Below are 262,585 nucleotides of genomic sequence, written 5' to 3'. Positions count from 1 at the left end.
CAGTCGTGTAGATGCAACGTGATGCTTGTGCACTCCTGAAATTCCCAAAAGTATGGGTATGTATTGCCGCTGGAAACCACAAAGTGTAGAGATGGTGTGCAGCTTCATGTCAGCTGAGCATTATCCTATTCTTCAGAGTTCGGTCCTAGTTACAGCTCATGAGAGACTTAATGAAAGCCTTCAACACTCCTTCATTGGATGTGTCCAGATACATTCGATCCTTAGAAATAGAAGTGTAATTCTATGCCTGAACACAATACACCTCTAATTTGTGCTGTGATTGGAGCTTTGATTTCTATATATAACTGTATGATAGTTCAGAAGGCTTCTTTGGTGGAAAAATACAGATTTCACGAGATTGCTGCGTGGTTGTCTCTGCATATTGAATCTGTTGTGGTCAGAATTGGATTCCAGAAGCCTTCAGGCCTCTTCAGGCTGTAAAAGTCAGTTCAGGGTGCGATAGCATCAGCAGGGCGTCTCAGGCTGCAGCGGTTGATATCAGGGGGGCGCTGCGACATTTTTAACTCCCTGGCCTATATGTTGTGGTGAAGGGTGTGTTCATCTGTGGCTAAGATTGGTGCTATATGTCTAATTATGCGCGTTGCCACTTTTCAGCTTTCCCAGTTTACAGTAACAGTGAGCTGTTGCCGCGTTGCTCTGTAATCAGTGATGTGAAACGCCACAGGAGGCCCAGGATCGCTGATCAAGCTCCCCTGTGGGATTTAACATATGTCCCCTCTGTTGTCAGAGCGGTGCCCGGACCCTTTAATTACCTTCATTTCACACAGAAAAGACTATGGGGCCATTTTTGTGGGACTATATCCATCACCTACAGCTGACTGTGAATAGACGTGTTTGGAAAGTTAGCTAAACTGTGCTCCAGATTGTGATTTCCATGAATCAATATGTAACTTCGGCCGTCCTTTACCAAGGAATACATGGATGTAAGAAATAACAGGATAATAGTTTTAGCCATTTGAGTGGTGGTGCAGTGCAGTGAAGAGTCGCCCTGCCAAATTTCTCTGTTTGCGCAACTTTGAGATTAACCAGAAGGTGTTTTTGTTTCTTTTCCCAGATACTCCACTTGCTTCACAGATGAAAGGTAAAAGACCTGGAAACCAGACAGATACGATCCTCTCAGTCCAGCAAAAAGCACGTAGATGACAGCAGCTAGACCCCACGGGTTTAAGGCCTTAACTCTCCACCTGAGAGTCGCTCGGTGTGAACACACGCAGCTGCCAGAGGGTCAGGCCCTCTCCAAAAACCCAAACCTCCTTCTCCATCCAAAATGGACTCATTAGTCTCTAAAAAGTACATATCATTAAGCTATTGCCAATTAAATTGTTCAGGAAAACATCTATTTCTGGTTGAATTCAGGTCAGAGAGAGACTCTCATGAAAGACAGTCATGATTCGTATTTTAAGATTTCTCCAAAGTTCACCGCAAAAGAAAAGAGTGTGAGGCTGCATGAAAGGTAACAAGATGACTCAACTGCATCTTACTTCTCGCATCAATAAGTTGTTAAAATATCACTCATGCTGCTCAGTAGTTTTTGTCATGATAAAGGATTATTTTACTATTTAACGAACACAGAGAGAAAATCAACTTTTTTCTGTTTTCTGTAAATTGTAATAGCGGTCATCCAACTTTTTAATTGGGAGCTTTTAGTGGGAAACTTTTTCCTCTCAGAAATAGTTGGTGGAGAGTTTCGAGAAAGTTCTAGAAAACAACTCTAAAGCTGGAAAATGATGAGAATTTGTGTCATTTGTAAGGACAAATAAGAAATGTTTGCTTATATCAATGTCATGTCATATCACGTCTCTGATAAACTAATCATCCGGAGTTGAATAACTGATATTTATACAGCAAAAATAATAGTTTCATAGATGGCAATTATGTAGAAAATAGAAATAAATTGCGTCTGCCTCAAAATATCAAGTCAACAAAACAGGTCTGAACTCTGAAAGAGGCAGTGAGGAACAATATTAGCCCTGTGGACATGCGTCGCCTCCCATCCTGCCGGCTCCATGTATATAATTCATGCCTGGATGCAGCAGACCGGGGTGGGTGTGTGTGGTCGCCGTCTCCGCTCTGCGTCTCCAGTGGGCCACCCTACACATTTCTCCCAGTGGCGCCGAGCCAAACCCCAAGGTAGCAACGCCGTGCAAATGACAGTCTTGCCTTAGGAGTTAAAAACAGGCCCGTTTTGATCATCCTCTTTGGTTATTTATTCCCATACTCTTTCAGCTATATCGACAGAATTAGTTTTCCAGGGGGGAAAGTGGCAAATAGAGTTCAATTGGTTAGGTTTTCTGCTACCTTACCATTATTGCTACCAAAAAGGCTGCAAATTAGGATTCTCCTTGTCTTTCGGCAACCGCAGAGACTGAAAAATACGTCATAAGGGACATGATACAGTAATTTGTGGCTTTGACTATAAATATGATGCATGATGCACAGAGAAGCATTGTGTATGTGTTTCCCCACAGGCTTTGTTTGGTGTAATACCTGCTCCAGTTTTTATACTGACAAGCCGTCATACGTCTTTTTTAAAGAGTCAGTGCTAAAATAAAGTACCTGCACTCTGGGTACGTATTTTTATAACTTTGAATGATGAATTGTGAGGGTGTCCCTTGTTTGAACCATGTTTCCTGAATGTTAGCTTTTGAGGCTGTTCTCATTATAACTTCAAAATTATTCTTTTTACTAGTTTTTTTTTTTTTTTTGCTGATTTCATTAAAGTTAATTATATATTGAAGTGTTTTCCACAAATTGTGCTCATACAATTGCTGACGAGTAAAATATCCACAAACCCTCATAAACTACAGTTAGTTTAACTCTTTTTCAGACTTGTGGCAATATTTTATATTTTGTGCTTTTCTGTTTGTTCCTTTTAGACCAACAATGGCCAATTAAAGGAAATATGACAATATGGAAAAAAAATAATTTAGTAAATTACTGAAATTGTTATTTATATCGTGAATTTCTTAATAGCATAAACACCACAGATCTTTTTGTGTGCCAAATGAATAAATGATATGATCATAAACTAAAAATATTTCAATAGATAAGGAAAAACACTTTGTGATTCTTTTGGAAAAATTATTTTTCTGCATTGAACACATTTTTCTCATACCTTAACTTGATATGAAATGATTTATAAAAACCAAATAACATTTTGTAAAATAACCTGGAATAAATCACCAAAATAATCCACACAATATTACAAAAACTGAAAGGAAAAATCTTTCTTTTCCCAAATAGAAACTCCGTTTGTTGGCTGTGCCGTCATAAAACATTGCAGTCGGAGTGACTGTGGCTCAGAGATCTTAAGTCGGTTCGTTCATCTCACTCTGTCTGTATGCAGAAGTGTTTCCACTGAACCTTTGATTGCCCGTAATAGAAGTTGAGCACTTTGATACTGGTGTAAAGTGTAAAGTGCTTTAAGGCTGCTTAAGTGGCGAGAAGTCACTCTGTAGTCTAAATGGAGTTCATTTACCAATCACATGCAGTCATGAATCAAAGTAATTACACACTCACTGCCGTCCCATCTTAAAAAACCATCACATTCGCAGACCGTGAACATACTTTCCCTGGCAAACTAGTGTGACCCTGGCATTATTTTGGGATGGCAATGACTTTTTACTAGCATGCCTCTCGTGCGGGTCAAATCAGGCCTTTTCTTGTTGTGGACACGAGCCGTTCAAACACCAACTGGTAGGAGCGACCCGGAGCCTGAGTCTGAGCCTCTGGCCTTAAATGATCTGCTCCATGTCGTTCCTCTGTTCGCTCCTAAATCCCACACTGAAAGTAAGAAAACTCACGAAGAATTAACTTTATAGATCCTAGACTGCTTAATCTTGCCCTTCGTATCAAATCAATGCACTGTTCCATTGAGAAATGAACAGACCTTCAAACAGTGGGAGATTCAACATGAGGAACAAAGAAAGTTTCGTCGAAGAAATAATGTACCGGTCACTCATGTCATGTTCACGTTTCGCCTGTTTCAGGCTCCCTGGTTTCCTCTAGTTGTGTCTGATGGCCGTTCCCTGTCCTGATGTGTTTCACCTGTGCCTGAGTGTGTGATCGTTTTCACCTGGAGGTTTTTTTCTATATATTGGGGCTTTTCTTGTGCATCTTGTTTGATGGTTTGTCTGTGTTTCAGTGAAGGTCGTGTTCTGGTTGTTTCTGTGTTCCTTGTGCTTGAGGCTTTTCTTTGTGTTTGGGTTTTTGGACTTTTGGGGTTTATATCGCTACAGCTGGCTCCACCTTCCCAAGTGCTTCTAATGAAGAAAGCTCCTCTCACTTCAATTCACTAATTTGCCAGTTGGAAAATGTGGACTTGATCCATTATCATATTTCCCCATAAATTGCTACGTTTTTACATTTAGGAGTTGCATTAAAAGAAAAAGTTCAGTTCGGTTTTTCATTCAAAACAGCCTAAATGATCACTTTACTGGCAGCTATTACACTGGTTGCTACAAACTCTACTAAGCCTCAAAATACTGAGAAATATTTTCATTTTTTAGTTTTTTTTTTTTTTAACAAAGCATCATTCCAGATAAAGCTGCACAACAGTGCCTCATTGTTTAGAACTAAACTAATCCTGTTCTATTCTTCATTTTCAAGGCAGCGGTGATGGAGTTATTACAGCGTGGACCTTAATAAGCCCCCAAACAGTCAATTTGTCCCTTTTTTAAAACGCTCACTCTCAGTCCAAAACAAACTTTGCTAACATGCACAGTTACATCCTGCAGTCCAGACGGCAAACTATTTTCCCTTTAAATTTAGAAAAGCACAAGAAGAAAATGTTCTTGTTTTCCATCCTCATGCTGCTTTTGTGGCCACGTGAGATATTTATAATGGGAGACCAACGTCTGGATACCACCGTACTTTCCTCTATAACCGTTGTGCATCCAGTCCGATTCCCTTATACGACTGAAATAGCTCTCCGGTCGGCACCCTGGTTGACCTGCAGTGACCCAGGCTCCCAGCCAGCACAACATGAAACATCACACTGGCATTAATGATCTCTTCTCATTCTCACTGATGCGTCACAGAATGCGCTTAAGCCCATCAAAATTCACCCAGCAGTGCAGATGAAAGCATATTTATCTTTGTGTCTGTGTATTTTTAACTTTAGGTTACTTATTGGCTGAAGGCAACCATCAAAGGTGAGGGAAAAAAAAAAAAAGTTTGAGGTGCGACGTAACCTCGGGTGTTAAAAAACAACATTACTGCTCCCCGAGGATGTCCGTGAGAAGGAAGGAGTGGACATGATCTGGGCGCCCGGTCCACCCAGTGGTCACCGGTCACGGGGCACGGCCCAAACAGCAGCCAGTCAGAGAGCAGCAGGAGCTCCCTTCGGCGCCCTCGCATTTCAAAACAAGCGTTTTCAAAGAGCTCGTGCTTTTCTTTTTTCTCCGTGCATGCGCTCCTATCCGTCAGCGGCCCGTGCCGGAGTGCTGCGGGGTCTTAGCAGCAGATGAAAATTAAATGCCAAGATTATCAAAATTACAGGGAGCAGATACGGGGGAGTGGATGTGGCAATTTTCCTGCAACCACATCAAAACTGCGAGCTGAAAAAAATGGTTTTTCTAGGTTTTGTGAGTCCGTTTACTGTTATGACTCAGAGGTTAAATTTAGCCACAAAAAGTGACAAGTTTCAACTTAGAGCTTAAGACAGGAGTGTTCTTTGTGGAGCCCTTAATCCCAGCTACTGCCTGAAAAAATGCCTCAAAAGACCCACCGAGTGAACACAGCTCCGACAACCTGACAGAGAACAATGAAAAACGTCCCCCGAAGCTTCATTAGCAGAGAGAGACAGGAAGTCTTGGCGAGGGAGCCACAAAGAGATAATCCCTCCCAACAGGCTGACTATTGATTCATTATTTAACTACACTTCAATTAGTTCCTCATCCAGAGCCAAAGCCATACTTAAGTCCGGCCAAAACCACAAGTTTAATTCGAGCTCATTAAGATGTCTCTTTAGAATAAATACAGCATTATGGTTAGCCTTAATGAAAAGAATGCAGCAGAAATAGACAGCGACAGCGTGAGCGACGTGTCGCAGGTCATACTGGAGGAGCTGAAAGTGAAGGCGGAGCACCTCTCAGTCCTGTCAGGTTGGCTTCGATTGACCTGGAAGAGTCTGAAGACTTATTTGATTGTTTTATGCGCAGGATGAACACAAAGGAACACTCAGTTTTAGAGTCACCAATTAACCTGAAACACATCTCCAGAGTGTGTCAGGACTACCTGGAGGAATCCCACACAACACACATGGAGAACGTACCGACTACTAACAGATGGAAAATAACACCTTTATTTTAAAAATGTATTTATACTTTGTGACTTTTTGAAGTAATTTGATGAAATGTTTGCATGATTCACATATAGTAAATGTGTTATGTCTCAAAAATTAGTTATTCATGCATTTTCCCCACATATGATTCACTCCTGAGTGTCAACGTCCTACAATATCATGTGTAGCTTTAAAAAGGAGACTAACCTGATGCTTTTAAATGCACTGACTGCAGTCGTACTGCATGTTGCTCTGGTTTTGCGCAGTGGATGTCATCATGCATGTTGTCAAAAGGACAAAACACCAGTGAATTTGTTATCATGCAAAGTGTGAAGCATTTTTTCTTGAATCACACAAATTCTGCAAATCCTGCACAAGTTCAGCATCACAGCGAATGTTTTATCATTGTTAGTTTTAAAGAAACAGAAGTTATCAAACATTTTCACACATCCAATCAAAGGTTAATTATACATGTTTAGGTATATTGAAGAATATTTCCACACTTCAGTAGAATCAAGTCATTTGATTTTAGGAAAATTACTTTATAATATGACTGACTCTAAAAGCTTTACTTCCACATCCTGTTTCTGTTTCATTTTGAAGCCTGTCGTTGTGACTTTTATTTCATTGGGGTCATAACTGTGAATTAATGTCTGAGCTGAAAAGGAAAATTCTCTCACGTGCCTCTCAGCCTCTCAGTTGTTGACTTTCTATTCCCAGCTCATTGCAGACAAATATACACTGTGGAAACCACGATGGCAGAGACGTATATATGCAGCCGTGGAGGACGGACTTATTCCGTCCGCTCATCAGAATGACCACACTTGGTTTTCTTGTAAAACGCCACAGTCTGATCAGTGAATATATATCAGTGTCCTCCACAACTGGCTTTATAGCTATTGCAGTCCACTGTGCTTTTTAGGAAGTGGCTCCAGACACTACGCCCTGAAAAACTGCACTCTTTGCTCTCTTGCATTCTGAAACCGGTTATTTGCACAATATATTTTCTTTTATCTAATTAGAGAACATGTCTGTTCCACAGTCCATGAATTGAATCCTTGTAGGCTTAGCCCCGATGACACAGTCTAATCTGGCGAAATGATCGGTTGGGAAAAGAGACGCTTAACTAGCTAGAAATGAGTGTGGCTCTCAAGAGTGTAAAGACACACATTTTCACAAAAAAGCAACAACAGACGGGTACTTTGGCGTATTGATATCTTTATTACGCAGAGCAGCCGGTGCAAGTGACATGAATCAGCTCTCCTTGCAGGTTGCAGGAAAACTGGGGCTCTGCAAGTTCTCTTTGACAGACCCTGCACTTCTGCTCTTTCAGCACTCTGAACATTGTTTTTGAGGCCTGGAGCTGCGGACCAGAGAACAAAACAGGAGGCACGATTACACGCAATGTTCACTGCAGTGAAACATTTTTTTTAAATATGCTATAGCGCTCACCCAAATGGCTTTGTGCCTCAAGAGCTCCGCCTGGGACAAGGCCCTCTGCAGCCTCACCGTCTGCCTCTGGTGAAAGACTCGCCGGTAGGATCCGACTAAAAACTGGGAGACCAGCTGAACGGACCAGGTTTCAGGAAGCAGCTGGATCACAGTCTCCACTGAGAAGGCCTGAGGGTGACTGTTGAGCAGATCCACGGCAGCACTTATGAGATCCTGGGAGCTCAGGTAGACCTGGAGCAGGCTGAGGAGCAAGACCTCCTTGGACTTGAAGTCCCGGCCCCGGGCAGCCCTGCAGCAGTACAGCTCTGCTGCTCGGAGGTCTTTCTCCAGATGCACGAGGGTCTGAAGGGCCTGCAAGTGTTCACCTCTCCTACCAAGGAGAATGGCCTTCTCAGTGTGCAGGGTTGTTGATTTTACACTCTCTGTAATCAGAAAAGAAAATACATTTTGCTGTCTTTCTTTTACTGATAGTACTAATTATCTCATGAAGCAGCCACACACCATACACAACAGAGATGTTATAGAATTTGGATTCCCACAGCAGCTGCTGCAGCTTCCCTCTGGTCTCTCTCACATCTGACTGTTCTTCCTCCTCCTGTCTCAGAGCTTGAGTAACATATGCCAGGGCCAAGCGGTTGTGATAGCTCTCCTCCTGAGGACAGATTACATTAATTATGTCTCCGTGCATTGGATAAAGGAGCCAGAGAATTAGATTAGGTAGCCGCTGCTGCACACACCTCATTGTTAAGATCATTGATTAGGAATTCAAGATACAAAAGCAGAGCCAGGGGATACTTGTGCAGGAGAGTGAGGACGTCGTTTGCGTCAAATAGGTCATCTGGCGGACGCCTGGTGAAAATCTGCACCCCTGTCTTTGTCAAATAAGGCAAGATTGTTAAATTGAATGAGTGAATAGTTAAATGAATGGGTTATTTTCATCAGTCTAGGAAATAGCATGTCAACATGATTTGATCTGAGACACACATTGTACAACTCTGCCCTCTGCAGTTTAGCTGAGAGCATAGAAAATGGAAAAAAAAAAGAAAACCTCACCTCCTGGTTTTGTTGCAGAGTCCAGTCTGCAAATGCCCACACAATATCTGGGCTTTTCAGCTCACTGAGTGTTTTCACTATGTGCCCATACACATCTGAGCATGCAGGATCTCTGTGGAGGTCTTCCGTTATCTTCACCCAGGTCTGGAAGAATATAACAACATAACTCACACTACTTCCCACATGCAGTGTGCATTAATTTTATTGTTGTGTTTAGATGAAATTTTACCTTTATTGCTTCAGTTTCCATTCCATGGCTTTTATAGAGGCAGCCTAAAGCAAACAACCTGGAAATCAGAGATCATAAACCTTTAGACACTGTGGGAATTATCCTCACATTAAGATGAAGCAAAGTGTTGCTATTTCAGACGTGTGGCTGAAAGTCTTGAGCCATCTTGATTCTTCACCTGTTGTTTTGCTCAAGCACAGGGACGCAGTGGTCCAGGCTGCACTCATTAGGAAGAGCCACAAGCTGCTGCAGATTTTCCGTGTCCTCCAGTATGACATATAACCTCAGGAGGGCGCTGTCCACCTCCTCACTGCACCTCAGGCCTTGCTCGGTCCCCCTGACCGCCCTGAGCAGATCTCCCAGGAATTCCAGGTAATGATGAAATGTGTTCCTGTCCTCCTGCCAGAGCACCTGGAGGTCCCTGCTCTTGTTTCCTTGATCAAGGCCAGATTGAAAGTCCTGGGCGAGACACAGCTGCACGTCGGGGTAGAGATGGATGATTTCTCTGGGGTCCAGCTCTCCTTTGCTGTTCAAATAGGAAATTAGTATTGATTTGTGTTACTCGTCAGTGTGATATCACCAGAAAATGGACACTCCACATGCCCGTAGCGTTTTGTTTTATTTAGAGTTTTGAGTGTCGTGATAATGAGGTTTTTACTCTCACATGAACAGATCTCTGGCATCTGAAAAGCCCTCCTGGTAAAAATGAGCAAATCCAGCCAGGCAAGTGATGGCCTTCTGCAACTCCTGCCAGTTAAATTCAAAAAACAAATAAATAAATAAATAATAAGCCCTTTCAGAAGCAGGCACACATTGCATGAACATACTTTATGCATTAATATGTGGACTAAAAAATAAGTGAGGCAGAAGACTTTGTGAGTATCTGGTGGAGAGCAGCTCACAGGGAAACAAATCACGGCGAATGATAATTGATCCGCGTGTTAATTCTAACAGGGAACACCTTTAACCTGTAATGTGAGATGTGGTGCAGATTACTCTAAATGTCAGACACCATCTGCTCCCCTCGGTTGCGTTTGTTCAGCCGGAGCACACCTACAACAAACTCACATTAATGTCATCAGTCTGCAGCCTGACGTCTTTAGACAATCTGGTCCGCAGCGATGGAATATTAAAATCGGAGGCTATGATGCCATGCCAGCTGGGTTTATGATGCATGCATGTTATCTACGCATCAGTGCTACTTGTGACTTTATAAAGTACTGGAATGACAGCAGCGTTGTGTGCTGCCCTGCAGGAGCAAACAGTAGTCAAACTGCAAAAGGAGAAAAATAATGAAAAAGAAGTGAAGTCACACAAACAGCCACATTTCAAAGCAGGGACACTTTGTGCCCCGCTGTGTGTCTATAAGTCACATTTCACCTTGTGTGAATCCAGTGGTCGATGACTTTGAACTCCCTCCAGCAGCAACAAGGCCTCCTCAAACCTCTCATGTCCTGCGAGAGCCTGGATCTGCTCCCTGAACGGCACCATGCTCAGGCTGAAAATGTCTCTCTCTGTGAACACCAGCGCACCATCTGAGGGGAGATTTGTTTTTTTTTTTTTTAAGAAACACTCCGTGCGTGGGAACGGCAGGAGCAAAGAATGAATGATTGAACAAGTGCAAACGGAGAGCAACACGGCAGCATCTTCGAAAAAAATAAAACACAGCTGAGGTTTTGGCATATTTTCAGTCTACAATCTGCGGTGAATTGATGTGTCGGTTTACCTGATGTGGAAAGAAGCCCCTTTGCTTCATTGAGACTCACAGTCTGTTTGCACTGCTGATCTAACATGCTGTAGACAGACAACGTTTGGGGCTGCAGGGTTAGTATGTAAGGGAAACATACTCTGGCTGCCAGCACCTCCTGGGGCCACTGCAGGGGAGGGCGCTGGCATATCCCTGTCTTCATCACAAACATGCCTGAAGGGACGAGGGCGGAGAAGTAATATGTTGGTAAAACAAACAGCCTCGGGCTGCATGGATCTGTGTGTGATCTGATATCAGATGCATTTCTGCTGTATGCATACATGACATCTGCACCAGGCAGGCCGTTACAGTTGCTCTCACCTAAATATTCAGGCCCGTTCAGGAGGAACTCGCCTGGCCCCACCGAGGCGACCACAACGTGCTGCCTGCTGTGATCGTGAGGGAAAAGCTCCTCGCTGCTCCCGCTCTGAGTGTCACAGAGGAGATACCTGTCGCTAGTGGCAACGCACAGGCTCGCTCCATCCACCGCCAAGGCCACTGGATCTTGCTGCATAGGGATTTCTTTGACGACCTCCCACCGGTCCACTCCCACCGCGTGGATCCGGATCACCTTCCGGCGGCTGGATGACGTCACCATCTCCACACTTCCTGTCCGCGCTGACGAGTCGCACACCTCGAACAAAGACACGTGCTGGATCTTCTTCAGAGCTGACACCGGCTCCAAGGAGAACATGTTGAGGGCGCTGATGCTGCGGTCCCACAGGATCAGCAGATGGTTGAAAACTGGGACTGTCCTCAGCTGGGCGACGGGGTTGCTTGAGCCCAGTTTCCTTGCCCTACCTTCTCTGAGTCCGCTTGAACCGAGACTCAGGTCTCCGTTCGTGTCACCGGTGGTGATGAAGTGCTGGACTGATGCGTCTCTCGTCCCCACGTACACATTTCGGTCGTAGCACTCGACGCAGTGAATGCCGGATTTGCCCTTTTCTTTTGATGCCGCTTGCTTTTCGTACACATGTGACAGTCTGAAGGCTCTAAAAGCCATTGTGCAAGTTTATGGATGATGGTTCTGAAAAGATTAAAGAGGCAAATGCAGCTGAAGTCAAGCAATAACTCACCAGCAAGCAGAGTGGAAAATAATTCTTTAATACTAAATCTTTTTACTGTGAAAAACCGGCATGAAATATATATCTGCTCAAATCAAAGCTGCTGCTATTCTTCAGTGAAATATATAAAATCAGACACCCCTACCTCTCTGCTGTTCAGTCTCCCTCTAATTCCTCCACAAGTTTATGTACTATAAAGTACTTCTGTGTCCCATGTGACTATATCCTGACAGGAAGTCCATGTCAGCGTTTTTACGGCGCTCATCCTGCCATGTGAGGACACTTACACAACTCATCCAGCGCCCTCACCAAGAAAACCAGCTTTTTACAAGCGTCGCTGCAACGTGCGATGGTGAGGAAGACGGATGTTTAGAGGTGGCCGCAGCGGCGGTCATTGGTGTGCTTGGTATGTGGAAAGGCCGAAGTGGTCAGTGGATAATAGACACACAGGAAGCAGTGATGTGCACAACACACTATATATGGCGTGTTTACAAACTGCATGACTTGAGTGTGAAGAGGTCAAGAGGCAACAGTACAGCTGGGGTGTGTGTGTGTGTTTTTTATAGCAATCATAGTCCAATGAATGAATATGCTCTTAAAAAGATCTGCTTTTTGAACCTACCATTACAGTTATAACTGTCACAACTTACTTTTAGACCGTGATAGCAGTTTTTGCTTTTTCAAAAGGCAGCTGAGTTTTTTTTTTTTTTTTTTTTTTTTTTTTTTTAACTCAAGACAAAAAATGCTCAGCACTGAAATTCGAAGTGTCACAGAATAATTGAAGGAAGATACTAAATAATCTGGACCTTCAAGGGATTTATAAACTATCACAAAGAAAAGAAGCTTCAATAAAACAGCTGAGGTAAACTGCCAGCCGTCGGTTGGCAGAGCAGGTCGCGTCCAGATCAGAACTCCAACCTGCTCCCGATGGATGGACTGAGCTCCTTGCATTGCAGCCGTCTTCATTTATGTGTGAAATGGTGAATGCTCCTAACAACGTAACGCCCATTCACCATTCATGTCTCATCTATTCGTTTTTAGGATCCCTCTACCTTTTCCTAAGCTGTGTCTTCTGTCCGGGTGTTTCCAGGTCACCGTGTTGGTTTGTTATGCATCACTGTACCAAGTCGAGCCTTTCGTGCCAGCCTTCTCATGTCTGCAGCTTTGTCAGACATGGCTCATGTTGCTCTCAGGAGGGCTGAGCTAGTTCAGGACGAGGGACGCCTTGTGAGTAAGCACGGGCTGAGTGAAGTGGCAACCATGAAGCGCCGGCTTTTTAGAGCTAACGGTGATAAGAATGAAGAGAGACAGCGGCTCTACAACCGTGTGCATCTATAACGCCTCAAGTAGTTTTACTACTAGATTGTCAGAGAGACACAAGATCAGAAAAAACAGTCTCGAATTGTGTTTATTGCAACAGCTTTTAGAGTTCGAAGCATTTCACATGAAAAACCAGGCAAATCATGCATCATTTATTGTTGCATTAGTATGGCTCTCTTCCATCTAACTATGCAATAAAATCATCAGTATAATGAAGATTAAACCTATTTTAAGCATCAAACATTTTGACGAAATTTATTTGGCAATTGTTTTGACGTGATGTTGTGTATAATGTAATGTAAATAGTGGAAGATTGTGCAGTGAAGTGTAGTTTATGCGTCTTTCTGTGGCAGTGTGTGGAAGAGAAGCCATGGTCATTCACAGCAGCAAAACAAGCTTTTGACATTCAGTTTGTGTATGTACCAGGCATGCTAATAAGGTATTTTTCATCACGGCTCGGCAACATCTGTATGAGACTATGAGCTGTTGTTGTCACTGGGACCAAAGGTGGGATCCTTCCACGAAAAGGTCATTTCTCCCTGCCGCAGTCGGTGCACAGAACGTTGTCGCGCTTGGTGAGGAATCCGCGTCCCACCAGCGATATCGCGCACTGCATGCAGGTGAAGCACTCGCTGTGCCACTGGCGCTCCTCAAAGGAGATGTACTTGGCCCCGGCCAGACCTGCAGAACAACAAAGATTTCCTTATTTTCATGCTGCAAAGGTTAATGAAAAACCTGTCCATTCTCTACCTGAAGGTTCCTATGTAAGTGTAAGTGAGGGTTTTAAATACAAGAAGAACAGCCTGGTGTCGGAGTGAATGAAACATAAACACAGCTTGTGACTCACTAGTAATAGCCTTGGTGCAGCCCACACACTTCTTTGCATACAGGTTGCTGAAGCATTCGAGGCAGTACGGGTAATCTTCCCGAGAGGTGAATCGCTGGCCTGACAGCTGCTTCCTGCAGCCAATGCAGAGGAAACACTCCCGGTGCCAGGGCTTCTCCTGGTAGGTGACTCCACCTGTGGTTATAGCCTTGAAAATATCACAAATCCGTGTCAGAGAAAAAAAGAAAAAAAAAGAAAAAGAGACTGCCGAAACTCTCACAATGTCATTCTCTCAGCGTTTTGTCAGTTGACTTTGCAGCCTCAAGGTAAGCAAACCTCCGAGTCAGGAGATTTACCGCATCAGTCGATACACGTGAGGCGCTCAGCTGTAACCCTACCTTCTTACAGGCGCAGCACTGGTATGCAAACTGCTTCTCGAAGCAGGGCACACAAAAGTAACCGGCGTCTTTAGGGATGAAGGACTTGGTTCCTATTGGCTGCTGGCAGCGGTGGCAAAGGAAGCAGGTCTCATGCCAGCTGTTCCCCTTGTATTCCATTTTACGAGAACCTGGCACACAGGAGGAGAACAGCTCCGTCAGCATATGGTACCTCCATGACAGAAACTCCCTGCAGCTGAAAATAGCCCTGCTTTCTCTGTTGGAAAGAGACTGTCTCATCTATGTATTCTTTGTAAAACATTTGGGAATAATAGAAACAATGTAAGGTTTTGTTTGTTGTGTTACATGTGATAAAACTTGTAACAATGTATGCAAATGTTATTGTACCTAAATTTGCATTGGGTGTGTATTTTCCTTTCTTTTTTTTTTCCAGTGTAGATAATTTAGATTTTAACATATCTCTTTATCTTAATGTCACTTCAGCACAGCACAGTGTCAGAGTTCACAGAGTTACACGGTTAAATAGATGTAATCTCATCCCAAAAGGAAACGTACAAAACAGAAGGATTCAAATCTGACTCCACGACTCTGTGGCTTCATAATAAACTGAATTTTCAATTGTCATCTAAAAGGTTAGGAAACTATACAGCTTTAAGTATATGACCCTTATAGTCATACCTTGCAAAAAATAATTCTTGAATAATTCATAAAGTGTTAATTTTTTCCCATATACATGTGAATGTTTTAGTTTTAGAAAGTGTTTTGTTGTGATTTTTATTGAGTTAATCTCTGAATTTGGAAAGTCCAAAGCAGCTAACAGATGGTGCAATAATTTATATGAAAAAATACTCAATACTACTTCTTAATTATTGTAAGTAATATGATTTTCACTTAGATTTAGTTCAGTCATTTGTAGTTACCAAACACATAAATTTAATATGTTCTTTTTTTTAATTATAAAACAACAATCTGAACTGCTAACAGACTCATTTTGGAATAATTAAGCTGTACAACGCTGTCTGCTCTCACAAACTCACCTGAATGTTAATATTGTTTCGCGAGCAGTAAAGTAGCTGTGGCTCTAATACTGATATCTTCACTATTTTCTGCTCAGTTCTGGTTAAAGTTGGTTCTAAATGATTTATAACATCAATCATTGACCTATTTACAATTGTGCTCCATGATATCTAGGTATCTTCGTGATACCTGGCATGACGGTTTTCTTGCAGGTGTTGCACTTGGACGAGTAGTCATTGGCGTGGCACTCGGTGCACAGCAGCAAATCATCCTTGGCGGCGAAGGCCTTCTCCACCAGAGAGCGGCTGCACTTTGAACATTTGAAGCACTGCTCATGCCAGTGGCGGTCCTTGTAGGACAGGTCCTGTGCATATTTAACATGGCATTTAAAAGATTTCTTTAACTTCAAGCATCCATGGAAAATTTATATGTGTTCGAAAAGAAAAAAAAAAAAAACTTCAAGAGAAACTGTAAGACAGACTAGATCTCACTGGAAATACACGAGTAGATAATTTAAATTCACATTACTGACATGGGAGTCGTTATTCTCAGATCAGTGCTCGTTGTTCTACTTACCTTGCAGTTAGAGCCAATCGGTAAAGAGCAACCCTCACAACAGTTCGCAAACAGGTTCTCATAGCACTTAGTGCAGTACTGTGTGTCCTCTTTCATTATGTACTTCTTCCCCAGCAGGGAGTCTTTGCAGTAATGGCAGTCGAAGCGCTCGGGCATAGACATCGCGGTCTGCTCTTCTTAGCTGTGGGTCAAAAGAGAAGCAGGAAAGCTGGACAATAAGAAGGAACAGGTAAGACTGAAAGTGCTCAGTAATAGTCCAGACAATTTCTTCTCCCTTCTCAACAAGCAAGTACAGAGGAAGCCAAGCAATTTTCTCCTTCTTTGAAAGAAGGAAAAAAAAAAAGAAAGACGTGGAAAAGCAGTGTTGTGTTCATGAAGTCTGTACCTCAGTTGATACAGGCTGAGGCTGAATGCAGGGACTGTGGAGGCTGAGCGGCGGACACGGGGATGAAAAAGGGGTCAGGCAGGATTATGGGGGTGTCCGCTCGGGGGGCTCTTCTATAAATACAGGGTCTCTTATTAGCGGTAATCTCTGGGGAGAATGGACATGCTCGCCGACATCATTCTGAACCTTTTAAGGGAGCTGACGCTGCACGGATCACCAGCCCATTGAACGGATTTAATCGACGTTGCTTCATCCAAAAATACTGGAAACCACTGCAACTCGGCAAGAAGAACATGACTGTTGGGGGAAATTGAAGTCAGAGACAAATTGTTAATTACCTAAATCTGATAAAAGGTTAGATTTCATCTTAATCTTGTCCTGACAGTGTCGGGTTTGGTCATTAGCACCATAGCGGGGATAGTTTGGCCAGTTCGATGTCGTGATGAGTTCTGGACACACTTGTGGCCTCTGTCAGTTCCTGCTACACACACAAGCAGTTGCAGATGGTTTATGAGAGGTAGGTGCCAGCAGCTTTGTGGTTGCCAGGTACTGAACTATATTGCCAGGACCTCTCAGTGGCTATTGAGAGGGCCTTGGCAGCACTTCAGAAGGGAGACGCTGCAGGCCTGTGGATGTTCAATCCATCCTCAGCGAAACGAAAGAGGAGGAGCAGAAATGACAATTTAAGCGATGGCCATCTTGCTAATAGCCATCCTCTTGTAGCCGCATTTAAAACTCATTGTTGAGCAACAAAAGCGGACAGAAGCTGCGGAGCTATTTCCAGACTCCCACTTTGTTTGCTTCCATCATCCACAGGTCTGTCTCTCTCTCTCCCACCTGATTAAATATTCAAATTCACCCACATATTTGACTGACAGTCAGCTAATTACATTTGAATTTTGAACCATGTGGTCCTATCAATTTTCCAAAAGGATCAGGGGGACTATCATCTTCATAAAAATAGCCTGGGAAGACCACCAGCCCAGCCCACGGGCCTAATCCTTCACACACACACACAAACACACACACAGGAAGGTCAGAGAGAGTGATGAGGCAAGGAGGAATGCATCTCTGTGGATGAACTCTCTTCTCCTCCATCTTCTTCACTCAAATAAAGCTCCTTGTACAGCAGTGCATCTCGAATTACACATGTAGTAAATGTAATCCCCCTTTGGGATCAGTCGACGGTGATGGGACGCGGCTCTGCATGCGTCTGTAGGTGGTTTCCACAAAACTCTGAGGGATAATGCAAGGCTGTGTTATTTTTGACCCACACGAAGTGTTACATAAGACCCTCAGCACAAAATAAGTACGTCACACCAGGAATACAAGTGTGGGAAAGTTTCTGTGAAATATTTCTGTTCTCAGATGGAGCCATTCCTCAGCTTCTTCTCAGTTCTGAGTGGGCATATCCGCCGGATTACACCCAGTAATCTGCGACTCCGGATTAAAATTATAACTGTATTGTATCCTCACCCTCGCCGCTAATGTCTAGATGGGCGCCTGTAAATCTCAGTGCCATGCAGACCTCAACTAAACCCAGAACCAACTGTAGGACAAATATAGCCATTGCCTCTCAAAAGCTTCTAATCTTTGTTGCATTGCTGCACGGTATGTCTGTTACCATGTGACATCCAGGCAGAGAGGAGGTGACCTATATTCTCCAGCAAACAAAAACTCTCATCTCTTTGAGTGTGTGGGCATGATATCACAGTCATAAAAAATAAATAAATAAATAAATTGCATGTCAACACGCTGCGCTGTTCACCAGATATTAAAGCAGAGATTACTGCATATTGTTTTTGCACAAAATGAATCCGCTGTTGGGGCTGGCGCGTTCGCGGCGCCGCTATAACTCCGTTGACTTTGATCTGATAGATTACATGTGTTCGTCTTTGTCTCTTGGATTATTAACTTGCACAGCAGCCGGTGCCAACTCTGTTCAGCAGAAACCTTGCTGATCTTGCATATTCCTTTTTGCTGGCTTAATCCTCTGAAGTCAACTAGTCAACAGCTGCCGACAGATTTCGTATGCGGCCTGTCTAGCCTCAATAAATAGGCCTTTCTTTGACCTGGACTCGGGTGTCCTCTTATCTTAATGTATTCAGGCTTTACAATAAGGTGTCAGTCGCTGTTTTTCCCCTCTTAATCAACGGATCTCGGAGAAGAAGAGAAGCATTTACTTTGGTGGTTCCTTTGAGGTGGAGGCTTGTTGGAGGCTGAGACAGATCAACGCCACACAGTTGCATCCCTCTGAAACACAAAGGACTCGATGCACCAAAGCTGACAGCTGGTTGGCATGGCGATGACAGCATAAGTGGGATCCATTAGGTTGAGATGAGGGGCGGCTCTGGTAGTTAATAAGAGGACTCACACAGACCTGTCCCTTAGAGCAGTCTTCTGTGCTCCTCTGTGATGCGGCGAGCTCACTTTCAACGCCGCATTTTCTGCCGAACAGGATAGCCACACAGGGGGTTGCAGGGGGGCGAGGAGATACAATCTACCAAGACTACAGTCTCGCAGAACCTTACACCCCTTCAGGGAGGCCTTGTGAGAGCCGGGCAGCGCCTCCACCAACTCTGTTACCCAGTTCTCACCAGAGTGAGTCATGGTATGAGTGGGTGACGGGACCTGACACGGGGCCAGATACATGATCTCCACGGCCGGAGAGGAGAGAATCTGTCTCCTTGTAGGAATGTGTTCCCCACTAAAATATCCTCATCTTCCATCTCTTGCCTCATAGATTTAGTGGCATTTGCATCTGCTCACATTTCACATGCAGAATTATTCATAAAATATAGAGCGAAGACACTCAGTTGCCATCTTTCATCACTTTACATTCTTACATTTTGGTCGCCAGCAGGAACATTTTGTTCGAGATGATTTTAAAACCATACAGTGGAGTCAGACTCCATATGTGGGTCAGGTTTTAAGCATTGAATATGGATCAAGGTCTGAAGTTGGTCAAAGTTTAGACACCTCTCTACTAGCAGTTTGTCAACAGGTGAAAATAGATCCTAAACAAAGGTGAAAAGTAACAGAAAGTAAATCTTGACCTTGAGTTTCTGGGACAGAAGATGTAAAAATCAGCCTGGTGTGAAGTCAAAATGTTGTATCCTGTCACAGGGATCGACCAAACAGACAGTTTTCAATCACACTGAACACTGACTATAGTTGTAATGTGTGTATATTTTTGTGTATTTCAGCCCTCTCCAAAAAAAAAAGATTCTAGATGCTTTTGTGTGTCAATAAAATTTTACAACAGTACCATTTTTTTCATACAATTATGTATACTTTTGTATAGAATGTGAGTTTTTGTACGATTATTCTATTCCTGAAGGCACAAGTGCAGCAGTAATCAGTTTATTCTTCACACACCTCATTCAGGAACAAATTCAACATTTCAGTCTTCAACTTCCAACAGCAGACTCCACAAAAATGACTTTGTTCCTCAGCAAAACCTCCTAATATACAAACCATGCAGCTTAAAAAAAACTTTTTCAGGATTTGTATGAAATGTAAAAAAAGAAAAAAAAAAGCAGGTACTTTTTTCTGCTTAGCATATTGGTTACTGCTGTAAATCATTACTATCAGTTGCTTGGTGCTGAGCAGGAAGTGAAGATTTTGATTTAACCGTAGAACCAGAGCAGCCTGTACCAGCCACGAATGGAACAAGACGAAAGATGCCAAAACTCTTCAAAGAGTCAAGACAAAGTCCCTCCACATGAAACGCCGGCATAAACAGTCTGTGTTGTGAGCCTAATGTATGCATCATTATCACATTCGAAGAACATTTGCAAATAGCTTTCTGCCGAGTGGTGGGCAGGAAGTGTACAGTAGACTTTTATGACTTTTCTGCAGGAAAAGAGCAGCTTGCAGCAGCCTCAAACGCAGCGCCAGAGTAAAAATACCCTGATTCAAGAAGTGATTACAGGCCAAAGTCCCCCAGAAACGTGTTAAAAAGATCCCCTTTTTTGAATCACACATAGCCTTTTGATCCTCTGCTGCTATAAAAGCCGTGGCGTAGTCCCTGTGAGGTGTGCTGCAGGCTATAGCTTACATCCCTCTAAATGCAGATTGATGACCTGTGTTGCATGTAACCGAGCGCACATTAAATCCGGTGCCGGGGACAATGACCTCCTCTGTGGCACTTTCTTGAGCTACCCAAACATGAAGGACCAATCCCCCCTGAACTTTCAAATTAATCCCCGACTGATATCAATAGATGGTTCGCGCCACTGATCCCGTCAACACACTCCTCTCTCACACTTGGACCTGTGTCGCTCCGCGCGGGGAGGGGCGGACGTGTCCGAGATGCTTCATCTCTGGGTGGTGGAGGAGACGGCCGCAAAATACCAGAGTGCTAGCGAGGATACGGGGTAACTAACAACAGCCGGCGGATCCAGGCGTAACCACCACAACACACTCTCTCCAGCCTCATCAATCTCTTATGAAGGATTTTAGGTTTGCTATTAATACGCCTGCTTGCCTTGCATGGCACAGTTTGGAGGAAAAAAAAAAAAAACAGTAAGGGGGCGATGGCTGTGGAAATTTCATTTAATATACATAGAAAAGCACATGTTAGCCAAATGTGTTTGGACCGTCTTATTCTGTCTGACCTGGAAAATGAAGTTTCACATTCATACAAGAATTGTGTCAAAGTCAGATAAACTCATATTTATACGAGGCTATTAACACCCTCATGTCTGTACAGTAAATTTACAACCAGCAGCTGGTCAGCTTATCTTGGTTTAGTTACTGGAAACAAGACAAACATGTATTTACTTCACGCTTCTTTTAAAATTGCTGTGCTCCTTCAGTGCAGCTTAAACCAACAGAGAGTGATTAGCTGTAATTATATCCTGGATTTATGCTAAGCTAGTCTGGGTTAACCAAACAACTGGCTATGAAAGCATATTCATGATAAGAGCAGCGCAGTTTCACTACTCGTCTCATTGAACGCCTGCACAAACACAATGTTTTCATTCAGGACGGAGGTCCGAGGTCTGCAACTGAACACTTCACAGCCGCGTGCAGCTCTTTAGACCCTATAGATGCTCCCTGGAGCTTTCCCCTGATATTTCAGTGCACTAACTTGCAGAAAGTCTTTCAAAGGGACTTTTATCTTGTTGCTCCAAAAAAACAATGCGGCACTTTGAGGTTTTAGTACATGCATGACATCCGACCATATCGCCTGCCTTTACTTTTCTGACCTCAGCTTTTGTTTTTGGTTTTGCTAAAACTAAATCCGGACAGGTTACTTTTCAACCCAGTCTCAGCTTCTGCAGGACAAGCAACACAGTTAATTGAATACCTAATAGGTACATGCCGTTACAGTACTCTCCTGTTGGTATCTATTCTCGTTTTGAGCTCTACCTGCTGCCAGCCGCAGGTCATTTCAGCGACAACAGTCCAACATCAACATACCAAATATAACCCTTCAGGATAATGTAACAGGGCAAGTGGAAGCTGGCGTACCTCGAGCCGTGCATAGTTGAAAAGACTAATCAGGCCCTTCGTGAAAGACAATACTGAACGACAATAATAAAGTTTTGTTTTGATTTTTCCAAATGTCAGAAGTAGTTAAGCCTGGCAAGTGACAAGACAAACATCGTTTCTTTAGAAACACTGTTAACATAAATCAACATTGTTTTTGGAGGACATTATCACCCTGTAGAGCAAATAGCAAGGGTGTCAAACATCAGGTTTGTGGGCCAAAACCGGCCTTCAAGAGGCTGCAATACGGCGCATGAAATTATAAAACTTGCTCATTGATTTTTTTTTTTTTTAACTTAACACAGCTCTCTTAAGAGTAGTGGACATAATACAACACTGAGACCCAGATCCCTGCCAGGAGTCCAAATCCCCCCCAGGGTGGCGCCAGAGATCACAGGGGGTGTGTGAGGCTTTAAATATAAATGATCAACAAAAACATCTTCAGACCCGGCTTTTATTGGAAAAAAAGAAAAAAAAAGAAATGCTTTATGATTCATTTAGGTTTGCTCATTTGTCAATATATTTATTTTCTTTTTGACACTATCAGACATCTACAGTTAAAACACAACATTTGGCAAAATTCAATGATTTGGCAAAAAACTGATTGACTCAGCGAACTGGCAGAAAACGAGCAGTTGTGAAGAAACCACACTCGTCGATTTCATCCCACTCAGTATACAGTGTTTTTGTGTGTGTGTGTGTGTGTGTGTGTGTGTGTGTGTGTGTGTGTGTGTGTTTTCGTTTAGTAGAAGGACACCTTTAAAAGCAGTGCCAGGCCACACAGTATCCAGAGACATCCTGATTCCCTCTGAGGGGCTGTGACACACTCACAGACTCAGACAGCAGGAGATGGGGCCACGGAGAAGCTCTGAGGCTCCCCCAGTTTGATTTTGTGCAAAAAATAAAAAAAAAAAAGAAAGAGAGAAAAGATGAAAGAGACAGACAACACGTAAAAAAAAAATTAAAAAAAAAAATCTAAAACTTTTGATCCTTAAAGTTGCCAACCACACTTGACAAAAAAAAAGAAGCAGTTTTCATACTTGAGATCAGACTGTACAATATGAAACCATGAGTGGCAGTTTCATGGTTCATCCACAGGACAGGCAGAGGTCTTGGATGACAGTTTCTGTACTCACAATAGCTCCATCTAAGACGGCCACGAGCACAGTGAGTCACACAACGCCACATGAAGAAAAGTGCTATATCTCTGCTGCATTTTGGCACAACTCTTATTTTTTTTTTTCAATTAGGTCATGCCAAGAGGATTACCACCGAATACAAAACGTGTTTTAAATGTAAAATTGCTGTTTGACCAAAAAAAAAAAAAAAAAAAAAAGTTCACCTCACAACACTAAAAGCATTGTCTCCGACGCCGTTCGTCCTTTTCGAGTGTCTCTTCGTTCCGATTCGATTCACAGCCTCATGAAGCACCAGCCGTTACTGACAAAGTTACAGCTAAATCACATTCACTTCCTGACAACACTTGCATGTTATAAAGACGTTTGAACATTAAAAATATATACAACACACGGTTTCTTCTCCCCGTGAATGGAGGGGGGGGCGGCGTCTCTCGGTCCGCTGCACATGCGGGAATGATCTGTGTTAGTGGGCTGGTTCCATCCGACTGGTGCTTCGGTTCACTACAAGGTTTATATACAAGATTTCACTATGGCATCTGGAACCATACTCGATAAGAAAAATAATTAAATCCATTCTAATTTACATTGATGGTCCCGTTGACAGTGGAAAAATATCAAAATGATGACTGAAAACACAAACGTTAATCAAGAAGCCGTCGGCTCGTCTTGCATAAAAATGTTGACATGGTTTTGCACAGTACTCTCATTTAAAAAAAAAAACAAACCATAGACATCATGTCAATAGCTGCTGAGTGCTGTTAAAATGCATTGTTCAGAGGATTAGCTGTGTGAAAGGGATGTGATATCTTATCTACAGATACTGATTTCAGCTTGATCTTGAGTGTTGATTGTAAATTCTTTGAAAAAAAAGAAAAAGAAAAAGATTGAAAAACAAACCTTTCGCATGCTGGCTACCAAACAACACTGAGGTAAAGACAGTTATGGAAATTTTTTTACAGTGGCTGGAAAAATTTCACATCCCTTACATTTTCACAAATGATCACTTTTATCTCAACCCGCTGCCGTGATCAAATCTGCTGGAACACGCTTAAAGAAAGATCAGTGTCGATATCAAAGGTCACATTGTGGGATGATGGTTCAGCACAGAGAGCAAAGCTTCATCTGACGCCTTGTCTGCATTAAGGTTTGTGCTCTTTCTTGGCACAATAGCCACTCAAATTACAACATATTGACAAGTGTAAAGCTCCCATATAGAGTAATAGTTTCTCTGTACCGCACCGATCATCATCCACATGGGATCCAAATGCACTGTGACATGCTACATGTGAGTATGAACAATTCACCACCTGATTAAAAAAATGACAGCCTCCATCTCACATCTGCTGCTGCTGCTGCTGACTACCGGGGTGGTGACCCCCCCACCCCCCTTCTGCCGTCCGCATCTACATGAGACAAAGACCGTCGCTGTCACTGTAAATATGTGAAGTTAGCTTAGATCAGCAGTGCAAATGCAAAAATTACAAAAATATGGAGGAAAAAAATTGACAGCTACATAATTCCAAAAATGCACAATATGTACATGACACTATTGAATTACTTTCACATTTTAGTCCAGTAAACACTGCATAGGTGACTGCATCACTATCACAGATGACATTGTTGTTTTTTCTTTAATCATATAATGCCTCACTGGAATAAATATTACATAAATATTTTCACTTTTATGTCCGCTTCCTTCTGCAGCCAAGAATTTTTCAATGTCCCTTCACGGATAGGGAATATCAAAAAAGGGGAGGGAAAAAAAAAACAACGAAACAAAACCTTGCATCATGAATGTTGCACAGGAACATTCATACAATCAAGCAAGCACACAAATAAAAGTCAAATAAGCATAAAGATAGCAGCAAATGTGTTCACATCAAGCAAATCATGGGTAGCAAAATCCGTTCAAAAAATGTGGTGCAATCAAATTAATCATTAAAAAGAAATACAAAATATTTAATGATCAACGAAAAAGGCAAAGTAAGGCTTTCCAAAGAAAACAGATTTTAAAAAAAGGAAAAAAACAACAAAAATCTGCCTGGACGTCTCAATGGGCCGCTGAGCCAATAGGAAACCACTTCTGGCTGCTCTTGACTGAACAGTAATGAACCTTCATGTCAACCGAAGGACAAAAATCTTAAAGCACTGCCTCAACAACATAACAAGCACTGCATAGCCCTTCAAAGCACTATCCACCCCAGTACCACTTGTCAAGGTTATTGAATGCCTTGTACTCCTTGTGCCTCCGCAGGTAATCACAAGCCAGACACGTGTGCTCTGCCCAGAAATAGGCCTTCTTTACTTTAAAGTGCCGTCGCCACTCAAAGTACCTGAGGTACATTTCCTCGTTCTTGTCCAGGAGCAGCAGGTATTCGGCCAGCTCCTTGGGCGAGGTGAAGTCGTTCACGTGGATGAAGGCGTCCCCCTGGATGAAGTTCTCGTAGTTCTGCCTGGGCGGGCCCAGAACCACTGGCACCGTGCCCACAGACAGCGGGTTGTACAGTTTCTCGGTGATGTAGTCCTTGTGGATGGAGTTCTCGAACGCCAGGTAGAACTTACAGCTGGCTATGGTGGGGAAGTAGTCCTGATCGGAGATGTACTCTCCAAAGGCCTGTCCGTAGGCGTGAACCTCGATGTGTTTGTACAGCTCATTGTAATATTTCACCCGCACGTGGTCCTGGTTCCAGTTGCTTACAATCCAGCAGATCAGCTTGTTCTTGCTGGGTGGCACAAAGTCCTCCTCGCCCTCTGCCGCTACGATGGACCCATAAGGCACTTCAATGTCAGCATCCTGACGGTAATTGAGAGTCAGATTGAACAGGTTCTCTATCCCGGGAAGCTGGGACGAGTGTGATGGCGACTCCAGGTTCATCCATATCCACTTCTGGAACGATGGCCGCTGGAGCGGCGGCAGGTTGGACAGGTCAGTGCCGATGTCTCTGTGATGGATGACAACCCCATCAGACCTGTTGTAGAGATTCCTGTCTGCTGTGATGAAGCAGCCCTCGATGTTAAAAAGGGAGCTGCAGACGCTCAGGTCATAGGTTTGCCCGAACGGCCAAAGCCAGATCAGCACCGTGGTCACGTTTTTATCGCTCTTGGTGGAGAAAATGTTCTTGACCCTGTCTGTGGACACCGTCGACTCTACGGGACCTGATAACCAGCTGGTGGATGGCTTAAAATACATCAAAAACAGAGTCACGAAGCATCCCAGAACGAAGGTACCGAGCAGAAGGGGTCGTAGGATTCTGTGAAAAGGTGTAGATGACATACTCCGTCCTGGAAAGGGCAACCCAAAGAGGAAAGTCATGAACAACACGGTACAGCATCAACACTAATCACCTAATCATGGAAAGGTCTTTCTGATTATCAGCATGTATTAATTACCCCGGATTAGACTGGATCATAAGCTATGTGCATTATTTGTGTCTTTGTCACAGCTGACTTGAAAGTATTTGCAAATGAATTTAGTGTTTCTATTCCCATAAACTTGCAGCTTTACCAAAAACAACTTGGATCATGCTTCAGAAAAACATAATGTGGAGCATCTCAGAGGAGATCACTATACAGACCTGGTGGATTTGACTGAACGTTGAAATCCAAGCAAGAGTCGAGGTTGTGGGAACTGGAGGGAACAGCTTCTACATCGGATCGACGGTTGGATCAATCTTCTCGGTTTTTCAGAGATCATAGAGAAAAAAAAAAGCAGGTCGCAGCTAAGAGACGCTTTCTGGCACTTAAGCTGAATAATAATGACTTTAATGATCTAATGGGGTGTGTTTGATCTTGAGGGTGCAGGTCTTCTTAACGATGCCTCCTTTACGTGAGCAGAGAGAAGGAGAAAAAAAAAATCAATTAGGCTCGAAGAGGGAAAAGAAACAAAACATCACCATAGAAAAAGCATGTCTGCAGGTTATATGAAATCTGCATGCAGCAATAAGCTTTATCTCCACAAACAAATCTGCTCATTAGTGGGGGGAAAACAAACTGAAGACACCACAGTTACTTCAAAAATGGCTTACTAATTATCTGCATTATTTGCAATTTTCCAGTTAAGCATGAACGTGAGCGTCCATCTCTGTATTGAAAGAGAATGCTGCCATCTTAAGGCTGAGGGGAGCAGAAAGGCCCCCTCTGCTTCTTCTGCTCTCTGGGTCCAGATACACCTGCATTTTGCATAAAGAGGCTATAAAGGCAGATTAAAACGCCAAGTGCAAATATAAACCTCGGGAGATGGTTTAGTTTTCAGTGTGCGTTACGAAGCAGATCAGACTCCACAACTCAAGGTTGCTCAGTGCTCTTATCTGCAGAGTGTGATGCACAGGGAACAATGTAAGTCTTTATCCCTTCCATTCCTATCATTGTTTTTGATTATGCTACAGAAATCTGCACCCTGAGGCTAAATAAACCAGGCCAAACGAGCACAGCTCTTTTGTAAAGGCTTGTGGTATCAATACATTTTCATGTAGGCAAATCCTCTTACACAGCTGAACCACACTTTGTGTCAGCTGTAGGGTAAGCTCCCCGCCTCACACACAGGACGCAGCCCATGCAGTTGCTCCATATGTTGACACCATATAGAAAATGAAAACAGTCAGCGCAGAGGTCAGATCTCACCCTGTCAAATATGCAGCGTGCGATGGAAGTAATAGTGTTTCCTGGTGATGCCGCAAAGGTCAAAGTTTAGTATCGCCGAGCGACACGGCTTTCACGGTTTTCATTCTCTCCATGAAATGAGATCACAATGCGTTTCCTCACATTTATTAAAGAAAATCCTGCTGTGTTTTTTGGCAAATGCACAGTGATGTATTTGGGACACGAAAAGAGCACCGCATGGGTGAGTAGTCTGCAGCAGAGCTATGTTTGAAATGACTGGAGAGAAGCAGAGGGAGGGGGGGGGGGGGGGGGGGGAAGACATGCAGCTCCACATTTTTATTTATTCATTTATTTATTTTGGGATCCCCAGCCACCGAGATGCTTCAAATCCCACAAATGAGGCTTTAGTAACAGGTAGGCTAAAGGGTGCAATGGAGGGAAATACATCATGTCTGCTGTGGGTTTCACCACCATTTCACCACGGCTTTAGATTAGGAAGTCCTGCAACACTGACGGATCGCAGGTGAGAATTAATTTCCACGCACCAAAGCACTGAAGGTCATTTTAAAACGTGATGCTCTGGAGGAGCCACTCTTTAAAATGGTTGTCTTTCTGGGTGACACCGCACTGAAGTAGTATAGTGGTGATTCACAGCAATATTTCACTCTACAGCTTCTCTCTCTGCCCAAAAAGAAGAAAATAAAGGAGAGGATGATGGTGAACATATATCACAACACATGTCACATCCATATATGAAAAAAAACCCTCTTCTAGTGATGTCCATTAAAAAATTCTGAAATGCAGCGTGAAACCAAACATCCGGTGGAAAATGGGAAACAAACAAAAAAAACACCTTTCAGGGCATTTTTTATGGTTTCTAATTAGCTGTGGAGGATTTGCCGTTTAAATCAGGTAGCGATGCTGAGCCGTGGCGGGGGGTGCAGGGACAGAGGAAAAAAAAGAAAGAGAGAGAGAGAAAAAAAACACCCATTGCATTTAATTTACTCACCATCTCGACAGGCGTGAGTCAAAATACAGCCGTCTTCTCATTTCCTCCGCGGCTCCTCGCACAGACACCTTGCAACATAGGGGAGATGCGGATGCGTTTGGAATAGAAAATCGAGTCCGTCCGCCGTGTTCGCAGCCAGAGATCCGGCGGAGCCCGCATCCATCGTCTCCATCCGGAGGAGAAAAAAAAATGATGAGACCCTCCGTGTCAACGTGCACCGATTCTTCCCCTCTCTATCTTTACTGCCGCACACGCCGACGCAATAAATGATGGCTGCGCACACACGCATAAACACACATACACACACACTCTTGCGCGCGCACATGCATTCATGCATACACGCACGGACGCGCGCGCAAATTTGGCGGCTACCCCGTCGACCTGCACGCTAAAGCCATGGCTCGGTGCGAGAGGACGCCATGTATGCTCAGGGATGTGATGCGATGTGGAATAATTCCCTGCTGGCTGCCCATGCGCTACCTTGCTGTGTTTACCGTCAATGCAGCTGCAGGCTGTGGCTGAGTGCGCGCGCGCGCGCGCGTGTGAGTGAGTGATGCCGAGGCTCCGCGTGTCACAATTTAATCATCTACTTAAGGTGTTCCATTGGAATAAACAGGTTAATCTTTTTTTTTTTTTTTTTTTTTTTTTTTTTGCTGCGGGTCTCAAAAGTGTTTCACCAAACCACCGGGAAGTTTTTTTTAATCGGGTTTTACAGAGGAATAATACCTTTATAACAAAAAAATAAATAAATAAAATAAAAAATACTCCATGCAAAAGATTTCCACCAACTTTTCATTTCAATAAGATGTTATGTGTCCCCCACGGAAAACTGCTTAAATTGTGCTTAAAATAAAACTACTCAAGTAAAAATACACTGTACTTAATTGCATTGCCAAAAGAAAGCATTTATTCTGCACATTTCTCAGAGAAACAATTTAAAAGAACGGTTCTGAAGACAAGAAGCAGTATGAATCAACTTAGTGGCAAAAAAAAAAAAAAAAGCAGATAAAAAGGTTTGAATTGTTATTCAAACGGTGGGCGTTCTCAGCAGCAACTTTCATCCATCTTTTATACCACTTCATCCAACTCTGGGGAGGCTGAAGCTGACAACAGGGAACAACTGCACCTGAGAAGGTTTTCAATCAAACTATCTAAAATTGAAATCAGAAATCTTAAATTTTCTTTGTTAAAAGAACAAACTTGTCTTCAGAAATATAGATCAAAATGGTTTAAATCTTTTGTTCAAACTGGGCGCACCCAAAAAACAACTGATGATTATAGGTAGGCCAACTCAAAAAATATATTCGTAACATTCCAGAAAATACTATTTATTTAGGCTATAGTACTGTCACTATTTGTAGTCACAGTACTTCCACCTCTGCAAATGGGCCATTTTCACAGCTCCACTACTTCCTGAAATCAACTGTGCACATTCATTTCCTGTCTTGCATTATTGGCCAAAATGATTAATCCAGGTGTGTCTTGTTGCAGCAGTCTAAACCAGACACACCTGGATTAATCAGTTTGGCCAATAATGTAAGACAGGAAATGAATGTGCACAGCTATTTTCAGGAAGTAGTGAAGCTGTGAAAATACCCCATTACCAATGTTAGAAAATACATTTTGTATGTTTTTCGATGAGGTGAGTTTGCTCAATTAAGTACAGTTTGTGTCAAGTTCTAGTCTTTTATTGAGCCTGTCAGCCTGTCTTCAGGTTGCATGTTCTCTCTGTAAATGCATGGGTTGAGTCCCAGTTTTCCTTCCACAGTCCAAAGACTTGAATTTCAAGTGATTGTTTTTTAATTTGCCTGCAGGTGTGTGTGTGTGTGTGTGTGTGTGTGTGTGTGTGTGTGTGTGTGTGTGTGTCCTACCTTCACTGACTGTAAAGTCGCCCCCATTTGCATGAAGGGGTGTAGAAGGGATGGACGCAAATCGATGTTGTGAACACTCTCAATTTGAATTAGTATTCAAACCTGTTGATCCACTTTGTTGGAGCCACGAACAACTTATTTTATCATTTGTATAAGAAATATGGTCATGCAGATAAAATGAGTGTTTCACTCATTTCCTACCGACTAAGAAGTGCTTCGAGTAGTATTTGAATGGTCCTTTTTAATGTTTGCTCAGTTCTTTTTTTCAACAACTATATTTTTATTATTTACAATTGAGTTCAATTTTTGTGGTATTTTCACAGCCACAAGCTCGGAAATGTAAAAATCTGTAAACAATTAAAGGGAGGTTTTTTTGCCACTGAAGCTGCACACATGTAGCCTCGAAAACCAGCCCCGCCCACTCCTCATAAGCCCAAATCCAAATGTGGATGAGGAGTGGGCGGGTCTGGTTCACGAGGCTAGCACACATGCTCTTATGAATTAGTGTGGAAACTTACTGAGTTGATATTGCACTTCCGTAAAGTTGAAGAGGCTGTGAGAAATTCATTTCTGAAGAACTGAATTTGCAAAGGATTAGCAAATATCCTTATTTGTTAAACATGGTTCAGGAAAAAAGGGATTTTATTCATTTCCTTTTAAACTTTACACAATATTAGATTGAATGTCTGAAATCAAGCACACAGGAGAATTTGTGAATGATTGATTGACTCATGGATGACTCCTTTAACCAACACGTTGCTGAATTTGGTTGTTGGTTTGCCTATTGTCGACGTATTCAAAGACAGTTGTTGTGACGAATGCCCTCAGGAGATGTATTTGCAATTGATTAAGCTTCTAGTCGCAACAAAGGTGTGCTTGGAAAAAGTGGGAGCAGGTCTTGTTAGAAAGGAGAAACACTTCACTAAACATGCATGCCAATGGAAAAAATGGAAATATCTAGCAGCCATGAGGCTAAATGAAGGGGAGAATATATTTTCATCAACAAAGACGATGCAATCAATCAAGAAAGCAAAAATAAAGTCGTTCGATGACTCAAAGATTGAATTTCACAGTGAAATGCACATTAGAGCTCGTAGATTGGCGGTCAACATTCGTTTAGCTCTGACACGCGTTTTTGTGGAAAATATCTTTATTTGTATTGTCTTATATTTTACAGGAACTCTTTAACTCTACCTGTTAGAAATAGCCTGATCTCAGAAGTACGGTTCTGATATTGGCTTGTCAACCAGTGACCCATCCCAGAGGACACATTGTTCAAAGGCGCAAATTATAGACTGTAAAATCGGGTGAGTCACAGTCTTATCTGTATGATGTTTGCGGTGAAACAGGATGCAGGATGGAAAGTCGATGCATGTTACATCAGGCAGCAGCTGAGGAGAGACTGATGCAAAGTATATGCATTTGATTTAATTTGATTTAAGAGAAAGAAAAGTCTGGCCCTTTTTTAGTTCTAAATTATATTCAAATGTGGATCTTAAATTTTCACCACATGAGTTCTGCCTGCCTGAGGGTTGTAACCCTTCAGCCCTGACTGGAACACGGTATCAATTATGTTTTTATAACTTTAGAGCTGATACTATCCTCAAGGTCACCGATTAACGCTGAGGCAGGGCTGGTGTGTCAATGTGACATTTTCTGATTTACTCCCATTGACTTGTTTTTCCGCTGCTACGTTCGGCTCAGAAGGAGATTTTAAATAAAACAAAGTAATAATTGGAAACTGCAACATCCAAAACCTCAGAAATGTTGAGACCTTTGGAAATGGCCTAGTCTAAAACGGAGGTTTTCTCCCTGTTTGCACAGTTGTCCTTGGTGACTGTCGTCAAGCTCCTGTTTGAGGAAGTTATCGTGAGGAAGTTAGCTTGATTGCGTGATTAACTTTGGCGGCGACGAGTCTGGTTCCACTGGTGTTTGGATGAATTAAATCTGGTTTCGAAGGTGACAATGAACTTTGTTCCTCATGTTGAAGTCAGTCGTTTCTCCTCTTCCTGGGTTTGGAATGGGGCTGAAGTGCTAATGCTAATCATGGTGCTAAACATAGGCCCACGTTGTTTATGAAGCCATATTTAGGGCCCTTTTTTAGTAATATCATATTCATATGTAATATAATGGATGAAAAGTGATGATAGAAAAATATTGGTGTTCGCCTCATATCTCCTTACAGGCTGTGTTGACAACTCAGAGCAGGATTTTAAGTGCTAAATCAAAGGTGCTGTAGGCAGGATTCCACATCTCCGCCATCTTGCTTCGGGTTACCTAAGCAAGATGGCGATCTGACACATCTAAGATGGCAATTTGAAACCCAGCACAGCCAATCCTGTCCTGTTTTCTCTGACATCATGCCCTTACGCAAGTTAAGCCCCTCCCACAAGAACGTGCGATGAACGCCCCTCGACCAATCACAGTTAGAGCCTCATGGGCTCTTCTGACTGGTCAAAGATACCTGGAGCTGTCGAGATTCCTTTTCAGCTCAGAACAGAGACAGATGGAAACACTCTGCCCTTGCGGTAGTGCAATTATGCTACACTCCTAAAGGATTATCAATGGATACTCTAACATTTAATCCAAAGAAAACACAGAAAAATTAGCATTGACTAGCAAAATCCTGCCTACAGCACCTTTAAGTGCTTTATAAAAAATATTAAACCTCCTGTTTGCTTTGTAATTAATTTAATTGATTTCTTTAAAAAAGGAGTTTTGACCTCGATGGGACTTTCCTGGTAAAACAAAGACTGAGTTAGCAAAGTAAAACTATCAAGGAATGCTTCAAGAAAAAACATTTGGAGTGTATAGAACAACCGAACAACACTGAAAAGCTTCTTTTGAAATCCATCCAGTTGAAGTTTCTCTCTTAACACAGAGAAGATGAAACTCATGACTCATGTTTCCTGGTTAGCGACAACCTGTTCTAAAAGATCCTCTAAACTATGGACACACACACACACACACACATTCTTATTTGTGGTAGTGATGGGAGAAAAGTGGAAATGCCAAAGAGTATGAATGCATCTTTCAAACCACTAGAATGCAAAAACCTCATGTACTTTTGTTGAACTTTGTGTGATAGTTCATTATGGAGCAGCAGCCCCCCCCCCCCCCCCCCCCCCCACACACACACACACACACACACTTGTATTTGTAGTTGCGATGTGAGAAACGTGGAAATGTCAAGGAGTATGAATGCTTCTTTCAAACCACTAGAATGCAAAAAACTCAAGTACTTTGCTCAACTTTGTATGATTGAACCCTCCCCCACCTCACACACACACACACACACACACACACACACACACACACACACACACACACACACACACACACTTGTATTTGTGATGGTGATGTGAGAAAAGTTAAAATGTCAGAGCATGAATGCGTCTTTCAAACCACTAGAATGCAAAAACCTCAAGTACTTTGATCAACTTTGTAGAGCAAGCTCGGTCCAAAACCTGTCCAAAGGCAAGTTCACCGACATGCACAATGTGCATGCTTGCACTGCACAGATAAATATAATCTTGCATTGTGATTGAAACGCTGTTTTCCCGTCAAACATCTGCTCATCTTATGAGTTGAGTCTGACACTATTTGTAACCTTGGATTTTTTCCAGAGGTGTATTCAGGGCTGTGGTTTTGTTGAAAGTAAAGCGAGGCAGCAGCTTCACAGCCGCAGAACTTCAGTTTTCTCACGTCTCTTCCTCCTCTCCAGGGTGAACTTTATTTCTACTGAGGTTTCAATACAGTCACAGATCACATGCCAACGCCGGTACAACTGGATATGAGGAAGACGGTATAAAAAAAAAAAAAAACAACAACAACAACAACAAAACATGCTGATTTATGGGATGAATCATGACGTGTGAGGCTGGGAATGCAGGAGGCAATGGAACAGCAGGTGAATTAACAATCAATCAATAAAGTGCAAAAAATATACATCACAGCAGTTCAAATTAAGGTGATCAAGTATTCCACTTGCATGTGGCTTAACAAATATTTAGCTTTTCTTTTCCTGTCTGGGTAATTTGTGGTCTATTGTTTGGTCCTTTCGACCGTCTCCAGAACCATGAATCGACACTCTGGACAGATCACTCCTGCCATCTTCGTCGCTCGCCACCGAATATCGCGGCCCATTTGCGAGTGATCTCCAGGTAGATTGTCGGTTTGTTGGGCAGATAGTCCAGATACGCCGCCTGGCTGGTTTTGGGGACGGCCATTTCGATCTGGGTGCCTTCGTGCCACTCGTTGAACGACGTGATGGAGATGAAATCAGGCCTGGCCTCTAACGCGGCGCTCAGCGAGGTCTCGTAGTATTTGCCGTTGATGCGGTTTCGGGTGTTTTGGAAGTTCCAGGGGCGAACGCTGGTGTCGATATATCCCGGGCCCACGCTGGGAACGAATATGAGGTTGTTGTCTTCGCAGAAGGCTTTGACGGAGGCCCAGTTCCGCTGTGTGGAGCCGTAGGAAAACCCGTTGGTGGCGAAGTAGGTGTAGACGCCGTCGAAGCCCGACGTCAGAATGTCCCTCTTGTGCTTCTCTTCGACCAGCAGAGCGAGGAAGATGGCGTCGTATGGGGTGTCCCTGATGCTCTTGCTCTCCGTGTGCTTCAGCAGTTTGGCCCACTGCTCCGAGTTCATCAGATACGAGTCGTACACGTAGAAGAGCGGGAGCAGTTTCCCGGCGTTGGTCCGGTACTTGAAAAACGCCGGGTGCTCTCCGTATCTGAGGAGGGAGACGTCGGAGGAATGAAAAGAAACAAGGTGGTGATTACAGACTGAAGCGATGAGTCACGACAGAGAGTGTGAGATCGCCGCCGTGACATTTTGACTGACACCCGGGAAAACACACCAAGACTCACTTCTCAATGATGTATTTGACGTTGGTGAACATGTTGACCTCGTCTCTTCCTTGGTACGGCTCGATGTGGAAAGCCACCTGAACAGAGAGGAGGGTTTTTAGGGCGTTCGATCCACCAATTGAGCACAGCTGCTGTGTCCATACAGACCTTTATGTGGTATTTGTGTGCCACCTCCAGGAGCAGAGGCACGATGTCGTCCGTCGGCTCGCCGTTATCGTCCTTCATGTCAGGAGGATACCAGGAAACAGCGGCCACGCCTGAACCAAGAAAACTTGAATGATTAGTGACTAAATTGATCAACTCTACAGGAGACATGAAGTGAAAAGGTTTGGTGATTGGTCATTTATTTTTTTTTAAAAGGATGTCTTGAAATCCCATGTCATACCAGGGAAGTAAGAGAACCTACGAGTGGAAATTACCAGAAAAACTACAGAAAAAAATCATCAAAATTCCAAATTGTTCTTGCTCTGTTGCCATCAAAACACAGCTCTTTGAAAAGGTTTGCATCTATAAAAAGTCTTATAAATAGAATGGTGCCAAACTTCAGTCACTAAAAAAAAAACAAAAACTGTTTGAATATTCAAAATTTTAATCTTATGTTGTGACTTTTACACTTTGGTCTGTGGACCACTGTATTATTATTATTACACCTGGTAATCCGACAACTCAATCCAAAAGAAGGGAATTCGGATATACTGGAGTCCCTGCTAAACCGGAACAACATTAATTAAATGTATGACATAAAATCAGCTCCTCTGCTCATCCCAAAAATGCGGATCCTAATTAAAAAGAAGCATTGTTAGAACCAGGAAGTAATCCACCAAACACAAATGGCCCGACTTTGTGTTTGGCTTTGAGTTCCATCGTGCCAGATTTTAACACACCTCCATTTATATGATGCCCGTTTCATGAGAAAAACATGTTGGCAGAATATTTTACCGCCAAGATGTCCACATGGCTGTGATAAGATAAGACAGTATCGTATGAGTGAGAACTGCACACCGTCATGGCTTCTTTTGCGGTGCAGCCTGTGGTTATGAGCTTTATGAACTTCCTTATTTAAAAAAAGATGCACTTCCTTGTAGACGTTTTCATACAGTCTGCGGCTCTAAGTTTCAGACAGTATGTCAGTCCCTCCAGGAGCTCGTGGGCAAAAAACCTTGACCTTTCTAGTCATTTTCTCAGAAATTGTGATAAAGTTTGCCAGATTTTTTTGAATGTTATTTTAATTGCGAAATAATATGAAAAAATAAATAAAGCAATAAATGTTTTTCTTTTTTTCATGTAACTCCTCTTAGAAGCAAATGCTTTAGTTCTCTTTGTTAGTTCTAATTTAATTTGTCTTCCATAAAAATATATTGAATTCAATGCGTGGAAACTGCAAGAGCAATTTTTTGGTTCAAATATAGTTTTCAAAAATGGTGCAAAATTGTAGGTAAGGTATAAAAAAACGTAACTACAGGACATGTTGTCTTTCAACAGAGAAAGTGTGAATTCCTTTCAGTGTGAAACTAATAACTTTAAACTATCCACAGACAGAAAAAAGGAAGTGCATTTTCTGCCACAGTAAAGCTTTGAAAACTCAGAACCACAGATTGCACAACAGAAATCATATTTTAGCGATCACTATCTTAAAACAAAATTAACACGCACACTCATATGTACTCGTGTGGTAGTGATGTGAGAAAAGTCAAAATGTCAAAGAGTATGAATGCTTTTTTCAAACCACTGGAATGCAAAAAAACCTCAAGTACGTACTTTGGTCGACTTTGTAGAGCAAGCTCGCTCCAAAACCTGTCCAAGTGCAATTTCACCGACATGCACAATGTGCATGCTTGCACAGGTAAATATAATCTTACATTGTGATTGAAACACTGTTTCCCTGTCAAACATCTGCTCATCTTATGAGTTGAGTCTGACACTATTTGAAACCTGGGATTTTTTCCGGAGGTGTATTCAGGGCTGTGGTTTTATTTAAAGTAAAGCGAGGCAGCAGCTTCACAGCCGCAGAACTTCAGTTTTCTCACGTCTCTCCCTCCTCTCCAGGGTGAACTTGAGTCCTACTGAGGTTTGAATACAGTCACAGATCACATGCCAACGCCGCTACAACTGGATATGAGGGAGATGGTGGAAAAAAAAAAACAACAAAACGTGCTGATTTAAGGGATGAATCATGACGCGTGAGGCTGGGAATGCAGGAGGCAATGGAACAGCAGATGAATTAACAATCGATCAATAAAGCGCAAAACATATACATGAGTTTTATGAACTTCATTTGAAAGAAGACACACTCCCTTTTAAATTTTCTCACATAGTCTGCATTTCTATTACTTGCAATTTTTTGTATATTCCTGCAATAATTTGTCAAGAAAATCACATAAAAGTCCACAAATTTGATCGAGATCCTGGAGGGGGTGCACAATAAGGAAGATAACTGTCAGATAACGCTAAACCACCAGTACCGCTAATGCAGCACAGACGCTGAGGATGTTAGGTTCATGACAGTGACCCCTGGACGTGTTTCATGTTGCTGTCATGAAGGTGGAGTCAGATTAACATTTAGTGACAATATCAAGTTACTTTTATTTAATGTTATGTACGTTAAAGTTTAAACTAAATCTAGAAATACCAGTAACACGAGCCTGATCGGTGCTGCCTTTAAGTATATTGTTTATCTCGAGAGAAACCCACCGTGACTACTACAAATGTCAAAGATGTATAGATTGGATATAAACATTAGAGATAGACCAATAAGGTTTTTTCTGGGCAGTCGAGGAGGCAGATGACCGATATTTACAGCTCATATTCATTTGCAGTAAAAGGTAAAATATTTATGTCAAAACTCTAACTTTGTTTAAATGATTTCACTAAACAGCTTCTCAGATTACCAACATGTTAACTTTTTTTTTTCATATTACACAAAAATGGACATCTTTATTGTAAAATTCTCAAAAGAAGTACAGATTTTTTTCAAACTTTGCCTAATAAAAGCTAAAATGTTTTTATTCTAGCTAAAATTATCCAAACAAACAAAAAAAGAATAACTGAATAAATATGGTGGTTTTTAAAAAAGTAACTTGTATTTATCACAGTCTGTTATTAAAGCTCGTGTCCGGAGTTTTGAACGAGAGAGGTTTTTTTTTAATCCAATTTTCTGGAGGTTCCGCCCTCCTGCTTTCATGAGTGACCAAGCCACGCCCCTTTAATTGTGCACGCTATTATCCGTCGGGTGAAAATGAGTGCCTCCGAGTCCTACAGCATCCTACATGTTTAGCTGTTTACGGTGGATGTTCAGCAGACAGTGGATATATCCGAGGTAAGCTGGCCGGCTGCTGCGTTGCGAACTCACCTCTGCCTGGGCGAGCGGCCGTGCTCTCTGGCTGCGTGCACACTTTGATTGACAACACGAGAATGCGGAAGCTCGAAATCTATTGGCTGAAGCTGACCGGCGGTTTTTTCGGATAACATGGGGGTCTATGAGACGAAGGCGGGGCTCATAAATAAATTTTTATATTGCTTTATGCTAATATTATATTGTAGTATCGAAAAAGACTGACACATTTAAGCTCTGTTGAAAAATTATACATACGTTGGAAATGAACGGAAACTCCGGACACGAGCTTTAATACCTGCTTTGTCTGCTGCTCCACAAACAAAAACTCCACATTCATAAGCTGAAAAATCAAATAGCTCACAATAGCAGCCTGGCGTTAATGTGGCGGCTGTCTTTAATCGACAAAATGATAAAATTGCTGGTGTTTTGGAATAACTCGTTTCCATACTAATTGCCGAGTGGGTTTCTTTCACGTCCCTTGTTGCTGCTGGATGTTAAAAACCAGACGAAAAGTCGTGTCAGACCTTTTATGAGTCTGATTTTAACGGCAGGAAATGCTGAAGGAAGTCGGTCACCAGTTAACACGGAAACCAGTTAACACGGAAACCTTTATCAGAGGTTTTAGCAATGGAAAACACGCGCGCGCGCACACACACACACACACACACACACACACACACACACACACACACACACACACACACACACACACATACACACACACACACACACACTCAATTTTGAGAATGACTGTTTCTTCTTTGAAACGAATATATAGAAGGGTCGCCTGAACAAATCTTTCAAAAGTAGCTGCTTCACCGGTGACTAACAGCAAAGCTGTCAGCTGACTGATGTGGGAGCTCAGCTTTTAGGGTGTGAGTCTCTAAAAGCAGCAGGGGGCTCGCACGGCACAACAGGTCCTTCACTGACTCAGACTGGAGGAGCTGGATGCTGACAGGTTCATGGACGATGTTACTGCCTCGTGAAACAGGTGCCTCAGATTTTCATAACGGGTTTCGTAACGATGACACCCAGCTCTATCTCTCCAGTAAACCAAACTCCATTCTCCCACCCTCCTCCCTCACCCTCTGCATCTCGGAAATCAAATCCTGGATGTAGAGCAAGCATTATGTGAGGATCTAGTCATCTCTGACCTGCCATTCATCAGTCCCACCATCAAATCCCATCGGTGTTTTAAAAGTGTCAACATTAGTTCTTCTTTAATGGCTTGGTGGGACTTTCTAAAGCTAACCAAATCTTCTCTGATCCCGTGTAAACTCACACCCATCTGGAACAACCCGGACATCCTGCAAAACGAAAAGATGATAAACTTCACTCAGTGGAGAAATAAAGGAATCAGCCAGCTTGAACATATCATTGAAAACAGCAACTTTCTATAATTTAATACTCTCATCTCACAATATGGAATCAGCAGCAGAGCATTTTTAGAATATCATCAACTTAAATCTATCATAGGTAAAAAGTATACTTTTAATCAATTGCAGGGACAGCTACCTCTCGGGGTCAAAGAATTCTTAAACCTCAGTTCCCCAAAGTTGCTATCAAAGATATATAAAATATTATCAAAGGTAGAAGATGAAATCTTCCTTCCGACCTTAAAATGGGAGGCTGACTTATCTAACAACTTTGACCAAAATGCGTGGTCACAAATATGTTTAAATACTTTCAAAATGACAAAGAATTCAAATATACAACTAATACAATTCAAAATTCTGCATAGAATTCATTACACAGGACGAAGGATGTTCCAGATGGGTCTATCACAATCTGATATCTGTTCACATTGCAATGATAACATGACTGACAACTACCTCCATGCCTTGTGGTCCTGCACACCGGTGCAGAGGTTTTGGCTTCAGGTGTGTGAAGATCTGTCAACATGGTTCACATGCAATATCCCTGCAACTCCCACACTGTGCCTTTTAGGTGATCTGGGTGAAACTAAAATGTCAATAAACTCTGTCTACATGGTTCTCACCATCTTGTGCATCGCAAAGAAAACTATCCTTGTAAATTGGAAATCCAGAAATAATCTGAGTAACAGGCAGTTTAAGAATCTTCTATTAGATCATATCAGCTTGGAGACGATGTCTGTCTGTTCAGAGGATCAATCAGCTGAATCTGGTTCCCTCTGGTCCCCTGTGATCAGCTCCATTACTTAATGTAAGGGGAAGATGAGGGCCTCTCCTCTTTGAGGGTCGGTGGTTGGTGGGGGGGACCTGATGGCTGCAGGTGGTTGGCACTGTCTTGGGGTCGGGATCTGGGCTGCTTCGCTGGGGGCTGTCTTCGTGTTTGGTTTGGATTGGGGGTGGGGGGGCCGCCGGTTGTTGGGGCTGTCTGGCGGCGGTGGGGCGGGGGCCCCGGGGGGCCGGGGTCGGCGGGTGCCGGTTCATGTCCGGGCGGCCGGGGTGTCCTGGGGCGGGTGTGGCTGGGGCCCCTGGGCCCTGGTGCCTGGGGGCTCTCTCCTTCCGTGAGGGTGAGGGGGTCGACCTGGCTGGGGGGGCCGGTCGGCTCGGGCGTGCTGCCGCGGCCTGGGTCGGTGCGCGCCCTGGTGTCTGGTTGCTGCCCCGGAATTCAGGGCATCGGGGTGGGTGGTTGTGGTGGTGGGGGACAGGGGGGTGGGGTGGATGGGTGGGGGGTGGCGGGGGAGGTGGGTGGGTGGTGGGGGACGGGGCGGGGTGGATGGGGGGGTAGATAGGGGGGTGGTGGGCTGTGGGGGTTAGGGGGTTGGGGAAGGTGCGTGTACGTGTATGTGTATATGTGTGTGGGTGTGTATGTGTGAGTATGTATATATGTTTTTGTATGTGTGGGTATTTATGTAGGTGTATGTGAGTGTGTGGGTGTGTATCTGGATATGTATGTGTATGTGTGTGACTATGTATGTGTAAGTGTGTATGTGTGTGTGGGTATGTATCTGTGAGCGGGGTATGTATGTGTGTGAGGGTGTGTATCTGTAAGTATGTATGTATGTCTGTACGTGTGGGTGTATATGTGTGGGCGATTGGAGCTATGTATGAGAGAGTGCGGTGTCCTGTGGGGGGTGGCCCCGGTGGGCCTGGGGGCGGTGGGCCCTGGGTCTGGGTCTTTCTGCTGCCCCCTGTCTGTCCTCACCTTCACTCCTCCTGATGCATGATGGGTGTGTGCTTCTTGGGTCGGTGGCTCTCTGGCCATGGTCGCTGTCCGCCCTGGTCCTGGGGGGGGGGGGGGTGGCGCTCCTGGCCCTGTCCTTCATCGGGGGGCTCCTGGGTGACGGGGGTGCTGCGGCATCCCCGGACCCCCCTCTCCCCCCGCTCTCATGCACACACACGTAGGGCTTTGGGAGGCGGGCTTATCAAGTTGGGTGTGGTGGAGGGGGCCATCTAAGTGGCCCCAATCACTGCACGCTTCAGTGGCTCACCTCTCAGTCTTAATTGCACTTAGTCATCTAACACAACCAAATACATACAAACACACACGTCGGGGGGTCTTGGCACGCTGTGTCGGGGGTGGGGCTGTTCAGGTAGATGAGACTGCTCGTTTGGCCTCACTCGCGGCACGGTGTGGTTACTTCCCCTCAAATTTTAATCGCAAACAACATATACTCCATCAACACTCACGAGACGGAGGGGGGGGAGGGAGGGCAATGGGGTCTTCTGCGCCCCCGTTTCCGGATTCCTTCTGGTGGGGGGTGGGGCGGGGGGGGCTGTTGTTTTCCCCACAGGCCGGGGGTTTGGAGCGGCTGTGGTTTGTGGGGCTGCTGGCTCTGGGGGGTGCATACCTGTCTGCGGCAGTGGGGTGGGGGGGTGGGGGCAGCAGTTGTGGGTGGCGGGGGGTCCTGGATGTGGGGTTCGGTGTTCCCTTGCCTTCCGGGGGTGTCTCCCACAGGATGTGACAGTTGGATGACGCGGGAATGTGAGTGTGTTTGGGGTAGGATGGACTGTGTGTGTGTGTGTGTGTGTGTGTGTGTGTGTGCGCGCGTGCTTGTTAGCATGAGAGTGTGTGAGTGTGTTGGAATGTGAGTGTGTGTGTGTGCGTTTGGTTTAGGGATGAGTGGTTGTGTGTGTGCGTGTGTGCATGTGTGTGTGTCAGTATGAGTGAGTGGGTATGAGTGTTGGGTTGGGGCGGGGGGGAGTGAGGCGGGAGAGGACAGGGGGTGGGAGGGGTGGGCCGGGCGGTGGACGGGGGGGTGGGTTCCGGGTGGGGGTCGTGGGGTGGGGGGTGGGGGGGGGGGGGGGGGGGGGGGGGGGGTGATGCCCTGGATCTCGGGGTGCGTGGCCGGAGCGCTGGGGGGTGTACTGGCCTGGGGGGTGGGTAGCCGCCCGTGTGGGCTGGTTCTCCCAGGTGGGTCATGGCCCTCCGCCTGGGTGGGGGGTTGGCTCCTGGGCTCTTGGGACGCCCGGGGCGGACCGGCTCCTGCCGGTCGTGGCTCCGCGGGGCCCGGGCCCCGGGACTGCCGGGGTCCTCGGCCGGGGCTTTCCTCTGCCCCGTTTCTGGACTGGAGCGTGGGCGTCTGCCTGGGGGGGCGGCTTGGATCCGGGCTCTGTGATGTCCGCCGGCTGTCTGGGCTCTGAGGGCCTCTCTGGCCTGCTTCTGGCCTTCTCAGAGGTCAGAGGTCATACATGCATGATCACTATCACCATCACTGTCACCATCATATTTACATGATCACGTTGATCTTTAATCACTCTTCACATACTCGGTTACCTTGTCTTCTTGTGGTGGTTAGAATAATGGTGATCTGTAGCAGACCTCTCTTGATGCACGCCCCGAGTTTACAACTAGTTACGACTAGCTATATTCAAAAAAAAAAAAGGGTTTGTGGTGTCCTTGCATTTCCTTCCTCCCCTACACCTCCTTTTATTTTTGTGGCCTGGTCTGTTCACTAATATGGTTCGGGAAAAAAAAAAAAAAAAAAAAAAATGTATGTATGGTTCTGTAATTTTCTGTGTTGGTTGTCGGCTCTGTTTTGGTGTTGTCTAGATTGGGGGTTTGGGATTGTTCTAGGTTGCGTGTGGTGCGTCGACAACACTGTTTTGTATTGTGACTTTGTACATAGGTTGTGCCCCCCCCCCCCCCCTTCCGTTCTCCCTCTCTTTATCTTTCTTTCTTTCTGTTCCTGCTCTCTGAGCATTTCCGTCCCGGTCCTGTCTGGCAGCCATGCCGGATGCCAGCTTTAAATAAAGGCAGCAGCAGGAGGAGACTCAGTCTCGTCCTGCTGCTAACATTAAAATCTGTTCGGATAGTAAAAGGCTACAATCATACAATATTGCACGCCCCAGCTGCCGAACAGGACAAGGGAAAAAAAAAAAAAAAAGGAAATCAAATCCTGGTTCTTCCTCTCTCCACCTCTCTTTGCCCTCCGCCCGCCTCAGCACCATGGAGAGCAGAGCTTTCAGCCGCTCTGCTCCCTGACTCTGGAACTCTCTCCCACCTGACAGCCGCAACTCTGACTCTCTTCCTCAATTCAAATCAAAACTCAGAACCCACCTGTTTCAATCTGCTGATCACCCGTGATCTCTCTCTTTTTGCTGTGCTACACTGTCTTTTCCTTGCTGTTTTATTTATTTGTAATGTGATTTTAATCTTGTGTAAAGTGTCCTTGAGTGTGTGAAAGGTGCTATGAAATAAAATGTATTATTATTATTATTATTATTATTATTGTTGTTACTGAGCTCACAGTAGTGTTACTGGCAGTCGTAAGTTGTGAGTTCTGGGATGTTTACGACAATTTGAAGAGGGTCAGCTGCCTTAACCTCTAAACACATCTCTTCTCTCCACAGCTTGTTCACTGACAGAACCTTTTCTCCTCTGCATCTGATTCAAAATTATCCAGTTTCATATTGATCTTTTATCGGCTGCCAGATTAAAAAAAAAGGACGATGCCTAAATGCATCAAAATGATCCGATAATTTGCCCTGCTGATAATCCGTTGATCTGCATTTACGGCAGTTAGTTGATGAAGAATGACTGTTACTGAAAACATTCACGATTTGCAGCACCTATAAAGAGAAAGGAACGTTTGTCTTACCGATGGCTGCTGTGCGGAGCTGCTGCATATGAGCCTCGATGATGGAGGGATCCCTGGAACTGTACGCCCCTAAAGAGGGGTAAAAGTTTGACCCGATGTCATCAGGCGGGCTGTGTCTTCCCTGAGGATACCCCTGAGCCACTTTGGGGTCCCAGTGCGGCAGCTGCGGATGGTCCCAGTGGATGAATTTGCCATCAAACTTGGGGTTTCCAAACCAGGTGTAGTAGAAGGCGTGGAGGTAGTAGTTGGGAGGAGGGAACTTCCTCAGCGTGGCAGCCAGCTCTGCATCCTTGTCTGACTGAGCCGAGTCATTCATTGTGGTTTTGTCAGGCTTCTTGTTGTTGTCTCTCTGGATCTTAGGATCACTCTTTATGTCCGCGAACAGCTCGACGCCTCCGGGGTCGATGAACAAAGAGTCTTCTGGAGAAAGCGCCTTTAGGACCACTGTTACCACGAGCACGAGCAGCACAAGAGCTATTAACGTGATGCAAGATTTGCGTCTCAACCTTGCCATTTTTCAGTCAGTGCTTGAGGCTTTCCATGGCTCACTGTTGAGGCAGCAGTGAGGGAATGATGTTGGGCAGGCTGCCATTGAAGATCAGTGGAAGAGTTTGTGTTCAGCCTTGAAGTTCAAGAAGAAAAGAAATGAGCGCGTTAGAAAAGAACTGCAAAAGCAACTTACAATTCTGCAGGGCGGTGTGCAGTGAGTGAAGAGTAAAGCTTTAAAGTAGAGCTGCTAGAAATTCTTTCAAGGGGGTTCCAGCTGAGACGGTTCAGTATCCCTGGTGCACTAGGTACGACCAACTGGGACAGGACCAGAAGGCTAGCCCAAGACCCCCTGGAGGGACTGACGGATGAGATGGAGACAGTTCTGAGAGGGGCTTGAATGTATGTGTTCCTCAGTGGATGTGGACTGAGAGAGAAAGAGGATTGGGAGCTTCTTTGTGTCATACTTTGATTTATTTAATTTGAACATGCTAAAAAAGGGGGGTATTTAAATGAACAAACCAAACACTATAATTACCAAAAAATTCTCAAATCTTATAAGAAAAAAGAAAATGTCAACAAAAGGCATCCTCCTCTCTGATGCTCAGGTTAGGGTTAGATCTGCATCTACTTTCAAGACTTGTTTGATGTATGTTTAACCAAATAAAATTTCTATTCGTGGCTACAGCCACGAAAGGTTTTGACAAGTTTTAAGGGATATTGTTTATTGATAAGAATATTGTATAAATGATTGTGGAGAAGACAGAGAGCTAGCTGCAACGATGGTCACATCGTAAAATACGATGACAGTTATGAAGTTTCCTTCATCATGCAGTTTGCATCATCATGCACGGTTTTTCCATCATGCTCAGGTTGCTTCATCATGCACTGCATGCTAGACCTTAACACACACACAAGCTAGCATTAGCTGCTGCAACCCCACCTGCACTGAACTTCAGACTTGTAAACAACACCGGGAAATGACGGCGCAGAAAAAACAATTTTCACTTTAACCACTGCGGCGACACTTGACTTGTTTCTGTATCGAAGCCATTTCAACATGCGATAAAGTAAACACACCTCGTCCCGAGGCTTTTCGTGAATTAATTTAGCCTCATGAGAAGCAGAAGACGGGACATACCCTGTACTTCTGGTTCAGCTCCTGCTGTTAGGTATGACTGATCTACAAAGGCTCTGCTGGTTCAATATGGCGGGCTTTAACTCATCCGGTTGGTGTATTAAGCTGCTAATACTAGCCATGACGTCTCCAGTCAACCAGAGTAACTAGAACCACTGTAACGTTTGAGTGTTGAATGTCGCCCCCTTCGGTTTGGAGGACGTACTACACAAAATAAACGAACGTTTACTGTTTCATTAAAAAAACAAAACACAACGTTTGAAATGTTTAGTTCGCAGCTTCAACACAGTTTAAAGCCACAAAATAACAGACTGCAGACAAGCCAGACTTCAACCAACAGGCGAATTCCCTCAAATAGTCAGGTTTGTTGTCTTTTTTTTTAAACTCATATTAATTTAATTTGAATTGCTGGTAAACTTGAATATAACTTCAGCGTCAGAGGAGTAACTAAACCCATTTCGGTTTCCTGTGTGTGTGTCAGACTTGACATATATTTTTTTTACATTATTGTTTTAAGTGTATTTAGAAGTGCATTATTTGCTTCTATCTCTATCAATATATCTCCATACACATATTTATCTCAATAGCTCTATTTCTAAAACTGTGTCGGTGTAACTTTATTCAAATTTTTTTTCTCTCTGTATTTATTTAAATCTTCCTATCTATCACTTTGTATGAATTAACGTTAATTGGATTATTCTTATTAGGAGAAACTGTTTTCATTTTTGTCTGTAAGAGAGTATAACTGAAGGCTGTTAATATGTGCTGTAATTTTTCTTATAACTTCTTTTAGGTATTCCTTCCTGCATTTATGATGGAGGCACTTCGGCCACAGCAAAGTCTTTCCATAAAAAAGAAGAAAAGCCATCTGTCAAATGAGACCAACATAAAAAAACAGGTGAAGCAGGACAGGCTACTAATTCACATATTACATTTAATTTGAACTAAAATCCTCATTTTGGTAGCAGTTTAGACTTAATTTAATTGTTCTTTCATGAGTTCATTGTGATTTAGTTCATCGTGGAAACAAACATCAGGATCAAACATGCTGACATGTGCAAATTGTTAGGGGTTACTGTGGTGAAGCAAAATGCTCCTCCTCTGCTCTTTTCTCAGGAGAAATCAACATTCAGCTCAGAGAACGTGATCTACTTTACCCTCGTCTTCCTCAAAGTGCTGCTGTGGATTGCGATTGCTTGGCTCTTCTCTCACCTCCACATGGGTGCTCCCTGTTTCCTGCTGCTGCTGACCTTGTGGTTGTACTCCGGCCCGATGCAGAGCGCTCTGATCTGGGCAAAGAGACGCCTGCAGCGTAAAGCTGCCTCAGCCGCCACATTGGTACAAAGGCTCGGTGAATGAATTCATTAAATATCTCTTTTTAATTCATTCATCTTACTTTGCAGTGTTTCCCCCACTACCACTTTTTTGGCTACAAACCACAGGGACTGGCATGCTTGAGATAAGTTATATTTGATGAGGTGTAGTGGTTTGTACTCTTGGATCGCAGCCAGATTCAAGCAGGGCTTGGTTGCCTCTCTGTGCTGTAGCTATTGTTGTACTGGAGCCACAATGGATTGAAATCGCTCTTAGGAGTGAATTTGCAAAAATCGCTTGACTGGATCTTTTCCTGCTTCAGGCTGATAGAAGAATACGTTGAAATGCACACTGCAAATTAAGTTTCTGATAAAATGCGTCTGCCTCATCATGGTGGAGAGGTGACACGGTAATGTGTATTGCGTTAGCACAAACAACACAACAGCCTCTTTAGGTTCCATACATTTTATTGAATTCAGAGACTTTCAATCAAACTTGTACGAACTGCAAAAAAACAGCTTTTGGTAACACTTTATTGTTGTCTTGTTATCGGTAAATAAATTAAGTGAATTAAAGTAAACAATGTAAATAGAGAACATAAAAATACAACAAAAAAAACAACAACAAAGAGCAAAACAAAACGAGAAAGAAAAGAGGCAACGGTTACAACTAAATTCAAACTGCATCTTGCGGAGATCAGACCTCTAAGCAGGTGAACCGCTGGTCAGTGACACTGTAGTACCGCCTCGTAGCAAACAGTAAATGGAAACTCCATCACTTGGAGCCACTACGCACTGTAATACTGTATTAGAACACTGGGTGGCGACACACTCACACAGCCAAGCTAAAAGTGTTTGCACCTGCAGCCATCAGCTTGGTTTCCCTGTACCTCCACGGACTGGGTGAGCAGAAGGAAGGATGGCTGGCGTTTTACCACACAAGCAAGCTTTCTTTAGGGTTGTTTTCAGCGCCTCATACACACACTGCACAATTCAAATACTGTGAAGCACTTTGTGAAGTTTTGTCATTTTTTTTCCCACCTAAGAAATGACACACTTTGACAAGATAGACACTTGCAATCAGTAGTTTTTCTTTTTGCCTTCTACCTCTTACAAAGCGAAAAACAAATCTATAAAAATGGAGCTGTTATTTATGGTCTGCATTCAAAGCTCATAACTGTCCACACTTTTCTGAAATGAACCCTCTCTTTTCGTTCTCTCGCCGAGAAGCGATTTGTTCGGGGGAAATTATATTGATGAGCAGAACTGGAGGCCGAGGGGAATGTGGACACAGTTGTGTGTTTCTGTGTGGGCGTGGAGCCGAGGCGCAGGGAGGAATGTTGGAGCGGAGTGATCGATGCCCGCGGGGCGTTGTGTCGGGGTCGAGTGTGTCGGCGGCCAGCAGCGTTTTTGTTAACCTCTACGTCTCATTCGGGCCGGTCTTTCACATTCTTGGCTAATCACGGGGATGTGCGCTCTCTCTCGTCGGTTAAATATATGAAACGTGCTTGTGCACGACAACCACAAAGTGCACTGCACATGCTGTTAAAGGTTAAACTGGATTATAGGAGAAGTTTTTTTTCTTTCTTCTTCTATGGATTTAGCATCAGAGAGAAACTGCTATTCCAACCCAGAGAAACAATCCTCTGCTTTCTGAGAGGTCAAGGCAAAATTAAAGATCAGTCTTGAAGAACTCCAACAGGATTTTCTCGTAACTTGGTCACATCGTCCTTCTACACAGAGAAGGCATTTCCTCACGTAACACAGAACCGCGGCAAAACTGGAATAGCATTGGAAGTCAAGCCACCAGAAGGGTTATTTGTTAATAATATCAAAAATACCAACAAACAGGCAAAAAAATAAAACCGATTGGTCACAGCAAATTTATGTACACGTACACATTAAGAAAAGAGCTGTCAGTGGAGTCGGGGAGGGGGCGGAGGAGTGGGGAGGAGAAAATTTTGGGCAATAAGATAAGCCGTGTATCGCCGCTATACAGGGGCGTTACAGGGGTCGCTGCGAAGGCAGACCAGGGAGGGACGGGGAGGAGGAGGGGGAGGGGGAGGAAGAGGCCACGGCTGCATGTTCACCTCTTCTTTGGGGCCTGGGTGGTGCGGGGTGGGGTGACGGGACGACCAGAATTTACACCACCATACTGGTACTTGGCCTTTTTCTCTGAGGGCTTTAGGATCTGTTGGAGACAAACAGAAACAAAGAGAGATGATTCACTTCAAACGTTCAGAGACAAACACAAACAGCTCGTCTGGGATGGAAACGACGGCCAGAGTGACGACGTACCTGGAAGGAGCACATGAGCGATTCATCGACGCTCATCATGCCGCCCGCGTTATCAAACTCCCCGCAGTAGTTTGGAGCAGAGAACAGTGTGACCAGTTGGCGTTTGGCGAAGAACTCATAGCCGTCCTCCACAACCTGTTGGAAGACACAGGACATTACTCCTCCGCCCGCGCCGATCGATACCGAGGAACACGCCCCCGGCTCGTCTCAGAGTCCAGCTCTGCGATCAGGGTCGGCTTTAAAAAAACCACCTACATGTGAATCAATATGAAACGCTCACACACACAGCTGAAATAGCAGCGGCTAATTTAACTGTAACGTCTGAGCTGCTGAGCAAGGATTTAACCTTCTGCTTGATTAAAACATGACAATTCAATTTGAATGTCACTGAAAAGTTGCTGTCTTGATTTCTACATACATAACAGAAATAAGAGATTTGCAAATTTTAAGCCACACTCATTAAAAATGGAGATAAACCTTCGTGAAACTGCTGGGGAGAGTTTCCAAACTCTGCAAGAAGGTCCTCCAAACCTTCACCCTGCAGATATCGCCTCGTCCTCTTGGGACAAACACCAAAAGCCGAACACTTTCTGACCTTCTACATATTACAGTGAAGAAAATCCTCACAACGTTTCAACAAGCTGTTCAAAAACTGGCTCCATTTTCACTGGCTCCTCTTCTAATCACCTGGTGAGCTCTGCAGATGAGATCCAGGTCGTGGCGGTTCAGGAACTTGCTGACCACGTCTGCCCCGAACGTGAAGGAGACGCCGCGGTCATTTTCTCCCCAGCCTTGTACGTCCTTATCTGGATCCGACCACAGCAGGTCGCACAGCAGGCCTGAGAAGCAGAGAGACAGAGGGGGGGGGCGGAGAGGAGGAACAAGCCGAGAAGGAACACGTTACACCGCGGGCGTAGTGATGTGCTAATACTCCAGAAAACGTTTACTGGATGTAGCAGCCAATCACACAGTAATCCAGAGGAAGTGAAGGTGCTTTGTACCTGTATCAGGTACATCTGTTGGCCTCATGATCCTGCGAATCTGCTCCATCGACTGCAAATCAGGTGAGAGCCCTGAGATACAAAATACAGAGGGCGTTTCCGGTTGGTGATTCTACAGGTACACACTACACCGCTAACAGCTGCTCAGCTCTCCAGATCATTGAATTTTGGCAAAATAGCGTGGGGAAAAAGGTGGGAATGTGTGTGTGAAGTGAGTCACCTCCGTGGCAGCAGAAGATCTTCTCATCGATAATAGCAGCGATGGGGAGGCAGTTAAAGCAGTCGGTGAAGGTCTTCCATAGCTTTATGTTGAACCGGCGCTTGCCTGGTCAAACACACAAACACACATTTCAAGAGACGGACTCTGTGGTTGTGACTGAAGGCTGCCTGCGAGTGTGTGTGTGTGTGTGTGTGTGTATGTGTGTCATTACACTCATCGTAGAAGCCGTAGATGCGGTTGATGGAAGCACACTCGTGGTTGCCCCTGAGCAGGAAGAAGTTCTCTGGGTATTTGATCTTGTAGGCCAGCAGCAGGCAGATGGTCTCCAGGGACTGCTTCCCTCGGTCCACATAGTCGCCCAGGAACAGGTAGTTCGCCTCTGGAGGGAAACCCCCATACTCAAACAGCCTCAGCAGATCTGTGTACTGCCCATGGATATCACCTGATGAGAGGCAAAGAGCGGAGGAAGAGGAAGATTTCAGTGCTTATCTGTGTAGTTATGAAGAAAGGGGGCAGGTTAGATGAGCAAAAAGCTAGAAGATTACTGTAGCTGTGCAGTTTATGAAGACAAAGATAGAAGAGATCGTTAAAAGAAAGAAGAAAACAATCAAAGCGTCTGCAGGGATCAGCACGCGCCTACTCCCTACTTCAATCTCTCAGGTTGTTTTGATATTGATAAGGTTTGCAGACGGGGGTGTGAGGCTGGAGCCGGGCTTTACTTGGACTGCAGCAGCAGCAACATGAAGGATTTACAGTACACACACACACACACACACGAGAAATGAGTCACTGCCACTGCCACCGGGATCAATGCCGTGGTCCTCGGGAAATGAGCTACCAAGGGAAAGAAGCCTCACGATCCAGGTTAATCATAAAAAAAAAAAGAAAAAAAAAAGAACACACACACACGCATTAATTTTACCAACCCTCACAGGATTCAGGGTCAACATCTCCTCTCTTTGACACCAGTCAGGCTGTGATGAGCTGGAGCTGCGGAGGACACTCGCTCCATCACCTCGCCAAGACCTGCTTCCCTTTATATCCTCTCGCACCGACTCCAGCGTCACTCTAATTTAGGTTAAGTGCTCCAGACAGGGATGACGTGCCAGAAGGGCTCGGACAGTAATAACAGGGCCTTTTTGTGACTGAAGCGGGAGAGCAAACTGAACGTGCCACACTCTTTTTATGGCAATGCCTCATTACGAGACGGCGCAAAATACAAATCAGAATGAAATAGCTCCTCTTAAGCTGCGCAACTGTCTGACCGAGAGATTAAAATGGCCACCGAAAACTGCAACTCGGCTCAGAGTCTGGTTGGCGGGATTTGCTTGTGCCCATCAGGAATCCGAGCACCAAAAAAAAACCACACATGGCATCGAGACCTTTATGGCTACGGAGACACACTGATCTTTGTTTGTGCACACTTCTCCATGTAACTGAAGGACTGAAGGATGTTTTGATCAATCAAGCAATGACCGATAAAGATGACCCAGGTCAAAAGGCTGCTAGAAGTTTTAAAACTGTCCAAACTGTTGATCTCGTCATAGTTTTGTATTTTGTGCCACTGCACCAAAAACTAGTCATATATCCATTTTCTCTTCGGCCATAAACTCAGAGCTTCATTCTCATTATTGCTGAACTTGCAGAATCTGGAAGAGACTTGAAAGTTGCACAATTTCATGAAAAAAAAGAAAAAAATGACTTTGTAAAGAGACACTTTTTGATTTGGCAGTCAGAAAGCGCCACAGTCTGGACAACAGCGTAAACACGGAGCACTGAGCAAACACGAGACAATAATATCCACTTGTGCCAACACAAAAACAAGAATGAATCAATAAACAATTACACAGCTCATTTCTGCTGTAGTGTCTGCTCATAAAAGCGGATGAAGGAAAACATTTGGACAGACTGTAATCTGTGAGGAGACAGCTGGGGGTGAGTGAACTCCAACCTGCTATTGTGCGAGCGGGGTTAACTTCAGATGAGCTGCAGCGCTGTAATAAAACCTGGATGAACCAGATTATAAATATATATATATAAAAAGATGCTCTTTGTTGCTGTTTTTATTCTTTTGTTTTCTACACTCATGATGTTGCTTGTCCTTATTTTAAAGGGAGCTGGAAACCAGACTTGCTGCATGAGTTACTGCTGTGAATGTGAACTGTAGGATGACAGGGGGTCAAGCATTTACCCGGCCTGTTTTTGCAGTGTTTAAACAATCTGAAAAAACATAGCAGAAAATAGAAACTACAAAAAAATAACGACAATAATAAAAACCACTGACGCGACCAGTGACAACATAAATGCTGAGATAGGGGATTTTAAAGACAAACAATACAACACTGCAGAAAAGGTCAGAGCGCAGCTCTGCAGCTATAAAAATTGCACACAGCCACCCAGATGCAATAAATAAACAGAAATTCATATCACAAAAGTGCAGGTACCTAAATAATGAGACAATAATCAAGAGCACTGTTCCGTGACCTTTTGTTGTGTGATCAGTCCGCGGAGTTGGAACGACATAAAAAGCACAACACGAGTGTAAACGACAGAAAAAAAAAACCTGTGTAATCAGAAAAGGTTTAACTGCAAAAAAATAACCTAACTGTCTAAAGTGTGCTATCCAACAGCGGCATGGCAGCAGAATAAACCCTGGCGTCAGAGGAAGATAAAACTTTAGAGTAAGATTCTCACTGACTGAAGTGTTCTCGGTCTGTGGACAGAGTCTCCTGCACCGCTTCTAGCTACAACATGTCCGAGCTTCCGCTGCGACACGTTGTGTCGTCCCGCCACTCTTCTGACTGAGATTAAGTCCAGTTGTCCAGCCAAATGCTGAATCTGTCAACAAGAGCAATTGCACAGAAAGTTCCTATTTCCGTCTCTTTGGCAAACTTGCAATCAACTTATCCGAGGCTCTTTAATCAGGAAAATAACAGACCTCCTAATTAAAGGAAAGGTTTGCAACCACTCCAGTCTGTCTCAAAGCAACAGCGAGGAAGCCAAATGAATACTAAGAACCAGCTCTGTGCTGCAATGATTGATAATCCTCATATGACCCTAAAACACCAAAAACTGCCAAAATAGATGAAGAAACTATGTGGAAATCATATTATGCTTCACTGTGTTGCTAAAATGAAGAGAATATATCATAATTCAGATTTTCTGTATGCAAAACTCCTCCTTTATGTTTCCCTCGGCAATGTTTTTACACTGCTGAGTGGAATAAAAATGACGACATGAGGAAAATTTGCACCAAAAGCTGGAAAATGGTGATTTAACTAAATCGCTGGGTTCCAATATGGGGGAGTGTCCCCCGAGGAGAGCGGCATCAAGGAAAATCTGTGCCTTTTCACCAGCAACGTGATTCAAGCTCTTTGAAGGGGGCTCATCCACCCACACTTGGAGGACCTCGGGTTGAAATCAAACTGCTGCAGCCTCCTATCAAAATGAAATTAATTTGACCTCCATCTGTTTCATTAAAACCATATTAAGATGGCATCTCCCAGGGAACATATTAAACTGAGGGATAATTACTGCCAGCGAAAAAACTGGTCCAAAGTTCATGTGGCAATGTGACAAGAAGTGCCTTCAAATTTCACTTTTATATTTTAAAACTCTCCTTAGTTGGTATTTTGAAACACTGAACCTTATCTCTATGGTGTCAGACGTATGATAACGCCACTCTTTCACCATTAAGTTGATGAGGAACCACATCAACTGGATTTCAAGATGCTCATTCTCATTACCACATTTATCACTTCAAATCCAAAGTGTGTCTTTGAAGGCTGCCTATCTCAGACCATCAGGACAAATATTTGGATGAAGAGAGTGGTATACAGTAGGCAAGCCTGCACACTGGCTTTTCAAGGATAGTGGCACATGCAGAGGGTTCGGTATTGTTTTCAGTTGCAGCTCCACACTGAAGGCAGCAGATAAAGGATGTGGGAGTGTGCTGAGATATGCACAGATACTGATAGCGAGCTGCAGCTATTTCAGCTGCTGGCAGAAGGAGCTCACTAATGCGCTTTTTTACTTGTGGTAAATCGTCTATCTCAAGCATGTAGGACAGTGACGTACAATCTGTGCATATATATGTGTGTGTGTACTGTTTGTCTTTAATATAAACTTGGCAGCTGAGTCAAGACAGTCAGAGTGACTTTATAAATGACCCAGGCTGGGGCTGTGCGATGTGTTCTGGTTACATAAGTAAACCCTGGACTGCATCAGGCGCTGCCTCTGTGGGCCATGCAGTGCAGGCTTTGTGCTGCGTGCTCTGCTGAGTGGGAGTTTGCCATTTGGTGCACTCAACCTTTCAAAGAGTCCGAGTAGAGCTGTCTACACGCGCTGCCGTTTAAAATTTTCTGATTATATTGCTGTTTGACATTCGTGGATGGCTTCAGGAAAAAAAAAAAAAAAAAAACACTGTACTTTAAAATCAATTGGTGGACAACAACAACAAAAAAAAAGAAGCAAATGCAGAAAATGCCAGCCTTTTAGTTTTTTCTCAGCTTGGGAGCATGCCGAAGATTTTCTCTCTTCTTTTCCCAAATACATTTCTCTTGCCACAAATCACGACACAGTGAGTCAATTCAAGACATGAAGAAAAAACAGCAAGTGGCTCTGCAATCTTTCAGAGCAATCAGGTAGTTTAGAGGCAGCAGTACTGTGTTAATGTTTAGGCAAATGTAATATAACGTTTCTTATTCATCGTGTCAGGCCAGCAGGAAGGGAGCAGACTGGCTCCAAATCTATTCTGAAGCAGAGAAAAATATCTACAAAACATTAAAGCCAGAGTTTATTAAGGCCAACCGTCAGGATGGAGAAGAACAAGGTTGGCTGGGATTGAGGGGCTTCCACATAGCCTGAACATAATCAGATCTGCTTCAGTTCACATGAAATGGCAGGAGGTGTTGAACCAGACTGCGCTTCATTCAACTTCCATATAAGTTCCTTTAAAAGCTGAGTAGAGACGAGCTGAGAAGATCTGAGGTTAATGTCACAATATACTGATGTCTCCTCTAGTTCATTGCGCTACTTGTGATATAAACAATAATACTTCATTTATAAAGCAGTGTTTCAACCTCACAGTAGCAGAACTGGATTTTTTTATTTTTAGACTGTCAATTCTTGAGTTCTGCAAAATTTAAAGCTGTTGGAAGAAAGTACAGGACGCTACCCAGGTTAAAGCCATTACTGAAGCAGGAAAAACAAAAGAGAAATAGAAAAGTACGGTAAAACGCATCGAAACACTGACCACAGATCTTCAGCGGTGCCTCCAGCTCCAGCAGGATGGGCTGACTGAGGAAGATCTCCCTGGATTTGATGCAGAGGCCCCGCACCTCGGCCTCCGTCATCTGGACGATCTTCCCCGGGCGACATCCCCTCACTGGAGAGGAGAGAGAAACACATTCAGAGCCGTCGATAACAGTTAACATCAGCTGGTGTGAAAAACGCAGAAAAGACACGGTGAGGACCATCGATGAGTGTTCTCACCAGTCAGTGTTCATAAAACAGCAACTGACACCGAGTTCATCAGAGTGAAGCCAAGATGGATTTTTTTTTTTTTCCCTTGGGGGAAAAACACTTGTGGCAGAACCACAAAGCTATCTTAAAAAGTGATGAACTGTGGGCGTAATGATTCTGTAGCTTATAGAGGCTTAGTCTTTTACAAACCCGCTGCTCCGGCTTGGAGCAGCTTGCATCTTCAGCACTGGTGTGGGTTTATTGGCTGTGTAGTTGCACTGTTAGCTTAAGTCTCCTTTCTGGCATCCTGCCACAGCTCTCACTGAAGATTTATCTCTTAACGATGAAAAGAGAAGCGAGAATTGCAAACGTCGACAGCGGTCAGCAGCTATAACAGCCCGAGATATGAAGAACGTGAGAATATACATAAAAATTGTGTCTCTTTCATGAAAAAAGTTGGTGTGCAACACTTTTTAAATGTGTACATTTCTGCTTATTCAGTAAAAATGTGAACATGTCACATGAGCAGCTACACAGTAAAACAGACATTTATTCCCATATGAGAAACGATAAACACAAATAAACACCAAAAGCACTGATATCACTTCCTTTTCATTTGCATATAAATTGTAAATAGCAGCTGTGCTGCATTTACGTAACACTTCCAGTCTTGCTTTGACATCATGAAAAGCAATTTCAACTACTGAATGATAACAAACCATTTAAAATGAAAACAAAAGTGCAAAAAAACCATGACAGAGATATTATATAATAACCAACCACTTTGGTATTGCCTTAAAGCGAGACGCCCACTGAAGAGTCCAACAAATTGAAGCTGAATCTAGTGAAACGACTTCATGTTAGTCTAAGAGGTTTTTGTGTTTTTTAAATATCTTTTCTCCATTTGTCTTGTTTCTTTAAACCATTGAAGATAAAACACAAACAGAGCTACAAGTGGATTAACAGGTGCGCTGGTGAGGAATTCCCTAAAGCCTACTGCATGCATTTTTGCACGAACAGAAACATGCATGTGGATTCACACACTTCAAATCTTCAGGACGTCACCGTCTCACTCGTCATGCAATCTAACCAAATGAGACAAAAGGAGGAATATGGATCGTGCATGAAGCTGCAGAAGGGCATCTCTTTGCTCCACAGCCGGGCCTCATCAGAGCAGACTGAGTTAAGCTTGGGTGTTCAGTCTGTTCAGCTTTAACACTTAGCCTTTCACTGTTCGCCTCTTGCACTGCGCAAGCTGGCACTTTTAAAAGAGATTACAGTGTTAAGAAGACTGAAAGGGGTAAAGACCAAAATGAAGCAATGGTACACTGGGATTTGCAACCATGATCAACAAAATCACTGACTGTATGTGTTTCACTGGAAAGTATAGCTAGGACAATTATTTCATCGAGCAGTCTACGAGTAGTTCAAAAATACTATTGAAGAATCAGAATCACAAGACACGGAGAAAATATCAAAGCATAGCTGTCACAAATCTTGACCAGGGAAACATCTCTGTGGAGACAGTTCGTGGCCTTCAGCTTCGCCTTGAACACAGTTATTAATATAGAAACTGGCCACCCGGGGCTGAGGCAGTTCACTGTGCAACAGACCACAGAGGGGCAAAGGAGGACATCAAAAAACATCCACATCTTTAACATTAACGCCACATTTGCTGATGATGACACCATCATAGCAGGATTGACAGCGGAGAAAAATTCAACAGGCTACAGAAAACAAAGTCAGCATTTCATAGGATGGTGTTCTAAAAATAAGCTGGCCATGAGTCCCTCCAAAAGACAAGGATAAAATGCCACACTTTAGAATATAACAGCTCAGTAAACACTCTGCCCTCTGCATACATGGTGAGAAGAGAGAGCTTTTAACTCTGTGGTGTCGCAGCTCACCCCGCCCCACACCTTCAGATAGGTGAGGCCCTGCTGAGAGACCGAGGCAAACTGGCCTACTTCTGATTCATTTTTAGTCGGTCAGCCGTGGAGATTTGTGACTGACTGCCACACAGTGGAGAACAGGAAGGAGGTCAGCGGAGAGCGTGACAAACAGACGACTGGCCTCCCTCAAATCAATCCCAGTCACCTTGGATATGATCTGTTCTCCTTGCTCCCCTTTGAAATGCGATACATACCCTTTAAACCTCAAAAAATAGACCAAAATAAAATGTTGTGTCTCAAACTTTATATAGTTAACAAATCAAAGAAATGATACGCTCTTTTAAAGGGCATTTCAGCGGCAGTTTTTTATTTTTCAAAGATAAACAATAGTGAATAGTAATATACGTGGCATTTCTAACAAGTGATTAATATTCTGCCCAAACTCATGCCAATAACCAAATATTACAAACCTGTGAGATGATAACATCCCTGTTAGTCACTTGTTTCAGTGGTGTGAAAGCAGAAAACAGACACCATTGTCTTTTATATATCACCAAGATCAAAACAAAAACTGACCACCTACGAAAGATTTAGATATCAGAGAGTGGGAACAGTTTAACTTTATTCAGAGTTAATAAATACCCTCACTGAAGATATTTTCAAAAATAATTTTTTGTACTCATATACATCTGAATTATATTGCAGCAGTCATTATTTCAAGCTTTGAAGGAACAATTAGAAGACAGGAACAACAGAGAACAGCTGTATTGCAAACATCTATAAATATAACGTGAATATAAATTTCAACCTCCTACAGGTACATGCACGCAGCATGGTACCTGCCTGTCTTGAACTTAAAGAGCTACAAAATCGCAGCCTGAGTACAAGAAGTTTCTCAACCACGTCTTCAAAACTGCGACTGCAATAAGGCAAGGCAGTCACATCATGACAAGAAACAAACTGAAGCACAGCATGAAGCCCCATCTCTTCAGCAGAGATGGAAAGTGTGCCAAGGACGGGTGAATTTGCAGTAGTAGGTCTGAAGTGACTCAACTGATATCTCACAGGGGAATAGAAAACTCTGCACCTTCTCCAGGAGCAGGATAAATAGGTTTTTGTGTGCTCATCCTCTCCTCTGTCCAGTTCACGCCTTGATCCACAAAGATACAAACACTCAAAGGCAGTAATAGTGGGTGCAAAACATAGCAATGCAACAAGGTCTGAGGAGCACGGATGGTTTTGGTAATGCCATCTGTTTGTCCTTTTCATCCTGTATTAACACACACTGGAGACATGTGAAGGGAAGGTGTGAACATTAGTGCCCTGGATGACAGCAAGCTGCTAGCTCAAAGATAAACCAAGTTACACTGACTGGAGAGGATCTAAAATAACGGAAGAAGGAAAAGGTCAATTTATGCCCAGGTTTAGGTAGAAATACAGTCCGTACACAAATAAGGATACACGAAGTAGGTCACCAACATGAATGAATCACCTTCACGTTCACCATTACAATAGAAATGAATGCGAATGGGCTGATGAGGGATAGAAAACAGTTTAAAACGTTAAAATACGACTGTGTCTAATGATTTTACGTCCAACGCACATGAGAAAATCGTACGTTTCTGCCACTCCTTCTGGATAGCGTGGGGGAAAATTGGGACTGAATGCCTTGGGCACGTAAAACTAAAAGAAGTTATACGCCACGTTAAAGTAATCTTAGTTGTCGGGTAAATACTGCGCCAAAGAAGCCGTGTAGGCGTTCACTGCTAACTGTTTATAAACACGGGAAGCTAGCGGTACCGTTAGCCGCGGCTAGCCGGGCGAGCTAACACTTTCCCCGACTCTACGAGGAGCAGCCGCTTAAACGCTGGTGAGAGCCGCGCACAACAAACCAAACCTCGCTTTAATGCAATAATCCGTGTAAGGATGGTTCACCTTCCAGGAGCCGAGAGATGAGGCTATCCACGTTCAATTCACCCTCCGCCATCTTCACTGTGGTGATGTACAGACGAGTGCGGCTCGGGGCGACTCTTCGTGTGGACACCAGGGGGCGCTGTGGTGAGCAAACAGCGCCTACATTTATAATAATAAAACTGGGGAGGATTTAACTTTTTTATTGGGCACAGTTCATTCTAGGGGGTAAAATAATCTTGTTTTAATATTCAAAACACTAAGTGAAAGCAGTAAAATCCTTAAAGAAAATATAGTGTGTGTTTTTTATAATAATTTCCTAAGAGTTATAACATCACACTGAGACCTGAGTTTCCAATGTCTTCAAGCCATGCTGTCATGGCGAGTTTGTAAAAGCACACACAATATGCAACAGATGTAGATTGCTTTTTACATTTCACCATATTTTCATTCAGAAATTGACTTTATTTTGAGATTGTAGCCATTGTACATAGTAATTTCTTGGCTTTATGACAATATAAGCATTGTAATCACATATAATTGTGACACAAAAAGAAACCTTTAATGACTACATTGGAAATTTATCATACCATTATTTTACTGGTCCATCCCACTTTTTTACGGCTCAACCTCCTCTGACAAAATAGGGCTGTATGTGCCTCCTGAACTAAAATGTGTTCAACACCCCTGATCTAAATCAGTGAGCATATTGCTCTGTCTTCCTTTTGTCTCTTTGTGAAGAGGATGTGTCTGATTTCCTACAGCTTCTTCATTTTCCGCTGTCAGCTTTAACATTAGGCAGGACATGTCTAGTTGTTTTTTTATTTTTCAACATGTGCTTTTTTGGTATATTTGGGAAGCTGCTCAACATAATTCTAAACAACTTGGTACAGTATGGCACTATGATCGAAATATAAATCATTAGAAAGTCTAGCATTTATTTCCTTTTGTCTCCAATAAAAAAACATAAATAAATGTCCTCAAATAAAATCACAAACACAAGTCTGCCCCTGTACTTCATTTTCAAAATACTTCTAGGTTTCCTTTTTTTCACAATGATAATTTAAGAAGTCATCACAATGAATGACAGTCCTTAGACGCACTGACAAGTGGATGCCCTACTCAAAGATGCACTTGAGCTAAATATAAAGTTTATATTTCATCTGATTATCTTAACAGCCAAAAAAGAACTTAATCAATCTATGAAAATGTGTTTTTTCAAGTACCACGATTAGAAAAAAAAAGCCTAATTTTTGCATGTCCCCATAGTGTATTGCTGCTTGACTTAAAATACTCCCCGAATACAGGTGTTAAGATCAGGTATTTCATTGTTTTTATCAATTATTCTGAGAACACTAATGAAAGATGTTACATTGATATATTAAGATACATTTTATTTCAATAAAACTGACGATACCAAACATCAATAAGTTAATGTAAAATCACTAGATGTAATTTAGTAGTTTATACACGTAATTCACTGATTGACAGGTGTAGGTGGTGACTTTGAGTTGAAGTTGTTTGACCAGCAACAACCTTTAAATAAGACCTCCCTGTTGAACACTTACGAAAATCCAGAATTCCGAAAATCCAGACAAACTTGAAAAAAATGGTTGTGCTCTGCTTGTGTGAATCCAGAATATATATTTGAGTATGAAAACCAGATTTCATTTCTATAATTTTTTAAATTAAACTGTTGTGGTTCAAGAAGAATGTTTAACTTCTCTTGTCAAATAGTAATGTCATATTTCCATGTGTAATTATTTAAACTGCCCTAATATGAAGCCTAAATAATTTATCCTATTTCACTTTAGCTCTTTTTCTCTTCACAAAGTGCAGTGAAAATTAAAATAAGAAACTCTTCAAAACGCTGAATTTGGCATCGTCTTCGTCTTCTTCTTCTGTTTCTTTGCTCTGCAGACGAAGAAGATCGCGCTCAAGCCGCAGCCGACCAGAAGGCCGGCCACTGCCACGACAGGTGAGACCCATATCGGCAAAGGCTCTGAGCATTCTGTGATGCAGGGCTTGGCTGAGGTCTGCGGTGGGAGGGTGAAGTCGGGGGGCATGGGCGTCGGGGTGGAGCTGGTAAAGCTGTTCCTTCTTGTGAAGATATAAGGATGCTCCTGGAACACATTAACAGCAGGGATTTCAAAATGAGTCAAACTCTCTACCGTGGCCTGTCGTTATTTATAAACTGCACACAACTAGGTCAGCAGAAGCATGTGCAAAGTGTCTGTGTGGCAGATTTCTTACCTTAGTAGGGCACTTGAGGCCACTTCTGTCATTTCTAAAATGATTGTATCGCTGTTTTTCACCGACTGGCTCCAGCTGGAGACAAAACAGACACATGTTGGGTCAATTAACAAATTGCAGTGAACCATTATTTAGTCCAGAGAGATCTCCTTGCTTCATACTTTATCTATAATATAAAGATGTCAAGAAAGTCCAGTAAAGATCATCCTCTCTGTTAATAATAAAACCAGGTGGCATTTCAGAGCAGAAAATCTTCAAAAACATTGCTGCCAAAGTAGTTTTTTTGTGAGTGTTTTGTTGCAAAAATGAAATCTTTTTAAGAAGAATTCCTAAAAAAAAATCAGCTTGGTGCATCATGAAACATTTGTGTTAGCAGCCTCTTTGCTGGTCTTTTCCTGCTCGTCTTGCCCGACCCACCATGTTGTTCCACAGAGCCGAGGCCATGTCTGATTGCCCCCGCTCGCTGAAGTGGAAACAGTCCTCAGAGAAGTAGTCGGTGTCAGGTCTGCCTTCCTGCACGGGAGAAAAATACAACGTCGCTATTCATGGATATGATGTGCTTCAAGGACACGGGCTTGTTACCACTGTGAAGACGAATGTTTGTATATGTCGAGTGCTCTTAGGGGAGGGTGGCGGGCGCACGGCGAGCTTACAGCATTCACAGGGACGACGGTGTTTCTGAAAAACGGCTGAAGGACCACAGCAAAGTCCTCCCTGCCGTCGTACCGGCCGCTATACACCAGCTCCTGAGTATCATCCTGGCAGGAGAGAATGCAGATATTGTAACGGCAAACGTAATGACTCTGCATCGTCACATTGTGTTATTATTCTCTCTGTTGACTGACCTGCAGCTGCCGGTTGATCCGTTTTATTTCAGCCAGCTCTGGTGATTCATCTCCTGGCGACAAAAAGCACGGACAGACAAACCTGTGGATCAGGGATAAAAGTAAACAGGTTATTGTAGAAAACATTTTAATAAATGCTCATTCATATGACTTTGTAACAGGGAGCATGGTTCAAGCTGTGTGAAGTGGGTTCATTGTTGAATATTTTGAAAAAAATGGTGCAATACAACAGTTTTAGGAAAGGTTCTCTTCATTTAGTGGCCTCGATATTGGTAAAGATTGATTTGTCACGAGGGGATCGATGAACGTACGGTTGTATGACGTTGCACCCGAGACTGTCTCTTTTGATCTTGCGAAGGCCTTCAATCTCCAAGATCTCCACAACATTGACGATCACTCTGGGAACCTAAAGCCAGAGAGCATGAAATCATGAATCTTCAGTATTGATTCTTTCAGGGATCAATAATAATCCAAGGGTCGCTCGATAAAGGTAAACCTATACTATCAGAGAAAAGGGTTTTTTTTTTGTTTTGTTTTGTTTTTTTTAATAAATGGCATTTTAGGGAAGAGAAAATTAAATAGTTATCATGTAAAATCAATATGTTTTTTAGAAGACTAGAATGTTTTAATTATTGAGGACTTACATAATCACACAGATAGCACAATATCCACCTGCTTTAAAACTAATTAAAAAAAAAAGTAAGGCAGGCACTATGAAGGGTCAAAGCTCCCGCCCAGAAAAACAATTAACCGTAATCTTTTGCCCCTGAAAGACCTTTATAGCCGCCGCTGTCTCAGGAGGGCACGCAGCATTCTCCCGAGATGATACACACCCAGGACGGCGAGCGTTGCAAGATTTAGGGAGCCGAGGCCATGGGCAAACACACTCAAGATCATATTTTACAGCAGGACAATCCAGTTCTAATGGACTTGCCCCGATCTGATTAACTGCATTTTTGATACGCAGATACATATAGAGAGAAAATTCACATACACCATCATGCAAACTCGATCTACACACCACTCATGCAGGATTACTTTCAAATCAAGCTCAAACAGTGTTTTATCATAGAGCATCATCTCACCTCTTCGTATAACAAATCCAGGCTTTTCTGCATATGAAGGCTGTAGTTCTTAGCTGATAAAGTCAACTGAACACACACACACATACACACACAAACACAGAGACACAGAGTTTAGTAATTCATGGTGAACACTGGAACATATGTACGAGCTCATTCATGCATTTTTTCATGAGCAGCTCCTCTATGTTGTGGCCTAGAAAAACGCACGCTGGGGAGGAAAGACTGGCCAGGCTGGAACTGGAGCTCATATCAGCTCATGTCAGCCATGCAACATGTAAGAGCACCGCAGCTACAACTAACCCTAAGTCACAGTCTCAGCGCTCATTTTAAATTGATGCTGCGCTCTGATATTCTGCTTCAAAGTAAAAAAACTTTAAAAGGGAGACAGCCCTGTTGGAGGAGTAATGGAGGGAGAAGAAAAGAGGAGGCGAAATGAGAAAAGGAAAAAAAAAAAAACAGAGAGGATGAAGAGAGTCTGGGTGGACTTGTGTGTTGTTTATGCCTCTTGGAGAACAAGGCCGACCACTGTGCCCCGTGTGCTTGTTTCATGCAGACAGAGGCCGGGATACAGGAGGGGCGGAGGAGGGGGTAATCTGTGTTGGAGGGGCAAAGTGACAGAATGTGCTCATTGAAGAGAAGCCGTGTCTGCTCTCATCACACTCTGACACAATCAAACAATCAGGGGAGGGCCGCTCACAAAGCTTGATTATTCTGCTCCAGTGCTCAGTTCCACTTGGGGGAGTGATATCATGAGACAGCTCGGCGCAGGGGCATCGCACAGCAGCAGGGGGGGGGTTTAAGCACAGAGCCGCAGCAGGGGTGGAGTCTCCATCCACTGGATCGCCCTGTGACAACTCCTTAAAGCGACTCACCCGATCATTGCAGTACTGACACAGGTCATTGCCTCCGATGAAGAGGGTCACCAGCTTCCAGTCGTTGTGAAAATCCACCGCCTATTTTTGCCGGGCAGTGAAGAAAACGCAATCGCATCAATTCAATTGTCGTGTATTTCTTGCACTTCACTTTTAAAGCAGCACTGCAAATGAAACTCACAGAGTTGTTTTTCATGGTGTCGATCAGAGTTCGAACCTGGCCTGGGATGCCTCTGTGAGCAAAAAGAGGCTTTAATTAGCTGAGGTGTCAAACATGGATCAGTAATACCAGCTGCTGGTCTGATATCAGAGGGTCTTACGCAATTTTAGCTCCTGATATGGCCATGTTGAAACCAAGATGCGTTTTTCCTTCTCCTAATGATGGTCCTTTGAGATCAGGATTGAATTTCTTGAGTATATCTGTTGGAGAGAAGAAAAACAAAACAAAAAGGATGCTACTGCATAAAGACCAAATAAGAGCTTTCTTTCAACACAATTGTCCCATCTGGTGGCATTTATGAGCACTGCAATTCAACAGAGGAGCGACTCACTCGGCAATGTTGTGACAGTCTCCAGAGTTTCATCCCCTCCGATGCTAATTCAGGAAAACAAAATGGAATTAGCCAAATGGTGTAAGACACAGCCACAATGCAACGTGCTTTAAATTGTTGATTAGTATATTGTGTAATAAGTCTCTTGCCTCCATGACACGCCTCTGAACTCAGTTCTCAGTTCCAGTACATTCGTTGCCCTCGCACCAAAAGCTGCCTTCATGCAACATGAAGAAAAGGTGAGTTTATTTGTGTTTTCAAATTCAAAGTGTTTTACATACGTGTGTGTGTGTGTGGTGTGTGTGCACATATTATGTACATAAATACATACAAATTTTTGCAAAACAGAATAAAAAGACAAGAGGTTTTTTGTAATAAAGGGCTTCAGAAAGCATTTTTTACAATTCCATCTTTTGATTTCTTTCTTCTTTTTTTTTGCCATAAAACTCATTAATGAATCACAAATGGTGAGTAACATTATTGAATCCCCCCCATAAACCTCATCGGTGACTCCTGTGAGTCCTTGAATTATTCCAGCAAATCTTTAAATCATCCAGATTAACACCAGTTCACAGAAGGTGCCAGAGGTATCTGGATGTTTGAAAAGAAAAATAATGAAATATTTGTTTGTATCTTGGGCAGAAACTTACAGTGAGCGAGTCTCCAAGAGCGCCGATCACCTTGATGTCGGCAGGTCGAACTCTGTCAGCTGAGGAAATGTTAACATTAGCATCAAACTCGTGCATTTCCCTTCCTGTGAGTGTCTCCTGGATGCTTACCTGAAGTGGGTACAGAGCTGGATGGAGCCGTCTCAACACAGGAAAAGTCACTCCCCCAGTTCTACGGTGACGAAAACATAATTTGTAGTCATGTAAATTCTTATGTTGAATATTTGTAGTATATGAAGCACAGAAATGAGAACTTACTGTGAGAGAAGGGACAGTGGGCGAAGTGTCTGGATATGTGTAGTTGCTGTTGACAGCAGTCTTGAAATATGGATCAGTCTTGCAGAGGAAAAAAGGAGCATTCATATATAGAAGTAATTAAAAAAAAAACTATAAATGATGAGCGGTGTTGCTTGAACGTTACCTCAGTGGGACACTTCAGATCAAGGCCAGCTGTGAAGTCTTGTGTGAAGGTTTTATGGCCTACTGGCTCCAGCTGAAACATCGAGAGAGTTTGTGATTTAGCTTGGATCATTTTCGGGATGAATAAAGTACAAACAGGACTTCTCTTGAAGCGAATCCCACCATGTTGTTCCACAGAGCTTGAGCCATGAGGGTGTGAGCTTTCTGACTGAGATGGAAACAGTCCGGGGTGAAGTAAGAGCGATCTGGCTGGCCGTTCTGGTCAAAAAGAAGGCGGATGATCATGATCGGGAAACAAATAGCTGAGCAAATGACGCAGCTCCGACCGCACTTACCTCCAACAAGGGGAGAAAAACCTCTCTGAAGAAGGGCTGAAGCACCACAGTGAAGTTATCACGTGTGTCGTAATTTCCCGTGTCAATTAAGTCCCTCATACCTCGCTGCAAGGAAAGACAGAAATTATGTTAAGATCGAAAAGACAAGTGTAAAAAAAAAAAAGAGTATAATGTTATAAAGTTTCATTTCACGTTTCTTTGTAAAGTACCTGATAAGCTCTGTTGAACTCGTGGACCTTCTCCAGTTCAGCGGACCCCTCCTTTGGCTTCACGATGCAGGGGCAAATCAAACTGAAGCATAAACGTTAACAGTTAAACTCCGTTATTGGAGACGTTTGAGCCTATTTATCTTCCGCAGCCAAAGGTCACTGACCCCACAAGCCAGGTGGGACATTCCAGACTGCTGTCCAGGTGCAGCCCACGCAGAGGGACAATGTTTAAGAGCTCCACCAGGTTGACAATAGCACGAGGCACCTGGGAGATGGGAGAGAGAGAGAGCGAGAGAGAGAGAGAGAGAGAGAGAGAGAGAGAGAGAGAGAGAGGCTTCAACAGAAAGTCTACAGGTTTGTTTTGAGGATGGTGTAAGCAATGAAGACGCACCTCACTGTGGAGAATGTCCAGAGCTTGGCGGATGTTATTGACCACATTGTAAGGTGAGAGGTTAACCTGTGGGAAATTAAGATCTAGGATTAAGATTAAGATTACTGATATATCACTCACTCAGCGCATCTGGTTTGGTAATTTGTACAATAATTTAGCAAAAATGCAAAACATTTTCGAATGGTTCCTTTTTTTAATGCTTTTGAGTTTTATAGCGAATAAAATAAGTAGTTGTGACGGTTTTATGACTGGCCTTTTGTCCAAATGTTGAAGCAAAATGCAAAATTTGTTACAGAAAAACAACATGAAAACAGCGGGGTGCTCACCGAGTCCATACAGAAATCACAAATGTCATTGCCCCCGATAAACATGGTGATGACTTTCCAGTCATTGTTGAAATCGATGCGCTGAAGGAGATAAGATGCAAACATTGTCCTGCAAATTAACTGTGAATTTAACAGTGGGACAACAGGGGATCTTCAGGATCTTACCGAATCGGTCTTCATTATATCCACCAGAGCGCGCACCTGTTCCACCATGTCACTGGAAACAGAAAGTTTTACAACACCCAATGATTACCCCAGCTGATGTTTGATGTGTTTACCCACCAGCGTTCAGCGTTATTTATCTGATGTAGAGCATAACTCACCCACTCTTTGCTCCCGGAACAGCCTGATTGAGGAAGGATTTAGGCTCGGTATGGCCACCCGTTCCCTCTGAGAATCCAGTCAGAGAGGGGTTGAACTCCCTCAGGATGTCTGCAAACAGCAGGGAAAGTGAGAAAAATACAGGAGACACTGAATTCAGAAGCAGTAATGCATGCATGTCTCTGTAAATCTGTGCTGATGAATGAATGAATAGATGAACAAGTAGACCGATCACTTTTATACACACTTACTTGGCAGGGTGGTCACTGTGGTAATGTTTTCATCGCCACCAATGCTGAAAATGAAAGAAATATCCTTCAGTCAGTTTTGAATGCAACTAAAAAAAAAAAAATCCCCAAAATAACTGACAGTAAATTTATGAACAATAAATCAGTGTGTTCACCTCCATGACAGCCCTCTGTACTGAGTAATCACCTGCAGGAGGTTGTCTGGGTTTGCACCCACACCATTGGCTGCCTGCAGAGATCACCACATGTGAGACACGCGAGGCCAGAGCTCATTACGTTTTTTAGTGATTTAGTTTTGGAAGTTATTTGTATAATTATCAAAAAACATCCAGAGAGTCACTTTGCACAACAAGATGCACTGAATTACTCCGAGACAGTGCAGGAGGAATAGTGAATAGAATGGCTGAAAGTTTTGTCGGGAGCCAGTGAGTTGTCAGTAAAGTGATTCAAGACTGCCACCCAATGTGCAACAGAGGCACAAATTAGAGTTTACACAACTTTTAGGACTTCATTGTCGTGTTTATACATTTATACAAATCCACCAACAAAGAGAATAAAAACAAATGTCTGTGAGGTACAAATCTGAAACATGGTGATAAGAATGAAAACAGTGAAGGAAGGAAATACATACTGTCAGAGAGTCTCCTACTGCTGCCACCACCTTGATGTCTGCAGGTCTGAGCTTATGAACTACAGAGGACAACAAGAAGTGTTTGACCAAACTGAATTATTATGAAAATTATCTTTTTTTTTCCCCCCCTAAATGATCAAACCTTAAAAGCTCTTCTTACCTGAAGTGGGTGTAGCAGCAGACGGATTCCGCTCCGTGCAAGGTATCACTATTCCCAACGCCTGAAAACATTTAAAAAAACTCAAGAAAACTGAACAAACTACACGCCGTGCTGCTGTAAATATGTGGAAAGCAGTTCTTACAGCTCTTGCGTGGTCCGAGGTTTCGGCCTCAGGATCTATTTCCTTTTCACTGGGAGAATTTCTCTGTGTCCTCAGGAAAGGTCGCTCCTGAAATGAAGAGTCAACATTTTGAAAGATTTCAGTGTAACGTTATCACAAACATGGTTTATCTTGATGTGATGTAAAGGTGAAATTTGATTCTTTTGGTTGATTTTTTTTTTTTTTTGTCTACAAGTTCCTGATCTTGTGACTGGATTTAATATTAAAACTGTAGAATATCAAAGTGCGCAATGAATGAAAGCTTCTGTCCGTTTTTCCAACTTAACTCCATCTTTGTAGATCTGACAGTTAATTCAAATTACTGGGTTTTTCTTTCACAGTTCTGAGACGCTGGTGAAGTTTTTCTGTCACTGGATAGTGATTCTGTTTTCAGAGTCGCCAATATGAAGGGAAATACTTATTTTTAAAGTTCTATTACCCTGTTTTCTGGCAGTTTTTGAACTTTCTAGACATCATAAACCTTCTTGGAGTAATAACTGTAAGAACTGTGCATGTCAGTAGTGACAGGAATGTAAGGATTAAAGGAACATTTGGTATAATTCCTTAATAAAGTGTTGGACATTCACTTGAAATGGCGAGCCATACCTGGGTAGGACATGGGAAAGTGACGACTCTGCCGTCCACGGCCTTAACCTGGCCCGCTGACGGCTGGAGCTGGGAGAGGAAAAAACGTGATTGGTTAATATTTTGGAGTCAGGTGGGCCCACTTATTATGGCCAATGACCTCAGAGTGTTCAACAGTCCTGATTACACAATTCCTTTTGTCATGTTGTAGGCTGAGCAGAGCAGGAAAAGAATTACAGTGCGGTAATCTCTGGAGGTTAATCTTTACATCTCTTATCTAATCTTTCTTCAAGTGCTCGACAGTCAATCTAATCATTGTTCCATCTAACATTTAGCCTGAGATCCTGATTCCTATCGCTCAACCGGTGCTATAAATACACAACTGTCTTTAAAAATATGGTGATGTGTGATAATGACCAATGAGAATTTACCAGGTTTGTCCACAGCTGAACAGCTGCCCGGTTCAGATCAGACAGCGAGTCCTCCTTCAAAGAAACATAAGAAACACGCAAGTTACACATTAGCCAGGGGGTTTATGGGAAGGCTATATATCTCAGACTTGAAGGCCACATTAATGTTGGAGATAATTTAGCTTCATTACGTACTGGATCTGAGTTGGGCTCGGTGATAACCGGAGCGGACTGCAGCAGAACGGTGAAGTCTTCGGTTCTGCCGTGCCACTTTGGATCTTCCGCCACTTTACTGAGAGAGTCCTGAGAACAAACACACTCGTCAGTTCAGCAGTGAGATACACCCCAAAGATACTCATCAAGAGTTTGTGCTTATAAGTTCATTACCTGCAGGGTTTTCAGGAAAGCTGCCTTATATAGACCCAGATTTATTTTGTCATCTCTCTTGCATTCACACCTGACACAAAATAAAAAAAATGTATAAAATGCAATGTTATTTAACAATCTTCTTTCTAAAAACACTTAAACCACTCACTTGTCTTGCTCATGATGTCCACCCCAGACAACCATGTGAACGAAAGTGCGATGCAGCTACAAAAAAAAAAAAAATAGAATTAAAAAAAAAAAAAAAAAAAGACACTTTAGTAGTCATTACACCTCTCTCTTGTTGATAGAAAACTGTTTCCAGTAAAGCATACCTGGTCATGTAAAATCTGAAGAGCCGCTTCCACTTCTTGCACCACAATATTGACATCGGCAACAACCTGAACACAAAAAAGATTGTTTACACTGTTTTCCCAACCTTTACAACATTAAACTCAATTTTTTTATGAATAAATAAGGGATGGCAATTCTTACATGTGGTGAACAGATGCATGTCAGATCTGCAGGGATGATGATCAGCACAAGCTTCCAGTCTGTCTCTCGGTGTGAAAGGGAGCGAGACAAGGCTTGAGCTTCCTCCTGTAAACTCCTGCAACACATGTGAGGAATCCTGCTGTAGTTTGTGTGACATTACATCCATGTTATGAGTGCAGGTATCAGTTACCTTGGCTGCGATGAGGTCTGAGATCCAACCACCACATCCGGGTTAAACATGGACACCAGCTCTGTTGAAACCATGAAGACAGCTTACTTTTTTTAACGGTTTATCCGAAAGCACGCAGTGTGTCAGACAGTTTAACTCAAACTTCAACAGGAAATCTTAACATTTAAGGTGTCTTTTATTGAACAGGGAAGGATTTCTTCATCGTTTGCTGAGGATTTGTTGCTGAAGTTGCTAGCTGTAAGGTGCAGCATCTTGCTACTATCAGCTGTTTAACTGAAGTGTAGTTAATCTCACTACAACTGTGCAACTATCAATGGATTATCCATTAAAAAGCAGTTACCTTTATTTTATAATTGGCTCATTTTTTTTATGACACTCAAAATTATTCCACGGCTAGATTAAACCTCTTATTGCTCAGATTTTGGCCTACAGGTCATCTGTATGTCTCCCATGGCATACAGCACAAGAAAAGGGGGATTATTTTTGATCTTACGAGACAATAACGGCATTGTAGGGACAGAAAGCTTTAATTCATGGTCGCTTGCCTCAATCAAAGTCAGCCACCCGTGTTTATGGAGCCTTATCTTATCCACAGAGATAAACGCAACAAAATGAGAGTCATATTGTTGGGCCTACAAAGTGTGTTCGGTATCTACTGTTTTCCCCTGACCTGCTCTTGACTCCGGCATGTACTGCCCTCACTGCAAAACCATGCATGATCACATGAGAAGCGAAAGTTGTGTAAAGAGTGGATCGCTTTTTCCTTAAAAGTTAATGAGTGATTATGTTATGTAATTGTGGCTTTTCTAAAACAAATCAAATGATCATAGTCACCTTTGGGGGAAAAAATAGACACAAACAACAGCACATTTTGAAGAAAGTATTTACATTTTCAGCCCAACCGACTCTCAATAAATGATGACTTACCGGCTAATCTACTGACAACTCTGGATGTTTCAGTCCTGATGATGAAAAAAAACTGTTAATGCAGTCCTGTTGCAGTAATCAGGCTTTCAGTGTGTTTGTGAATGGAATATTTATCTGTTTACCTGAGTGAAAGTGGTGCTCCCAGTGTGTGAACAGCTGTAATCTCTGCTGGTGTGACTGTGTCAACTGATGGCGAGAAAACAAATTAAACAATGGGGAGTGGAACAACAAGAGCAGTAAATAGCTTACTGTATTCACGGAGTGTGCAGAGTGGATGGATCAATATGCTCATTGATTTGCAGGGTAGTTTTACCTGAGGAGGATGGGGACGAGGGGGGCGGCAACGGCGAGCAGAGTATCGGCATGTAACTTTCTGCCTGTTTCACGCAAAGAAAGACGAATTATTTATGATACAGAGTGACAACAATCATTTAGAAGAAAAATAAAGGTGCAGACTAGAGGTCTATATCTTATTCTAATGAGCACGAAGGCTCATAAGTGATATTCAGTACCTCTTGTGAGATTTCTGCATAATGTCCATTCTGTCGCGCATCAGCTTCAACAGCACCTGCATGTGGAATGAGGGAAAAGAGAAATATGGCAGTTCAAACATTAGTATGATGCTGAAAGTATGACACCAAAAGTGACTGATTTTCAAAATATTTAGCTTTTTTTCTTTCATGTCATGGGTTTTAAAAAAGCAAAAATCCAAGGCAATCACTTTATATTTTTGTCAAATCATTTGCTATAAATAATTAACATTCTATATCAGAACAGCTTATTAAAGGCTTGATTTTCTTTTTCCTCAGTGCTTGTGAGATTTGTCATTGGTGTTTTCAGGCACTGTGTTGAACTGAAATAGACACCGAAGTCTCACCCTTCACCGCACATCACTGACTAACAGACATTATAAAACACTGTCAACCTGATAGTGTTCTGTGTGTGTCCACACTTGAGAATATGAGCGTAAAGTAGTGAATAAAGTCTAAAACTGACCAGGAAACATAAGATCATGAACACATTTCACTGAAACATTTGGGCTGACTATCAGTCATCTCACTACCTGCCTCTGACAGGACTGCAATATTCCACTGAACTGATCCTGACAATAATTAATGCAGTTTTGTTGGATATTTACCTGTGAGAAGAGTGCAGGATATAAAAAGAGCTGCCAGGAGAGCAGATCCAGCCATGGTGAGCGAGTGAGTCCTCCTCCACGCTGAGATGTTTCCCTCCCTCAGGCTGAGGAAAAGACAACAGTGTTCAGAAAAGGGTGTGTAGAAGGAGAGGAGTCCAGAGAGGGCGAAGTTTTAAAACTGAGCAGAAAGCATGTGGTCGCACCTGAATGACTGTCACCGTCTGAGGAGTTGGTGATGAACTATCAGAACAGCATGCGGCTCAAGCTGCAGATAGAAATCCTTCTGAAAAAATTTGAAAAAAATGATTTCTAAAAAGCCATTCACCAGAGCTTCATATGCCCTCCAGCTGTCTTCCAGGTTCTGATCTCCTCTAGTTGTCACCCTTTCTTATAGCTTTCCTCTATCCAGACATCTTGATAATGTTACGTGGGACGTCTGACTCTCTATCTTTCACATCAAGTAATTGTCAGCGTGTCTTTGTGCCACTTACATTTGATCCAGAACATCAAGAGTGTCGGCGAGTTACATAAGATCCAACTGAAAGATAATGGAGGACATAAAGATATTAATTCACAAGGACAATGAATGAATTGCATCAATAAATATTATCTCTCCACTGACAGCTGAGAGATAGCAATGCTTTCATAATGAGTGTCATCTTTGGATTTCATGTGGAAGTGACTGAGCGATACTGGCAACAAATATATAAAGAAAATACAGTGTATGATTGATAACTTGGTAAAGACACTGATGATAAACAATTAAAAGTCTTATTCAAAAGGGAATCAGTTGAAATATTAGCATCGGTTAATATTTGCCTACAGCAGTAAAACTATTGATTGTCGTCTAATGAAACACATTTCTGAGTATTTATTGTAAAAGTAATGGAGACATAATTGAAAATGTCAGATAGGTTTTAATCTAATACAAATTCTCAGTAGATACTTCAAATTGAAGATAATAAGAGGCAGTTGGCAGGAACTGCCGGGACAGATCATTTCTCTCCCTTATTGGTTGAAAATAGAATAAATTAACAAATTTAATTTGAACATTTTCAGCTCCTAATAACCACACTCCATCATTCCTCAAAGAGGTTTTAGTCTTAGATCATGCTGGAGTGGGAAACAAAGGTGTCAGATGTGGAACAGTCTCCCAGTTTTCACTGAGGGGCCCACAGATCATCCAAAGACCTTCTTATGGATCAAACTTAAAGTGGTCACCCTGGATCGTTTTCTAGTTAAGCTGCTGTAGGTTTATAGTTTCATTTTAACTTTCTGATTTAAAGGTGTCTCTATCATTTCGGGGTTATGTCATGAACGTGATGATAGCCAGAAGCATATTTCCGGGAAAATCAATGTTTTTCTCATCCATCATAAAACCCTGTCAGGTGTAAAAGTTCAAACAATCATAAACATTCTGACCCCTGTATGAGTCTGTAATCGTGGCCCTTCGGCTTTCAGGGAGGATTTTCCGTGTTGAAGCATCACAGTGATCGTGTTGACATAGTGGGGTGAGGCAGGACCCGTCCCAGGAGACACACCGGGGTCACGTCTGGCCAGATCTTGCGAATTAAAAGCTTCTATTTAGGGTGTTCAAGATCTCCTTGGCATAACAGCGGAGTGTTCTGGTGGTGCTGTCATATGCATATGCAATTTTAACCCATTTTAACCCTCTCTGCTGGTGACATTCACAGTTGCGTGACAGTGTGATTACAGGCGTTTCCTTTCCTGGGGTTGTGTAATTATACGGTGACAACCAGCAATTGAGGGAACTGATAACTTTTGGAGATGTTCAGATATCTGATGAGATTGCAGAATACTTGTTGTGCTTTGATTGGCCTTGCAGATAAACCAATGCTTGGAGTCAATGCAAAGCAAAGTGGCTTATCAGATTCTCTTCTCGTCTTCTCTGCTGCATTGCTTTAATGGTTTACACTGTTATGGCATATCCCATAAAATTATTTCTTTATTTCTATTTTCTCATCACGAGGGGAAATGAGAGGGTGGCTCGAGATGTCACTGTGATAGCAATATCTTTTGCGATAATCACGATCAAAACAACATGAGTATTCTCTAGCTTTGCTGAGTCGTGTAAAGTCAGGAAAAAATAGGAGTACTCCTGGCTTTAGGTGAGCTTTGTCGTACAAAGGTGATTGCATTGAAGGAGAGACATGGAGAAAGGGGTTCAAGCCGAGCGAATGCTTTTCTACTTTGCCCGTGTACATAACTGTATCTGTAACTGTGCTCTGTGATTTCACCTTTTGGATTATAAATATCTAGTAGGTAAGACTGTCGAAGAAGTGTGGAATTCGTGTTTTTGGAGGTTTTTCTAAGAATAATGTTTTTTTTTATGTATTATTCAATAATGGATTCCTTAAAATAATTTTTAGCGACATGCACATTCTTGTCTTGTATTGACTGCCTCTTTGTCCTCCCACTCATTGTCTTATCACTGAGTCAATATTTCAGTGAAGTGTAGCAAACTTGACAAGTGCATAAAGTTTGAATAATTAATCCAACTGAAATCAAAGTTTAACCAGTTGGTATCGATTAGTGGAAAGTTGTGGAAAGGAAAGTTATCTAAGGTTAATTCTAATAAATATTGCCTGGAATTCTGCCTCTAATATTTGTAAAGAAAGGATTTCAGTACAATAAGTATCCAATAATGAATATAAGAATTTAGAGGCACACAGACATTTTTCAACATGGTTTTGCTCAGCATAGTACTAAGAAGCACAGACAACCCTGTACCTTTCTGTACTTCTTCCAATAGATCAGAGCCTCGTCAAGATCCAACGAGCAATACAAACTCTACAGCAGATGTAGTTGAACATGCCCGGCAGATGTCTGAAGGTAAGAGACAGGTTGTGCATTTTAATCAGATGCCTCACGCCTCAAACTGGCTGCTTAATGTGGAAGAGTAGCAGTTCTTTTTTTGTCTTTCCAAGATGATCGAGCACCTGAGAAACATGTCTTTGTGGACTCCACACAAAGCAAACTGTCTCTTGAAGCATTACTAAAGTGCTGAAAACACAATTCTCAGAAGACATACTCCCCTCCCCTTTTTCTTTCTTTTTTTTTTTGGGGGGGGGGGGGTGGATACAACCAGTATAAGTAGGAGTAGAGCTTTTTTTTCAAATGGGAAATTACAATAATCATCTTTAAAAAACTAAATATTTAATGTTCTCCTTTTGTATGCTTGGGTTGTCTCTGGATACTCTCTGGTTTATTTACAGAAATTCATGTTTGTGGCTAATTGATGACCCTGAAACTGCCTGTAGGGGAAAATGTGAGAGTTTAAGACTGTCTCTGACTCCAAGACCCTGCCACTCTGATACAGTCTGATGGTTTTTAGCCGAATATTCTATTTTGTTCACATCAAATTTGTATGGAATCATAAAAATTTGCTTTTAATATAGCATATAAATCAGACAATTATATAGAAATTTTCATTTACGAGCTAAAGCTGAGATACAGTTAATTTTTCATTGAACTGTGCACAACACAACGTTCCACAACAATGAGTTTTTGAATACTTTTGGTGAGTATCTCGTTTCGTTTTCGCACTTTGTTGACGCTCCCTGCAGTTTTCCAGCTGCAGGCTGCACAAAGACGCAGGAGACCACAGCTCATCTCTGAGGGCTGATTTACCTTTTATTTATTTTTAGAGTAAGCGCATACACACTGTCGCTCGTTGCTTGCATTTTAGAAGTACTGATATCAATCCCGTTCGAGCCTCGTTGATCTGGGAAGTCTGAATCTGCAGAATTCTTGTGAAAAGTTGAGCTGGTGAGTTCATTTTTTTCTTACATTCAGGTAAAACACGGTGATTCTTCCACGTTGTAGTCAGCTAAGAACTATCTCATATCTGCTGAGCTTTGTTCGGTTACAGTCTCAACTTCAATGCAAATCTTTTTCTCACCTCGGTTTGTCTTTTTTGAACATTTGAAGTTTCACTGCACTTTGAACCCGCTGCGCACGCGCCTTACGCATCGGGTCGTCATTACGTCATGACGTACTGTTCCAAAAAGCTTTTGTTTTCCTGTAGTTTCTTTCTTCTGCTTCATTTTTTTCTCTTTTTTCTTTTTCTATTCTGCTCAATAGTTGTGTTCTTATTTGTACACATTTACATATTCCACCCAATTTGAAGCAATGACTTGACGTTTACGCGTGTAACACCAAAAAAAAAAAAACAAAGAAAAAGAAATCACATCCCACTCACCAACAGCTCCTTTTTTCTAAGTTTAAAATTCCAATATTTCAAAATGTTTTTTTATTATTATTTGTGAGGCAGTTTAATATAACAGAAGATGTGAAAATCAGACAAATTTACTTTATTTTTTTAAAAAAAATGTATTTAAATGCAAATAAATAATTTTATATTTTATTTGAACAAAATAATAATATACCACAGAATTACAAGAAATTCAACATGACTGTGTAGGAAACAAAACACTTGGAAGGGGTTTATATGAAATCCTTCAAGTCAATAAACATTGCCATGATGAAAATGAAAATAGTAAAAATATATATGTATATCAGGAAACACTGGCTGAGCAAGCAGAGAAAACTAATAAAAGAGTTGATAGAAGCAGTCACCTAAACCACACAACAGCTCAGAAAACATGGGATGTTTTTAATTATGAAAGGTTTTTTAAAGAGAATGTGTGAATTAATTTATTTGTTCACATTGCCAAATTTTATTTGTCACTGTCACAATTTAAATTAACGTATCCTCCTTTTCCCACACAGAAATGTGAAAAAAACCAAGACAACCTACCACAAACAGACAAGATTAGCTCAAATTTAAATTGAACACAAAGCTTGTCCCTGTGATTTGTTTTGTACATTTTGAATTTTTTTTAATTTTTCTTTCTCTTAGTTTCTTAGTTGCTTCAGTTTTTGTCAAAATGATGCGGGCAGTGTGTGTTGATGTACCTGGAGGACCGGAAAATCTGCTGCTCCGGACTGTTCCCAGACCTCAACTTAAAGATGGAGAAATCCTGATTAATGTTCATGCAGCTGCTCTCAACAGGGCAGATTTACTACAGGTAACATGCACAGTCTAAAGTAAACACAGTGATTTGTGTTCATCTTCATTCATCGACAGAATGTTTCTCGGCTCGCAATATTGTATTCAAATCGTCTTTATTCTTGTGTTTTCCATAGAGGCGAGGCCTGTACCCTCCTCCCCCCGGTGAGAGTGATATTATCGGCCTGGAGGTCGCTGGTACCGTGCACACACTGGGCCCTGGAGTCATGAGTCCCTGGAGGCCAGACGACAAGGTCATGGCTTTGCTTTCCGGAGGAGGATACGCTGAATATGTAGCTGTACCCGAGCAGCTCGTCATGCCTGTTCCCTCCAATCTGACGCTATGCCAGGCTGCAGCCATTCCAGAGGCCTGGCTCACTGCCTTCCAGCTCCTGGATTTTATAGGTAGAATAATCTTTTTTTTTTTTTAAAATCATTGCAAACTTTAAATATTTAAATTGTTATAACTCATCAACAGCAACCAAAAAGCAGGCATAAGCATCAGCATTTATTGATGTGTCCATCTTGTTTGTGGCCACAGCTCAGGTGAAGGAGGGTGAGGTGGTGCTGGTCCATGCCGGAGCGAGCGGAGTCGGGACCGCTGCCGTCCAGCTGATCCGTCTGTTTGGTGCCGTGCCCATCGTCACCGCGGGGAGCGCAGAAAAGCTGAAGCTGGCCGAGGAAATGGGAGCAGCAGCTGGATTCAACTACAAAAAGGATGACTTTGTGCAGGGAGTCCGTGACTTTACACAAGGTGGGTTTGGGTTTGACGTTAATCTGAACGCTGTGATGAATCCAGTGTAGTTCAGTATACACACAGCTGTAGTCTGACATGATGCAAAATGCTTCAGAATTCAGAGATGTTCAGTTTTGTTTCCGTTTTAAAGGTAAGGGAGCAAACGTCATCCTGGACTGCGTTGGTGGGTCACACTGGGAGAAAAATGTGAGTTCATTAGCCATGGATGGAAGGTGGGTGCTGTATGGCACCATGGGAGGCAGGACAGTGGACGGAGATCTGCTTGGAAAACTTCTCTCCAAGCGAGGCCACCTGCTCACCAGCCTCCTCCGATCTCGCAGCCTTCAGGTGAGATCTCAAACCGCAAGCGACACCTCACCCGTCTTCATCTGTGAATGTAAACACGACTGCGTGACTTCCAGATGAGTCAAGAAAAAGTGGGGAGCGGCTTTGATTGTTCACGATGAAGCAGTTTGAACGTTACACACATAACTTGCATTGGCATATCTGTAACTCGGCCTGATTTCTGCTCCACAGTACAAGGCGGACCTGGTGAAGGCTTTCTCCCGCACAGTGTTGCCTCATTTCTCAGCCCAGCCTGCCTCCTTGAGGCCAGTGATTGACAGTACGTTCAACCTGGAGGATGTGGCAGAGGCTCACAGACACATGGAGGCAAACAGAAACTTGGGAAAGATTGTCATTAATTTAAACAAGCAGATTTAGAGATGAACACCAATAATATTAATGGATGTAGTTTTAAGTAGTCTTGAGTCATTGGTTTGTATCATATGACAATGATGACAGGATAATGTCTGATTTTACTGCAGCTGTACAACACAGCACCAGTGGAAAACTGTTTGACTTTACATAAAATGAGTCAGCAATCATTTTCACTTTTCCTTTTTACTGTTTGGAGAATAAGTGGACATTATCGGTACTATTTTAAAATCAATAAAAATGGAATTCCCCTGCATTGTGAGATGTTGTCCAAAATCCTGTAATTATTTAACAAAATGTGACAAATAAAGCAAGCTGAGCTGTTGTGATGTAGTTCCATTGAATTTCATTGGTGAATATTGTGAATTATTGATACAAAACAACAAAAGTGTAACTTTTTAGGTGTCTACATCCTGTGTGCATGTGTTTATTTTATCATTTTTAAGCTTTAATATCTGAATTACCACAATTTCCTTCCATAAAAAGTGCTTGTTAGGTTATTTAGTTGGTATAAATAGAATAAGTTTGCATGAACCAAAATGTGGACAGAAGCATGACTACATGCAAAATATGCAGCAGTTTACAGTCGTAATTCAAGTCTTTGGTTAATATGTACCTGCGATCACAGACAAATTCAGGTCTGACACAGCTAAAACACACAACCTGTCATTAACTTGTGGGAAATGTAAAAGGGAAGAAAAGCATTATGTTAATAACACAAATCCAGCAACAGCATGAACATCTAGACAAAAATGAAAAGAGGAAATACAAAGTAGAATGAAACAAACGTGAAGATTATATTGTTCCTGGGGAAAACAGAGTGATAGGGATCCAACAGTTTTATAAGGTATAGGTGATAAATAATTTTGAAATTTATTTTTATGAGCTAAACGTGTTGTTTGCCACTTCCTTCCAACACCAGTGATGTCTGACATGCTTTAATATTCATTGATTTTTAAATAGTTGCTCTGATTTGACCAGGAATTAAACAGAGATCTATAATCTTTAATCTTATCCACATTCTTTAAATATTTTTTCAAAGTTTTTGGACACATGCACATACACGCGCCCGAGTGCGCGCGCGCCAAACTCACCTATGACGTAAAGATTTTTTTTTTTTTCCCAGAAGTCCCCGCGCTCTCAAACTTCCTGATTTCGCTCTTGTGGTCAGTCAGCCGGAGTTATGAGGCTTTCAATGTAAACTTGATGGAACTTTAGAGGAGTTGAGCTTAATGGAATTGGCTTTAACTCCGTCTCCTTGCGGCCTTTGGACTCTATGATTCGACGGAAACCGGCAGCTTTCACTTGTTCGGTGGGTAAAGAGAAACTTGTCGCCGCCCTGCTTCTGCCTCATGTGTCTTCTCAGCATGACCCCGGAGCCGTTGACTTATTTGACATAAACAAATACATTCAAGCGTATTTAGTTTCTCGGTTATCTCTAAAACGAGCCGGACGTAACGTGTGTGGACTGTTTTTATGTTTCCCGTAGTTCTCACTTGATGGGTTTTTTTTTAATCTCTTGCTGAATCTTTCTCCTCCTCGCGCGCCTCTCCAACCTGCGTCTGTCTGTCAGGAAGTGACTGCAAATGTTTGTTTAATTTGTGTGTGTGTGTTTCAGCCAGCATATCCTGAAGCATGGAGGATCCCAACAGGCCCCAGAGGGCAATGTCAACAACAGGAGAGTCATTGTACAAACTGCTGAACCTGGAGAAAGGAGCCTCACCTGAGGAAATCAAACGAGCTTACAGGTTTGTTTTCTGCTCAGATTCAGATTCAACATAGAAGTAGTAAACAAAAACAGGGTTTCACCTCAACAAGTCATTGAGACTTGCACTTTAGACCTGCTGGGCTTTAAACCGTGCTGCTGATCGGAAATAGCATGTTATTATTACTTATTAATCCTTATCTTTGCTTTACTGCACAGCAAGAGAGAATTTTATAAACACACTTATTGCTATTAAAAGTTACAAATTAACCTGAAGCATGTCTTTGGATTACAAGAAGACACCTGGAATACCTGCAATAAAGGAGCGGGACACGTGCAAGCTTCACACAGGAAAGAAGCCTGCTCTTCAGCTGCACCAAGACCACAAATAACCTATTTATTCAGCAAAACACAGAACTTGTGTGAATTTTAAGACCTGTCAGAACAGCACAAATGTCTCTTCATTCTGAATAAATGATAATATTGTAGATCTGTTTGATATTTCATTATTCCACAACATCTCTTGACATGCATCGTAATATTGTTGCCAGTTAAGATAAATATGTTTTAGCTGTTTAATAATGAATAACATACAATATATACATACATAGATCATCAGACGATATATTGCTTTGACAGCGAATGATTTCTTCCCCCCACAGGAAGTTGGCACTGAAGTATCACCCTGACAAGAACCCAGATAATCCAGAAGCTGCAGAGAAATTCAAGGACATCAACAATGCAAACTCAATCCTCAATGATGAGAACAAGCGGAAAATCTATGACGAGTATGGATCCATGGGCCTCTACGTGGCCGAGCAGTTTGGGGAAGACATGGTCAAATATTATTTCCTCATGTCCAAGTGTTGGTTTAAGGTGAGAGGCGTGCAATGTGGTTTGTGCAAAAACGAAGCTTTAAGTTATGTCGCTTCAATTTGAACTCACGACTGCATTCCCCCCCCCCCCCCCCCCCCCCGTTAGGCCCTGGTGGCGTGTCTTGGGATTTTCACCTGCTGCTGCTGCTGCTGCTGCTGCTGTTTCTGCTGTGGGAAATGCAAAGCAGCAGAAGAGGAGGATCACTTTGAGTACATGGACCCCGACGACCTGGAGGCGGAGATCAGAGCACATGAACGCGATGGAGGTGAGATAGTTTTGACTGTCTTTAGCTTGGAAAACAAACTGTGAAATCTGAGGGTGGATTTCATTTTTTCAGCTCTAAAACCTTATCAGCAAGATTTTTTTTCATGATAATATCAAACATGCCTTGGACTGAGCAGATTTTTTAATGTGAATATTGTAAAACCATTTTATTCCGAATCACTTAAAAATTAGTTTTTTTTTTGTTTGTTTGTTTTTTTTAAACAGTGTTGAGCTTTTGGTAATAATTGACCAGTCATGTCAGTAAACCGCACATGATGCTGTCTTGTTTGCCTTTCTGATCAGGCTGCTCATTTCACAATGAAGTTCATAGAACAAATGAAACTCTTGGTGGGTGAAAGCCAGATTGGTTCCTTAAACCGTTGCAGAGGCGTTGCTCTGCGTTTTCCCCGTCAGGATTTCTTTTGTTCAGTACGTAGCAATACTTGTCTCAGTATTGGATTCTGTTTCCCAGCAGGAGACCGCGTAATAATTATTCAGCCCAACTCCACTGCTGCCACTGAAACCTCAGGTAACATTCTCCTTCCTTCAGCTAACGTCCGCTTGTCCACAGCTTCACAGCTGTTCTTCTATGTTTTGGCAGCTTTATTCCAGCTCTCTTGTCAAATCACTTACTAATTATCTGCTGTCGATCAATACCTTCACTACTTGACAGTAACTGAACTGGGTGTTTTCCTTCCATGTATGTCCTCACGTCACTTACTGGAGATCATTTTTAATGTTGATTTTAGCTGAAAAATATTCAAAAATGCTAAACCATAATATTAAGAGCAGTGGTTCTCCAAGTTGAGGAAATAAACATGACAGTTTTAACAGATTTTCCTCCTTTAAATAGGAAGTCTTCGAGAATCCCTTCAGTTTGTTAATGTGACAGCGGTGATGTTTTAATAATGGAAAAGTGTTTTTGTCTTTCTTCAATCAACTTCAGATCATTTTTTTCTTTCAAAATGTTTTTATTGGTTTTACATTATAACAGACATACAGGTTACCATTATACAATGTGCCGGCGCATATAAAATTTGGCAGGTATTGCACACTTTAGACACAAAATATCAGTCCTGGCACAGCAGAATCCAATCAAGACGTTGCAGTGTTGTAGAGAAAATCAACAACCTGAGATTAACTCGTACAAGAAAAAAAAAAAGAGCAAACACAGAACAGGTAACAAGGGAGCAGAAAAGAGTAGATCAAGTTCAGATCAGATAACTCATTTTACCCTCATGTGATAGAGCAATGATCAACAGTCGGTACATAAACCCTGTTGTATAGCACTGTGAAATTCCAGTTCTCCTACCATTGCCTGAATGTATCTCTTTATTTTAACGTTTTGGTGTAATTTTTTCAAATTATAAAAAAATACAGGTATGTGGAGACGGCTGGTTTTTTTCTTCTTCTACAATTTCTATGCTGGACAGCTCATCCACTAATTGCTTTCCTGATTTTAATTCAATTGAGAGAACCGCTGATCTTAAAGTGACTCACTGCTCATTATCAAAGCTATTAAAAAGAGGCTTTTTTTTTGTTTTGCTTGTTTTCTTTGCTAACCAGTTTTGTTTTATATCTCCGAATGCGATCTTGTGTGTGTGTGTGTTTTAATCAGCATTCTTTTTATTCACCTGGTATATATTTAATATATTTAAAAATATTACAATTTTGGTTATTAATTAAGTTATTGTTTTTAGCCTGCAATACAGCCAAGAGCAGCCACAGCTCGCTGAGGCACAAACAGAGCAGGACACAGAGCTCGTCTTTGAATTTTGAAGTTATAAAGCGCCTCACAGGAACATGCAGTTGGGAAAAACACAGCAGCCTTGATTTGGCGGCTCTGTGATGGACGGCCGTCAGCTCGATGTCAGCCGGGATCTTCTTAGGATGAAGTGTTGATTTACTCGCTCTGTGGAAACAATCACAGAAACAGAAATAAATCAAGTCCTTCTGTCTGACGCTGCACCGACCTCAGTTAAATGCAGTTTTTCCTTCCAGCGTCTCCCTCAGCAGTGTGAGTTCATTTCTAAAACGTTTCCAAGACAAAACCTGATTAGTGGAAAAAGAACATCATGTTCAAGCCATTACAACTGGAAGTCACATTTTGTTCTTTTTTTTTTTTAAATTCCTAACTTGATGTAACTTTCCTAAATTTTAATGATATGAACAGTTTCAAAACTTTTCAGGATCCTGGTCATGAAATTCCCTTCCGGCTCTAATCGCTGCCTCAGTAAAAACAGTTCTTTAGTGCTTCTGACTTGTTGTGTAACTCCATCAGGTCACATAGTTCTCATACTTACACAGAAAGAAGACCTGCTTGTGAGTGAGACAGTTTGGATTCTTGTGCTTTCATAACTCAAACGAATCTGAATCATCCAGTAAATATTTATAAACGTTAGATTCCTCCAAGAAGAGGGAAATCTCTTTGACAGTTCCAGGGTTCAGATTACAGGAAAGCCAGGTAAAGAGACTGAAGGAGTTGTAATAAAAAATCTTTTTTCCTCATTGCAGGCAGTATTAACAAAAAAAAAAAAAAAAATCAACTTGACTCAACAACTGAGGTCTAGTAACATTGTTTTAATTATTCATGAAGTATTTCACCTGCCAGCTTGATGGGAAAGTTATGGTGGTGTAGTACTGGAGCTGATCCCAGACTCTGGACCTGCCACCAGTTGTGGGGATTAATAGGATTTAAAATAAAAACTCGGCGAGCTAACCGCCACACCACCAGCTGCCGCGGCGCGCTGTGCAGACGTCTCACACCCACTTCCTGTCTTTCCTTCGGTGCAGGTGAGAACGCGCCGATCGTGATCCAGCCTCACGAAGCCAACGGCACGTCGGGACCGGAAGCCGCCCAGATGTCCGGCGAAAAGTAAACAGCTGGAGGAGGAGGAGGAGCGAGCGGTTCCCGTGGCTCGTCCAGGACCGCGTCGTAATGCCGGGTCTTCCTCAGTCGCCTGCGCCGGCGGCAGCTGTATCCACGACGAGTGTAAAATGCAGATTCTGCATCTTGGGCGTGCAGAAAACGTGGCGCATTTGTTTACACGAGTCAAGATTTGATCCTGCCATGCACTCTAAAGAGCCAAGGCCGCGTCTTTTACCCCGTATTTATTCTTCAGAAACCTCTTTCGAATGACGAAGCCTCGCAGATCAAAACCTCTAATTTGTTGCTGAAAAATCTTTTTCTCCATGTGCACTTTAAAAAAAAAAAAAAAAAAAAAAAAAAACTGCCACGATGGTCTGAGACAGCCTGAACTCAAGGTTCAGAATATATTTTAATATATAATTTAACAGGCTGATTCGGTTTTGTTTCAGCCTGTGAGACGCCGACCACTTCAGTCAGTTTGCACATAGGAATTTTACGCTGTAATAAACTTAAAGGCGTCCAAACAGCGGACGCCGCGTGAGAGAACGCAATCATCGCAATGTGACTCAATCTATAGACTGTATAATGTAGATGTCTTCCTGCTTTGGGATTTGTTCTTCCAAATAACAGTGTTGTTTCTCTTTCTGGACCCGTTTTTAATTGTGTTTTTCTTCTTCTTTTTTTTTTGAACATCTGTGCGTCAGTCAGTTCTTACCAGCAGCTCTTCAGAAACAGCAGTTTTCTTGATTGTTTTAATATTTAACTAATGAAGTGAAATACAGTCTCTGGACAATGCAGCCTCATACGGCAGGGTGTCTGATCAGTCAAATAACACACATATTAGCAGGGTGGAAAAGACAGAAATGCACTGTAAGATTTCTAGATCACATTGTCACCTGTGGCACATTTGGCTGAGAACTTAGAAGTAGTTCATTGTTTCTCATCGCTTTGAAGAAAGTGATTTTTTTTCTGTTTTTGCCAACAGCTGCTGGGAAATGATTAACCTTGATTAAATTTAGCTTGAGCCAGCAGGATGCTCTAGTGAGGAATCCCTAAATCGAGGTTCAGACTCCTCAGCCGCCCTGACTACAAAAAACAAAGCACCGCCACATGGGGGCGCCGCATTTAAATTGAATCTGACTTCGTGGAGTCCTCCTTTCCACCCAGTAGGAACTGCTGAGTTCCTGAATCAACTGAAACTTCCAGCTTCTCGTGTCATTGTTTTTCTCTTTGCGCACGTTGAAAAGAGAAGGAATGACGTTGAGTCTCCAAGTCAGATGGTCTCCGTGTTTCTGCTCTTTAAGCAGAACAGAATTTCACTACACATAAAGGCTTGACGTACAGCAATAGGTGCCATAAGTAGTTGCAAACAATCTATTTAACACACTGCTTTTTTTTCTTGAAAGGGCAGTTTTATGGAATATCTGCCATATTTTCTGGTTCAAAATGCACAAAGATCCTGAGCTGCATGTTTTCATCGACGCTTTCTGAGGAAAATGTACATGTATGTTTCGATAAATTGTGACTTCATAGCACCAGTCATCATATTTATTGGATATTTTTTTCTATTTCTTCATTAGTTTTACACATTGAGGATGTTTTCCTTCACAGCTGCCGGTGCAGTGACAGAAACTCTGGACAATCTTGGTGCCATATGTATTTAAAAACCAGTGTGTATATGTCAGCATGCCATAGTCCCTATTTAATTCATCTCAAGTGCCTGAACACAGCTGTGTGGGATTTTTCTTTCTTAAAATGTTCTTGATCACAGATCTGCAATAAAAATAAAGGCTGTATATAATGTTTTATCATGTAAACATTCCCACATGTTTTCCTATTCCTGACTGTTTTGTGTGTTTCCAAGCTGCTGTTGTAAGAATGAAATCGCAAGACTGAGGTTTGCCTGTGGGAATAAACTTGGGTTATACTGGAAACGAGTGTGTGTCGGGTAACGAGTGTGTGTCGGGTAACAAGTGTGTGTCGGGGTCTGCTACCTTCAAAAGTCTGTTACGGATTACTAACATTTATTAAGTGATTTCAGATCTACACCTGCTGTTTTGATGAAACAGAAAACTCTGGAGCAGTTTTTTCATTCACTGATATATTTCTTATATCAGAGGAAAAAAAAGGGCAATGAACTCATAAAATAAGTGACTGAACAGGACCGCACCTAATATGTTATAAAAAATATTTGAGTTCTGTTGTAAGAAAATATTAAAGCAGGCAGGCGATCTATTCTCAGACATGTCCTCTGAGTCAGAATTAAAAGAGAAGGAATTCACACTTGGTGTTTTTGTGGATGCTACAGAGGCTGTCTGAGCAGATCTGGGCCTCTGCCATTGGCTCCTGCAGTGCTCCACCTCTAACAGATAACATGGGCCGGCGCAGGTGGCTTCACTTCAGCATTAGCTGCACCTAAACTATCCCTCATGAGCCGTCACCTGTAAAATATGGAGTTACCAGGCAAGTCTGAAAAACAGCATCTAATTGACGGCAACTTGGAGAATTTCAGATGGTTTGTCTTTATTCTTCTCTTTTTTTTTTTATTAATTGATCCTTTTTGTAGGAGTTCTAACTTTGATCCCAGATTCCCTGTTTTATTCAGGATGAGTCGTTCACATAGAGAGGCTTCAGACTCTGATTTCACCGATGAGGCCTCCAGCGTGGACGGCCTGTGGGAGTCCGAGTGGGTCTGCCACGAGTCCGAGTCCATGTCAGGGGCCGAGAGAGACGCGAGGCGCCGGGCCAGGAGGAAGCTCCTCTTCGCCTGCGCTGTCAGCCTCGTGTTCATGACCGGGGAGGTGATTGGTGAGAAACGGTAGATTTCTGCAACAATTTCACCGACTTCATGGATTTCACTTCACATTTTTGTGAGCGAGAAAAATAACCATGTTTATTTGCCACTTTTCCACAACAAATACAGAGAACTTCATGTTGAACTTGTGTGTTAAATCAGGTGCAATTTCAGAGGCCTGTGACACAAGTCCCTCTGTACAGGTGGCACACACACACACACACACTCAGCAGCAGCAGCAATCTGCAGTGTTTCCCACATGACTTTTATCAGACTAGAAGCTGAACCTAAAGACCTAAAGGAATAAAGCTTAAAGCTAAATGCTGCCAGTGGTCTAAGAGGGGAATTACTGAAACAAAAATGGGCAAACACAGAGATTCTGATGTTTTTAGAGTTAACAGTTGCCTCAGGTTGACCGATCTGCCTCCTCTGCAGGCGGATACGCCGCCCACAGTCTGGCCATCATGACGGACGCGGCTCATCTCCTCGCAGACTTCGGCAGCATCAACATCAGCCTCTTCTCTCTGTGGATTTCGTCCAGGCCTCGGACACAAGCCATGACGTTTGGGTGGCATCGAGCAGGTGACCCAGCCAGCAGCAAGTCATCAATAAGTATTTAGATTATATTTTAGCAGAATGTGTGTTTGAACCTCATCCTCCAGACAGTGAAGTCCTCAATCGGTTGAGTAAATAATACACCCTGTTGCAGAACCCCAGAGGGGGTTATTATCAGCTTAAAGGCTGTTTGAAAAGAAGAAAGAAAAAAAAAAACTTAGAGGTTAAAGTCATGAATTACAACTCCCCAGTGTATGAACTGGAAAACCTTTACTTCACTCTCGTCAGTATTTTTATCCTTTAGTGATATCAGTCCCAGCTCTATCAAACCCTTTAACTGATAACAGTTGAGTCAATCAGTTCAGGAAGTGATTTTTTTTTTATCTCGAACAAGTTCCCACTAGCTGGAGATAAAAAAAACAAAAAACAAACAAACCAAACAAACCTGGACAATTCTAATGCCATAACAGCTAATAAGAGCTGTTTTTTGGAAATGTAAAGTTGGAGACAGCAGCTCTGCGACTCTTCTATGGTTTACACACATAAGAAAAAGAAGAAAAAAACTGATCAGATCTTCAGCGGTTTTATCTTGTGTTACCGCTGAAAGTGGTTGGTGTTATTCGGGGTTGTTGTTGTTTTGTTTTAACTCTACTCTTATGACCTTCAGTACTCGTGTCACACAGAGATCCTGGGCATGCTGCTGTCCATCGCCTCCATCTGGGCCGTGACGGCAGCTCTGGTCTTCTCGGCCGCTCAGAGGATCACCGACGACGACTACGAGATCGACAGCGGGATCATGCTCATCACCTCAGGCTGTGCCGTCGGGGTCAACATCCTGTGAGTAGGCCGAGCGCGGTGAGGCTCCGAGGGCAACCGGGCATCGACTGGACAGTCTTTTGAAAACTTTGTGTTTTTTTCTCAGGATGGTCCTGATCCTGCATCAGTCTGGCACCTCTCACGGCCACGGCCACGGGTTTCCCACCAGCCAGCATCACTCTCACAGCCACGGCAACGCCAGCGTGAAGGCGGCCTTCATCCACGTCGTGGGAGACCTGCTGCAGAGTGTGGGCGTCCTGCTGGCCGCCATCGTCATTCATTTCAGGGTCAGAAAACAAATGATTTAGCAAAGAGGTGGACTCCATGCACGAGAAGAAACGAATCCAGATGAATTGACGGAGGCTGGAGGTTTTCCTTGTTTCTGTCTTTCTCACAGCCTGAATACAAAGTAGCAGATCCAATTTGCACCTTCCTGTTCTCGATCCTCGTACTTCTGACGACCTTTCCGGTCATAAAGGACGTCTTCAGGATACTGATGCAAGGTAAAGTCGCTCCGCTTTCTTGGCTACAGTGATGATACAAGGATAATTAAAATTGTTTCTTCTGCAGGAGCTCCTCAGGGTTTGAAGTTCAGCGCTGTGAAAGAGCTGCTGCGATCCGTGAGGGGAGTGACAGACATCCACAGTTTGCACATGTGGAGCCTCAACATGAATCATTCTCTGCTCTCAGTCCACGTCGACACAGGTAGAACTGCTGGTGTGTTCAAATGACTGACTGATGGCTGGATGTGTGGATTTCCTCTGAATGCTTCCTGTCTGCCTCCTCAGAGGAAGAAGCCGATTCCCAGAAGATCCTCATTAAAGCCACAAAGCTCCTGCGCTCCAAGTTCGGTTTTTCCAGCGTTACGATCCAGGTGGAATGCGGCAGGACGTCTCCTGACAGACACGAGACTCTGAGGTGACCGTGGACTGACGGCTGCAATAAAACACCAACCGGCGGACTCCTCGACCAATCAGCTCCGCTGCTGTGTGAGCAGATCATTCCAGCATCAACTATGCAATACACTGATGTGATGAGTACATGAATCTGTGGTGTGAGATGTTCTTAAATTTATAATCAAACCAAATTTTGTGACTTTTTGGGAGAAATGATTGTTTCCTCTGGTTAATATGAGCATCTTAGCCAGTTTGGTTGTTATTTTTAGATCAAATCTCAAGGAAAGTCCGACCCCGTTTAACTAAATGGACATAAAACAATGAAAAAAAATCCTTATTAAATGAAGCTGCAGAATAAAAGACTGACTTACTGCGAAGTCAAGATTTTTGGTAACAAATCAATTTCCTAAGAAAATTAAATTTTCTGTGTACTTTCAAATGAGGCCAGCGGTTCTTTAACGTTTTTAGTAATGTCATTTGAGAATGAATGCACTATATGAACAGAATAAATCAGTTTTAGAGGTGACTGGGTGAAGTTCACGGTGGAACACAGTTCATTTGTCCTTGTAGCATCAGAGTCTATTTATTTCACCTGAAACTGATCGTACATAGAAAATACAGTTCAGCAGTGAATCCAGTAAAACATACAAAAAAAATCCTCAAGTCTTCGTCGGGAGGTTCCAGTTCATCAGGAAAGAGGTCTGAGTGATTGCATTGAAAGCACACAGGCAAGAAAAGCCCTTGAAAGGCACATAATATTATTACACCATGTTTTTGTTGCTCATGCAGTAACGGTAAGTAAAAAAAAAAAAGACTAATAACATTGTCATGATCAGGACTCTTTCTGGTCCCAAAAATACATTTGCAGCTAAGAATTCATTCAAAATACCACAAATAACATGATAAAGTCCAGATTCAAGCATGTTCTCCTTTGGAAGGCTGCTTGTTAACATGAAGGTTTGGTGCGTGCCTCTCTCTGGTAGTTGCTGTAGGCCTCCTGAAACATGTCCTTACAGGAGATTTTGGCGTTGAGTTTGGAGCAGATGAGGAAGGAGCCGCCCATCTTCCTGTGGAGGGAGTAGGTCTCCTCGGGGGGCGGCGTGAGTCGCTCCCGCAGCATCACCGGGATGAGGCTGTGGATGCGCTTGGTGGTGCTCTGCTTGCCGAAGTCGAAGGGCTCGGCGGAGGAGAAGGCCTCGCCCAGGATCATCACGGCGTCCACGTGGGCGTTCTCCATCGTCTGAGTGCACAGGAAGCAAGTGAGGAAGGAAGACGGCACCAAAAAAGTCTCATATTCTACATTTTTCAAAAGTTGTACATGAAACAGACTTCCACAATTCGATGGATGCCATATAAAAGATGAGAAATATGAAGGAAATTTTCAAAAAAAGATTCATATTTTTAGGGCTTGAAATTTGTTCAGTAGTAAATGCGGAGTCTGCAAGAACGGAGGGAAAAAAGTATGCAGTTGCTCCTTTCTGCCACTAGAGGTCGATGGAGAAACTCAAATGTAAATACCAGAAGCTTTGGTAGTTTTTGGTTTTTTCTTTTTTTAAAGGGTGAAGACAAAGAGCTTTAGGTTTCAGATTTATGCAACTCACTGCTGACTGAGTGTTGATAAGATCAGCTGCTGCGTGTTTTGAAAACAGAAGCTGATAATTTCAGATTTGAATAACAAAATTCTTCCCTTTTTCATTTTCACACCGAGAGGATGTACAATTATTTCCAAAACCCGCCAGCACTATCAACGTGTCAGTGAAATTAATCTCTGTTGAGGTTTTAGAATTTCAGTAAATGTGAGATTTTTACCTTTGACTCGTATCCAGTGAGGAACTTCATGTCTCTGGATCGCTGCAGGACTCCTTCTCTGTTCTGGTCTGCAGCCGCTTTGATGATCTGATGAGAGGAAATCCACATGACATCAACAAAAAACACCATGAAATGTTCGTCTGCCTTATTATCACACATCTCTACTAGTATTTTACTTAAATTAATTCAATAATTTCTTAGAAAAAGGCAATGTGACGAAGGCAATATTCTATGGACGTTATACTTTAAACTGCAATTTCTATTCATCAGTCTCTCATATCAAGTTTAGTATTTTGTGCATTAAATACAAGGTTTCACACTATCATTACATAAAACACCTTGAAACATACCATTTGTTTACAATTTAAAAACTGAGTCCTCTAAAAAATTTCTTTGAACTTCCCTCATGTGCTGCATTAGATTTAATAAGGGATCGATTACACCGAGAACAAAAGTCCCGATGTTTCTCCTACAGCTGAACTCTTTCCCATCCCACCATCTGCTCAACATTATTTTCAATCATGACGTCAGGCTCAAGAAACGTGAAGATTTACAGAATGAAAAATGATCTCCGTGTCTACAACTCGGTGAAACTCACTTTGCTATTTTAAATAAACAGATTCACATCAGGCACTACTCACTCATCACTTCATATTAGTAAAAAATGAGAAAAACGTATTTTATCTAATAGTATTATCAGCCTCATATAGTACTTTGGACGATAATCAATGTAATTCCCTGAATTAACCGTCACGTGTTTTTCCAATCGAAGCTCCATCCTGCAGCTCCTCACCTCGATGTACGCGTCGGTGAAGCTTTGATCAAACCCTCGTGTTGCTCCAAAATCCAACAGCGCAACCTGAAAATAACAAAAACCGCGTCACGTCTCAGAGGAAAGTGGAATAAACCAAGTGTGTGTGTTCTTGGGAAAAAAAAAAAAAAAAAACCTGCATCAAACAGACCTTGTGAGTGTTTGGATCAAAGAAGAAGTTGGACCAGTTCGGATCGGTCTGCATGAATCTGAACTCGAAGAGCTCCCTCAGGCACAGGATCAGGATCTGCTCACAGATCTGACGGGAGGAGGAGAGACGTGACGTGACTCAGTGTTGAGCCGTTTATCCCTGGTCCGAGGCCCCGCAGCCGTACCTCGTTCCTGAGCTCCTGGGGGAGGTCTGTGGACCGGTCCAAGGGGAAACCGGGCACCAGCGTTGTCGTGAGGACGTGCCGGCCGCTCAGCTCGTCGATCACCTCGGGCACGTAGAAGAACGGGTGGTCTGTCAGCAGCTCCCTGAGTCACAAAACGGCAGCTTTAAAAGACGCGGAGAAGCAGGAGCCTGTGTGTACATGCACGGACAGGAGGGCGACAAAGTCCTGAATAACAAGCTTAAAATCACAAAACGTGTTGGAAGGAAAGAACGTGAATCCAACAGCTGCTGCCGGAGCAGGTAGAGTGAAAGGAAAACTATGTGAACCCTTTCTGCATGAAATGTGTTCTGATCTCCGCCTCAGTCACAACAATCAATAAACACCGTCTGCTGAAAACAATACTGCACAAGAAATGTTTTTACTGAACGAAGCGCGCAAACATTCACAGCGCACGGCGGATCAAGTATGTGAAACCCCCCCGCCCCGCCCCGGGGGCAACGAGCTAATTGAAGCCAGGAGTCCAATCAGTGTGATGGGAATTGATGTGCCGGTTAAAGAAAACACACACACACCAGTTTTGAGTTTGCTGTTCTCCAGAAGCATTGCCTGACGTGAACCATGCCACACACACACACACACACACACACACACACACACACACACACACACACACACACACACACACACACACACACACACACACACACACACACACACACACACACACACACACACACACACACACACACACACACACACACGAGCTCTCAGAAGACTGGAAAGAGTCACAGAAATATCTCTAAATTATTTGTGTTGCCATGAATCAACATGAGAAGTAAAAGCCACTCACTGGAACTTCCTGGTGGAGTTGGCCTCTCTTATATAATCGCACTCCAGCGCCAGCTCGCGGCTCATGACCTCCACCAGGTGCTCAGGAAACAGACCTGCGGCGGAGGGCAGAGGACCCACGCTGAACCCAAAACGCCGGCTCGCTGTTATCGCACGGCGATTAAAACGAAAAAAGAACCGTTACCTTCAGGCAGCATGTTGCTTAAGCTCAGCGCAGTCATGATATTGTTCACGTCGCTGCTGATACTTTGGGCAACTCCCGGGTACTGGAGGAAAAGATAGGACTGTTTGGTTTTGTGGTCATTTCGCTGAGTTGTGGCACAGTGTGTGTGTGTGTGTGTGTGTGTGTGTGTGTGTGTGTGTGTGTGTGAGTTTCGTCTGTCTGCACCTGAACCTTCATGGCCAGCTCTCTGCCATCCTTCAGCCTCGCCAGGTGAACCTGACCGATGGACGCCGCCGCAAACGGCCTCTCCTCGAAGTGCTCCAGCCTGTCCCTCCAGTTTGGGCCCAGATCGTTGCTGATGGTTTTCTGGATCAAAACAGTGAGGAAAATAATAATTATGTGCATCCAGTCTCATTTCTTTTGTATATTATGGAGTTTTTTTGGTTGAATATTTGTTTTCTTTTAGTGTGTCTTTCAATGCTCTAAATTCCCATTCCAGTGCTCAAGGTAATTACAATTGAATATCGATTTGCACTGTGTGTGACAGGTCTCTATTCCGCACCATCATCTGCTTGTTGGGCATGAAGTCGGCACTCTGTCGAACACGCTCGAACACTTTGGCCAGCTGAGGGTTGATAAAAGCATCGTCTGATAGAAAAAAAAAAGGAAAAACATCAGTGAGACACGCAGACCTGATACTCAATGTGGTAAATAATCATGTACAGCAGATGGAAGAGAAGATGTAATCAAATCAAAAAATAATCTCAGGTTACAGATATGATCCACACACAATGCAAGACTTGAGTCTCATTTGCAATGTTTGTAATCTGGATGCGGTGTTATTTAGCTCTTATTTCTTCTGCATTTAAAGAGCCGTTTCATCAGCCACACGTCTTTCAAACAACGGCATCTCCTGAAACCATCGGCACAAGAAAATGTGTATAAAGGCCAAAATAATTGTTGCATAAAATCTTGTGCTGATGGTTTGATGGGGCTTCAATCCACAACCCAGACTGTACAGACCGCAGCCGACAGCACGGGTACATCCACAGTAACTTAATAGCGGACAGGACAGCTGCCAGTTTGACTTTTTTTTTTTTTTGACTGAAAACAGATGTTAAAACATAATCCATAACAGCCAAAGTAAGTAAAGGGAATCAATTTAAACAGCATTTCACGGGCCTCAGCATAAAAGATGAATGACTCACTAAGATGTGAATAATTTTTAATTCAACTGTATGAACTATACATGTTTTATTGTAATTAAAAAAACAACTTGATGAACTGCATTAAATCTTCTGCTTTGACACAGTTTACTGCTAAAGGTAAACTAATGTGACTGAAGGTGCTGCAAAGATTTTAATCAAGAGGTCTTTCACAGATGAACGCTGATAGTTAACGTTGTGCCAGTGAAAGCAGCAGAAGATAAAATGTTCAGGGATTAAGAAACAGCTGTGGGTTGATGCAGCGATAAAGAGAACATAAGAGAAAAAGCTGTGAGCTGAACTGCAAGAACTGTAAGAGCCCTGCTTCCAGGCTGAAGTGTCACTGTAATCCCCGCTGTCTGCTAAACCCGGCTGGAGCGGCGCTTATTGAGTCAATCTGCCCCCAGGTTTATTTCAGTGGAGACTTTTCGCTGCAGTATAGAGGTCTTCTTTGTTTTGGACACACCGAGTGTTGCTGGAAGTCGACGTGGCAGTAAATCTCTGCTCGGCCTGTGACGACAGCTGAACTTGTGTTTGCAGACATGTGGGTTGAATCAGCGTAACAAGCTTCATTACAGGACGTGATGACAGTGACGGATTCATCTGTACCTTGAATACTGAGCATCTGTCCAACTTTCAGGGCTGCGCCTCGAACCTTGCAAAGCGTCCGGACAATCCTTTTAGCGTTGGCTTCGGAAAGAAAGGTGCTTGAGTCCAGGACGGCTTTTTTATCCCCTGAAAGAAACACGAGGGGTCAGTGAGTGAGCGACGCTCTGAACGATCGGTGAGGTTAACCGGATACGACTGTGGGAGTGAAAAACTCCTCAGGCCGCTGCTCTGTATTCTCCTTCACTCCTCTGTTACCTCAGTCTAACTATGAGTTTATGACGATAAACAATCTGTTTTCGGGCTTTCTATGTTCTGATGTTTCACACAATTCAAACTTTGAGCTACGATCTGCTGAAAATCTAAAGTAAACAGACTCAATCATATAAATGTGTTTGTTCAATGACTCAATTAACATATTATCACTTCTGCAGAATCAATGTGATTTATATGATCAGTCAATTTCCCTCACTTGCTCATACAACAGCACACACACACAGAATGTTTAGAACAGCCAGGTACAGTGGATTGCACAGTTGTCATATCCATTCATTGCAAATAAATACACACAAAGTGTGTTTTCTTATGGACCTGCTGGCACTGACTGCTAAATAAGAAATTGCAGAAGGCATCAAAAACATCAATTCTTTCTGTCTTTCCTATGTCAAAACTGTTTCTAATACTCTTCTACACTACAACTCTGTAAACTAAAAGGAAGCAAAGTCCAGAGCACAAAAACTCCAGAGTTCGATAATTCACAGGAGCGGATATCCCCAGAGATAAACCAGAGATTCTCTGTTGTGTACACATGATATAGTATGGATGATCTTCACTGTTTCCGCTACCTGATGAAGTAAAATGTGTCGCTTTCAAGGAGTAAATATGGCTTTGTTTTCACACTGCGGACACTTTCCAACATGTGGAAAAACCACAACACCAGTTTTAATCCAAAACAACCAAACTAACCCATTAAATAAATAATCTGATGTTGTCACCTTGCTGTTTGGGTCTGAAGCTGTTTTTAGCCACTTCAGCGATCGCTCCCATGCCAAGTCCCAGAGCCAGACCTGAAAGCACAAACTCGTGTTTGAAAATAGAGAAATACTGTAGATGAAGACTTAAAGCTTTCTGAGTAGTTTGGTGTCACTCTGAAAGTTACAGTGCTGCAGAGTTCAGGAACCAAAAAAAAAAAAAAAAACAAGAACAAGACGTACCAGACATGTTTTCCTATATAAGCTGGATCTTTCAACACATTGCAGAAACATTTTCTCAGGTACTGACATTCCCCATTCAGTCTAAAGAAGAAATGAAACCGTCTGCACCATGTGACTGAGGAAATGAAGGAAAATACTCTCTACAAAAACCAAGATGAACCTGAAAGGTTCGAGGAAAAACAGCAAACCAGCAGCAGCAGCTAAGAACTAGATGAAAGGTTGTCTGTTTCTCACAGGGTGGCAGAAAGTATCGCACGGCCCTCCAGGAAGTGCCAGCGCAGCAAAAAACCTTTGCACAACTTGTTTGCACAACGAGTTACAAAATATGCAACAACACTTCAGACTACTACAATAATCTTGATCCAAAACATGCAACAGATTCAGACTGAATAAACCTGCACGTTATTAAAAGCTACCTGAGCATTAAATTAGTGACTGAATCATCTCATGATCTGCTTTCAAAATGGATTGCAAGTTTTACAATGTCAGCTGTTCAGAAACAAACAAATAAGACTGAATAGGTTGTCATTTCACTTTTGGTTTGCTTAAACTTCTGAAACAGTTAATTCTTTCGTTTCTTAGAATTCAAAGATAATATGTTTGAGCATCGTTCCGCTTCACGTCACAGATAAAACAACCGCATATTTGCCGAGTATGGGAGATTAACAGCGAATACACGCCCATACACACCTACATACCTCCAAAATTCAGCAGCCTTCCTATCCGTGTGACGGGAACTCTCCTCTCTCGGGCCTTTTCACTCAGCTGAAAGCCGACAGATGTGATTGAATAACAAAACACAGGTTCCTGCACTCCGCTCCATCATCAAATCCAGCTCACTCAGTGTTACTAAAACTTTGATAAGGATTAAAAAAAAGGAGGATACCACTTGCTTGTATTGCTTGGTGTCCGCTTTCTTGGCGTTTCTTGCTTTGTCGATGTCCTCCGGCCTCAGCCGCCCCACTGTGGAGTTTTCCTGGTTAAATAGCCTCGTATGTCCAGAGAACAGCGGTCTGGACCAGTCTCTGTGGCGTTTAGTAGCACATTTCCCACCGCAGGTCCCCCGACATCCCGTCCCACTGAAGCAGGAGCTGAGACCAGCAGCCATGGTGGAATATCTGTGTGCAGCAGATCTGCGGGTGCAAACTTCTCCCGCTCTGTCCAACGTCTTCTGCAGGAAAAGCAGCACAATTTGTAATTTAAGGCGACCATGTAATGTGTTATTTTTACTTTTGTCGTTTCCTTCTGGTATATCTACCAAAGTCAGAAAGCTTTTCAATTTGCGCCACACAAATTAGTCTTGCAGTACAAGTTTTCACCACAAGATGGTGCATTGAGTCACTTAAAGAAGCTACAGGAGGAATGAATGAGCGTTTGGGCACCGCGTCTCTGCTGACTCCCGGGCAGGAACACGATGTTCTTTTCCATTGTTTCATTGGAAAGTTGGAAAAGGCTGAAACTCAAACCAGCAAATTCTCTTCAATGTAAACACCGTTTGCACTGATGATGTTTACATAATAAGTATTGTGCATTTTCCTGCTGCGCCACTGTGCCGGAGCGCATTCGAGACACATGACTGCTGTGTGGTCAGATCAGAAGTGTCAGAATCTGTCTGAGTGAAAGCTGAGAGTCGGTGCCTGTTTCAGCTTGTCTTTAGGGCTCGCCACTTGTGATCTGATCACCCGAAAAGCAAGTTAATGCCAGTTGTAAACAGGCTCCTTTAGAATGGTGTATAGATTTCACTCTTTAACCACTTGAGCAGCCTGAAAGCGCTTTACATCGTTAATCACATTTGCCCATTCACACACACACCAGCGGAGACTGCTGGCCCTGCAAGACGCTCTGTCTTGCTCAAGGACACTTAAACATATGGATGGTTATGACATGTCACATTTTTGTTTTCTGTTTTTGGTTTTAACATCTTTCAAAATAAACCTTCAGAAGCTGGAAAGCAGTAAATCTTATGTGTGTTTTTCACCTCCAGTAATCACTGTTAAATCAACTAATCCTTTCAGTGCGCGTTCTGGATTCAGAGGAAATAAGGGGTCAAAGGGGGCACAGCAAGACCCCCCCCCCCCCCCCCCCCCCCCCACAGTCTGGGGGCCCCATCAAGTTCAGTGCTGTGGGTACCTCAAAGAAGACTACAAAGAGTCGTGGACAATGGTGGCAGTTCAAAAACAAGTAAGGCTCAAAACGTCTTGGCAGCTTCATGTGCAGCTGTATGTAAAATGTGGGAGTAGACGGGGCATTCTGGGTCACCATATGTTTCTATTTTTTGCTGTAACTGTAAGGTACATTTAAATATCTGAGGAAAGTGTTTTTTTTTTTTTAGTACATATGCAAGCTTGAGGGGAGGTGATGCATAAGAGTGTTTCATTTACATGTTATTTTAACATAACTGTAAACAATGTAAATCGGTTGAATACATTACACCTTTGTGATGAAGCTATTAGAAGCTGAGTTGAGAGAGTAGTAAAGCCATCTGAATGCCTCCCAGCTCAGCTCATCTCCTCGGAGGTTTCTCTGTCTCACAGAGCTGCTGCTGACGAGGCGATTAACACCATCAGGAGGAGCTTTCATTGGCTGATGTTTGGTAAATTCGATATCACAGCTGAGCACTCACCCTCACTGATGCGGCAGTGTGATGGAGGCTAGCCGGCCTCTGGCTCCCAGTGCAGGTCAGGCGGCCCGGCGAGGCTCGGGTGGCCGCTTGCTTGACCCAGCACAGACCCCTCCGGACCACCGTGTCGCCGGTCATGTCCTCCTGTGGAGACCTGCATGAGGACAACGGCAGGCAATCAGCAACAACTGCACAACACTTCTGCAAGCTTAAAATAAACTCATAAGCAAAAATGTTTAACTCCTCCCACCTGATTTATACACATATTCTACTGCATAACATGGGGAAAAAAGTATAGTACTTCCAAAACGACAGTGCATCAGTGACAGACTGAGTGACAGATTATCAGCCATGAGGAGAAAATGCCCCACCCTGTGGCAGCTTAGACCCTACTTTATTAAATCTTTAAGTCATTCAGCCTCCCTTCTGCTGCAGTTTTTTTTCCTTCTGTGGCCCTATGCTATGGACACAGGCAGTGGAAAATTCCAGATATACCACATCTGAAAAAGTGAAAAACTTTTGTTTGTTATTGAGCATTGAGAGGGTTTCCATCATCTCTTTAGCAGCTGTCAGACCTGATGAATGTATTCTTTCATCTTTATGACTAGAGCAACACATTGTAGCTGTTATCTGTATTTTAGCTGAGACTTATCTTGCTTTGCTAGATTATATTTACAAGGTCAGCTAGTACTTAATTACATTTTTCTTAGAGGCAGAAATTTTTAATAATTAAACTGTGTTCTGCAAATAAAAGTGATTCCAATTATTGTGTCTCCGGTTGTTCAACAATATTTTAAGTAGCTGGGCTGTGGTGAAGGGAAGTTAATGAGAACATCAGTTTAAATTCCCATGCATGCACGATAAAACAATCCAAACAAACACTGATAAATGACAACAGCGTGGAGCCCGTCAGACACAGACCCGGGAAGAGGAAGAAATGTGTCATAATAATGCAGAAAGAGCCACGTTTAAAAGAAGGAACCGGACTCACCAACTGAAGCTTTGCAAAAAAAAAAAAGAAAAAAAAGAAACCCAGGATAATTCAGTACAGTTCAGAGAGCCTTGCTGTTCCGCGCCTCTCCGCCGCGTGGAGGACGTGCAGCGCGGCCCGACGCGACCCTGAGGAGGGGAGCGGCGTGTGGAGCAAAGTTCAACTGGTTCCTCCGACGATCAACAAAGCCCCTGCGCGGCCTGTTGTTCTGCTCCGTCCCGCGCGCTCGCTGCTTCTGCCGCCGACGTGTCCACGTGGGCGGTCCGTCACGTGATGCGTTCACGGGCGAGCAAGTTCGAGAGGAACTCATTTTTTTTTACATATTTATTTTGAACATGAACAGCTACGAGGAAAGTTTTTTTTTCTTTTTTTTTAACACTTCACTGTATTTAACACCAGAAGGTTTCATTAAATTGTCTTCATGTTGAGACTGTAGTAATGTTTGGTTTGGTCACGTGCATATTTCTGCACTGTGACAGGAAGTTATTATATACTGTACTTATAAGTACATACATATTTTTAGACCAGACTCAAACTTAAGGTCTTTGAGGTGAAACCGCAAACCACTACACAACCGTGCAGTCTACAAAACCATCATAAATCTTCATGAAGCCCATGACTGTATTCAGTCACATCATGTTTGGTTCCTCTGTAGGGAGCATCCTGCTATATTGCAGGTTAGTTAATCTGTAGTGTTTAGGTAATTTTTTACAAAAGTCCAGAGTGGAAAATGCATCACATTTCACAGCTAGAAATGGTGAAATGTGTGATTTAGGTCAGCTTCACACTTTCAGACTGATTTCTATATGTTATCTCAAAAGTGTAGCGAAGTTTGACAAAACCAGTTATTTCAAATAGGAGTTACAATACATTGTTTGTTTTATATTCTATATAAGCAGCATAAAACAAAGACCTTTCTCACAATATCTGACATCTACATTTACAGTGACTGGATCAAGTTTAAAGCAGTTATATATTTTCTGTTAAATACATTAAACTCAACTATCAGTGAGGAAGAACATGCTTCTTCCAGTTGCTTTTCAACAACAGATGAGCATCTGTAACGTAGAAAGTAACAGACTCATGGTCATCCCAGCGTCTTTAAGCACAGATGACCTCCTTGTATGTTTCAGAACTGCTGAATCTTGAAGGAATTTCAGTATTTCAGTGATGAATCGGCTCCATTTTCTAGTCTATTTCACATGAAACATGAACGGAAAACTTGTTATTGGTTGGACAGACTTTCCTTACATACCGCAACACAAGAGAGCCTCAGTTTCTGATGGATTCAGGCACAAATCTCCTGCAGGGTTTGCCATGCCTCAGAATGGCAGCGCAGGATTAACTGAGCCCTTCAGCCGAAGAGTTCATCCGATCTGATCCAATCCACTGTATTTATAAAGTACATTCAAACACAAGTGTTCCCAAAGTGCTGTACATAAAACATACATTTGAAACAAACATTTGAGCAATAATTGAAAATAATTGCTTCATGTGAAAATCTGGCCCATCAAAACGAAAATAAAATAAAAAGCAAGGTGAGTGTAATCCTGATTAACACTAAGAGCATTTGGAGCTTCAGGATTGATGATCTCAAATCTTGGAAGTCTGACAGTCTAAACAATGCCCTGTGAATCAGTCAGGAGATAAAATAATGAAATCAGTTCAATGATTTTCTTAGTTTTTTGATGTGCATCCGTGTATTTCAGCGGAAGCTTTAATCTTAAACAGACTTGAATAAAGTCCATTACGGGGATTTAATCTGGCGCAGATAAAGACGTTTCCTCAGGAAGCATCAACTCCCTTGAATCTCGTCTTACTATTGAACAATGTAAACACAAAAACCAGAGCACCAATCAATACCAGGGCATGCTCATTTCCACATGACAGTTATACAACATCCAATTTTCCTGCAATTAAGCCTGAAATTACTGGATATAAAACGCTTGGCAATAATAATAAAAGTAGCAGATTGTTAATATTGCAAAGCTGTTAAAGTGTTATGCTGCAGTAGGTTAAGTTTAGTGAATGTAATTTATTGACTTTGTGTAACCAGTCCTTTGGAAAAGGATATTAAATTGCACTGTAAAGCATTTAATCTTTTAGTTCAAATGAATGAGAAGCTTAATGATGAATGAGAAGAGCGAGAGAACAGTGTAGAGGGTTAAATAAGTGACCATTTACCCTTTTTTTCATGTAGGGTTTATTTAAATATCAGAAGAAAAAAGATTAGGTACAATGTGTTAAAATGTCAACCTTTCTGTGAAACATCAAAAATGCAACCTTCTTCACATCAGCTGAACGGTACAGAAATTAAAACAGCAGTGATCTGAGGTTACTCCCTTTGCAGTTGACGTCAGTATTTAAATAAGCGAGTGTGACGGATGCCGGCGAGCCGTCGTCTTTTTATTGGTCAGTGAGGTGTTGATGAAATCCTGCATGTTTCGGATGCATCGTGCGCATGAAAAATACACAACTTGCTTGTCAAATTGCAATCGTGTTCTTCTTTATTTCAGCCATCGCAGTCACAAATGGACAACGTCCTTAAAGCCTTTTAATTCCAAATATAAGACTCTGACATTTCAGATGCATCAGAATAAAAACTAAGATGGTCACAGGAGGTTGTGGACAAATGATTTAGGGATATTTCTTGATAAAATGAATTTTCAAGGCTTCTTCAGGGTCTGATTGCAGACTTCAGTTTTGGGAAGAGTCGAAGAGCGTTCTGTGTGGTCACCTCCATCACCGTTTCCAGAGACACTCCTTTAATCTTGCTGATGTACTCGGCAGAGACGCAGATGTTTTTTGGCTCATTTCTCACCTGCAAAAGCAGCACACAAGAAAAAAAAAAAGAAAATTTCAAATAAATTGAGAGGATTTTTTTATTTTATTAACAAAAAAAAAAATAAATAAAAAAAAAAAAAAAAATGTAAAATCAAATAAATATTCGACCTGTTTTTCTGGGCCGAGCGCAGGCGAATCAGTTTCCAGACAGATGTTCTCCAACGGCAACTGTTTCACAAGTTTCTGCTTCTTGGTGGAAAACACATAAAGAAAACCTCCATCAATGGTTAACAGTCAATGTGATAAAGTTAACCAGTGAACACACAGTCTACATACCAGCTGTGCTATCGGAGGGGCGTGAATACACACGTAGCACACGCTGTCAGCTGAGTCGAGATGTTTACACAAAGAAAAGTCACGGCGAGCCGCTCGGCCGTACCTGCTCGCTGCGCACGATGGAGGGGGGGATGGAAAAGAAATATCCGGCCTTCACGCCCTCCATGGCAACCGACGGCTTCCCGTCGAACGCATGAAGAAGAGCCTTTTCCACCCCTGGTGACATTGCAGGGAGGAAATGCAGCCGACTACTGGAATACTGAACAGTCCGTCAACGTGTAAGCGGCTGAGTGGAAACTTCACCTTGCTCCTTCAGGAGGTGGATGGTGGGCCTTCCTGCAGACCGCGAATGGACATTTCTACAGACAAAACACAAACATTTATTAAAAAAAAAATAATCCAACCATCCAACTAATATAACTGTGTGAGGAGAGTGAAGAACCCCGAGAAAAACTATGCGCACAAAAGCACTTTTTTGTTGCTTTTGAGTGATCTTCCACTGTGCTCGAGTCATTTCTCCAAAGCTGAGTTTTTCCTGCTCTTGACCCAGCAGGCTGCTGCAGCAGGATGAGCGTGATTATCTTTCTCAAAGGCACGTGCTTCCACATGACCCTACCCGAATTACCCTTTCACGTCTACATAGGAAGCATGTTGTGTTTCACATAGCCTTTCTAGAGCAGCACAGGGAGGTCAAACCACACAACGCATCCTTTTTCATATTTCTCTGTGAAATATGTCACTGCTTTAAGGTGAAAGGAGAGCATGAGGATCAAACTCCTGCAGTTTGTTAGGATTTGCAACCTCATGTCATTTGGAGTGAAACTCACAGGGGGAGATCCAGCTCCTTGGCGATCTGTGCCTGACGGACGAGGACGTTCCTCTGACTCTCTTTGTCTGTGTCGCTGCTCACATATCTGGGCGTGAAATCCAAGCCAACCTACAACAGAAATATGGCAGCATTTAAAATGACCTAAAAGGTTACTGAGGTTAAAGATGCTACGTCTTCACCTCCCCGATGGCGACAAGTTGGTCTTTGTATTTCTCTATGATTGGCAAAGCAGCATCAAGATCCTGTAAAACAAACATATCAAACTTCAGTATTTATTCAGTCAGCTAAACGCTCTTCCTGATATTTTTTACTCTATAGTTTTGGGCTGATTTGGGACTTTTACATCTGATGTGTGCTGTTTTCTGCAATTGGATGACTTTCCCACTGCTCACTGATATTTGAGACTTCACCTGACACGCCACAAGGGGGAGTCATTTCACACAAATATAGAATAAGTCAGTTTTCACCATGAAGTCACATCTTGGTTTGAAGCCACAGGCCTTTGCACAGACACCACAGCTGAGGCAGTTTTCCTTCCAGATGTCTTAGCTCAGTGTTTCTGTTCAATAGTGTGTGTGTGTGTGTGTGTGTGTGTGTGTGTGTGTGAGGCTTGCTACATTGTCTTTTTAGTCAAATGAGATGTGCCTCACTGCACCATCCTGTGGACAAAGGCAACAATTAAGAAAAAAAAAACCTTCAGAAAACATGTAAACATTTCAAATTCATGTATTTTTTTAAAGTTCTTTAAATGCGTTAAATTTAAACTGTTATATAACCTCTACTATATGAATGTCTGATAATCAGACAACATCTGATTAACACTTACTTTACCAGAAACACTAACTTCATCAGAGACTCCTACTGATTTTCCCTCCTGGCAAGCCTATTTGATAATCCATCAATGTCCATGTTTTTTAAGCAGTTCTCATTTACAAAAATGAGCAAATTAATGCTTTCAGAGGTTACATATGGAGGATCATTTAAGCACTTTTTCAGTTTGATATCAATCTGTAATTCGTTCATAATTAAATCAAGTAACATGCGATGTTAAAGGAAAAGACTGATTTAATAAACCAAATGTAGGGGACAACAGTTAGTAAATAGGTTCCCAAGTCAGTTATGACTTCAAAAAAACAAACAAACAAACAAACAAACAAACAAACAAACAAAAAAATAGGATCAATGTTTCCTGCAAATCCTTGTATTGGAAATGCTCTTACGCTTTGGTTCACTGGGAAAAGGCAAGGCTTCAACGTCAATTCCTTCTCAAAGAAATGCATGACTACTGTACCCTGAAATACCAAGCATACATATATATGTAGAGCGCTATCGGGTGGTTTGTGCAGTCTGATTGCACTGCACAAATGATGGATCCATTATTTGTTCAAAGATCCATCAATTGCACTGCACATTTCACCAGTATAAATTAGCATGGAATGGTCACAATCTATCAGTTGTACAGGTTATGTACCGTAATTTATCAGTTGCTCAATCTATAGATTTTACACACTGCATAGACCTAACTCTAGCCCTGGTTAGGATCAATCGTTTGTGCAGCATAATTCGTGGACCACCAGTGCAGGGCATATATATATATATATTTGGATCCCAGCTGTCAGAGGTTATTCTACTTCTTCATCTTAAGTATAAATCTTTATTAATGGAAAAAAAGCAACCTGTTTGCTAGCACTGGGCACCAATCCCTTCCAACTAAAGGCTTCACACCTGAATTAAAGCTCCTCTCTGCTGCTCTGGGGAGACTTCTTGAACTGGGTGGACTCCTAAACAGGGGAAGATAAAACCTGGAAACCTGTGGAAAATAAATAATGAAACCGTCATAAACGCAGACCAAGCAGGATGGACTGACTATTATGATGCTGATAATTACCTCTGTGATAATTCAATAATCTTGTCAAATTCTCCAGCATGCTCGGCCACTGCTAACAACGCCAACAGTCCAGCCTGGATGGGAATATTTCAGGAAGATGACTTTTAAAAAGCAAAAAAGTACAACTTACAACCTGATTCAACATATGGATGCAGTGCCTCACCTTTTTGGAATTCTCAATAACCTCATTTATATCCTGACAAGACAGAAAAAAATAAATAAATATACCAGTCGATAAGGGACTAAAGAAGACAGTATTGATTATATTAATCCTCAGAGTGCTCACACCTTGTCAAAATCCCCGGCAGAGATGTGACAGTGACAGTCGATGTATCCTGACATGTGGGCGACTCGGTGGTTTAGACTAACTGGTTCCCCTCTTGACTGGAGGCAAACTTCCTTTCAGAACGTAACAGCAGATGCTAAAAAAACCTTCCATAAATCCGCAGCTATGGTGGTGGACAATGTTCAGCTATATTTACAGTGAATTTCAAACTGTCATCCTTTTGGTGAGTCTCTATCTTTGTTTTGAGGACGATAAAGGGGGTCAGTCACCAGTTGACAAGGGAACCACTTTATCCGAAACAGCAGTCCTCAAACTCAAAACATTGCACGCTTCCTGCTTGGAGAGAGTTCTGCGCATGCGCGTCAAGGCAACACGGAAGAGGTGTTCAAGAATCTGATTGGTTGACAGTAAGAACTCTCGACGAATCAGAGGAGACCGAAAGAGGAAGCTGCGTTTCCTTGTTTTGGTTCTCACATGATTTTTATTGTTACATCTCCACCTTATCTGTCTTACCTGTCTCATTGTTTCCCCTTCAGTGCATGCCTCCTCATGTGATAACCATCAAGTTTAACCGGATTATTTTCCACACACAGACCGATTAGGTCTGAAATGGGGTCGCGGAAGGTAATTGCCGCACTTTTGCCGCTGTTTCTTTTGACGATCGGCGTCTGCGAAGGACAATATGAACCCAACTGGGAATCAATCGACTCCAGACCACTGCCCGAGTGGTACGATCAGGCCAAGTTTGGCATCTTCATACACTGGGGGGTGTTTTCCGTCCCGAGCTTTGGCAGCGAGTGGTTCTGGTGAGCACTTCCTCTTTCATATGATCAATGAAGCGCATCGTAACCACACAAACTGGACAAGCCATAAGTCGTTATTTTGTATCTCTCCTATCGTGATACTCTTTGACCATCTCATTTTTATTTGTGAATATAGGCGACGATTTTTCACAACAGTCTTTGGCCATCATGTATTTATCCAAATATATGTTGTACCTCTTCAGGAGGACTTTACCTTCATTTGTTAGTTACTCTGTAATCATTTAGAATATCTGCGTGATCGGTAAGTATCTTAAAGTTCAAAGTATTCAGAGAAAATGATTCGTTTTAATAATACAGTGAATGTATGTTTTGTATTTTACTTATATGATGAATATAAATACTTTTAGTTACCAACTGGTTATTAAAGATTAAATAAATTTTGAAAATTGAGCAAATGTCAGATAAACACATTCACTTGTTTACAAATCTGTGTTCACACATGTAAAGGTGGTTGAATTGAAATAAATATGTTGGAATTGGTTTCTTTTTAACGTTTTCTTTCAGTAACACAAATGATTACGTATATAAGTTGATATTAGTTGTCTTTTTAACTATAGCAACAGTTCTATGTTGTAGTGTCATTTTAGTCTTTTCTGTACAATATGCACATGAGAATCGATTTATGAATGAACTTGGATTTTGGCTAAAAGGTATTCAACCTTGCGATTCTTTTCATCATTGGTAATTTGATGTCATCATCTGACCCCCCTCTGTCCTTTCTCAGAAAAATAATGTTCAAGATTAAAGCCTTCAGGCTGTTGTTTCTGTCTGTTTCAGGTATTACTGGCAGAAGCTCAAACTGAAGCCTTATGTTGACTTCATGCAGAAGAATTATCCTCCAGGTTTCCATTATGAAGACTTTGCACCGCAGTTCACCGCTGAGTTCTTCGATGCCAAGGAGTGGACTGAAATCTTTGCCTCATCGGGAGCAAAATACATCGTCCTGACCACGAAACACCATGAAGGTACACAATGTATAAAAACACACACCTGTTTGTTGTAAAATGTGAGCACCAATCAGTGACACCTGAGACTCTGAGCTGCACTGTTTCTGTTGCTTTACTTTTCAGGCTTCACTCTCTGGGGCTCGAAAAACTCCTGGAACTGGAACGCAGTGGACATCGGACCCAAGCGAGACTTGGTGGACGAGATGGCGAGCGCCCTGCGGGCGAACAGCGACCTTCACCTGGGCCTGTACCACTCTCTCTTTGAGTGGTTTAACCCACTCTTTCAAACTGACGCTGCAAACGCTTTCAAGACAAATTACTTCCCCACCGCCAAGACCCTGCCCGAGCTTTACGAGCTCGTCGTTAAGTACAAGCCGGAGGTGCTGTGGTCCGACGGGGACGGGGACGCACCGGACACCTACTGGAACAGCACGGCCTTCTTGGCCTGGCTCTATAATGACAGGTGAACATGAAAACGTAGAAGTGAAATGTCATTTTAATTGCTCCCTCCAATAGATATATACATATATATACAGCCAACCTCAGCAGTGTACATCTGCATTAACATTTGGGTGCAAACTTAAACACCATGTCTCAATTATTCCTGCCATGTTCCTTGAAATCTGTTCGTCTTGACAGTCCGGTTCGAGACACGGTGGTGACGAACGACCGCTGGGGTTTGAACAGCATCTGCAAACACGGCGGTTATTACACCTGCTCCGACCGCTACCAGCCGGGACACCTGCTCAAACACAAGTGGGAAAACTGCATGACCATTGACAAAAACTCCTGGGCCTACCGACGCAACGCGCCTCTCAGCGACTACCTGACCATCGACACGCTCGTGGCGGTGAGCTGAAACCCTCATCAGATCCCAGATGCTACGTGCAAATGGAAACCTGTATAGGAATATGTCAAATAATCTGCACGTGCTTATTTTGCAACAGGTTTTACAGGTTTTCAAGTTAGTTGTGATGATTCTAATTTGCCAAAAAGGGATATTAAGAATGAAACTAAACCTTTGTTGGTAAATCTCAGTTTTATGGGATTACTCTGTATTTCAGTGTCCGACTGATCATCCTCTCATGTTTCAGAACTTGATTGGATTGCTAATGGGTTTTTGAGCTTAACTAAGAGTATCAGTTGTTACAAGTGCGCCACCTGCTGGCGAACAGGAGGAGATGCGATTGAGACGAGACCAACTTGGTTGGTCATACAGACAATGGAAAATTAAGTTGTTGAAGATAGAAAAACAACATTACTGAAAATTTGTATTTCTTCTGATATTATTTTTTCCTTTAAGAGGAGGAATCATCAATCCAATCATTATATAACCCTTTTTTCTCATCAGTTTTAGCAAATAGATGTAACTAGTATTTGATTATTACACAGTGAAGTTTCTCTATTTTAATTTTAAGTTGTGAAATGTTAAAAAATGGTGAAAAATTAAATTATTCTACATTATGAAGATCACTGGTGAGTTCACAGTAAACATACAGATGTGTGTAAAGCCACCTGCAGCTGGTGTGTTTGTGTGTTTCAGACTCTGGTGGAGACGGTGTCCTGTGGAGGAAACCTGCTGATGAACATCGGCCCGACACATGACGGGCGGATCGTGCCGATCTTCGAGGAGCGTCTGAGGCAGATGGGTCAGTGGCTGCGGGTCAACGGGGACGCCATCTACAACACGACGGCGTGGCGAGCCCAGAACGACAGCGCAACACCTAGAGTGTGGTGGGTGATCTGGTGCATCCTCTACTTTTACTGAATCCGTTTATTGAGTCCATTTTGAATGTTTTTGGAGGTGCGGTGTGTTATTTCTACAGTAACGCTTTTAATTCATGGGTCCAATGTTCAACAGGTACACGTTCAAGCCTCAGGAAAAGTCCGTCTTTGCCATTTTACTTGAGTGGCCGAGTAATGGGGCAGTAATACTCCATGAACCGATGACAGAAGGACTGACTCAGGTGAGACTAAACCTTAGAAAACAACATCTAAGTTCACATTTATATTTTATTACTGCCACTGATGTGATTGTGGTTAAGGGAGTTTTTTAATTTCTTAAACTTCCCACTGCCTGTATGTCTCCAAATGTTTTAATTAATAACCATTTTAAGTATATTTCAGATACTAAATCCTCAGTCTGACATTTCTGCTGTTATCTGCCAATAACTGCAGCTAAAATGACACATTGACTAAACAGTGTTGTTGCATTGACATGATCTGTCTTCCTGATTTTCCTTAATTCATGTGTTCATAATAAAATAACATGTACAGGTTAGTACATAATTCAAGCAGGGTGTTTCTGAAGATATATAATAAGTAAATTTTACCCCACTCACTCATTGCAGCTGGAGTCTCAGTGAAACTTGATCAGTCAGAAAAAAACAACCCTCTTTAATTAAAGGCTCAACAACATCAGCAAAGTGACAAAACCCTGCAGGAATGTTGAGTGTTGCAGAGCGAGACCGACTGGTTGTTCGTAGTGAAGCGCTTCTGCCCCACTCATGTGTTTCTTTTGTTTATCTAAACTAGGTGGAGCTTCTTGGTCACGGGCCTCTGAAGTGGGATCCTGTGGAGCCCGTGGGGCTGCGGGTCCTCCTGCCCCTGCTGTCCGTCGGCCAGATGCCGTGCCAGTGGGCCTGGACGCTGAGGCTGACAGGTGCCACTTGAAGGAAAGCCGCCGCCTTTTAAGAACAGACGACAGGGCGGCCATCAGAGCCGCCAACGGATGTTTGAATCATGAACAACACAGCTCGAGTCTGTACGAAAAGTCCAAGGACACAGTCGATAACTTGCACTATGATTGCACAAAGTAATCTTTAAAAATATGTGTGCAGCGAACCATATAAATATATATAAAAAAAACATGATTACTGTTTTTTGTACGAAGCAGCTTTATTGGTGAAGGATTTATGTTGGAGCTCAGGTGAGAGGAGACGCTGTGGAGACCTTGCTGTAGGGGATGTGACATTTGAGACCTCTGTGGTTGATTTATTCAGAATGAAATTGCAGATTTTTGCACTTCTATACTTTCAAGGATATTTGATTTGCCTCAGTGTTCAAACAAGAGTTTATATTTTACTTGCGATTGTCCCTGCCGGAGGAAAACCAGATTAAATCTTGACTTTGAGTCCAGTCTTCGATGCAGGTTTCAGTGATTTGCTGAAAGGATTTTGTTAAATGTTTGTGCATCTTTGTACATTTCGGCAGCTTTTAAGGAACTATGAAGGGAAGAAAAGAAGTTTTCTGAGCACATTGGCCTCATCAGGTCCGGTGAAATGGTTAGCAGAGTAAAGTGATGCAAAGAGGAAATAAATGCCGCAGAGCTTTGTCAGGCATGCTGATTGGTGGGGCGATCTGGGTATTTGCCTGATTTTTAATCCTTTTAATGTCACCTGACAACTGAACTGTCACCTCTTTGTGGTCGGGTTTTAGTTCATATTGTGTCTCTTGCTTTTGCTTTTCTGCTCAGGATGAATTTTCTTTTTCTTCACAACGACAGTGCATTTTTTCTGGCCTTTTTTACAGGAATAAAATGTTGAACAATAAATGGAGAATTGTCTTTTCTTTTACATTTGTGCTTTTCATTTAATTTTTATCTTCAGTCAAGAAAAGTATCATATCTGAACTGATTTGAAATGTGGGTTGAGATGGGTGAATTTATGTGTTTTACATCTACAGGACTCTTTACTAAACATACACAGTTGTAGGTGCATTTAGAAAAAACGTCTTACACTGGTAATTTTCATGAAGATGATTGAAAGAGATAATGTTCGTGCAATAGATTTACCAACCCAAGTACATGCACAACTTTCTATTTTTTTTAATGAGGGTTTAGTTGTAAAAATAGTGGAAATCATTTGAAAACAATGCTGAACACTTATGTTTGAGCAGATCATCTTTAAAAAGAAGCTTGTATTAATTTATAGGAATATATACACTGTGTACAAAATAATTTTTATCAGTGAAAAACCTTTGTATTATTGTAGGGAGGTGTAATATATGACTGAATGCCAATCGATCTTAACTGAAACAAACATTTATGGGCTACACAGTGGGTTGACCATCAGCATTACAGTGAGAAGGTTGTGGGTTCTAGTCAGTATTTACATGTTCTCCCTGTGCATGAGACGTTTTATTCCTCAGGTACTCCGGTTTCCTCCAACATGTCAAAACCACATATTTGAGGTGAGATAAACCAGATAAACTGTCTGTCGGTGTTATTTCAGAGTGTGTGGGGTTGTCTATATCCTTGTTTCCCCGATGATGGACTGGTGACCTCTGCAGGGTCACTGAGCCGGGCTCAACCTGAAGATGAATGAGGTGGTCAAAAATATGGCACACTTCCTTTTGGAGAGATTTCTGTGCATGCACGTCAAGGCAACACGGAAGAGGTGTTCAAGAATCTGATTGGTTGACAGTAAGAACTCACAACGAATCAGAGGAGACCGAAAGAGGAAGCTGCGTTTCCTTGTTTTGGTTGTCACATGACTTTTTTTACATCTCCACCTCATCTTGTCACCTGTTTGTTTCCACTTCAGTGCATGCCTCTTCATGTTATAACCATCTTGTTTAACCGGATTATTTTCCACACACAGACTGATTCAGATCTGAAATGGAGTCACGGAAGGTAATTGCCGCACTTTCACCGCTGCTTCTTTTGATGATCTTCGGCGTCTGCGAAGGAAAATATGAACCCAACTGGGAATCAATCGACTCCAGACCACTGCCCGAGTGGTACGATCAGGCCAAGTTTGGCATCTTCATACACTGGGGAGTGTTTTCCGTCCCGAGCTTTGGCAGCGAGTGGTTCTGGTGAGCACTTCCTCTTTCATATGATCAGTAAATCACTAAATCAATCGCATCCTGATCGCATCGTAACCGAGACAAACTTTGAAAAGACACATTAATATCAGTTGGGTGTGTAGTGTTTTGGTAACTGACAAGTTATTCTGTGTCCTCCCTATCATTGTTATACTCTTTCACTATTTCAGATTTATTTGTGAATATAGGCAATAATTTATCACATTAGTGTTTGGTCATTATGGATTTATCCAAATCTATGTTGTACCTCTTTAGGAGGACTTTATCTTCATTTGTTAGTTACTCTGTAATCATTTAGAATATCTGTGTGATCGGTATGTATCTCCTTCGTTATGTTGAGTTGCCCTGTGGTCAGGTAACCAGAAGGGAAATCTTCAGTGTATATGTCACACCTAGTTTTGAAAGATACTCAGTGTCTCAAAGTGTTAAAATTATTTTTTTATTATTATTTGGAGAAAATTGTTCATTTTTTAAGTGTACTATTTAGAATTTTACTTGTGGTTAATATATCACTTTTTCAGGTTTTATTACACTTTAAGTGACCAGCAAATTATTAAAGATCATACAAGTTAGGAAAACTGAACAAAAATCTGATAAACACATTCACTTGTTTATGAATCTGAAATCTCAGTAGCGTTCACACACATAAAGGTGGTTGAAGTGAAATAGATATGTTGGAATTGGTTTCTTTTAAACTTAATCTTTAAGTTCAAACAAATTATGAAGTACATTATAGTTACCAGACGTAACTACAGTTCTACGAGTGTGTGCGTGCGCACCTACGGGCTGCGCTATTGGTACCCTCCTTTGGCACCAGCCAGACACTGAGACAGCTCAAAAAAGTTGCCGTGCCAATCATGCCCGTGCGTTGGTGCATGCCCCGCCCCGCTCCAAGAGGATATAATCCAGCGGTCCCGTCAGCTTTCTCTTCTTCAGATCAGCCCAGGAGAACACAGAAGCAGTCCAGCTGGGCTCGCAGGTAGGTGGGCATGCACACACTCGTAGAACTGTAGTTACGTCTAGTAACTATAATATCTGCTTCGTGTGGTGCTTAGCCCACCTACGGGCTTCGCTATTGGTGTCCTACCAAGCTGGAGGCTGTAGGGATAAATGTACTCCCAGCTGGATCGGCTGACGAGATTGGCGCGGAACAGGAAACAGGCAGGTTGTACACCCAGTACAACCACACCAAACCCACAAGACACTGTCGTCAAGCATCCTCGCACCGAGGCGCTGACCGCACATGTGTCCAATAAAGAACCGTGACAATGGAACATGCACACAATGGTCAGGACTCCCAGAGTCACACAGGCAGGTGGGCAAGATCCTCGCCGCAGTCTGAAGTCCCCCAGGGGAAACAACAGCTGACCAGGTCAAAGAAACCAGTCCACTTAAGCAACAAGCTAGGTTAACACTTTAACGATTCTGTGGCACGCATTGCCACGAATCGAGTCGCAAACTACTTGTACAATGGCGTGACGTGGCGTGAAGTGTGCGTAAACCCGTCGTGACAACGTGCCATATCGGGATGAGAATTTTGAAATGTTCAAAATTTTGGTCACGACAAAATATCGCGAACGGGCCATGAACTATGCACCAACTGTCGGTGAACTCCTCGTAAACGCAGGAGGCCTAAGCCTACACGTCCCACGCAGAAATCGCTTCAATTGCGGGTGGCTGCGTGCCAAAAAGTGCCCAAAGCCATCGTGGCCCGTCGTGATGCAAACATTGCAAGGGTGGAAGCAGAGCGACCGCTATCCAGCAAACTCAGAACCTCCAGAAACTCTGGAACCCTGGTGACGGTGCAGGGGCCGGGGTTCACACCCCTCTCTGAGCATCACGACGCGAAGAGGCGCCACTGAGACCTGTAAGCCCTGACAGTAGAGGGGGCACTGGCACTCTGGGACACCTCGTGGACACCACGGCCGGAGGGAGATCTAGCACTGCTAGTCTCACCCTCTCAGCATCCAGACCAGGAGTCTCCTGCCCAAGATGGGGCGGGACTGCAGGGCACCCCCCGCTTGGAGTAGGGCATCTGGTTCGTCGGGGATCGGCCAGGGATCCCCAACCACCAACTGAACCAGGTCCGGGAACCAGCTGGTGCTCGGGTTGTCCGGGGCTACCACGAGAATTTGAAGGCCCTGCAACCGCACCCGGTGGAGTAAAGGGGTCAAGAGGCTTGTCGGAGGGAAGGTGTACAGGAGGCCCGAAGGCCAGACCCCGTGAGACAAGGCGTCTACCCTGAGAGGGGGTTCGTCTGACGACCTGAGCGAGAACCAGAGTGGGCACTGTGCGTTCTCTGCACTGGTGAAAAGGTCGGCCACAGGATGGCTGGACCTGCGCCACATCCGGGTTATCATTCGGGGCGACAGTCACCAGTCTTCGGGAAGTGGGCCTCCCCGAGACATCCTGTCCTCGCCGACATTGAGTGTGCCTGGCACGTGTCACGCTCTCACCTCAAAGAGGACAGGTGGGGATCTGCCCACAGCAGAATCTCCGCCGCCTTGCGATGCAGGGGAGGGGATCTGGTCGCCCCCCCTGTCTTGTCAGGTAGGCCACCACCATGGTGTTGTCTGACCTGACCAACACATGTCTGCCCCGCAGCCTGGGCTGAAAATGAAGTAACACCTGCTGCACCACAGTCATTTCCAACACATTGACGTGAGTGGACGTGGAGTCCCAGACACCGCCCACTGCGGAGTGGCCCAGAGTGCCTCCTCAACCTGTGAGTGATGCATCCGTGAACACCTCGACGTGATGCAAGACGCAGCCCATGGGGACTCTTTACTGGAGGCGAACTGGGTCCAGCCAGAACAGAAGGTCCTAGCGCTCCTGTGGCAGAATCGAGACCTTCCTGTGTCTTTCCCGCACCGAAGATAGGCGGAGGCGACTGAACCACTGCTGGAGCCTGCACATATGAAGGAGGCTCAGGCGCACCACGGAGTGGGCCGCGGCCATCATTCCCAGAACGGTCCTCGCCTGGTGGACCCGAATCACGGGTGACGCAACCAGGAGCCGTAGCAGGGACTGTAGCGAGCTCCGCCTCTCCTCTGAGAGTTGAGCCGTCATGGACACCGCATCCAGTTCCAGGACCAGATGCTGTGTCGGAAGAAGCACACTCTTGTCCTCGTTCACCACAAACCCAAGGCGTTTGATGTGACGGAGAACCTGGGCCATGTGTTCCACGGCCTCCTGACGAGAGGACGCCAGTACCAGCCAGTCATCGACCGACCCCGACGACGGAGCAGCTCCAGCGCAGCCTCGACGCATGTGGAGAAGGTGCGCTGAGCGAGGGAGTAGCCAAAAGGGAGGCGGTCGTACTGAAAACACCGGTCTCCAATGGCAAACCTGAGGAACTTCCTGTGCCTCATCACGATGGGGATATGGAAGTAGGCGTCCCTGAGGTCGATTGATGTCATCCAATCCCCGGGGTGGACGCTCTCCAGGAGGTGTTTGACCGTCAGCATGCAGAACCTCCTGGTGGTCACGTGGGTGTTAAGGACCCGCAGGTCCAGATTAGGTCTCAATCCTCCCATTTTCTTGCAAACCAGGAAATAAGTGGAGTAGAAGCCTGAGTGCCCCTCCTCCGTGCTCAACTCCGTTATCGCGCCCCAGCGAAGGAGAGAGGATGCTTCCTTCATAAGCGCGTCCGCCCCCGAGGGGCAAGTGAGCGGAGGATCCCATTGAAAGGAGGAGGATGACATGCAAATTGCAGGGCGTAACCGCACCTCAGGGTCCTGGACAACCAGGGTGGGAGCAGACCCAACATCTCGCGCCATGTATGAAAGTGAAGTGTAAGCGGTTGTACCACGTTCACATCCAGGAGCCCCACCCCGCCTGCCCTCTCAGAACAAAGAGGCGGGGGGCCCTGTCACGAAAGGGCTGCACGTAGCGTGGGTCAGGAGGCAGGGGGGAAGCCGTTCAGCCTGTACCCGGCGTGTCGCGGCAGTAGAAGCAGGTGGAGAGGGCGTGGTCCCGATTCGCATCGGGCCCCCAACACTGCTGATAACCTTGGTTGCCGGTGAAACAGCGCCAGGCTGTCCCACTGCAGGGATGCCGCTATTCATGGTCCAAGCGCTGTCGAGTTCACCTCCGCTCCATCGCGAGTCTGTCGGAGGAGGGCGGGGGAAAGCTGCAGGAGAGGGCCGCTCCGCGCTGGGAGGCGGACAGGGAGCGTGAGTGGGAGGGCAGAATGCACTGCCATGGGGGCCAATCTGAGACGCTTGAGGGCAAGCACCATGTCACCAGGGGCGCCCCTCTTCCGTGTCTCACGAGTGCCGGCTGGGGAAAAGCCGCTAATCATGGACCAGGCGCCGTCAAGTTCTCCTCCACTCCCTCACGATCCTGTCGGAGGAGAGTGGGAGAAAGGTGCAGGAGAGGGACGCTCAGCACTCCTTGGGAGCGCTGCCCAGGAGGCAGACACGAAGCGCGTGCGGGAGGGCATTGTACATGGTCGCGGTGGCCAAACTGGGATGCTCGGGAACCAGCATCGCGTCACCATGGGCGACCCTCTTCTGTATCTCACAAGCGCCGGCGGCTGAGCTCGCTGCCACCGCCGGAGCAGGAGTGAGAGGACCCGCATCCAGTGCAATACACTGTCATGGCGTGAGCATGACGCGTGTGAACATAATTATCCCGTCCGGGGGAGCCGCTGTGGATGGGGAGAGGCCACAGCTGCGCTCAGCTCGCCCCAGCGATGCAAGTGCGGGGTGATGCAAAGGATTGTGCTCTTTAGAAAACCGGGGGCGCTTGGCCGTGGCCACAGCATCCCAGGCAGCCTGGGTGCCCCGCGACCCGTGGCGGCAAAGGGCCACGTCAGGTGGACCTGCCGTCATGAAGGGGGACAGGCTAACGCTCAGCTCGACACGCCCCTGCCATGCGAGCGCAGTGTGATCTGAGGAAGCCTGCTCTCTAGAAGATGCGGGATGTGTGACCGCTGTCACAGTATCTCCGGCAGCCCCGGTGCTCCGCGTCTGACGTTGGCAGGTAACTGCAGGTGGAGCGGTGCATCGGAGCCGAGGAGACCACAGCCACAATCGGCACGCCCCAGCAGCGCGAGTGTGGTGAGAGACGAAGGATTGTGCTCTTGAGAAAACCCGGAATGTCCGGGTGCAGCCACAGTATCTCCACTTGTCCTGACACTCACATGACGGCAGAGAGAGGATGGAGTGGAGGGAGAAATGTGCCCCGACCGAGCTCGGTACGGGCCTGTCGTATGAGCGCAGCGGGGAATAAAGGATTGCAGCTCGTCAGAGATGTAACGGGCCTGACGGTCTTTATTGTTTTAATTGTTAGCGATAGCAGCAGAGGAGGATGGACAAGGAGCCAGGGCCCTTTGTGCAGGACCTCGGTCCGTCTCAGCTGGTCAGTGCCCCGGGAGGAAGATCCCTGGCCGGCTGTTCGACTCTGGCCAGGTGCCGCGGGATCTCAGGGGGTAGACCTCCTACCCTCCGCAGGTCACCGGTGCGGTTGACTCTGACCGTGACGAGGCTGGAGGTGGGGGGCGAGCTGCTGCGAGCCTCTGGCTGCCGCCTCCAGGTGGTTGATGACGACTTGGATATCAGGAATGAAGAGGGAGGCAGTAGAAAGGGGCATACCCAAAATACCCTTCTTGTCCCGTTCTGCGAGGGAAGAGAGGCCAAGCCACAGGTGTCTCATACCGAGCTGGGCGCTGGCCATGACGCATCCTTCGTCAACTGCGATGGCCCGGAAAATTCTCATCAGGACCTCGGCTGTGTTCTGGATCTCCACGATGGCCTCCTGTGACAACTCTGAATGTTCGTGGCAGAGTTTTCATTGGAGCTTAGGAGGAAGGTCATATTGTTAGTCAACGCAAACACTTGATTGCCATTAGTATAACAGTAGTCCAGAAAGGAAGCCATGCGCCTGTCTCTCTCAGAGGGCAGCATGGGCTTACCACCGGGCCAGGGTGTGGAAGTGGGTAACAGGCAGAGTCTCACAGAGTACTCAATGATCGGGATACAGGGCCAGCCCTCCACACAGCAGTACTCACGGTAGCCTTTCACCAGTTCCTTCGCGGTGAGGGGCGTACCCCAGTCTCGCTGGACGTTGTTTTGAGAAGATGTCACAGTGGGGCATAGCACCGCAATCCAGGGCCGGGCCCGCGACTGGGTTGTAAGCCCGAGTGCAAAGTTGCGTGGCGCCAGCTCGGGAGGCTGCGGCGGGAGCGCCAACCCGGTGTGGTCTGCAGCAGTGGTGAATAAATGCTGTGAGATGTTCCACAGGCTTGCGGCGTGTGCTTTGACGAATGCCTCTGGAGACAGACGACAGGACGTCATCGTGCCGCTCGGAGCTGGAGGAGTCACAGTAGCTCTGCGGGTCCCCGCCCACATCTGCCCAGTTGGTGAAGGCAGCGGGAGTAGCGGCTAAGTCATCGCCGGTCTCGTCTGTTGCAGAAGCCGATGAAACGGCGCCCTTGAAGGCAGCTCGACGCTTGGTTTCTTCGAGTGGAAGGGCAAGGCAAGCTGGGCAGGAAGTGAGCTGGCTTTGATGCTGCCAGCCCATGCAGGTGAAGCAGCACTCGTGCTAGTCTTGCTCCATCAACGGAGTGCCGCATATGCGGCAGGTGAATGGTGCGACGCCGGAAAGTGACAGAAATCGGGCCGGCGTGTCCATCGTCGCCTTTGTCTTGCAATGATCAGTCTCAAGACTGAGAAAGAAGTAGGGAGAGCTGATGGAACCGCCGGATTATATCCTCTTGGAGTGGGGCGGAGCGTGCGCCAACGCGTGGGCATGATTGCCGCTGCAACTTTTTTGATCTGTCTCAGTGTCTGGCTGGCGCCAAAGGAGGGTACCAATAGCAAAGCCCGTAAGTGGGCAAAGCACCACACGAAGTAGAAATATATTGGTATCGGTTCTCTTTTTAACTATAGTGTTATAATGTTGAACTATTTAGTCTTTTATGTACAATATGCACATTAAAATCGATTTATGAATGAACCTGCATTTTGGTATTCAACCTCGTGATTCTTTTCATCATTGGTAATTTAGTGTTATCATCTTATCTCATTCTGTCCTTTCTCAGAAAAATGTTAACGATTAAAGCCCTCAGCGTGTTGTTTGTTTCTGTTTCAGGTTTAACTGGCAGCGGCGCAAACTGAAGCCTTATGTTGACTTCATGAGGAAGAATTATCCTCCGGGTTTCCATTATGAAGACTTTGCACCGCAGTTCACCGCTGAGTTCTTTGATGCCAAGGAGTGGACTGAAATCTTTGCCTCATCAGGAGCAAAATACATCGTCCTGACCACGAAACACCATGAAGGTACACAATGTATAAAAACTCACCTGGTTGGTGTAAAATGCGAGCATCGATCAGTGACACCTGAGACTCTCTGATATCTGAGCTGCGCTGTTTCTGTTGCTTTACTTTTCAGGCTTCACTCTCTGGGGCTCAAAAAACTCCTGGAACTGGAATGCAGTGGACATTGGACCCAAGCGAGACTTGGTGGACGAAATGGCGAGCGCCCTGCGGGCGAACAGTGACCTTCACCTGGGCCTGTACCACTCTCTCTTTGAGTGGTTTAACCCACTCTTTCAAACTGACGCTGCAAACGCTTTCAAGACAAATTACTTCCCCACCGCCAAGACCCTGCCCGAGCTTTACGAGCTCGTCGTTAAGTACAAGCCGGAGGTGCTGTGGTCCGACGGGTCTGGGGGCGCACCGGACACCTACTGGAACAGCACGGCCTTCTTGGCCTGGCTCTATAATGACAGGTGAACATGAAAACGTAGAAGTGAAATGTCATTTTAATTGCTCCCTCCAATTATAAAATAATAGATATATAAATATATGCACAGCCAACCATAGCAGGGTGCATCTATATGAACATTTGTGTGCAAACGTGTAAATTTGCATGCCCAAGAAACTTAAACACCATGCCTCAATTATTCCTGCCATGTTCCTTGAAATCTGTTCGTCTTGACAGTCCGGTTCGAGACACGGTGGTGACGAACGACCGCTGGGGTTCGAACTGCAGCTGCAAACACGGCGGTTATTACACCTGCACCGACCGCTACCAGCCGGGACACCTGCTCAAACACAAGTGGGAAGACTGCATGACCATTGACAGAAGGTCCTGGGGCTACCGACGCAACGCGCCTCTCAGCGACTACCTGACCATCGACACGCTCGTGGCGGTGAGCTGAAACCCTCATCAGATCCCAGATACCACGTGGAAATGGAAACCTGTATAGGGATATGTCAAATAATCTGCACGTGCTTATTTTGCAACAGGTTTTACCGGTTTTCAAGTTAGTTGTGATGATTCTAATTTGCCATTTCTGATGGATTTTTACAGACATACATACAGACAATGGAAAATTAAGTTGTTGAAGGTAGAAAAACATGACTCAAAAATTGTATTTCTTCTGATATTATTATTTCCTTTAAGAGGAGGGATCATCAATCTAATCCATTATATAACCCCTTTTACTTATCAGTTTTAGCAAATAGATGTAACTAGTATTTGATTATTTCACAATGGACTTTCCCTATTTTAATTTTGAGTTGTGAAATGTTATACAATTTACCATTATTTTCTATAAAAAATGCATCAATGGATGCATTTAAATGCCTGCATTTTATAGAAATTATTGTACTTTATTAAGATCCCTGCGAGTTCATAGTAATCATATAGATGTGTGTAAAGCCACCTGAAGCTGGTGTGTTTGTGTGTTTCAGACTCTGGTGGAGACGGTGTCCTGTGGAGGAAACCTGCTGATGAACATCGGCCCGACACATGACGGGCGGATCGTGCCGATCTTCGAGGAGCGTCTGAGGCAGATGGGTCAGTGGCTGCGGGTCAACGGGGACGCCATCTACAACACGACGGCATGGCGAGCCCAGAACGACAGCGCGACGTCCAGAGTGTGGTGGGTGATCTGGTGCATCCTCATCTTTTACTGAATACATTTATTGAGTCCATTTTTAATATTTTTGGAGGTGCGGTGTGTTATTTCTACAGTAACACTTTTAATTCATGGGTCCAATGTTCAACAGGTACACGTTCAAGCCTCAGGAAAAGTCCGTCTTTGCCATTTTACTTGAGTGGCCGAGTAATGGGACAGTAATACTCCATGAACCGATGACAGAAGGACTGACTCAGGTGAGACTAAACCTTAGAAAACAACATCTAAGTTCACATTTATATTTTATTACTGCCACCGATGTGATTGTGGTTAAGGGAGTTTTTTAATTTCTTAAACTTCCCACTGCCTGTATGTCTCCAAATGTTTTAATTAATAACCATTTTAAGTATATATCAGATACTAAATCCTCAGTCTGACATTTCTGCTGTTATCTACCAATATCTGCAGCGAAAATGACACATTTACTAAACAGTGTTGTTGCATTGACATGATCTGTCCTCCTGATTTTCCTTAAGTCATGTGTTCATAATAAAACATGCACAGGTTAGTACATAATTCAAGCAAGGTATTTCTTAAGATATATAAAAAGTAAATTTTACCCCACTCACTCATTGCAGCTGGAGTCTCAGTGAAACTTGATCAGTCAGAAAAAAAAAAAACAACCCTCTTTAATTAAAGGCTCAACAACATCAGCAAAGTGACGAAACCCTGCAGGAATGTTGAGTGTTGCAGAGCGAGACCGACTGGTTGTTCGTAGTGAAGCGCTTCTGCCCCACTCATGTGTTTCTTTTTTTTTATCTAAACTAGGTGGAGCTTCTTGGTCACGGGCCTCTGAAGTGGGATCCTGTGGAGCCCGTGGGGCTGCGGGTCTTCCTGCCCCTGCTGTCCGTCGGCCAGATGCCGTGCCAGTGGGCCTGGACGCTGAGGCTGACAGGTGCCACTTGAAGGAAAGACGCCGCCTTTGAAGAGCAGACGACAGGGCCGCTATCAGAGCTGCCACCGGATGTTTGAATCATGAACAACACAGCTCGAGTCTGTATGAAAAGTCCAAGGACACAGTCGATAACTTGCAGTATGATTGCACAAAGTAATCTTTACAAATATGTGTGCAGTGAAGCAGCTTTATTGGTGAAGGATTTATGTTGGAGCTCAGGTGAGAGGAGACGCTGTGGAGACCTTGCTGTAGGGGATGTGACATTTTGAGACCTCTGTGGTTGATTTATTCAGAAATGGTTAGCAGAGTAAAGTGATGCAAAGAGGAAATAAATGCCGCAGAGCTTTGTCTGGCATGCTGATTGGTGGAACGATCTGGGTATTTGTCTGATTTTTAATCCTTTTAAAGTCACCTGACAACTGAACTGTCACCTCTTTGTGGTCGGGTTTTAGTTCATATTGTGTCTCTTGCTTTTGCTTTTCTGCTCAGGATGAATTTTCTTTTTCTTCACAACGACAGTGCATTTTTTCTGGCCTTTTTTACAGGAATAAAATGTTGAACAATAAATGGGAAATTGTCTTTTCTCTTACATTTGTGCTTTTCATTTCATTTTTATCTTCAGTCAAGAAAAGTATCATATCGGAATTGATTTGAAATGTCCCTGGGTTGAGATGGGTGAATTTATAAGCATTTTACATCTACAGGAGTCTTTACTAAACATACACAGTTGTAGGTGCATTTAGAAAAAATGTCTTACACTGGTAATGTCAATGAAGATGACTGAAAGAGATAATGTTCGTGCATTAGATTTACCAACCAAGTACATGCACAGCTTTCTATTTTTTTAATGAGGGTCTAGTTGGAAACAAAGTAGAAATCATTTGAAAACAATGCTGAACACTTATGTTTGAGCAGATCATCTTTAAAAAAATGCTTGTATGAATTTATTGAAATATATACACTGTGTACAAAATAATTTTTCTCAGTGAAAAACCATTGTATCATTGTATGGAGGTGTAATATATGACTGAATGCCAGTTGATCTTAACTGAAACAAACATTCATGGGCTGCACAGTGGGTTGACCATCAGCATTACAGTGAGAAGGTTGTGGATTCTAATCAGTATTTACATGTTCTCCCTGTGCATGTGACATTTTATTCCTCAGGTACTCCAGTTTCCTCCAACACGTCAAAACCATACATTTGAGGCCAGATAAACTGTCTGTCGGTGTTATTTCAGAGTGTGTGGGGTTGTCTGTCTCCTTGTTACCCCTATGATGAACTGGTGACCTCTGCAGGGTCACTGAGTCGGGCTCAACCTGAAGATGAATGAGGTGGTCAAAAATATGGCACACTTCCTGCTTGGAGAGATTTCTGCGCATGCGCGTCAAGGCAACACGGAAGAGGTGTTCAAGAATCTGATTGGTTGACAGTAGGGCTGGGCGATATGGCAAAAAAAATGATCACGATTTTTTGTTTCATATCATTCAATCTCGATTATAATCACGATATGTTATATTGTTTTTAAACCAGTTTTAAAGCATCTGCATTGAAAACTAGAACTATAGAACAGTTTAACATTTTATTAACAAACCAAGTAAATAGCAATGCAAATTAAATAATATAAACATAGAAAAATATAAGAACAATCTCACTTAACAGTGCAGTAAATGGAAAAAAAAATCAAGGACCAAGATAATAAAATCTTGCGATGCACCGCTTTTTCAGTAAAAGAGAGGAACTGAACGATCGTTAGTTAAAGTGTGACAGTTTACAGCCCTGAGGATTTTTGTTGCTATGAAAGATGAAAAAACTACAGAAACCCTCTGGGGATAACGAAGGTGATTTAGAATGTAAACATTATTTTGAAGTTCTGATGCTAAATATGCTGCTGCCATTATTAATGCTTGAGTCAAATGTACAACATTTAAATAATCTAGACTTGACAGATTAGATTTAAAATGTAACAGTACAAAACTACAATAATAATAAAAAAATAGACCAAATTAATCGTTTTTCTCCTCTTACAATGTTGCTCGTATGGTGCAGTGGTCTGAAAAGACGACACTGGCTACATTTACGTGCAGTCAATATTCGTGTTAAGATAAATATTCTGGTTTCTGAAACATTTGGAATAAACTCAGGGAGATCCTCATTCAGACCACGGCCACAGACGACGCCATGACTGCATTTGCACTTCCTGCCACTAGGTGTGCTGTTTGCATGTTCAACCTTATTTTACACAGACACCACAGAAGAAGAAGTTCGATGCAGGCGCTGCAGGCTCTCTCTGCATGTTGTTAGAAGAAGAGTGTTAGCGGCAAGACGTGGTGATCTGTTCAATGATGCGATGCATCGTTTTTTCAGTAAAAGAGAAGAACTGAACGATCGTTAGTTAAACTGTATCACCAGTAGTTCCTGGACTCAAAAGACCAGATTCCTTGCGGATCGCTGTGTTAGCAGCGGTGTGCTAGCAGCGGTGAGCTAGCAGCGGTGCGGGTGGAGCAGCCTTTCCTGTCACCAGCAGCCTCATCTTCAGAGGATAACTCCGACGCATTACTGACTTCATCTGCTTCGCTGCCCTCGGCTCCACGTTCAGCTCCATCTCTGTTTACTTCTCAGACAACTTACAGGCGGATGTTCAGCAGGAAAAAGTCGACTGTGATTGGCTGTGGTCACGCACATTTCTGCCATGTCTGATCGAGTAAATGTGCCCACAGCTGATCACCGTGATCGACGGGAAATTAATCGTGATCACCAATCACGATCATATAATCGCCCAGGCCTAATATATATATATATATATATATATATATATATATATATATATATATATATATATATATATAAATTGGCCAAAATATCAAATTGGAAAAATCGGGCTATGCATTTTGGCATCAGCTGCCCAAATTTGGAAAACATTGGCATCGGTGTCAGCCCCCAAAAAACCCATATCGGTCGACCTCGTCTTGACCCAACACAACATTAACATCATACATAATTATTTCACTGTACAGGATTGACAACAAAGACCCTGTGTTTCTTTTGTTATTGTAACTTTTTTTTATTTTTTGGTTATATTATTTATATGTTATGTTATTTATTTATTTTTATTATTTATATATATTTTTTATTTTTTGGTTATATTATTGCTTCTGCTTATGTCCAATCTGGAACTGATGATATTATTTAAAATCGTTTTGCCTTCCTATTTCTACTATTGCTATGGGAGCTGTAAAAGGAGCTTGAATACCCGAAGTTCTTGAATTGAGCACTGTCATGCTTTGACATGCACGTCTCCTGTGGAAAAGCCACATGTGGTCCAAACTCCATGGTGAACTGACTTTTTTTAAATTTCTGCCAAACTCTCTTTCTTTTAGGTGGACTGGCCAGGCCAGTAACATTTTTAGAGAAGCTATTTTCAAAGTGTTCTTCACCATTCAGGCAACGGGTGAATATGTCTCACTGAGAAAGTGGCCCCTGAAGACAATAGGCAAACATTAAGAAATTAAAATTACTTCCAAAACTAGAGGGGACTCCTGCTCCTTGTCTTTGACCCCGTTTGAAGGTCTATGCCAGACCCTCAAGCAATAGAGATTCCCTGGAAGCCTCCCCACCATCTAGCCCACCCCTCACCACCACAGCCATCAGTACCACCACCATGAGAGTCCACTAAGTGTGTCTGTTATAACTGTGTATGCAGCATCTGTGTATGTTACAGGATCACTTGTGGCAGGTGTGTCAGATTTAGGTGTGTCAGCAGGTGTATCTGTCAAAGGTGTGTCAGCAGGTGTGTACATTAAAGGTGTGTCAGCAGGTGTGTCCGTTGAAGGTGTTTCAGCAGGTGTGTCCATTAAAGGTGTGTCAGCAGGTGTGTCCATTAAAGGTGTGTCAGCAGGTGTGTCCATTAAAGGTCTGTCAGCAGGTGTGTCCGTTAAAGGTGAGTCAGCAGGTGTGTCCGTTGAAGGTGTTTCAGCAGGTGTGGCCGTCAAAGGTGTGTCAGCAGGTGTGTCAGCAGGTGTGTCCGTTGAAGGTGTTTCAGCAGGTGTGTCCATCAAAGGTGTGTCAGCAGGTGTGTCCATTAAAGGTGTGTCAGCAGGTGTGTCCGTTAAAGGTGTGTCAGAAGGTGTGTCCGTTAAAGGTGTGTTAGCAGGTTCGGCCCACCAAAACGTCCAATCCGGCCCGTGACTGGATCGCAACGCACACACGCATGCACCCACGCACCACCCACGCACACATTCCAAGGGGCCACGACCGGACACACGCACCCCTGTCGAGCCTCCGACCGTACGCGCAACCCCCTCCCCCCCAGTCACTACAGGTGTGTCTGAAGGTGTGTCCATTAAAGGTTTGTCAGCAGGTGCCTGTGTTAAAGGTGTGTCAGAAGGTGTGTCCGTTAATGGTGTGTCAGCAGGTGTGTCCATTAAAGGTGTGTCAGCAGGTGTGTCTTTTAAAGGTGTGTTAGCAGGTTCGGCCCACCAAAACGTCCAATCCGGCCCGTGACTGGATCGCAACGCACACACGCATACACCCACGCACCACCCACGCACGCACTCCCCAGGCCCACGACCGGACGCTTGCACCCCTGTCGAGCCTGCGACTGAATGCGCAACCCCCTCCCCCCCAGTCAGTACAGGTGTGTCAGCAGGTGTGTCGCTTAAAGGTGTGTCAGCAGGTGTGTCTGTTAAAGGTGTGTTAGCAGGAGTGTCCGTTAAAGGTGTGTCAACAGGTGCGTCTTTTAAAGGTGTGTTAGCAGGTTCGGCCCACCAAAACGTCCAATCCGGCCCGTGACTGGATCGCAACGCACACACGCATGCACCCACGCACCACCCACGCACGCACTCCCCAGGCCCACGACCGGACGCTTGCACCCCTGTCGAGCCTGCGACTGAATGCGCAACCTCCTCCCCCCCAGTCAGTACAGGTGTGTCTGAAGGTGTGTCAGCAGGTGTGTCCCTTAAAGGTGTGTCAGCAGGTGCGTCTGTTAAAAGTGTGTCAGCAGGTGTGTCCCTTAAAGGTGTGTCAGCAGGTGTGTCTGTTAAAGGTGTGTCAACAGGTGCGTCTTTTAAAGGTGTGTTAGCAGGTTCGGCCCACCAAAACGTCCAATCCGGCCCATGACTGGATCGCAACGCACACACGCATGCACCCACGCACCACCCACGCACACATTCCCCGGGCCCACGACCGGACACACGCACCCCTGTCGAGCCTCCGACCATACGCGCAACCCCCTCCCCCCCAGTCACTACAGGTGTGTCTGAAGGTGTGTCCATTAAAGGTTTGTCAGCAGGTGCCTGTGTTAAAGGTGTGTCAGAAGGTGTGTCCGTTAATGGTGTGTCCATTAATGGTGTGTCAGCAGGTGTGTCCATTAAAGGTGTGTCAGAAGGTGTGTCCGTTAAAGGTGTGTTAGCAGGTTTGGCCCACCAAAACGTCCAATCCGGCCCGTGACTGGATCGCAACGCACACACGCATGCACCCACGCACCACCCGCGCACGCACTCCCCAGGCCCACGACCGGACGCTTGCACCCCTGTCGAGCCTGCGACTGAATGCGCAACCCCCTCCCCCCCAGTCAGTACAGGTGTGTCAGCAGGTGTGTCCCTTAAAGGTGTGTCAGCAGATGAGTCTGTTAAAGGTGTGTTAGCAGGAGTGTCCCTTAAAGGTGTGTCAACAGGTGCGTCTTTTAAAGGTGTGTTAGCAGGTTCGGCCCACCAAAACGTCCAATCCGGCCCGTGACTGGATCGCAACGCACACACGCATGCACCCACGCACCACCCACGCACGCACTCCCCGGGACCACGACCGGACGCTTGCACCCCTGTCGAGCCTGCGACCGTACTGCGCAACCCCCTCCCCCCCAGTCAGTACAGGTGTGTCTGAAGGTGTGTCAGCAGGTGTGTCCGTTAAAGGTTTGTCAGCAGTTGCCTGTGTTAAAGGTGTGTCAGCAGGTGTTTCCGTCAAAAGTGTGTTAGCAGGTTCGGCGCACCAAAACGTCCAATCCGGCCCATGACTGAATCGCAACGCACACACGCATGCACCCACGCACCACCCACGCACACATTCCCCAGGCCCACGACCGGACACACGCACCCCTATCGAGCCTCCGACCGTACGCGCAACCCCCTCCCCCCCAGTCAGTACAGGTGTGTCTGAAGGTGTGTCCATTAAAGGTTTGTCAGCAGGTGCCTGTGTTAAAGGTGTGTCTGCAGGTGTGTCTGTTACGTATTGAGGTTTGATCGCCTTGACCATTGGCTTCAATACACATATGAAGTTTCTAAAGATGGCCTGGTTCTCCTCCACCTCTGCTGCTTTTTCATAATTTTCGTGCAAGTCCTCCTCCACCTTGTTCTGCAGCATTGTGATTTGTTGGTGCTGGTCGTAATTCTCACCAAATGTGGCCAATAGTTTGGTCAGACCTTCATTGACCATGGCCCACACTGAATATTTGGGAAAAGCCTTCAGCATGCTGTGAAACATGTCTATCTGTTTCTGAAGCAAGCTGATTTTTGTGCATTCGTGCTGCAGTTTTTCCGCAAAGTATTTAACTTCCCCGTGACTGACTTCGCTGTTTCCATTGTCTGCAGGAGTTTGCACCTCAGAAGAGTCTACTCCAGGTGTCCATGTGTCTGGACTCAGGATTCTCATCATCTGTTTCATCTGCTCCGCCTGCTCTTTCAGTTTCATGTCCAGCTTCTTGCTCTCTTCAGCCACCTTCCTTTTCAGTGTGTTCGCGTCTCTCTCGGCCATCTCGTACGCAGGCTTTAACTCCATCTGCTTTCTCAGTCTCTCTTGTACGTCAGTTATTATGGCTGACATACTTTCTTCCATCATTGTGACTTTGTTGCTCACAATGATATTGTTGTAAAGCTCAACCTCCATTTCTTTCTTCTCCCTGTCACGTTCTGTCTTGACGTACAGTCTCTGTGTGTCCGTTAAAGGTGTGTCAGCAGGTGTGTCTGTTAAATATTTAGGTTTGATCGCCTTGACCTTTGGCTTCAATACACATATGAAGCTTCTCAAGGTGGCCTGGTTCTCCTCCACCTCTGCTGCTTTTTCATAATTTTTGTGCAAGTCCTCCTCCACCTTGTTCCGCAGCATTGTGATTTGTTGGTGCTGGTCGTAATTCTCACCAAATGTGGCCAATAGTTTGGTCAGACCTTCATTGACCATGGCCCACACTGAATATTTGGGAAAAGCCTTCAGCATGCTGTGAAACATGTCTATCTGTTTCTGAAGCAAGCTGATTTTTGTGCATTCGTGCTGCAGTTTTTCCGCAAAGTATTTAACTTCCCAGTGACTGACTTCGCTGTTTCCACTGTCTGCAGGACTTTGCACATCAGAAGAGTCTACTTCAGGGGTCCATATGTCTGGACTCAGGAGTGTCATTATCTGTTTCATCTGCTCCGCCTGCTCTTTCAGTTTCATGTCCAGCTTCTTGCTCTCTTCAGCCACCTTCCTTTTCAGTGTGTTCACGTCTCTCTCGGCCATCTCGTACGCAGACTTTAACTCCATCTGCTTTCTCAGTCTCTCTTGCACGTCAGTTATTATGGCTGACATACTTTCTTCCGTCATTGTGACTTTGTTGCTCACAATGATATTGTTGTAAAGCTCAACCTCCATTTCTTTCTTCACCCTGTCACGTTCTGTCTGAACGTACAGTCTCTCTAAGTCCTCCAGCCTCCGACGGTTCATTTCAGTCTGCGATACCATTGTGTTTTCTGACTGCGTTCTACCAATAAGCCGGTGTTCCATAATGTTCAGTGATTCAAGAAGATCTCTGCTCTGTAAGAAGCTGCTGTTCATCTGACTGCTGCTGTGTGTGAATGAGGCTGCTTTCAAGTGGTCTGAGGTGCTTTGATGTGAGATGGATTCTGGTGATGTCATCTGCCTCTTTTCTCATGACAACGTCCTCAGCCACTGTTGCCATGACAACGTGTCACCCCCGGTTTAAATAAAGTTTTAAAATTGAAGAAAAAAAGAAACAGCCATTAATTTGAATAAATATTTTATTTAATTCATTTGGCTTGAACCTTAAAAAACAATTCATTTTTTATTTTTGCAATTTCAAGAATTTAAATGATTTAATATATTTTTTGGGGTTATGATGCAACTTCCCTCTGATAAAAAGACGGTGAAACTCCATGCTGCTTAACGAGCGAGGAGAGCTGCAGGATTGTGCAGCGAGAAAAGGAGAAAAAAGCGTTGAAAGGGATAAAAACACACTTTGTGAAACGGGGATCGTTTCACATGCTTTTGGAAACACCGGTTTTGGTGAGTTCATGATGTTTTCTGTTGTGTTAAAGTCCTCATGATTGTGGATGCATGCATACGTGCTGAGCAGAGATGCTGCAGCGCCATTTCTTTCAAGCTCGGTTGAGCTGAGCTTCTGCATCACTTCTGCGGTAGGATCTGAGACAGCATTTGGACTCAGGATAAACTTGAACTGTGAATTTGACACTGATCAATTTGATTTTTCTTTTTGTATTGTGATGTCAATTGGTGACATATTTTGTGTTCTGTAAAGGAAGCAGAAGTGAAAAAGGGGACAACTAAATTAACTTGAAAAGGAGGTGATTTATAAGATTCCATTTACTTGCAATACAAAGATCGAAAATAAGAGTTAACTCAAAGGAAGCTGAATTAAGGAGATGTTACTCATTTCACTTGAGACAAAATAGAATAATTTATTTTGACCGGTCCAAATAGAAAAAAAATAGGAATTAACATAATTTCTATTAGAAACCAAATTAGAATTCAAGAATCTTTTCAAATAATACTGAGTTAAAACTTTGCTCATTCTTAAAAGAAAAAAAGGGGTGTTTATTTCATGATTGTATGATTGTTCATTTGTTTTTTTTTGTGAAAAGTTTAAGTAAAGTTGCCAGCTTTTGTCATCAGTGATTCCTGGTGTGCTATTAACTTTTCCCCACTCAATTCGAACCTAGAACTGGTCCAGTGATCGTGGTTACTCAGGAATTAGTGACACGAGTGCTCCAAACGTCCTCAGAGTTTCCATTGTTTTTTAGGTGTGCTTGTGTGAGAAATGATTAAATTCACCTGTAATGGGACTCCCCCTCAAACAGTTGTGAACTTTAAAAGATTAATAAACCACACCAAGTCTGCACATTGTTTTTTATCTTTCTCTCTTTTGCTGTATGAGACACACACGTTTTGCTGATCTATTCTCATATGTCTTATTTTTTATTCTAGTCAGATATTACTTATTACTTCTACATTAACTAACATTTGGACTCATCCTTTGACTCAATGTACTGTTAAACTTGGGAATGTGTTTCACCCTGTTCTAAATGAGACACGGGTTCAAAGGCCTGAATGAGGCCTCAAACACCTCATAGATCCTCTGTTGCAGCATGAACACCAATAATGTTTGTTTTTTCAAACTAATCTGGGATACTTTATGCGTGTTGCAATGAATACGAAATACAAAATACTCGTAAATTCAAAATACTGTGTTTTTTTTTTATCCCACAGCAGTGTGGATAAATTTTACATGTTTACAAAAAAATGTATTCATCTTTAATGCCAGTGTTAATTTACATAGCCAGTTTTCATTTGGATCACTTCTTTCCTCCGTTCAGGCCTGTTTAGTGTTTCGATTGATGGAATTCTAAAATCAGAATGACCCCACCTGCCTTTCAAACCTCTCTATTAGAATCTGAGCACAGCAAACATGTTTTTGAGGCCCCAAACATACTCGATATGTTACCAAACATGGCACACTCATGAGATCTGGTGAAAAAAATTGGCATTTTGGAGGAAATACACATGTGACTGGTAAAATCCCTCAACTGCATCACCTGCAAAACCTGCATGAAGCATAGCAGCCCGTCCCATTTCACCTAAAGCTACGGAATCCAGATGATAAACCACAAGACAGTACGTGTGTGTGTTTCTGTGAGATATATTTTCATTCACTTGTTCGAGAGTTCGACCGATGTATCGGCCGGATGTATCGGCCATCGACCGTATTTTCTTTTAAAAAGCCGATTTTTGATCCGTTCTATAAAATGACGCAATTTTTGATCAGGCACATGTGCGGGCAGCTAAAGCTGCCGCTCAAGAAAGGACCCCTGTGGCACGCTGCTGCATTCATTTCCGTCAGAGTGGGATGTGCTCGGAGTAATCCAGGCTGTGGAAATAGCCTGCACCTGTTGCATCTGCAATGAATAATGGATTTGTTGAACATTTCAATGTTTTTGTGGCTCTATGGCTCTCCAGTCTGCAGCATATCAGTGTTTACTGCAGAAAAAAAGTTTGGCCGCGTGGTGCCGCGTTGCTAACGCTGCTAATGCTGCCGTGTCCGAGAGTTTTTTTTCTTCTACTGTTCTGGTGCTGCACCATTTAGCGCGGGCAGGGCGCCCAGACTGAAAAGGTCTGGCGGAAACCCTGCATATTGTTAACTTCAAATGCTACATTGTGATAAGTTTTATCAGTAAGAGATTAGCGTGGTATAAGCTGACTTTACTTGTGCGCGTTCAACCGTGTTGGTGAAAACACATCACTACTGTAGTTAACAACAGAACAAAGTAAATAGGAGGAAATGGCGAGAGTAAAGCAGTAAATAATCAATCATGGGGCTTTTTCTCAAACATGTATTAGCCACCCGCAAATTCCTCCACATAATGCATGACTGGAGTTATGTTTTTATTTGTATGTATGACTTTTTTTACAGCCTTGTTTCTGACTACTTTTGTTAAAATTATATTAAAGTTTAAATTTCTTTTTTGACACTTTAAGAAGAGTGTGAATGTTTACGACTGCTTGTTACATTGTGTGTTTACCCAGACAAAATATTTCATTGTTTTGAAAGCTGAATAAATGTTCAGAGGACTGGACACCACTTGTTGTAATAGATTTCTTTTAGTTCCTCAGAAATTGCTGTGTTTCACAAAAATGTGATAAACAAATATATATATATATATATATATATATATCTATATATATATATATATATATATATATATATATATATATATATATATATACACATATACATATATATATATTAGGGCTGGGCGATATGGCAAAAAAAATGATCACGATTTTTTGTTTCATATCATTCAATCTCGATTATAATCACGATATGTTATATTGTTTTTAAACCAGTTTTAAAGCATCTGCACTGAAAACTAGAACTATAGAACAGTTTAACATTTTATTAACAAACCAAGTAAATAGCAATGCAAATTAAATAATATAAACATAGAAAAATATAAGAACAATCTCACTTAACAGTGCAGTAAATGGAAAAAAAAAATCAAGGACCAAGATAATAAAATCTTGCGATGCACCGCTTTTTCAGTAAAAGAGAAGAACTGAACGATCGTTAGTTAAAGTGTGACAGTTTACAGCCCTGAGGATTTTTGTTGCTATGAAAGATGAAAAAACTACAGAAACCCTCTGGGGATAACGAAGGTGATTTAGAATGTAAACATTATTTTGAAGTTCTGATGCTAAATATGCTGCTGCCATTATTAATGCTTGAGTCAAATGTACAACATTTAAATAATCTAGACTTGACAGATTAGATTTAAAATGTAACAGTACAAAACTACAATAAAAAAAAATAGACCAAATTAATCATTTTTCTCCTCTTACAATGTTGCTCGTATGGTGCAGTGATCTGAAAAGACGACACTGGCTACATTTATGTGCAGTCAATATTCGTGTTAAGATAAATATTCTGGTTTCTGAAACATTTGGAATAAACTCAGGGAGATCCTCATTCAGACCACGGCCACAGACGACGCCATGACTGCATTTGCACTTCCTGCCACTAGGTGTGCTGTTTGCATGTTCAACCTTATTTTACACAGACACCACAGAAGAAGAAGTTCGACGCAGGCGCTGCAGGCTCTCTCTGCATGTTGTTAGAAGAAGAGTGTTAAGCCAGCCACACACTACAGGATTTTTTCAATCTTCCCTGATTCAGACACCACACACTACACGACAGCAGAGGACAGATCGTACCTGATCTTCCTCTCCTGATCGTCTAGTGTGCGGTGTCACTCCGGAGCAGAACACACACTAGCAGATTCTTCAGCCGAGAATAGGCTCCTCACTCCCCCAAATCTCACGTCGTCCGACGTGACTGTGTTGCTGTTTCCCTTCATTGCTGTTTTTACATTCATCTCCACTTTCAATAATAAGTGGAGAACTCATTCGTTCCCTCAGTTCATTCATTCACATTGGTATCGCTCCTTCAGTGCAGACCCCCACCCGCCGTGCGCACGGAGCACGGACTGTCAGCACCTTGTTAGAAAATTTAAATGTTCCAGTACAGAAGAGGGAAACATAGTTTCAGATCATTTTATTATAATTTACATTTAATAATAATTCAGCTTATTAGCTAATCTGTTTGTGTGTTTTTTTTTTTGTTTTTTTTTTAACTTTTGAGTCCCGAGTGCAGCAGTAGAATAAAGTTATTAGCAGACCGTGTCAAATAAAAGCTACTTTTTTAAATCTTTTTTAAATCATCAAATATCTTAAATCATTATTTATGTCCACAGATTTGATAGTTTAAATCAGAGTAAAAATACATTGATTAGGAAAGTTTCATTATAGTCCGCTCTGTCTCTGAGGGCACGGAATCAGTGGAAAGTTTTTTTTTTTCTTTTATTATTATTTTTTCTTCCCCATTCTTCCGTGATGGTTAATAACGGAGATTAATTAAAACATTGGGATTATTGCAGGACTGGTGGAGATGCAGATATTATATGGAATGAAATCCCTATCAAAATTCAAGAGCATTTTAAATTGATTTGAGAGCAGCATTGATCGATTTCATTCTCGGATTTCATGATATTGTCTCTCAGAACTCTGCTCTCGCGCTCAAATTTGCTCTGCGCGTGCTCAAACTGTGTCCTCGCGCTCGCTTACGATGCTCTCGCGCTCAAATTTTCTCTGCGCGCGCTCAAACTGTGTCCTCGCGCTCGGTTACGACGCTGCTCGCGCAGATTTTGTGCGCTCGCACTCAAACTCCTCCTCTTGCTCTCACGGAACTTGTGCTCACGGATTTCTGCTCTGCTCTCGGATTTTTCGTGTACCAACGCTGTCAACCAATAGAAAGCCGGCTCGCTCTGACCAATCAGATTATCCCTGTTTGTATACGGGTGCGTTCGCTGTTTCTGAGGAGCGTCGCATACGGGCGGACACCCTTTCAACGGGTTTTATTCACTTCCTCCCTCCGGGGCTGTAATAAATGTGATTTCTTTTAATTTTTTTACCACTGTTGGAATAAATATCATGCAATACATACAACAGCGTCCAAGCTTCTCATTACAATGGCTGTATTGTATAATAATAGCCGCATCGAACACTGCTCTTTGAGGTGTGCTGGTGGAGAAAACAATGTCACCATCCTGAAGGGACGAGGTACCTTTTGTCAGTTTGATTTTCTGTTAAATTGACATAATCACATTCCAAAAAACGGGCCAAATTCAACTCGTTTTCCCGTCCTGACTGACAAAATGGATTTTCCGCTCATTTCCCGTTTGACAGGTGGGCGGGGCTTACGCCGCTCTCAAAGTAAAGCTGTTCTTAACACAGCGGCAAATGTGTGACTGCTGCTCCAGCCTGCTGTCAGGACTGTAAATAACTCATAAAAGTTGTATTAGTGTTACACGAAGAAGCTCACTCTGTGCTTTGCTGGTCTTTGGTTCTCATTGTTAGACGCTAAACTGCATTTTTTCGACTCCCGACTAAATGAAAGTAGTTAAAAAAATGACCAGCAGGGGTCGCCCTGTATTGCTCTCCTCATCATCTGTGATCAGTGGAGAAACACAGTGGAGTTATCCAGATTGTTGTTATATTATTTTCATGTTTTTACCTTGTCAGTATCATAAAACCAGGACACATGCAGGCTCCAATACACATGTCAAACAGTACTTCTGACAGAGACGCATTATAATTTATTTCCACATATGACATGAACACTGAAACTGGAGCCATTACAGTCAGAATGGTCTTACCATTGTTGCTGTTGTACAGCATGGGTTTATTTATTGTTTGCATGTTTTTAATCACGTAAACAGTCAACAAATCAATAAATTCTCTGTTTTCTCTCACTCCTTTGGCGTATTAGTTGCGTGCGAAAGGAGTTTAACTCCTTCTCTACAATCTCATTGTACACTGTGTAAATTCGGAGGGATGAGGAGAGCAATACAGGGCGACCCCTGCTGGTCATTTTTTTAACTACTTTCATTTAGTTGGGAGTCGAAAAAATGCAGTTTAGCGTCGAACAATGAGAACCAAAGACCAGCAAAGCACAGAGTGAGCTTCTTCGTGTAACACTAATACAACTTTTATGAGTTATTTACAGTCCTGACAGCAGGCTGGAGCAGCAGGCAGACATCTGCCGCTGTGTTAAGAACAGCTTTACTTTGAGAGCGGCGTAAGCCCCGCCCACCTGTCAAACGGGAAATGAGTGGAAAATCCATTTTGTCAGTCAGGACGGGAAAACGAGTTGAATTTGGCCCGTTTATTGGAATGTGATTATGTCAATTTAACAGAAAATCAAACTGACAAAAGGTACCTCGTTCCTTCAGGATGGTGACATTGTTTTCCCACCAGCACACCTCAAAGAGCAGTGTTCGATGCGGCTATTATTATACAATACAGCCATTGTAATGAGAAGCTTGGACGCTGTTGTATGTATTGCATGATATTTATTCCAACAGTGATAAAATTTTTTTTAAAGAAATCACATTTATTACAGCCCCGGAGGGAGGAAGTGAATAAAACCCGTTGAAAGGGTGTCCGCCCGTATGCGACGCTCCTCAGAAACAGCGAACGCACCCGTATACAAACAGGGATAATCTGATTGGTCAGAGCGAGCCGGCTTTCTATTGGTTGACAGCGTTGGTACACGAAAAATCCGAGAGCAGAGCAGAAATCCGTGAGCACAAGTTCCGTGAGAGCAAGAGGAGGAGTTTGAGTGCGAGCGCACAAAATCTGCGCGAGCAGCGTCGTAACCGAGCGCGAGGACACAGTTTGAGCGCGCGCAGGGAAAATTTGAGCGCGAGAGCATCGTAAGCAAGCGCGAGGACACAGTTTGAGCACGCGCAGAGCAAATTTGAGCGCGAGAGCAGAGTTCTGAGAGACAATATCATGAAATCCGAGAATGAAATCGATCAATGCTGCTCTCAAATCAATTTAAAATGCTCTTGAATTTTGATAGGGATTTCATTCCATAATATTAGATCGGAGTTTGGGTCTGAATGGAGGAAATCCAGTTCATCCAGGAGCGACAGGATGAACCATCACTTTCTGCACAGCTGAGTTTAGGAGCTCTGGCTTTTCTGTTTCACTGTCGTATATAGTGAATATATTTCACAGACATATATTCATCCAGCTCTGACAGCTGCGGGGGGATTTTTTTTAATCAGCGGCACCTTGGTGAGACGGAGCTGTTCACCCAATCAGAGAGCTTTATTTCGAGGGTGTGGACAGCTCTACTCAGAGCTGATCGGCGCCTCTCGGAGCGCACCACACACTACAGGATTTGCGATCGGAAATATTGAACATGTTCATTATCTCCGATCTCCCCTTCCGACGCCTCCCGAGAGGCTCCGACCGGAAAAAATCTCTCGGAACACACCGCACACTACACGAAGATCGGACCCGAACTCATTTGCATACTCCCGACAATCGGACCCTGTCGGCCTCGATCGGGAGGAGAAGATCGGGGCAAAATTCGGCCCGATTATCCTGTAGTGTGTGGAGGCCCTTAGCGGCAAGACGTGGTGATCTGTTCAATGATGCGATGCATCGTTTTTTCAGTAAAAGAGAAGAACTGAACGATCGTTAGTTAAACTGTATCACCAGTAGTTCCTGGACTCAAAAGACCAGATTCCTTGCGGATCGCTGTGTTAGCAGCGGTGTGCTAGCAGCGGTGAGCTAGCAGCGGTGCGGGTGGAGCAGCCTTTCCTGTCACCAGCAGCCTCATCTTCAGAGGATAACTCCGACGCATTACTGACTTCATCTGCTTCGCTGCCCTCGGCTCCACGTTCAGCTCCATCTCTGTTTACTTCTCAGACAACTTACAGGCGGATGTTCAGCAGGAAAAAGTCGACTGTGATTGGCTGTGGTCACGCACATTTCTGCCATGTCTGATCGAGTAAATGTGCCCACAGCTGATCACCGTGATCGACGGGAAATTAATCGTGATCACCAATCACGATCATATAATCGCCCAGGCCTAGTTGACAGTAAGAACTCACAACGAATCAGAGGGGACCGAAAGAGGAAGCTGCGTTTCCTTGTTTTGGTTGTCTTGTCACATGACTTTTTTTACATCTCCACCTCATCTTGTCACCTGTTTGTTTCCACTTCAGTGCATGCCTCTTCATGTGACAACCATCTCGTTTAACCGGATTATTTTCCACACACAGACTGATTCAGATCTGAAATGGGGTCGCGGAAGGTAATTGCCGCACTTTCACCGCTGCTTCTTTTGATGATCTTCGGCGTCTGCGAAGGAAAATATGAACCCAACTGGGAATCAATCGACTCCAGACCGCTGCCCGAGTGGTACGATCAGGCCAAGTTTGGCATCTTCATACACTGGGGAGTGTTTTCCGTCCCGAGCTTTGGCAGCGAGTGGTTCTGGTGAGCACTTCCTCTTTCATATGATCAGCAAATCACTAAATCAATCGCATCCTGATCGCATCGTAACCGAGACAAACTTTGAAAAGACACATTAATATCAGTCGGGTGTGTAGTGTTTTGGTAACTGACAAGTTATTCTGTGTCCTCCCTATCATTGTTATACTCTTTCACTATTTCAGATTTATTTGTGAATATAGGCAACAATTTATCACATTAGTGTTTGGTCATTATGGATTTATCCAAATCTATGTTGTGCCCCTTCATTTGTTAGTTACTCTGTAATCATTTAGAATATCTGCGCGATCGGTATGTATCTCCTTAGTTATGTTGAGTTGCCCTGTGGTCAGGTAACCAGAAGGGGAATCTTCAGTGTATATGTCACACCTAGTTTTGAAAGATACTCAGTGTCTCAAAGTGTTAAAATTATTCTTTTATTATTATTTGGAGAAAATTATTCATTTCTTAAGTGTACTGTTTCAAATTTTACTTATGGTTAATATATCACTTTTTCAGGTTTTATTACACTTTAAGTGACCAGCTAATTATTAAAGATCATACAAGTTAGGAATCTGAACAAAAATCTGATAAACACATTCACTTGTTTATGAATCTGAAATCTCAGTAACGTTCACACACATAAAAGTGGTCAAAGTGAAATAGATCTGTTGGAATTCGTTTCTTTTAAACTTAATCTTTAAAGCTCGTCTCCGGAGTTTTGAAAGAGAGAGGGTTTTTTTTAATCCAACGTCTGGAGGTTCCGCCTTCCCTCTGCTTTCATGAGCGACCAAGTCACGCCCCTTTAATTGTGCACGCTATTATCCGTCAGGTGAAAACGAGAGCCTCCGAGTCCTACAGCATCCTTCATGTTTAGCTGTTTACGGTGGATGTTCAGCAGACAGTGGTTATATCCGAGGTAAGCGGAGCGGCTGCTGCATAGCTAACTCACCTCTGCCTGGGCGAGTGCACGTGCTCTCTGGCTGCGCGCACACTTTGATTGACGGCACGACAAGGCAGAAGCTTGAACTCTTTTGGTTGACGCTGACCGGCGTTTTTTCGGATAACATGGGGGTCTATGAGACGAAGGTGGGGCTCATAAATAAATTTTTATATTGCTTTATGCTAATATTATATTGTAGTATCGAACCAGACTGACACATTTAAGCTCTGTTGAAAAATGATACATACGTTGGAAACGAACGGGAACTCCGGACACAAGCTTTAAGTTCAAACAAATTATGAAGTACCGTATATTATAGTTACTAGATGTAACTACAGTTCTATGAGTGTGTGCGTGCCCACCTACGGACTGCTCTCTTGGTACTCTCCTTTGGCACCAGCCAGACACTGAGACAGCTCAAAAAAGTTGCCGTGCCAATCATGCCCGTGCGTTGGTGCATGCCCCGCCCCGCTCCAACAGGATATAATCCGGCGGTCCCGTCAGCTCTCTCTTCTTCAGATCGGCCCAGGAGAACACGGAAGCAGTCCAGCTGGGCTAGCAGGTAAGTGGGCATGCACACACTTGTAGAACTGTAGTTACGTCTAGTAACTATAATATCTACTTCGTGTGGTGCTTAGCCCACCTACGGGCTTCGCTATTGGTGTCCTACCAAGCTGGAGGCTGTAGGGATAAATGTACTCCCAGCTGGATCAGCTGACGAGATTGGCATGGAACAGGAAGCAGGCAGGCTGTACACCCAGTACAACCACACCAAACCCACAAGATACTGTCGTCAAGCATCCTCGCACCGAGGCGCTGACCGCACACGTGTCCAATAAAGAACAATGAAATACGGTCAATGGAACATGCACACAATGGTCAGGACTCCCAGAGTCACACAGGTAGGTGGGCAAGAACCTCGCCGCAGTCTGAAGTCCCCCAGGGAAAACAGCAGCTGGCCAGGTCAAAAAAACCAGTCCACTTAAGCAACAAGCTAGGTTTACACTTGAACGATTCTGTGGCACGCATTGCCACGAATCGAGTCGCAAACTACTTGTACAGTGGTGTGACGTGGCGTGAAGTGTGCGTAAACCCGTCGTGACTGCGTGCTATATTGGGACGAGAATTTTGAAATGTTCAAAATTTTGGTCACAACAAAATATCGCGAACGGGTCGTGAACTATGCACCAACTGTCCGTGAACTCCTCGTGAACGCGTCGGGACAATGCGGGAGGATATGTGCCAGCCACCGGCTCGTACCCGGAAAAGGGCCCCATGCGGGGGATTTTCGACACACTGTCGTTGCAGCATCAAGTGTAGCGCCTTTAATTTGGCATTGAAATTGACTGATGTCAGCCGTCCGTTGGGGCCCCCTTCAGCTCTGGGCCCGAGGCAGCGCCTTTTCTGCTGCTCTTCAACACAGAGCAGCTGCCAGGTATTGGCATCTTCTCTTCTCTGCAACAATGGTGTCTCTGGCATTCAGCATGTTGTCTGTTCCACAGTAAATCCAAAAATGACCCGGGGTTGGGGAAGCCCCCTTTTTTATGACGCGCGTAACCGTGCGCGCAACCACGTGGTGCCAATGCGGGAAGCTCATAAAATATACGCGCAAACTATGCGTGAATGCATCCTGAATGCGTTGTGCCAGTTCGTGACACTGACGGGTGCATTCGTGAACTATTCGTGAATTGGTCGTGAACTGTGCGTGAACTAGTCCTGAACAGTGCGGGAGTATGCAGGTTTGTGACTCCAGATTGGCACGCCTTGCCACGACAACATCGTGGCAAAAAGTCGTGCAAGTGTAAACCTAGCTACAAGACCCCTATCCCCGCTTAAGACCGACATGGCCACAGAATCTGCGCACATATCCACAAGATTGGAGCTCAGGAAAGTAGACGTAGAAGCCCAAGAAGCAGCCTGGCAGATGTCACCCACCGTGACAATGGTGGCGGGCGGTTCTGTGCCTCATAAGCAGCCGTAATAGACCCACCAACTCAGTGGGTAAAGCGCTGGTAGGACAGCGGGGCTCCACACCCCCTGGCTCTGAATCCCTCAAACAACTGGTCCATCGTGTGGAAGCTAGCTGTACATTCAACGTAACAATGCAGAGCCCTGACCGGACATAGCAACTTCAACCGTGGATCGTCCACTGATGAACCATGCGAGGTGCAAAGCGCCCTGACCCGTATCATTCTCAAATGAAAATCTGAAGGGATAACCTTGGGATGAAAGGCTGGGTTATGCCAGAGAGGAACCAGACCACCATCCTGGCTGAAGGACATTCAGGAGGGGTGGACCGACAGGGCGCAGAGATCCCCGACCCTTTTGGCAGAAGCCAGAGCCAAAAGGAGGGCAGCCTTGATGGAGAGAAAATAGAAGTCTGCCTGCTCCAAAAGCTCAAAGGGGGCCCCCCCAGACCATCCTACACGATGTGGAGGTCCCACAGGGGAACGACATCTCTAGCGGGAGGCCTAAACCGACACGTCCCACGCAGAAATCGCTTCAATTGAGGGTGGATGCGTGCCAAAAGCACCCGAAGCCATCGTGGCCCATCGTGATGCCCGATGCAAACATCGCAAGGGTGGAAGCAGAGCGACCGCGATCCAGCAAACTCAGAACCTCCAGAAACTCTAGAACCCCGGTGATGGTGCAGGAGCTGGGGTCCACACCCCTCTCTGAGCACCATGACGCAAAGAGGCGCCACTGAGACCTGTAAGACCTGACAGTAGAGGGGGCCCTGGCACTCTGGATAGTGGACACCACGGCCAGAGGGAGATCTAGCACTGCTAGTCTCACCCTCTCCGCATCCAGACCTGGAGTCTCCTGCCCAAGATGGGGTGGGACTGCAGTGCACCCCCCGCTTGGAGTAGGGCATCTGGTTCGTCGGGGATCGGCCAGGGATCCCCAACCGCCAACTGAACCAGGTCCGGGAACCACCTGGCGCTCGGGTTGTCCGGGGCAACCACGAGAATTTGAAGGCCCTGCAACTGCACCCGGTGCAGTAAAGGGGTCAAGAGGCTTGTCGGAGGGAAGGCGTAAAGGAGGCCCGAAGGCCAGACCCCGTGAGACAAGGCATCTACCCTGAAAGGGGGTTCATTTGGCGACCTGAGCGAGAACCAGAGTAGGCACTGTACGTTCTCTGCACTGGCGAAAAGGTCAGCCACAGGATGGCCGGACCTGTGCCACATCCGGGTTATCATTCGGGGCGACAGGCACCACTCTTCGGGAAGTGGGCCTCCCCGAGACATCCTGTCCTCGCTGACATTGAGTGTGCCTGGCACGTGTCACGCTCTGACCTCAGAGAGGACAGGTGGGGATCTGCCCACAGCAGAATCTCCGCTGCCTTGCGATGGAGGGGAGGGGATCTAGTCCCCCCCGTCTTGTCAGGCAGGCCACCACCGTGGTGTTGTCTGACCTGACCAACACATGTCTGCCCCACATCCTGGTCTGGAAATGAAGTAACACCTGCTGCACCGCAGTCATTTCGAACACATTGACGTGAGTGGACGTGGAGTGCGCAAGCGTCTGGCATGGTCTGCTGCGGCTCCCATAGTTCAGGCTGCGGGGGCAGATGTGCACTGCGGAAGTACAAGAGAGCACTGTTTACGCTCTAAAAATGTACTAATTGACCTCATTTCGAATTAATTATGGACGTTACCCGCTCAGGACACTTGGATTACAGTGGACGAGCAGTATGAAGGAAAATAGGCATGTTTTGTGGACTTTATGGACCTTTTTCTTTCGAGCTCTATCGGTCTCTGTTTGTATCTGTCCCTGGAACTCCAGCTGTATTTGAGACATCAAAAAGTGCTCCAGAGTGTTGCTCAGCATGAGGGTGAGTAGAAAATGAGGCCAAATCGTTGTTTGGGTGAAATATTCCTTTAAGGACCCGCAGGTCCAGAATCGGTCTCAATCCTCCCTTTTTCTTGGGAACCAGGAAATAAGCGGAGTAGAAGCCTGAGTGCCCCTCCTCCGTGCTCAACTCCATTAGCGCGCCCCGGCAAAGGAGTGAAGATACTTCCTTCATAAGCGCGGCCGCACCCAAGGGGCAAGTGAGCGGAGGATCCCATTGAAAGGAGGAGGATGACATGAAAATTGCAGGGCGTAGGTAAGTCATCGCTGGTCTCGTCTGTTGCAGAAGCCGATGAAACGGTGCCATTGAAGGCAGCTCGACGCTTGGTTTCTTCGAGTGGGAGGGCAAGGCAAGCTGGGCAGGAATTGAGCTGGCTTTGATGCTGCCAGCCAAGGCAGGTGAAGCAGCGCTCGTGCTAGTCTTGCTCCATCAACGGAGTGCCGCATCCGCGGCAGGTTAATGGTCCGACGCCGGAAGGCGACAGAAATCGGGCCGGCTTGTCCTTCGTCTTTGTCTTGCAATGATCAATCTCAAGACTGAGAAAGAAGAAGGGAGAGCTGACGGGACTGCCGGATTATATCCTCTTGGAGTGGGGCGGAGCGTGCGCCAACGCGCGGGCATGATTGCCGCGGCAACTTTTTTGATCTGTCTCAGTGTCTGGCTGGCGCCAAAGGAGGGTACCAATAGCGAAGCCCGTAAGTGGGCAAAGCACCACACGAAGTCGAAATATATTGATATCGGTTCTCTTTTTAACTACAGCCACCATTTTAATGTTGAACTATTTAGTCTTTTATCTACAATATGCACATTAAAATCGATTTATGAATGAACCTGCATTTTGACTAAAAGGTATTCAACCTCGTGATTCTTTTCATCATTGGTAATTTAGTGTTATCATCTGATCTCATTCTGTCCTTTCTCAGAAAAATGTTAACGATTAAAGCCCTCAGCCTGTTGTTTGTTTCTGTTTCAGGTTTAACTGGCAGCAGCGCAAACTGAAGCCTTATGTTGACTTCATGCAGAAGAATTATCCTCCGGGTTTCCATTATGAAGACTTTGCACCGCAGTTCACCGCTGAGTTCTTCGATGCCAAGGAGTGGACTGAAATCTTTGCCTCATCAGGAGCAAAATACATCGTCCTGACCACGAAACACCATGAAGGTACACACAATGTATAAAAACTCACCTGGTTGGTGTAAAATGCGAGCATCTATCAGTGACACCTGAGACTCTCTGATATCTGAGCTGCACTGTTTCTGTTGCTTTACTTTTCAGGCTTCACTCTCTGGGGCTCGAAAAACTCCTGGAACTGGAATGCAGTGGACATTGGACCCAAGCGAGACTTGGTGGACGAAATGGCGAGCGCCCTGCGGGCGAACAGCGACCTTCGCCTGGGCCTGTACCACTCTCTCTTTGAGTGGTTTAACCCACTCTTTCAAACTGATGCTGCAAACGCTTTCAAGACAAATTACTTCCCCACCGCCAAGACCCTGCCCGAGCTTTACGAGCTCGTCGTTAAGTACAAGCCGGAGGTGCTGTGGTCCGACGGGCCTGGGGGCGCACCGGACACCTACTGGAACAGCACAGCCTTCTTGGCCTGGCTCTATAATGACAGGTGAACATGAAAACGTAGAAGTGAAATGTCATTTTAATTGCTCCCTCCAATTAAAAATTAATAGATATATAAATATATGCACAGCCAACCATAGCAGGGTGCATCTATATGAACATTTGTGTGCAAACGTGTAAATTTGCATGCTCAAGAAACTGAAATGCCATGTCTCAATTATTCCTGCCATGTTGCTTGAAATCTGTTCGTCTTGACAGTCCGGTTCAAGACACGGTGGTGACGAACGACCGCTGGGGTTTGAACACTATCTGCAAACATGGCGGTTATTACACCTGCACCGACCGCTACCAGCCGGGACACCTGCTCAAACACAAGTGGGAAAACTGCATGACCATCGACAAAAAGTCCTGGGGCTACCGACGCAACGCGCCTCTCAGCAACTACCTGACCATCAACACGCTCGTGGCGGTGAGCTGAAACCCTCATCAGATCCCAGATGCCACGTGGAAATGGAAACCTGTATAGGGATATGTCAAATAATCTGCACGTGCTTATTTTGCAACAGGTTTTACCGGTTTTCAAGTTAGTTGTGATGATTCTAATTTGCCATTTCTGATGGATTTTTACAGACATACATACAGACAATGGAAAATTAAGTTGTTGAAGGTAGAAAAACATGACTCAAAAATTGTATTTCTTCTGATATTATTATTTACTTTAAGAGGAGGGATCATCAATCCAATACATTATATAACCCCTTTTACTTATCAGTTTTAGCAAATAGATGTAACTAGTATTTGATTATTTCACAATGGACTTTCCCTATTTTAATTTTGAGTTGTGAAATGTTATACAATTTACCATTATTTTCTTTAAAAAATGCATCAATGGATGCATTTAAATGCCTGCATTTTATAGAAATTATTGTACTTTATTAAGATCCCTGCGAGTTCATAGTAATCATATAGATGTGTGTAAAGCCACCTGAAGCTGGTGTGTTTGTGTGTTTCAGACTCTGGTGGAGACGGTGTCCTGTGGAGGGAACCTGCTGATGAACATCGGCCCGACACATGACGGGCGGATCGTGCCGATCTTCGAGGAGCGTCTGAGGCAGATGGGTCAGTGGCTGCGGGTCAACGGGGACGCCATCTACAACACGACGGCGTGGCGAGCCCAGAAAGAAAGCACGACGCCTCGAGTGTGGTGGGTGATCTGGTGCATCCTCATCATCAATTACTGAATCCATTTATTGAGTCCATTTTTAATATTTTTGGAGGTGCGGTGTGTTATTTCTACAGTAACACTTTTAATTCATGGGTCCAATGTTCAACAGGTACACGTTCAAGCCTCAGGAAAAGTCCGTCTTTGCCATTTTACTTGAGTGGCCGAGTAATGGGACAGTAACACTCCATGAACCGATGACAGAAGGACTGACTCAGGTGAGACGAAAGCTTAGAAAACAACATCTAAGTTCACATTTATATTTTATTACTGCCACTGATGTGATTGTGGTTAAGGGAGTGTTTTAATTTCTTAAACTTCCCACTGCCTGTATGTCTCCAAATGTTTTAATTAATAACCATTTTAAGTACATTTCAGATACTAAATCCTCAGTCTGACATTTCTGCTGTTATCTACCAATAACTGCAGCTAAAATGACACATTTACTAAACAGTGTTGTTGCATTGACATGATCTGTCCTCCTGATTTTCCTTAAGTCATGTGTTCATAATAAAATAACATGTAAAGGTTAGTGCATAATTCAAGCAGGGTGTTTCATAAGACATATAATAAGTAAATTTTACCCCACTCGCTCATTGCAGTTGGAGTCTCAGTGAAACTTGATCACAGCCACAGTCAGAAAAAAAAAAAAAACCCACAACCCTCTTTAATTAAAGGCTCAACAACATCAGCAAAGTGACGAAACCCTGCAGGAATGTTGAGTGTTGCAGAGCGAGACCGACTGGTTGTTCGCAGTGAAGCGCTTCTGCCCCACTCATGTGTTTCTTTTGTTTATCTAAACTAGGTGGAGCTTCTTGGTCACGGGCCTCTGCAGTGGGATCCCGTGGAGCCCGTGGGGCTGCGGGTCTTCCTGCCCCTGCTGTCCGTTGGCCAGATGCCGTGCCAGTGGGCCTGGACGCTGAGGCTGACAGGTGCCACTTGAAGGAAAGCCGCCGCCTTTGAAGAGCAGACGACAGGGCGGCCATCAGAGCCGCCAACGGATGTTTGAATCATGAACAACACAGCTCGAGTCTGTACGAAAAGTCCAAGGACACAGTCGATAACTTGCAGTATGATTGCACAAAGTAATCTTTACAAATATATGTGCAGCGATGCAGCTTTATTGGTGAAGGATTTATGTTGGAGCTCAGGTGAGAGGAGACGCTGTGGAGACCTTGCTGTAGGGGATGTGACATTTGAGACCTCTGTGGTCGATTTATTCAGAATGAAATTGCAGATTTTTGCACTTCTATACTTTCAAGGATGTTTGATTTGCCTCAGTGTTCAAATAAGAGTTTATATTTTGCCTGTGATTGTGAGGAAAACCAGATTAAATCTTGACTTTGAGACCAGTCTTCGATGGAGGTTTCAGTGATTTGCTGAAAGGATTTTGTTAAATGTTTGTGCATCTTTGTACGCTTTGGCAGCTTTTCAGGAGCTGTGAAGGGAAGAAAAGAAGTTTTCTGAGCACATTGGCCTCATCAGGTGTCGGTGAAATGGTTAGCAGAGTAAAGTGATGCAAAGAGGAAATAAATGCTGCAGAGGTTTGTCAGGCATGCTGATTGGTGGGACGATCTGGGTATTTGTTTGAATTTTAATCCTTTTAAAGTCACCTGACAACTGAACTGTCACCTCTTTGTGGTCGGGTTTTAGTTCATATTGTGTCTCTTGCTTTTGCTCTCCTGCTCAGGATGAATTGCATTTTTTCTGGCCTTTTTTACGGGAATAAAATGTTGAAAAATAAATGGAGAAATGGCTTCTTTTGCATTTGTGCTTTTCATTTCATTTTTATCTTCAGTAAGGAAAAGGAGCATATCTGAATTGATTTGAAATGTCCCTGGTTTGAGTTGGGGTTGTTGATGGGTGAATTTTCTACATCTACAGGATTCTTTACTAAACACACACAGTTGTAGGTGCATTTAGAAAAAATGTCTTAAACTGGGAATGGCAATGACGATGAATAAAAGAGAGATAATATTCGTGTAATAGATTTACCAACCCAAATACATGCACAACTTCCTTTACTTTTAATGAAGGGTCTTGTTGTAAAAATAGTAGAAACCATTTGAAAACTATGCTGAGCACTTGTGTTTGAACAGATCATCTTAAAAAAGAAGCTTGTATTAATTTATAGGAATATATACACTGTGTACAAAATAACTTAGAGTGAGAAAGTTGTGGGTTCTCGTCAGTATTACCATTTACAAGTTCTCTGTGCATGTGACGTTTCATTCCTCAGGTACTCCAGTTTCCTCCAACACGCCAAAACCATATATTTGAGGCCAGATAAACCGTCGGTGTTATTTCAGAGTGTGTGGGGTTGTCTGTCTCCTTGTTTCCCCAGTGATGGACTGGTGACCTCTGCAGGGTCACTGAGCTGGGCTCAACCTGAAGATGGATGAGGTGGTCACAAATACGGCAATATGGCAGTAAAAAAAGTTTTCAATACTTACTGGATGTGACTCACACAATTGTCCTCTTAAATCAGTGATATTATTATTAGAGAATACAATATTTAAGAGGTGCAATACTCACCTGAATGTTAATTGCTAATAATTAATTCAACTTGAATTGACTCATATTAATCCATCAAAGTAATTTTTGAGCTGGAAATGTTTAATCTGCTGCTCGTAGAGCCCCATGCCAGGATTCCCAGGAAGGTGAAATCGTTTCTGATCATATCAGGTTGACTCGTGCATCTCTGTCACGTCTGAATCATCCCAGTCATCTGCAGCTCTCTGGCGCCCCCTGCCGCCCACGGCTGGAACTACACCCGAGTCGCCTGGGGACATTTTAAAGCACCCTGACGATGCAAAATTGATCTCCTTGCACCCCCGCTGTGCACAGATGACCCCGTGACGAGCCGCAGCCCCGACGCGTCGCCGTGAGGACCCCCTCCCCGTGCCCCGGACGGTAAGTCCCCCCGCGCACGCCACGCACACGGAGCGCGTCCCCGCCGCTCCACGGAGCCTCTCCTCTCCTCCGCCGACCCGCAGCGGGATGGAGGTGTATTTGTCACCTGAGATGGAGAGTCCGGAGCAGGGCAGGTCTCTGTGTTGTGTCTGCCCGCCGCCGCCGCCGCCGCACGCCTTTAAGGGGGGAGGTCCCTGCTCCGCAAATGTTCCATGACGCGCCGATGGGGGGTCTGCAGGGGGTTTTCACGTCAATGCATTTCCCCCCCAAATTCAGCAGGCAGGCAGGCGGGCAGGCTATCCCCAGCCCGGGTCCCCTGCACAACAGCTGATCGCCCCCCTCCCAAACAAACAAACAAATAAACAAACAAACGGGAACCCGGCGAGGATGCAAATCACGTGCGGACACCTGCAGGGCGGCCAGCCCCACTTTTAATCTATCCACGGTCACTGTTTTGGGGGGAAAAAAATGCAAATCAGCTTAGAAGTGAGATGAAATTATGTTATTATATTATTATTTGTGCATTAAACATTGGGTTTATTGCCATCTGAGCTTATCTTGATCTAATTAATTAATTGTCTCACTCAGGAATGTCACAGGGTTTTCACCCATGTCTGCAATGATCTAGGTTGTACCAGTGTATCATAAAGTGGCTCAAAGTGGGAAAACCAGCAAATCTCTGTCTAAATGAACTGTCATTTTCCTGCTGAATGCCTCAAGGTACTGACTGATTTTGTGACCAGTTCACCATTGATTAATTGATGATTATCTATTCAGTTGTTGTTAATTGTGTTAACTAATCAGTTTTACATGTTTTTTTTTTTTTACAAATACCATGTTCATTTTTCTAATTCAGTTAAAAATCTAATTAATCAGGTGAATTAGTGTTTGAAAAAATTGTCATTGTCATTAAAACTTAACAATGACAACAAGAAAAATCATTTTTACTAAGGCTGTTGCACAAATTAAAAAGGTAAAATCAGCTTTAGTGCAAAATCAAAACAATACAGTTGTTGAGGAGAAGAATTCTGCCTTCTTGTGATCACAACAGATATTAAAATCAATTTTAGGAATATAATTTCTCAGGGTGAGGTTTCAGAACACTTATGTTGCACAACTTCAGCATTTAATGGAGACCTAAAGTGATCAACTTCTATTATTACATTAAGTTGTGCAAAATGAATTGATTGTTTCTTATTAAACACCTTGTTGTGTCAACTTTCTCTCTGAAAATATATTGAGTTTTAAATATGTGTGTTTTAATAAGAAATTTTGCTGTTTTTCAATGACTTCTTCACAAAAATGAGAAAGAAATCAAAAAACATCCTCCTGACCCCCCAATATCTTCCTGCTGTCCACATAGGGGACTTGCCCCACGCACTGGCAACCATTATCCACATCAGCTCAATTTTATTTGTAAATCAATTACACACATAAAAGAAAATAGGTGCTTTATTCGATATTAGAAAAGAGCTATTGTAGAATACAGTGGTGCTAATTGAAAGAGTGTAAAAAGTGTGTGTGAATGAATGAATGAAGCAGTGAATGACCACACGCAGTAGTATTGGACCACAATGCGGTCGACACGGCTCCGGCTTTTCCTCTCGGCTCATTTCTGCCGTCTCGGTGCTGTAATCACTGGCAGTAATTATATATGTAGACAGGAACCGGGAAACTGTTACAGACGTTGGCTTGGTTGCCATGGAAACACACAATCATGTCAGATTATTTTCAGGTACCGCTGTGGTAATGGTATAAGTACGGCTGTTGGAGAGACGGATAGACGAAACCAGTGGATGATGATCATTTAAAAAAGAAAAAAAAAAAAAAATAAAGGAGAAAAGGGGGAAGTGATGCAGGTGGAGTTTTCTGAATGAAGCCGAGCATGAGGCCAGACGTATCAGCTGTTTGTTCAACCTGCAGGGCTCAGTGTCCCCTGTAAGTGATATCTCAGTCAGCTGTATGTCCGCCACTACAGCCAGCAGGGAGGAAAACCTCATTCCTTCCATTCATAAACATTCCCCCACTCTCTCCCCCCACCCCTCCCATCTATTTTAATATCATTAGAAGCCCGCTAGTAGTCAGTTGCATGTGTGGCATTCAATCACATGCAAATTTGTGGCAGATTTGAGCTGGTCAGCAGGGCTGCGGTGTAGCTTTAGATAGTGGAAATGCCAAGCAGTGTGGAACATCCTGGGGGACAGACCATTATATTTATAGAGACGGGCGACTTGACCTTCACTGCACATTGAGTATCAGCCATTTTAGCAGCGCTCCTCTAGATACTGAATACAGCATAATGGATCTCGGCTGCAGTGCAGTTAGTTAGCTTCAACTTCATCTTTGGCTTGTTAGAGGCGATATCTAATAATAGCTCGCTGCAATTCCATACTGTGTGGAGGGACTCTGTCAACACACAGACTGCATTCACAGCTTGGCCTGCAAACGGGCCAGTTGCTGTTTTCAGACGGAAACGCACTGTGAAATTACTGGGGGTGTTTTTTTTTGCTTTTGTTTTTTTTTTGCACAGGAAATAAGAAAGCTCAAGTATGGATATTGAACTCAGAGATGAAGTTCAGCTGGAAGTGGTTACATAAGCTTAAAAGCTTTTGTTGTGCTTCATGCAGGCTTTACATTAAGAGAAGGGGGCCTCTGTCGAGTGCGTCTCGGCCGCAGTGAGCACAGCTGGTGCAAACCCCAAAGCCAAGGACTCCTATTCATAGAGAGCCCCAGTTGTTCTCACCCAAAGGCAGCAGGGTGAAACCGAGGAGGATGGTCAAAGGCAGCCAAGTATTTATAGTTGTGTAAATTATATTGTGTTGAAAGGCCAAAGTTTCACACAAAGCACTCATAAATCAGCTTCAGATCAGCAGAAAGACCGCTTTTATTGTGAGGAAAAGAAAAGCCATTTAGGAAGATGATACATTTTATCAGATGCTTTTATTCTGGAGTGATCGGGGAAGACTTTGGAGGAACATGCAAACTCCACAGAAAAAGGCCTCAAGTGGACCGTACAGGAGACATGAAATCACTACACCACCGCATGGCTGCAGAAAACTTGTCACATTATTATGATGAAATAGTGATCATTTTCAAATCATACATCTCTATTGATTTCATGCACAATTTCCATTAATATTCTAACCTTCTGTTGTGCATTTTGTCACTGATTTAATCTTTCAACACAAAAGAATCCTGGTTAGTTTTTCTTTAAGATCGTGTGAAAATTCATTGTTTGTCTAAGTGATTTAACAGTTAATGATTATTGTTTTCCACCTCTGTGTCAAGTTCCCAAATAAGTTGTGACAATAATTTAAAAAAAAGAAAAAGATACAGTGACTTAGAAGTAACGCAAAGTAATTCTTTGTTCCTATCAAAACAAAAGCAGTCGATTATATGTGAATAAAGTAAAAACGTGAATAAAGTAAAACAATAAATATAACATTTAACTTGTTTACTTATATGAGAAATGTGTAAGGTCCAAGCAAGTGATAGAAATGATTAAAATTCTATACATCAAAAATGTATTGGGGTGGAAACAAATGTGTTCAGACAATATTATCAGCATCAGTAGCCTCTTAATGAGTCAGTAAAGTGTCGACACATCAGGTAACGGCCATGATCACTAGAAAAATAAAAATATTAAATGTAGCTGCTACAGATTTTAATGACTTACGACTTTTAACAAAAAAAACAGTTTTTGACATACTACATCTGTGATATCAATAATGATTTATAATATAGAAATGTCTTTTTATTTTCATTCTGAGCAAAAAATCCATCTTCATTCATATAGTTAACATTTCTCTCTCTCTCTGTAGTTGTACTTAATATGGTCCAATATTGAAATTGAAGTTAATGCTTCTGTGCAGCACATCTCACATCGACCTGAGATGACCTTTACCTCATTTTCTCATGAGAGTACTAACAAACTCTACTATGGAAAACTGTATTACAATAAAGACTACAAACAGTGACTGACTATGGCTGCATGATAACAGGTTAATATGCAATAAGTTAACATGACAAATAAGTATATGGTAATTTATTTTTTCTACTAAGTGCTTTTTTCTTTTGATACTACTTTGCATGCGTGACTGGGCCGTGTTTCTTTGCTTACTTTTGTGTTTTTCCATGCCATATGTGTTTTTACAATTTGCACCACTGACCATGACCAGTTTTTTGACTTGGGTAATCCTGGTAAATTTTCTTTGATTTTTGTGTTTTTGACCTCTGCCCTTTGGCCACCGAGGCTATAAAATAAAATAAAAAAGTCATCAATTTAATAGACTTTTAAAAATTACCAAATTGCACACTTCTTATGAATTATTGATGACCAATTGCACCTTTTTTCCATATTTAAAAACTCATCATGACTTTAGAGAACACAAATACACAGAGCATGGAAACCTGAATTATCACAGCTCAGTCTTTTGTGATATGTTGATACCACAACAACAATACATTTACAATATACTGTGCAGCCATACTAGTGTAAAACAAATAGTACTCATTATCTTGCAAGCTATTTTAAGTTGTCAGTGAATATTTGCTCCTATTTAAAGATTTGTAAGTTCCTTGTAAGGCCATGTTTGTTCACTGGGTGGCAGTAATGAGTCATTGCAGTGTACACACTCAGACTCACTGCATCATCTTGTGGTTCAAAGTGGTATTACAAGACTGTTTACCTTTCTTTAGGTTCTGTGATATGATGGGTAATTTTAGGATCTTATAGATTAAAAACATTACATACTAAACTTTATATGGTGTTTAAAAAACTATAATGACAGCATGAAAGGTTTTCTTTACCAGTATTGGTTAACTCACCAATAGCATATTAAGATACCGATAGAAGAAGTCAATCAAAATATAAAGATTTGCATATGAATTAAAATCATTGGCAAGTCATACGTTTTTGAGAGACATTGCATGACATTTTTCTCACAGCGTGTTTAAAAATGCATATATTATAAACGGAAAGAAATTGCTGGGATGAAACGTTGGAGCATCCCATATTTTGACATGTTTGTCATAATAATCGGTGTTCATACTGACAACCATGCTGTCATTTCACCCCATTATTTTTGTGTAAAATACAACAAAACATCCCTGACCGAGAAATGAGCCAAACCAATCCCAGGCTAGACTTGTGAATACTATAAAAATTAGACTGTCTTATTTTTAAACCCAGAAATGTTATTGTGTACAAAGTTACTAGGATATCTTCATCTGTAAAATCCAAGTATATTTTGTGTTGAATGTGGAGAGCTGTTTTTCAGCAATAATCCGATCCAAGATAAGATATATTGAGTGTACCACATTTAACATATACATTACATTAGTGAAGCTAAGAAGTTACTTGTAACTAAGAATTAAATGTCACGTATGAAAATGCAGTCTGAATCTTTGGGTTTATACTTTGTTTGCCTTTTACTGAAGTATTTAGCTTCCCCAAGTTGTTGCTTTAATGCAGAGGCTGCAATAGCTTAACTCAGACATCTGATGAGGTTCACAGCTGCACATAATCTTCTGTATTGTCCCAGTTTTTATTTTTTTCTTTTCCCGTGTTAATGACACCCTCATCACGACTCTCTCCATTCACAAAGCAAAATCCTGTCGTGACGGGAAGAACTGGCTCTGAACAGGCTGTGGGTGTCTAAGAATCCAGAGAACACGTCTAATTTTTGCAGCAGCCTCGCATCTCAGCCACACGCTGTCTTTCATTGAGCTCCTCTCAATATACACACTGAATAGGCTCACGCTGTAGGAAATGTACATTCAGAGCTGCTGCAGCATGTGATTAGGCTTTCAAAGAGCTTGTCACTTTTGAATTCCACCTCTGCCATCACTGAGATGCTCTGTCCACCGTTTTTAAACAGATACCTGGTGAATAGATGGATGAATGAAGTGAATTCATGTTCTTATCCAGATCATAAAACAGGTAAAAAAAAAAATTGATCTGGAAATGATGTTGACTGGAAAGACGACGTGTGCCTGTGTGGATCCTGACAGCCGGCTCCCCACTTTGTGTGTGGAGTGAGGCAGCTGCCGCTGTGCTCTGAAACACAGTCAGAGAGAGGAAAAGCGTCCTTAAACGTGGGCTGTTGTGTAATCCCTCCCAGGGCCCCTTTGCTATTTTTGTGCCTGGGTCCGCACGTCACGGTTGGGTATTTTCTCTGGTGACTAGCTCGCATCAATAGATCTTCTAATGTACACCCAGTCGGCCAGCAGCTTCATGACTGATGGGACTTTACCTTGCTAAATTCTTGCATTGTTGTTGCCCTGACATGAGGAGAATGGAGAAACGGACTATGCAGCATGAGGAATGTCACATGTGACTGTCGATATGGGACGGGGGACTATTCAAATGTCAGGTTTGTATGAGGATTGTGTTTGATATCTGAATGTCAGCTGCTCGTATGAGTCGAGGTTTTTCTCCCATCAGACCGGGAGCTTTCTGTCATTCTGATCGCAGTGAGAGCTGTTGCTATGTCTTATGTTGCTGTTAGAGCACCGTGCAGGCTATTTACCATCCAGCTTCTTTTGAAGCCAGTCGTCTCCTTATGATATTTATGGAGTTGTTGTCAGAGTGAGACTTCATGCCTGTTCCCTTTAATGGCCAACTTAGCGTCTAATGATGTAATGCAGCGGCAAAACGATGCTCTCCATGGCCAGCGTTTGTTTGCTCATTGTCCTCTCTCATGTGTGGAGAGCAGCGGAGGGATGTGCCTCGCGAGTGTCAGCTCCTCGCATAAATGCCACCGTAAAGTCATTTCTCCATACTGTACCACAGTCAGCCCACAATTGTCCGTAAACCCACCTACTGCCGCCCACCTGCCTCCTGTTGTTGCACGTCATTGCTGCTGCTGTGTCATATATTTTGTTGTATATAGGTGAATGCTTGTTGCAGGGAGTGAGAGACGTTTGCGGAGAAGCGCCTTCTTCCACATAAAAACCCGAATCTAGTGAGAGACTTGTCAATGAGACTCTGAATATGTCGGCTCTGCTGCCTCTCTATCGTGCTCAGTTCAAAGGTATGCATTGTTTCTGAGGGTCTTATCTCATTGTCACTCTGCACCCATATTCCCCCTTCCCTCCTCTTGTGACTCACAGAGGATGGAAACTAAGCAATGAGGTCAGATCGACCTTGAAAGGGAGCTCCCTACCAGGCCTCTGAATTTTTTTTTTTTTTTTTTTTTTTACCCCCAGGCACCCCACTTAGTTTACCTCCGTAAACCTCCCCGCTGAAACATGGATCGTTCCAATCTGAGCTCCCCTCCTCCCCCTCCTCCTCCTCCTCCTCCTCCTCCTCCTCCTGCTCCTCTAACCATCCTTCATATGCCTGCGTTATTTTTCTGTATCCTCCTGTGGAAGAAGCCCTCAAATCTGTATGAAAGCCGAGCTACTGAACCGTAAAGACCCCGAAAGAGGGGGTGAGCGTTTGCGAAAAGGACACAAAAGATAGATTATCATCCACACTGCTGCTTTCAAGCATCTCTCGGCATCTCAGGAGTCACCTTGGATTCATATCCTCTGGTTTATGCCTGAGCAGTGTGTGGTGCGCTAACAAAGAAAAAAAAAAAAAGGGAGTGAGAGAAAGCGAGTCGGAGGATGTCCTAATTAAGGGGAACTCAGAGGGTTTGAACCAGATAATCTTACATAACCTCGTTAGGGAGGACACTGCATTTGATACTAGGAAGATGGAAATGACGTGCCCTCAGATACCCATCCCCACGGTACGAAGGGAAAGTGTAGTGGTGAAACCAGTTCGCTCTCACCATGGGAGTGACAGTGTTTCTCGCTGGCATGTTTACCAACGGTACAGTCAGCAGTCGGCGTGGAGGGAATGACACTCAGACAGGTTGAGAGGACTTCATTCCTTAAGAGGCAAAATGTCACCATATGACAACAGTGCAGATTTAAGCTGAAGATTTTTTTTTTTTGTAAACAACTTGAAAGATTATCTTCATGGTGTGCAAACATCCTGCAAAATGTTTTTCTTGTCATTGTGCTGTCACACACTGTTGACAGCAGTTGAATTGTCACATTGAAGTTCAAAAGCTCAGTTTACGTCATTGTCCATGTTTTATTGTCAAAACTACGCTTGTAGACTCTCAGAATGTGTCTTTAGTTGTTGCCATGCAAAGGTTATTTTGTCTAGCTGGTTAGTGAATCGCATGTTTTCACTGAAAATGGAAACTTTTCAGTAAAATAAGGTTATGTTTCGAATTAACCCATTAAAGCCTGAGGCAACATCTGCCTCTGTTCTTTTACAGTTGTTTGTAATGAGGAGAATGAAGCCGATTGTGACGTGATCTCTGCAGAATAACGTGCATTTCGATGGATACTGTGCTGAAACAATGGCTTCATTAAACACATGGACATAACATTCAGCTCCAGAAGGAAAAATATCTTCACATCATGTTGAGTAATTAGCTAAATCTGATGTGTTATTATGTGTCTCCCATTCATTCAACTCGCACACATAGTCAAAATATATCTATACACGTGTACGATCATTCATGACACACATATCGCAGTACTGACATGCACTATAAATACCTCCGAACCAGGGCTTCAGGTAATTTGGGGCATCTGCCAGAGTTGACACGAGGTACAGGGATAAAGAGATTCATTTTTTTTTCCATTCCTGCTGTGATGGAGCTCATTATAAATTTTATGCTTAGGTTTTATTTGGAGGACTTTTGGGAAGCAGCCTTGAATAGCACTCACTTCCAAGCAATGATTTACACTCAGATTTCACTGAACAGCCTGACATTCATTCCAGGGTTTGCTGGAACATCTTTATGTGGGTCTTAGTTTATATTATTGCATCAGTTGGCTAACTCTTACTTGTTTCTTATTTCTTTCAGATGACCCTTCCCTGCAAACCACATGCATGATAATATCACTCCAGTTACATAACAGATATTGTACCTGAAAATCGATCTCAAAGGAAGTGACATTGGATTCATGGAGTCACTTGAAACTACTGCAGGGGTGAAAAACTCTGTTGAGGGTCAGGACAGAAATGCAGCAGCACAGAAAAAAGGCACATCGGAGTCTGTACAGACCAGAAGGAGTCTGTCAGTCGAATTGGAAGGCAAAGGGTGGCACCAACAAGCAGAAGTTCAAAGCAAAGACACGTGTGGTTTCAAAGAAATGTCTGACTCAGGGAAATCACTGCAATTAGAAGATCAGCACTCCCAAACCAAGTCCACAAGCCATCAAGACTACGAGGTGTCTCCATACCCACCACAGTCCACAAAGACGTATTCTGTTGGCAGACAGAAGGTTTCCGCACAGTCCCCTGGACCCACAACTCACAGGAAATCACCGGAAGTCCAACAACAGGGTTCCCATTCAGGAATGGATCAGCTGTCAGAGACGACATGTAAGGTGGACCTGAAACCACAGAAGCCAGGGAAGTATGTTTGTGATTACTGCGGAAGGGCATGTGCCAAACCCAGCGTGCTCAAGAAACATATTCGCTCACACACAGGAGAACGGCCCTATCCTTGCATCCCCTGCGGCTTCTCCTTCAAAACCAAAAGTAATTTATACAAACACAGAAAGTCCCATGCTCACTCAGTCAAAGCTGGAACAGTGCCATTCTCAGAACTAGGTTCTTACAATGCCAACACAGACCAGGGGTCCTTTGAAGGGGAAGGAGAGTTATACTCTGATGCTGAGCAAAGCACGGACACAGACGAGGACACTCTTAATGACCCGCTGCTGCTGCTGGACTCTCCAATGGAGGGATCAGATAACACGGCTGTAAAAGTACTAAATCTCATTGCTCAGAAAAGGGGAGCCACGTCAATGTCAGCTCAGGATGGTTCATCCCAACCCCAAGAAATCAATGCAGCTCCCGCCACTGTCGAGGCCAGTCGTGCAATTCAATCTTGCACAATCAAACAGAGGCTCGCACTCCGGCTGTCTGAAAAAAGAAGCAGTGACTCTGACCACAATCTGTCCCTCCCGAGTCAGTCGAGCAAGGGCAGCACCGACTCCGGCTACTTCTCGCGCTCAGAGAGCGCTGAGCACCAGACCGGTCCTCCCAACACAAACGCAAAGTCCTACCAAGAGATCATGTTTGGGAAATGTTATCGGCCAAGCCCAAAACAGACAACATCTTTTGTGGCTTGTAGTGCGGACTCAATTGAATATACAGGCAATCGCTCAGAAAAAGGCGTTTCTCGCGTTTTCACCCAGGAAAAAGACACCGTGGAGTCAATAAAAATAAACACAAAGTCGTTCACGAGGGAAGAGGTCAAGGAACCCCAGCTGGACGCTGGCTCCGACGTCGGGCCTCTGATGAGGAGCAACTCCATGCCAACATCTTCAGCGGTCTGTCTGACGATGCCTCAAGCCCTCAGAGGCAGCCACTCGTTTGACGAGAGAACGAGCACTGGGGGCATGAGGAGACTCAGGCGGCAAGCAGCTTTCGAGTTATCCGCGCATGATGGCCACACAGACACCGACAGCCACGGAAAGATGGGCGAGAGTGGCGTTACCCCCTCAGGATTGGAAATGGAAAATCACCCCTCCGTGGCGCCAAGCATGAGCCATCAGAGGCAGGCGATGGAGCTGGCAACGCGTAAGCGTCGGAAAGAAAAGCGAGAGGAGGAGGATTTACCGGGTCACTATGAGGGTCGTCACGAACATTGTGAAGAAATGTGTGATTCAAGCAAGGATTATGATGTAAAACAAGCTGCGGTAGGCATGATGGCTTTAGGAAAAGGACTGTCTCAGACTGACAGGTGTGACATGGACATATCAATCAGCTCAGAAATGTGTGGCCGAAAAACTTTGGGGAATGTAATTTCAGTTATTCAGCACACCAATTCAATAAACAGGCCTCACTCTGAACAGCCAGATGCTTACAAATATCACGGGCTGAGGCAGGAGAGCATGCCGTCGTTTCAAGCTATGGAGGCGAGTGAATCATATGAAATGGAGGGGAGTGACAGCAGGTTAAGGCAATCAGTTCAAATGGGGCCCAAACTTGTGCGGCAGCCCAATATACAGGTCCCAGAAATCAGGGTCACGGTGGAGCCTGACAGCCCGGAGAAAGCTCCAGAGGTGCAGGTGAAGGAACCGGAAAAGCACGTGGAGGAATTTCAGTGGCCTCAACGGAGTGAAACCTTAGCACAATTCCCTCCAGAAAAGCTCCCTCCAAAGAAGAAAAGGCTGCGACTGGCTGATATTGAGCACTCATCAGGTGAATCGAGCTTCGAGTCCGCCTGCACCAGCCTCTCACGCAGCCCAAGCCAAGACAGCAACCTGTCTTACAGCTCCACCTTCTCCTTTGACAGGGAGGAGAGCTTGAAGTCAGCCTCTCCAGCCAGGCACGATGAATTTGGCAAACCACTGGAGCTCCTGGCTGTGCCAGGGAGTGGGCACTCCCTCTCCGTGCTCAACCAGCGTCAACAACATGAAATGAGACGCTCCTCCTCCGAGCAAGCGCCTTGTAACTTGCGCAAGGAGTTCCCGGACGTACGCAGCATATCATTTGACTATGGCAGCCTCTCTCCAACATCCAAAGTTAGACACGTGGACATGAGCACTGTGAAAGAGAGGAGGAGGGGAAACTTGGTGAGACAGGAGTCATTGAATATGGATACTGAAGCAACACAAGTCCCATCACAAATGTTTCCGCAGTACTTCAGCAGCACGTCTCCTCCCTTCACTGCTGTCACTGTTCTGCCTCAGACTTTGCCAATATTTTCTACAGGGAATACATTTCCCCAGCTGTCACATCCCAGCCTCTTAGTTCCTGTAAGAATTCAGACTCATGTGCCATCCTACGGCAGCATCACCTACACTTCAGTATCACAGATTTTCGACAATCAGTGTGACGGCGTGAGCTCCACTACACCCACCATTCAGAGCCAGACCGCACGATTGTCTGGAAATCTTGATTCTCACAACACAAAGCCGCCTTTGGCGCACAACCTCAACGTTGAAGCCCTCGATTTGTCATCGGCCAAGCTGAAGACAGGCATCCCTCTCTCTCTGACCTCCAGAACGATCTCCACCACCAATGCCTCCAGTGGCGGTGCAAACAAACGGATGCTATCCCCCGCCAGCAGCCTGGACCTGTTCATGGAGGTCAAGCAACAGAAACGTGTGAAAGAGGAGAGAATGTTTGGGCAGATTGTGGAGGAGCTGAGTGCTGTGGAGCTGGGAAAATGTAATTTGAGTGAAGAGAAGGGGCACAGGTCGGAGATGCAGGGGGCACCAACACCTCATGCTGAGGATGACTCACGTAGGAGTAAATTTATCACACTTCAGCAAAAAGGGAGCGAGGCCACTGACCACGGCGTCGAATCCGCGATGGAAAGTAGCTGCCAGGAAACAAGCTCGCCTCCTTACTCCATGATATCAGTCAGCGAAGTGAAAGAAGCTGGCATGGAGAAACGGGTGCAGATGGATATGGTGGCACAGCTGGTTCCCAGTCAAGACATCCTGATCTCAGACGCCGAGCATTCAAGACTGTTATCTCAGTTTCCAAGTCTTCGCACGACGACAGGTGTGAGCTGGTGTTATCTCAACTACACCAAGCCGAGCTGCTCTCACGGCGGCGCCCCTTTCTCCTCTGTGTACGCCACCTGGTGTGTGAGCTCCCACAACCCCAACCCTCTTGAACTGAGCACCAGCGCTGCGTTGGCTCTGCTGCACTCCAGACAGAGGGGAGACAAGGTTATATACACCGTGGCCGCCATGTGTCAGCCTGGCACGGGAAAACTGGTTTCATCCCTCATCTTGTGGAGGCAGACCATGGAGCAGGTGAGAAAAAAACACCTCCAGTTGTAAAAGCATTCAAAACACTTGCTGGATTGAATATTAAATATTTGATTGGCCTTCAATAAATAATGGCAGCGCGCAAATATTTAAACGGCAAACATATTCATCCTCCGCGGATGTGTGTCAGTTAAACATATATATAATGGACAAATTATAAAAGGTCATAGATGTACAATTACAAACATAATACTTCAAAAGATCAAAGGAAAATATAATATATTTATTCCATTCGTCCATTTAATACCCTCTTTATATGGTCACAGATGCCAGTAAAACATAGACATGTCACCAGTGCTTCACAGAGAACACTAGCAGAGAAATCCCACACATCCACAGAGATAACGTGAAAAATCTTCACAGAAAGGCCCTGACCTAGGAATTGAACTGTGGGTCTTCTTGCTCTGAGATAGAAGTGTTAACTACCGCAGGAAAGGGTGCAGATGTCTTTCCAGTATTGACTGGACTTAAAGAATTCCCTTGGGGCTTTTCATGCCTTGGCAGATGAAAATGTCAGCAAGAAATAACAGTTTGAAATGTTAAAAGTTTGGAGAAGCTTATTAACTACAATTTGGCAAACTGCACACTTAAATGCCACAAGGATTCCCTGGCACTGGCATGCTTTTTTTTTTTTTTTTTTTTTTTTTTACCACTTCAACAGACTTAGACGGATGAAAATGTCCCTTTTTTGATATTAAAAGTCAAGCCTGTGCTTGGTTTCCTCCTCCAGCAAGCAGAATAATTCATGTTTGCAAAACATGCTGTGTAATGCCATGTGTGACACACAATACCAGACGCATCGCGTTACTCTGTCGATGTGGTGTCCACTTAAAATGGATGTTAACACAATGTTTGTTCGTCTGATTCAGCTGCAGAGGAAACCCGAGCCCAAAGAGGTGGACATCACCTACGGGAAGAAGGTGAAAGACATCAGCTGCAGAGCCAAAACTGCCAAGGAGGAGTGGAAAGAGAGGGAGGCCTCCACCGCGCAGACAGTGCCAACACGAATTAAGATCTTCGAGGGAGGGTCAGTCAAGTTATTAGTTATCATAACACTTTCTACTGGCTGGCAGGAGGCAGGAGATATTTTAGGATGTGAAGTGTGTGGCCTTTCAATCAGACTGTGCTCCATTTCCCTATTTAGGACTCTCTTAATGTTTGCGTGGCTTTAATCAGCAGTGAAACGCCGCATGTGTCTTTCAGGTACAAGTCCAATGAAGACTACGTGTATGTCAGAGGGCGAGGGCGGGGGAAATACATTTGTGAGGAGTGCGGGATTCGCTGCAAGAAGCCCAGCATGCTGAAAAAACACATCCGGACCCACACAGATGTGCGACCGTACATCTGCAGGGTGTGCAACTTTGCTTTTAAAACTAAAGGTAAGCATTTCAGAAAGACAGTTCACTTGCATTCACTGCAGTTGTTGTGAGAAGAAATGTATCTCAAAAAAAAAAAACAAGAAAAGAAAAAAAGAACATAGCGATAAGTTGAAAAAAAACCTTGAATTCCAAAAATTGAATAATCTACATTTCAATTCAGAAGCTCTGTTGTTTATGTTGCTGTTTGGAAGTTCGGTCATATGACCAAAAGCAGAAAAAGTACACACTTTGTCTAAGAAGAAATACAGGCTCAATTTTTAACTGCGGCAGTGAAAGGGGAAAAAAATTGGTGCAGAAATACACAAAGCATAAACAGTAAAAAGAGCAGCTCTTAGATGGGGATTTTAATCTCACTATTTCTATTGTTTGAGCTGATAACATTCAGTAATTCTCCTAAACGAAGCCAGAGATGTGAAAATGTTGATTCTCTGAAGCTGCTTTGTTATCCTTGTTATCCGATTCACTCTCTGTTATTTGGCTACAAGTTTTCCCAGTCACACACACATCATGTTCAAGAGCCTCCTTTCGTCCTACTCATCTGTTTTTTTTAGTTGTTGACTTTTAAGATCTACTGTGAAATAAATATGTGAATAGAGACACTCTCCCAAGTGTTCTTCTGACATCCATTGAAGATAAAAGTAATATTATAATTTGCTTCAGATGAAATCCAAACTGAAGTTTCTTTTTGCTTTGGAAACATAAACAGTGAAAGCTGTCAGATATTTCATTAACATGTGAGAACTATATGATGTAGTTCTCTAGAAGACGGATGGATAATTCAAAGAGGTTTTGTTAAAAATAAATTATTTCTTCAGGAAACCTGACTAAACATATGAAGTCGAAGGCACACATGAAGAAATGTCTTGAGCTGGGAGTGTCAGTAACAATGGATGACGCAGAGATTCAGGAGCACGGTAAGCTGTGACGCCTGTTACTGTTAAAGTAGTGACAATTAATAGAGTTTCTCAGCCGTTGTGTTGCAATACAGTCCGCCTATAAACTGGTGTGTTTCCAATTCAAAGCAGACGACATCCAACAAGAGTCCAAAGCTGAGGTGACGGCAATGACCAAACATCAGTTCTCCGATGCTGAAGACTCCGACGGCATGGACGAGGAAGTCGACGAAATCGACGAAGAGGACGACGAGGACGAGGAGTACGAGGGCGATTCCACCCCCAAGCTGCGTTCCAGAAGCACCAGTCCCCAGCCGTGCGGCGTCACCTCGCTGTCGGTCACCGCCACCGCCGCAGTCCACGGCTGCTCGCTCAGCTCTCTGCCCGGAGCCGACGGCCGCCAGCCGGCCTCCGGCCGCCGCTCGGGCTCGGAGCAGCGAAACGTCCTCGTAACTGAGCCCAGAGAGAAGTCCATGGACGAGGACTCCCTGACCATGCTGTCCCCGGACCAGAGCAACTTCCTGTTTGACCCTTACTCTTCTTGCCTGCTGTCCCCCGGCTGGGAGTCCCCCATCAGGGAGCCCTCCCCGTCGCGGCTGCGCTATCCGTCGCCGAGGCGGGAGCTCTCCCAGAGAGGTCGCTCCTCCCCCAGGTGGGATACCTCCCCCCTGAGGCCCGGCTCGCCCGGCTTCTCTCCCATCCAGCACCCGTCCCCAGTGTCCATGGAGCGGCCTATGTCTCCGGGGACCGAGCTGGCGGGGAAACGGGAGTCGTCGGCGAGGGGCAGGCAGAGGGTGGTGCTCAGGGCCGTCTCCCCCCGCAGAGGATCGCACCAACATAAAGGTGGCAGCGATAAAACCAGACACCAGGCCAAGATGGAGATGGCACAGCAACATGGAGCCTTTGAGATGGAAATGGTACGTTGAAGACATACTCTGTACTGTTCAGTCAATCCTGACATCAAAATTATCGTATTAACAGGATGATAAATTAAAGATAAATAAAACACTTAATTTTTAATATAAAACAACTGTTAACTACGAAATTGCCAATGATTAACTATAAATACTCGGTGAAAAACAGGAAGCAGGTGATTAGTGGACCTTTCTGTGTGGAGTTTGCATGTTTCCCTCCATGTGTGGATAAGTTTACTGCAGGTTAAAATGTATTTGCGGATAATTGGTGACTGTAAATCACCAGTAGGTGTGAATGTGAGTTTTGTCCTGTGTTGGACTGGCGACCTGTCCAGCTTGTAACCTGGCTTCATTTAGGGTCCGCTGCCATCAGCGCCTGTAGTTGGATAAATTGATATATAAAGACCATGATTAGTAGTACCTTTTGAAGCATTTTAATGAGTTCCGTATAACGGACGGAATTATAAATTCAACAGATTATTTAGTTTTTGGATGAGTTCTTCTCCACTGTGTGATTTCGTCTTGTTAAAACTTAATAATCTCTGCACTTCGTCATGATTTCTAACTAATGTTTTTTTCACATGAGAAATGCTCTTGGCAAAGTTGAGGCTGCTGCTGCTAACTCTGCCAATCTGTCATTGAAGGATCAAAGGAGCGGCTTGGCGTCGACTCTGCCCGGCGCTGCCAGTTCTCATCACCAGAACATCCTCAGCCACCTCCCCCTCCACTCCCAGCAGCAGGCCCACAGCTTGCTGCCCGTGGTCCCCGTCGGAGGGCTCCAGATGTCGCCCTCCCCGTCCTCCTCCTGCCCCGACGCCAGCCCCGCCTCTGCGCCGAGCCCCCAGAGCAGCGAGGGCCAGCGCTGCAGCAGCAGGGAGGGCTCGCTGCTCGGCCCCGAGACGGGAGGGGAGGACGGCGGGGCCGAGAGGAGCCCCGACCCCGGCGGACAGGAGGAGAACGTCCAGAACTGCCTGAAAGCCATCGCCTCGCTGAAGATCACCACAGAGGACCCTCACTAAATATAAAAAAAAAACCTCCGCTTTTCTGTCTCCTCGATTTGACCCAGGAACACACTCCGCCCTCTCTCCGCTACACCTGCAAACTTGTCATCTTCGGCCCTTTAGGCACATAACCTCAGCGTTACTCCATTAGAGGCAATATAATAACACTCCCTCTGGTCTTGCACATTCTCCAGCCAGCTTCTTCGTGGAGATCAAACCACCTCAGCGAAGAAGGAGAAACCAATGCCGTCTGATGTGCTCTGTCTGCAGAGGTTCTTTGAAAACAGTTGGATGAGCAGCAGGGTGTTTTTTTTTTTTTTTTTTGCAAGGTGGAGAATCATTATTGGGTGCAGGTGCAATATGGAAAGATATTATGCTAATATGCCTTTGTCTGACATAGTAGTTTGCGTACAATTGCACATGAATTATATTTATGGATTCTGTACAAATGTCCTTAACATATACTCCTTCTTAGATGCATACAAACAGTGTATTTTACTGTGTGTACTTTGAAAATAGACTGTTGTTTATGTAATCATATCAAGGTGTGATGCAGTAGTGCAGTAAAATAAAGACTATTTATAAGGGGAAAAGTATGTGTATTATGAAAAAGTCTGACCAAATTTTAAGTAGACGCTTCTTGTGCAGTTTGGTGCTTCTGATCAAGCGGCAAGGGTCTGTGCCTTTATTTTGCTTTTGACCGTTTCTTTATGGGAAAGTGGCTGTCGTTATTTGTTGTTGGATAAGGAAAAAGATGGGGAGCGCTCTTCAATGCAGACGCGTCTGCGCTTTGGGAGAGTCAGCTCAGAGGAAAAAATAAAAAGCTTTGTTCCTTTTTTTTCTTTTCATTTCTTCCTCTGTCAGTTGCTCCTGACAGACAGACGCAGCTTGATTTACGTACGTGAAACAATCTTAAAAAAGAAAAAAAAAAATGTTTATGTTGCTTTTTTTTTTTTTTTTTTTTTTCTTAATGTTGTGGTTTTTATCTCGGTAAAAATGCATGGGATTTGCTATTGCACAAAAATAGAGGAAGTAATTATGTAATTATGAAAACTGTAAGATGTATTTATATATTAGAACGTAAGCACTTATTGATACTGGTAAATATTTGACTACTATTTATATGGTATATCTGTACTTATGCAGCAGTGATGCAGTTATGCAGTGAGCCACGCTGGCATTGCTTTTAATCTCATGTCTTTGCTTTGAATAAACAAAACAGCTTTTTATTAATTCCCCCCCCCCCCCCTCCCCTCCCTCGCTTATACAGATGACCATAAGCATTTTATGAGTTGTAAAAGATGCACTTTCATCCCCTCATCCTCGATGTTTTGAACTGACTCAGTCCGTGGAGAAACGGGGGAGTGGAACGCGTTTGGTTCTCTCGCGGTTTTGAAAACATTCCAGTTGTTTTTCCACTGTTTCTCATTGTGTGAATAACATGTTGCACACAAATCCGAAGGGGCTATGATGATCAGTCAGTCGTACATTTTCCTGCGTTTCGAGTGTTTAACTGGATAAATCAATATCACTTACTGTAAGTAATGCTAAATTAATGATGTTAATAGCATGAATTGGTCGACTATTACTGTGCTTCAGCTCAAAATGTGAGTAATCATTCACCAAATGCATTACTTCTTCTCTGTATATATACGTGTATTTTTATGATTTAAACTATTTTTGCAGTGTTGAATTCTGAAAAAAAAAACTTTTTATGTGGATTGTTTATATCTCTTTATGAGGTAAAATGTCTGCAGCTGACGTGAGGAAAGCCGGTTTAATGAGGGCGGAAATAGCACAGTGTTCATCGCTAACACGGTGTCTCACCTTTTTAAAAAAAAAATTGTATTCGCGTCTTCGGGTGGCTATCGGTTTGAGAACGGATTTTCAAAATAAAAAAAAAAAAGAAACACTTTGTTCACTCATGTTTACATAGAAAAAGATTTTTTAAAAGGTGCACTGCTTTAACTTTGTGTTTCCCTTTCTGAAGATGTATGTAGCTTTGATTTCACGGTCGTGTACTTTTCTTTGTCGTGATATCGGTGCAGAACGCTCATAAAATGTGAAGGGAAAGTGAAGCCTTTTCTTTGCTTTTGCATACAGTATGTATTCAGATTGTGTTTGTGTTCTGTTTCCGTTTTTCTTTTTTCTATTGTGTATTCATATTAACTGAACTGCATTGTGCCTCTCATGTCTATGGAAATTCCCTGTAAAACACACAGAGGACAAATCATTTTACCTCTCAGCTAAGAATTTTTTGAGGGAAAAAAAAAGCCTCAGTAGCCAATCTGTTGTTCAGCTATTTGCATCAAAAACTGGTTAGTCAGGACGGAGTGCCTCTTTTATGCTATGAGGAATTTATTGTTTGGTGCTCTACTTTTTCAGATTAAATCCGAAATTGTTTTAAAAGAATATACTTCTAACCCAAGGATGTGTGTTGCCGCTTATTTCGTGGTCCCTTTATTATTCAAAATGGCCTCTATACTGCTTGTCCTGCATAATTCAACACTGTTTCGAATTAGCCTTCACTTGAATAGGTTTTCAAATGAAATCATTCACATTTTATCTTCATGGGAGTGTGAAAAGTGCAAAAAAAGAAAAAAAAAACACACGTGAATAATTACAGAGACTACAAGCAGTGACATCCTCTGGTAAAGAATGATCACTGCAGTCAAAACACGGAGCAGGAAAGAACAAATGGATGCTTCCAGAAATAGTTTTCACCTTGTGGATAATATCCAGAAACACTGAAGTTTGACTTGTCTGTTGCAGATCTGCCGCAGACGATTCCTGCTATTAAACACTGCGTGTATTGAGCACATATTGAGGAGGAAGTGATCTTTGTGGCACATTATGCCGGCTCTGACGCTCTCCTTTGGGCTGTGGAGGAGGTCTGTTCTAATTCTGGCCAATTGGAAGGACAGATTGGTGTATTTTTTTTTTTTTTTCCCCTTTCCTCTCCTGCTCAGTCACCAGGCTTGTCAGGCCCATTTGTTAGAATAATTATACGGCTGTTAACAGCTTAAAATAAAATGAGCACTGCCTTGGTTTGAAGTGGTGGAGGCATCGCATAAAATGGCTGCTTGAGATCTGAACTGAAGGACTGATTGCATCCACGCATTCTGCCGGACACACACATACATACATACAGTCTGGAGGTGGATTTCAAACTAAGATTGCGATCACCCTACGGTGTGTGTGTTTTTTTTTTTTTCCCACGAGGCGTCCTGGACGGAGACGTGCAGCAGTGTGTCTCTGTCCTCCCTCTCTCTGCTCAGGGTGAGCTGTGCTCCTCTGGTTTATTTTGAGGTGCTCTTATCACAGCTGTTGTATCTGTGGTGGCAGGCTGTCCGAGCCCCTCGACACTCTTCCTTTTCCCCCTCCAGCCCTTGGTCCTGGTAAGACCCTGCTTGCTCATTTCCCTGCTTCCTCAGGGGCTTTTTTTTTTTTCTCTCCACATAAATAACATCAAAATAACCTTAAATGTGATGCTGAGGACAGTTTCCAAACCTCTTTTTACTAACAAGTGTTGATCTGAATTCCATGGCTCTCTCCAGAGTGTTGAAGAAGGGAAGGAGTTAACAGTGTCCAGAATCTCCTCTACTTTTTGTTAAGTACAAGGAAAAAAAAAACGTCTTTCATTAAAAAAAGACCTCAGATTATTTTGCTTTATTGTACATAAGAGTTGCAGCTTCCTTGCACAGAGAAGAAGTCAAATAATCCCATTTCCTTGCCACATATTTCCAGAAGAATTTGAGATTCTGGTCGCAGATGAGCTTGCTTATGTAACTTGTGCATGCCTTTTCCTTTTTTTCTTGGTGGAAGAGAATATTAATAGTTGAAAAATGCACTTTTTTTTATGCGAACAACCACTGACACTGACATCAAAAACAGTGGATTAGAAATAAATAAATAACGTGCCCATATTAAGAAGTTCCTAAAATAGCTCGGGGGTCTGGAACAGGTGCCATGTGCTCTGCTTGTGAAAGCACAGGCAGTGTGAAGGCTGCACTAATTTTATGCACGTAAACAGGCTCTGGCTGTGAGCCTGTACAACTCCAGCAGGCAATAAGGCATTTACACTCTTTAATCTGAATTTCGGTGGAGTGACGCGTTCAGTTTTTTGACGATTCCACTGAGGAGGGAGCGGAAAGAGGTCGAGGTAGTATCCGTTACAAAAACAAAATCAAGGCCATTTTCCATGTGTGGCAGAAACACTGAAGAGGCCACCTGGCAGCAGCGGGACTGTAACTCCTTATTTCTGTTGCATTTGTTTGAGTTTTCTTAAAGATTCAATAACATCATCCTCATGCTAAGCATCACTTTTCTTACATCTACCTTAATGCTGAATTTCTTGTGTTGCAAAATGAATGAATGAATGAATGCTGCAGAAGCGACAAGGTTAAACTGAGAGAGAGAGAGAGACACTGTGGCAGAGAGGAGGCTTCAGGTAGATATTCTGATTTACCCAAAAATAGCTCAATGTTAAGTGATTAACTGTGTTTGTTTATGCGACATAATACAAAGAAAAATATAGCAGCCATAGAAGGAGGCCATGTTTTTGGTCATTTTACTGTAATATGCACCAGATGGAATCCTGAAAAAAAAAAAAATTTGGGTGGAAGGGTTAGGGTTGGGGACAATCGATTTATAATGTAATCATCTGTCTTGGCACCAAAACAAAGGAACATGTAGAACTGTCAACACTAATTGCAGGTTATTATTATGCTATTATTCCCTGATATGGCCCCCATGGAGGTCAATGTGTGACCTTACATGGATGTTTTGATATCTAGTTGTATCTTTTTTAGTCACAAGTTCTATTTTTTTAATGATAAACTGCAGTTCTTTAAAAATACTCACGCTCAAAAAGAAAACAAAGAACATTATCCACACTTTAGTCAAAAGTTGTCTGCACTGTTTGCAGTGTAGTGAAGTAATAACTTCCTTTTCTTCGGGATATTTCCAGCTCTCCCACTGGCTCGGAGATAAGAGCGAGGTCAGCGCTGTATTTTAAAAGCGTCTCTTATGCGCAGAGCTCAAGGTTGTCCACGCCGACCCTATAATTTCACAGCTGTTGATAAAAGTAGCTCATATTTTATCTGGTCTAAGAGGTGGGAGATGATTCCCCCAACGGTGGGTTTTATTACTTTATCGTCATTCCACCAAGCTGTCACATTTTAACCGATAATGAACCAACGATTTATAAACGGAACAATGCAAATATAGATATAGTTTTCTTTCACATTCATTAGCAACCAATCAGCAATACACTTCCAAATATCACCAGACGCAAATCAGACATTTTCTTGGCTTTCAAGATAAAAGAGGAAAAAACACAACTTTTTTTGTCTCATTTGTGTTTGGTGAAAGTACATAAAATTAAAATAAACTATTTCCTTTATTCCTGTTTTAATAAAGTGGAAGTGAAGAATGCAAACTTCTGGAATTAAAAAAATAAAAAGTCACATCTCCCTCTGGCTTTGTGATAACAGTCACAGAGGTCAATGTCATCCGCGATGACGAGAAGTTTTCTCTGCTCTGAACTCTGAACATTTTCTCGCTGGAAATAACTTGAAGTCTGGTTGATTCTCATCAGGACATGTTTCATAACGGAGCAGCACAGTGTTGTTTTGATTCACACGCTGCTCTGCGTGGAGGGTGCATGCTGTATAAGATGTTTTCTGAAGACTCCTGATTTCCTCCCACAGCCCAAAAACATCCCTTTAAAGCTATTTGATGGCTCTAAATGACCAGTAGGTGTCTGCTTGTCTCAGCAGCCTGTGGCCTTTTGTTGGACAAACTGATTTAGAAGTAGATGGACGTTTGCTAAAAATCCCTAAAACGCCTGTTTATTTGGATCACTAAAGAAAAGTTTTGCGTTTGCGGTGAGATAGGTGGACGTTATGGATGAAGTCAAATCTTTTGCAAATCAGCAACAAAGATTTGAGAAACTGATCTGCAGCCACCATTATGTCTGCGTTGAAGAAGATTTACTGACTCCAGCTGCAGAGCAGAATTCAGATTTTAAACTATTAGCTTACCAAACGTCTACCATTAAGTGGGCAGGCAGCAGGGGAACATCATCAATCACAGGTCAACGTTTTCCTCGACATCTGCTGTTATTCTGGCCCAATTTAGAAAGCAGTGGTGTAAATAATATTGCTGATGTAGCCTCAATGCCACAGCGGCCCGGAGCACAGAGGTAATGTTACCAGAATCACTCGTGCTTTTCCTGTCAACAGCTATGCAGTGACAGAAAAACAGCTTGGGCCACACACAAAGGAATTTATAAATCATAAACAAAAAAAAAAAAAAAAAAAAAAATATATATATATATATATATATATATATATATATATATATATATATGTTTTAAAAACAACTGTTTTGACTGTGTAAACCAGTAAATGCTATTGAATGCAACATGTAGCTTCCAACAAGTCGAGCATACCTCCATCGCAGAACTTGTTCTTCTCTTGGAACCAGGAAGTAACGAAAATGGAGGCTTGTCAGAAGAGCAGCGCAGCACCCACGGGTCCCGAAGCGTCGCCAGGCGAGGACCGCCACATCGACCTGACAGAGGACCTCGCCCAGCAGCTGGAGGACATCATTAGCACCTACCAGGCGGCCGAGATCCCAGCTGAGCCCGAGGACGCCGAGGAGGTCACCGTCGCCAAAGAGGCGGAAACCCGCAAGGACCAGAAACTGGAGAAGAAGATGCTCAAAAATCTTGGTGCTTCGCCTTTCTTCTCTTTTTTTGGTGGTGAGGGGGGGGCGATGTTTTATTGATTTTTACTGTGGTGGGTTTGATTCAGCTCACTCAGCAAAAGTCCTGGTTGTACTGAAACCGATCGGGGTGTAAGCAGAGCCGTAAAGCGTGTAAGCGCATCCATCTGCAGCAGACGCGCAGGTAAAATAGTGTTTCCAAACGTCGTCTATAGTTCGAGTCAGCTGACTCTGGTGCTCGGAAGGTTTTTCACGGTATGAGGAGAGAAGGTTGCTTTAATGGTATGTGACTTTTCCAAATCAGCACTGAGATGAAGAAAGTTTGAGGAAGTTTAACGTTGTTTTCTGTGTCTGACCAGGGAAAGAAGCCATGCTGCTGATGCAGAGTCTGAATAAACTCGACACTCCTGAACAGAAACTGGAGGCCATCATCAAGAAGCATGCAGAGCTGGTGAGAGGAGGAGAAAGCAAGGCAGACAGAGAAGAAAAACAAAACATATCTTCACACTCGAGAGACATTTCTGTGTGTGTGTGTGTGTGTGTGTGTGTGTCTGTGTGTGCAGTTGGAGGAGCATCGCAGCGATCAGAAACAGATGAAGGTTCTGCAGAAGAAACTGCTCCAAGTGATGAAGGAGAAGGACCAGCTGCAGAGCGAGCACAGCCGGGCTGTGCTGGCTCGCAGTAAACTGGAGGGGCTGTGCCGAGAGCTGCAGAGACACAACAAAACCTTAAAGGTACCGAGACTCCTCGCGTCACAGGTCGGCACGCGGTATCGGGGCAGGAATTAACAAACAAGCGTCGACATGCTGGATCCGAGCGGGTGGAGGGGACATTTTGCTGAAAGTTGACGTCTGCTGCCAGGTGGGGTCGCCATATGTCCCGCTCCACGGGAGACTCGACATCAGCTGGCACTAAAAATCAGCCATTATGTCAAAGCTCGGGATGTGACCTCCTCCAACATCACACCAACAGTCTCTGGTGTGAAACACAGCGCTGACGGCCAAAGATTTCCAGACCTCCATATTCTTTTGTTTTGCTCATTTTGGCACAGACATACTAAGATGTCTTCCTGTATGTGATACAGACCAGCAAATGCATATTGCATACAAATTTGCATTCAAGAAAAAACAAAAAAATATGATAGAACAATAAAAAAATAAATACAGAGAAGCACACTGGAAGGAAACCAGATTAAAACAGAATAAAAATCAAGTAGGTATAAATAAATGCTTTTCCGAATCAGGATTGGAAACTGAGACACAATTAAAAAGGATTTAGGAGACTGGGGGTTTAATATTGTTGCAGCTCCATTTATCCTCCATCTAATTCAGGGTCCCTGGAGTTGATCCCAGCTATGGGACCAGGATTTAGCTTTGTGTGTTTGGAACTGGTTCTATTTTACCTTTTACCGCTCTGCATCCCCAATCGAACTCTCTCTCTCAGCAGGAATCACATCTAATCGTGTTCTGCAAGCATAATGTCCTTTAAACTCATTCTCACAAAGGAAGCATCTAAAAGTGCTTTACATTGAGACAAGCTGTATTTTTGCACTGAATGCATCGCTGCTAACGTCCTTCCCTGAACTGACAGGAGGAGACCCTGCAGCGCTGCAGAGAAGATGACCTCAAGAGGAAAGAGATCACCACCCACTTCCAGGGAACGCTGAGCGAGATCCAGGCCCAGATCGAGGAGCACAGCACCCGCAACACCAAGCTATGTCAGGAGAACAGCGCTCTGGCAGAGAAGCTGAAGGGACTCATTTCACAATACGACCAGCGAGAGGCGGTATGGATCCCACCACAGCAGGTTCACAGCAGACCGTCACATGAGGCCGGGACATTTTCCAAGAACATTCACAAAGTTCACTTGTCCTTTACAGCGGCTAAAGTTCACTTATGCAAACCTGCACACATCTGGGCCAGTGAATTATTTGCAAATTTTATATAAGTTCTCCATTTAATAGTTACAGGATTTCAGTTGTAAACAGCCAAACCCCCCCAAGCGAGACCTGAAACAGCTCCTTGTGTGAAAACGACTCATAAATCCACCTGAATGTCTTCCAGAACCTGGAGAAGGTCTTCAAACACAGAGACCTGAAGGAGAAGCTGCTAGAAACCAAACTCACACAGGCCAACATGTTCCTGAAGGAGGCCGAGGAGAAGCACAAACTGGAAAAAGAGCATGTACGCTTTCTGCATTCAGCGTCTTCACTGCACATTTATGATTATAAGTCCCCTGACGGCCCTCTTTTGTTGAACATCTCAATATCTCACAGCTGCTAAAACAAGCCGCGGAATATAAATTGCAAGTGAAGGTCATGAAGGAGCAAGAGATCGATATGAAAACCCAGGTACAGTACCGGAGCATAGCGGACAGAGCTGGCTTGTTTTTTTTTCCCCCCCGGCTCCCTGGAGAAACATATAATGTGTTGTCGCCGTCTCTCCTCAGCTCGATATGTACTCCAAGAAGTTTGATGAATTCCAGGGCACAGTATCAAAGAGTAACAGCGTCTACAGCAGCTTCAAACAGGACATGGACAAAGTAAGTATGATTTCAGAGAACATTTGAAGTCAGTTGCAGGATATTAGTGAGATTATTGAGTTTATCTGAGAAAACAAAGCAGACAAATACTAAGAGGAAAGAGTACTTTTCAAACGGCGCCTCAAAAAAAACCTGACACCTCGTATATATACTTCACTGTCGCAGCTATTTTTGGAGGACGCTCTGATTGTGTGCGGTGTAACATGATTTTTTTTGTGTGTTGTAGATGGCAAAGAAAATGAAAAAGCTGGAGAAAGAGTGTCAGTCATGGAAGACTCGCTTTGATGGCTGCAACAAGAGCCTCATCGACATGGTGGCAGACGTAAGACACTTATCGGCCTCCGACGACGAGGATTTGATCATTTCTATTAAATCAGGCTCATCAGAAGAAGCTTGTTTACTGGACTTTCCCTCATATGCTAATAAAGTTTTGATTGTTTTGCAGAGAACAATCAAGGAAAAGGAGTTTGAGCTTCTCACCATCAAGAACCAGAAACTGGAGAGTCTGTGTCGGGCTTTGCAAGAGGAAAGGAAGAACCTGTATGAGAAGGTGCAGGGAGCTGCAGACGCCAGCACTGCTGAACCAACAGAGAAGAAGAAGGAACCCGGGGCCCCGGAGACGCCTGAGGAGCCAAAGCAAGACCGTTCCGAGCAGAATCCCACAGCCTCCGCCGAGACGCCGACACTCGCGACCCCACTGTCCCAGGAACTGGCCAAACTGAAGGCGGAGCAGGCCCTGCTGAAAGAGATGGCCGGCTCTTTCACCGTCTCCCACATTGCTCCCACGGAAACCAGCACCAGCCAATCAAACGGACTCTCTGAGGGCGTCCAGGAGCCACAGGAGAACCACACGAACGAGGAGCAAGAGGTTCACGACGACGCGTACCAACAACAAAGAAACGTGGAGATGGAATCGGTTGATTGATGCTGAAACCACGTGTTTGTGTGAGATTCTTCGCAATAAAAACAAAACCGCTGTCTCTGTGTCTGATGCTTTGGTAAGATTGAAGACAAAACCGGGCAGGTTTATGAGAAAGTGGATTGATTGTGTTCGTTCACACAGTAATGGTGCTTGGGGGTCCCTGAAAACGCAACTTTTTGAAAAACAGCTCCCAATGTGGAACCTTTCAAAAGTGATCTGACTCCATCTTGAAGTTACAACTTCACTGAAGCGTTGATAGTGCTTTTGCTTTTACACATGTAAGATGCAAGAGTGGACTGACCATAACAACAATGGGAGTCTGGCATGCTAACTACATTGTTTCAGTGCAAACATGGAGTTTTTCTGAAACAAAACAATTCATTTTCACTCAAAAGGTTCATGTTCATGTAAACAGGGCCTAACTCTGGATGAAGGCAGGTTGACCCATGGAGTCATCAGCCGGTCTCACACACACACACCCACACACACCCACACACAGAGACCTGTAAGGGGCCATTCAGTCACAAGTCGACCCTGATAATGGGGTCAGGAAACTGGTGGACCATGAGAAGAAGCCACACACACTTCAGGGGGAATGTGCAAACACTGCACAGAAGCGGGAACAAGTGATCACCTTATTATTATGCCAGAGTGCGAACCAGGCCAACACCAAACAGCTATAAACTGACACAGTGACACTTTTTACTACACTGAATATATCGGTGTCTAATTACTAATTATTAATTACAGTGCACAACAATCAACGAGCATATTCATTCCAACATCACTGAGGAGAGATCTGCAGAGGAACACAAGTTATTTAAGGCCCCATTAAGCCTGCTATTTTATGAGGTATTTAAAAACAAAATAAGCCAAAAAAATCCTGAAGCCATATAAATGTTTTATGTAGTTTGTTTAGTTTTTTTTCCCAAAACAGTCTTTATTTGGAATGTTGACTACACTTGAAATAATCTTCTCTCAAAACCACATTTATAAGTGCTTCTCATAAAGCTAACTGCTGTTTACTGATATTTTTAAGCTCTTATGAAACGATCAAGTTGTATTAATGAGTCAATATTAACATATTGATTTGAGTTTTCACGTAAAAAGCTGTGAAGTTCACCTTCAAAGTGAACTCGTTGCTTTCTGAACCTGCCTGAACTGGACTTTGAGAGAAAGCCGAGTCTGTGGTCGCTGATAAGAAGCAACAGGGTCCACCTTCAAACAGAAAAATGGCTGCAGGATCAGAGCCGGCGGCGCTCCGCTCTGCAGAAGCTCTCAGGGCTTTCGTTGGACGTGGAAAAGCTCTGCTGGGCCTCGCTGAGAGGGAAAGCAGGGAAGGTAGGCAGCGCGTTGTGAGGCAGGATGCAGGACGCCTGTCAGTCATTACACGCGAGGAGTCGGCCGACGCACACACCGTTACACACTAACTTCATGCACTTTGTCTCATGCAGGAACGCTGCAGGAATTCATCAGGCAGAAAATCCGCATTGAGCAGAAACGTTCGCTGCTGGGTCTGATTGACGCCGCTGCGGCTTTATACAGCAGGTCCCGGGTCCACCTTTAATACACAAACTGCCTGTTACTGTGAAAGCTGCTCAATAATTCAACACCGTGAAGTACAAACTGAATATATTTATGAGATTCACAGCGTTGCGGACGTCACGTCGCACTAATGATAGCAACTCAAATTATTATGTAACCCGGCAATGTTAAAATGTTGAGCTGTGGATGGAGTCAGAGTGGAAAAGCTTTGAGGAAATGAAGTGGACTGAACACAGACTGAGTTAAAGAGTGTTTCAGTTGAGGTCAATGACAGGAAAAAGCGGTACTTGTTTTTGAAATACTCAAACATTTCAAGTATTTTGAGCATTGTTTGCATTATCAGTATCAGCCATTTGATTGACCTTATAAATGCAAGATTTACACTCTAAGAAAACAGTGCAAGTAAAAACGAAACACTTTGGCAAAACAGGAATGTTTCTAAACTTAATCGCAAACCAATATGTAGATAAAATGACTGAATGTTTATAAACTTTCGTTGCTGACACAGTAATAACTTATGACAACATATGACTGAGTGAAATTATATAACGGAAAAGTACTCAAGAAAGAAAAAAAATCACTGAACTATCATTTGTAATTTAATTGAAGTAAACTACAGTAATGTCAATATTTCTAATTAGTCAGAACTTGGCACTTTAGTGCCATGCAGCTAAAGAAAGTAATGCAGATGAATTAGCAAACAATAGCCTTTTTTACAGAAACATCTTAACTAAAAAAAAACTTAAATTATACAAATCTACTAAAAAGTCTTTGAATAAACTTCCTTGTTGTCAGTCACGTTCAGGGAACCTTCATCTTAGTTCAGAGGGTCCAGTTCATTTGGGTCTTTACACAGTTTCTTGTTTACAGAACAGCAAGACTCTTCTATTAATGTTACATATATATTTGCTCTACTTCACAGCCTGTCTGTTAGGAGGAAAAAGGATGCAGAAGACCAGTGGAGCAAATACAGCCAGTAAGAACAAAAAAGAAGATTTGCTCTGCTTTTTGTCTTTCTTTTCTACTATCCTACTATGTTAGGAATAATAATTAGTATTCCAAGTAGGTATATTTAATATAACATTGTACAATCAGCGAAACCATTTGCTACTCTTAAATCCACAATCTTGTCATAATAAATGTCCCATCATGAATTGAAAAAGAAAACCGTCTGTTAAACTGAAACAGCTTTAAAAACCATGTTCCAGCTGTGCTGCTTTACAGGACGCTCTGCAAGACTTTCACCAGCTCCAGGTGAGTTATTTACATTAAAGTAAAAATCCCAGTTTTTACCTTGTGACTGAGAGCAGCCGATGCAACACAGGCGCAGTGGGACGACTTTCTGCAGCGTTTGGACCAAGAATTACAACTGAGTGCTGAAATCCTGGAGAGGGACCTCCAGTCCACACACGTTTCACCAGATCTGCCTCTAACCGATGCCAGAACGGGAGGGTGAGTTTGGTGAAAGTCCCGTTTAGCATTCAATATCTATCAGGGGATTTGTACTTTAATGGTAATTGTGATTTGTAGGGTTGTGATGCTGGGTAAATATCTACAGAGGAGAGAAAAGACTCTGCTGGTGTTGATCCGTCAGTTCTCCTGTCTGCTCTGTCGCCTGCATGTTCAAGATCTGAGGAAGAACCAGGTGAATTAGAGAACAACCCATCCAGACCCCTTCAACACATGGTTTTCAATATTCTCACTGATCTTCACATGTACAATTTACAAATAATGTGCTCTTAGACAAAACCTTAATTTTTTTTGTGTATTATTAAAAAATGAAAGATATTCGTCGTCATGCTTCAAATACAGGATGAAAAAGTGCTAAAAATCCCTTTCCATTCCAAAATGAATCCGCTGAAACAAGTGAAAAATACTCCTGTGGTCACACAGCGCTGAACACTGAGCAGTAGATTAACTGCTTGGGAGAAGCAGTAGAAGAAACAGTGTCTGGCCTTTAAAAAGGTCACGTTATCGTCCCCCGAGGGTCCGTTAGCAGAGATTATGGCTCAGGAGGGTGATTCCCAACCTTTCATCCCCTGGATGCTTCTACACCTTGTTTCCTTGAAGAAATGCTGCGGATCTCGTCTCGATCTCCGGTTTCCCAGAGCGTCGTCCCGAGGGACTCCTCCACTGGAGTGAACTTACAACGCCAGATTGATTTCCAGATTTATTTGCGCCTGTGTTTTGCAGGATTTGCTGGACGCGCACTCTGTTGGCGTGGTGGTGGTTTCATTCGGCTGTCAGGGCGGAGCTTCGCACTGGATTCAGGACACGGACTGTCAGTACGAGATGCTTTTGGACCCCAGCAGAGAGGTGAGGAGTCAGCAGATGAAACGGCGAAAACCGGAGGACGCACAGCCTCATTTGTAGCCTGATTAATAAATACGTGAACTCTGTGCTGCAGCTGTATGCTGCATTTGGCCTGGGAGCGTCGCTGAAGAGAGTGCTTAATTTCGGCAACATGCTGCTGTACGCCGAATATGTAGCAGATAACATGCAGTTCCCGAGAGGACTGCCTTCGATTCAAGACGACATGTTTCAGGTTGAATTACACATTTCATATTTCTAAATGTTTTCTTCACAAGAACAAAAATAACATCAGTATGCTAAATGAAGACAGCTATGTAAAAGTGCAAAGCACGAGTCCTGAGAATCACAGATAATTGATTATTGCTTTCTTTCCTGCATTTTTTCTTCCAGTTGGGAGGCGACTTTGTTCTGGACCGAGATAGGAAGGTGCTGTTCGCTCACCGCTGCCAGAGTCCTTTAGACCGACCCTCAGTCCAGCGTATTTTATCAGCACTGTGAATATCAGACTCCTTCATTCACGGCAGGGGTTGATTAAAAGAAAGCAGAGACCGGCGAAATCAGCGGATTTTCACGTTGTAAGATGATAAATATATTCGAGAACTGCATGAGGAATGTGTGTTTTTGGACAGATGAGAGTCACCGATGATTATTCCATTCGTATTTGACATGTATTTGATTGTAACAGGAAGTATTTGAATTTCTATGAAGGAAGTAGCACAACATGAATCCCTGGGAAGACTCATCCACGATGCTTGACATTTGGGTCAATGTGCAAGAAAAATTAGAAAAAGAAAATATCAGACGAGAAAAATGACAAGGAGGAGAGAATGGAGAACAATTCTGGGATCAGAGCTGTAAATGTAAGACAAACACAAGAACGAAGCAGGAGACGAAAAAACGAGGTTCAGGGAGAGAAGAAGGAAAAAGCATCTGACGCAACACCGTCACAGGTGAACCAAGGCTGCAGCCAAACAAAGACTAAACTACAGTGACGGGCATGAAAGGAGTGGAACGGGGTCAAAACTGCTGCAATCTGGAGCTGTGGGAGTTTCGTCACATAACGCCAAGGAAAGTTTTGATATTCTGCATGTCTGCATCATTAGTTTGATTCTTCAGATAGGCTATATCAGCTCCCTGAAGCTTTTAGAGAATTAAAGATATGTGTTCTACTGCTCCAGACAAACTTTATTTGATGGAAAGAAAAAAAAAGTTCTTTTCATCTTGAAGGTTGCAGACCATTTGATCTCTGTAGTAGAGTTTTCAATCAAAAAGCAAAAGTATAACACACGATGATGATCACATTCACCTTCCACAGAGGTTTCTAAAGCTAAATGAAGTTATTTTATTAAAACCTAACGAAGGATGTCTGAGCCAAAACTGGGTGAAAACAGGACGTGGATCCAGCAAGTCACAGGACCTGAAAGTTTGTCATGAGCTGAAAACCGTCTGACGTCGCTGAAAAGAAGACGGACTTTGCTCCACTTGCTCTCTTTAAAAAAGCCTCCTCTCTCGGCCGCTCCTCCACACGCGGCTGCCGTCGCCTCAGCAGCAGGGATGTCGAACGTCGACCGGCTCATGGAGAGCGTCGGAGAATTCGGGCCCTTCCAGAAGAAGATCGGCACCGTCGGCTCTCTTCCACTGGCCCTCTTTGCCTTCGTGCTGGTGTCCGTTGTTTTCTTGGGCCACACTCCGGATCACTGGTGCCGGACTCCGGAGTCCGAGCGGCTCCGGGAGCGCTGCGGCTGGACGGAGGCCGAGGTGCGGGAGGCCACCGTGCCTCGAGCCACAGGGTCGGCCTCCTTCAGCCGCTGCGAGAGGCTCCAGCTGGACCGGGTGGAGTGTGACCAGCCGATTTCCAACACGACCCGGTCGGTGGCGTGCGACGGCGGGTGGGTGTTCGACGGCAGCCGCACGACAACTGTCACCGAGGTTGGTTCAGTTTTGTCCTGCCTGACAGCATTAACTACGTCACATTATATTCCAATACAAGTCGGCTTTTCTCGCTGCCACCAGCTTGAAATTGCAAAAACTGATCTGATTTGAATTTCTTCCAGTTTTCCTTGGTTTGTGAGCGATCCTGGCTCGCTGATCTGAATCAGGTTTCCCTGGCTGTTGGATTCTTTATCAGCGCCTTCATCACCGGCTATCTTTCTGACAGGTGGGTCGCGTGTCAGTTTAGAAGCGGCTGTTTCTCATTTCCCGCCGCCTGCATGACTTGACATGTCATCATTAGTTACGGAGGCTCCACGCTGCTTTCCCAGGTTTGGGAGGAAGTCATGTTTCATTGCGACGATGCTCGGCGTGGGTCTCTTGGGGATCGGAGCCATGCTGTCGCCATCGTACCCGGTGCTGCTCCTTTTCCGGTTTTTACAAGGATTTTGTGGAAAGGGAGCGATGTCAACCGCATTTATCCTCGGTATGTTGAAATGAGAGAAGTTATACTTTCATTGTGTTACCACCTGATACAGTATTATGAAATTGCATCAGTTTCATTAAAGTAGTTTTCCACACAGTTCTGGAGTTCTTTGGATCCAGAAACAGGAAATTTGTGTCCATGATGAATCGGACTTTCTACTCCGCGGGGATGGTCATCCTGCCCATGCTGGCCTACGCCGTGTCCTCCTGGAGGACTCTGCAGCTGGTCATGAGTCTTCCCTGCATCCTGTTTGTCTCATACTACTGGTATGAGGATTATTGACATCTGACGTCACTCTGATGATGATGGTGATGATGATGAAGAAGCTGTATCCACCTGAGGTGTGTCTGCTTTGATTGAGGCTCATTCCTGAATCACCGCGCTGGCTGTTTTCCCGGAACAGAACGGCGGAGGCCATGAAAGTCACCGCGGAAATTGCAAAATGCAACGGGACGTCTCTACCACAAAATCTTCCAGAGGTAATGTAGTTTACTTAAAGGTGCATTAAGGAGTTTGCACATTTTATGCAAAACAGCGCCCCCTGCAGGCCTTGGGTGTAACTGCAGCTTAGTGAAACACTCGTGCCTGAGGCTTGCGTCCATGTACGTGTACGGAAGAAGTAGCGCTCAAGTAAAATTTAAGTTTCTTTTGCCTGCGTGGAGTCTGTGCTGGAGTTGTGGCAGTGCTAGAAGCCAGTCTTTTATTACTTTCCGGAAGATCCATCTGGCAGATTAATGGCGGACAAAACGAAACCTAACTAAATCAGGCCAGCGGGAGCGCGCACTACGTCATATCATCTCAAATTCTCCCCCAAAAAATTGTGGTGCCGGACCGGCACTGCAACTTTCAAGTAACAATTTAGCGCTGTTAGAGGTACTTACAATGAATATGTCAGGGCACATTGTACACATCATTGAATATTTGTAACATATTTATGGTGAAAAATAAGTATTTTTAAAGTTCAAAGACTCCTTAATGCACCTTTAAAGATAAAAAAAGTTGCATTGGAGGATATAATTATTTTGAAGCTTCATTATTTTGCTTAAATTCATGATGTTTCTTAAGATATAATCAAAGAGGAACTGATTTATTTATGGTGAGAAAACTTGACATAACATGAAAACATGTGGAAGCTGATCGAATAAAGCGTTTCACTGAGGAATACATACACCATCGACTTAGAGAGTTCATGAATAGGGAAACTCAAGCGTGTCATCCAGATCATAAAAAACACTGCGAGGAGCCTAGAAATGTATTCTAACAGACTAATTTACAATGTGACATGTCAGAGAAAGAGATCTGCTCAGTCTGCACCACAGTGGCTGCTGTTATTGTGTTGATTTCATGCTACGAAACGAAACTGCCGTGCATTTTTTTTTTAACAAGTATTCAGATATTTATCTAATAAATGGATGATCTACATGACTTCAGATAACGCTACTGGGGGAAAACAAAGAAGCACCCCCGGTCTCCACCATGGATTTGTTCACGGCGCCAACTATAAGAAAAAACACATTAATATTAATCTATGCCTGGTAAGTCAGTTTCATACAGGCCGTATCGATTGTTGCTGCAGGTTTTAACTGTGATTTAAATTGGACACATTACTGTTTTTACTCAGGTTTACAAGCACAGTTGTGTTTCAAGGCCTTGTCCTGCGGCTAGGAATCGTAGGAGGTAATCTCTTCTTGGATTTCCTAATCTCTGCTGTGGTGGAGCTTCCCACCGGACTCATCTTCTATCTGCTGGTCGACAGAGTGGGGCGCCGCTCCCTCATGGCCATCGCTAACTTAACGGGAGGCGTCGCCTGCCTCGCAGTGCCATTTGTGCCTGCTGGTAGGGTAAACGCCGAATTATGACTACAAACGTGAATCTTCACTTGGCGAAGTCATGCAGGTCTTTGTGTTTTCATTTTTATGCCTTCTCCACAGAATATTCCTTCTTGAAAAAGTTGACGGCGATCATAGGCAGACTTGCGATCGTCATCGGAATAGAGACGCTGAACTTCGCGAACGCGGAGATGTATCCAACACCTCTGAGGTGTGAAATCATGCAGCGTTGATTTGGGGTTTTTTTTTTCGCCGAGCTGTGAGAACTGACAAGCAGGTTGTACTGGATGTGAAAACGACATTATGAACCAGAAAAAGACTTCAGAAATGTGTTTGCCAGTGAAGGTTTTAACAAGAAAGTAAGATTCTCAGAGTAACTTTGTGTAAGGTCACAGCGATGTGCTTGCATTTAGTAAGAAATATTTGGAGGGGCTGCAAATAGACATTTACAGGAAAACTGCATCAGAACAGCCAAGATCCAAAAGTTTCTAACTCTGGCTCTGAACACGTATCCAACAAACTGTGCAACATTTCTGGAATGACAAGTGCTGAAGTTTTTTTCCCTCCTGTCTGTGTGCCAGCTGAACCAGGACGTGCAACTTGTTTTCTTCAAAAACCTACTTCACAAAACCAAATGCAACTTCAGGCCATACATACCGCGCAGGAAATAGCTGAAGGAGTAAAATGAAGCATGAGCTGTAACGTACAGAAAAGAAAACAAAAAAGCAAAAATATGTGGTTCAACACCACAGAGGATATTTGATATTATTCTTATTTTATTCTATTCTATTTATCTTATTTCTAGAAATGTCAGATCCTTGTTTCCTTTTCTTGCAGAAACGTGGGTGTGTCAGTGTGTTCATCAGCCAGTGACTTCGGAGCGATCGTGGCCCCGTTTCTACTCTACAGACTGGCAACAATCTGGAAGGAGCTGCCACTTCTTCTCTACGGTAATCTCCGTTTTTCCACCTGCCGCCATCGTCATGTATTAAAATAAGATGAAGAAGATACACTCGGGGTTGTTTGCCCTCTGAGTAAAAAACAAATGCCACACTGGGCGCCAGGTGTCATGTCGGTGCTGTACAGCGGTCTGGTCATGATGCTACCTGAGATGAGAGGAGTCGCCCTGCCGGCCACCATGGAGGACGTGGAAAATCTAGAGAGGTAAATGGTTTTAATAGATTTTACATTATCAACGTATTCATCTTATCTCTGATGATCAGACATTTTTCAGTAATATCACAAGATAACAGACAACCAAGAACCTGCATACAGGAATTTAAACTTCGATTTGCAAACACTGACACTGTGCTTTTTTGATATATCTGTGTTTTCTTGACAGGAGGACGGAAGAAAGTGTCTTCAGTACAGAACCTCTGAGGAGCGGGAGCTGAAGTACTTTCCCTGGATGCCCTGTGTTTACATTCCACACGGTGTCCCACTGCCATCGCTGCACTCAAGGACTGTACAGTGGATGTTGTTGTTGCACAAATTGTGTTACATTAGTTTGAGTTTTTCTTTCTCTTTTTCTTTTTTTTTGAATCAAGGAAATTAAGAGGGAAAAACAAGCTCCGCTTCTTTGCAGCCTCACACCTCAGCAGTGCTAATTTTCAGCAGAGGAAATTATTTTTGTCCTGTCTGGTGACGTTATGTCGCCTCGGGCTGATTTGCTGTTAAAGAGTCGACAATTTTTTTTTTTTTTTTTTTTGGTGTTACACAGCTCTGTTAAGTTTTCAGTGTTGTGTTTGTCTCTTCCCAGGTTGGATGTCTGTATTTCATTTAACGAAATGAAATGAAATTTATTGAATACATGCTTCCGTTTTTGTACAACCACTATGTTCCACATATACATAAAAAATATATTCAAAAGGAATGGGAAGAAGTGTTAACTTACAAGCCCCATCCCTTAACACTGAAAACATCCAGTTTTGCCGCCACGTGGCTATTTGCGAAGCCCTTGTGCGATTCGACAAGATTAGAGCAAGATCTCCGAATTCCATCAAAGCAACCCTGACATATTATTTCTCTGTGACATGAAGCTTCGCTGTTGTCATAAAACTGTTAATCACACAAAAAAAGTCACAAAACTGCACACAATAATGAATACACATGAAAGTGAGCAGTGTCTCTCACACACACACACACACACAGTGGATCACACCTGCAGCTAAAAATACACCAAAACAAACCCACTATTTACTCCTCTTTGAATACTGCTTCCTTAAATCCTTAATACTGCAGCACCTAGCCAGATCAGGAAATGATTAACGATTGTGAATTCAGGGCCTGTTTATGAAGAAAGTCTTGAGTTTGATGCCTTTTTTCTGTCAAATTAAACCTATAATATTCTCATCTTCATGTATCTCTATCGGAAGTCGTGATGCAGGAATCTGAATCCAGTCCAGCTGAGACGCAGGATCACACCAGACAGGCTCATCGCAGGTCCAACGTCACGAGACACAACATCACTGACGCACACGTTCACATCTGAAGCCACGGAGATGGATTTCTTAATATAGTCCACGACACACACTGGGAGAACACGCATACTGCCTGGATTCAGACCGAGGTTCTGTGAGGTAACTGTAACTAACCACGTTAGCTGGTATTTGACTTATTTCACCTTTAGAAGTCTCACTTCGATCAAGTTGTTCAAAATAGATCTGGCCGAGGTCCAAAAAACACCAAAAATCTGAAAAAAGTTGTATACTTATTTCAGTATTTTCCCGTTTCCCATTAATCCATGCCTCAATGCATCGCCAGTCATCATCTCTCCTTCTCCTCCTAAACCATCTTCTCTGCATATCCCATCATGCAGACAACAATACCCCTGATTGTTTTAGGTTTCTTCTTAAAGCTATACTGTATATATAATTGAGGGTTGTTTTTGTTCGTCCTTTTGTTCCATTGAAGATTTACCCAGAGCGCTTTGGGAGCCGCCAACAAAAGCTGCCCCACATACATGGCGCTGGCTGAATGGGCTGACATGTAACCAGAAATTGTGCCGAAAATCACTGGTATGCATGAGAAGTGGGATTCCCTCAGGCGTAAAAAATGTTGCACGAAAAAAACCAAAAAAACAAAAAGGGGATGATAATCTCCAGTGAGGAGGGTGGAAATACTTCCAGGACTGCTGTCAGCTTGAGATCAAGTCCTCTGCGGTGTTGTTAAATCATTTTATAAGCAGTGTAATTGTACGGCCCTTCTCTTCTGGAGCTAATGAGAAAATGACAGAGTGGGTTTGGCGGAGGACTATAAAGCCGGGAATCGCTTGCCTGTGTCAGACGTATGATTAGGAAACTGTTTGCCTCACATAACAAAGACCCACTGACCTGTTAAATGAGGGCAGAGGGGCGTGGGGGGCTTGAACAGGGGGTGAGGATGTGAAAATGGGCAATTATGTTTAAAAAACTCTCTGCAGAGGACAATGAGCACATAACCAACTGGGAATAGCTCGGAGAAAGGCGTCGGAGCCCCGGCAGAAGTTCTGCTTACGGAATATTTCGCTCTTGACTGGCGTTTTTACCAAAGAGGATTTAACTGAAGATTAACTGAAGAAAAAAAATGCCTGAGAACGAAGAACGAGAGAAACTAGCCAAAGTCATCCGGCAGTGGAACAACACCAGGCTGGATCTGTTTGAAATCAGCCAACCTGATGAGGTGAGTCGCCTGCTTCACGTTTCAATACAGAGCCGTTACAGTGAATCAATGAATCAAACCAGTGCCGTGAACAAATAAATAGATGAACAAACTTTTGACTGAATCAGTCAAATCAGAGTCCTCGTCCACTGCTCGCTGGGCTCCAGCCCCCGCTTGTTCCCCGCTCCCCCTGAACAGAATCTAAACAGCAGAGAAGATGGATGGATGTTTGTAGTGATCCAGAAAACTCGATCTAGCAATACTCCTGACCGTGCAATGAGTCAGGAACTCCGATGCATTCAGGAGGGCACCGCTTTGACCCGAGGAAAACAAACGATATGCCAAGCTCTCACTGCTCTGTTCGTCTTCAGGTTTCTTGTTGCTGCGTGTGATTTACGTCAGGCATTATAATCCCGATGACCATCTTATGTAACTGTTATAACCATATTGCTGAATGGAACTGAAATGACTTGAGTTTGAAAAATAGTTCTGAAGCTGAGTGGGTGTTCTGAACGCTGTCATGATTAATATGTTGCAGAATCTTTGTACTTTGAACAGTAACTTCCTCTGTTTGTTTCAAAACTGGTGTTTAAAATTCAAACCTACTCCACTTTTGTTGCACACTAGAACTGAAGAGTATAAGTATCTCAGTAAAAGTGTATAAACACTCAAGAACAGAGGATTTCTCAAGGTGGCAACATTAACATTAGTTCTTAGAGGGATATTTCAGACTTCAAGAAGAGGAACTCGAGAGCAGGACTCTACTTTTCTGCATTAACCACGCCCATGACGTGTGAAGAACAAGCTGTGAGAATGAATGACTTTTTCCCTCACATCTCCGGGAGAGAGAGAGGAAACGTCTCTGCTTTGCTGGGTGTATAAACCCTAACTGTAGAAATGTCAGACTAAGATGAACCATGAGGGTCTGTTTGAATCGATCATTCTTGAATATTAAATGTTTGCGTTATGAAAAGTAGTGGAGCGCCTCAATGTGCTACAAATAGCTTTGGTTTCTGCTCTCAGGGTATTTTTTTCACTGTCATTCTTTGCTGAGACCAGACGTTCTTGTCATATAATTCAACTGCACTTTGTTTTATAGAGTCAGATTTAACTCAATAGTTGACTTTTGACTTCTTGTCAGTGCAGTCATAAAAGTTTGAGGAACTGTTTAAATTCCTCCAAAAAACATGCACTTATAAGGAGAAAACTGGATTTTTCTGTTGTCAAAGTCAATATTTAATTCTTTCATTTAGCAGAAAATTGAACGGCTATCTATCATTAAAACTGCTTTCTGTTGTCAGAACCTGGAGTTTCACGGCGTGATGCGCTTCTACCTTGACGACCACGCTGAGGGCAACGTGGCCACGAAGTGCCTCCGAGTTTGCAGCAGCTCCCCGACTCGCGAGGTCGTTGAAATTCTGTCCGAGAAATTCAGGCCTGACATGAAAATGCTGACGACCAGCTATTCCCTGTATGAGATCCACACCAGTAAAGGTATAATCCAAATAAACTGACTTTTAGTTCTGCTGCATTCAGTGAATTCCTTCCAGGTGAAACTGATGGTGGGACTCTGTTCTCTCTATTTGACTGTTTTGAAAAAGAGCGTAAACTGGATTTGGATGAGAGACCTTTACTTGTCCAATTAAACTGGAACTCAGACAACAGAGAGGGTAGATTTGTCCTCAGGAAAGACAAGGACAGTGTGGAGGTGAGTGAACATTTAGTCTGCCTGAAGATGAAATCCTTCATCTATATATATATATATATATATATATATATATATATATGCAAATTGTTAAGTGCGCATTTTCACATGTATTTGCTGTTTTCATGTGTTAAATTAATAAGGAAAACTGTCACGAGAAAGAAAAAGGAGGAGTGATCAAAAACTTTAAGAGGACGCTGTCGAAGAAAGGAAAGAAGAAAGAGAAGAACAGAGGAGCGGCCGACACGCTGTCCGAGGATGAGAGCGGGTGAAAAGCTCCACTGTTTACATTCAGCTCGCTGCATCGAAGAGGAAAACAAACGACAAATAACTCATCTGCCGTCTATTTCCAGGCCAACTGAAAATCCAGTGAACAACGGCAGTGTCCGTTTGTCCGACAACGAGGCGCGAAAACTGTGCTCGGAGAAAAAACGGCCGGAGAAAGCAGCTGCAGCTGGTATTTGACCTTTAACCTGCAGCTGCTGCGTTCATGCACATATCAATGATTCGCCCTGCAGTGACTCGCGTTTCTCTTTTTCAGACCGGCCTGGATTACCAGTCGGAGTCAAATTCTCTGATAACTGTGAGTACGGAGCAAAACGTGATGAGTGCAAAGTGATAAATGTCCAGTTGTAACCTCACTGCGTTTCCCCGCCTCTCGCACCGTCGTCCTGCCCCCTGCCGGTGGGCCTCGCAGCCGAGGAGCCCTTCCTGTCCGCAGTCATAAATTACACCAACAGCTCCACGGTTCATTTCAAGCTCTCACCTGCGTACATCCTCTACGCCGCGGGCCGCTTCGCTCTGCAGCGCCATCACGGCCGAGGCTCCCCGCCCGCGGGACGCCTGCACCGCGTGACCTCCATCAGCAGCAAGATGGTGGCCATGACAGGGAAGGTCATCCAGGCAAGTCCGCGACAACTTCGCTCACTCCTGCAGAAAGGAAACGGAATATAATGCCACATTTATGCAAATATTTCAAAATTCAAATGTTATTATTCCCTTTAAAACAAATCAAAGTCAAGTTACTTTACTAGTTTTTTTGAGCAAATCAGTTTTCACACGTCTTTATGTGTTGCTTATTGTGACACCTTCTTCCCTCTTCCAGAGGCAGCAGAGCATCGCCGGGGCGCTGGCCTTCTGGTTGGCCAACTCCTCTGAGCTGCTGAACTTCCTCAAGCATGACGAAGACCTGAGTCCGCTGACGCAGCAGAGCCAGCTGGAGCTGTCCCGCCTGGTGCACAGAGCCTACAGGTACCCCGTAAAACCTAAATGAATATGGAGGAAATGCAACATGAACTCTGCAGCCAAGGATAACTTTAACAGGTCAACTGAAGTGTAATTATCAACCAATAATTACTGACAAATTTAACTGTATAAAAGCCGAAGATGTTTAAAGTGGCACTATATAATATATCGATGGACACTGGGTGGCACTGCTGAGTCAGCTTTATCAGTGGACTTTCAGAGTTTTGCTGATATCGATGGTAACATCAAGATAAGATTCATTCAGCTTATTATTAAAGATTATATTAATTTACATTCAACTTATATAGATTTTTAATGACATAAATGTCAGTTCCTAGGTTTTATCAGGCAAGAATTAAATGTTGCTCAGCTCTGAATCTTTTAGTGCATGCTGTGCTTCATTCCTTACAGTTTCCTGCTGCAGTGTTTGCAAAATGAATTAAGGAAGCATTTGCCAACGTTTCTGATTGATCCTGAGCAACACGGCCCGCTGCCACCTGGTATCGGTACTTGTCTGGATATTTATACTACAAACACGATTATTTGATTCAGTTCTTTGCTTTTGAAAGTCACATGACTTGAAGTTCCTCTCCCGCTGTGAACAGAGATGGTGCTGAACACCCTGATGAACGCCATGTCCCTGCTGCGGCGCTGTCGGGTCAACCCGGCCCTCACCATCCAGCTCTTCTCCCAGCTCTTCCATTTCATCAGCGCCTGGCTCTTCAACCGGCTCATGAACCCGGAGGACGGCGCTCCGGGGCTGCGCTCCCACTACTGGGGGGCCGCCCTCCGTCAGAGGCTCTCCGCCATCGAGGCCTGGGCGGAGAGGCAGGGCCTGGAGCTGGCCGCCGACTGCCACCTGGGACACGTCGTCCAGGTGTGTGAAACTCTGCACACAGCGTGAAACGCATGAAATCAATGGGGAAAAGTTTCAATGGCCAAATAAACCAGAATCAAGTGTTTTTCCTGAGAACAGTTCAGTGTGTTTGCCAGATCATACATTTGTGAGCTCTCAGGATTCATTCACAATGTGGAAGCGCATGATTCACTTGGTACAAGCTGTTAAAATAGCATTGCCCGCCTGTTTCTAGGCAACCACGCTCCTGACCATGAATAAGTACTCGATGCAGGACACGAAGGACATCCAGAGTACCTGTTTCAAGTTGAACTCACTGCAGCTGCAGATGCTGCTCTCCGGCTACCTCTACGCAACCGACGAGCCGCACATCCCCCCCGTGAGTACCTCCAGTCTGCCCCCGCCACCCCTCCCGGGCGCACGGAGCCATTCAGGCCGGTTCCGGCGTCAACAGGAACGGGAGACAGAAACCAGACGGCTCATTTCATAACACAGATTCAGCGGCTGGGAGTGTTTTGAAGCAAGACTTAAAGTGAGAGCTCATGAGTGCAGCGGCCGCTTCAACGGGAGCTCGGCTGTATAGATTTAATGGCATGAATAATTAAAACTGATGAATATGATCATAAATAATGTATGGATGATGTTTAAGTGAGTTGTCACATTATCCCATTGCTTTTGAAGGAAGCCTGTGAAGATTATCAGTCATCCAGGTCATGTTACATCTGGTGAGATCAGGAGGACGGCTGCATTCGCTTCATGAGTTCGCTGATAAGGGGTGAAATGCCTTCAGCGTCGAGCAATTTCTCTTGCATTTATAACATGATTAACTATTTTGAATGAGCTACTTTTCGTAATATCATGGCGAATGTGAGATGAACAGGGGAGAAAGAGAGAAAAAAAAAACTATTCCCTGTGACATAAAAAATTAAAGAGCATCAAATTTCCGACGGGGCTGAGATAGGATACATTTTCGATTCAGTTCAGACAACCTTGGAAAACACTTATGGGCAATCCTTTGTTGCTTTCTGGTGCATAGACACAAGTCTCATAAACAAATACATGGATTGTGGATAAAATTCTGAGGAACATTTTGTTTTAATAGGAAATGTACAAGGTAAAAGACAGCACCAGTATTAGATATTATTACTGTAAACTAACAAAATGGGAGCTGCAGAGACTGTGTGTATTTCTCTGGCTACCACACACTGGTTTCCTGGATGAAAAAATGATCACAACTTAATAATGGTGTTCAATGCAAACATCATGAGAAATGCAAGAAAATACAATCAAAACAATAAATGCTTCCTGACACCAAGGCCACCCAGATGTCTCTAAAAACGGCTTTGGACCCTCAGAAAAATGCTATAATATACTACAAAATAACCATTAGTTCATCCAAGACCTTTAATTCCTTAACACGGATAAAATGACAGGACGTTCAGTCATGAAAATCTTGTGAAATGTTGGATCATTTTTATGACTCATTTGTTTTCTTTGTATTGGTGCCTACTCATTACCTCATCGTGTTAGTCGCTGATCAATTATTCAAACTTTTCCGTGCTTTGAATATGTTTCCCAACACTTGGCTGTTAATATTTTCACTCATTTGACTCGTAAGATTTTTAGCACTAGAAGTACACACACAATCCTCACATCAGCTTTTAGGATGAATGAAGCCAAAGCTGAAGTGAACTGAGAAATTAATCAACTGAGGAAACATTTACTTCCTCTAAATGTTTGAAGATATTGGCACAAAAGCATTTGATTGAGAAATATAGGCATCGCTATCGTCTTTTTCACACATTTACATGATTCTACTGTGTGCATGTACATATTATGAGCACTAACGTACTGCTTTACAGCGGCCATGTTTACTCTTTTCAACCTGAAAGCAAGCAAACACACCAAAGTAGCAGTCGGGCCTTCACGTCTGGAAATGTGGCCACCTGAAGGGCGAAATGACTGCAGCATAATTTTTCAGCTTCCAGGACTCAATCCAGCTGGAAATCTCCCAAACTCACCTCTGGTCCTAATGCCTCAAACCCAATGAAGATGTGCGGCATCAGAGCATCATTAGTCTGCCGCCCATCTCTGCAGGGAGTCGGAGTTCAGGGTCAGTCTTCAGGTTTTTTGCTCAGAAAGTGGCAGCAGTCAGATTGGATGTCCCCCTCCACGCCGCTGCCCCGTCACGCCGCTGACAAACGCCAATCTGCTTGATACACCGGATCGACCTCTTCCCTGAAATATTTCCGCCGCCTGTCATTCCCGCTGCAGGATTTGATCGATGCCGTGGTGACGGCTGCCGAGGCCTCGGCGGATAACCTGATTCGGAGCGAAGGACGGGACATCCAGCTGGAGGAGAGCCTCGACCTCCATCTGCCCTTCCTGCTGCCGGAGGGAGGATACTCCTGTGACACAGTGAGAGGAATCCCTCAAGGCTTTACAGAGTTTTTGGAGCCAATATGTCAGAAAGGTATGGGATTTTTCTATCAGAAGCATGATTCCCGCCTGATCTTCATGACAAATAACATCCACCCCTCGCAGGTCTCTGCTCTTTGACCTCCCAGCATAACCCTAAAGGTGACTGGACCGTGTTCTTCAGCGAGTCTGCTCCTCCTCAACAGAACACATACTTGGTAAACACAAATCCTCCGTGGCCTCGGATGATTTCAAGCATGATCTCACTCTGATATAAAACGGTGTATTGCATTTTCTTGGACAGGCGGCACACAGACAGCCGGAGATTGTTACCATCACCCTGAACAAACCCCTCAACAGTGGGATGGGGGTCAGCATTGTTGCTGCCAAGGTGACGTTCTTTTCCGGTCATTGTAACACCGAAAATATGCAAACAGATCTGAGTGAGCAAACAGCATCCCTCTTATTTCTCCACAGGGAGCAGGCCAGGGTAACCTTGGCATCTATATTAAATCTATTGTTAAGGGAGGGCCAGCTGAAATGGTGAGAACTTTCTCTGACAAACTTTTAAATGTGAAACTGAGAATTTTTTATGTATTTTTTTTGCTAAGATTTTAAGAAGAATTAAGTCATGTGCGTCTCTCCCTGTGTGCAGAATGGCGAGTTAACAGCTGGAGATCAGCTGCTCAGTGTCGACGGTCAGAGTCTGATTGGAGTCAGCCAAGAAAGGTAGCCAAATCCTCCACCAGCTGGAGAGGTCCGGTCTGTGTTGTCGGTCCAGATTAAAATGTCCTGGATTGATTACTCTCAAAATGAGATCCCTGACTGCGGCACTACCTGACCCCTCATCTGTCACAGGCCGGTTACGCTGACCTTTTACCAGCTTTGAAGTCGCATCGTCTGGGATTTCGGTTCCATTGTTGAACAAAACTCAACAAGAAACAAAATTTAGAAAATTAAGCTCTTTTCTATGCACAGATACTGCAAAAACATACTGCACTACAGACAACAGCCATATTCAAGATACTTAAATTAAACTTTTTATTGGTATATTGTAAGGTTTAGATTGAAATGTGAGAAAGTACAGAACATGTGTTGTTTGCAGTCCAAAACTTGAGTATCTTTGAAAAATGATTTTACTAAGATTCTGTTGACTGGTTGATGTGTTTAACAGTTTTTTGTGTGATTGATTGGAGTTCAGTGCCTCATAATCTGTCTTTCTGCAGAGCATGATAAAAGGAGTTTATCATAATCTGCTCATGTTGCTTCTGAAATGCTGCACAAAGCTTGACTGAAATATTGTTTCATAAATGCTGAGGATTGGTAAAATGTTGAAGACTCTGCAGACAAAAAATGAACAATAGTGATACAAAAACACAGCCAAACAGTGTGACACATTATGGAAGAAAAATAGGACTAATTTTTACAAAAGCCAAGTGAAAGAAGAAAGCCAGTGTTTCTGCTTGAAGTAAATCGCCTTCAAAAATTCCTCCATCATGAAAGAGTGTTTCATTGCATGAGAACATAACCGGACGAGAGCATTAAACAGTGGAGATGTACTCTCACTGCAGTCTCACAATTAATAAAGCCAGGAAATGAAGAAATAACCTGGTTACCTCACATTCATTTAGGGCAGCGGCGATCATGATGCAAACCGGCCCTGTTGTGACCTTACGGGTTGAAAAACTCGGCGCCAGCTACCGTGGCCTCGGGGCTCTGCTGAGGGAGCCAGCTCCACAAAGGACCGCAGGTTAGAGCCCGGCATGCAGCGAGAGAGAGCCGTCTTCGCCGTCCTTCCTTTAATTAAAAAACCTTTTCTTGCTTCACAAGGCGAAAGAGGCCAGGCTAAGCCGAACGCCGAAGCGTCGGTGCTGCGCGGCGACACGGATCCCGCTCCCTCGGAGCAGCTGCTCGGAAGCAGCAAAAGGAAGAAGGAGCAAATGATGCAGAGGAACAGACAACTTTATCGCTCCAGCCCCAACGTGAACAGTGGGTGCACCTCTGCTCTCATCATTCACCGCTGCCGGGAGCACAGACCACAATTTTTTAATGTGTAATGTTTAATGCTCGAGGGTGAGTCATAAAAAACAGCTCCAGCATTTTCATTCCCTCCTCATTTCTGCAGACTTTGGCCTGGAGGAGAAGGATGAACCTGCTGACCCAGTTGTGAGAGGAAACGTTGCTTCTGTTTCCAGTATCAATCTCTGCACCGAGGTGAGATTTCCCTCATGTTTCTCGCATGTCTGTTTTGTGCGCGGCGGTGGATTTGGAGGTTAGAGCGGCCGGGCTGGGACTGGCAGGGGTCAGGGTAGTAATCCCGCTGGGGGCGGTGTCAGGAAGGGCATTTGTGTGAAAACTTGTGCTGAGTCAAACATGCAGATCACGATCTGCTGTGGCGACCCCGGAAGGAAGCAGACGAAAGACAATCCAACACATCTTCAGCATCCATCGCCATCTTTTACTGAAAGGAGAGGTGGTTGTGCACTAAGAAATGTGAAAGTTTCATACTGTTGGGCAAATCTTTTACATTTTCCATCACACCTTACGCCATTTTTTCAAGCAGACAGACCTCTATTTTATGAAAAGGTGATATTTTTCCAACCATGTTTGATTTTCTAGACTTTATGGGAGAAAAAAAAAATACAAGCCTACTCTCAGAAAAATGCCACAGTTAAAGAAACGTCCTCTGAGTTGACCTCCCTTTCATTTCTTTTTTGTGTCTCCATTCAGACATTTCACCAAGGATATCTGACACTTCCAACCACTAAATCTCTGGACAAAAACAAATCTGAATCCAGTCAAACATTCAAAGTGTCTCTGAGACCTTCAGAGAGGCCGAATTCCTCTAAGAGGACATTTATGGTATGTTTTTATTTATTTATTAATTTTTTTTTTTTTTAAGAAAATTGCAAATATTTCCACTGCATATTTTCAGTAGTTCAATCCTCACAACGACAAATGGAGGAGGATTGAACAAGTGCAGCTCGGTGGACGCATTTAAAGTCTTTGTCTTCCCCTCCAGCGCCAAGCCCTCTCACAGGAGAACCTGTGTGTGGAGGGAGGACGCCCCCTGCTGGACACCAGGCAGAACATGTGGCCACAAAGGGACTCGGGTGCAACGCAAACTGCCAGCCACTATTCATCCTTCCCCATCCGCTCGAGTGTTTCTTCTCATGATATCCTGTCTGATAAGAGTCCTTCCACCAAACAGCCCCACGGAGGCCGTACGAGCTGCGCCGGCGTCTGGAGAACCCCGTTTTTACAAAATTCCACGCCCACGCCTTCGGTTCAGCCAATACGCATCGACATCCCTGTAACCAGGGCGGTGAACACGCAGGCGAATCCTCCGCTCATCACCTTTCAGCAAGGTTCTTCTCTGCTGGCGGCCAAGATCGGCCAAAACCACCATCTGAACGGACACAAGCAGAGTCCTCAAAGCCAAGCCGATCACATTTACGCATGTCCCACATCCGCGGTGAGGAGGCCGCCTCAGTCAACACAGCAGCAAAAATCCAACACACAAAGGGACGCAGCGGTCAAACCGCAGGTGAGCATCACGCCAACGAAACACGTTTCCTTCCAAGAGCCTCCAGCTCAACAGAGGAACAGCAGGCCAAACGACCCCCCGGCGCTGGGGGACCCGTGGAGGAGGGAGGCCCAGGAGAAGCTGGAGGAGCAGCAGAGGCTCCACATGGTGGAGCTGCTGGAGCAGGAGGTACAAGACCTCCAGGCCAAAGCCAGGCGCACGGCCGAGGAGAACGACCGACTCAGGAGGCTCAGCCTGGAGTGGCAGTTTCAGAAGAGACTGCGGGAAATTCAGCAGAGGGGAGACGAGGAGGAGGAGGAAGACGACGATTTGGACATGATGGTGACGCTGCAGCAGCTGGAGAAGCGAGCTCAAGTGAGGAGAAACACGGGGCGAGATCAGTGAGAGGACGCCGACCCAGGGTCGAACTTCTCACATTTAAAAGTGAAATACCCATTTTAAAATTGTGCCATCACAAACTTAATTGCCAAATAAATAGATAACTACATTATATTCTTGCTCCTAATGAGGGTTTAAACGACTGATAATTTCCTTATAACAAACTCGTCCCAGTAATAGGACAGCAGGTACACACGTCCCTAAAGCAGGAAGCAAACATAGCAGGCTCGGTCATTCAGACAAAGACAAAACTCGCCTATTTTAAATATCAATTTCATATGTTTTTAAAAATGTTACGAATTTTGGTCTAAGGACCACTAGAGGGAGCGTGTGGACCACAGCTGGTGCTCATACCACAGTTTGAGAATTAATCACTCAAAGGCATTTAAACAACATATTTTAACATGTTTGTAAACCATAACAAAAGTCACTGTAACAGTGAGTCACTGTTGACTTGGATCCTGTATGAATTTAATTTATTACCCAATTAAAAATGTTTATATCTGCATTACTGCAAAGCCACTATATATATTATATACACACATCTATCTTTTTTTCTGCCCAAGGTCGTGAATAAAAGGCACTCCGGTATGGATGAAAACAGTGAACATAAAGAGCCAGAAGAGCGTGAAAGAACTCATCTCTTCAAAAAGAAAGATGAAGCAACAGGTAACACTTTACAAACACACTGAAGTGAAATTCTTCAAGTGCCATTTATTTACATGAGTCTTTTCATTAGACATTTTATTTTTGCATAACTTTCATGGTTTTGGCAGATCAAAGACCAAACAGACTGAGTGACGGCGTTCACAACAAAGCTTTGAAGGAGTGAGTTTACATTTAAGCATTATTTATCTACTGATAATGCCTAATGACACAGAAATGTCCATGCCTGTCTGTTCATCACAAGGACGCATTTTTATTTGCACAAACCCTTCAGAAGTATTTGAAAAATATCCCTGAGAAAAAGTTCATTAGCTCTTTACACCATAAATATATATCTTTAAAACAGCACAGGATGTTTGAAACCTCACAAAAGACACGGTTCAAGTAATTCTGCTGCTGTTGTGTTTTTACAGAAACCAGGAGGAGAAAACCAAGAGAGCGTCGGCTCCTGAAAAACTCACATTTAAGGAGCGTCAGCGTCTCTTCTCTCTGGCGTCGAGTGCATGAAGCGAATTTAACAGCTTGTCAACAGAGTCCTCATAACTGTACTAATGTGTTAGCGAGACAATATTACACCGGATCGTGTACAAAGTGAGCTTAGTATAGAGAAGTTTGTCTATGTAATTCCAACATTTGAGAAATGTTTTTCACCCCCAAGATAATATGTATGATTTGTAGAGACTGTTCAATAAAAGTATAACCAGTCAAAAAATCATTGTTGATTATACTTCTAGAAACAGAAACACAAGTGTTGAAATTACTTGGTGCGCTGATAAAACTGCACCACTGCCTTCTCCTGGTCGTGAGTTTCGATCGAACCTTGTCTCAGTCTGCGGATCTCGTTGATGGCCTCAATCCCTGAAATCTTCTTCGTCTTCACCAGGTAGCAGGCTAGCATCGTCCCCGTTCTGCCGTGACCGTGCATGCAGTGAACTGCCACGCCCTGAAGACGAGGACAACACAGCAACACAGTCATTTCTCTGATTCACACATCTCCGACTCACCAGTTTCAGATACTGGCTTGGATTTGAGACAAACTTTAGATGAATGAATAATATGAGACATTATGAAATTTCTCTCCACCACTGCTCTTCCAGGAGGATTATGCATGCTCAGTTAAATTCATGCCACATGTTCAAGAACGCATTACTGTGGAACCTGAGCCCGTTCAACAATAAAACACTCAGCCCTGGAGACGTATGAAAATATAAGCATCCATCAAGCAGTCAGCGTCTGAGATCATACCTCCCCTTTGGAGTTGGCCTCCTCCACTATGGACAGGAACTGATCAATCTGACTGGGCGAGGGAGGCCTGAAGTCAACTATCTTGATGTGGTGAAGCTGTAAGTCAGGGCAGGAGTCATGGTAAGGTGGCTTCCTCTCACACAGGCACACCAAGTGTTTGATGCCGTTGTCCAGCAGATACTGGTATTCACATGTCATCCTGGGTAACGCCAGTCCTGCAAGTTTCCCTTGCTCTACCCAGGAGAAGTTGTGCGGCTTTGAGGAGGACATGACTATCAGCCTGAGGAGAAGAACATGGGGATGAAACTCATGTTGCCTTTTATTTTCTCAGGAAATTGCACTGACATTTCACAACAGACTTGGACTGTATTGCTAATTTACAAATAAAGGCTATACACACTCAGACAAATTCAACATTAGCATGTCATGACTGGTTCGGCTGGTTATTTCTAGTTTGACTCCAGGATGAATTTTCAAATACACAACACACAGTTCCGGTGTGTAAATACACTGCAATACTAACAAAATAGACCACGTTCTACTTAAGTATTGTAACAAGCACTTGCTAAACCTTAGCACATGTTACTACAACAACTTAGCAAGCAGTTTCGTGAACTCTGACAAAAAGAGAAAGCTTATTCTCACGTAAACCAATCATTGCTTGTTTGTCTTCCAAAACAGCCGAGTTTGTTTGTTAAATAACCCGCAAAATTACTTACTTATTTCTGGGTATGAATGGAGGATCCTCTAGTAGCCTAGCTAGGAAGCTAAGCTAAACTAGCAGCTACTTCTAACTCGCTCGCTAACTAGCGACAGCAGTAAAACTACAAACACGTTGTATAACCGGGGCGAAGTGCAGTCTGAGGCTATATATGGTGGGACGGAACCAGTCCGTCAACCACGAGGGAAACAATATCTCAATATCTACACTGTATAAAACACAAGAAACCAGTGCGCGTGCTAAGAGCTGGCTAATTGATAACAGCTGGAAATTGTACTACATTGAAAACGTACATACAAGACACGATATCTGATAATAAAACCAATAAGTGCTTTATACACACATACACATGTCAGGATGGCCGAGCGGTCTAAGGCGCTGCGTTCAGGTCGCAGTCTCCCCTGGAGGCGTGGGTTCGAATCCCACTTCTGACATCAACTTTTTCTTTTTTCACACAGACGTCCACGATTACCTTTAGTAATGCTTTTCTGCATTACAGCTCCTTAAATAAAACTGCCAATGCTCTTTATCACACTAAGAAGATAACTTGCGGTTCACGCTCAATAATGCGTCTGTTTTCACTTAAAATGACGTTCATTTATATCCTTTACTTAAACTTGTCCCTCACAATAACAGGCTTGTAACCTAAAACATGAATGGAAATATAGAAACCAGCTTCTCTTTATTTAAAGGTGAAATAAGGAAATACTTTCACCTTCAGTGGTTAGGACCGAATGACAAAAATCTGCAGGCCTCATGCTCTGGCGAAAAAGAAACCATGCCGCTACCATGCCAATTGTAATAGGTTTTAAGCAATTTTACATTATTCACGTGGTTGCAACAATGTACAAACAATAAAGCACGTTCAAACTAACAGATGAAATAAACCTTGAGAGGGAAATAACATCAAAATACAGACAAACAAATCATAAAATACACCTTTGTAAACGCAAATGCGTCACGTGTTAAATAAAGCTCCATCAGACACTTGACGAAAACAATAAACTACGATTGACAAAGAAAACACGACGTAAAATAATGGATTTGCTGCTACGCAGCATTTCTGTCACAACTACTTACCGTGTACTTGATGAACTTTTCCACAGAAATAAGCAGCGAGGTTAAAATCCCACCTGGATGCAAACGAGAGAAAACTTCCAAAAAAAAAAAAAAAAAAAAAAAAAAAAAAAAGAAGGTAAAGCTTTACATTCTCTCTGCCCCGCAGTTTCGAGGCCCAGCTGACCGCATAAAATATTTTAATATATCTGTCATTAATGTCCACATGAAGAATATGCTTATATCCACACCGTAACATCATGGAGGAAGTCGTAGTTTAAATATCTAATTTAATGTTCTTACATTTTTTAATGAATTTTCATATTTGATTCTTTATTGACCATTACTCTCCATTTCACTCCAAAGTTGTTCTGCTCTCTTTTGAATGAATTCATTTGTTTTTTAAATACTAATGGATGGTGGGAAAACTCTACATAATGTCAACACGTATTGTTTATTAAATCCAGTTCAACTAATAACTCTTGTTCTCTGCTTCAACATTTTGCACCTTCAAAACCGGAACTATGACTTATTTGGATCAGTTTTAAATATTCCTCAACATCAGATTGAATCAGAGTTTCTTTAGGGACATCGGTTTCAACTAGTATTTTACCCAAATATTCCGAGTTTATTCATGGATTAAAAAGAACAGTGAAGGGCTACATTTATTCTTGTGTAAAGTTGAAATATATGATGGTGATAAGGTTTATTGTGATACATTCGTCAAAAAACAAAAACAAAACAAAAAAGAATGAATAAAATAATAACTTTTGCTCTCTGCTCTAACATTTCTGAGTCCTGATTGGCTAAATGTTAGGAATATTGGACACCTGGAGCTGTGATTGGCTCTTTGCACCAGTGATGTTGGGAGCTACATGTTGATTGGCCACAAGTAACAGTTCACTCACTCACACCGAGATGCCCCGAGGTGCAGGTTCGAATCCCATTCCAGACGTATTTGCACCTACTAATAAAAATGTGCATATGTATCATCATATGGAATAAGTGACACTTTCAGGTCGTATTTCACTGGCTGTTGACACTTTTTCATGTGCGTCTCTGTATGTTTTTTCATTACCCACTAATCATTCCCTTCTTTTTACTGAACTATTTCTATGTCGTGTTTCAGGGAATGAACAGTAAGACTTACGGTTTCAGCAGGTGCTGTTAATCACGGGGTAAATATCACAATTCTTTTCTTTTCTGCACCAACATTTGTCCATCCTGATTGGTGTAAATGGTGTAAAGCTCTGACACCGTTCTTTTCCTGTATGAGAGCAGTGGGGCTGCAGGCCATCATATAGAGAAATGTGGTTCAAATCCAGCTTTTCACATTTCCTGTATTCATTTCTCTTCATACGTCACTGTCTTGACATGCACTGCAGAAACACGCATTTAAAACACTTCATAGATCTCATTTTGGTAATTGTGGTATCAGTTTTACTTCACAAATCCACCCTTTTCCTTTTACTACTGTGTGTAACTGCATACAGAACCTGTTTGAATTCATCTCTATCTCAGTTCATAGGTATTAGAATTTATTACAGAATTAGAAATGATTCTGTAAACTGTACTTATCTGATCATGGTTATAATACATTCAGTGTTTTTCATTCAATAGATTCATATTGAGACACAGCGAGCAATTGGATCTGCAGAGGAAAGCAAAGTCAATAGTATTTTTTGTATTTTGAATGAATTGCAATTAAAGAAAAAACATTTAAAACTACAAACATGCTGACAGCCTTGTATTGGACCACCATGAACCTTTCAAATCATTTCAGCGCACACATAGTTTTCAAAGTTTGGGTTATAATGAGCTTTACAAGTATATCTTATTTTGCATTTTAATGTCGGAGAAGTAAAAAAGTATGATATATTTGAAGGTTTTTAATTTTTTTTTTATCTGAATATCCAGTTCTGGATTTCATTAATATATTCTTAAATATTAGATTTGATTTATTTTTCATGCCAGCATATCAGATAGCAGATATAAAGGGATAAGGCAGATGAAGTTCTGAGTTCAAATCACCTGTGGATCGGTTCTGTCCACGTTTCACACTGAAGAAATAAAAGTCCTTTTCATGCAGTGAGCAATAATACCAACACACACATCGAGACCTCACAGCACAGCACAGTTTACTTGCTAGTCATTTTATACAAATAGTAGAAAGAGGGTTTGTATAGGGTTTGCCAGATAGATTTTGATACACAGAGACTGATTTTCAGAAAGGTAAAGGTGTAAATATAGTCACAGAGTCGAATGTTTCAAACATCCCATTAAAAAAGCTGTCACTAACCTGTTGGTGTAAAAAAAAAGAGAGAAAGAGAGAGACTTCAGTAAGCACATACAGTCATATAAAGATATCTAGGTAAAGTTGGAATGAACACAAAATAAACAACTTAAAAAAAAAGAGATTCCAATAATTAGGTGGTGTGTAGTGGTAGGCGTCGTCCCCGTCTGCTGTCCTACGTCGCTCAACCCGCCCACAAGCCATTTAACGAAACATCTGGAAGTCCCAAAACAACCACAAAATATGTTTATTCTCATTTTAGCTATCTTTTTTTTGTTTGTACACATCACAACCTGAAGACTCGGTAGGCTGACTGGTTTTCCATCACATCTCTGGGTGATTAACGTCACACTCTTCCTCCCTCCTCCTCCTCCTCCTCCTCCTCATTTGTTAAAGTCATCTAAGAGCCTCTTCACACACCCTGGAAAAACTGCAATCACAACCCCCTTTAGTAGTTACACGTCAACTCTGGGTTTTTTTTTTTTAATTTGTTGCACTCTTTAGGTGCCGCTCAAGAAAAGGGGGGCAATAGTCGCCGCGCCCTCCCTACTAGAAGATTTCTACATGTTTTGAACGTCGGAGTTCAAAGTCCCACACCGAGCTGACTTGCTGAAGGGCCGCGTCGAGTTTACAGGATGGCACAGAAGAACTTCTTCTCCCTGAACGGGTTCTCCGAGGCGGGCACTGGCGATAACAGGGGGTCCTCTTTGGCATGGGCTTCGCAGTACGACATCAAGTCCGCTGCTGCTTTGGACACCTGCGGCCGCGCGAGGGGCAAAAAGCACAGAGAGAATTAAAAAAAAAAAAAAAAATTTACATCAAGTTAACAGCTCATCCCCGATTTGATCAGCTCGCCTTTATCCTGTCGATGTTGGCCTCCATCTTCAGCTGCTCCACCAGCTTCCGGGCTTGTGCGATGCTGGCCGTGTTATTGCTCGCCATGGCCGCGGTCACTCAGGTCTCGTGTGCTCTTCTGCCTGCGTGGGCACCGGAGAGTCGGACATGTTAGTTCCGCCGCTAACGTACTGTGACAGGCATGTGGAGGGGAGCGCGGCCGACAGGAGCCCTCGTCAGCTCGCTCGCACTGACTGATGAGATGACTTCCCTGACGGTCGCCACCACAGATCAATACCCTGAAGTTTCCTGAAACCGTAGCCTTAAAATCGCAGTTTTGTCCTTAAAACTATGGAAACCAGTGTGATTCAGTATATTAGTCTCCAGGCACGCACCGTGCACGCACACCGTGCACGCACAGGCGTATTATTTATGGCGTCAGTTGCTAGGCAGGCCTGGCGGCCGGGGTGGGAGGCAGAGACGGTGGGAGGAGAGGGAAAGGGGCGCATCTTTGTCCAGCACTATATTTAAAACCATTAACTCAATCAGAATTGTTACAGATTAAGAAGTAAAGGTTCTTGATTTGCTCTGACACTTTAATTTATCTTCTTCCTGCCTCACGTGAGGAATTATCCATCTTGTTGAAAAGCAAAATTTAGTTTTTAATGACAAAGAAAGTAAATCCTTGGTTCAAATCCTGAAACTGACTCTTTCTTCATTATTCCTTCACTTTCAGTCAATTCTTTCTGGGTTTTTTTTTTTTTTTAAATGTTTTTATGTTATTAGCTTTAAATATCAAACTAATTTCCTCAGTATGTTCACACGATGTTCAACAGTGCTAAAGAGCCGCATTATGTGCCGCCGTCTTGAGGATGAAATAGTTTCCTTGAAGCTGAACTTCATCAGCAGAATTCTGTCACAAAGTGGACAGACTCTTATTTCATCATGTTTGCTTCAAAATTGTAAAAATCCTTTAAAGTTATGAGAAAACTGAAGAGTGGAATTAATGAACCGAAGCTTCAGAGACCCAATAACAGCCGTAAACCTGAGAAAAAAAAAGACAAACACAAATTATAGAAGCAACAGGTTAAAAAAAAGAAGAAGCCTGGTTTAACAGAAAATAGAGAAACTGAAAAAAATCAGACCAAAACGGTTAAAACTCTGAACTAAACATTCAGATCAAGTAAGAGTTCAACGTTCTGTCACTGACTACAAGCTGAAATAACACACATGTGGAACAGGACCAGAGGAGAGAAGCATCACCAGGATGGACGCTGTGGATACTCAGAGAACCCGAGAAAAATGTAAAGGAAGAAGTAAACTAAACACGCTGACAGCAGGCTGCTCAGCCTCAGGCGCAACACCGCAACATCAGGCTGAACCATCTATTGTTTTGGCTGCAAAACAATGTATTTCGTGTACAGTCATGCTTTATATCTTTCAAAAAAATCCAGTATTATATAAATTATGACCCTGGAAGTCAAATTAAAAAAAATATTTTATAGCAACAGAGCTGCCTGCGGAGCATGTCTTTATTTTATGTGCTTTTTAAAGACTTCATTTTATGTCAGTCCCTTTGGTCTTGATGGGATTTTGCCTGGATCCTCGACGCACGCTCCCCTCATTTATTCATTATAATTATGATGTTTCTGCACAGTTTCAGAGCCTTGGAGTCCTCGGATGCTCCCTGTCTTCTCTAACCTCTTCGATTGAACAGATCAGGCGCTCGAAAACAGCATCGTCCTCGGCGTGCGATCAATCGTCCCTGCGCCTCCCCCTCCGTCGTCCGTCTGTACGCGCCGTGGTGCCCCTCAGCGTGGGGTCAATACTGATCTCAGTGAGGTGCAAAGCATGAATGTTAATGCTCTGCGGTGCCACATCTGCTCATCGGGGCCGCGGCGAAACGCCGCAGCAACAACAACAACAAGCGCGACCTCAGCACAGGTCGCGGCTCGTTTTACACCAGCGTCGCGTTTGTTGACGTCGTGGTCGCCTCTTCGAAAAGGTGTGTGATGACAGGAAAACATTACTGATGAGAATTAATAGAAGTTCAAGTTAATAATTGTGATATTCGGCTAAACCATGCGTCACGTCTCATGCTGCAGGTGATAAGGCGAATCCTGGAAAGCTCAGTATGATTAAATCCAGAAATTCGGGAAGTTTATTCAATGTGGACAGCCTCGTCAGCTCATTTTCCCAAAGCAGCTGCAACGACGGGAAATGCAGAGAAAAAGGAGGAAAAAAAAAAACTGCTGAAATGGCTCAAATGTTGGAAAAAAGTTAAACGGCATTCACACAGCTAAAGTTACTAAAAAATAAAATCTTGCAATTGAAAAAGTGAAAACAAATAAATGCAATTTGGCATCTTGACAAAAAAGTGGATTTCAGCTTTTTGAAGTGTGTAACAGTGCAGATTATTGGGAGTGAATGCAGCACATGCAAATTCACATAAGTTCTCTTTCAAATCCCAATTTAAGCGGAGATTCAGTGTATTTGTGAACTCCCCGCCTTTCAGAGACTGAGACGTTTCCTCTGAACCGAGCTGGAACGTCTATGAACGATATCAGCGCAAACCAAACGACAGTCCGAGGAGGATTTACACGCCCGGCCCGCAGCGGGCTGCACAGTATTAACGGTGGAACATAAACAAGATGTTTTATAGTCGCTGCGGCGGAGGGATCCGGGCTGCTCTCCTGCTGAGGGGAGCGTCACCTTGTAGGGTCATAGTGTGTGTGCGCCACTAATTATTTATCCAGTTTTGATTGTTACAAAAGCATCGGTACGAATATGAAATAACGGGTGAAGTTAGTAAAACGTTTTTAGGCAGATCTGTTGAACATGAGTTTGAAATTGTGTGTTTTAAAGACACTAATATATCTGGAGTGTGTGTGGGGATCGCTTGTGTCCCTCACAAGAACAAAAATAGTACACCCAGTACAAAATGCACGCACAATGAGACTCCGCCGCCGGTTGTATCAAGGCCATAACATTATTTCAACACCCAGGGGACGCATTAAAACAGGCCAGTATATCATCAGACTATTGATAGGAATAGATGTCACTCTTTAAGGTTTCTGGGATGTTTGAGAAAATAGGTCTTTTTTTTTTTTTTTAAATTAAAGGTTTTTGTTAATAAACCCAGTTTATGCAGTGCTGGAAAGGAGGATCTGAAGATGAAAAATGAAGGCATGAAGAAAACGACCAAACCAGGGAGGTTCCTTTCCTCCATCGTTGGTTGTACAGTGGACAAGCAGCACTCACTCGTCCAACTTTATAAAAGCTAAGAAAGAAAATATTCACCAAAGAACCAAAAGCTAATCAATGAACGGGTAAGACATCAGGAATGAAATTTTGGCAAGAATTTAGTTTCAAGCTGTAGCGCTTGAGAGTTAAATTTAAAGCTGAATGTGGCTGGCATGGCAAGAAAGGAGAAGGCGTCTGACAGTTTGACAGAGCTGTCACAGAGACCACACAGTCGTTTTCCTGCTTATTATCGTCACACAGTGCCAAAATGCCACCCTGACATTTCCTTATCTTGAGAGGGAGGGCCGAGGCGGCGGCGACACGCCGCAGATAGCCACGCCACAGAGGCGTTAAATGATATAAGAAAAGGGGGGTTAGATATGAATAATAGACTATAGTCTGGACCGTCCTTTTAATCATTTGTCTTGAGGTCAAACCGGATCATCAAAGCTTCCTCTTTCTGCTCAAAATGCCATCCTGAGAGGTCGCGTGTGGCGCCGACGCGCCGATAACCGCGGCGTCCCGACAGTCGCTGATAAATAATGGACACGGGCCTTCGCCGTCCACGACTTTGTGGGAGCTGTCAGGAGTGAGGCCTGACCCCTCGTCCTGCACCTCCGCCACACCCCTCCCACCTCGACTCACCTCGTCTGCTTACTCCTCCACGCTCTGCGTCCTCCTGCAGCTCAGTCAGCAGCCTGCGTCCGCCACACTCTCTGCAAACACGCACACACACACACACACACACACACACAAACAGAGGGGTTGAAGGGAGGGAGAACCGGAGCTGCGCATTCCTGATAAATTAAGCCGAGGCGCTTGTGTGCAAGCCTCCGTCTTCTGATCACGGCGTGTCAGAATTTCACAGATCTCCGATGGGAGAAACACCACAAGACGCGCCGATGAAAGCCAGGCCAGGGAACACGGCCATTCAAGGCTTTCAAGGAAAAGTGGAAACCTGTGACATTCTGGGAAACCCAATGTGACTTTGCTCTGCTTTAAATCACCGGCCTCCAGTGGAAGTGACTCAGGGAGTCCTGTTCTGGCTTTATCTGTGCTTGAAGTTGTTTATCGCTGCGGTTAAAGCTTTCTGCTGCATGAACCTTCAGTTACAACACTGAAAAAAGCTGCAAAAAGTTCATCCTACTTGAAACTTCACATACTGTTAGTTGTTCTTCTTGGTGTCTTTAAATGAACCATTTTTAGGAATATAAGTGTGTCGTGTAGATAAAGGCAACAATCTTTTTCCAAAATGCCAAACTATGACTTCAAGTTTGCTTCCTGTCGGCGGCGATTCTTCCGATCCTGCATATTCCCGTTTTAATGCATCTGTGACGCCGCATCTCGGTCCTCCGCTGCGTCTGATAAATGGGCCAATTACCCTGCATGAGCAGTTCTGCAGAGGAAGGGGATTCCAGCTGCCGTAAATCACGGCTGCACACGACGTTAAAGCAGCGTCTGCAGAGAGGCGTCCGTTAAACCAAACCCGGCCGGCAGTGGCGTCACGCCGCTTGCCGACGTATCCTCGCAATTCTGGAGCTGCTTGGAGTTTTAAATGATACCTAAATGTAAGCACTAACTTTCGCAAGCTGGTGAAACAGGTCTTCACTGAGATCACGTTCCGACACACAATGTCAACGTCAAATAACGTGACTATGACTACTTTTATTTGTTCAGAGTATTTACTCGCTCGCAGACACATCCGGCTCGCTCGTCATCAGACTCACATTTACATCTGGGAGGAACCCGTCCTGCACTACTGTCTGTTTGTTAAGGTTTAGAGGTTGTGTGATAAATAAGACTGTTACTCCTGCTTAACTTATTTGGTATCACAAATTGCAAAAAAAATCCTGTGAGTACGCCCTTAAAAACTGCTTGAACTGCGTGCTGCATTGCTTTCAAGAGATTTAGAGGTTGTAAGATGTAGATTGGAAGAGAATTGATCCTCTTTTGAAGCCCTGTTTTGTCGTGTTCTCTGGCTCTATACAGCAGTACATACTGTATCTACAATAATAGGTACTATTTATATAAATATTATGTAACTCTATTCCAGTAAAATGCTTCTCAAGATCCATCCATCCATCCATCCATCCATGTGTGTGGACGGTAGGAGGACATTTGAATAACTGCAGAGAAAACACACACACGCTCAGTAAGAACATGCAAATTACACGTCCTCAAGGCTAACTGTGCAACCAAAACAGCTACAGTGTTTTCTTTTGAAGGTAGTGGGGAAAACAATCATTTTCGGCCAATTTAAATGTATTTCCTGATACACTACCTCTCAAATCTTGGCAGAAGCAACAAAGCAACTTCAAAACTTCGATAATGGTTCAGGTTAGTACACGCTCCAAAAAAAAAGGAACTTCATTTGCTTCATTTGCTTTCCTTGTGAACTCTTTGTGTCATATTTACATTGCAAAGCAGCAGCAGGATCAGTGTTAACAGACAGAAGAGTGTTTGGAGTTATTGTCCTCCACCTCTCCGGGCGTCACTGAGCAGCCTGAGCTGCATGATGGGACGTGCGCTGATCTATTTCTCTCCTGCCTTTGCGCCTTCTGCTTCCTGTCCCTCCTCCTGAGGCAGACAGGTGTTCGGCGATGGGACGATAACAGCCTCAGCGGGCTCTGTCCTGCTCCGATCAATCCGGCCCCCCGCGCCATCCTTCCCCTGCCATTTGTTTTTTTTTTTGAACCCCTTCCTCTGGGTGTCGATGGGGGGGGGGGGGGGGGGGGGTCTGTGTTTGTGACAACGCGCTCTACAGATGTGATTATAGCCGCTGTGCTCCACTCTGGGTGTCGCCGACTTAAAGGGTGATTAAGCGCTGCAGGAAACATCCTGGTGTGGAAAAAATAATTCCTGGCCTGTCGAGAGTGACGATCTCTCCTGCACTCCCACACACACCGACTCTCCTCTCTGCTGCCCCTTTTCTCTTTCTGTAGTGCACACCTTATTATCCTGTGTTTTTTTTTTTTTTTTTTTCCCCAGGCAGGGAATATTCAGTCCCCTTTAAAGCCCAGGGTGGAAAATCAGAGCATGGTAATTAAAAATGTGTCCCCAGCTTCACCATCTGGACCCCGGAGAGCCAGCAATTAACCTGCGAGGGGCTGCAGACGGAGTTCTGAGAGTCCCTCAAGTTTTGTGCATACGGGAATTCGTGCAAAAATGCTGAGTATCCACAAAGCCTTTACGTCCTGCATGCGGCGTGCACACGCGGGGGAAAGCTGCAGAGGAACTCAGTGTCAAAAACTAGAGCAAAGCATGAAAAACACAGTGAAAACAGCCACTGAGGTAAATCTAGACCATTGCATAGAATGGAGAAGAAAAACAAGATGAGAGAGTCAACATGGTGCAGAACCGTCTGGCGTCAGGCTGGGGGAACATGTGGAACAGGGATGAATTTGGTTGTTAACGTAAGCTTTGAAGAAACAGAAAGCAGACATGGATAAAGGATGGATGAAGTATTGAGTCGACTTGTTTAAGTATAAAGATCTTTTGAAATACTGTTTGAAAAAGGTTAGAACATGTTCGGTTGTTGTAACCTTTATAAACGGCTGAATCATTGCCATTTATAAAGAAATTGTTTCTTTTTTTTTTTCCTTCTTTTTTAAGAAGTTTTGCCTTTTGAGCTCTTTGAATTGTCATGTTGAGCCCATATGGACTGAATAGAAAAGCAGATGAATGAATGGAAGCCAGTTTTGCTTTCTGAGGCATTCTGAACCAAACTTCTACTTCATATCAGCTCAACCAATCTAATAAAATGTGTGAACAAATCTTTTAAACTGGGATAATTTAGTCACTATAATAATCAAACCCTGTGGTTTTATTTTTCACTTTGTGTCTCATTTGCTTTCAGCACCAAAAGCCACAGAAACACGACTGGAAGTCTGTTCATCATCACTGCCATTAGAAGCAGCGCCGCAAAAGCTGCAAAGCGCAGGCAAGAAAACTTCAGCCGCGCCGCCGTCAGACCGACAGACGGGCAGCCTCAGTGTGTCACGAGACAATACGGCTGCAGTCTGCGACGTGACAGCGAAACAGAAGGCAGCGAAGGGCACAGTCAGCTAAAGAAAGATTTACAGAGCTGTAAACCGATAGGAGAGCACGCACAGAACCTGGGAAAAAAAAAAAAAAAAAAAGAAGAAGAGAGAGAGGAGAGGCTGGGAATAAAGTTTACAAGGAAGATAAAAGAGGAGATGCAGTGGTAATACCTTCTTCCAGAGTGGCTTTTATAGCAGCAAGCGGCAAGGAGAGGTAACATAAAACTGACCTCCGGAGTTATTAATGAACACAATCGGCCAGTATTGACTATTGAATGTAACGCAGCACGGATCCCTGCCCTTGAACAGGAGAAGGGACACACCTCCCTCTGCACATAAAGACGAACCGATAAGACACACACACACACACACACACACACAGAGAGCGCTGAGCTGGCAGGTCACGACTGTTTGTCGAGGAGTGTGACAGCCGAGCGTCCTTCTCCATCACGATCTCTGTGAATGTCAGGCTGACTGTGAGCGGGACTCGCGGTGCGTTCAGGGAGGCCTGAACATGCAACGTTGACACTTTTCAAAGTTCCATTTCTGAGCCGGGAGCACTCAGACGACAGCGCTAAGGAAAAGGTCTACTGATAATCTGCAAAAAAATCATATTTAATAATCCAAAACTTCATCACTTCTTCGAGGGAAACTTCTCGTATGACACCTGTTTAGAAGTATTGTTCCCACATCGGTGTTGGGACTTGAAATAATTTTCTAGTTTGACTATAATCAGCAAGAAATCACCTACTGTTGGTTTCAAAGAAAAATTAGAGTTAAAAAATATAGTAATTTATAGTGATTTCCCCAAAACAGTTTAAAATGAATGAACATGAAGTACATAGAAAAAAAATCTTGTCACTTTCCTTTAGTATTTTCAATGATTGAACACCTCATAAATCAGAATAAACATGTTTTTAATCAATGTGGTGAATCATTATTCATGTCTCGACATCAGCCATGTAATTACCAGAATATTTTCACCTCGGATTTTCTCCTTCTGTCTCGTGAAATTCATGTCAAATCCCCGATGACTCCTCGCTGCACTGTGTTTACTAATGTTGCTTCCCATAGAAAGGCTATTTATGATTTTCATTCCACAGCTCAAAAACTACATCTATGTTTACAGTGTGACACAGTGATGCTGCTTTTCTAAATACACATACTGTATGTAAATATAAATTAGAAGACATTTCTGCAAACTGTAAACTACAGTTTCAAGCAGTCAAACTCTGTTGTCTTTCTGATGTTGGACAAAATGAACAAATAAAAATCGGAAAGTAAGTTTTAGTGCAAAAGTTTTAGTGCATGTGGATATTTTTAAAATTCTAATCATCACCAGAAGATATTACTTTTTAATGCCAAAGACTGCGAAGACAGTTTGGAAGTACTGAACTTGAAAAAAAAATGGAAGAACCAATATGGTCCAAACAGCTGATCATCTGTAAAGAATCACATTTATCTGTTATCTGTTTTCATCACACCAGAACAACTTTCTCTCAGCCATCTGACAGAAAACGCTCCACTTTCCTCCGGTGCGTCGTGCTCCGACACTCCCTCCTCGTGCCGCCGCCTCTCGGTCAGACCACCACCACCCACGATCATTCGATTAGCTCGGACATCTGTGCCACACCCCCACCCCCCACCACCCCCCCAGCGTGCCCTGCCCATCCTGCCATCTCGGAGGTTTGCGGTGTGTGTTGGGGGGTTAATCTGGGACCCAGAAATGGGGGGGGGGGGAGGCAGTGGCCCAGGAAATGATGCATCCCCTGGGAGTGGAGGAGGCAGCAGGGAGGAGGCTTATTGCTCCGGGGGGCGCAAATGTGCTCTATTATGTTTATTAAATCAAACGATCACGGCCCCGCACGTCTCCTCTTTGTTGGATTAATGCAGTGGCCGAGTGGTTTCCTTTTCTTCGGACATTTAAAGCATTTAAAGCCCTTTGATATGAGTGTTATGTAACAGCAGTGTAGCGGGGTAGAAACAATGTGTGACACTGGCCGTCACAGAGCCGCAGCTTCCTTTTAAAAAAAAAAAAAAAAAAAAAAGAAAAGAAAGCTGTGTTTTCGTGTGACCAGGGTGGAAAAAATTAACACCAGTGACCGGCCAAAAAAGCGCTAGTGGGTTTTTGGCAGCGAGGAAGAGGACTGTTTAAAATTCCTTCGCCAATTCTGAAAGGAGCTAAACATCCTGAGGAGCTTCTTTTCCCCTCCGTACATCATATTTAGAAGCAGCAGATGTGTTTGCCAGGTTTAAAAGGTTACTTTCTGCCCCATCTGTCAGAGACGGCGGTTTTTTGAAAGTTTGGAGCACGTTAAGCTCTTCATGCTTGAACTGCGAGGGATTGGCAGGATTTTTTATTTTTGCTTTCTCCTTGAGAGGAGAGGCATAAACACACTTTTTCTTCTGGATTCAATCAGCACGCAGTGAATAAGGCGGACAGACTCCCGGGCTGTTAACAATATTACCAACATCCGGGCTTGTTGAGAGTGGACCGTTTGCACTGCGTGCATCAACAGGCCGTCGGTCCAAATCCAATCAATTTAAACGCATCGAATCGCCTCGTCACTTGTAAGACTAAAACACTGGAGCTCGGTGTGTTAACTCTGACACGCCCCCAGGGGAGGCGGCCACACGGTCAAAACTTCAACTTGAACATATTTACTAATGTAATTTGCCTCGAGGCTTCGATCGAAGGCTCGAAACCTGAATGAACGGCTGACAGCGTCGATTCTGCCACTTCTTCCGAGACATCAAGTTCTTCAAGATCACACTGTATGAATATTGGACATTTGTGCTGGAAATGCCACGGTGGTGTTTTGATTCTCTACATATCGATTGAGCTAAAAGTTCTGAGAAACATGCAGGATAGAAGAATTAAAGGAACTTAAGGGATAAGATCTAGGTTCGTTTCAAAAGTGAAGGCTCCTGGCTCAGTCTTCAGGGTCTGATTTGTTTATAGCAAGAAATGTAAAACACGCTGGAGGCTCCAGACATAAACTGTAAATAAAGGAAAAGATACGAATCTGTGATGAGTTTGATGGGCGAGATCTCTGAAATGACAAAAACCTACGGAGACCCGAGTCACGAAAACAAAGACGATTTCTCAAATCTAAAGTTTCAACTGACGAAGACTAAAGAGAGGTGAGCTGGAATTTAGTTTGGACTTGAAGTCTGAAAATGGATCACTTGATCAAAATCTCTTGACTCTGCAGCTTTTCCTCGACTCGACTCCTTCAAGGATACAAAGCTTTGCTTTCAGCTGCCTTTAACAACAGCTCGACCATCTCTGGATGCTTTCATCCTAACGGACCGCGGCGTGGTCGAATGAGCGTGAAAAAAACAAAATCAACACCATTAGAAGCAAACAAGTGCGGCGAGTACAAAGGTCAGAGACGGCGTCCGTCCCACCTCGCGTTACCTCCATCTCTGAGCAGATCAGGATGGTTAGAATTTGGAATTTGAAATTGACATGCAGCGTATGGGTCAGAAAGGCGTGGATGGCCTTATTCTTTCCCGTCTTTCGTCTTCTTCTTATCCGTACCGCTCTGCCCTGTCCGCTGGATTCTGAAATGCTGTCAGAGCTTTTCATGTTTCCTGGAGCCTGAAAACCCCGAACCGATCGGCGGCCTCCGGTCGCTCCCTCCTCCATACAGTACGACCCTCCCGGTCATGAGCTCTTGCGTAATTCCGGCTGGCAGTGTGCGTTTGTAACGGCCCTGAATATGTAACACAACTACACACGCACACACACACACACACACACACACACACATCATGATTGGATGATTTAATGCCAGCTGCACGTGACGATGCCTTTGTGTGTCGAGCTGAGAGTAGAGGGGGAGAGAAAAAAAAACCTCTGCACATCTGTGTGCGTTTTCTGGGTTTTCTTGTGAATGCACGCCGTATCTGTCTGTGAGCAACATAAAAACACCAACCCCCCTCCTCCCCATCCCCATCCTCATCCTCCTTCTCCTCCTCCTCCTCCTCCTCCTCCTCCTCCTCCTCCTCTCCCGGCCATCTGCCTGGTTCCACTACTACCCGGAGCTCGTGTGTGGTCGCCCTGCTCTCTCCTCTCGGTTTGGACGGCAGGAGGTTTGAGGATGGAACTGGAAAAACCTCACGGGAAGCTTGTGGGATTCCGCTCTGGCCTCTCTGTCTTTTGCATCCTCTTCTGTACGAGCTGCAAGCACCCCCTCCTCCCCTCTTTTTTTTTCTTTTTTTTTTTTTTAACATCACCCTCTTTCTCATCCCCCTGAAACAGATGCCCTTAATTCCTCCGGCTCCACATCGTAAGATCTGCTCAATCCTGAGGAAAGGAGGAGGAGGTGGGAGGCAGAAACGAGGGGAGGAAGGGACGCCGTTCTACTGTCCCCCCCCCACCACACATACACATGCATGAAAGGAGGCAGAGGATGGGGGGGGGGGATATGAAGCGGCGGCTCACCTCCGCGTGAGGAGCTTTTCAGTTATTTTAGAGGGAGGAGGGGATTCCATGATGTAAAGCAGCCAGCAGCATCAGCCTCACCTCTCCGGCACTGACAAAACCACAGCGTGGATATGAAACCCCCCCCCCCCCCCCCCTCCTCCTCCTCCTCCTCCTCCTCCTCTTGAACACACCCTGTTTTGGTTCTGATTAACCCAGATGCCAGCGGAACGTTGAGGGGAACAGCGCGGAACCCGAACGGACGAGCGGATTAACAAAGGGGGCGAAACGAGATGAGAGTCCGTACCTTTGTTGCGCTGGCGTGTTTCCTGTCTGTGACGCCAAACACATCCAGTCCCGCAGAGCGGTCTCCACGCGTCCTGCCCTCTCCTGATCTCGCTCTGTCACATACACACACAGACACACACATGCACACACACACACAGTCAGTCAGTCAGTGAGGCAGCCGATTACATCCACGCGCACAATACACACTCCTCTCTTTCTGTATGCCCTCTCTCTCTCTCTCTCTCTCTCTCTCTCTTTCCTCCAGCTGAGATCCTCCCTGCCTCCCTCCTCCCTGCTCGTCTCTCAGTCTCCACCCTCCAGCCCAACGCCGGGGCTGCAAGAAACTACCCTCCTCTTCCTCCTCCTCCTCCTCCTCCTCCTCCTCCTCCTCCTCCTCCTCCTCCCTGCCCCTTTGTGTCTTTTCTTTTCTGCTATTAGGACACACTCCCTCCATCTCCCAGAGGTCCACAGGAAAAGCCTCAACCATTCCTCCAAACAGATCCTGTAAACAAACGCATACCAGGACAGACGACAGACAAACATTCATCCACGCCCATGCGAACGTGTCTGCAGCTCCATCTTCACTCACTTCTCTGCTTTTTTTTTTTAAATCACTCGTGAAGAATAAAAGAACTTCAGCAGTATCTTGTATTAAACACTCACTGAAAGCTTCTAACCTTTACTTCAATATTACAGTATCGACTCCAGGAGTCATGCAACAAACAGCTTTTTGTGCACAGGATACAGTCAGAGAGACATCAGGGAGATCTCATCTGCAACGTAAACAAGAAGCCTGATATCTTCAGGAACGAGGCTCTTTGAGTGTGTTTATGCACCTGTTTGTTACTGCTGCAGCTCAAACCTGAACATTTTGCCGAGGATGGTTCCTGAGAAGCACACAGAGGGCTTGTTTTTCAGAATAACTTCTTCTCATTCCGCAATTTTTAATCAAAAAAATGTTTTCCATCAGCACCGCGAACCACCACAGACCTTCAAACACATCTGAACAACACGAAACAGAAAGTTACAATTCTGAAGCGGTTGAAGTTGGGTTCTTATTAAGAATGAAATCTACAAACTTGGATTTGAAACTATTGTTCTTTAGGTTAAAATAAATTATTAGCTTCAAAACTGTTCAAGTTAACTTCATGGCTGCATTACGATGAATATTTTATCGCATCTCGTCTGATTCTCTTCATTGTTCCAGTCATACTGAGTCTGACCACTAGAGGTCGCAGTCAACCCGACAGCGAAGCGGTTTGAATTAAAGCCTCACAGGAAGAACATCAAGTACAGCTGGAGGGTCTTTCACTGTGGAGTCTGCATGTTCTCTCTGTGTCTCAGGATTCCTGCTGGGACTACAGTTTCCCAAATTGGCCATCGGTGTGTGTGTGTGTGTGTGTGTGTGTGTGTGTGTGTGTGTGTGTGTGTGTGTGTGTGTGTGTGTGTGTGTGTGTGTGTGTGCGTGTGCGTGTGAGTGTGTGTGTGTCTTGCTTTGCCCTGTGATGGATGAACAGCCTGTACAGCATGTACATCACCAGGAGGCACAGCACACAGCTGGTATCTGCTCCAGACTCACTCAGTGAAAGTTTCTCTCTCTCTTTTGGGAGGGATTTGCCTTTTTTTCACGTGACGTTTTCTTTTCTTTCCTTACAGAACAGAGAAATGACACACTGAGTGTGTAGAAAGTGTCTGTAAATACTGACAGGGCATTTATTGCAAATAATTAAAGAAAAAGGACCATTTTGTGGAGCCAAAAGCTGCTAAAATCTGTAGTGTTGTTACACATATCACTTCTCGGGATACATATGCTTGAACTCTATTTAAATTAATGTTTAAATATGACCTGCCTTTGTTGAAACGCTCTTTGTCTGTGTTGTTCCTTCATTTAAGGTTTTCCAAAGTTGATCAATTGCCTTCATCTCACTGAGTCTCCTTTATCTCCCGCTGTCAGAGCAGCTCTTTCCATTTCCTCCATGCCAACCGCTTCGTGATGCAGGTTTTCCGTTTCGTGATGCTGAAGGGAAGGAGGGGGAAGAAGAAGAAAACGGTACGAGGCCTCAGGAAAGTTCCACACCGAGTTTCTTCGTTCAAACAGCAGCTGTGAAAATGGCACTTTTTATAAATGTGAATAGGAAAACTTCTCTGAAACGCCGGGTATTCCACATGTGCACAACGGTGGAGATTCAGTAGATACTGAACGAGCTTAGAATTCGTCAAAATAATTTCTGATTGCTGACCTCCGTGTTTACATTAACAGCATCACGCCGAACATGTGTTTTCGTGCGTGTGCGCTGCTCACCTGCCGGTAAGAGCGAGAATTATTCATCTTCCTCCTACTGTCTGAACATCACTTTTTCTGTGAGTCACATTTTCCTCGGTCCATTCATGCAGATGTTATTTTCTGTGAAACCTACAGTAGTAGCACACATCCAGTGAGAAAAGGAGAGAGGACGGAGGAGGAGGAGGAGGAGGTGAAGATGGAGAATCGATGAGTCATGGTTCCTGTGAAAGCCTCTGTTAACAGGATACTACGGTAATGCGGGATAGCCCTTCTTCCAGTACCAAACTTCACAGCCTTTACTCTGGAATTAATCTAAAATCGAAGTGAGCTGCAAACTCTCACCTTCTGGGTTTCCTGTATTTTCAACATGAAATGGTTAAAGTGGCAGATCCAGGGGGAAACTCGAACTACACACCTAAATCCTTTACTATATTCCTGCTTTTTTCTCTTTTTTTTCTCCTCCATCCTATTTTAACCATTATTTTCTTCTGCTACGTTAAACAAATTCACCTTATCGCAGTAATGTAGTTATTTATCCATACCTTTTAGCAAAGTGATTTGGTGTCTTATCTACAGGCCTATTTTTAGCTCACTATATCAGCCATTTATCGGCCACTTCCTCAGAGTAACTGTTAATCCATTTGACCACATGCGCTCATTCACTCATTAGCCGACCTTGCTTTTGACCCCGTGACAGATCTAATCTCTGACCTGCTGCTCGGACTTCATTTCTCTAAGCAGCGGGCAGAGACGGCGAGGAGTCGCGGCCCTCTCCTCCGTCACTGGAAAACAGATAAATCCCGAGATTTTGTTTATTTGTAATCTGATTACTATGCTTTATTATCGGCTCTGGGGATCATCTCTGAACCTTTTGGTGTCCGTGCAGCTGTTTGGGTTAATAGGCTGCTTTAATAAGTGCTGCTAATCCCGCTCAGAGAGGCTGATGTGGCGACTTCTAAACTCAACATTTAGGTGACATTTTCATCTAAATTCAGATCTGAGAAGTCATTTATTTACAGAAACATGTTGAACTCAGACAGATCAGTCATCTCAAGTCCTGAGAGTTTCTCTGACACACATTCATGGAGGTGTCATTTCAGGTGACTGCCGTCTGAACGCCCCTGTGCTCACGAGCAGGCACGAGGGGTGGGGCTACGCTCACGCGGGCAGGAGGCGGAGGACGGGCCTGGATTTCATCTCTGATTTGCGACCATCTGCCTCCTCCGGGCAGCTGCCGGGAGGCCCGAGCCGAGCCGAGCCGAGCCGCCCCGCCTGTCCTGTGGCCCGTCCCCCCCCCCCCTCGACCGCCCCGCGGGATTTATGGAGAGGTCAGCGCCGCCGCCGGAGACTCTCTGTCACCTAATGCTCTCAAATAATCAGCTGCAATGATCTCACATAAGCTCGCGGATGGGGGAGTGGAGATGTGTGCGCGGGCATCGCAGCGCGTGCAGCGACACTGAGCGGGAAAAAATTATAAAAATAAAAATAACAAAGATAGGCCGAAAGAAAAATGGTCCAAACTGAGCTGCACCTCATTCAAAGGGACAAAAGAATCGAGAGGAGGAGGAGGAGGAGGAGGAGGAGGAGGAAAAGGAGGAGGAGGAGGAGGAGGAGGAGGTGACAGAGACGACGAAGAATGGATTTCCCCCCTCTGTGTTGCCATGGCGACAGCAGTGGATGGTGGATGACTGATTTCCTGTACAGCTGTGGAGCTGGAGGGGGAGAGACAGCGAGAGAGAGAGAGAGAGAGAGAGAGAGAGAGAGAGAGAGAGAGAGAGAGAGAGAGAGAGAGAGAGAGAGAGAGAGGATGGAGGAGCATCCATGTTTTCTATTAAACTGTCCATTAATCTTTTTGTAGTGACTCCTGTTTTTTTAAAGCCTGTTTCTTGAACATTTCATCTCATTGTAGCCTTCACAGTACTTTCAGCTGTTCATCTGGAGACTCATCAGTCTGTCCAGTGCAGTCATCAGGTTCTCAACATGCACCAACACACCCAGTCTGTGGCGCTCAGCCTGATGCTTTAGGAAAACAACATTAAAGTATATGGGGAATTGTTCACAGAAATCCAGTGATTAATCATTTTTTGCAGCTATAGATTCACATTCATAACTGATAATTAAAAGAATTACCATATTTTTCAGTTGTTCTTGGCTTCTATGTGTTCTTCTCTGCCAATCAGTTAATATAATACCTTTAATTTTGTTACATTGCTGCTTATTCTTTTTGCTATGTCCCTGTTTTCAGGTTTAGTTTAGTCTCATCACATGCCCAACCCTCTTGAATCCCGGTTCTGGTTGTGTCTTCCAGTTCTGTTTCCCACTTTTTGTTCACTTGGGATTTTCTCCATCTTGACATCATGAAAGAATAAACATTAGTTTACTGCAAAAACTGGTGGAAAAGTCAACATAAGCACAGTGTTATTCATGTAAATAAAGACAAAGCGTGTATCGATCCTCAGGCAGTTTTATTTCAGGGACTCGCCCTGGTTTCAACTGTTTGCTGCCTCTATTTATCTTCTAACACTTTATGCAGCTTTGGGCCAGAGGGAGCAGTTTTTCATCAGTGTCACATCAGACCTATGGAAATATTTAGAATTTGAGGGAGTAAGAGCACAAATAATCACCTCAGCCTGAGCTCCAAGGGGAAACGCATCCATCTCCTCACACTGTGATCAATTCTGCTGGATCCACTAGATTTATGAAGGAGAGGGAGGAACCGAGGCCGGCTGAAGGACTCCTGGGAATCATGTCATTAGCGTTAAGGTTGCATGTCTACATTTTAAAAGCAAAACACACCTCTCTCAAAATTATCCCAAAGCTCTCACTTTCATTTCTTTCAACTTTAAGCAGGAAACTTACATGTACAGTCTTTTTTTTCCCCCTTCATGTTGTCCACGTGTCTTCGAGCTGATTTGTTGCAGGCGCCCTGACAGGAGCTCATTTGACAGACAACACCGCCCCCTTCAGGCCGAGGTGAACCCTGCAGGACGAGTGAATGAACAGCAGGGGGCAGTGAGGACTCACACGAGGAACTCGACCACACTGATTACTTCCAGTCATTCTGAAAAAAAGCCTGCAAAGATCATTTCTGCAGATAATTTCTGTGTTCAGTTGTTTTTATCTGTTTTCCAAGTCAGCAGGATCCAGAACCTTGGGATTTTTTTTAACGAAGTAATGTCCATTAATTTAACAATAACTGCAACCCGAATCAAGGACAAACAAAGAACAGCAGTTCTTTTACCAAGATGTTTTTTTTATTATTATTAATACTTTTTTGTTATTATCTTTAATTAAGGTCATCCTGTAGACCCTGTGGTGAACTGGGTTTGTTCTCTGATGCAGTTTTATTATTCATTTTAAAACATTTATTGAATCGTATCCAAAACCTGGGTTTTAGATGGAAACACAGACAGTTATAAAACTGGGAAATAACTTTATTTTCACTATTTTGAGGTGAAAGAAGAAGCTTTCAGGGAGGGTGGAGGAGTATAAAAGTTGAATAGAGAGAGAGTAACTTCACTGTACGGTTAAAATAAGTAGACACAAGCAGCACTCTGATAGATAAATGTACCTATTTATTGAATTTTGAGGGCATTAGTACCAAAAAGGCACGGACCAGACTTCATTATAACAAATCTTTCTTTTTTTTTTTAAAACAATAGGGTGACAAAAGTTACTTTTTCTTCCTGCAGGGAGATCCTTTCACAGAAAGGATGATGGACACAGACATACAGACTCTTACAAAGTGTAAGTAGGACCATATATTGGAGCAAAAAAAAAAAAACAAACAAAAGGAAGACATGGGTTATGACTGTATGGCTATGTACCTTTACACATACTGCTTTAATATAAGAAACAGCTGTCCATTAAAATATGACTTCAGACAGGTTCAATTCATGTCACATAAGTTTAAAACAGTGAAAGAAAAAAACAAAGGAAAAAAAAGGTTTTTTTTTCAACTCAGCGCTATGAAATCCATGTATTTTCACAGAAACTTAAAGCTGACCTGTGAGGACTTTCTATAGACTGATAGAAACAAGCAAACAGGCAGCAAAGCCGCCTGGTTTCTGTTTGGAGAAAACTGAAATGTCCTTTGGCTTAACTCAAAGTGAAGTGGGAGGAATTCCAGGGAATCTGCTGGACGAGCACCGTGACGCCGGCTTCTTCACCCGATGAGACGGGCGACACGAGGCAGATCATTCACGGATAACTGGGGTAAAATAACATTTAGGACTTTATTTCTGTATGAAATGGCAAAAAGTTCCTCTCATCCTCCCTTGATATCGCTTCTTCCTGTGATGTGACCACTGCACTGATTATGATACGAGTATTAATTTGATGTCTTTAACTGGTTAATGTAAGAAGAAAAAAAACACTTTTAACTTATAACTGAAGCTCAAAACTTGTTGCTGCAACATAATCAGTAAAAACTTGATTTCCCCATGAGAAATCAAAAGCTCTCAGCTCATTTTCTTTCTCTGACTCCAGTGAAACGATGTGTGGGGGATATTTCATTTGCCGTCAGTAGATTTTTCTGGTTGTTGAGCGTGTCTCAGATGACGCTGACATATTGAGGAGCCAGCGCCACTGAAGTTCCAGTCGATCCCTGAAGCTGGTGCTGACGAGATGCTGAATATCAAACCCTCCTAAACTAATAGCTGCAGTCAGGTTTTGACCAAAAGGATGTTCTTCCAGCTCTTGATGATGCTGAATACTTCTGGTAAAATCTTTTCCATGCTTAGTTTAACTATTAATGTTTTACCCTCCTGTAGTGTTTCTATTGGCTGCAGAAACAGGAAATGCTTTGGAGTGCACCCCGAGTCCTCTGATATTTGTTTCACAGGAAAAAGGAAAGGGGGACAATAATTAAAAGAACGATACATTTTTTTGGCACCGATTGAGACATAAAGGAACTAATAGTCCAGCAGTTCAATTTAAATTTGAGTCTTTAAAAGTTGTTTTTGAGCCTTGTATTACTGTTAAAATGACTTTAAGAAAAATTGTTTTGTGATTTCAATTAAAAAAAATGATGAAAAGTAAGTTTAAAATTGATCTCAGTGGGAGTTTAAAAAAAAGGCATTGCTGCTGTGAGCGAGAGGAACGGAGAGTTAAAGCACTGACTGTGACACTTCGTCCTGCTCTCACTCACTCCACCTGCAGTGGGTTTTAACGTGATTGATCCGTAACAGCTCGTAACACATCCTGTCATCTCCAGAAGGCCTCGGCGCTCCAAGCTTCGCCGGGAGATTAAAACCAGTCTTTCTTGTTCGGAGCCCTGCGTTGGTAACGCCGTCCCCTACATTTGCTCGTAATACTGAAATGACATCGATTCGCACGCGGAGCACAGAGTACAAAAACACACAGATCTCACGGAAGGAGAGATTAAAATAATAAAAAAAAAAACAATTCCAGTTTAAAATAACAGGTGAAAGAGGAGCAGGGGAGTAAGAGGAAGACGTGCACGTGTGCATCGACACGTGCTGTTTGTTTTGGCTCACCGCCATCCGGGCTCCATTTTGAGCGGAGATTACAGGGGAACTTCTGCGGCCGCAAACCTGCTGCGAGTCGGAACACGCAGGAGCTGAATCCTCGTCTGGAAACAGTGCGAAACCTCGATCTTTGTGATATCGGAACGCTGGACGACGAGCTGCGCGGCGGAGCGCCGAATTCTGATGGCTTGGAGTAGAATAAGGTGAGGGTGTGTGATTGTCGAGGCGAGACTTTGACACCTGCATAGAGTGACGAAGGCACGACGGCTTGGGTGGGAGCGGGATTAGGAGCCCAGACTGGAGGGGGAGGGGGAGGGGGAGGGGCGCACTGCACCTCCTGTCCAGGTAAGGGGAGCTGGTGCAGAAGGCGACGAGACACTCGCAGAGGATTGTGGGTCCGGCTTCCCCTCCAGGGTGAGAAGTTCTGCAGGAGGAGCGCGGACACAGACACAGATGTTGCTTCACTTTGTTCCCGTCTCTCTCTCTCTCTCTCTCTCTCTCTCTCTCTCTGTCTCTGGTCTTTGGTTTGTAGCTCGGAGTGAATCCGTCTTCTGTGTCCTCCACAGAAAGGTTCTGATGAGTTCTGACTTCTTTGAAATGCAGCCAAACGAAAGGTAGACGATGGAAGCAGCCTGGAGGGGTTCACTAAAACTGTATCTAAAAAAAAGTGAGGAATCCCTTTAGTCTCCCCAGCTGGGCTTTGAGTTTAAAGTCTTTCTGCACCCAGTTTCTTCCTTGCGTCCTAATTTCAGTCAGCCCTCCATCTTTGTTCGTTTATTGAGTTCTGTACATCTGAAGTGGAGCGTGGAGGGACGGCCCGCTTCTCTCCAGTTCGCTGCTGAGAATAGAAACCACCTCTGCCGTCCTCCTGTCTCCGCTGCTTCCCTGAGGCCTGGAACGTCTCCCCGCCTGACGCGGAGCGGCGGTGGGGGGGGGGGGTCGCCCTGCGGTCGCCGTCTGCTCCCCGCCTCCGTCACACCACGAACTCGGGGACCTCGTCGCTGGTCAGGTCCAGGGAGAAGTACTTGTTGGCTCTCTTGATGGGGAAGGGGTGCTGCTCGCCCAGCATGCCGGCGCGCTGCTCGGCCAGGCCCTGGTAGCCGCCGCCGCCGCCGCCGCCGTCGCTCAGCTCCTGGGCGCAGCCGAACGTGTAGCTGTGGGCGGTGTCCTGGCAGAGCTCCGCCCACTGCAGGCAGTCCTTCTGGTAGAGCCGGATGTCGTCCAGCGACTGGCTGTGGCGGTCGGTGGAGGACTGGGGCTTCCTGCAGGCCGACGTCTGCGAGCGGAAACGCAGAAAGCAAACAAATCAGAGCCAGAAGTGAAAGTCAAGAGAGCTTTAAACGCCTGATCATCATCGGAGCACGAGGTGGAGCAAAACTGACTGATACTGACTCCAGAGCAGGACGCGTGTTCTGTCATGTGTTTACTTTAGGATTACAAAGGCAGTAAATGTTAAACATCCTTCATAACAGCCACAGATCACACCAGGAGCTTCCAAACACACTTCAGTGGGTTTGTGTTTTTAGGTCATGACACAAATATAATATAATCAGAGCTTCTCTGACTCCAAGTGCTTTAATGTCTTTCACACTTGTTTCTTTAAAACCCAGGATTGAGCTACAAAACGCTAGAAAATATAATCATGAAAAAAGTTAACCTTTAAATAAAGCCAGTGTTTTCTCAAAAAAAATAAAATCCAAACAAGCGTAAGAAAACTGTGATAAAACGAAACAGCTTTTCAGGTGAACTACTTAACTGTTGAAGTCTGATCATTTTTTGGTGGGATTTTGTTGGTTTATGAGCTCATCTCACCTGCGGCAGAGACTCGATGCTCTGTCCTCTCATCTTGACGACTGTCTCGGAGGAGCTGGACGTGGAGGAGCTGACGTCTTTCACTATCAGTCCTGGAAGGAGTACGACACATTATTTTAGTAACTGGAAAATGTCCTCGGCTTTCTGTTCCTGCCACTTACAAACTGTTGCATCCTGGGGATTCACGCAGCGAGGCAGCGAGGCAGCGAGGGAGCGTACCTGAGTATCCGTTGGTCTGATCGGGCGACATGGTCAGCATGTCCTCAGTGATGTGGATGCACAGCTCCTGATCCAGAGCCATCTCGTGAAGCTCCTCGTAGTCTTTGGGGTCGTCGACCAGCATCTCGATCTCTGCATGGACACACCACTGGATCAACTCAACATCTGGATGGGGCCACCTCAACTTATTTGAAGCACTGATACCCTCGAACTATTAGTCCCGTAAATCCTGATACTGACGACATTAACTATGAAATCGTCATGGGTTCTCACCGTCGTCGTCCAGGATGCGCTCCTTGCCGCTGCTCTCGATGCCGGAGGTGTGCGAGCTCCCGTGGCTGGTGGTGGAGGAGCTGCAGGTCCGCAGGGGCCGGTGCGGGGCCTGACCCGGGGCCCTGAAGCTGTCCGTCTCGATGCCGGAGGTGTGGGAGCTGCCGTGGCTGGTGGTGGAGTGGCGGGACAGGCGCTTGTGGTGGGAGACGCTGCCGGCGCTGCTGCCGCTGGCTCGGGACCGCTTGTCCAGATGATCCATGTCCAGTTCCAGAGCGTCGCTGATGTACGACTCGCGGTACTGCTTCTTCTCTGGAGTCAGACGGAAACTCAGTTCAAAATGACTCAAATCCATTTAAACAAAACAGATGGAAAACCCTCATAATGTACCGTTTATTGATGTCAATGCATCAAGCGCGCAGTTGTGGAAAATACCTTCGTTTTCCTCGAGCCGACGGACTTGTTTGAGAACGGGCTGCAGGTTCATGTAGAGCCGGTGGCTGTTGCTGAGCAGCTGCAGGAGGTGGCGGGAGCGCATGGGACAGCCGGTGTAGTAGATGAGTTTGCGAGCTGAGGGCAGGCCGTCAGGAAGGATTTCAAACTTCTTCCCCTGAGAAACGAAAGACGGCGCAGGAACGTTGAATACAGGAGTCTCTGATCATCTACAGCAGTTATTAACAGGAGATCATGAAATGGGAACGCAGATTTAACATCACAATGAAGCCCAGGAAGAGCTAAAGGTGAACATGAGCCAGGGAGCAACACAAAGCAACGCTGACTTCACGGATGCGCTCCTCATTCCACTGAAGCAGAGGGGTTTTGTTGGTCTTCCAGAGAGAGGACATGTTGGCTGGATTCACGGAAAAAAACTAAAATGGTGGGTTCATGCTTTCTCCTGCGCCTTTTGGCAAAGCTTCGACCCAACAGCAGCTGTCTTCGGTGTCAGCGAGGTTGTTCTGAATACAGACCTATAAACATTTCTGCACGGGTTTGGGCTTTTGGAGGCGGCGGGTGGGTTGAAAAACCCCGGGAATATGCTAAGAGCTGCACATTTTTGACTACAGAACTGAGCTTCACGGAATTTACATCACCACAAGGGAGTACAAGCTCAATTCAACCTTACCAAGAGGTGGGCTTTCTATCATGGGGAAATTTATAAAGCCCATCTGACGATTCTTTGGCGGTCGCTTCCCAATAAAAGCTTTTTTTTTCCCCTTTCTTTCTGGAGCAGAGGTATCCTTGAGACAGCAAAATTTCCTGTTTAAATCCCTGGAAAACTCTGGGTGGGAAACAGCTGGAGAAATCCTTCTGCCTTCATCACAGTGAATATTATTCTTTAACCTCAAACTGCTGCTCTGGAGCTCCAACAGGCCGCCACAGAGAGAGTGAAGCAGCACTGACCAGCAGACAGACGTGGATGACCTGAGTTCAACCAGGACGCTGCTGCATTAAACTATAATGAAGAAAACGTCTCATCTTATTAACAAACTGTCAGTGTTTTGCTCCTTTGTCACAGGTCTTGTGTCATTTTTACATTAAACCCATTTACATTTTTTAGATAAGTTCAGAGAGCCAAGAAGCAATAAGCTCTCCCTCTATTCATCATGCTGTAAATGAAAGACTCTCCCAGGGCCTGTTTTTATTAAAAACATTCTTCTCTCTTTTTACGGCCTTAAACTTTTACCACGGGCCTGACGTGAAGTGACAGGAGAGAGGGAAAATGACAAAACCAGAATAGATGAAGGCAGAAAAGCCACCAGCTGAAGACTGATTACAAACAGTGAGACGCAAACAGGTGTCAGGCTGTCGGAAGGTTTTCACACACACTGTCTGGACATAGCAGAAACAGTCCACTTTAAGTTGAGGCTCAACTTTCTCCCTCTGCAGCAGAAGGACCTCCCCAGCAGACCACACACACACATCGAAGACTTCCCGAATCATCGAGGGACGGTTACGCAACCGTCCCGACCAGCACCAACCCCGAATGTGGCGAGCCGAGCCAGAAGCTGGACAGAGATCCAACACCGCAGGACCTGAGGGCGATGACTGCATTTCAACCTCCCAGAGGCAACTCTCTGAGTCTTGACAAAAGCACGAACGTAACCACACGCTTCAGAAACACTGAAGAAGATTCTTTTCCAGCACTGAGCACCAACAACCCTTGATCCTAGAGATGAGCTAAAGTCGTTCCCCGGGCCAAAGATCTGACTCAAAAATCCCCCAGAAACCATCACAACATCTGGCGTTTATTGACCCACGCGCCGTCCCCCCCGCTCGCTTCACTCTCGCTGGATGACGTGAGTCGCGGGCGGGGCCGAGGAGAAAGCCTGTTATTCAGGAGAAGGGTGGGACGGGGCCACCGGAGGCCCTTCACGTCCACAGTCGCGACCGCAGCCGCGCCACGGCTGGTCCGCTCTCACGACGCTGCGGACGGCGCAGAGCGGAGACAAAAATCAAGAGCGGGGGGTGGGAAAACAGGATGTGTTTACAGCGAACTGACGGTCAGCGCCCAAATTAGACCAGAGGCCAAACCTGCTCTTAGAGGGAGATCTTTAACTTTCTGCACCACCAAAACAAGTTTCTTCACAGAGCTGCGAAACACAAACAAGCAGCCAAATTTAGAGTCACAGGTGAAGTGTTTGTGTAACGGTGACCTCCCCCCTGCTGTGATTAATGACAGGCCGACAGTGAACATGACGCTGCCAGGCCGAAACAGATATACAGTACGGCGAGCTTCTCTGCCGTCCTGCGATAACAGAAACCCCCGTGGAAGTAAATTAAGCGACTGCTGCGCTCAGCTTAACGACAAGCTGAGTCAGAGCGGAGGAGCGGAGATCCGACAGGATTCCTTTGAAACAGCACGGGAACACCAGGGATAATTGATAAAAGCCATGAATCGAGAGGTATAGGCGTTGAGAAAAAGAAAATCCTTCTACTGATTGCTGGGAAATATACAGTATTTAAAGGTGTGTGTGTGTGTGTGTGCCTGTGTGTATGTGTGAGTGTGTGTGTAAGAAAAGTCTTTCTAAATCCCTGATTAGTTCCAGAGGACTTGCAGGGCTAAGATAAAACAGCCGTGCAGAGGAAAGAAGCCTTGCGTAAAAATTTCCACGACCCTGAGCAGAGGTAAGACTTTCACAAACATCCCCAGAAGCGGCGAAGCAGCACTCGGGGTTCGTCATCACTGGAACCGGCTTAAAACAACAACAACATACTAAGGCTACAGCTATGAAATATTATATTTCTCTGGGCCACATGGCCTGACACTGAGACTGACTCACCACAAATACCAGTTTTCCCACGTTGGTCCAGGGGAAGTCGTACAGCAGCTGCCTCACGGAGCCCACGTTCTGCAGCACAGAGGGAGAAATATGAGGGTTCTTTTCAGCTCATTAAAAATTCAACAAAAGCAGTGACAGCTCCGGCTGAAATGCACTGCAAAGGCAAGAAAAAGGCTTTCTTTCAGCTCCAAGTGTCTGACTTTGTAACTTGAAAACAAGTGAGAGATGTGCCAGACAGACACTGGGAAGGTGAATCAGGACTTTTCATAAATAGCCAAGAGGGTTTTAGAAACATATATGAGTAGTCAGTGAAATAATACAATCTAAGCAGGTTTCAAATAATATCATGTCTAATACTGTGATAATGCCATTATTCTTAGTTACTGACTTACTGAGTCAATTTCTAGGCACACTACAGTCATGATTATTATCTAATTTGTACAGTTATATATATTCATATATTGATCATATATTCAGAATATTGTGATAATCCTAATCAACCAGTTGTCTCATCGGTGAAATCAGATTTTGCCTTTCATTTCTTTATATACAATGAATAAATAATTCTTGACTCACGATGAGATGTTACAGAAAGTTATGAGAAATCATTTGATACAAACAAGTGAGAAACATATTTTGTTTCACTCCCTGTATGTTATTGTAAAGAAGACTATCGAAGAAACACAGTAAAGTGCTATTTTAGGCCAAATTGCCAGCAAGTAGCAAAAGAAGCAAATACGTAATTTTGTTGTTGCCAAAGAAACTGTACCTGAAATATCTGGATACCGCGTAATGTCAGGCCCAAAGTAAGAGAGGCTTCAACTTCCTTCTTGTCCTGTTAGAAGAGACCATCAAACATCAAATGAGCTGTCAAGGCATTAACTACAGTTTAACTAAAATCTTCACTAAAGCCTGAATCCATTTTCAGTATTTTTCAGCAAATATTCCTATTTCCCACCTTGTAGAGTCTGTAGTAGTGGACTGTAACGTCATCCAGCTGTGCGCACTCCTTGATGTACTTGAGGTGAGCCTCTGAGGCGGTGAGGGCGAACTGATCCTTGTGCATGTTTGGTATATGCCTCAGGATGTATTCGCGGCCTCGCTTTGCTATCACCTGAGCAGGAGGAGAGAGAGAGAGAGCGAAAGGGAGAGTCGTCAAGCTAAAGTTGTACACACTTATTACAGCAGACTGGCAGTACAGGTCGTCAGTGATGGCGATGAAGTTGCCCGCCGCAGGGCAGGAGGATGTCCACCTGGAGAGGCTGCACTCGGAAAACACACCCGCACAGCTCTGAGAGCGGCTTCTGAAGATTTCTCGACCTAAATGTGCGGGAGATTTACTGTGGAGCCACGCACGCTGTCCATCTTCAGATGACTTCCTGCCACCGCTGTTTTGGAGTAGCGATAAGGAGGCTACATGCTAATCTCAGGAAGTGGAGGGCAATCAGAGGGGTGTGGCAGTCACAGTCAGAGTTTTGATAGTAGAGGCGGTGGTGGGGAGTGGTGTTGCCAGAATAGCAACGCTAGACGGAGCATTTCTCTTGATTAAAAAGTGTGTGTGCCACTTCCAGGGACAAAAATAAACTTGGTGTCCCAGTTCTCATTATCCTGCACGCTCTGATGTGGATCTGTCGCTAAGTGTTTGGCCGGGATGATTAATGGAAGGTGGCTCCAGACCCACATGCTGTACACACAGCAGGCCAGGACACCGAACGCCACCTGACAACCTGAAACGCACTTTCAAACAACCTTCACTGGACTTTTAGCTCCTCATTCAGTGATGCAGCGGTTTATTTTTGCCCGTCTTGAGCTGTAAGTCAGTGGTGTTGTGTACAGGAAGACTCATAGTGACTCACTGCTACAGCAGACAGGCTTGCCACAGAAGGCTTTACCAGTCTGATACATTAATGTGTTTATTGTATTACTCATTGTTAACGCCATCATTAAGCTTCCATGTACCAGATGGCAATTAAAAAATCTGGATGTTTACTACGAAATACCAAAAAAAAACAAAAAACAAAAAAAAAAAACTCAGTTTGACATCCCAAATACGCATTAAACTGCAATCTATCAATCAACAGGATATTCTCCAACATCTATCCCACTTTACCCACTAAAGCAAAGCAAAGTAAGATGGTAGATGTGATCCTGGCTGCAGTTCATGTATTCATGAAGAAGGTAACAGTGGATGGTGGAGGCTCGTCAATATCTAAACAGTCTGTAAATCTATGCCTCGTTTCTATAGGTTATTCAGCCTGTGTTTGCTGTGTTAATAAGTAAACATGAATCTAAAAATGTGGGTTGATTGTTTTGACCTGGTCTTTGTGAAAGTTGCTGGAAAACTGAGTAGCAGTGCTCCAACAGACCTGGGTGAACTCCTGAGCCTCGATCCAGCTGCTCATGCCCAGCACATCTCTGACACTGTGTTAAACCTCATGTTCGTTCTAATGTTGTGTTCCAACTTCTGGTCTGGAGTAAAACAGACATCCAAAGAATAAAAACATCTCTCTGGTTTGCAGTGTGTTCAAAGACGCTTTTCGAAACACTGGACCGATACTGTGACCAGACATTAAACCGACTGCTTACACAGAGCGAAGTCACAGAGGCTTCTTAGATTTCCTAACAATGCTTGGTTGAAGTCCTCATGGGATTACAATGATGACATTTTCATCAGCTGACAGCTCAGATCAGCCTATGGAATGTTTTCAAGTTCACATACCAATGACGATCCGCTGCAAGGAGGCAGGCTGTCACATCTGTGTACGATTGGCTCAGATGTCTTTGGTCTGCGCTGTGTTCGTGCTTCAATCAAACCACAACTGAGTTTGTTTGGAGGCAGTGTGTTTGGTGCACAACAGGGTTGGGACGGCAGCGTTTTTTTTTTTTTAAATACTACTACAAATGAGCCGCTCTGACACACTGACAGCACCAAGGGTTGTTTTAAATCGAACCAAACCTGCCAAATCTCAACACACCCTCAAGTGTGGTAAACTGAGATCAGAGGAGCTGTGACCGGCCTTGTTTTGGTAAATGACACTGTATATACAAAGCAACTCTCTTGTTTAACCCTTATACCTAACCTGTCACTGATTATATAATTTGGAATGCTTTCTGATATCTACAAAAATCTAAATATAACCAGGAATCAGAGGAACAGAACTTTGTGACTGCATATGAGTCACTGCTAAAGTCCTCACTGCACTTTCTTTGAAAGAATTACAGCTAAATAAATCCAGGCGACGTAGTTATAAGAAGGTTCACTAAGGTCAAAGAATACCACAAACAAAAGGAAAAAAAAAAAAAATCACACCAAGCGTATAAAATAGATGTGCCAAAATTAGACAGACTTCTTTAAAGGACAATTATTAACACTTCTGGGGTAATTAAAGACATATTGTAACTTAATTGCCCGATATGATCAAGTATGCAGAGACAGATCCAAAAACCTCAGAGAGGTTCTGTGTGAACATGCAAAAAATAACATCGTGTCGCCTCCAATCATTAGTTCTGGTCTGAAGCGTCTGGCACGCAGCAATTTAGCCCACATATGATACGTGTTAGATGCACTCACCCACGGAGGGAAGTAGGCCTCGGGTTCAAAGTACTTCCCAAAGTGCTTGTTGCGTTTGAAGTTGCCGAGGTCGGCCTGCAGAGCGAAGGCTGCCAGGAGGAAGTAGGCCTCTTCCCTTTGAATACACTGAGAGAGCAGCACCTGTTTCCTCAAGTGCCAGTAGTAGTAGTACCTGGCTGCCCGGTCACTGAAGGGCAGACAGAGGGCAGATTTAACCAGCTTTCAGGACAGGTGGAGCGAAACTGAGGAGAGGGGGGAGGGTTGGTGCAGACTGTCAAGGCTTTACTGACCTTATCAGCCTCCCGTTCTCAACATAATACTGAGCTCTGAAGTGAATGATCATCGGAGGGCCGAACTGGTCAATGCCCTGCAAAACATACACGTTACTTCAGCGGGTGGAATTTAATGTTTACCTCCAGACAGCAATGAGAAAAACACTGAAGGCACGTCACAAAACATAGTACCTTCGTCACTCAGACAACGTCACGTGATCCACGCAAACATTGGTTTTTCTGGTTCAGTTTAAAGTTTCTACTGATCAGTGGTTATTGCAAACATTGGAGACAAACAGGTTAATAGTTTTATTCTACTTATCAGCATTATTTTACGAAAGAAGCCAAATCCGGCTTTTCTTCACAAAAACCAAGAAGATTGAGGACATCATATAAAATCAGTTGCACCGCATTTAGACTGGCCCCATGCCACTCTGAGAGGAATTATAAAAACACAACTGAAAATACATTTCTTATCTGAGGAAGTGTTATGAACCTACGCAGCCTCCCAGGTCGTCTGGATCAAGCCGGCTGTCTCTTCAGGATCAGACCAAAAACATGCAGAAGCTGAAGCTCGTTTTTACGCAGCAAATATTTGGAAGAAGCGCCAAGAGAATAGGAGGCTCGCGCTGCCTTTTATTAAAGCAAACATTTACTTTGTGCTGTACTATAGCTGTTGACTATTTCAGCTATAACCTACCCTGTTTTTCATATTTAATGTTTCCTAGTGCTCATGTCTTCATATTTTGTTGTATTTCGCCAACAAAACTTGAAGTATTTGGTGTCTAATTCAGTCAGGGTTGCACTGATCCCGGACAGATTTTCTTGTATTTTTAGAGGGTTAGATGAGAAAATGCTTCCAAATTTCAATTCACTAAGTATGAATGGATCATGTTGAATTAGTTCAACAACCTCTTAAAAGTATTATTGACTTAATCAACTGAACTCTACAGCACCTTGAAAAACAAGCACAGCTGAAAACACAGTGATATACAAAAATAATCATAAAAAAAAAAAAATAAATGAACAAATATGTTAAAAAAAAAAAAAAAAACTTGTTTTCCAGAGAGAAATCATATAACAGCCAGACACAGTGTCTTCTTCCTGTGTGAGTTATGAGGTTTTCAGTGTTTTACTGCCTGTCTGTAGTTGGCACAAAGGTGCTAAAAAGATTTCTAAAATGCTGAAGTAATGTTCATAATATATTAGATTCTGCAGGGACACACAGCAGAATATGTTTAAGTTTTTATCCATCCAACAATCCCAACCAGAGAGACATCTGATGTAACTTAACTCTGCAGCATAACAATGAGCCCAGACACACAGCCAGTCATAAAAAGCTATCTCCACCCACAAGAAGAACAAAATGTCCTGCAGCGTGTGGTCTGGCCTCCACAGACCCCTGATTTCAGCATCATAGAAGTCCATCTTTCATTACAGGAATAGATAGAAGCTACTGAGATGAACTACATCTACATAAGGACTGACGACAGGCTCTCAGCTTTTGATTCAGTCACAATCCTGCACATCATTTCTTACCTTGCTGGCTTCTCTCTTCCATTCTTTGGGGCAGTACTTGGACAGTTTCTGATCCAGCTCCATATAGATGTGTTCATTATCTGTAAGAGAGGCACAGGTTAAACTCAAGACTCCCTCTGCAGCACCAGCGTGTGCACACCTGGATATATAGGTGCCTTCATGTGTCTATGTGCATCGAGAAATCCCCTCTGAATGGGCCCCGTTCAAAGGCTGCCTCAGAGCAATCACATCAGACAGCTGCTGCACTTCCTTTTGTAGTCTGAGCCTGTGGAGCTCCTTCTCATTTCGTCACCTCGCGCCGCCGTGTCTTAATCTGCGACTGAAGTGGCGGCTTTCATGAGCTGCAGCCTGCTGATCTGACAACTCTGGGTTCTATACAATAAGAATCCGTTCAAAAAGCAGCGCATGAAACACGAGAGCGGAGCCTCTCTGACAGCTGACAGTACATCACTGCATATTTCAACATTGGGCAGATGACTGGATCCTGACTGTTTACATATTTGACTCATGCAAACATACTGAACATCAGCGCATCACTATAATGAAGCGTAATACGCTGATCAAAGAAAGCATGTTGTTCGCTTAAAGCTGTATTTTAAAAATGAATAGGTGAGACGTATAGATGGTGAGAGGGTGGATTTATTCTACATTTTCTTTGCATTATTGTCTTTTTCAGAGAACATAAAGAAAAAAAAAAGGAACAACACTATAACACGCTGTTGAGCAAAGCAGAAGACAATTATCCCACCCTGGTTCTGGTGTAGATGTCGTGGTCGGGGGGACAGTGGGTGACCCATAGGGAATGGGTGGCCTCTGTTTGCCTTGGGGATTTCACGCTGTTCAGACAAGCACTTCAGGAATGTCCCACAATCAGACCCATTGGCTCCTGCTCAACTGACCTGCTGTGCCGCCATTGGCTCATCTGGAGGCCAGCTGTCTGAAAACACCGCCCGTGCAATTTACTCTCCCTTTGCAGCTGCCTACAACTGTCACCCGCTGTCTGCTCCTCTACAGCAGAGACGCAGTGACTCACTGCAAACGCATGACCCTCACTGAGCCTCGTCACTGTCAAAAACAACTTTAGTTTAGCACACAATGGAAAGCAGTCAGGACGAGGAGGGCTCTGGTTTCCTGGTCGACGGATCAGCGAGAGAAGGTACATCTAGGGCTGATTCCTGGTTTTCGGCCAAGTCAGTTCTAAAGGAAGTAACTGTCTGGCTTTAATTTGGCTTCAAATGACGACATAAATAAGTTGATGGATGAACTGCGTGGAGAACACAATCAGAAAAATCACGCAGCTCTAAAGTCTTACTTTGGATAACGCTGAGTCCAAACAAGTGGCAGTCCTTCAGTCTGAGAAGGTCACACACCTGCACCAACAATTCCTGGCACAGAGTCTTCACCTGAAGATGAGAAAGGAAGACATTTCCTCAGTGTTTCTTCAAATAATCACACTTGATACCAAATGCTAATGCTGATGTCTACCCGTTTTATAATGAAAACATGCAGCACAGTTTCTATATGTCGCATATTGCGTATTGACTTCCATCTTGAGATTTGAATGATCTAAAGGTTCGTTCAGCTCTTGAACCATGATATAAGAGTGAATGACGCTTTTGTCAATATGACTGAACTAGTAGAGAAGTAAAGCTTGAGAATTGAAATTTTCTTAAGCACAAGAAGCAGATGTCCTGGATGCTGTAATCACTGCTGCTACACAAGATGCTCCTGGCAAATGACACATAAACAAGGTACGAATCTATTTTAGATGGTCAGTCAGTGTTAATACAGTGACTTTGAAAATACACTTACTTTGAAGGCTAAACCCACTCAATCAACATTCAAGCTAATTTAGTGCAACTGAGCAAAAAAGCAAGTTTGTCTTACTTTAATAATTGTGGCATTAATAATGGTATGATGCCATATGGGCCTTTCCTTTCTAAAATAAGTAAGGGATTTTGTATTAAAGTAATAAAATCTGTTTCTTAGCACATGTAAAAATGTCCTGTACATTTGGAAATGCAAAGATTCTTCATGATTAAATTAGGGAAGGTTATGGGGTTCTTATCATTTTTCCTGTTTAATTTCAGTTAAGTTAAATTCTCTTGAACAAATCTAACAAGTGTCACCAAAAACTAAATGCCAAATATAAACAATCCCCAAACAGTAAAACATTTCCAGAAAAGATAAAAACTAAGAGAAAGCAGGCCTACTCACATTGACGATGACATTGAGCGTATCATCATTGGGCAGAAAGACACAGACACAGCGGCGGTCCTGCATGGCTTTGTTATTGTGGAAGGTCAGTTTGTTCATTTTTGTCTGGCTCGGGACAGGACAGGCCTCTTCGCCTGCTATCGGGGCTCTGGGCCCACCGGCGGCCCGCCTCCACCCAGACGCCGTCCGCCTGCTTCAGCTGCAGCGAGGCGCGGATACGCCGACTGGCTCAGCGGGCCCAGTGGCACTCAAGGGACAGGACATGGGGATCCAGGCTGCAGTCAGCCACTGCGGAGACACATCAGACAGAACAAAGGACGCGGAGTTAGAGGATTCTGCTGCGGGCGAATGTCTGAACTGTAAAGATGTGGAGGAGGCAATGGTGATGTGTTTGACATGAAAATCACGACGCTGTTTGAAGATCAGAATTAACATTTAAAAAGAACAATTCCTCATATTTAAAAGGACTCTGATGGGCTGGAAGAAATAAAAGACAAAAAAATGAGGGCAGCCTGATGCATTTTCTGAGGAACGTCATAGACTTCAGAGAAACATGTGAATGAGTGTCTGGAGAGGATATGATGAAATGTAATAGCCAAACAAAGGAAACACTGACCAGGTGAATCATCTTCAAAATCACTTTATAACAAAATTCATGTCGCCTTTCTTCGACATCAAAAAGTCCAGCAGAGAACTTTGGCTTCAAAGCACTGGGGAAGTCACTCAGACAGCTGTATAGAAGGGGTTTGGATGTCTGCTGGCTCTGTAATCCAAACGGCTCCAAATTTTCCTCGTGGTATTATCTTTCTGATACATTCAGTTCTGTTGACTCACTTTAGGCTGTTTGACGTACTTGGATTTTTCACTGTCTTCTGGAAAACATATAGGCCATAGCTTCATCTGCTCCACAACTTATAGTGTCTTTGAAGGGAGCTTAGCGGATGCTGACATGGGAAAAACGAGCATCAGAAAATACCATCCAGCCATTTTATTGTTCTGCCAGCAGTAAAAGCTAACTTCTCTCCTCTTTATACGTGCAATGTGCTGATAAAGGGCTGTGACTTTATCTTTAAGTTTGAACCTGCTTGGCCTCAGCATCTTCTCCTGTTTTTTGCCAAACAAATACCTTTAGCATATGAGAGAGACGATGCGTTGACACAGCTATAACTTTAACAGATGTCATGCAGGCTGGAAGTGGCTCACTGTTTGAACTGAGCCTGAGGACATGGGAGGTCTACAGAGGGTGTGAAAAGTCTCAGAACACACAAAGGAATCTTCCAGGACAATCAGTATAGATTATCACTTCTTCCTGTCGAAAGTCACTCAACTTGAAGTCAGACTGTCACTGAAAACAGGTAGGAGGGATACTAATAGGAATCGCATTACAGAGTGAAAAGCTATTAGCATTTGAAAGGGTTTAGTGGGAGAGTTTATGGTTGATTCACAGTGAAAGCAACTCAGAAATTCTTCACCTGCAGCTGTTGATCTGCAAACCACTAACAACATTTTACTGCAGCAGGAGCCTGCCTACGCTGTTTTAATGATAGAACAATGCAGACTTAAGTTACACCTCATTAAAAAAAAAAAAGACATGAAGGTGAAAGTGGATGTGCAGATAAGCCTGTATTAAAATCAGTAAATTGCTGCTTTTAAAGAGTAAGCTACAGTGGGAACAATCCTTAAATTACAGCCTGAACTGACACCTCCATACAAAATCCTCAAAGGCTGAATTAGACCACCACTGCAAAGTCAAATAGAGCTTCGTGGTCTAAGTACCCATTCAATATGTCTGCAGTCTACATATAACATGCTTTGTTTCTGCAGAGACAGGGACCTCTGTGGGCAAAGCGGCCATAAATACACATGCTGTTGACATACAGCATCAGTTCTCATTAAAGTTGCCCATTGAATGTGCAAGGCAACCGGCTACTCAGCAAAGTGAGCTGATGAGCCATGACTGGGGCGGCTCCCTGACCTTGGCCCAACACATCACCTCTGCATCACACGTAAACATGAACATAAACGCACATGCAGTGAGAATGCCGCTGCTCTCATGCCATGGCTGTATGTCAGGCTGCACTACAGAGAAGCTGAGTTGTGTGACGGCAGCAAGGCTGATTAGAAGTGAGACCACCTAATTGGATCGCTTCCATACATTACTCATTTCTCCTATGAAGAGCAAGAGCAATGCGAGTAAGCCAGGGTACACGTACCGCCCGCCTGAAATAATTTGCTTTCCATCCTATGAAGTGTAGTTTTTAAGCGGTGGAAGCAAAGAAAGATAATAATCATCATCATAAAAAAATATATTTTAAATATTAACTTCGCATGAATATTAAAGACTTACAGTAAGTGTAATCCATAGTACAAGTGAGCTTTACATTTCACCCACTACCAGAAATACTAAAATTAGGATTTCATTATACATTCGAATAGAAAATGCGTTGACATTCTTCATGGGGCAGTGGAGGGAAACTAACAGAATACAATTGTCGCTCAGTGTTGTTGTTCAGTTTCTCACACAGAGAAACGGCTGTAGCAGGCAGAAGGTCTGCAGTGGAAGAAGCTGTTAGTGAAACAACTTTCAATGGCATTAGTGTCCAAAACAACCAAGCAAAAGTGTTGCAGTCTCTATATCGTGGCTCTCAAGCTTCAGTAGTTTCTCTCTCAAATCCCAACGGATTGGAGGTTGTATTTATCAACATCAACAGTTTAACACACATTTAATTCACTCCTTAACAGTGAAGTTTCCTCCTCGTCATGCATCATACTTTCACAACTCCTTAAATCTTGGAGTAATGTTGCAGTAAAGAGAAAGCAGACGAGTCAGTAAAGCAAATCCACAAGCAGCTGGCAAGGAATAAATCAATCAATCAATACTTACTATTTCTTATACAGTATATACATAAACTTATAGTGGGTGCTTATATTGGGGTATGAAAACTATTAAGTGCTTAAATTAGTCACACTTTTCAGTTTGGCAAGCCTCCCTGAGGAACAGCAGGTTCTCATATTAAAGTACATTTTCAACCAGAAATATGAGTCCTGATTTCCACAAAGCACTACGCCTTTATTAAATTGTGGAACTGTTGAATGGTGAAAGTGGGTGCTCACTGGAGACAAGGGTAAGTCAGACATAACTGTGTGTAGTCAGTGCAAAAAGGTTTTGAGGCTGATTGTGTCATGTCTGGTCTTCGCATGAGACGTCACTGCAGACGAGATGTCCACCATGAAATGAAAGGGTGGGTTCTCTTCCATGCTGCATGAGGTAGGAGAGTGCTGGATAATGACATTACTGCTGCTTTCCATCCCCCTTTCACTGCCGTGCAGAGTGTGATGCAACGCTAAAGTCCATCTAAAGCAACACTCGCACAAAGAGCGGCCAACGGAGCTTCCTCCTGCCTTTCAGGCTGGAAACAGTGGTTCTGTCAACGTGGCAAACGCCAGAGTCAGGAATGACACCCAAACTCACACTGGGAAACAGAGAGAGAGGCCTTCGGTCACCTCTTTCTTTCCTTCACTGACATCAGGAAAGTGTCTGTATCCAACTGTTGCGGAGTTGCCAAGAGCAGAGGATGGCAGAAGCAAGAAAAAACCGCTGTACTTGGAGAAGAAGGCTGTCACAGCGCTGGTTTGACTCCAGCTTCAGTTACAGCACGTGTCAAAGGCACAGAAAAAGGAAAGGAGAGGGTGGATGTACATAGCAAAGAGCCAAAGGGAGGGAGCTTAGGCGTGAAAAAAAAAAGAAAAAAAAAACTGCTGCAGTCAGGAAAATTCCTCACTAACATCTGCTTCTCATTCCAACAATGGCGGCCTTTGATTCCTGATGCAAACAACGAGCAGCAACACCGCCATCTCCATGCACCCGCAACTCTCTGACAGCATCTGAAAACCTGCAGCAGCACACAAGCATTCTAATGCGGATCGGATGCCAAACAGTGGTGGAAGAGGGAAAAAAAAGTTTTTCGACACTTCCTATATGGCATGTGAACCCCAGAGGACTGCTCTCTAAAATATGTTACAGGGCGACCAGTCAGCTTAACATTTTAATGTTACTGTCATGGATGGACAAGGTGCTGCTTAACCTTCACACGAAGGCCCGTAACTGGTGGGGGATATCAGTCCGCCTCTCCACAGAATTATACACGCAGACACATACTTTTAATCAGTGCTGTGGGAAACAAAGAGATTGTTTTCTCACTAAACCACTGATGTTTGGAAGAATGTTTATCTACAAAATGAAAACAAGCACAACAAATATGTAGACTTTGTCAGGGAAAAAAAGCAGCCCTATTATAACACCACAGAGGAATACACAACCAGATCGAATACAGCATTTGGATACAGCATTCGCGACCGACACTTATCAAATCTGGGACGAGAAAAAGATGCAATTCCAGATGACAATGTCCCCTAAAGATCTGCTCCTACTTAACTTAGATGAAAGCAAACTTCAGGATGAATGGGATAAGTTCAGACTGACAACACCTTGCCATGGAATACAATGAAAACCTTCAGAGTACTGTATGGAGCCACAAGGCTGCTTTTTTTCAGCAGCATGTAAATACTGACAAGGTTGTAATAGTGTTAACATAGGCTTAACACCAATGATATTTTTCTGGGACAATATTTAAAATATTCAGAAATTAACTGTGCTAAATTTTGTATTAATCCAATAGTGAATACTATATTTTCTATTTAGTAAACAGAAACATTATTTAAAAATTAGTGAGGAACATCTTTAGTATAGACTGCTGATTAGTTGATAGGTACAAAAATAATAAGCAGCTATTTTATTTATACAACTACCCACTGATGTAGACAAAGAACAGTACGATGTAAACATCCAGCCTCCTGTCAACTATCTATCTTCATCCTACTAACCCACTCTGTATCTGGTGTATGTTACTGTTGTGGATCTACTTGCACATTTACAGAGAAACTATTGAGTGACTGCAGTGCATACTACATGCAGTACTGGACAGTTTTCACAGAGACTGGAATATTTTGAAAACGTTGCACTCTGGAAAGTTGTTTTCAAAAACTTCTGTTATCGTCATGTAAAGTTTTTTTTTTTTTTTTTTTTTTTTTGCTTCTTGGGACTTAGGCCAAGAATCTCTAAACACTCAAATGAAACTAAATTACCTATGTGTAAGCAATACAAACACAAACCAACTATTTATCTGAAGCTCGCTTAGAGGGCCGCAGTTGCTGACACAAACTGCCCTCACTGAAATATTTAAAGCTAGTTTTTTTTTTTTTTTTTTTTCTAAGGGTACAAATTCTAAAAATAGTGCCAATAACAGGATCCAAGAGGGAACTAGTTTTTATTTTCCCACCACAGCTCCCTGCCAAGAGGTCAGCTTATTCACCTAATGAGAAATGTTGCTGAGCTGATGAGCACTTCTAAATCACTCCAGTCACAAGATCTCCTTCGGTCTCAGGGTAAGACTTTGCCGTTCTCCTACAAATGAAAGAGCAGAAGAAGCAGACAAATGGGAAATATACTTGAGCATCCAAACCAGCACTTCCAGATGGTCTGATTATCTATTCTGGCTTCTCACGTGCATGTTGTGACATTGGGAATTAGCTGTTGTCTTGTGCAGAACTCATGCGCCTGTGTATTTTGCTTGGTAAACTTTGAATTTGATAATATTTGGTTAAAATGTTTTTCTTAGTGCAGTCAATGTACTGTAGCTGGGAAGAAAAAAAAAGGTCTCGTGCTGATCTCAACAGTTGCATGTTTAGCTGCTCTTCTTTAAATACCCCAAGCCATATACGGGTATTTCTAGCCTTTAAGCCTAATCTCAAGCTAAGGGAAAACAAAGCACACAATGAAGGACTCCCATGATCCCCGGCACAGATAAAAGATATTTGTACGTTGACTGGCTGAATTCTGCTTGCAGAGAGTGTAAACAATTTGGCTTCTGGCTCAGAGAAAAATGAAATGCACGAGAACCAAAGCCAGATTTCAACGACTCATTATTGGTTTGATGAAAAGCAAGTCCGGGACTGGGACGATAATGAACATTGCAAACAGATTTAGCTCAATTTCCATTTTTTCCCCCCACAAAGTGCAGACTTCATGTTTCCTAAATGAATTCCATGATGTGAGAAATAAATACTCGGGTGTCCTTCCCGATCTCAAGCCACGCTCATTAAGTACTGAAGGTCATGTCCGTACACAGCATGGCACTGTTATATAATTCACTGAGAGGAATCGAGGAATAGTAGGTGGCCTCAGGCTGAACTACTACTCACACAGCAAACCCTGTTTCAGCACCCAGCACGCATTATTCAAATCCACTGGAGAGGTGAATCCCCATTTGTGAGAATCATCCAGGTTTTGAATTTCAACCTTTCACGCACAAAAGACAGTAGACTGCTCTGGCTGAGTCATTTGTTGGGCATGACCACTTAAAGACTTGTTGAACAAGTGAATGTTTCAAAGAGATGTCGTGTTGAATTACACGTCAATTTTAGGTTTAGGATATTTTACTCTGCCCAATATTATGATTCTGCTATGCTTTTAGCAAAATGGAAGACAGGCAAATAAGTCAATTGGTCTTCATGAACGTCTCTTTATATTTTGCTGCTACAACTTCAAAATTACAAAATTCAACTTTTATGCAGGATTGTGCAGCATGCAGAAAACGTTTCCCTCTGCAGTATAGCTACAGAATAATTGTCCAGAACACATCACAAATAACTGTTTTAAGAAGTAGAATGAGGCTGAAATAATGCTGCCAAAGTCAAAGTCTCCTTTACCCACATTTTCATCATTCTTACTTCATTTATTTTCAATCACACAAATAATAACATCAATAGTTTGACTGAAGGTAGCTAAAGATGAGATGGGCCTTCCATCCAGTCATCCATCCATCCACCCATCTATCATCCATCCATCCATCCTTTCCTGGCTTGTTTTCACACTATGCCTTTGAGAGCGGGACCAAACGCCTGGATAATCTCATACAATTACAACAGCTGTTGCCCGACACGAACACGGACCAGAGAGGCAGCAAATCCTGATGAAGAAGAAACCCGGTTCATTGATTGGTCCAGACCAAAAGCAGAAGTCCCGCTCTCAGTAGTCAGCTAGCGGTTAGCAACAAGCAAAGGTGATATCTCGTCTTCTGACCATCTATCAGTGAGCCATGCATTGTGTTCCACATCATGGCCTCTCGCTACAGCCGCTGGAAAGTCCCCTCGCAAGGGAGCTGAGACCCAGGGTTTCAAGAGGACCAGAGTTCACTTGTTTGATCCAGATCAGAGTTCAGGGAAGCTTTCTGGCTCGAACAGCGCTGGTGTGAAAGCATCCTTAGAATCGTGTCCTGCTGGAGTTATTCACAGTTGACGATGGGCTAAGATAAATAACTACCAAAGCAGATTGCCAGTCCCTCACACCTCATGCAAAATGTGTTCAATTTGGAAAAGGAACACACAGTGCATTGCAATAATGAAGAAACTACATTGTTGGTGGTTTGCGCAACAGGATGGTACAAGATAGCAAAAGTAGCAATATGTACATGTATGTACAACTTATCATGTGGCTTTGTGGTGGTGTTGTTTCCTTTATACACAATGACATACACTTTACACACAAAACTGTGCTGGTGGAGAATATTGTTGGTTTGTATGTAAAACGAAATGGAAATGATCACACATCAAAAGTTGCCATGTTTACGTGCCGTGAGCCCGAGCAACAAAGATTCAGCTCACCTACCTTTATGGAAAAATGGCTTGAACATTTAGAGCATCTGGATTCCATGTGGCTCTAAGCAAGAAGTGAGAGCACACACACACACACACACACACACACACACACACACACACACACACACACACACACACACACACACACACACACAGTCTTGTATTTCTATCCTTGTGGGGACCATCCATTGACTCCCATTCATGTCTAGCCCCTAACCCTGACCCTTACCCTAACCCTAACCCACACCACAACAAAGCCTAACCCTAAAGAAATGTTTTTGCACTTTTACTTTTTTCAGTAACAACAACATGGTCAAGAAAACACTGTTTCTCCTACTTAGGACCAGAAAAAGGTCCCCACAAGGCACGTCGTTCCACGTTTTGCTATCCTTGTGGGGACATTTGGCCCCGACAAGGATAGAAATACAAGAACACACACACACACACACACACACACACACACACACACACACACACACACACACACACACACACACACACAGACACACTCACATCTCAAACTGCCGCCATTGCCAGACAAGTTAGAACAGAGTCAGCAGTCGCTCCCTTCCCTCCCCGCCCAGCATTCAGGCCTGGACTGTGCACGAGTAACCCCACCAAACTAGCAATCGCAGAGCAACACACCACAGGAACATCAACCCAGCCATTACGTATGCTCGAAATAGCATGAGCAGCCCTAAAGAAGAGGGTTAAAAAAACATGAACTGCAATTATAACTAACCCCAACCAAAGCCTGTTGTTTTGTTTAAAGTGAAGGTCTTCCGTTTTGACTCAAGAAAAACGTTTGCGCAGGTGATCGAGTGTCTTTCCTGAGAGCAGGAATCGGAGCGGGATTGTCTCCTGTTGTTTACACTGTCACACCTGAGGAGAGTCATAAGACCAAAATGAGGTGTACAGCTTGTTTTTTTAACAGGGAAAACTTTTTTAACTCGTTTTATGGAGTCTAGAAAGCCTCTATGAAATTCCGGTTATGAAGCTATTGATATTATCTAAATGGAAAGAAAAAAGTAAGACTGCGCCTTATATTTCGGATAAAATCCTAATCAGAATAGACAGCAACAAAAATATGAATAGACTGCTAATACTTATTTCTAAATCTACCTGTCTGATGATTGATACTCAACATGTATCGCTGGCTCAGCAAAAGAATCTACCTGCGGCAAATCCTTCTCAAATACAACAAAACATCCTGCAGGAAACAGCGAAAGCTGCACATGAAACAAGCTGATAAAATCCTCAGGGGGATGCTCGCAGGTTAAATCTCACCGAGGAGGCCAAGAAAGGCGAGGGAAAAACACAATCCAAGGAAAAGGGACAAAGGAAGACAAATGCAGGAAGAACGGACCTTTTTTCTTTTTTCTTTTTTTTTTTTTTCACTTCTGTCTCCTCTGCATGCTTGAACCATGGACATGGGGAGTCATGCAACATCCCCACATTAGCTGTAAAGGCACACAAGCCCGATGTTTTTACTGAAAGTCAGGATGTGTGCAGTCTGCACTGGAGCATTTTTAAAGACTCATAGGTCCATGAAGCCAGTCAAAACACAAGGTTAATTCAGAAAAATATATGTGACCTGTCTGAAAACTAGGTTGGCTGAAACCTGACTTTCCTGAGATACGAGACTTGAATCCATAAAAGTGGCTACATGGATGAGATTGTGTGTCCTGATAGTAGCGGAGAGCCCAGGGCGCCTGTATAACTTACACGAAGACACCATGAGAATTTGACCGCATTGCACTGCAGACAAATATGACATGCAATGAGACGGAACAAGACAGAGTTTCTCATACTTTATGGAAATAACAACAATCTCATCTTTTTCTCTTCAAGTGGTGGCATGCTCATTCCCAAATCAAATTACCCTCATATTCAAAATACAGTTCTGCTTTCACTCTGTCTTCAAGTAACAAGGCCAGAAGTAGAATTGGGTATAAGGTAACAAAAGCATTTTACACACCAGTGTCTGAAACAGTAGGAAAGTCTCGTCTTGCATGTACCGACGATTATGTAAAATGTACATAACTTATCTCCAGTCACCTATGTATGGAGCCACGGATGCTTTCTTTCTGTGCACTGTAGAGCAGTCTACGGGTGCATGCGGCAGTATCAGCAACAGATAAAGTCAGCCCAGAGGCTAAGGATTCAGTCATGCTTCTGATGCTGTTTAATATTTAAGAAATTTCTGATAAATTCAAAAAACAGCAGCTCGACCATTCAGAGAAGTGATCTAAATTGTCATCAATGGCTGCATGACAGGAAGGTAATAGGAAGGTCATAAATTCCAGAGCAATATGCCAGAACCTATCCGTTACTCACAGAAAGTTTCGTCAATTAGAGAGGGGGAATGCCTTGTGCAATTATGGACCATCCTGAAACACATTCCTACGGAGAGTCACTCATCTGAATGACTCACCGACTCTCCAACGCCGACCTTCTTTGTTCACGCGTTTCCTTTTTGCTTCCTCTTCCAGCAGGACTCTTCCTGTGCAGACGGCACCTGCACCATTCACTATGCTCTGTTGCACCACCGTGCCAAGACAGTCACAATCTCAAAAACATGGATTGTTTTTCTTCCGCTTCCCTCTACAGCTGGAACGGAGACCTGCACAGAAAGCTTGTAGTCGGGCCACACGAGGCAGCTGATTAACCTGCCATATGTCCTGGATGAGTTTCAAGTGTTAACAGGGGATACCCTGACTGTGTCAGCCAAAAGTCTTGGTTTTATTTATAAATGGACAGTCTGTTAAATACAGAGACCTCTGTCATGTCCACACAGGAAATACTGTGAATTTTAAATATGAATACTTCTGTATATTGGTAGTTTGTCCGGTTTTTTTTCTGTAAACAGACAATACAATCAACACACTTTCTGTGACCTAACTCTATTTGAGAAACCAGAAAAACGTCTCTTATCTGTCTAATGATCACGAATGAGGCTGTAATGCTACAAGAGCACCATTTGTTCTATCTGCCTGAATATTACAAATCAAGCTCTTGGGAAACTCTATCAGGTAACTAAGGTCATATTTTCAGGCCGGGCAGTGACATTGTCTCTGACCACCATGCTGAGACAACAGTGAATACAAGTCACTGCAGGTTAATTTAAGAAACAGTCCTGCTCAATGAGGATAGGCTGAAGCATTCATTTGTGCTCCAATCAATTCTACATCGAATTATACAGACAGAGTCTGTCTGTGTGGCTGTTATGTTAGATTGGCATGTTTTGTTGTGGTTCAGGTATTACAACTGGATAAGCTCTATGAGCAATTAACAAGACTGCATTTTTTTTACATTCATATTATTATTATGACTTGGAAAAGAGCATTTAAGTAAAATAGTAGTTCAAACAACCAGGCAGAAAACAACTTAAGTGAACAAAGCATACTCATTGTTGAAGTACCCTTGAGCAAACTATCAAGCCTCCTAAAGACACCACTTTCAAGAAGAAAACAGACATGGATGAAGATGATTCATTTTCAGACAATGCACATACAATTTAATGGAGCAAGACAATGTTTTAAGGTTTTAATAAGCTACATATCTGCAGGAAATCGACAGTATCCCTAAAAGCTTTCTTGTTTGACTGCTGCCTGGTGTATCATTAAACAAAGGGGAAATTGTTGGCATTCCTCACTGCTAAGACAACAACTTCACAAAAAGAAAACAAAAGGGGGGATTTCACAGCACAAAACAGGACATATTGGCAAAGGAAACACTTAATTTTGAATCATTAAAGCGTTGGCATCTCCATGCATCAGTGCGCCAATTACATTACTATGACTACATCCAGACCTGTTTTACATTTATGGGTTAATAACAATGAACAAACACTGACTGAACGAAATGCGACATTTTCAATCCTACGAAAGTCGACTGGAATTGAGGAATAACTACATGGTTTAAACATGCTAATGAGCCATTCCACCTTTTCCTGTAGCGATGAAATGACACAACGCCGGGGCAGCATTCCCAGAAAAACCTCCTGGCAGCATCACTGCCGATGAAGCAACGCAGCTTCGATGTCTTCACTTTGTCCGAATTGAGAGGGATTTAAACTATTCAAAATTAGTCGTGTCAACTCCTACGTATAAACAAAACATAAACGTTGTATATGTGTAAAAACATTGTCTAGCAAAAGTCGTAACCGACAGAAACCCTCCTGCGCTAAAGTGATAAAATCGGATAAAGAAGGGTGAGGAATGCAGACCAAAAAGAGCAACTTACCTTTCAACGGCAAACAAAACTTATTCCTTTAACAAAATTAATCCATACGAGGGTGTTCAAATGTGAAAAAAATGGCAAATCCTCAGTTTGAGAAGACTTCAGTAAGTTTCAGAGTGCAGACGTCGCTCGGCTTCTTCCTTGGAAACGGAGCCACACTGCGTTCCCTCTGAAAGCCTACATAGGAATACATGTGCGGTCTGTGGGAGAGTAAAGGGGGATCTCTGGGAAGATTTAAATTTTATCCTCATTTAACTGAAATTGAACAACAAAGTATCAAAAATAAAAGTGTATTAACAAAATTTACTCTGAATAAAAATGGTACGGCCTAATTTGGTTCATTAAGAACGACATATTCCACTATAATTCATGCGTACACCCCCCTCATAGTGCTTCAACTTAGTATGGCCCACGGCTGCCTCTCATTCCATTCCTCAGCTTGTGTGTGCGCGTGGTTGTGTGTGCGTGCGCGCTGTCTCTGCAGCACTCGGGAGAAATAGTAACGGTGTCGTCCGTGTTTATTAAAAGCGCGCTCAGAAAAGTTTTGTGATGTGCGACACTTTATTTATACGTCCAGCAGGTTCCAGACGGTTTTGTTTTATTAGGCTTCCATCTGTCTCCAAAGGCCTTTTATGAGAATGCAGTAACAGTATAATAAATGTTTTCTCACGGCTAAACCAGTTATAAAAGCGTGAAATCATCTCACAATGACTGGGCCAAATGGATCAAACAATTTCAACCAGAAACTACAATTAATAGAGGAATTCACTTTAAGTGAGTTCTGAACATATGTACTCGAGTGTAATTGCTGTTTCTTTGGTGACTCACAATTACAAGTAAGTGTGCGTCTTAAAAAAAACACTCAAGTCCTACTTTTCATGACACCATTCAACAAGTTAAAACGTTTAAATTCAAACCATATTTCTTTGACAAAATAAATTATGGGAAATGGAAATTTGTTTTGTTGGAAAATACAGCCACAGAGAGGATATCGACATTAAACTAATTGGATACAAAACTATAGTTCTAGTAGAAAAGTCATATTAATTTTACTTGAGTATGATAAATTCATCCCAGAAATATTTAATGTAAAAGTGGAATGCTACGTAAAGGCAATAATATGGATATTGTAATTTGATATTGTAATATGGATATCTGTAATTTCTCACTTTAACTGCTCACAATAAGCCTTTATAACACAGCTACCACTAGTCGTTTAGAAGTTTGACCTCTTCATAGCAGATACATGGATTTTCAGAAGTACTGTAAAATACAGTCAGATGTGTGTTATAAATAGCTGATGTACAGCAGCCTTTTGCTCATAACTTGTTAAAATGGGAAGGGAAGTAATACAAGCTCAACATTTTGCATGCAAGTTGCTGGGTGTTTCAATAATATGCATATCAAATAGGGAACAAATCAAAGATAATCAGTATGGACTCATTTGCTTGTATTACACAGCATGACCTTTGAGGAGCCACAGTAGTGTAGAAAAAGGGTCCCTGGTTGGTGTCTGGATAAACGCTGGGCGTCCCTGTGTGTGGGTGTGTGATTTAAGTTACAAAATTGTCTGTTTGAGCGTAAGCCTGTCTGTGATTGTCTCTCTCCTTCTCTATATTTGTCCCGGACTGGTGACCTGGGTCTACCTGTGATCAGCTCCTGCACCCCGCCCTCTAAACAGTTTGGAAGCTGAATGGATGAATCACCCCTTGAGTAATTTCAGCTCCACAAAAAATGTTGATTCTTTTCCATATAAAAATGTATCATGGCATCAACTTAACTCCAAACTGCAGTTAAGTCATTTCTTGTGAACTTTCAAACGAAACCATTAAAAACATTGTGATATTTTTTAATTCTATGTAAAGTATTTAGCCCACATGCATACACCACACATGTATATTATAAGAAATATTTGATTAGACTTTTGTTTTCTTGAGGTAAGGGACATTATTCATCTCAACTTAAGACATAGTGCTAATAATAATTTAAAAAAAAAAAGGATTTTAAAACTTTAAGTGCCTCCCAGTAAACATGACTTATGCGTTGTGTCCGTGAAATAAATGCACACAAGTGCTGTTTCTCATGAAATGTCGTCCTTCACCTTCACGATGTCAGAAAGCGGTTTTCAAAGTGGGGGCAGCCCTTCTCGGCTGACACAGTGACCTGTAATTAGTGCTTGGGGGCCCCGAGTCTGCTTCAAGCACTTGTCAGACAGAGAAATGAGTGCCAAACATGAAAAGGGGCACGGAAGTGTGCCTGGTCAAGCTAGGCTAAATCCCCTCCGGCCCAGACTGCATAGGGCTTTGAAGTAACATCAGAAAGAGACCTGGCTGTGAACAACAAAGATTGCCACAGACTATTATTAAAAAAAGGACAAAAAAAATTTTTCATGCTAAAAAATTGATCCCTGGATCGAATTACATCCTCCTCAGATCACCGTTGTCAATTTAAGATGCACTGAAAGGTTAAAATCTATTTCCTATCAATATTTAAGTAGTTTTCTGTGCCTTTTCCTACAAGTTGCAAAACCACCGGAACACTGCTGCTCCGTGTGTACGGTACCTGACACATCCGCAGACACACCCCCACCACCTCACTCTGAAGGCGCCGGGCGCTTCCAGCCTTTGTCTGCGGACGCTCCGTCTTGATTTGATTAGCTGGCTCTGGACAGGCTGGAGGTGCAGCAGAAAGCAGGTTGGGCTCTTTGTTGTGTCCCTATCTGGCTAATTGAAATGAGTCCCTCTGAGCTCCTGCGTCCCCCGGGGAAAGACGAGTCCACCCCCCATCTGACTTCTGTCATCCGTCAGAGTCCTTGCCATCAGCTCTTTCTCTGGCCTACAGTGATGCACAGATGAAATACACATACATTTTGAATATACATACAAACATCAGCGTTATGATAATCTCATGTGGCGGTTTCTTTAACCACAAACGGGTGAATATCCCACAGAAAAACAAAGATATGTTGTTTGAATACCTTGCATGACATCAGACCGCAATAGACAACTCCCATCAAAAGATAATCCCAACAGGTAGCAGGTCCTTTCCTGCTCTTTATGTTTCTTGTTTAAAGTCATTTGCAAATTGACATGAACCTCTAACAATCTTAGTACAACGTGCAATCTGCCGGAATCCAATTGGAAAATGTTCTTTATGCAAACTCAATTTTGTAGACTAAACTATCACGCATATTTGAGCAGAACTTCATGCACCGCTTGTTATTTCGTTTTCCCTCCTCGCCTTGAAAAGAATGCTTGTATATCTGTACAGTTTGGATTGGACATCCAGCATGTGTTTTGAATACTCCCTGGAGCTTGGACCTGACATCCAGTCGAAGCCCAGCAGATGTTGTCTAATTGTGGTCATCTGTCACTCTCTTATGTAAGGATACATACCGATCTCCTTGAACAATGCTGGAAGAGAAAGCGTTGGAAACGTCTCAGTTTTAAGTGCCAGAGAGAGAAAAAAAAAAGAAGAAGAAGAAGAAAAAAATTGCTGGTTATGTTTATTTTATGTGTTTTTTTTTCACGAGTTTAGAATTCGATCTGTTTTCAGATGATGAGCCAGATGGCTGGTCAGTTGCATGAGACACTTGATTCAATATTCACTCCTCCTCTGGGAAATATCAGGGAAATTAGGGAGGGTTGTCTTCTTGGAAGATAAATAACAAAGGGTTACGGTGAATGAAAGGCTCTGAGAAGCACTCCAGCGTGTTGTAATTTTATCAGAGTGCAGTACTGAAACAGCTCACTGAAAGTTTTGAGAATGAACTTGCTCATCTTGCTATATTTTAGAGAAAGGACAGTGATTATGAGGCCCTGGTGTGCTAGAAAGGCAGTGGAAGAGCAATACTCTAACATGCTGAGAGCCGTGCAGGAAATCTGATGATGGCATTGCTAAGTTATTGTGCTGTGTCGAGGCCTTCGATTAGGGGATGGATGACATGAAGCACGGAGCCAAGAAGAGACACAAAGAAACAAAGTGAAGAGCAATGTAGGGGAGAATGAGGAAGAGGAGGAGGAGGAGTGAAGTCACCAGATGGTACAGTGAAGAATACACAATGGTAACACTACACTGGCTTCATTCAGTGTTCTGATGTAAGCCTACACTGCAATACTAGACACAAAGAGGCACATTATGTTGACTATAGTGCTTTAAGTTGTCATCTGTGAAGCAATAACGTAGGAAGGTGCACAGCATTATCTTTATATGTGTATGTTTTTAGATCTAATGGGACTTTCAAGGGAAAATAATTTTGGAAATTTTTTTTTTTTAAATATGTATCTTGAAACCTGTGTGTCTAGTTCTTCGTTGTGTTCATCTGAGAGCAGGGAATGACTTTTACCAGCGACACACAAGAATTCTTTTTGTAAATCAACAGTTTTTGGTACTTCCTGAAGTGTTTGCTCTTAAGGTTCTCATGCAGGAAAAACTCAGGATATTACCAGTAGGGAAAGTCCGACTTTTCAACCAGCGACATTCCCAATAAAGGAAATAGCTCCCAAAATATTGACAGTGATGATATCAGTTGTTAACACACACTAACACATCAATGAGAGGCTCCTTCATCGTGATAACTGTTACAAGGTAAGTTTATTATTTATTTTTTTATTTTCTCAGACTGTTCTAAAGTTCCCACAATGAAAATGGCGAATCCCAGCTGACAGATGACAGTCATACACCTCTGAGGCCAATTTAGAGCCGCAAATTAGTTTCAAAGGCACGATCAGAGCACCTCGAGAAAACTCCACAGACAGATCCCTAAGACAAGGTGAAGTGCTAACCACTACACCACTTTGCAACCTTTTAAAGTTGAAACTATTTTTGAAATACTGCATAAAAGCAATCCTTTATGTTTTTATGCTGGAGTCATTTTATCCAACCGTTTCTATTTGTCATGCTATCAGTGTCATTGAAAATGCTGACGTATGGGAATGAGACAAGGCCCAAGGAAAACATGGGCATCACACTGGTAATGAAATAGTACATCTACATTCTTTAGCTTGATTTTACTCATTCAGCACAAACCATGAACAGTTTTTTTTTCTTGTTTGTCTTTGTTTAGTTTCTGAAATGCTGTTACATTGTGTAGTCATGTTAAAATTCCATTTATACTGAACAAAGTATTGAATAAAATAACTGTTATTTCATTCAAACCCATTCCACTACAGAGGAGTTATGACAGGTCTTATTTGCTTGTATTTGTTTTTTTAACAAGTAAGCAGTGTTTTCTTCCCTGGTTCTACCTTCTCTTGATTTGTTTCACTAACCCTCATCTGTGGAAACATGAGACATAAAGTGTAAAGTGTGTGTGTGTGTGTGTGTGTTCACAGAGGGACGCTGTTTTGTTTTGATACATCTACGTGGCTAATGGAGCAACCCAGGGTCATGATGGTGCGGTCGCTACGGCCCACATCTAAGCACCAGCTGTCATACCTGGCCGGGTCCCCGTTCACACAGCCACCTGGCACCGAGTCAGCTCTGCTGTCGGCTCTGCAGAAACTGCTTCTCTTGTTTGGTCAGTTTCGTTTGCAGAGAGAGCGGCACAGATAACACGCCATTCATTTTCTGAACACGCATTGAAAGGCTGATGCGTCGTTTTTTTGCGTAGCATTTTAATGAGTTCAGTGACAGCAAAAGAGATGGATTTCTGCACCTTATTCTTTTAATTATAACATGCAGCAGTAAATTCTAAAACTCCATATTCAAATAAAGAATAAAAAATATGTCGTGTGAGCTTATTTCTTTATATATAGACTCACTGAGAATGTGTTGCCTCTGTCTCTCTTTCTGCAGTCTGTTGCCTTAAAGAACACATCCTTTAAGCCTTTCTAAAAACAACAGATGTCAGCAACAACAACAACTTCAACAGCGGATGTAATTTCTTTTACGTGCTTAATACAACGCTGGTCATCGGCGCGGAAGGGCTTTGTTTTCTCCTGGAAAACTCTTACAATATAGTTCAGTCTCCCTTCACACGAAAGATATCTAATCAAAACACCAGACAGGAAGAACTAATGGAGCCTGATTAAACTCAATCACACATTTCTGTGAAATGTGTCAAAAGGCTTTGGGTTTTGAAAGCGTCAGATATTTTAAAAAGAAATGTATTCCTATACTGAGAAATTACTCTTTAATGTGGTATTGATGGTCAAAGGAACAATATATAATCTTTTCATGCAATTTTTATGTAAGTATTTAGTCCAGACTGGGGTTGCTAGATGGTGGGAACTTTTGAAGATCATTTAATATTCTAAGACCGACACAGAAATGTTACCCTTGAGATTATGTGGGTACTCAAGTGAATCTGTTCCAGGTCTTTGTGGATCATTCATATCATGTGACTGATGTTTCTCATTTTTGCCGGATTGCTTTAAAAAAATAAAAAGAGATATTTAACCAGATTTCAAGCTATTTGTGTAATTGGTTTTGAAGCCACCGTCAATGGTGGATATGACACTTTGAAAAGATCGAACATCTCGAGGAATCACCTTCACTCTTTTATGTGGTTTAAATTATTCATTCCAGGTACTGAGTGCAATTCTGAATGGGAAGATGCAAAATTTATATGTTTTTGCCGACACATGTCCCCACCGACCACTAACACGGGAGGACAGGAGCCTATCAAACAGAGTATTGCAATAAATGACTAATGGACCTTTTTATTACAATCGTAAACAATCATTGATTCCCTCTGTCGGTCAATGCGAGTTCCAGTTCGCCAAAGATCACGAGTTCCCCACAAGGTAAAGCTGGCGTCCTGAGCTGGAGTCTTTCAGAAAGGTTGGAGTGAAGGATGGACAGTTGGCCGTCCTCGAACTAAACTGGAGTTCAACGCAGGCTTTGTCCTTTACCGTCACGGCCGCATTTGCCTTTGCTTCGTAACTGAGTTTACCATAAATATCTTCGTCAGTTCAAGTCCTTGCTGCACTGATTTTCAATGGATACACACCGAACAATGGATTAAAAATAGCAGCAGGCCGAACTGAGCAACGAGAGCTCGCCGCCTGTGCTATTAATAACTACTCTATATATTAATATTGCGTATTGTCTGGTAGCCAAGGTTAAAGTGTGTCGGTGAAAAGCTCCTGAGCAAGCACTCGCCGTGTGACTAATGCTGCGTGCAAGAACACGGCAGACCTTGAAAACCTTCCCTGTCCTCCCTGACACCCTCAACCATCGTCACCCAAGCCTGAAATGCTAGAGTTTATTGTTAGTTCCTCAACTGAGTGGCACATCCGCAGTCCATTAACACGAATTAACATGTTTACCTTTTGGTGAAGCCTCAACAGCAGCTCTCAATCAGCGGGTTATTGTCCGTCCCCGCCACAGGTCACCGCCGGTTCCTGAGTCATAAATCACCTGAGCTAACCCTGTCCAGCGCCTTGCCTCACTGTTACGGTTGATTGTCGCGGCGGGGATAAGAATATCTGTTGTCGGGATTAGTGTTGATTGTAATCGCTGATCCCTCTCGGCCGTAAAGGTCACGGAGCTGGAGGCCGCAGGAAGGCTTGGAGGCTCAGGGGCAACAAAACAAACACGCCCCCAGCCCCCGCTCGGCTCGTCCCCACCCCCGGCTGCACTGGAATGTGCCTCCCCCCCCTGTTAACGCTCGGTATCTGAATCCAATCTGTCGTCCCGTAATCTAAATGTCAACACATAATGTCCTAAGTAACAATGTACAAAAGCTGTTTGTCGCTGCTGAGCGTAGGAAAGCAATCTTCTCACCACTGAACCTTCTATAAACTGCAGTTAGACGCCCTCGTCTGACTTCTCCCCCACCGTTTGGTGCAATAATAACAATCTCTGAATACTGTATGTGAGTCGGAGGTCGAGTTCAAAGAGAGACACTCATGATGTAATGCTTGCTTGACTAGAAACTAAGTCTTGCATATAAAGCGCAGTCTGAGCTGTGGAGTGGTAGACGCTGGGTAAAAAAAAAAAAGACAGGGTTGAAATACGGGCCGAAGCCTTTCTGTGTGGAGTTTGCATGTGCTCCCTGTGACTGTCTCTAAAAGTAAACATGCTTTTTTCCTTTGCATAAAACAGATGGGGCATACAATTCATCCAACCATAGGCTCCAGCTCCAGTGACCTTCACTTTGATCAGGTGGGTAAAGATGATGGATGGCTTGACAGATGAACTGGGAGAGGCTGCTGCCAGTTGATGGGTTTCATTTGCAGGATTCAGAATGGCCAACACTATTTAGAAGACCTGATTTTTCCAAGTGACTAATAGTCTGATCAGTGAATTTCAGAAAATAGTACTTTGTTTTTGTTGCGGCACTCAAAACACAAAGAGCCTTTTTCTTCCATATAAAGAAGTACTGTAAGAAACACCATCAACACTGAGACATGGCACAAGTCCTGAAGCCATTTCTGGGGTTTGCTGTTGATTTGAGGTTTTGTGTTCTTATAAAGCGTCCTTTATGTTCCCTCAGTAGAAAAATGGATATATCCGAATATGGTCACTTCTAAGACAATGATAGTAATCTAACGCCGCATGTTCCCTCTAAAACCACAAGCATCAGGTCAGATGTGACACTCGAACCAGCTCTGGTGTGAATCTGCCTCTTTCTGTCTGTCTGTCATTCAGTTTGGACTCTGTAGACTATTGAGTTGAAATCCTGTCATGTCACCTTTGTATCCTTTGCCAAGTAGAGCAGTACGGGTCATGAAGACACAAAAGATGCCACATATCCCTGACTGTGCAACATCCTTGAATGAAATCAAGTTTTACTATCTGTGCTGGGTCCTTGGCAGCATCCTGTCAACTAGAACACATCTAGCACGAGACAAAACAAGATAGAATAGATGACATGCCCAAACAAAGAAGCTGCAAAGAATGCACTGTGCTATGCAGAGAAAGGAAAATGGGTTAAGGGTAAATATTTGCCCTGAATAGAGAAGTGTTTGGGTTTCGAGCATCTCGTTCGAAGTCCAAAAGTTGAAATTGGTCTCTCAGTAAAAGCAGAGAGTGAAGGTAAAAACAGACACTCTGATGCTCGACATTGCAGGTTTTGTCATTTTTGTTTCCAGGATGAATAAAGATAAGATCCTCTGAGCGTCGGCCAACAGGATTATGAATCCCGTCAATGAACGTCGTCAAGGCTAGGAACGAGTCTCTGCCGTCCCCCCCCCGACAGAAACACACCCAAACGCACCCGCTGTCCTCCCACATGTTTGACTTTCCTCATGTTGTGTCTCCATTGGGAGAGATAGAGCCAAAGCCGCGGATCAGAGAGGAACCAGGAGGACGCCGGATTAAATTCACTGGGAGGATGGTGGGTGTGGGAAGTTTGTAAGGATTATACAATAAATCGGCAGAATTCCTGATAAGACACAACTCTTAAGTCCCAGTGTTAATACCACCGTGTTATATTTATACAGCAGCTCCACTTGTCATGTTTATATGGCACCTAAAGTGGAAATATTTGTACTTTTAATCCACCGACTCTGCTAGTTTTAGAGGTACTGGATTCACAAATCAACATTCCATAAACCTTTCAGTGTAATATGTATTATGAGTGTGTGTAAGGTACCAGTAGGGTTAGTTTTTTTTTTTTTAACTCTCTTTCAAATTCAGTTTAATCTGATTGCCGATTAGTCAGTATAATATGACATATGTTTTAATTATATTAGTTTATTTTGCTGTGCAAAGCTTTTTCAGTATCATGTTTGCTCATTACTAATAGAACTGATGAAAACTGCCAAGGAGCATCCCAAAATCAGCTCCTCTCACAATGCAGCTATCCGTCACGATGCTTTACAAGTGTCTTTGTTGAACAGGCCACAGCTGAAACGTTACTGCATCCATCACGTCATTCAGTGACGGAGTCGTTTATGGAGAAACACTGCACTTTAGACGACCACCACAATGAGCATCTCTCCTCTGCTCACGTGGGACAAAAACACAACGCGCACGTGCTTTATCGGGACATTGATTTGACGCTGGGGGGACAGCCGCCGCCTGGTCAGGCTCTTTAAGACTCTCAGGGACACACCGAGTGAAGGGACCGGCCTGTTTTGTCCGCTCTCTGGAGCGCCGGGCGTCGTGCGCCAACACAAAGGCTCAATGTTTGCGTCTTATGCGTCGCTCTGAAGGGAGGAGCTAAAAATAGAAGCTCGGAAGAAAAGTTTGGAGGCCCTCGGGGTTGTGTGAGAAAGGCACGTTGGTCCTGCTGTGCGCTCAATTGTCAAGGTTTGTCCGCTGTTTTGTTCATGTAAC

At 43.6% G+C, this 262,585-nt stretch overlaps 21 protein-coding genes, 2 long non-coding RNA genes and 1 other non-coding gene across 31 annotated transcripts; 13 read left to right on the top strand and 11 right to left on the bottom strand.

Annotated features, from left to right (window-relative positions):
- Positions 1-7,526: 7,526 nt before the first annotated feature.
- LOC115406244 (transforming growth factor-beta receptor-associated protein 1-like) lies at positions 7,527-12,026 on the bottom strand. Its single transcript, XM_030116119.1, has 12 exons — positions 11,995-12,026; positions 11,107-11,812; positions 10,765-10,959; positions 10,419-10,573; positions 9,703-9,785; positions 9,217-9,564; positions 9,039-9,096; positions 8,810-8,953; positions 8,494-8,628; positions 8,258-8,408; positions 7,757-8,178; positions 7,527-7,667 (listed from the first exon to the last, which is right to left on the bottom strand). Exons 2-12 carry the CDS (start codon positions 11,786-11,788, stop codon positions 7,527-7,529), a joined length of 2,514 nt encoding a protein of 837 aa, XP_029971979.1. The 5' UTR covers positions 11,789-11,812; positions 11,995-12,026.
- A 1,215-nt stretch (positions 12,027-13,241) lies between these two features.
- On the bottom strand, positions 13,242-16,444 carry LOC115406248 (four and a half LIM domains protein 2-like). The gene is made up of 6 exons (XM_030116125.1): positions 16,372-16,444; positions 15,987-16,167; positions 15,600-15,774; positions 14,394-14,563; positions 14,017-14,203; positions 13,242-13,850 (listed from the first exon to the last, which is right to left on the bottom strand). The coding sequence occupies exons 2-6, from the start codon at positions 16,146-16,148 to the stop codon at positions 13,699-13,701; spliced, it is 846 nt and encodes a 281-aa protein (XP_029971985.1). The 5' UTR covers positions 16,149-16,167; positions 16,372-16,444; the 3' UTR covers positions 13,242-13,698.
- Positions 16,445-24,785: 8,341 nt separating this feature from the next.
- On the bottom strand, positions 24,786-28,821 carry fut9a (fucosyltransferase 9a). The gene is made up of 3 exons (XM_030116123.1): positions 28,615-28,821; positions 26,582-26,826; positions 24,786-26,288 (listed from the first exon to the last, which is right to left on the bottom strand). Exon 3 carries the CDS (start codon positions 26,278-26,280, stop codon positions 25,198-25,200), a length of 1,083 nt encoding a protein of 360 aa, XP_029971983.1. The 5' UTR covers positions 26,281-26,288; positions 26,582-26,826; positions 28,615-28,821; the 3' UTR covers positions 24,786-25,197.
- A 5,360-nt stretch (positions 28,822-34,181) lies between these two features.
- On the bottom strand, positions 34,182-46,375 carry manea (mannosidase, endo-alpha). Of its 2 annotated transcripts, none has more exons than XM_030116120.1 (5): positions 46,284-46,375; positions 44,718-45,339; positions 35,503-35,612; positions 35,356-35,432; positions 34,182-35,219 (listed from the first exon to the last, which is right to left on the bottom strand). In XM_030116120.1, the coding sequence occupies exons 2-5, from the start codon at positions 45,229-45,231 to the stop codon at positions 34,586-34,588; spliced, it is 1,335 nt and encodes a 444-aa protein (XP_029971980.1). In that variant the 5' UTR covers positions 45,232-45,339; positions 46,284-46,375; the 3' UTR covers positions 34,182-34,585. The 2 variants fall into 2 exon arrangements, with proteins under 2 accessions (XP_029971980.1, XP_029971981.1); XM_030116121.1 differs by having other exon boundaries at positions 46,345-46,367.
- Positions 46,376-48,172: 1,797 nt separating this feature from the next.
- Positions 48,173-60,557, bottom strand: LOC115406247 (serine/threonine-protein phosphatase PP1-beta catalytic subunit-like). Its single transcript, XM_030116124.1, has 8 exons — positions 60,464-60,557; positions 56,428-56,559; positions 51,385-51,615; positions 51,174-51,278; positions 50,954-51,025; positions 50,640-50,791; positions 49,953-50,087; positions 48,173-49,845 (listed from the first exon to the last, which is right to left on the bottom strand). The coding sequence occupies exons 1-8, from the start codon at positions 60,513-60,515 to the stop codon at positions 49,741-49,743; spliced, it is 984 nt and encodes a 327-aa protein (XP_029971984.1). The 5' UTR covers positions 60,516-60,557; the 3' UTR covers positions 48,173-49,740.
- Positions 60,558-62,301: 1,744 nt separating this feature from the next.
- On the bottom strand, positions 62,302-74,077 carry LOC115407126 (phospholipase B1, membrane-associated-like). The gene is made up of 42 exons (XM_030117484.1): positions 74,023-74,077; positions 73,397-73,452; positions 73,198-73,261; positions 73,007-73,070; positions 72,885-72,919; positions 71,958-72,018; positions 71,768-71,882; positions 71,608-71,673; positions 71,445-71,500; positions 71,297-71,366; positions 71,105-71,212; positions 70,931-70,984; positions 70,521-70,589; positions 69,906-69,983; positions 69,755-69,815; positions 69,595-69,653; positions 69,119-69,192; positions 68,967-69,010; positions 68,718-68,826; positions 68,560-68,611; positions 68,395-68,475; positions 68,069-68,134; positions 67,842-67,942; positions 67,678-67,759; positions 67,469-67,573; positions 67,296-67,391; positions 67,135-67,206; positions 66,972-67,049; positions 66,825-66,885; positions 66,696-66,754; positions 66,195-66,262; positions 66,046-66,089; positions 65,815-65,914; positions 65,676-65,727; positions 65,495-65,575; positions 64,623-64,688; positions 63,849-63,943; positions 63,538-63,619; positions 63,346-63,450; positions 63,110-63,205; positions 62,693-62,767; positions 62,302-62,562 (listed from the first exon to the last, which is right to left on the bottom strand). The coding sequence occupies exons 1-42, from the start codon at positions 74,075-74,077 to the stop codon at positions 62,302-62,304; spliced, it is 3,276 nt and encodes a 1,091-aa protein (XP_029973344.1).
- A 3,574-nt stretch (positions 74,078-77,651) lies between these two features.
- Positions 77,652-80,774, top strand: tp53i3 (tumor protein p53 inducible protein 3). Its single transcript, XM_030117040.1, has 6 exons — positions 77,652-77,811; positions 78,905-79,073; positions 79,192-79,459; positions 79,596-79,808; positions 79,942-80,138; positions 80,328-80,774. Exons 2-6 carry the CDS (start codon positions 78,933-78,935, stop codon positions 80,511-80,513), a joined length of 1,005 nt encoding a protein of 334 aa, XP_029972900.1. The 5' UTR covers positions 77,652-77,811; positions 78,905-78,932; the 3' UTR covers positions 80,514-80,774.
- Positions 80,775-81,646: 872 nt separating this feature from the next.
- On the top strand, positions 81,647-86,634 carry LOC115406800 (dnaJ homolog subfamily C member 5-like). 2 transcript variants are annotated; one of them, XM_030117042.1, is made up of 6 exons: positions 81,647-81,819; positions 82,126-82,255; positions 82,875-83,088; positions 83,194-83,353; positions 83,828-83,881; positions 86,146-86,634. In XM_030117042.1, the coding sequence occupies exons 2-6, from the start codon at positions 82,143-82,145 to the stop codon at positions 86,229-86,231; spliced, it is 627 nt and encodes a 208-aa protein (XP_029972902.1). In that variant the 5' UTR covers positions 81,647-81,819; positions 82,126-82,142; the 3' UTR covers positions 86,232-86,634. The 2 variants fall into 2 exon arrangements, with proteins under 2 accessions (XP_029972902.1, XP_029972901.1); XM_030117041.1 differs by having other exon boundaries at positions 83,825-83,881.
- Positions 86,635-88,995: 2,361 nt separating this feature from the next.
- LOC115407125 (zinc transporter 2-like) lies at positions 88,996-91,308 on the top strand. Its single transcript, XM_030117483.1, has 7 exons — positions 88,996-89,029; positions 89,451-89,597; positions 90,254-90,407; positions 90,493-90,673; positions 90,784-90,889; positions 90,957-91,091; positions 91,175-91,308. Exons 1-7 carry the CDS (start codon positions 89,011-89,013, stop codon positions 91,306-91,308), a joined length of 876 nt encoding a protein of 291 aa, XP_029973343.1. The 5' UTR covers positions 88,996-89,010.
- Positions 91,309-91,835: 527 nt separating this feature from the next.
- coq8ab (coenzyme Q8A, genome duplicate b) lies at positions 91,836-102,116 on the bottom strand. 2 transcript variants are annotated; one of them, XM_030117038.1, is made up of 15 exons: positions 101,886-102,116; positions 100,898-101,048; positions 99,161-99,445; positions 98,973-99,039; positions 98,056-98,127; positions 97,064-97,189; positions 95,812-95,897; positions 95,475-95,615; positions 95,271-95,352; positions 95,088-95,181; positions 94,238-94,379; positions 94,054-94,161; positions 93,885-93,950; positions 93,092-93,178; positions 91,836-92,522 (listed from the first exon to the last, which is right to left on the bottom strand). In XM_030117038.1, the coding sequence occupies exons 2-15, from the start codon at positions 101,030-101,032 to the stop codon at positions 92,229-92,231; spliced, it is 1,785 nt and encodes a 594-aa protein (XP_029972898.1). In that variant the 5' UTR covers positions 101,033-101,048; positions 101,886-102,116; the 3' UTR covers positions 91,836-92,228. The 2 variants fall into 2 exon arrangements, with proteins under 2 accessions (XP_029972898.1, XP_029972899.1); XM_030117039.1 differs by having other exon boundaries at positions 99,161-99,442.
- Positions 102,117-104,369: 2,253 nt separating this feature from the next.
- Positions 104,370-108,317, bottom strand: LOC115406625 (putative deoxyribonuclease TATDN3). 3 transcript variants are annotated; one of them, XM_030116762.1, is made up of 10 exons: positions 108,011-108,317; positions 107,886-107,918; positions 107,723-107,796; positions 107,560-107,644; positions 106,014-106,076; positions 105,833-105,942; positions 105,309-105,364; positions 105,099-105,221; positions 104,838-104,944; positions 104,370-104,706 (listed from the first exon to the last, which is right to left on the bottom strand). In XM_030116762.1, exons 1-10 carry the CDS (start codon positions 108,062-108,064, stop codon positions 104,563-104,565), a joined length of 849 nt encoding a protein of 282 aa, XP_029972622.1. In that variant the 5' UTR covers positions 108,065-108,317; the 3' UTR covers positions 104,370-104,562. The 3 variants fall into 3 exon arrangements, with proteins under 3 accessions (XP_029972622.1, XP_029972620.1, XP_029972621.1); XM_030116760.1 differs by having other exon boundaries at positions 104,838-104,918; positions 105,109-105,221; positions 108,011-108,316; XM_030116761.1 differs by having other exon boundaries at positions 104,838-104,915; positions 105,109-105,221; positions 108,011-108,314.
- A 155-nt stretch (positions 108,318-108,472) lies between these two features.
- Positions 108,473-113,333, top strand: fuca2 (alpha-L-fucosidase 2). Its single transcript, XM_030117590.1, has 7 exons — positions 108,473-108,814; positions 109,610-109,797; positions 109,903-110,242; positions 110,419-110,629; positions 111,323-111,513; positions 111,641-111,746; positions 112,315-113,333. Exons 1-7 carry the CDS (start codon positions 108,618-108,620, stop codon positions 112,450-112,452), a joined length of 1,371 nt encoding a protein of 456 aa, XP_029973450.1. The 5' UTR covers positions 108,473-108,617; the 3' UTR covers positions 112,453-113,333.
- A 964-nt stretch (positions 113,334-114,297) lies between these two features.
- Positions 114,298-125,019, top strand: LOC115406910 (plasma alpha-L-fucosidase-like). The gene is made up of 7 exons (XM_030117179.1): positions 114,298-114,597; positions 121,702-121,889; positions 122,002-122,341; positions 122,554-122,764; positions 123,309-123,499; positions 123,627-123,732; positions 124,304-125,019. Exons 1-7 carry the CDS (start codon positions 114,398-114,400, stop codon positions 124,439-124,441), a joined length of 1,374 nt encoding a protein of 457 aa, XP_029973039.1. The 5' UTR covers positions 114,298-114,397; the 3' UTR covers positions 124,442-125,019.
- Positions 125,020-140,804: 15,785 nt separating this feature from the next.
- LOC115406911 (plasma alpha-L-fucosidase-like) lies at positions 140,805-150,398 on the top strand. Of its 2 annotated transcripts, none has more exons than XM_030117181.1 (7): positions 140,805-141,060; positions 146,824-147,011; positions 147,126-147,465; positions 147,678-147,888; positions 148,433-148,623; positions 148,754-148,859; positions 149,447-150,398. In XM_030117181.1, the coding sequence occupies exons 1-7, from the start codon at positions 140,861-140,863 to the stop codon at positions 149,582-149,584; spliced, it is 1,374 nt and encodes a 457-aa protein (XP_029973041.1). In that variant the 5' UTR covers positions 140,805-140,860; the 3' UTR covers positions 149,585-150,398. The 2 variants fall into 2 exon arrangements, with proteins under 2 accessions (XP_029973041.1, XP_029973042.1); XM_030117182.1 differs by lacking the exon at positions 140,805-141,060 and adding an exon at positions 142,400-142,559.
- A 7,225-nt stretch (positions 150,399-157,623) lies between these two features.
- Positions 157,624-170,821, top strand: hivep2b (HIVEP zinc finger 2b). The gene is made up of 7 exons (XM_030116332.1): positions 157,624-157,928; positions 160,428-164,346; positions 165,231-165,388; positions 165,565-165,740; positions 166,556-166,654; positions 166,763-167,550; positions 168,192-170,821. Exons 2-7 carry the CDS (start codon positions 160,528-160,530, stop codon positions 168,564-168,566), a joined length of 5,415 nt encoding a protein of 1,804 aa, XP_029972192.1. The 5' UTR covers positions 157,624-157,928; positions 160,428-160,527; the 3' UTR covers positions 168,567-170,821.
- A 943-nt stretch (positions 170,822-171,764) lies between these two features.
- On the top strand, positions 171,765-178,798 carry txlnbb (taxilin beta b). Its single transcript, XM_030116333.1, has 10 exons — positions 171,765-171,946; positions 175,038-175,284; positions 175,637-175,728; positions 175,841-176,011; positions 176,868-177,062; positions 177,341-177,460; positions 177,553-177,627; positions 177,726-177,818; positions 178,045-178,140; positions 178,264-178,798. Exons 2-10 carry the CDS (start codon positions 175,050-175,052, stop codon positions 178,741-178,743), a joined length of 1,557 nt encoding a protein of 518 aa, XP_029972193.1. The 5' UTR covers positions 171,765-171,946; positions 175,038-175,049; the 3' UTR covers positions 178,744-178,798.
- A 5,354-nt stretch (positions 178,799-184,152) lies between these two features.
- slc22a3 (solute carrier family 22 member 3) lies at positions 184,153-188,316 on the top strand. Its single transcript, XM_030116938.1, has 11 exons — positions 184,153-184,527; positions 184,653-184,756; positions 184,860-185,014; positions 185,112-185,280; positions 185,376-185,493; positions 186,446-186,549; positions 186,636-186,850; positions 186,946-187,054; positions 187,681-187,793; positions 187,908-188,007; positions 188,186-188,316. Exons 1-11 carry the CDS (start codon positions 184,153-184,155, stop codon positions 188,235-188,237), a joined length of 1,614 nt encoding a protein of 537 aa, XP_029972798.1. The 3' UTR covers positions 188,238-188,316.
- A 2,091-nt stretch (positions 188,317-190,407) lies between these two features.
- Positions 190,408-200,637, top strand: LOC115407124 (afadin-like). Its single transcript, XM_030117482.1, has 20 exons — positions 190,408-190,503; positions 191,784-191,976; positions 192,084-192,205; positions 192,331-192,455; positions 192,541-192,644; positions 192,729-192,770; positions 192,885-193,090; positions 193,293-193,438; positions 193,844-193,938; positions 194,038-194,309; positions 194,524-194,667; positions 196,563-196,761; positions 196,833-196,924; positions 197,011-197,097; positions 197,184-197,249; positions 197,362-197,435; positions 198,338-198,456; positions 198,537-198,695; positions 198,832-198,920; positions 199,729-200,637. The coding sequence occupies exons 1-20, from the start codon at positions 190,408-190,410 to the stop codon at positions 200,635-200,637; spliced, it is 3,339 nt and encodes a 1,112-aa protein (XP_029973342.1).
- On the top strand, positions 198,593-199,562 carry LOC115406729 (uncharacterized). The gene is made up of 3 exons (XR_003933560.1): positions 198,593-198,695; positions 198,832-198,920; positions 199,437-199,562. It is a non-coding gene; the product is annotated as an uncharacterized LOC115406729 (long non-coding RNA).
- A 725-nt stretch (positions 200,638-201,362) lies between the features above and the next one.
- On the bottom strand, positions 201,363-203,517 carry dusp23b (dual specificity phosphatase 23b). The gene is made up of 3 exons (XM_030116983.1): positions 203,262-203,517; positions 202,543-202,822; positions 201,363-202,240 (listed from the first exon to the last, which is right to left on the bottom strand). Exons 2-3 carry the CDS (start codon positions 202,810-202,812, stop codon positions 202,055-202,057), a joined length of 456 nt encoding a protein of 151 aa, XP_029972843.1. The 5' UTR covers positions 202,813-202,822; positions 203,262-203,517; the 3' UTR covers positions 201,363-202,054.
- Positions 203,518-203,614: 97 nt separating this feature from the next.
- Positions 203,615-203,697, top strand: trnal-cag (transfer RNA leucine (anticodon CAG)). Its single transcript has one exon. It is a non-coding gene; the product is annotated as a tRNA-Leu (tRNA).
- Positions 203,698-206,540: 2,843 nt separating this feature from the next.
- Positions 206,541-219,684, bottom strand: gng2 (guanine nucleotide binding protein (G protein), gamma 2). 2 transcript variants are annotated; one of them, XM_030116581.1, is made up of 4 exons: positions 219,466-219,683; positions 211,335-211,405; positions 207,468-207,589; positions 206,541-207,369 (listed from the first exon to the last, which is right to left on the bottom strand). In XM_030116581.1, exons 3-4 carry the CDS (start codon positions 207,552-207,554, stop codon positions 207,241-207,243), a joined length of 216 nt encoding a protein of 71 aa, XP_029972441.1. In that variant the 5' UTR covers positions 207,555-207,589; positions 211,335-211,405; positions 219,466-219,683; the 3' UTR covers positions 206,541-207,240. The 2 variants fall into 2 exon arrangements, with proteins under 2 accessions (XP_029972441.1, XP_029972442.1); XM_030116582.1 differs by lacking the exon at positions 211,335-211,405 and having other exon boundaries at positions 219,466-219,684.
- On the top strand, positions 217,153-240,761 carry LOC115406502 (uncharacterized). The gene is made up of 3 exons (XR_003933543.1): positions 217,153-217,211; positions 221,631-221,635; positions 240,732-240,761. It is a non-coding gene; the product is annotated as an uncharacterized LOC115406502 (long non-coding RNA).
- frmd6 (FERM domain containing 6) lies at positions 228,193-252,510 on the bottom strand. Its single transcript, XM_030116580.1, has 14 exons — positions 252,362-252,510; positions 240,401-240,688; positions 239,496-239,586; positions 238,184-238,263; positions 236,663-236,739; positions 236,373-236,559; positions 233,760-233,915; positions 233,571-233,636; positions 232,802-232,870; positions 229,956-230,130; positions 229,524-229,832; positions 229,251-229,382; positions 229,032-229,123; positions 228,193-228,495 (listed from the first exon to the last, which is right to left on the bottom strand). Exons 2-14 carry the CDS (start codon positions 240,497-240,499, stop codon positions 228,193-228,195), a joined length of 1,836 nt encoding a protein of 611 aa, XP_029972440.1. The 5' UTR covers positions 240,500-240,688; positions 252,362-252,510.
- Positions 252,511-262,585: the final 10,075 nt, after the last annotated feature.

The sequence above is a fragment of the Salarias fasciatus genome, chromosome 19 (assembly GCF_902148845.1).
Source record: "Salarias fasciatus chromosome 19, fSalaFa1.1, whole genome shotgun sequence".
NCBI classification, from domain to species: domain Eukaryota; kingdom Metazoa; phylum Chordata; class Actinopteri; order Blenniiformes; family Blenniidae; genus Salarias; species Salarias fasciatus.
This window is presented reverse-complemented; position numbering and strand designations above follow the sequence as displayed.

What these genes read in the sequence shown, in the direction of transcription:
- LOC115406911 (XM_030117181.1), top strand. Translation starts at nt 140,861, where the DNA reads ATGGGGTCGCGGAAGGTAATTGCCGCACTTTCACCGCTGCTTCTTTTG. An exon ending in AGCACGACGCCTCGAGTGTG is followed by an intron (nt 148,624 to 148,753) that starts GTGGGTGATCTG and finishes AATGTTCAACAG; the next exon opens with GTACACGTTCAAGCCTCAGG. An exon ending in TGACAGAAGGACTGACTCAG is followed by an intron (nt 148,860 to 149,446) that starts GTGAGACGAAAG and finishes TATCTAAACTAG; the next exon opens with GTGGAGCTTCTTGGTCACGG.
- LOC115406625 (XM_030116762.1), bottom strand. Translation starts at nt 108,064, where the DNA reads ATGTCAGGATACATCGACTGTCACTGTCACATCTCTGCCGGGGATTTT. An exon ending in TTATTGAGAATTCCAAAAAG is followed by an intron (nt 107,797 to 107,885) that starts GTGAGGCACTGC and finishes ATTCCCATCCAG; the next exon opens with GCTGGACTGTTGGCGTTGTT. An exon ending in CAGCGAGCAGGTACGGCCGA is followed by an intron (nt 104,945 to 105,098) that starts GCGGCTCGCCGT and finishes CCATTGATGGAG; the next exon opens with GTTTTCTTTATGTGTTTTCC.
- LOC115406248 (XM_030116125.1), bottom strand. Translation starts at nt 16,148, where the DNA reads ATGTCTATGCCCGAGCGCTTCGACTGCCATTACTGCAAAGACTCCCTG. An exon ending in CAAGAAAACCGTCATGCCAG is followed by an intron (nt 14,564 to 15,599) that starts GTATCACGAAGA and finishes CCTGTGTGCCAG; the next exon opens with GTTCTCGTAAAATGGAATAC. An exon ending in CTGCACCAAGGCTATTACTA is followed by an intron (nt 13,851 to 14,016) that starts GTGAGTCACAAG and finishes GTTGTTCTGCAG; the next exon opens with GTCTGGCCGGGGCCAAGTAC.
- LOC115406247 (XM_030116124.1), bottom strand. Translation starts at nt 60,515, where the DNA reads ATGGCGGAGGGTGAATTGAACGTGGATAGCCTCATCTCTCGGCTCCTG. An exon ending in GATCTTCTGCTGCCACGGAG is followed by an intron (nt 51,026 to 51,173) that starts GTGACTCACTTC and finishes TTTGTATCTCAG; the next exon opens with GGCTCTCACCTGATTTGCAG. An exon ending in CGCTCATGTGCTCCTTCCAG is followed by an intron (nt 49,846 to 49,952) that starts GTACGTCGTCAC and finishes TGTCTCCAACAG; the next exon opens with ATCCTAAAGCCCTCAGAGAA.
- txlnbb (XM_030116333.1), top strand. Translation starts at nt 175,050, where the DNA reads ATGGAGGCTTGTCAGAAGAGCAGCGCAGCACCCACGGGTCCCGAAGCG. An exon ending in AGATCGATATGAAAACCCAG is followed by an intron (nt 177,628 to 177,725) that starts GTACAGTACCGG and finishes GTCTCTCCTCAG; the next exon opens with CTCGATATGTACTCCAAGAA. An exon ending in TCAAACAGGACATGGACAAA is followed by an intron (nt 177,819 to 178,044) that starts GTAAGTATGATT and finishes TGTGTGTTGTAG; the next exon opens with ATGGCAAAGAAAATGAAAAA.
- fuca2 (XM_030117590.1), top strand. Translation starts at nt 108,618, where the DNA reads ATGGGGTCGCGGAAGGTAATTGCCGCACTTTTGCCGCTGTTTCTTTTG. An exon ending in TTTGGCAGCGAGTGGTTCTG is followed by an intron (nt 108,815 to 109,609) that starts GTGAGCACTTCC and finishes TGTCTGTTTCAG; the next exon opens with GTATTACTGGCAGAAGCTCA. An exon ending in GACCACGAAACACCATGAAG is followed by an intron (nt 109,798 to 109,902) that starts GTACACAATGTA and finishes TTTACTTTTCAG; the next exon opens with GCTTCACTCTCTGGGGCTCG.
- fut9a (XM_030116123.1), bottom strand. Translation starts at nt 26,280, where the DNA reads ATGTCATCTACACCTTTTCACAGAATCCTACGACCCCTTCTGCTCGGT.
- slc22a3 (XM_030116938.1), top strand. Translation starts at nt 184,153, where the DNA reads ATGTCGAACGTCGACCGGCTCATGGAGAGCGTCGGAGAATTCGGGCCC. An exon ending in AGTGCCATTTGTGCCTGCTG is followed by an intron (nt 186,851 to 186,945) that starts GTAGGGTAAACG and finishes CCTTCTCCACAG; the next exon opens with AATATTCCTTCTTGAAAAAG. An exon ending in GACGTGGAAAATCTAGAGAG is followed by an intron (nt 188,008 to 188,185) that starts GTAAATGGTTTT and finishes TTTTCTTGACAG; the next exon opens with GAGGACGGAAGAAAGTGTCT.
- frmd6 (XM_030116580.1), bottom strand. Translation starts at nt 240,499, where the DNA reads ATGAACAAACTGACCTTCCACAATAACAAAGCCATGCAGGACCGCCGC. An exon ending in GCGGTATCCAGATATTTCAG is followed by an intron (nt 232,871 to 233,570) that starts GTACAGTTTCTT and finishes TCTGTGCTGCAG; the next exon opens with AACGTGGGCTCCGTGAGGCA. An exon ending in GCGCATCCTGGACGACGACG is followed by an intron (nt 229,383 to 229,523) that starts GTGAGAACCCAT and finishes GTGTCCATGCAG; the next exon opens with AGATCGAGATGCTGGTCGAC.
- dusp23b (XM_030116983.1), bottom strand. Translation starts at nt 202,812, where the DNA reads ATGTCCTCCTCAAAGCCGCACAACTTCTCCTGGGTAGAGCAAGGGAAA. An exon ending in AGGCCAACTCCAAAGGGGAG is followed by an intron (nt 202,241 to 202,542) that starts GTATGATCTCAG and finishes CCTCGTCTTCAG; the next exon opens with GGCGTGGCAGTTCACTGCAT.
- LOC115407125 (XM_030117483.1), top strand. An exon ending in CCATCGTCATTCATTTCAGG is followed by an intron (nt 90,674 to 90,783) that starts GTCAGAAAACAA and finishes TCTTTCTCACAG; the next exon opens with CCTGAATACAAAGTAGCAGA. An exon ending in CTTCAGGATACTGATGCAAG is followed by an intron (nt 90,890 to 90,956) that starts GTAAAGTCGCTC and finishes TTTCTTCTGCAG; the next exon opens with GAGCTCCTCAGGGTTTGAAG.
- coq8ab (XM_030117038.1), bottom strand. Translation starts at nt 101,032, where the DNA reads ATGACCGGCGACACGGTGGTCCGGAGGGGTCTGTGCTGGGTCAAGCAA. An exon ending in TGCCCAACAAGCAGATGATG is followed by an intron (nt 95,616 to 95,811) that starts GTGCGGAATAGA and finishes GTTTTGATCCAG; the next exon opens with AAAACCATCAGCAACGATCT. An exon ending in TTGATCCAAACACTCACAAG is followed by an intron (nt 93,951 to 94,053) that starts GTCTGTTTGATG and finishes TGTTATTTTCAG; the next exon opens with GTTGCGCTGTTGGATTTTGG.
- LOC115407124 (XM_030117482.1), top strand. Translation starts at nt 190,408, where the DNA reads ATGCCTGAGAACGAAGAACGAGAGAAACTAGCCAAAGTCATCCGGCAG. An exon ending in GGAGCCAATATGTCAGAAAG is followed by an intron (nt 196,762 to 196,832) that starts GTATGGGATTTT and finishes CACCCCTCGCAG; the next exon opens with GTCTCTGCTCTTTGACCTCC. An exon ending in ATTGGAGTCAGCCAAGAAAG is followed by an intron (nt 197,436 to 198,337) that starts GTAGCCAAATCC and finishes ACATTCATTTAG; the next exon opens with GGCAGCGGCGATCATGATGC.
- LOC115407126 (XM_030117484.1), bottom strand. Translation starts at nt 74,077, where the DNA reads ATGGCTGGATCTGCTCTCCTGGCAGCTCTTTTTATATCCTGCACTCTT. An exon ending in ATCTGAAGTGTCCCACTGAG is followed by an intron (nt 67,050 to 67,134) that starts GTAACGTTCAAG and finishes TTCCTCTGCAAG; the next exon opens with ACTGATCCATATTTCAAGAC. An exon ending in GGGTGCAACGTCATACAACC is followed by an intron (nt 63,620 to 63,848) that starts GTACGTTCATCG and finishes CCTGATCCACAG; the next exon opens with GTTTGTCTGTCCGTGCTTTT.
- LOC115406244 (XM_030116119.1), bottom strand. Translation starts at nt 11,788, where the DNA reads ATGGCTTTTAGAGCCTTCAGACTGTCACATGTGTACGAAAAGCAAGCG. An exon ending in GATGCCAGAGATCTGTTCAT is followed by an intron (nt 9,565 to 9,702) that starts GTGAGAGTAAAA and finishes CTATTTGAACAG; the next exon opens with CAAAGGAGAGCTGGACCCCA. An exon ending in GTGCTTGAGCAAAACAACAG is followed by an intron (nt 9,097 to 9,216) that starts GTGAAGAATCAA and finishes TCTGATTTCCAG; the next exon opens with GTTGTTTGCTTTAGGCTGCC.
- tp53i3 (XM_030117040.1), top strand. Translation starts at nt 78,933, where the DNA reads ATGATGCGGGCAGTGTGTGTTGATGTACCTGGAGGACCGGAAAATCTG. An exon ending in AGTCCGTGACTTTACACAAG is followed by an intron (nt 79,809 to 79,941) that starts GTGGGTTTGGGT and finishes TCCGTTTTAAAG; the next exon opens with GTAAGGGAGCAAACGTCATC. An exon ending in TCCGATCTCGCAGCCTTCAG is followed by an intron (nt 80,139 to 80,327) that starts GTGAGATCTCAA and finishes TCTGCTCCACAG; the next exon opens with TACAAGGCGGACCTGGTGAA.
- LOC115406910 (XM_030117179.1), top strand. Translation starts at nt 114,398, where the DNA reads ATGGAGTCACGGAAGGTAATTGCCGCACTTTCACCGCTGCTTCTTTTG. An exon ending in CCATCGACACGCTCGTGGCG is followed by an intron (nt 122,765 to 123,308) that starts GTGAGCTGAAAC and finishes TGTGTGTTTCAG; the next exon opens with ACTCTGGTGGAGACGGTGTC. An exon ending in TGACAGAAGGACTGACTCAG is followed by an intron (nt 123,733 to 124,303) that starts GTGAGACTAAAC and finishes TATCTAAACTAG; the next exon opens with GTGGAGCTTCTTGGTCACGG.
- manea (XM_030116120.1), bottom strand. Translation starts at nt 45,231, where the DNA reads ATGGCAAGGTTGAGACGCAAATCTTGCATCACGTTAATAGCTCTTGTG. An exon ending in GCTCCGCACAGCAGCCATCG is followed by an intron (nt 35,613 to 44,717) that starts GTAAGACAAACG and finishes TTCTTGGTTCAG; the next exon opens with GCGTGGCCGCTGTTTCCTGG. An exon ending in GTCAAATACATCATTGAGAA is followed by an intron (nt 35,220 to 35,355) that starts GTGAGTCTTGGT and finishes CTCCCTCCTCAG; the next exon opens with ATACGGAGAGCACCCGGCGT.
- gng2 (XM_030116582.1), bottom strand. Translation starts at nt 207,554, where the DNA reads ATGGCGAGCAATAACACGGCCAGCATCGCACAAGCCCGGAAGCTGGTG. An exon ending in CCAACATCGACAGGATAAAG is followed by an intron (nt 207,370 to 207,467) that starts GCGAGCTGATCA and finishes GCGCGGCCGCAG; the next exon opens with GTGTCCAAAGCAGCAGCGGA.
- LOC115406800 (XM_030117041.1), top strand. Translation starts at nt 82,143, where the DNA reads ATGGAGGATCCCAACAGGCCCCAGAGGGCAATGTCAACAACAGGAGAG. An exon ending in AGCACATGAACGCGATGGAG is followed by an intron (nt 83,354 to 83,824) that starts GTGAGATAGTTT and finishes TCTGTTTCCCAG; the next exon opens with CAGGAGACCGCGTAATAATT. An exon ending in TGCTGCCACTGAAACCTCAG is followed by an intron (nt 83,882 to 86,145) that starts GTAACATTCTCC and finishes CCTTCGGTGCAG; the next exon opens with GTGAGAACGCGCCGATCGTG.
- hivep2b (XM_030116332.1), top strand. Translation starts at nt 160,528, where the DNA reads ATGGAGTCACTTGAAACTACTGCAGGGGTGAAAAACTCTGTTGAGGGT. An exon ending in CGCAGAGATTCAGGAGCACG is followed by an intron (nt 166,655 to 166,762) that starts GTAAGCTGTGAC and finishes TCCAATTCAAAG; the next exon opens with CAGACGACATCCAACAAGAG. An exon ending in GAGCCTTTGAGATGGAAATG is followed by an intron (nt 167,551 to 168,191) that starts GTACGTTGAAGA and finishes CTGTCATTGAAG; the next exon opens with GATCAAAGGAGCGGCTTGGC.